The sequence below is a fragment of the Myotis daubentonii genome, chromosome 8 (assembly GCF_963259705.1).
Source record: "Myotis daubentonii chromosome 8, mMyoDau2.1, whole genome shotgun sequence".
Classification (NCBI taxonomy): domain Eukaryota; kingdom Metazoa; phylum Chordata; class Mammalia; order Chiroptera; family Vespertilionidae; genus Myotis; species Myotis daubentonii.
The window spans coordinates 73,371,238-73,657,333 of record NC_081847.1 but is presented as its reverse complement, the minus strand read 5'-3'; the positions used below and the strand labels follow the sequence as shown (position 1 = coordinate 73,657,333).

Below are 286,096 nucleotides of genomic sequence, written 5' to 3'. Positions count from 1 at the left end.
TTTAGATACATTTAATAAATGAAATGCCAAATTCATTATTTGTGATTTTTTTTTAAACCACAAAATACAGTGTATCTTGTGTCAACATGTTTTTTCAAAGGCCACTATTTTACTTCTCCCCTAACATTTTTAAAACGAGAAAATTCAAAGCATCCAAGTTACCTTAATTTTTCATTTATCCATATGGTTAAAGTGACCAACTCAACTTCCCGTGAAATAGTAATTCCTGGGAAAAAGAACCCCTTAAATCAGTGGTTCTCAACCTTATGGCCCTTTAAATACAGTTCCTCATGTTGTGACCCAACCATAAAATTATTTTCGTTGCTACTTCATAACTGTAATGTTGCTACTGTTATGAATCGTAATGTAAATATCTGATATGCAGGATGGTCTTAGGCGACCCCTGTGAAAGGGTCATTTGACCGCCAAAGGGATCGCGACCACAGGTTGAGAACTGCTGCCTTAAATAATAAAGCTGAGGTAGGTATGAGAATTTAAGTAGTGAACACCATGTTAACAGTCGTGTATAAGTCCCAAGTTGAGAGATTAAAAAAATGTAGTCAGCAGACATTTCAGTAATGGCTCATAAGTCTAGCTAATGTTGAGTATTGAATTGCCTTGAACATGTTATTTTGGAAGTGCTACTTGAAAATAAACCAGAGTCAGGGGTATGTTCACTAATGTCCATTAGATGAAGCCAAAAGGATCTTAGTAGAGGTCTTCCGCAAAGGATTATCAGATAAGCATCACAATAGGAGCAGACTTCAAAATTAATATTCAATCAAAGGTTGGCCAGAGAATGTAATTTTGTAGAATAGAAACTACAGAATAGGGTCTAATTTTAAAGAGTCTTCCAAGACTCTGGCTGGTGTGGCTCAGTTGATGGGTGTTGTCCTGTGTATGAAAGGTTGCCAGTTTGACTCCTGTTCAAGGGCACAACCTGGGTTGCCAGCTCAATCCCTTGTAGGGGGCCTACAGGAGGCAGATGATTGATGTACTCTCACATCAATGTTTCCCTCTTCCTTCCTCTCTAAAAAATCAATCAATTAAAAAATATATAAACATTTTAGGAATGTATGGTTCTTAAAGTATATGGGGAAAAACCTGTGGGAATGTGAATATTTGTTAATATTGCATGGCTATACTGCCCTCAGTATGAGTCCAAAATAGGATTGGATTTTTTAAAATACATTTTTATTGATTTCAGAGAGGAAAGGAGAGGGGGAGAGAGAAACATCAATGATGAGATAATCATTAATTGGCGGCCTCCTGCACATTCCCTACTAGGGACCAAGCCCACAATCCAGGCATGTGTCCTGACCAGGAATCAAACTGTGACGTGACCTCCTGGTTCATAGGTTCACACTCAACCACTGAACCACACCAGCTGGATAGAATTGGATTTTTAAAAGTCTGCAAAACTTTGGCTTCTTTCTTTTATATAATTTTTCTGATTCAGGATGTTAATAGTTTTGGGGGGATTGGGTGGGGCTACCCCCTCCCCCCCTCCCTGCCCCAAGTCAGGCAACCTGATATAGTGGAAAGGATCGAGACTCTGAGCCAAGGGGAAGTTAACCTCCGAGTCTTAGTTCTTCACCTGTGAACTGTCTAATACTTAACCCCACAAGGTTGAGGATTAAAGAGCATGTGAGGATCACTGGAGAAAGGTAAAGCTTAGAACAAAATTTTTAGTTCCTTGTCAGTCCTTAAAAAATCCCAAACACCTTTTTCAGAGATTGTTTTATTAGTCTTTTGTACAAAGAAAACTTCTTTAATTTCTTGAAATTTTGGTATTGTGAGATTGTACTCAAGGGGAGGAGGGTCACTAGGGAGCCTGAGTATGCTACTATCGCTTTGAATCGGAGACAGGCTGGCTCAGGGTACAGACTTGCCTTGACTTTGTGGCCCTGTACAAATCACTTGTTACTTGTAAGTTAAATTACAGTTTAAGAATCTTTGGCAATGAGTAACTTTCTCCCCTTTGAATTTGGGATAGTGCAAAAGGTTACATATAAGCTAAGAATTTCATGTTTCACTGCAAATGGAAAATTTAAGTTGCCATATTCATTAATTCAAACATTCAGAAAGTAAATACTAGTAACGACTAGACACAAGTGAACAAGATAAACCCATATGGCTCTCAGAACAAACATTCTGAAGTTAGTCTGTTGTAGGTCTGTACAGTCACTTTCTCCATTGAGATTTCCATATTTTTCACTGGTCCATGGGACAAAGGCTCCTGTCATACCAGGGTGAATGGGGATGGAAGGTACTTTCTGGCAGTTAATGCTTTAGTGAAAGAGTGATGTAGAGAGAGTAGTTCCCAGTACTAGGAGGTTTGTTTTTTTTTCCCTTAAAATTGGAAACCTAGGTTCTTACATTTCCAAAGATGTTCAGATTCATAACTGTTCTAGAAAATCTTTATTTTTAGGATGCCTATAAGCTCATTAAACCTTTTCACATGTAATAGAAGAATAGTTTAAAGTTCTATACACTTATTTCTCAGTGTTTCTTTGTATCAGACGCCTGTACTGAATGAATTTTAGAATAGTAGTTTTCAGGTAGATTTGTCAAAGTGACTAGAAATGTAATAAAGAGTGTGCAATCACCATTTTTGTAAATTTGAGAAACTAAAATCTTAGGGATTAGACCAGCCGTGGGCAAACTACGGCCTGCGGGCTGGATCCGGCCTGTTTGAAATGAATAAAACTAAAAAAAATAAAAAAAATTAAAAAAAAGACCGTACCCTTTTATGTAATGATGTTTACTTTGAATTTATATTAGTTCACACAAACACTCCATCCATGCTTTTGTTCCGGCCCTCTGGTCCAGTTTAAGAACCCATTGTGGCCCTCGAGTCAAAAAGTTTGCCCACCCCTGGATTAGACTCAGTACTTAAACTCCTGGGAAACTAATTTTATGAAACACTTTGAATATACTTACTATTATAATTCCTTCCTAATCATGCAATACTTTGATATGGACAATACACTAAAGCTGTTAAACTCAGGAAGGGTCATAGTACATAGAGGTATTACTATATAGTGATTTGAGTACTGGAAAAGTGATTGAGACTAAATGTTAGACTTAACTGTACCTTATTCTTACAGTCAGTGTGTTTTCACCGAAATGGATGCAATGTCGGTAGTTCTTGCTATTTAACATTAGAAATAAAGAAACAAGAGCCTCGGGGAATTGATCATACCTCAGAACCTGTTTCATAATTTTTCATGGTTTCAGTTAACCTTTTCAAAAGGAACCAAAAAAGGAGAGGATGGACACAATTGACTAGTCTTTGTAACTGCCACTTGTTACACTTCCAAACAAGAAGCTCTCCAAGGCCAGATACCCCAACTCTGTGAAGTCTCCCTTAGCAGTGCAGAAGTCCTGGGCAGATGGGGTGGGCTCAGTGGAGGTTCAGCTGGTGATAGTTTGACGATAGTTACTACTTTTTCCCCTTAAAAATCAAATCACCTTCCCTTGTGTGATATAAAAATAGGCATTTCAGCAGAACTAATCCTTTGTAGATGTTAGCACCAACTACCCTAATCTCAGAATGTTGGGAAAGTTGTCCGTTAGCAGAAGTATGTTGTTTTCTCTGTGGGGAAATGGATTCAAGTTGGGTAAACAAGAAGTTAAAAATTTTCTCCTTGCCCTGGCTGGTTTGGATCAGTGGTTAGAGTGTCAGCCTGCAGACTGAAGGGTTGCAGGTTCGATTCTGGTCCAGGGCACGTACCTCAGTTGCAGGCTCTATCCCTGGCCTAGGTCAGGATGCATGCAGGAAGCAACCATTAGGGAGGCAGCCAATCAATGTGTCCCTCTCACAGCAGTGTTTCCCTTCCTCCCACTCTCTCAAAATCAATGGAAAGAATATCCTTGAGTGAGGATTAACAAACAAAAAAAATTGTTTTTTTCTCCTTATAGTCCTGAAAATACTATAGAACTCCTTTAGGACTTGAGGTAACTCTAGAATTGAGATGTCGGATAATCTTGAGCTCAGATTTTTAGGGAAGTAGTTTTAAAGTTATAATACAATATGATGAAATGTATCCATAAGTGACTGAAAACATAGTAAAAGTGTTTGCATAAGACTGGAAGAACATCAAGCAGAATCCACACTGATTGCACATAGGCAAATATGTAGGCCGGTAGGTGCTATTGTACAAAAGTGGAGATACTTTGCTAAGTGCTTTTATTGAAAACATTTTGTTATTTTTTAAAGGTCTTCTCCAGCCACCCTATTTCCTGAAAATAAAGTTCAGTGTGCATTCTTTTCCCACAAATCTATGATCCTGTTTTGTTCTGTTCAAGTATTTCTTTTTACCTGGAGTGCCTCTTGGGTTTAAATAAGTATACCCAGGACTTCTCCAATTTATCACCTATTTTTAGGAAGGAAGGCGGTATTCTAAGCTCCTTAGAAATATCTCAGAGCCTGTTTTAATATTGAAGGCATAGTCATAGATACTCTGTTTCCTTTCTAGTGATGTCTGTCTGCAGTCACCACTTAACCCCATGCCAAAAGTGACCACTTTTCTCTGGCTTTCACGGAGTCCTTGTCCTGTTCCAGTTTTTCATTCTGGTCTGGAGAAATTTTCATGTTTTCTTACTTTATTAGGAAGTGGGCAAGATTATTATTTCATTCTGTATGTTCAATAAAGAGGCCTTCAACAAATATTGTGAAACGAGAAGCCCTCAGCTGATTGAAGATCAAATGAAAAACATTGAGAGCTTTCCACTAAATTTTCGTTGTAACGTGTATAAGAATCACCTGGGAGTGTTTAGTACAAATACATACAGTGGGGCCTTGACTTAGAAGTGTCCCGACTAACAATGTTTTTTTCGCTGTCTCTCGGCTGATTTTTTGCATTGAGTTGACAGAGTAATTTGAGTTAACGAACTCCTTAACGAGCTCGGTCTCTGAAGGAATTAAACTCGTAAGTCAAGGCCCCACTGTATTCCTAGTCTTATGTCTCTAAGTTGATTCTGTAGTGAAGTATACTGAGAAATCTGCATTTTAAATATATCTTAACAATCTTAGGTGACTCTGATTAATGCAGGTGATCATAAGTGACCTTTGGAGAATCCGATTTATCTGGATTTTACTGTTGTAAATGGCTAAGATGGGTGTTTTGCCTCATTTGATTAAGGTACTCAATTGGTTGAGCTCTTAAGCTTATAGGATTTTTAAAAAAGGAACAGAACAGTATTTTCCAAAAAGAGTTTATTAAAGCTTGATAATTATCCCACTCTAATTTAAATAAATATCTTCTACCTTTCAATGAGCATTTACCTAAATAGCAGATACTTAACTGCCTTTGCAGCTGTTCACTATGTGTCTTGTCAGAATCTGAATCCTTTCTCCTACTTCCACGTTTAACAAGCTTATTTGATTCTGATGTCATCTTTTAGGATTGGGTGACTAAATAGAGCACAAAGTGCTAATACCTATTCCTAGGATGGTTAAGGCGGGGCTTTAGTGGAATGCTGAGGATCTAATCTTTGTAGGTCACTCCCTTGAGATTAAGTTAGGGGTCTTTAAACTATTGATGGCAGTGATTGAAATGGGAGTATTTGAATAGAGCAGTGATTCTTAAAGTGTGGTTTCCTGATCACCAGCATTAGCATTGTCTAGGAACTTGGAAATGCAGTTTCATCCATACCTACCTCTAGGAGTGGGGGCTCAAACATCTAGGTTTTAAGGAGTCAAGTAGGTGCTCTGATGCACACTAAGGTTTCAGAACCAGTGGAATAGAGAAAGATTTGAAATTCTTTCTCCTGTTGAGCCTCACATTTTTAGGAAGAATGAAAGACAGTTGGCAAAGTCCACCTGCTCCCCAGTGAAATATAATGTTGGGTTCAACTCTTTGTTAGCTGGGTGGCCTTGAGCAAATCACAACTCTATCCTAGTTTTCTCATCTGTAAAAATAGGGATAATAGCTACCTCAGAGTCATATGAAAGAGCACCTAGTACCTGGTCCTACTACTTCCCCAAAGTCAAATAATTGACAAGAATAAGATAAGCTGACTGATCAAAATAAACTTCTGATCAAATTCTTTAGTCACAACATTTATATGATGCCTAGAACTAGTATTATAGTGATTCAGCCTCTTTAAGCAGTGCTCTTTGCTTATTTTTTTCACAAGGTGGATAGCTGGGCCTCAGTAGTTGTTTAGTACTTGGACTTCCTTATAATTATGAAGTTGGAGTGATTCATAATGGGAGGAGGGTCCTCTGCAACATAAAAAGGAGCCAGTTACATAGCACCAGAAAGGCTTCTAAACAATCTGTGCTCAGGCTTAGTCTTTCTACACTTGTCTTCCAGAGACTGTCCTGTGCATGTCAAGCACCCTCCTTAGTGGTACTCTAGACAATGAAGGCCCCAGGTTTGAATTAGTAGTAATAGGATGCATGAAGCAACACATCAACACACCTGACACCTTTATGGCTAGACAACTTGTGGACTTGGCATTTTGAGGCCTATGTCCATTGGAAACAAGCTGCTTAAGCTGAGCTGTGGATTTCTGTGTAGCTTCGGCACAAGGTTTGTACTCACGTTCACGACTTCTCAGGCATTAAGGGCTCACTTAATTACAAGCAAAGGAGAACAAGTTGGCAGGAATGAACTTGTCCTAATTGAGCTGGTACATTTTCAGGTTAGACAAGTCCTTTTTCCCCTTTAAGTTCTGCCTCCTGGAAAAGCAGAAGCATTTTCAGTGCAGGGGTGTGCTTGTGACTCACTACAAAAGAGTATATGAAATGCAAATGCCCTCATAAGGGCCTCCTTAATTACTTTAGGAGGCAAGAGTAAAAAATTCCAACTTTGTCTTATATTTGAGAACAAAGATGTGTTGGTAAAATGGAATTTGTTTGCCATACTCCTGAAGCTTAAAATAATTGCTCTATCTAGGTTTAATTTCTACTTCGGCGGCCAGCACTCATTGAGGCTGTGGTTCTCCAGGAGCCCTGTGCAGCAGTGGCCTGCTTTTTGAGATGGCCACTTTAGCCAGGCAAACTTCTGGCTGGCCATAAGGAACTACACACCATGTAGAGCTTTGCCATGTAGGCAAAAGGCCTCTGACTGGGGTCCAGCAGGGGAGTTGGTGTAGGCAAGGCATTCAGACAAAGAAGGTCTCAACTGGACTTTATCAGCTGTGACCAGAGCAAAATCACACTACATGGTACCTCCTTCTCCCTACCAGTAAAAGGAAGGTGTTGACCTGGATCCAAGTGCTTGTCAGTCAGCACCGATTGAAATAGAACTTTCACTGACAGTAGAACTTTCTGTCATGATGGAAATGTTCTGTACCTGTGGTGTCCCATATGGTAGCTGTTAGTCATATGAGACTGTTGAGCCCTTGAAATGTGGCTAGTGTGGCCCAAGAGCTTAATTTTTAAATTTCATCTTACTTAAGATTAAAATAGCTACATATGTGGCTGGTAGCTACCATATTGGATAGCACAGTTCTAGATAAAATTTAGGTAAGAGTAGAGAGATTCAGGTTTATATTTTGCTTGGAATATGGATGGCTGGAGCTCTTGGAACTTAAAAATCCAAAACAGGTGTAAATTCAGTGTGTTATAAGTTTGAGAAACAGTCTTCCTTCTGTGTGCATACATTACCTTAGCTTGAGTGACATTCTAAGAGGACTTATGACTGGTAAGTTGTTTTTACTAAAGCAGTCGGAAGCCCAGGCAGTTCTCCATTGTACTTTAGTACTACACAAAGATGAACATTTAAGGCCTTTTGGATTGAATAAATTATCATTTTAGCAACCCTATCAGGTAGGCCATGTCCATTTTGTAGGTGACAAAACAGATTAACTTACATTTATATGCACCTTTATCCTTTAAAGTGGATGGAAGATATTAGTTCACAACTTCATTTAAAATTGCAAGTTTTTAGCATGTTGCTATAACAAGTTAAATATGTATTTGTTAAATTGTACTCAAGTAATGAGTGAATGACTATAAGGATAAAGAATCTAAGATTGTATATGCAAGCAGACACACTCAAGAAGTTAACTCATCCAAGATGTTGCTGATAGTAAAAGCAGGTCAGAACAGTGCTTTACACCCAACCTGGGGTCTTCCTCTCTTTTGCATGCTTGTAATGAATGTAGGCTGCCTCTTATAAGTCATCTAGCCCACAGTTAGCCAGACAGCAGTAGTCTGCCGGAACAAATGGGATTGTATCCTTGGCCACTGTGCGAACCACTGACATGGTGGATATAGTTGGCCTTAACACCTTAAGTAAACTGTTTCAAGACCAGGAAATGTCCAGTTTCCTCCAGCTTTAGCTTCAGATTATGATCAGTTATTTTAGATTGGGAAGAAGAAAGGGAAAGGAATGAAATAGCTGATAATTTGAATATTTACTGTCTCCACTTCACCTTTGAAGAAACTGAGGCTCAGAGGTTTGTTTGGTTTACTTTTGAAGAATCTGAGGCTCAAGGCTGTGTGGGTTATAAGTAACCCACAGAGATGGGAGGCTGATTAGGCCTATCTGATGCCACAGCCTGAGTTCTTAAATGTGACACAAAACAAGGTCAATGGGGGAGGCTGGGTGACTCAGTTGCCTCCTGGGAATTCTGGGTTAGTCTGATAATATATGAGTAGTGGAGCTACTACTAATATAGTATCAGCCTAAAGGCTCTCATTTCATAGAGCACTCGTCTATACTTACAATGGATCCTTACCAAACTACTACCATTATTAACTAGTAGGCTCTGCTGCACTTCAGTGTGTAATCCTTTCCCTCTTGAGGAAAGCTTGCCTGCCTGTGCAGCAAAGACCCCTGGATAATTTATTTTTTAGCACTTCAGCTTGGAGCCAGTTATTCCAGAAATCAGCGAAACCTCTCTTTAAGTACTCAAGAAAACGGATCTTTTCGTTAACCAGGGATTAACTAACACCCCCCATTTCAGAAGGATCTTTAAAGTCTGTATACTTTACTAAGGAATTTCATTGGAGGTGGTTTAGCAGTATGTGAACAACTATGATGTTGTTTCTACTTCAAGGGGGATAAAAAACAAACTTAACCAGCTTGCTGCTTAAGAAGCAGAATTAGCAGTGGGCTCAGCATTGGCCTTCCCTTTGCGCTCATGTGACTTAACTTTCTCTAGTTCTGCAGAGCAGGAGTAGATTTTTAACCGCTAATTCAAGTTGATGAATGACTGCTCATGAGCTGTTTGGAGGAAGGAGAGGGTTGGGAGCCAGGCTTATCCTGGATATTGGTTAGGAGAAAGATTGAGTCAGAGAGGCTTTAAAGCAGTGATTCTCAACCTTCCTAATGCCGCAACCCTTTAATACAGTTCCTCATGTTGTGGTGACCCCCAGCCATAAAATTATTTTCGTTGCTACTTCATAACTGTAATTTTGCTACTGTTATGAATTGTAATGTAAATATCTGATATGCAGGATGTATTTTCATTGTTACAAATTGACATAATTAAAGCATAGTGATTAATCACAAAAACAATATGTAATTATATATGTGTTTTCCGATGGTCTTAGGTGACCTCTGTGAAAGGGTCGTTCAACCCCCAAAGGGGTCGCAACCCACAGGTTGAGAACCACTGTCTTATAGGTAAAGCAGGAAGGATGTTTTCCACTTATACTGATTTGAGAAAGGCACCTCTCTTTATAGGGGACACAAGGGTTGTTTCTAGTCTATTAATTAGTGCAGTATCTTGCAAACGGTGTCTCTTTTGTATAGCCCGTGAACTAAGAATGGTTTTTAAAGTTTTTACTGGTTGGGGGGAAGAATAAAATAAAGAATACTGTTAAATATACCTGAAACTAACAATGTTATGTATCAATTACACTTCAATTTTTAAAAAAAGAATGTTATTTCATGACATGGAAAAATGATGTGAACTTCAAATTTCAGTTTTCATAAATAAAGTTTTAGTGGAATGCAGCCATGCTCATTCATTTATCTATAACCTGTGGCTGCTTTTGTGCCACACTGGCAGAGTTGTGTGCCTTCAACTGAGATCAAGTGTGCAGCAAAGCTTCAACTATTTACTACCTGTCCCTTTACAGAAAAATTTACTGACCCTTGAATTGGTAAGAAGTGCCAGTTGCTTACCTGATTGAGTGGTGCTTGTGTGTATCACTGGAGGTTCACAGCACTCCATATTATCTGGTAGCCTCTACCTCCCAGAGGAATCTGTAAGTCAAGTGTCAAAAGTGGACTGTGAGTTTGCAGCTTCATTAAGTCTTTATCCATTTTTTTCTCTAGTCATTTCCCCAACCGAGTTCCACTAGCAGGACTCAAGTTCACTGTTTCTGTCTAAGCATGGCTCTGCCCTCTGATGCACAAACAACAGAATTTCTATTCTAAAGAGCCTGACTACCCTGTTCCTTACCTAAGTTGGGGTAGCTGTGTAGATCTTGCTTCTCTTAAATAGGGCCTGGGATAATAGGTGAAAACACCTCTTCCTTCCTCTATTGTAGAGACTCAATATTCTCAGCTGTAAATTAAAAATAAAATCCTCAGGCATCACCTTGTGCCTGCCTTTTAAAGAAGAGAGAGACATAATTGAGGTAGAAACATTAAAATGAAATCAGTAGCATGTTTATTATTGCATATGGCTGGTATTTGTTATTACTTATTGCTCAAAGTACCAAGAAACAACAGGCAGGGGTGTTCAAAATATGATTCTGGGCGATGTAGATTATAGTCACCTGGAGAGCATGTGGTAAAATGCACATATCTGGTAAATCCCAGGTCTCATACACTGGAAAGTTTGAGAACCACTGCTCTTGAGCATTAAAACAATTTTTTTTTACCTTAATTTGTTTGAACTAAAAAATTTATATATATATATTTCAGAGAGGACGGGAGAGGAAGAGAGAGATAGAAATATCAATGATGAGAGAGAATCATTGATTGGCTGCCTCCTGCACGCCCTACACCGGGGATCAAGCCTGCAACCCAGGCATGTGCCCTGACTGGGAATTGAAAAATGACCTCTTGGTTCATAGATCGACGCTCAACCACTGAGTCATGCAGGCTGGGCTGACATAAAACAATTTTTAAAGGGCATAGAATTCTTGTGATTGGAAGTGTAAGGGGCCAGTGGAGATCATTTTACAAATTAGAAAACAGACCAGAGCAGAAAAATGAATAACCTAGGATCCCATCAGGACATTTTATATAAAAGATTTGGACTTGCTCTAAGCATGTCTTCTTACTGTTAGTGGAATTGACTTTTAAAATACTAGTATGTCATTTAGCCCTAGCCGGTTTGGCTCAGTGGATAGAGCATCGGCTTGCAGACCAAAGGGCCGCCCCATGTTCGATTCTGGTCAAGGAAAAGTACTTTGGTTGCAGGCTCCTCCTCTGCCCTGGCCCCTGGTCAGGGCGCATGCAGGAGGCAACCAATTGATGTTTCTCTCACATCAATGTTTCTCCCTGTCTTTCCCTCTCTCAAAAATCAATGGAAAAATATCCTCGGGTGAGGATTTAAAAAAAAAAAATTAGTTCTTGGCAAAATTAAATAACAGTGAGCATCTTGTACGGCCTGTAATTGTGTCTAGAAACATCAGAAGACCTTATAGTTAGATAACATACTTTTTTTGAAGACAGTTTGGTGGTCCCTCACTTGAATTGTAAAAAAAATACAATTAACTGGTTCCTGGGAATGAGAACCAGAAGAAGAAAGGAAGATGAACTTGAATTTCAGGAGAATAATGGAAGGAATGGGATGGGAGAGAAGGTTGTTGTAAAGTAAATTAAAATAAGGTGCATATACTGGGAGGGGCTGAAAAGAAAGATTAAGTTAATTGTAGTGTTGTAAAAGCATAAAAGGAGCCAAAGAAATTATGGAAGTGTATTGGAAGATAATATCCCCTGATCATTTAACCTTTTTTGTGTGGGATTGAGGCCTTAAAGCAAACAAATTGGCTGCTTCATGTGGTGTCTTTTGCTTGTCAAGGCCCTTAGGACAACATCTGGCCACTAATCTCAGGGTTCTGATGTTTAGAAACCAAGGCAGGTTCTCAAATGTTTTTTAGTCCGTTTGTGGCATTTCTTCTAAATATGTAGACACTTTGGAAAATGTGACAGGTTTTAGAAATTTGAAGTTGTGCTGCAGAGCTGATAACAAAATTGAAAATGCTGGGCTTCTATCTTAGAGCAACTCTGAGTCTTTTAATGCAATGTACTTCTAAGTTTCTGATGTTGAAATTTTACCAAGCATTGAATATTAAGGAGAAAGACTTGAGCACTTTGCAAAATAATTGGCAACTTTTATGTGATTATGTTTGACCCTTTCTTTGACTTGGCCTCCATAAGTTCTTAAGGTCTTTTCTAACTACAACATTAAACTCTGATTCTGGAACTTAAGTGGGGCCAAGTCCAAAGAAATGGGCAGTTATGGGAAATCCCTTTTTCCCTCTTTTTTCAAAGTTATTCATTGAATAGCTGCTGCTGTTGGGGTGGGTATTAATGCTTTATTATGGAACTTCATGAGGGCAGACTTGGTGTTGTTTTCTGCTATATTCCTACACTTAGAACAATGTCTGGCCCAGAGTTGGCACTCAACAGGTATTTGAATGAATATTGTGAACCCAACTTCCTTAAGGAGAGAAGAAATATTTATAGTTCCAGATGTCTTCTCAGCTGGAGGCTTTGTTTTATTAGCCTGAGAGTACTGGGTCCCTAATGGGTGAACCCCATTAGTTTTAATAATGAACAGGTCAGGTCTATCCATGACAAAGGGTCTTGTTTATATAGAAAACACATTTGGGGAGAACAGATGATAATTTGGGCTTTGAAATTTGGAAATGTTACTAATTCCTTCTCTCATTCTTGAGTTTTAAGGTTTTTGTTGTTTGTTTTGTTTTGTTAAGAGCTGAATCCTCCCAGCATTTCTCTTTTAAATTGTGGAGCTCTTTGAGCTTTTAGCCAGAACAGCCTCTGTCCTGCTTACTTTGAAAGGCTATTAACCATGCCCTGGAATTTTGGAAGTGTTTTCCTTGAGAATCACTGTGGAATAATGGTAAGTACTCTTCTGTGGGCCACAAATTAAAGTCATCCACCATTAAGATGGACATAGACACGGTTTCCTGGATTGAAAGTGGACCAGCATAGGTAAAGTCTAAATTTAGACAGCTGTGTAGAGGAAGAGGGAAGGGTAGAATTCTTTCACCCTTCAACCCATCCGCCTTCCAGTTATGGGCTTTCAGGCTTCCTGACTGCTTTTAGTTTGGCATTAAGTTCCTGGGGAGATTTGCACACTCCTGATACTGACCACACTCCCGGATGCCAATCTTTATCACAGAGACCAGCTTGTTATCTGTCCTAGACAAAAACAGTCTTATTTTAAAGTGTAGAGTGTTAAGTAGAAATGTTGATTTTGTTTAAACTCCAGCTCCTGGGGATGTGGTATCCGCGAAGGTCAGGGAGGAAGATGCAAGCATTTATCCCAGTAGAAGTGATTTAATAATGAGTAGGTGATATCTTCTTTAGAAAATTAATTTCTTCACCCAGTGTTTTCACTTTCCTAATGCACTGGTTGTGTATTTGTGTGTCAGAGATTAGCAGGAGTTATCTTTGACAGAGTTGTGTTGTGAGTGCCTCTTTGGGAAATACAGCTTTGGTTGAGTAATTCTGTTCCACACACGACTTGATGACTGTCTTTGTAGGAGGAGCCCATCATATTACACATCTGCTTTAAGTGTCAAAAACCTGTTGTCAGAAGTCAGTGTAAAGAGGTCTGGCTCAAAACATGGCAAAGAACCCCTCCTTTATACCAGAAAAGTCTCTCTCTCTGCTTTTGTTAAAAGGAAGCAAAAGACTCCTCTCTCTTGCTCTGATTTGATTGCCCCTAACCATTTAGAAGAATGGTGGAGTAACAAAATGCATAAGATCAAAGATTAGTTGATAAAATGATCAGTACTCTGCCATTCCTTAACCTTTCTCTATTAAGGAAGTGTAAATGTCTTAGTATATGTGCTGCTGAAGCGAGCACTAAGGAAGTGTAAATGTTTATAGTACTTGGGTTGAAATGTGATTGCAGTAGAGACCATGGGTGGAATAGGTTTGGCAGCATTATTTAGCTACCTACTGATTGCAGCTAAACTAATGCAAGTGTTTTTATGTAGGTGGTGTAAATTGATTACCAGTGAATCCCTTAAAACCTGTAGGTTTTTTAGGCTTCTGGCTATGATTGTTAGAGCAGGCCAAAGTTTACTTCTTTCTTCACAAGTGCTTTTCTTTCCTAGGTTGGTGTATAGGAAAGAAAATCAGGTGGTCTCTTATCTGTGGTTGGCTGGTCGGGCAAGGTGAATGGGCATGGTTGCTGTCCTAAATGCATGTATAGAACCTGATTCCTAAGTTATTTGGAATAATTGGGTAGTCTTAGTTCAGTTCTATGTAAATTAGTCATGAAGAGGGTTCAGTAATAATTGTACTTTATTGACAGCTGTCAACATGTTTGTCATTTTGTAGAGATTAGTCAGGAATTCTACAACCATACACAAAGAATTTGACTTTTGAAATAAAATTCCTTAAGGTCATTTAAATATTCTGAGCTTTTTTTCCATCCAGAGGAGAGGTCACAGTTATCAAATCAATGATGAACAGAGTTTTGAAGCTTTTAATCACTGACCTGTGCTGCTGCTTTTAGACTCAATAGTTAAGTGACTTTTGCCCAAGGTCACATAGTAAGTGGTAGAACAAGGATTTGAATTAGATCCTGTTCACTCCGTTGAACCAGCTGGCTTCCTTCAGAGGTCTTATAGCATCCTGTGCTACTCTGTACTGTCTTTAACTGACATTAGGGTTTAGCCATGGTCTTTTGTGCTAACTGCATCACTCTTGAACATGTTTAACGAAGTGTTTTATGGACTTGACTTCCTGTTATGTATGTGTCTGGTTCCCCTGTGGGGAGTGAACTGGCCACCTTATGCCCGGTTTGACACTGATTTGGTGGCTACTTTGGGTTGACTCTCTACCTGGTTTCCAAACCTGCAGCTTCATTGTCATACTGGCATTATACCAGATTACAGGGACTTTATAACAGCTGGATCAAATTTTGCTGGACTTACTTGATACTGAAGTTTATTATTCCTAGGTGTTTTATTTCTCGTCTATCTAAGCAGAGAATTAGGACTGCAAAGCTACAAGAAGCATGAGTTTATCTGTATCTTTTTAAAAGAAACTGCTTTTGGGAATACATGCATTTAGAGAGTCAAATATAATATAATTTTGGGATTTCATTTCTTAATATGCCCCTGACAAAAATCAACCTGACCATTTCCTAGCTGGCAGGAAGTAGATCTGACTTAATTTTGCTCAGTCATGACAAGATCGATTTTTTTTTTTTTTAGCAGCAACAATAATTATAGATAGTTGATTTTCATGGCTCATGGCCAAGGATGCCTTTCTCCTTCCCCTATTTTGCTGACTCCCTCTTAACCTTTAGTAAGACTTAGCTCAAACACTGCCTCCTCCAGCGAGCTTCTGTTGGCTTCTCACTGCCCTCTTAGATACAGGCTCTTTATTTTTTGTTCTCTGGTGGAATCAGGCTGTTTTCCCTTGTTATATTACTTTTCACTTGGAAACAAAGGAGGCAGTTAACCCATATTAATTTTGTTTTTAATTAAGACTTTTTAAAAAATGCCTATAAATTAAGTAATCCTGCTGCCTTCCTACCCTTACTGAAAAAATAACAGGGCAGGAAAGTAGAAAATTCTGCCATCTTGAAAGAGATGGAGATAAATGACACCCACATGTTTCATGTGTAGACATTTGAGAAAATGCCTATTACCTTCATAAAAATTTTTTCATAATTTCTAAATAATAGGAGCATCATGATGCAATAAAAACACTGTTACTTTATATTTTTTATTTTTATTTTTTTTAAATATATATTTTATTGATTTTTTACAGAGAGGAAGGTAGAGGGATAGAGAGTTAGAAACATCAATCAGCTGCCTCCTGCACATCTCCTACTGGGGATGTGCCCGCAACCCAGGTACATGCCCTTGACCGGAATCGAACCTGGGACCCTTCAGTCCGCAGGCCGACGCTCTATCCACTGAGCCAAACAGGTTTCGGCAAAAACACTGTTACTTTAATGTCAATCATTTGACATTTGAGATTTTGGGAGTAGGAAAAGAATTTTAATCCATTCCAGCAAGGCTAAAATTAAAACAGGTTTCTTCTGACTTAATTTTCTCTGCTTTCATGTATATATAAACCAGTTTAAATTTTCTACCTTAGAAGTGTATCTTCAAGGTAAATTCTTAGATATAAATTGCTGGGTCAAAAGAGTGTGTAAATTATTTTATTATTATTATTATTATTATTATTATTATTATTATTATTATTATTTTGGTTAATTCTCACTCAAGGATATTTTTCCATTGATTTTTTTAGGGAGAGTGGAAGAGAGAGGGAAAGACAGAGAGAAACATCAGTGTGAGAGAAACACATTGATTGGTTGCCTCCTGCACACGCCCCCCACCCCCGACCAGGGCCCAGGCCGGGGAGGAGCCTGCAACCAAGGCACACGCCCTTGACTAGAATTGACACCCCCCCCCCCCCTTTAGTCTGCAAGCCAGTACTCTATCTACTGAGCCAAACCAGCTAGGACTAATTTAGGTTTCTTGTTTTTTTAGATACTGTTAAATTCCCCTCCATGGGGATTATATGAACTACATGCACCTTTTCAGAGATGTTAAAAGGCAAAACTGTGTCTTAGATTTGATGAAATTGGTACCACCCAGAGAGTTGTGAAACTAGAGGTAATACGAAAGTATACTACTACCTTTTGCAGAGTACACACTAAATAAGGGACAACTATTATTAGTATCGTTTGTGAAATGGGGATATTTCCTTATCATGATAGTGGTAAGAAAATTGAATGTGGGACGATGTTTGTTAAATACTCCAGCATGGTCTGGCACCTATATTAGTGCCCTTTTTCTCTTGCATGCCTTGGGCCCTGGCTGTTTGGGTTCCACCTTAATTAGGACCTTCTTGGATTGTAAATTCATTGAGGGCAGAGTTCACGTCTGATAAATCTTTTGCAGGGAGCTTTGGATTTAAGAATATATTTTAAATGGTTGTAAATGGAATTAGACCTCAGAATATAATTCTGAATTGAGTAGTAAAAGGTTTCCTTTTCTTTTTCATGTTAACCATCAAGTGCTTGCATAATGCTAGCCAGCAACTGTTCCAGTACTCAGAGAAGACACTGATTGATACTTTCCTCTTTTGTCATTTGGAAATCTCTACTTAAAATCTTTGTTAGTCTCGAAGAAGACTTTAGGTAACAACAACAAAAGATGTTAATTCCTATTCTCTCTTTTCATTATGGAGTAACTCACTTATCCAGTTAAGTTAGAATGAAAGGAATTAGTTGTTACCTGTCCTCTGTCTTCTCAAGACTGCCTTATTTCAGGGGGTCTTCCTCCCATAAATTCATCTCAAATTTTTGAATGCTAGGATTTCAAAACAGTTGTTATTAGGTGACCTGAATTCATAATGAATGAGGTTTTCTGGTGATTTAATATACAGTGGTTTTCATCTTTCATTTCTAAATCTGTCAGTCAAGTTCAATATAGTTCTTTTTGCATTTAACTGATACTCGAAATGGCAAGGTCCTTTCTCCAAAACATTTTAACAGTATCTATTCTTTTTTTTTTTTTAATTGCTTAAAGTATTACAAAGAGTATTACATATGTCTCCTTTTTTTTCCCCCCGCCCTTGACAATCCCCTGGCCTCCCCTACCCCCCAGTGTCTTATGTCCATTGGTTATGCTTATATGCATGCATACAAGTCCTTCGGTTGATCTCTTACATCCCCCCCCCCCCCAGCCTTCCTGCTGTAGTTTGACAGTCTGATAGAGGCAGCTCTGCCTCTGTATCTATTTTTGTTCATAAGTTTATAATGGTCTTTATTATCCATAAATGAGTGAGATCATGTGGTATTTTTCCTTCATTGACTGGCTTATTTCACTTAGCATAATGCTCTCCAGTTCCATCCATGCTGTTGCAAATGGTAAGAATTCCTTCTTTTTTACAGCAGCATAGTATTCCATCGTGTAGATGTACCACAGTTTTCTAATCCATTCATCTACAGATGGGCACTTAGGCTATTTCCAGATCTTAGCTATGGGGAATTGTGCTGCTATGAACACAGGGGTGCATATATCCTTTCTGATTGGTGTTTCTGGTTTCTTAGGATATATTCCTAGAAGTGGGATCACAGGGTCAAATGGGAGTTCCATTTTTAGTTTTTTGAGGAAACTCCATGCTGTCTTCCATAGTGGCTGCACCAGTCTGCATTCCCACCAGCAGTGCACAAGTGTTCCTTTTTCTCCACATCCTCTCCAGCGCTTGTCGTTTGTTGAATTGTTGATGATAGCCATTCTGACTGGTGTGAGATGGTACCTCATTGTTGTTTTGATTTGCATCCCTCGGATGATTAGCGACTTTGAGCATGTTTTCATATGTCTCTTGGCTTCTGAATGTCCTCTTTTAAAAGGTGTCTATTTAGGTCCTTTGCCCATTTTTTGATTGGATTGACAGTATCTATTCTTAGATGAATCCAGTTAAGGGGAAAGGGTATATACTAAAAGTAATCTTCAAGGCCATTAGTAAGCTGTCTACAGATATTTTCACCATGAGGGATATAGATCCATATGCCCTATTGGCTTCGCTTTTTCACCTACTGGCTTCTCTTCTGACCAACATGTTTAGTTAGATGTCCCACTGTTACCTTAAATACAATATGACTTCAGTTAGTTGCATTATTTCTCCAGTCTTTTCTTTCCCCCCACCTTTTGTCTGCATGACTTTCCTGTGTCTTCAAAGCCACTTTGTTCTCCTAATTACAGGGACCCAAAGACTTTGAGTGTTTGGCTCTTCTGGATTTATTTATTACACATGGCCAGTGAGTTCCTGAAACGGAGTTCTAATTCCAGTTTCCTTAACATGCTTTTCTTTCTTTTTTTTTTTTTTTTTTTACATTTCTTCCTTCGCAACCCTGCTGCTCTCACTTTTTTCTAGACTTCTTCAAAAATCATCAGCTAGTTACTCTGCTTTTACCTTTCTACCCACACTGTCCTCCAATTAATCTTTCTTAAGTATGGCTTTTATTTTGTGTGTGTGTGTGTGTGTGTGTGTGTGTGTGTGTGTGTGTGTTTCCTTTGCTGCTTGAAGTGGCTCCTTGTTATCCTTAGTGTAGGACACCCTGACTCTTGGGTTAATTTTATCTATCAAATTGTATCTCTTTCTACTCCTTAATACAAATTATCTCTTTGCTAGTCTTCTCCTTGATGTTCCCTTATATAATGGAAAAAAAAAAAAACCAGATTAGAAGGGAAGAAGGTTAAACTTTTTATTATGAAAAGTTTCAAGCATATATGGCAGTAGAGAGAGTAATGAACACCTGTGTATCATATCTGCCCACTTCAATAACTCTCAACCTTTTGCCAATCTTGTTTTATCCATCTCTGTATCTCTTCCCCACTCCGATTTTTTTTTTTTTTTTTTTTACTTGTGGGTATTTGAAACCTACCTACAATTACTTTCAATTTATTTTTTATTTAATTTCCTTATTCTTTAAATTTAGTGCTTTTTAGTGAGTTAAATTATACTAGTACTTCTCAAAGTAAAAAATTATAGCTTGGTAATTTTAAAAATAACTTTTTTATTATAAAAGTGATTCACATGGGGAAAAGATTGGAAAAGAAGACAAAGTATATACCAAAAATCAACTTGCTCAGAAATTCACTACCCAAAGTTAACTACTTTTAACATTTTGTCATCTGTCTTCTAATCTTTTTCTTACAAGTTTGTTTTTGTGTTTGTTGAATTATACAAAAGAGTAATTAGAAAAAGATATGTCCCTGCCATACTCTTGAGCCATAATAGCAGATCATAATATTCTGTTTCCTGTTTGCTAAATCTGGCCCATAAACAAAATCAAACAATACAGACATCATTCCAGTTTGTACTGCTGGAGGCATGTTTTGTCATTATTATGATTTTACCCATAAGTGCTTAGTTTAGAGCAGAAGTAATTGCGGGTTTTTATTACTGTCAGGTATTGGGGGCCACCAACTTGGTACATTGGATTGACTCAGCATTTTAAAGTTTTAGACTTGAGACTTTTAGAAATTGAAGTCTTCTGTGTGTATTGCATGGAGGATTGCGTTCAAGTCCTGCTTCTGATACCATATCATTTTATTCTTCCCATCTCTGTGGGATGAGAAATTCTTATAGGTAAGGGTACGATCATGTACATTTCTGTCCCCATAGGGCCTGGCACAGAATACTTAGTGGATTATTCCAAATGTAGCTTCCTTTGACACATTTTGGGAGCCAGGAATGGGATGAACACATACATTGCCTATCCATTATTAGTTATCTATTCCTACGAAATATGCTACCTTGAAATTTAGCAACTTAAAACAACAAGCGCTTGTTTTCTCACACAGTTTCTGTGAGCCAGGAATCCAGGAGCAGCTTAGCTGGGTGGTTCAGCTCAGGGTGTTTGTGGGGTTGCAGTTATCTAAAGGTTTAACTGAGACTGGGGGCCTACTCCAAGATGGGTCACCCACATGGCTCTTGTCGGAAGTTTCAAGTCCTCGCCATGTAGGCTTCTCCTTAGGCTGCTTAAGTGTAACAATATGGCAGCTGGCTTCCCTGAGAGCAAGAAGAAAAATCCAGTGTCTTCTATGACCTGGTGTCAGAAGTTACATACCGACATTTCCATTTTATTCTTTTTTTTTAGGAGTGAATCTCAAGTCTAATCTACTCAAGAAGGAAATTAGGCTACACCTATTGAAAGAAAGAGTATCAAAGAATCTGTTAAACATATTTTAAAATTGCCACAAGTGTGTTACGTACATAAACTTCCAATTGATGAATATTCAACTTTGGGGTGACCTGACCCCAATGAACCTCATTTTTAGTAGGCCCTTGGATTAATTCTGATACACCCTATAATTTTGAGATTTACTGACTTAAATAAGTGGAGAGAGAGAGAGAACCCTGTTCATGGATTAAAAGACATGAGAGTGTTTCCAAATTGTCCTATGAACACAGTTCCCAGCTGGCCTTCTCTTTTTTTAAAAGAAATTGACAAAATGAATCTAAAACTTATATGGAAATGCAGAAGACATAGAATAGCCAAAATTACTTTTAAAAGAATAAAGCTAAAGTACTTAATATTATCTGATTTCAAAACTTCCTATGAACAAGAACCTTACTGTGAAGCTATAGTAGTAGATAGTGTCTGTGTAAAGATAGGATAGAGTTGAGAAATAGGCCTGTGATTATATGGTCACTTCGTTTTCAGTAAAGAGGTCAAAGCAATTCAATGGGGAAAGGGCTATCTTTTCAAAAAATGGTGAAAGAGCAACTGGGTATCTTTATAGATTAAAAAATGTGCCCTGTGTGTCCCTTACCTCTGTAAAACTCTTAGAAAAAACGTATTCACAATATATATAGCTAGCCAAAAAAGTCATAATCCAGAATGTATAAAGAACTCTTACAACTCAGTAATAAGACAAATATTTTTAAAATGGGGGAGAGATTTGAAGATATACTACATTAAAGAAGATATATGAGTGGCCAATAAACACATGAGAAAATACTCATCATTTAATGGAATCTTCCAAGGAAAATTTCACAAAGCAGCCCAGACAAGGCCTCCCATTACTCTGCCTCTAAAACCAAGACGTGTTACAAATGCCATTAGAATCTTGTCATTGTGCTTTAAAAAAAAAAATATATATATATATATATATATATATATATATATATATATATATATATATTTTGATTGATTTCAGAGAGGAAGGGAGAAAGAGAGAGAGAGAAACATTAATGATGAGAAAGAATCATTGATTGGCTGCCTCCCGCACACCACTGGGGATAGAGCCTGCAACCTGGGCATGTGCCCTTAACCGGAATCAAACCTGGGACCCCTCATTCCACAGTTCCACGCTCTATCCACTGAGCCAAACCGGCTAGGGCTGGGTGTTTTTGGTTTTTTTTAATCCTCACCCGAGGACATGCTTAGAGAAAGGAAAGGGGGTGGGGGGAAGAAACATTGGTGTGAGAGAAAAACATTGATCAGTTGCCTTCCGTACGTGCCCTGAACAGGGATGGAACCTTTCAGTGCACAGGATGAGGCTCAACCCACTGAGCCACTCTAGCCGGGTAACTTCTTGACTGGCCTGTCAAGGTAGGCAGGCAGGAGATAACTCATGACTCCTCTTAACTGATTCATCTCTTATGGTTGCAGATTCTCATAAACACAAAGATAAACACAAAGATCGGGAACACCGGCACAAAGAGCACAAGAAGGACAAGGAGAAGGACCGAGAAAAGTCCAAGCATAGCAACAGGTAAGGGTTGAACCAGCAAATCCTTCATTCCTCAGCTGGTTGGCTGTGGCTTGGCTCACCTAGAATAGGCTTCAGCTTGAGCTACAGTCATAAACAGTCAATCCTGGATAGCAAAGTAAGCAGAGACTGTATTTGATTTGAGTTTTTAAGAGAGAGCCTTGGTAATTCAGGCTTTACTGGTGATTCCATTGTTCAGATCAGGAAGTGTAAGGCAAGTATACTGAATTTCTATTCAATATATACCTCATTAAAAGTATAATTTTTAAGTAAGTCAGCTATGGCTTTATTGTAGTATGATGGAATTTAATCAAGTGTCCAGAGAACTTTTCTTGATTAAAGGTGACTAGATTGGAGACATGATCTACCTTTTCCTTCTTTCTATACTTTTAAAAGGGTATAAATGAAAAATTCTTAACTTGGGTTTCCATGGTCTGTGAGCTGAAATCATATGCAAAAGATCGAATATATGAGATTATCCTGGAGAGGGCATTCCTAGCTTTCATCAGGTTATCAGAGGAGTTCAGCTCTCACAAAAGCCAGTGACCCACCAATATAAATGAAACTCAGTAGTGCTGCCCTCTGGGATCCAAGCCTCAGAAATATGTTTGTGTTTTTTTTTTGTTTTGCTCCCATTTTTTTGGTGTAGGAGGCAAGTAGTTAAGCTCAAAGATGTGTAGGGTATCTTTGGATATAGTACTACTTGTTGAAAATGAGGACTTAGGCTTCTATTTTGAGTTAAAGGCAGTTGGTGAGAAAGTTGTATGGTATTCCCATGGTAGCTTAAGTTTTGTTAGAAGGGAATGTAAAGATTAAACATTTATTAGAACTAGTGCCTCCAGCCTAGAATCTCTTAGAACTACACTTGGTTCTTGAACAACTTCTTGGTCCACTTATATGCATTTTTTTTCAATAAATACTGTAAATGTATTTTCTTTATAACATTTTCATTCCTCTGGGGGCTTACTTTATTATAAGACTAAGTATATAATGCATATAACATGCAGAATATGTGCTAATTGACTGTTTATGTTATTGATAAGGCTTCCAGTCAACAGTAGGCTATTAGTAGTTCAGTTTTTGTGGAGTCAAAAATTATACATGGATTTTTGACTATGCATGGGGTGGAAGGGGATATGCACTCCTACCCCCTCATTGTTCAAGGGTCAGTTATACTCATTAGCTTGGTTTATTGGCTATAGACAAGTTAAAGTGAGAATTGCTTTTAAAGTATGTTCTTTTTATGAATCACTAAAATTTAAAAATACTTTTCTTTTTATGAATACATTTCTGAACCATTAAAATAAGTAGGTTAATTTTCTCTAGTGGGAATATTTCTTCATGAATCATCTACCACTTCTGTGGTCTTTTTTTCTCCACTGCTAACTCATTTCTTGCTAGCTGATCATCTAGTTTCCATTTTCATTACTCTAGTGAATTTAATCTTAGTAGATTAGATGAAGAAATGCTCATTTTCATGTTACCAGAAATTTGTCCATAAAGACTTTAAAAAGATAGAGGTTAATATTGAAAACTTGAAAAAAATGATTCCTTCTTCTCTGGTACATACTTCACCAATCATGATTTGCTATTGTGGTGGGAGACAAGATTGGGTAAAAGTGGCATAAAAGGCTTTAGGACATAATTTTGGTCCTTCCCTGACTTGTCAGAATTTCCTTTTTAAAAATAAAAGATGTGATTTTGGTGTTATTTTTCTTGAAAAATCCATAGTAGCTTAATTACCTCTATCTGGCAGAAGGCCTCTTGTCTTGGTCCACCTGCTTTGGTCTCATGTGATGTTGGCTAGGTTAAATAGCCTTTCTTAACTCAGCTTTCTCATCTTCCTCAGTTTCCTCATATTACATGCTTCAGAGGGGACCAGTCAGTAAGCATAAAAGCACTGTAACTGTGAACTGCTCTACAAATGTGGGAGATATTTTGTACATTAATCCTAGCATACTTTCCAAGATTATAGTATAGGCAAATTCGGGAATTTTTCCTGTGCAGTTTTGTGTCTTTTAATATTTTCTTCATGTCTACTCAAAATGCTTAAGAAAATAATAGCCGGTTTGCCAAGAGGCATTGGAAAACCTGGCCTGAGTTTCTGTTTACACATGACTACATGACTAAATCTAGCCCTGGACCTCTAATTCACATGTGAATAACTTTAAGACAGTTTAAGTGGATGATGTGTTGTAAGCAGACTTTTAAATACTTTCTGTTTGACCTCTATTGACACACTACCTCTTTGCAACAAAGGAAGTGTCTTGGTTATAGTCCATTAAAATCCTGTACACCATGTTCCTTTTTTAAGTGGCTTCTAATCTTTCAAGCAGTTTTGGGTTTTTTCATTTTTCTTCTGTAGCAGATTAAGGAAACCTTGAGGCTTGTTAAGTCACCTGTGAAGCCCAGAATAATTAAGATTTCATATATTCTGTTTGAAAATGCTTCACTTTATTCTGATACTTTGTTAACAGTAATGTGTTTGTATGTTCCTTTTGACTGTTAGATTTTAGCATCAGTCATTTTTCCTTGGGTTACACTAAGGACCCATATCCAGGAGGCATCTTTTTGCTGCGTAGTAACATGTGCTGCATACTTGGAATGTCAGAGAATGGAAAACCAGCCTTTCTGTTGAGAGAATGGGATGTGGACCCACCCCTCAAGGAATCCCATCTTATTCCTGTGATTTTCCCTTTGTTCTCAAGGTGAAAATAAGGGAAAGGGTATTAAAGATTATTTCATCTTATCTCTTTGTGTATCAGGAGTCTGAGGTGATATGCTCATAGTCACAGGGCAATAGGGTAGTAGAGAGAGGATGAGACCAGGGCTTCTGAATCCTCATGTTTTTCTTCCACTACATTATTCTTTCCAGTCAAAAACAAAACAAAACAAAAACTCCCTCTGCAAGGAAGGTTAGTTGTGTAACTCAACTGTCTGTGTTTAAATAATAAGCACCTCTTTCTCATTTGCATGTCATAAGCAGCTCAGCGTTTAAAATGCCAGAACATTTCAGGCACGACCTCTCACTTTGGGCCCCACATCTCTAAAGTTTTTGGCACTAGTTGTATTAGTCTCATTAAATTCTGACCCAATGAAAACCCCATCTCTGACTATCTCCTGTTTGGTCTGTAACATCACAGGAAGAGTTTATACCAAAGTCAAGTAAAAATAATTTCTTCTGTTTATATCTGACACTGCTTCTTTCTGTTAGCATTAATATTTAGCACTTTAGATTCTTGTAAAAAAATGTATATATAGATCCTTCCCCCCCAAACCCAAAAGGAATACTATTTCTTTTTAAGATGTTTAAAATTGATTTTTAGAGAGAGAGGAAGGGAGAGGGGAAGAGAGAGAGAAATATTGATGTGAGAGTGTATCATTGATTGCCTCCTGCATGCCATTCCCACTAGGATGAGTGTGAGGGGGCAATTGAGCCTGCAACTCAGGCATGTGCCCTGACCAGAAATCAAACTGGCAACCTTGTGGTGCATGGGACAACACCCCCACCCAACTGAGCCACACTGACCAGGGCAGGAATACTCTTACTAGATGGTAAGGAATCACTGGGCTTGTAGGCTCTCACCAAACACTTCTCTTGAAAGGTTGCATTATTTTTTTTTATCCTCACTTGAGGCTATGTTTATTAATTTTTAGAGAGAGTAAAAGGGGCATCAATCGGTTGCTTCCCACACATTCATCTGGGGATTGAACCTGCAACTTTTTGGTATGCAGAATGACTCCAATCATTGAACCAACTGCCCACGGTGAAAGGTTACATTCTTAGCCATAAATTATCTTTAATACTAGACCTCTTCTGTGAACAACATTATTAAAAGCAATTTTGGCCCTAGCCAGTGTGGCTTTGTTGGGCATCAGTCTGTGCACCAAGAGGTTGCTGGTTTGATTCCTGGTCGGGGCACATGCGTGGGTTGCAGCCAATAGATGTTATATTCTCATATCGGTGTTTCTTTCTTCTCCCTTCCTCTCTCTCTAAAAATCAAACTATTTTTTTTCTTTATTGAGTAAGGTATTACATATGTGTCCTTATTATCCCCCTACTCCTGCCCCCCCCCCCCCGCCCCCACTCATGCTGCTGTAAGAAAGAAGGAATTCTTGCTATTTGAAACTATTTTTTTTTTAAAGGCAATTGGGGGATGGATGGTGGTTTTAGAAAATAAAGGCTATCACATATGTGAAAAACAAGATTCTTCCTGCTGGTTTATTTTTTATTTATTTTTATTTTTTAAATTTTATTTTGTTTAAAGTATTACAGATAGTAGTATGTCTCCTTTTTTTTTTCCCCCATTGACCTTCCCCCGGCCTCCCCCCCCCCGCCCCCCACCCAGTGTCTTGTGTCCATTAGTTATGCTTATATGCATGCATACAAGTCCTTCGGTTGATCTCTTACCTACCCCCCACCCCCAATACTCCCCAGCCTTCCCACTGTAATTTGACAGTCTGTTCAATGCTTCTCTGCCTCTGTATCTATCATTTTGTTCATCAGGTTATAATGTTCTTTATTATCCATAAATGGGTGAGATCATGTGGTGTTTTTTTTTCACTTCCTGGCTTATTTCACTTAGCATAATGCTCTCCAGTTCTATCCATGCTGCTACAAATGGTAAGAATTCCTTCTTTTTTACAGCAGCGTAGTATTCCATTGTCTAGATGTATCATAGTTTTCTAATCCACTCATCTGTTGATGGGCATTTAGGCTGTTTCCAAATCTTGGCTATTGTAAATTGTGCTGCTATGAACATAGGGGTGCATATATCCTTTCTGAAATGAATTTGGCAATATAGCAGGATAGAAAATTAACACCCAGAAATCTATGGCCTTTTTATACACCAATAATGAACTCACAGAAAGAGAAATGAAAAAAAAACAATCCCATTTACCATTGCACCAAAAAAAATTAAGATACCTAGGAATAAATTTAACCAAAAGACCTGTACTTGGAAAATTACAGGACATTGAAAAAAAGAGATAGAGGAAGACATAAACAAATGGAAGAACATACCATGTTCATGGATTGATAGAATCAACATCATTATAATGTCCATACTACCCAAAGCAATCTATAGATTCAGTGCAATACCTATTAAAATACCAATGGCATATTTCAAAGATCTAGAACAAACTCTCCAAAAATTCATTTGGAATAAAAAAAGACCCCGAATAGCCACAGCTATCCTAAGAAAGAAGAACAAAGTTGGAGGGATCACAATTCCAGACATCAAACTATATTACCACGCCACGGTTCTTAAAACTGCCTGGTACTGGCACAAGAACAGTCATATAAACCAATGGAACAGAATAGAGGCCCCAAAATTGACCCAAGCCATTATACTCAATTAATATTCGACAAAGGAGGCAAGAGCATACAATGGAGTCAAAACAGCCTCTTTAATAAATGGTGCTGGGCACTTTGGAATTTTTGTGCATGTGCTAGTTAAACAATAAGGCATTGCTCATCCATGTATTTGTATGTTGCTACATGACAATCTAAAGTGACTGAGTATGGAAGAGAAAGTTGTCTGGACGACTATGGCAAAATCTCTGTACAGACATGTGAATGGAAGGACTGCTTCTACTTTGCATTCAAATTTTTAAAAGGTATTTCAAAAGGAACATTTCAACAGCAGGAATTTTAAAGGCACAGCTAATTTGTGCCTGTCGTCCATCTTGCCTATCAACATCTTGGGCATGTGTGGCTGTGGGTCCGGCCTTGTATTGCCATTGGGCCTGATTAATGCTTTTAAGAGATCAAGACAGCATGAGACTTAAAGACTAATGCAGCACAGAGCTGTACCATGTGAGGAGGAGGAGGAAGGAGGAGAATCGGTTACCCAAGGAGAGAAGAAGGGAGACGACGAGACTGCAGGAGTGAAAAGGAGGAAAGGAAAGTAAATTTGTGACAAGTGAGGACAACCAACATCAGGAGCCTTTGTCTTTCAATGGATCACCTTGTTCCCTGAGGCTCAACTGAACTACCGGAGATGATGGTTCCCGAGGATGGCACCACCGCCTCGAGTCCTCACGCAGTGTGCCCCACTTCCATCCCTGGCCCAGGAGCGTCCTGGAGACATGCATGGGATGCCGGAACAGACTTGCTTCTGCCACCATCTGAAACACCCGCCAGCCAGGCTCCAGAGCGGCCCAGAGGTGCCTCTTGGGCGTGGCCACGGACACTCCCTGCCAGCCTGACAGGAGAGAGCGCTCGTGTCCAAGGTGACCCAGCGGGTGATGGCGAGAACTGTAAGCAGCATGTTGACTGTTGTCCTTGTTGCTGTGGGACTGGCACCAGGAGATGGAAAGCTGGAGACCTAAATCCCGAAGCCCTGGACGTGCCGTTGCGAGGCCTCCTCCAGGGCTCCCATATATTTCTATTTTACTTATAATCATAGCGTAGATTTAAAATGTATTCATTAAAAATAGCCTTTTTTTAAGATTTTAGGCAACATAGAAAAAAAAAAAAAATAAATAAATGGTGCTGGGAAATTTGGTCAGATACATGCAAAAAAATGAAACCAAATCACCAACTTACACCATACACAAAAACAAACTCAAAATGGCTAAAGGACTTGAATATAAGATGGGAAACCATAAAAATCCTACAAGACTCCACAGGCAACAAAATTGCAGACATATGTTGTAGCAATATCTTTATAGACATAGATCCTAGGGCAATAGAGACTAAGGAGAAAATAAACAAATGGGATTACATCAAAATAAAAAGCTTCTGCCCAGCAAAAGAAACCATCAACAAAACAACAAGAAAGCCCACTGCATGGGAGAACATATTTGCCAGTGTTATCTCCGATAAGGGTTTAATCTCCAACATTTACAGGGAACTCATACAAGTCAACAAAAGGAAAATAAACAATCCAATCAAAAAATAGGCAAAGGACCTAAATAGACTATTTTCAAAAGAGGACACTCAGAAAGCCAAGAGACACATGAAAACATGCTCAAAGTCACTAATTATCCGAGAGATGCAAATCAAAACAATGAGGTACCACCTCACACCTGTCAGAATGGCTATCATCAAATCAACATATGACAAGTGCTGGAGAGGATGCGGAGAAAAAGGAACCCTCCACTGCTGGTGGGAATGCAGACTGGTGCAGCCACTGTGGAAAACAGTATGGGTTTCCTCAAAAATTTAAAAATGGAACTGCCATTTGACCCAGTAATACCACTTCTAGGAATATATTCCTGCTGGCTTTTGACTGTGTGCCTCTCTTGCCAGTTTTAAACCCGACACTTCGGCTGAAGTGACAAATTTTGGAAAGCCAGGGAAGACAGAAAAGCACTGCTGTGAAATAATAAACAAGTGCTTTTCCAGCCATGTTGGCCTTGCTGATCCATACAGTCAGTGTGAGAGACATTTGAGAGTAAGGATGCTTTGGGTTCTGCTTTCCTTTCAGTTCCAGATCCTACTTGAAGTAGAATTAAGAGAATGTAGGATCTTAGGAAGATGTACTGGAATTAAGCAATTGTATTAGTGGAATTTCAGATTAGGGAAATTTTTCAGAAGATAATCAAAATTTTTTAAAAATTATTTTTTATTGATTTCAGAGAGGAAGGGAGAGGGAGAGAGAGATAGAAACATCAGTGATGACAGAGAATTATTGATTGGCTGCCTCCTGCACACCCCTCACTGGGGATGGAGCCCGCAACCGGGCACATGCCCTGACCGGGAATCAAACTGTGATCCTCCTGGTCTATAGTTCAAAGCTCAACCACTGAACCACACTGGCTGAATGTAATCAAATTTAAAAAGAGATGTTTACTCCTGGTTTTTTTCTTTTCTTTTTTTTTTTTTTGGTGAGCTGTTTGCTGAAGCGTTTTATTTATCTGCACATCCCTGTATCATCAACCTGCCTGGGGGAAATGAACAATTAGCATAGGTAGGTAGAGAAGAGGGTTGGGTACTTTAAAAATGAGGAAACTGAGTACATCACCACCATTCACATAGGAATTAATGTGATGTAGTGAAAAGCACACTAAAGTAGAACTCAAGGCCAGATTCTCCCATTTACTAACCTGTGTGCCCCACATTTACTAGCTGTGTGTCCTAATCCAAGCCACTTAACTTCCGCGTCTCATTTTCCATTTTGGTCAAGTGTTGAGAGCATTACTGGCCCAGTCATGTTTTCGAGTTTGTTATAACGTACTAAACAATTGAAATGATGGTGGTGGTGGTGGTGATGACAATGATGATTGCCACAAAGCCTGGTGAGTATCAATGAGATATATTGGAGCTGTCAATTTTGTTAGTTGAATCTAATTTATTAAAGATTTCATGGTGGAAACAGCATTTGAGTTAGTCATTGAAAGATGGTTAAAATATATTGATTTCAGAGAGAAAAGGAGAGGGAGGGAGATAGAAGAATCAATGATGAGAGAGAATCATTGATTGGCCGCCTCCTGCACACCCCCTCCTGAGGATTGAGCCCAAAACCTGGGCATGTGCCCTTGGTCATAATCAAACCTGGAACCCTTCAGTCCGCAGGCTGACGCTGTATCCACTGAGCCAAACCGGCCAGGGCAAGATGGTTAAAATCTTGACAAAGAAAGGTGATGGCTAGAAAGAGGGGCATTTCAGACAATAAGAAAAGCATGAACAAAACATGGAAGCATTGTGTAACATACTTTGCTCTGAGAAGACTCCAGTTGGGTGGGTGCCTGGATTAACATGATGGAATGGTAGAAAATGAGACCATAAAAGTGACTTGGGGCAAGACTATTAAAAGCTATTTCAAGAAGTTGGGACATTAAAAAAAAAAGTTTGCCCGAAACCGGTTTGGCTCAGTGGATAGAGCGTCGGCCTGCAGACTCAAGGGTCCCAGGTTCGATTCCGGTCAAGGGCATGTACCTGGGTTGCGGGCACATCTCCAGTGGGAGATGTGCAGGAGGCAGCTGATCGATGTTTCTCTCTCATCGATGTTTCTAACTCTCTATCTCTCTCCCTTCCTCTCTGTAAAAAATCAGTAAAATATATTTTTTTAAAAAAAGTTTGGGATTTGATTCTAAAGGGAACAAGAGGCCACTGAAAATAGTTGAGAAAGGGAGATAAAGAATTTAGCCACAAAGGGCATGAGGGGTCTAAGAAAAATGGCTCCTAGTTTGGATAACTGGGTGGCTGTTTACCCTATTAATAGAGGTAAGGAACTTAGAGATAGGGGAGAAATGGAAGTTGAGTATATGTATTGGCTTGGCACATCCCTTTATCCTTTCTGGCCTGCAAACAAAGAATTAAATAATTTCTGAGATTCCATTCAACTCAAAGTTCCAATAATTCTCCTGATTTTGAGCATTCAGTGATAAGCATTAAGAAATCTTTAATTCTGAAGAGTCTTTCAGAAACTGCTGTTGTGTTTTTTCTGACCAAGACAACAACTTAGTTTATCTAGAATTTTTATTTAGCAAACATTTAAGCTTTAATTGTCTGCTTTCAAAGGGGCTATGTATTTCCTCCTTTCACAGCCTTGAAGCTCTCTCTCTCAGCTCTCGGCTCTCCTTTAGAAATCCACTGGGATTCTATTGACCTGCAGTGAAGGACTGGCTGCCTTGAGCAGTCAGATAGCTGAGATGAGTGCCTACCCTTAGCCATTAGTGGCTAAGTCCTGTCAGAAGACAAAGAGGCTCCTTCTCCCCCCTAGCAGTGCCTCATGTTTTTGTTTGTTTGCCTCACTTGATATTTTCCCATTGATTTTTAGAGAAAGCGAAGGGAGGGTGGAAGGGAAAGGGAGAGACAGAGAGAGAAATATCGATGTGAGAGAGACACATTAATTGGTTGCCACTCACACGCACCCTAACCAGGGCCAGGAATTGAGCCTGCAACCTAGTTACATGCCCTTAGTCAGAATTGAACCCAGGACCCTTTAGTCCACAGGCCGACGCTCTAGCCACAGAGCCAAACCGGCTAGGGCTAGCAGTGCTGCGTTTTTGCTTTATTTGGGAAGTATTGTAACACAGCTGTCCACTCTGGAGCCACACTGCTTAAGTTTAAATCCTACTTATCTCTCCTTAGATATATCTCCTTGGGTGAGTTACTTAACCTTACCTGCCATGTCTCAGTTTCCACATCTGTAAAATGGAGATACTAGAACTTATCTCTGTCTTTTTATGGGAATTAAATTGCTTAGAAGAGTGCCAGGCACTTAGTGGTATTCAAGTATCTGTTAAATACTTTTATTGATGATAGAGGACAGATTGGGGTGTTTTTTTGTTTGTTTGTTTTCTTTAACAGATTTAAATGGTTTCCCATAGCCAACATCCTAGCGTTCCAGAATATCAGACACGGGCTTTTTGTTTTGTTTTCTGAAGAGATAGCAAATGCTATCTAGGGCAGAAGGAAAATAAATGCTTTTCCCTCCTGGCATTTCCCTTCCATCTTCTCCCCGAGTGCCTAAGAGTGATAACCCTGGTCAAACTTGTCTGCTCAGCTCCAGCAAGGGTCACAGACAAAGGTTTCACTGTCGTCACTTTAAAAATAGTGTAGGTTACCTTTTCCTTGGTGGAATTTAGCTAATTGAAGCCTAAGACTGGCATGAACACTCTTGGAGAGGTGGCTTTGACTATTGCCATTTGTTCTCTTTGGCATTGACTTCTGCTTATCCAGACTCTGCTGGTATGGTGGATCTTACCCTCAGACAGACATGAGCCTTGAGCCCCAGGAGTCAGCATGTGTGCATAGCCACTAATTGGGTGTTTTCTCATTCAGAGTTGCTGATGATGAAGTTCCTATTTCATCCCAAAGTGTGACCATTACAAAGGTTCTGAAATATTAGCTACCGTCAGTGATTTGACCTTCAGTGTATCTCAGTCTAAATTCATTTTTTAAAATATATGTTCTTCAAATCTTTTGTTTCCATACTATGACCAGTTTTAAGCCTTTCTCCCAGTTTATTTTTCTTATTTATCCCTGCTGAAGTTTCTTCAATTTCTCCAACATCTCTTCGACAGCCTCTGAACTGGCTGATATTTGTAGCCTCCAGTGGTATTTAGTGAGTTTGACATTGTGTATGTAAAAGTAGTGGATCAGTATAAAGGCAAGAGGAACATCTCTTAAAACAGGCAGTCAACACATGAACTCCTGCACTGGTCTAAATTTCCATCATCAATCAGTGGGAAAGGTGCTGCTCTTTAAGCCACCATAAAAGCCAAGTTAGTTCTAAACATTTTGGAAAAGAGGTACATGCTAGGAAATCCTGAGGGATGATGAGTTGGCCTAACTCAGTGGTCAGCAAACTGCGGCTCGAAAGCCACATGCGGCTCTTTGGCCCCTTGAGTGTGGCTCTTCCACAAAATACCACGTGTGGGTGCGCACATACAGTGCGATTGAAACTTCGTGGCCCATGCGCAGAAGTCGGTTTTCGGCCTGGGCGAGTCTATATTTTGAAGAAGTGGTTCGGAAGTGGGGGTGTCCGGCGACGGGAGGCGTAGCAGCACCCAGCGCGGGGGAGGCAAGCACGCGATTCATGCACGAGTTGAGTGAGCCAATCAAGACGAGTGTGGATGGGAGAGTTGGAAGGGGTCGACCTCAGCGAACATATCTCAATCAGATTGAGGACGTTTTTAGCAAAGGTCAGTTTAGGAGTACCCTAATTAAGTTAACAATGTACCTACCTATATAGTTTAAGTTAAAAAAAATTTGGCTCTCAAAAGACATTTCAATCGTTGTACTGTTGATATTTGCCTCTGTTGACTAATGAGTTTGCCGACCACTGGCCTAACTGATTCCAGATTTGCTCCATTTTCTACCACTGGCCAAATCCTGCTCCTAATTTCTGTGGCACAGCCCTAATTAGACCTATCACAGGACTTTGTCCCCCAGATGCATTTGCTCCTTCAGGTAGATTCCTAGGAAGCACTGGTACCATGGTTTGCCCTTTGCCAGCACTTCTGCCTCTGTAGGGGTTATGGATGACGGGTAGGACCTGAGTCCTCTCTATTTCAGGAGATAGGGACAGGAACAGCAACTGACAAGTAGATACATTAACATTGTATTCAGATGCTTAGTAGAGCTCCACAAACTCGAATTTCTAACAGTTCCAGTGAGATGCCTTGTATACCACAAGATGTCCTTACTCCTGAATCATCTGAGTTCACTTATATAAAAATCCAAACCTGTTCTCTTACATCTAAACATTGGGAGAGAATTTCCTTTGGAAAGTTAAGTTGATAGTTTCATTTCATTCTGGTCTTTGTGTTTGATTATGACTACAACGGGGTTACTATTCTAACAGGGACTTTGAATTTCCTGAATCGATTTCCCTCTGGGTAGCAGGCAGAGGAAGTATCTGACTTTTTTTCACTTTCCTGGGTGGCCTGCATACTGTCTCATTGCCTTGTCATTTGTTGCCTTCTTTCCCCTTATCTCTGGTCAGTGTGATAATGAACAACAAAGCTGAAAGCTGGAGGGCTGTGTGCACTTACAAATTGCCTGTGCTGTGAATGCCAAAAGGCCAGAAAGCCAGTTTTGTAGTGAAATAGTGTAATGTTCTAAGAAATGCCTTCATTGAGGAAGAGAACAAGGGGGAACAGTGGAACATAAAGGCGGATAGAGTGTTTCTAAATTTAGATTCCTGAATTGGCCATTTATAGTTTTGTGGGAAGACAAAATGAGGAGCAGCTATCTCAAAAGGTTTTATCGTTTCAGTTATCCAAAATCTCTATTCTAGAAAGTTTCTACTTGGTGGTAAAATAAAGTCTTGACCTTAATATATCTCAGATTGGCTGTGCATTTGTCGCCTGCTCTAATCTGCCTTTAGTGGTAGGTATTAACTTTATGAAGATGTAATGGTATTGATTTAGTGGGAGGCACTCTGAACTTGGAGATGGAAACATGAGTTTAAATCTTAACTTTGCTTCTTTCTAACATTGAATAAGACTAAACTCCAGGCTCCTCTGTTTCTAAATCAGTCTAAGGCAGTGGTTCTCAACCTGTGGGTCGCGACCCCTTTGGCAGTCGAACGACCCTTTCACAGGGGTCGCCTAAGACCATCCTGTATATCAGATATTTACATTACGATTCATAACAGTAGCAAAATTACAGTTATGAAGTAGCAACGAAAATAATTTTATGGTTGGGGGTCACAACATGAGGAACTGTATTTAAAGGGCCAGAAGGTTGAGAACCACTGGAAGGGATTGAATGAAACAATGTGTGTGAGGATTGAATGAAACAATGTATGTGAACATGCCAAGCACATTGCTTGCTTAGAGTTTTTCACTTTGTGGGGGGAAGTATATTCATCCAATAATATCGTGGATGTAATTGTTGCATATTTTTTGCTTTTAGGCAAAAACTTGTTAGATGTCCATAAATATCTCCTACAGTTAATGTTAAAAAAACAACAACAGACAACTAAAACTACAATGCCTGTAGAATAGAATAGTGATAATTACCATACATTTTGCTGGTAATATCAAAATCATGTGTAAATTCCTGAAGTGGATCAGTTGCAATTTTGGCAACTGCAATTTTACCCGTCATTCTAAAGCTGGAGTGTTGTGCAATTGAGAGCTATTTTTGTACAGAGTAAAGAATAAATTTTTTGACAAAACATTGCATTTTGGTAAAAACAGATTATGAGAGTACGTAGAGAGTGACATTATAATGATGCTGAGAATAAAAAGCCCGGTGGGAAAGCTTGGTTGCCATGTGCCTGTAGGCACACAGGAACTAGACTCAGCTGTTATGAGTTCAAAAGAAAAGTTTGCTCATGTGGAAACTTGTTATTTCAATATGTGGCACCTCTGAGTAACCTAAGGAGAGCATAGTATATAAACAAGGGAACATGGACTTCTCCCCCCCCCCCCCCAAAAGATTTCCTAGATCTTCCCTATCCTGTAGTTGTGTGTTTCTATTAGGCCCCATATCCTCTGGCTAGATTTCATAGTTTCTGCTTATTACTCGACCCCCCTATATCTATTTGGGGCTCCTTTTGTGTACAGAAATGTACGTGACAGCAGATGCTCTCCTCACCCAGGTTCTGTGGCTCTCACCTAACTAGGTGCTATCATTTGTTTATCCATTTTTGGCCTTCAGTGTAGCTAAGTAAGCTGGTCGAATCTCTTTAGGACAAAATTCATGGGGTGAACATAACCTAATGAGCCCATTGCTGGTAAAATCTTTTTTTTTTCCTGGGCTGAAGGTGTAAATGTGACAGATGGGAAATGCAGTCTGTGGTGGGAAAGGCAAGGGGCCCATAGGCCTGATTGTCCCTGTCAGCTGTTTTGTGTGTGGGATGAACCCCACCAATTCATAGCACTTGAGTTCAAACTTCCTTTTGTTAACTTGTGGAATATATTGGTGATGTAAGCAAGGATCCTAAATCATCTGCCTGGTGCACTGAAGAAAACAGTCACCCAGTGTTCTGCCACCTTAAACTACAGCATATGGTTTTTGCTTATTGCCCGTCTGTCTTTGTTCACATGCTTTTTATGTTGTTGCAGTCATTTTATATGTGTATGTATGTATTGTTCTATACCTTTAATATAAGGGACTTGAGCATCTGCAGGATTGGTATCTGTGCCTGGAAGAGATGGTGTTCCTGGAACCAGTCGCCCTTGGATACCAAGGGACGACTGTATCCCTTTTTTCCATTTGTGTCATAAACATTTCCCATGTATATTTGTAGGACTCATAAATTATAGCATATTAGCTACCTAATTTGATATATCACAGTTTTTTCCTGTTATTACTAAGGTTATATCTAGTTTTTTGGTGGTTTGTTTATTTTTATTTGTTTCTTGTTATGGGAAGCATCAAAATAAACATCGTTTTGCAATGTTATTTTCCAAAGAGAAATTTCCAGGAGCTAGATGTCAGGGTGTGGACATTGTAATGGCTTCTGCTTTGTGATGTCGTATTTTGTTTTCCAGAGGCTCAGTGCCTTTCTACACGGCTGCCAGTGTAATTACAACCCCTTTTAAAAGCAAGGCTTTTAAACGTTTTATATGCCTTGCTTTTAGATGGGTCTTTTCTTATTGTAAAGAATGGACCAAGCAGCTTCATCTAGCAGTAGCTAACTTTTTCTAGTAAAAACTAGCAGGAAACATCTATTGCAGTGGTTCTCAACCTTGGCTGCACATTAGAATCACTTGGGAAACTTGTTAAAATCCTGATTTCTGGGCCTCATCATTAGTAACAAAGAAACAGAATTTCCGGAGGATGAGGCCCAGAAATCAGGATTTTAACAAGATTCCCAGGCGATTCTAATGTGCAGCCAAGGTTGAGAACCACTGATGTATTGTGTTGGACTGCTCACTCCACAAAGCCCTGGCTGGCTTGGCTACATATCTGATATATTTTAAGTCTGGCTCAGAGCTACCAAGTGCATTTTTGGTGAATTGTCTTTACTCCTCACATCAGATGTGAATGCTCAAGTTGAAGTTTTCATTATAGGTTTTTTGCTGGTAGAATATTGTAGAAGTACAAAGGAGCTTGCTGTATATTTTTAGTCACTGGTAAAAAAAAAAGTCCTGGTTTGTTTAGAATGACTGTGTTTCTCTATATGGTTCCTTTGCTCCTTTGAAAAAATAAAAACATCAAAATAAAGCCCCGTGTAGACAAAAGCATCTACTTGAACCTTCTGTCAGGACTGTTTACTTAACCATTGTAAGTTTCCATGGTTCATATGATCTTAAGTTATCTTGTGAGTTTATCTTGTGAAATGAACCCTCTGTTCCCTCCTCTGGGCTAACCATTTGTGTCTTATTTTTCACAGTGAACATAAAGATTCTGAAAAGAAACACAAAGAGAAGGAAAAAACCAAGCACAAAGATGGAAGTTCAGAAAAACATAAAGACAAACATAAAGACAGAGACAAGGAAAAACGAAAGGAGGAAAAGGTACAGAACTTTCCAGTGAGAGAGGAGGAGATGGGATGTACTTTTCATTTTGTTTACCTTTTAAACAGATAATGAAAGTACCTTCATTTCATAGAAAGATCCCATGGCCTTTGAGTGAAAAGGTCTGTCAGGAGACTTTAGAGTCAACCATAGTCTTAAACTATGGGTCTGTTGCCACTGTATAGCATATCTATTCAGGTCATTATTTTATATGGCAAGTGGATAAGTTGAAGATGTAGTGTTCTGGAGATGTCAGTTTTCCTTCATGGGGAAAATTAATTCTGTTTTGGGGGAAGGGCTTAATGCTACCTTGGTCCTCTGTTGAATGAAAGTTCTTCTTGAGTGAAAATGTGGTGATGCTGGTGCCTTTGCTGACTTTTGGTTCTAGCAGAACCAGTGTAGCCGTCTTGAAACAGCTGGCCTCCTCTGGCTGCAGATGAGTAGTGTTGTGCGTAGACTTTTTAAAAATTGTCTTAATTTTAGGTTTTAAAAAAGTAACATTTATATTTGGTAAATTCAGATAATTGAAATAGCGAATATAGTGAAAAATACATTTCCCTTCTATCCATTGCTCACTAGCCTCCATTTTTCCCTTTCTGGAGGCAGCTACAACGCCAACTATTCTTTTGTATTTTTCCAGAGATATGTGTGTGTGTGTGTGTGTGTGTGTGTGTGTGTGTGTGTGTGAGAAGATTTTTGAAATACCCCTCTGACAAGTCTAGAAAATGGGAATTTGAAGAAAGGGAATGTGAATACACTTTTCCAAACCAGAGAAAGCAGGAAATAGACTATTTTTTAAAAATATATTTTCATTTATTTCAGAGAGGAAGGGAGAGGAAAAGAGAGATAGAAACATCAATGATGAGAAAGAATCATTGATTGGCTGCCTCCCACATACCCACTACTGGAGTTGGAAACTGCAACCTGGGCATGTGCCCTGACCAGGAATTAAACCATGGCCTCCTGGTTCATAGGTCAATGTTCAACCACTGAGCCACACAGTCCAGGCTCATTTTGTTTTGTTTTTTATTTCCTGTCTGCACTGCGAAGGGCAAATCCTTGAGAGGTGGAGTATATTTACTGAGGGAGGGGGCCCTGTCATAATTTAAAGGTAAACTGTTATTTTGCACGGAAACTTTTCTCAGTGTATTGGATAGATTATCCTGAAGAATTGTATAAAATGAGTCTTAGAAAAATATGAAGACCTTCAGTTCACCTGGTCAGCAAGAAGAAGTCCGTCTGTGATTAGGGTGTCCCAAGGATTGAAGTCAAATGTTCTCTAATAAAGAGAGAGGCTTCTTTATTAGAGTCAAATGTAGCTTTCAAGGTACTAATCAGTTACTGTTGTTTGACTTTTCAGGTTAGAGCCTCTGGGGATGCAAAAGTAAAGAAGGAGAAGGAAAATGGCTTCTCGAGGTATGAGTCCTCTGCTTCCTGTGGGTGCCCTGCAGGCCAGCTGCCCATGTGTCTGCTGCCCAAGTGTGCCTGTACCTAACACACTGACCTGGCCACCTCCAGGTTTCCCAGGAAGTTGGCAGTGAGAGGACTTGGCCAAAAGTCCTCTGAGCATTTCCAGAGTGCCCTTTAGTGAGTCCGACCAGGATATTTTCCAGAAGTTATTTTGAGTGGAGAAGGTTGACAGGAAGAAATTTTTTTAAATTGCGATATAATTTACATACCATAAAATTCACCCTTTTAAAGTGTATAGTTTATTGGGTGTTAGTATATTCACAAAGTTGTGCATCTTTCCCACTATTGCACTGTCTGATTTCTGAACCTTTTCAACACTCGAAAAGAAACGCCATACTTAGTAGTAATTAATAGTATTCAGAGGCTCATATATAGATGCTTTCTTGATCTACATTTTAGGAATGGGTGTAGACTTGAGTAGATACAGGGTGTGGCAAAAGTAGATGTACAGTTGTGAGTACTGGAAACACAATCTGCACAGTCTAGAGGTCACTTTTCCTGTGCTATTTTTGTTGTTATGATTCTGTTTTCCTTATCAACCTCAACTTTTTAAAATAAGTCTAAGAATCCCCTCTAGCTTCAAAAAACTATAAATTTATGGTCATATATTCTCATTCGCCTCCACAAAACATCAGAATGGATTTACTAGAAGTTGTTGGAAGTAAACATTATTGACTTGGACAAAGTGTGTTGAGAGTTTTGCTTCCTTGAAACTTCGAACTTCCAGTTTCGTTTGAAAACTGTGGCATGTCCTCCAGGTCCTTTAGACTAGGAGCAGCAGGAGCCCTCTTCAGGCATGTTTTATAACTGTTCTAGGAATGCTAAATAATAAAATTCACTATAAGCTCCGTAGGCATTCTGATTTCTTAGATAAAGTGACTGAGCACAGGGAGGCTATTTTCTGCCAAGAAACTGACTGAGTGGATTTTTATTAAACTAATACGTACTAAGAAAAAATGGACTCTTTGGACTTGGAGTAGTTTTATTAAACTAATACGTACTAAGAAAATAATGGATTCTTTGAAACTTGGGTTCAGTTTCAGACTTTCTGGGTTAGAAGGTTAGGAACACACCTTTCCAGGCAGTGGGCTCTGCATTTGCTTTGCTGGACTGCTTATTTGCTTGCATGTGTATCTGCAGAGAATCACTGGATGGAACCCAGTTTTCTGAGACATTGTTTGTAACTTCACCTGGGACAATACTAGGATCTAGCATTTACTGGCTGGGTAAATGGCAGTGTTTCTTTCTTTCTGGCACAAAGCTTGTGGAGATTTTGGACCCTTGGATCTATGTTAGTCACTTTTGTAGTTGGGGGGAACAGCTTTAAAGGCTGGCATTTGGGGAGTGTGCAGAAATAAGGAAGGAAAGCTAATTGCTTTAAGCATTCAAATTCTTCTGCAAGCAAGGCGATCCAGTATGCTTAAGGGGATGAGGTGATGTGGAGGTGGCATTATCTACTCTTAAAACCCTGTGAATATCCTGACTTTTCTTTGCAGCTGAGTTTGTGTAAGCTTATCCCCTGGGTGTCTTAGAGGTGAAGCTTCATGTCCAGAGACCATTCCCTGTACTGAGTTAGTTAGCTCTGTAAGTGCTTCTGGCTGTAAGCAATGAGGTTCTGATCAGATGTGTTAAGCCAGGGAACATTTCAAGGCTGTGGTGATTATTGGTTTCATGGCTTTCTCTCTTCTTCCTTCTGCTTTTGGTCCAACATAGTTGTCTATAACAGAATTATCTTTTTAAATTCAACAGACAAAATCTTAATAAAGATAAGGCAAGGCACTCTTTTTATGTCAAGTAAATAAACCTAAGGAGGACATTGAAAAATGTCTAAACTTGGCTTAGAATGAATTGAATTTGTCCTGGGCCTCTCATTTAGCACGTGCCCTTCTTGTGTTGTGATGTCATCTTGGTTGTTTTCCCATGCAACTAAGGTTATTTTCCTTAGACCTTTAAGGTACCAAGTTTGGGAAATAAAATTTTATTCCTTTCCTTGTAGAAACTATATATTAGGTTTTGGAGCACTAGAATGATCAGTTCGAATCATTCCTGGAGTCAGATACATAGTCTATCCTTCATGTGAAGTGAGGAACCAATTCAGTTTAAGTTTGTTCCTGTTATGGTTTGGGTCATGCTGGCAAAGGCAGCTAAGATGTAGGGGAGATGAAGACTGACTTAGAGTAAGGAGTCCTGATCCCAGATCTTGATGTGCCTGTTCATCTGTAAAGTGAGGACAATAGTATCTACTTCACAGGGTTGAAGTGAGAATTACGTGAGAAAAGTGCTCATGGAAAACCTTTATAATAGATACAAGTGTATGTTGTTCTTATATTAGCTGCTTGTCAGTGCAGTAATTTATCCCTGCTTTGGATTACTTGATGTGTAGATGTTTCAACACTCATTAACAATTTTTTTCTCTCTAGTCCACCACGAATTAAAGATGAACCTGAAGATGATGGCTATTTTGCTCCTCCTAAAGAAGATATTAAGCCATTGAAGAGACCTCGAGATGAGGATGAGTGAGTATATCTCATTACTTTGATTTTTTTTTTTAAACAAAAAAGGAGTTGTTTAAAGGATAAATGTGATGTATGTCTCTGCAGTACACAGAGAAACTGCATTAATTGACTTTTACTCATTTGGAATTTGTGATTAATGGACTGACTGGGTGGCTGATTTCTGTTTGAATTATGAGAAGTAGGGTTTGCTGAGCAAATAAGTAGTGCACCTGAGGCTTAAATGGAGAATATATATTTCTATTTTTCTTATTAAAAAGGCAGTGCATATTGTAGGAATGTCAAATAAAACAGAATTCATGAAGAATATTTAAATTATTTAAATTAATTTAGGTTTATCATCACTTATCACAGATAAGTTTTCACTGGTAAACCAATTCCTCCTGGGATCTGTGCCTGTCAATACATTCTAAGTGAAGTTTCCGTGTGTAGGATTTTGCTCTGAATTAAGACAGGTATTTGAGACTTATGGTACCTCTTTCTCAGATTCAATCAGTGATGTTAAATTCTATTCATTATTTTCGATCTTGTATAGCTTATTATGTTCCAGGAATCTACAAAGGATTTATGGTAGAAAGTAGTAGGTGGGAAGAGAAGAAGGAAATATTTAGTGAACTCATTTGTGTTCATTCAGAATTCATACAGAATTTCTTTTCTGTCCTTTTGAGTCAGTCATTATTACTTTGTGGCAGTCATTGTTGCACTGTAGGTTCCCAGATTTCCATCTTCTAGTGGTGTCATTTATGCATATGTCCCTCCATTCCACTTTCCTCCCAGGCCTGCGTGTAGTATATGGTTGTTTGTTTTGTTCTATCTAGGGCTATAATGATTGGGCCTTGGTCTGGCCTTCTTTCTCTGTCCCATTCTTGACAAGAATGCTCAGCCTAGAATAATAGCAAACACTCCTACCTTGGAAGCCTCCAGGAGTAGTTAAGAGGTCCTAATCCTATTGGTGAGAACTATTGAGTCACAGTTGTGTTAATTGCATATTCATGTTCCCCTTTCTAGTGCTGATTTTAAACCTAAGAAAATTAAAACAGAAGATATCAAGAAAGAGAAGAAACGAAAACTAGAGGAAGAAGAGGTTAGTAAAGAGACTTAGGCCCTTTGGGGCTTGAGTTTGAAATAGGGAGTTTTACATAAAACAACTTTTGAAGGCAAATGGGTTTTAGGGATTTAATTGGTCTGTAGAGGAAAAACTCTTACCATGTGTACAGTGACTGTGCACTGTTGGTGTGAAGATCTCTCCTAGCCTTCCTGGGTGTCTGTCCATAGCTATGGTGCCAACTGACCCTTTTAGGGAAACTACCCTCATCATACATACGGAGGGAGGTGTAAACAAGAAATCATATTTGCTTACAACCCAGAATAGTTTTCCCTAAGAATGTTTCTTAGTGCTCTCCTATATATAACAAGGCTTGCTCATCTCTCACTTTGGGTAACCATTCCTATTTAGCGACCTTTAATTGGTGCTGCTTGGATGTAGGATGAAATCCAGGTTCTTTACCACAGCTCTACCCAGTCTGGCTCTTGCATCTTGTGCCTCTGTTCATCTTGTGCCTCTTCCCTAATTTGCTTTGTCCCAGCCACACTGATCTCCTGTGTTTCTTTTCCACACAGTTCTTTTGTGCTTTGGAGCTTTCTGTAGCGTCTCCTGTTCCCTGTGTCAGGAACACCAATGCTCATCCTCCCTTCTTCTCCTGACTTATAAACCTCCCCTAAAAATCTCAGTTCAAGTACTTTTCTAAGGGTTCTATTCATGTTTGTGGTAGATTAAACATATGATGTTATGGTTCCTTCTTTTGACACTTGGTATTTCTTATACTAAAAAGTGGTTAGCAAGTAATTCAAGTAAAAGCTGCCAGCAATTCACAGGGGTCTTAATCCTCCACTCTCCTATAAGAAGGAGGTGAGTGGGTTTTCACTTTTATGCTGCATTTGAGGTTAGCCATTGTCTTAGGCAGAATGGATTCACAAGTGTAAAGACAATAGCTTTAAGCATCACCAGTAAAGATAGTGATAGTGAGGGTCAATGACTCTTCAGAGCGTAATCTCTCATAGCAATAAGAATAAAAGTAATAATTAAAGTTAAATGTAATAGGTGCTTAATATGTGTCAGACACTGTTCTTATTTTAGATATTTAATTTAATCCTAAGAAAAACCCTTAGAGACAAATATTGCTACTATTAGCTCCATTTTACAGATGCAGAAACTGAAGTATAGAGAGGTCAAATCATTTGCCTAAGTTCACACAACTACTAAGTGGTAAAGCCGGGATTTGATCCCATGCAGTATGATTCCAGAGCCAGCACAATAGCTACCATATTATCTAGCCTCTTGGGGGACTTTTTTTCCCCACTAGAAAGGAGAAGAAACGTCTTTAATGAAATCATATTAAGAATATTAATGAGTAAGTGAGCCATAGAGAGATGATTGGGTCCTGGATTTAGGGTATTGTAGTTTTTCTGACAATCTGTTCTTGGCAGAAGTTGAAGTTTAGAGCCAACTCAAGGAATTGAGAGCGAGGTGTTGAATAGTGATTATGGTAGTCACTCCACTTTCGTGTAGATCCGGTGGGGAACGTTTTTTCTGTCAAGGGCCATTTGGATATTTATAACATCAATTGAGGGCCACACAAAATTATCAAGTTAAAAAATTAGTCTGCTCTATTTGGTCATTTAATTAACTCACCCCTAATACCTTTTCAGTGCCAGACCAAATGATTTCACGGGCCTTATACAGTGCAGGCCAGACATTTCCCACCCCTGGTGTAGATCATTAGACTAGTCAATAAAGAATTGTAAAACTTAGCTCTCCATGCTTCCTGTATCTCCTTAATGCTGATGTTGCATTTATGCACAATAGTACCTTTCTTGGAGCTTGGAAGAGGTTAGTCATAACTGTTAGGCCATTTGGAAAAAAGAACAATTGACTCCCCCTCTCCCCTTTTTTTAAAATTGTTTTTTAGCAACCCCTCTCTCTACACGGGGAGAAAACAATTTCAGGCTGAAAGACTGAAGTAATACAGTCTTATTGTGGCAAGGACCCCAAATGGCAAGATCGGTCATGAAACCACTTGCTGGCTATTTTTTTTTCATTTCTGGGAATTAGTCCGAAGTCTCTGATTATCCCATTGTAAGGCTTGAAGCGCATACAGTAGCCAGTAGTTCACTGATGGGACCTGCCTGTTCAGATGTGCATGCCTGTTCAGAAACTATTCAGAGAATGTCTTCACTGAGAAACATTTCCCTTTCCTGTGGTGTGTTTCAGCCTAAATAGTAAACATTCTCTGAATTAATGTGATCCTCCAGTACTTTCTACTCACAAACATACTTACACATTCCTATTTTCAAGTATATATGGTGTGTAGTCTTTCTTTTCTTCTACCCCAAAGGTCATTTGCTTAGCGATGCTTAGTTTGTCTTGATTTCCATCCTATCACATAGTCCCGGAATAGTATCTATTCCAGTCATTCCCATGAGTCACATTCTTTTATTTTTCTGGTCAACTTGGGCTTTCATCATGGTCAATATTAGTGATATGATGTTGAAGAAGTAACAAAACCTCTGTTTCAGACTTTCCTTAATAATAACTGGAAGAGGTCAGACCAAACTGTCTATAGAGCTCTTTCAAGCTCTGCCATGCTGTAATTGCTTTTAAGATAGTGCAAAACCACCTTTCAGAGCTACATATAAAATGTGTTGACTTAAATTATCTTGAATAGTAGAACAAAGGAACATTTTTCTTCAGAAGAGTTTCAATTCTCTTGAGTGGTAGCCCCACCTTGCACAGCACATATTTGCCTGATGTGTGTATGTTTTGATATTTATCTCCTGTATTGGTGAATTGCCCTTGTTTATGTTTGATGATCTTTTTCTGTGACACTGTGATAGTCATCTAGGGTTAGAGCCATAAAGAAATGCCACCATAAGAAACAGTAATCATTTTAGGACCTTCCAAATACTTGCTTACTGTTTTGTGACTGTGTGTATGCAAACAGTAGTAATAGAAAGTTCCCCACTAGACTCAATCAGGAATTTCCTTTCCAGTTGTATATTAAGCACTTCATAGCTTCATGTACTCATTATTTGGTGGTGTTAGAAGAGGTTTAAAGATGAGTAGATTAAAACTCAGTGAGGATAAACACTGGGATTACTCTGTACAGAAGCAGTACTTTCCCAGTCTTTCCTGAGGTTAAAAAATACACTTTCCTAGGCTCTTCCTCCACAGAATGAATGTTTTTAACTGCTTTCTTGAGCAATTATATGTTGGAGATTTGGGAATTACTGCTCTAGAGAAAAGTACTAGTAAATTTTTATTGGGGGGATTGGACCTAAGAAAGTCTCTAGTTCTAATCTTCTATGATTCCAGTTTTCTTCCTAATGGTCCCCCAAAACTACTTCTAGAAAAGCAGCTAGTCCTTTCCTTTTTTTAAGTGCTTTGTCACCATGTTTCTTTGTAGGATGGTAAATTGAAAAAGCCCAAGAATAAAGATAAAGATAAAAAAGTTCCTGAGCCAGATAGCAAGAAAAAGAAGCCGAAGAAAGAAGAGGAGCAGAAGTGGAAATGGTAAGATCTCAGACCGGGGTTAAAATGTCAGCTCTTTGATTCCAGAGCCTAATTAAGCAATAGTGTTGAGTTATTAAAATTAATACCTTGATATCTGAGGGAAGAGGGAAGTACTTAAAAGAATCTCTCTAGAATAACATTCTGAAATAAGTTTCCCAGGTCCTAGTGAAAGCATTAACTAGCTTTTAGCCTATTGAATCTCAAAACTAGGTCCCAGTCTATTGAACAGAATGAACTATAGAAGTAGACTTATGCATATATGGGAACTTAGCATATGAAGAATACTGCATTTAAAATGATAAGGATTATTTTAAATAAGATGCGTTATTACATAAATAGTGCCGGGGAAACCGCCTGTTTTAAAAAAAAAAATAATCTCTCCAAGAAAACCTGGGTGAATATTTTTATAATCATAGAATAGTGAAGTCCCTTTAAAGCATGTCATAATCAGAGCCATAAGGAAAAGCTTTATAAATTTGATAAATCAAAGTTAAATCTACCCTGGCTGGGCGGCTCAGTTGGTACACCAAAAGGTTGCAGGTCCGATTCCCGGTCAGGGCACGTGCCCAGGTGTGGGCTCGATCCTCAGTAGAGTGCAGCTGGTCAATGATTCTTGCTCATTGTTGATGTTTCTAACTTTCCCTCTCTTTTCCTCTCTGAAGTCAATAAAAACATATTTAAAAAAATAAATAAATGATTAGTAAACGTCTTAAAATATGGTCAACTATACAAGTAACAAAGGCACAAAGAGAAATAATCAATGATACATCTTTTTGTTTAATGTCTCAGACTGGGAAAGATTAATAAGTATCAAAATATCTAGGGTTGAGAGTACGAGAAAACAGGCATTCCCCTTCACTATGGATGAAGAACCACGCAGTCTTATGGAGGACAGTTTAGCAATAACAAGTTACTTTTGAAAAGTGTATTTAGGTGGGAAATTTCATTTTCTACTTAATAAGTTTGGGTATTTAAAATTTTGAAATAAACATGCATTTTTAATACTGATTTTACTTAAAACTTGGTTTTAGATGTATTGTTTTGTTTTCCAATTAATCTTTACCCGAGGGTATTTTCCCCATTGCTCTTCAGAGAGAGTGGAAGGGAGGGAGAAAGCAATGGGGAGAGGTAGAGATAGAGAGGGAAACATTGATGTGAGAGAGACACATTGATTGAGTGCCTTCTGAGTATACCCCAACGGGGATGGGGATCAAACCTGCAACCCAGGTATGTGCCCTTGACTGGGAATCAAACCGGTGACGACCCTTTAGCGCAGTGGTTCTCAACCTTCTGGCCCTTTAAAACAATTCCTCATGTTGTGACCCCCAACCATAAAATTATTTTCGTTGCTACTTCATAACTGTAATTTTGCTACTGTTACGAATCGTAATGTAAATATCTGATATGCAGGATGGCCTTAGGCGACCCCTGTGAAAGGGTCGTTCAACCGCCAAAGGGGTTGCGACCCACAGGTTGAGAACCGCTGCTTTAGTGCATAGGCCACCGCTCTCACCATTGAACCACATTGGCCAGAGCAAAACTGTGTATATTTAACTTCTACATCAGTAATATGTGATCTGTATTTATGTTGAAAAATTCAAATGAACCAGAGGCATAGGAGTCAGAAAAAAATGACAGTTCTCTTTCCCTCTCCCCTGTTCCCATTTTTCCTTTCCAGCTTTGGGGCAACCACTGTTTGTAGTTTGGTGTGTAGAGTTCCAGACCCATTTATATGCATTTACTCTATGGCTTTTATGACTTAGAAAAATAATCTCCTCTGAACCTGAGGGATGGGGAAGTATCAGTGATTAGGTGGTGGCGGAGAGGAGCAGAGCTGCAGTAGCACAACTGCTGCCATGTAATTGTGGGTGTGAACACATGGGGGTAAAAGGAAAATGTAGGAAAAAATCAGAGTCAAGGAATCCTGGGCCTGTGCAGAGATCAGAGTCAGAAAACAAAATATGTATTTTTGCTCTTTTCATTTTTTTCTTTGGAACTAATTGAAGTTTTTCAGTGACAGAATATTGAAAAGGTTTTATGACCTTCAATAAAATGATTTTTTTTAGATAAAATAAAGTGATTTTGTAAATCAGGGGTTATTATTGGGAATTGTGAAGAAGGGTTAGTGATTCATCAGTCTGTTGTCTCTCCAGGTTCTGTGATGGGAGCTCGTATTTATTGAATGAACAAGTTCCTTGTCATAACTAGCTCCTTGCTGTCTGCCCCCTTACTTGGCCCTAATGTTCTTATTGGGCCCTAATGTATTCTTTTCCTGGCTAAGCTTTGTGTGTGTGTATACCCTGGAAGAGTCTAATAGCCTAATTTTGCTTCCACGGTTGAAATCCTTGTTGGTGTTGCCACACATTAATTCTGAGAGACTAGCTTCCGTGTTTGTTTGTTTGTTGTTCAAGTGTGGGACTGGTTAGTCTTGAACTGAAGATGGTTGGTTTGGAGGAAAGCAATCTTTGCTATAGTCTCCTTGCATGCTTTTCTCAAGTCTGATTGTTAAGTCCTGCCCATTCTTAAGCACAATGCTTTGTGGTGGTGCAGTGTAAGTTTTAGAAGTAGAGAACAGGAATGATTAGTTTCTTACCTGAGAGGTTGCCTTTTCCTTCTGTAACTATTGGCTCCTATTACACCCTTTAGTCAGTGGTTGAGACGTATCACAGCGTAGTCAGGGAACTTTGATGACAGATACTCTCACTTGTACTATCCTCTTGATATTCCACTAAAAGAATTACACACTTTACCAGCTTGGCTAGTGTGCAGATCTTTTGTTTCCACCCAGAGCCTACAGACTTGCTGAAAACAAACTTTGATCCCTATTTCCCTCTCTTTGGTAATTGTGGGGATGGGGAAATGGTCAGGATCCCTCTAGGTTTCTTCACTGTCTTGCATTTCCCCCATAGAAAAAATGTTACAAGTGGAGGCAATATGTTCAGGCTTAGTTCCATGAGGATCTCTTTAACCCAGATTCCCCTATTTTACTGGTACCCATTGTAGCTGTATAGGATTTCAGCTTGTCCTCAGTTAAGTACAGTTTTGTGTCAGGGCTGACCTGTTGAAACATCGGTCCCATGTTTATACTACAAAGAAGACTTCACCAAAAGACCTGAGACTGGAGTTTGTTGCTGGTGTTAGGTGTGACTTTAAATGGAGTTTTGAGGGGGTTTTTTAGCAAAGAGACTCAAAAGATTATAATGTAGGGAATTTGTGTTGAAAGACTGGGCCTCATGAATACAATCAGTATTAGTGATAAGAAATTTATGAAATATGGATTGACATTCTCCTCAAACCATAGAAACTGTCCTTGATTCCATAGGTTAGCTTCCAGAAAGCTGTAGCATGTGACCTTTATTTCTGAGATTTAAAAGTTAAATGTTCATTTTACAGTGTACTATGAGGTGTTCGTTAACTATAAGGGAATATGATTTCAGAGAATATGTGGATGTTTACTTTCCTGTCTTACACACATTTCTAGCACTTTTTCATTTTGTTTACTCAAGCACATTTTATTGTCACATATATACCTAACAAGTTAGTAAGTTAAGTCTGCCATAGAGAAGTCATTTCGATGTCTACATGTTTTCCTCTTTATTTTTAAAAAATATATTTTTATTGATTTCAGAGAGGAAAGGAGAGAGATAGAAACATCATTGATGAGAGAGAATCATTGATTGGCTGCCTCCTGCATGCCTCACACTGGGGATTGAGCAGGCAATTCAGGCATGTGCCCTGACTGGGACTCGAACTGTGACCCCCTGGTTCATAGGTTGATACTCAGCCACTGAGCCACGCTGACCGGGCCTACATGTCTTTCTTAATTCTGATGGTGAACCACTGATTGGGGAATAAAGGGCATCAGTAGTGTCAGAGACATTTTGTACAGGGTGAGTTGCTGATCTAATAATATCAGCCTTTGGGAGTATACGTTCTATCTGGAGAGTTAGACTTGGCGATTTGGACGGGTTCCAGCTTCTAGGCCTTTTTATGCCAACGAAGAGTTGGGAGATCCTGCCAGTTTCACATCTGTAAAAGTGGTAGATTGGTCATAGAGGATCTTTAATGTTCCTTCTAGGTCTAACATTTTATTACATCTTGACCTTGACTTTTATTTTTTTAATTATCTTTAATTGTAGTAAAATAACATAAAATGTATCATCTTAACTATTTTTTAAGTGTTCAGTTGAGTACATTGCCATTGTTGTACAACCGTCACCACCACCATCCATCTCCAGAATTCTCTTCATCTTACAAAACTGAAACTGTTAAACGATAACTCTCCCTCATGTGAGCCTTTCCCCCTAGCTGTTGGTAACCACCATTCTACTTTCTGTCTTATTTCACTTAGCTTGTCTTTGAAATTCATCCATGTTGTACATGTGTCAGAATTTCTTTCCTTTATAAGGCTGAATAATAATTAATTTTATGTATATACTACACTTTGTTCATCCATTCATCTACTGATGGATACTTAGCTTGTTTCTACTTCTTGGCAGTTCAGTGTTGCTATGAATGTTCGTGTACAAGTATTTGCTTGAATACCTGCTTTCAATTATTTTGGGTATATTCCTAGGAGTGAAATTGCTGGATCATGTGGTAACTTTTGAGGACCTGCCATGCTGTTTTCCACAGTAGCTCTACGTGTTCACATTCCTACCAGGGCACAAGAGTTTCAATATCTCCACATCCTTGTGCACACTTACTATTTGTAGTTGTTTTTTTGTTTTTGTTTTTTAAATAAAGCCATCCTAATGGATGTGAGCGGTATCTCATGGCTCTGACTTATATTTTCCTAATTATAGGTAATGTTGAATATTTTTTCAGATGCTCATTGACCACTTGTGTATCTTTGGAGGAATGTCTATTCATGTCCTTTGCCAGTTTTTTAATTGGGTTATTTTGTTGTTGTTGAGTTTGTGGTTCTTTATATATTCTGGATATTATCTCATCAAAATTTTTGCTTTGCAAGTTATTTGTCAGTGCCTGGGTTGGTTTTTCCCTCTGTTGGTTGTGTCCTAAATTTTGTAGTCCAGTTTACCTAATTTTTCTCTTGTCTGTATTTTTGTGTCATATCTAAGAAATCATTGCTATATCCAATGTTATGAAGCTTTTGCTTTATGTTTTCTTATAGCGTTTTATAATTTTAGGTCTTACATTTGGGTCTTTGATACAATTTGAGTTTATTTTTGTATATAGTATAAGATAAGAGACCAACTTCATTCTTTTGGTGTGAATATCCAGTTTTCCCAAAACCATTTGCTGAAAACACTGTCCTTTCTCCATTGAATGGTCTTGGTACCCTTATCAGAAATCATTTGACCATATATGTTGACTTTGGTTATATAGTATACTACTATTACAGCACGGTTTGATACATGTAATTTTTATTTGATATTTCTAATCTTCATTTAAAATATTGGAGTTGGAAGATAATAGGAAGTAATAGAATGTGAATAATTGGCCTTTGGAATGATTCTGTAGAACTGTAGGGCTTTTTATTTAAGGTAGAAATAGTGAAGATTAAAATATGAAGTTTTAAAATATTCTCTCTGTAAGACAACTGAGTGACTCTTAAACAAAGTGATAGTGTGAGGTCTGTCTAATTCTCGAGAAGGAAAGACTTGGAGACATACACAACCAGTTGTAGTATGTGGCCCTTAATTAGATTCAAGTTTATAAAATATATTTTAGATTTAATTGGGAAATTTATAATATGATCCAGATAGTAGAATGCTACTAGGGAATTATTAATTTTGTTACTTGTGGTAATTGTTTTATAGCTAAATAAGAGAACATCCTTATTTTTATAGAGATGTTTGTTGAAATATTTAGGGGTGAGGTGGTATATCTGCAATTTATTTTGAAAGGGTTCAGCAAAATAATGAAAATTTAGTATAATATTAACAATTGTACATAGGTGATGGTATATGGTATTCTATATATTCTGTTTTCCCCCCATGTTTGATCATTTTTAAAATAAAAAGGTTTTTAAAAGCTGTTTCCACTATGTTTTACATTTCAGTTATCATTGTCTGCGAGATAACTCTAGATCAGCAGTCGTGAACCGGTAGTCCACGGACCACTGGTGGCCCGTGAGGTCTGAAAGGTTGGCGACAGCTGCTCTAGATAATCCAATGCCAATCCAGTATAACCCAACTGAACTATTATTTCCCAGTCTTCTATTCCATTATGTATTTTCTCTTATGGTTGTTTTCCCCTAAACCTCCAACTGGCATCTCCACTCCCAGGAGGCCTTTTCCTATGTACCAACAGCATAAATGGTTATATATTTCATTGTTACTTACTTTCATACCATAGTGATACAACAACGGTTTTATTCCCATTTCCCCACTTGTTGCCAAGCTTCTTTATTGATGACCTCTTGTATCTAATATCTTTAAGCTGAACTGTTGAAATGTATTTTCCTCTATTTCATCTTATTTGTTGTATTGGGTTTTTCAAAGTGAAAGACACTGGTTATTTTAATCTAGGCTTTGAATATAGGGCTCTGAGTCATTCTAAAGCACCAGTCAATTGAGCAAATAATACTTTTGTTTTTTAATAGGTGATAATCTTTATAATAGATAAAGTGGCCACTAAATGAGGTTGTACCTTGTCTTCTAAAGGTGGGAAGAAGAGCGTTATCCTGAGGGCATCAAGTGGAAATTCCTAGAACATAAAGGTCCTGTATTTGCTCCACCATATGAGCCTCTTCCAGAGAGTGTCAAGTTTTACTATGATGGTGAGTTGTTCAAGGTTATCCAATTCTTGGACAAGAAAAGAGACTGATTCTATTTAGGAATAGAAAGTGAGGAAGGATCCTGTGCTGTATATCCTTTTGTGTATTTCATTGTGTTTTATTCTCTACATAGCTCACAGCACTGGGCCCATAGTCTGACCTTTTATCTGAACTTTATTTCTAAGGAGCCACTCTGCAAAAGTTATTAGAAAAGCCTTACTTGAATGATAGTGTTTTATTTTAGCAATATAATGCAAACTTGACAAGCTGTGCATCACTGGAAATAGTACTAATATTTGGTTGAGGATTAGTGTGTCATCAGCCTCTAGGTGTAGGCCTGGTCGGTGTCTGTCATTCATTCTACATAGCAGAACACTATACCTTTGCTATATGTGCATTCTAGTCTGATGAGCTGCTTTGAAAAAATGCCTTGCCTAGTTCTCATAGAACCCTTAGAAGTGTCCGTTTACTCTCATAGATATTTCTGTCCTTTGGTTGAAGAATTTGAGAATAGTCTTTGACTCTCCTTCTATTGGCAGTATAGCAGTATGAAGATAATAATGTTCAATTGATTTCCCTGGTTCCAAGATTTATATCCAGAAGTGGCTAGAGCATTATTTTTCAAACCCTTATGTGCTTGACCCCAGGTGGATCTGGGCCATTAAATAGGTGTGAAAGTGGTATTGGGTGCTTCTGAAGCAGTTGGTCTGCTGACCAAACTTTGAGAAACACTCAGCAGAAGAACTGAAAGCATCGGTAGTGAACACGCAAAGTTCTTATGCATCTCTGTCTGCTAGCAGTGGCCTCAGGGCCATGGATGCTTACAGGTCCGGACAGTAGTTTATATTGAAAGGCTGGGTCTTACAAGTAAGTAACTTGGTAAACTGGAATTTGTTTTTAAAAACTATGTTTCTTCAATGTGTCTGTGTTCAGATACCGAGATTCAGCAGTGGCCAGTATTGACTGTTCCTCGACCGCGTGGTGTTTGCAGTCTACTGGGACCTCATAGCCTCAATGACAAATGCTTATATCAAATAAACATTCTGATCTGTGTTCACCAGAGAGCACAGGACAAAGTTCTGTTAGCCCTCACAGTGGGTCATTTCTGGAGATTCTTAAATGTGACTCAAAGCCAAAAATACAAAGAAAAATTCTGTAGCCCTAGTCTGGGTTTACCAAGGGCTTTAGAAAGGCCAACTGGTAAAGCCTCACTTTGAGATTCACAGTGATTTGAGGGGAAGCTAGATTCCCTCCCTAGTCTTTGGGTTTCTTTTCTCAGGACTGGAAGCCAGGGCCTGAACAGTCATCACTTGTCACCATGGTCCCTCCCCCACCTCTTGCCCAGTTCTCCATTATAGGAGTTCCAGTTCCAGGGCTATTGTATTTTCTCAGTTGGTCTTTCTCTGGAATTCTTTCCTTTGATTACGTAAGCTCCCACTGCAGTAAGCCAGGAAGTCACAGTTCTCTTGCTTAGTCCTAATTGATTCTGTAAGTCCTGCCTACTCTCTAGGGAAGAGAATTATTAAATTCTTTTAGCCTGCCAGAGAGGTGGAGCATGGGCTGGCTGAAGCAGTGAATTGCCTCTAAGAACCTCGTTTTCAGCTCTGACTCAGCAATTTCTTCTTCCTGGAGCTCAGCCTCTTCCACAAAGCGCTGTCATTGCCAGGAACCTTCGAGTCATCCTCCACCACCTGCTGCTGGAAGATGTCATTTCATCTTTTGACAGCTCATCTAAAACAGGAGGTGTCAAAATTGCTTTCTCTAATGAGATAGAATTCAATAAAATTGTTCAGTCTCCATTTAACAGAAAATACTGTTGTTTGTTTAGTTTATACCAAACAGACCCGAGAGAACAGTTCACGTTCTTTCTTGCCATTTATTTTATTTTTAGTGACTTAATGTTTTCCTTTATATTGGAAGCATGTTACACCTTTACTGGCAAGTCTGGTTCAGACCTGAATGGGGGGGGGGGGGGGGGGGGGATTCTGAAGAAATGCAGGAAACCCTTGAAAGCCAGCCTATTTTTTGCCCTCAGTCTCTCTTCCAAAGGCTGGAGCTTGGGAGGTTGATGGGGAAGCAGCGCCACCTGTCGGCCTTTTAAGTTACAGATTCCAAGTAGGCTCTTTCTGTCTACCATGGCAGTTTCAATTTTGTGCTGTGATTCCTTGTATCCCTACAATCAGGAACAAGAACCTGCCAATCATCATGAGATGAGATGTCTTCTGAGTTTTGAAATGACTGGATTTCTAGTTGTTAGTTTTCTATAATACATGTGAAAATCCCTGGTGAATTATTAGTGCTTATGTAGTAGTAGCATAGTGTATGGTATTTAACCCAATTTTTAAGTATAGCCAAATTATGCCATGGATAGCATTGTAAAGTTGGATTTTCAAGGGAGAAAATGGAAATGGGCCCTAAGAGAACTGTTAAAAGTACTCTATTTAAAAAGTAGATTAAACTCCCAAGTACTTTTATTAACTACTTGAGGTCCACAAAACCCCAAGAACCCATTCAGATTTACTCCACGCTGTATAACATCAGGACTCCTTTAGAAGGGCTTTTATTCCGAGGACCCAGTCATCCCTGTATTCTCACTGAGTCCTAATGCCCTGAATGAGGCAGCCTCATAAGGCCTGTTCCAGGGCAATGCATCTCGAACTCTGCTGTGCACACAAGCCACTTGTGTCTCGTTAAAATGGACTTACTAATTCAGTAGGTCTGGTGTGGGGCCTAAGATTCTGTATTTCTAACAAACTTCCACTTGATGCCAATGCTGTTGGTCTGTGAGCCACACTTTGAGTAGCAACATTCTAGAGGAAGGTCTTACTTAGACTTTGCATAAGGGATAACTGGGCTTGCCTGCTATGGATATATTTCTTTATTCATATTCCACCCACCTAACTTGAAAGAAGAAAGTAGCCTATTTCTTTTCTCCACAATTCCTTTCTTCTGCTCCCTGCCCTATCCTTTCCTCCCCTTCTTGAACAGAAGCTGCTTAGCTTAGCAGTGGCAGGTGTCCCTTGAGGATTTCGTTTTTAAAAAATCATTGAAGAGGTGTAAAGGACCCTGCTTGCTGAAAGGAAAAGGAAGAGTGACTGGGCCTCCCCCAAGTCATCCCAGTCTTGAGCAGGCCCCTGGGAACAATTTACTGACTGACATAGTCTCCAGAAAAATGACTCAGGTAAATATCTGCTAAAGAGAAGGAACATTTATACAAGTTAGATACAAGTCAGAATATTATCTTTGTTGTTGTTGTTACCATGTGTCACCAGACCTCTAGATATCTTGGGAAGGTAAATCCTTATTAAAGTAGATTTCTCCAGAGCTCAGTGTTTATACTCAGAACATGAATATTATACCTTATTTTTTGGAACCACTTTTTTTTCTAGGTAAAGTCATGAAGCTGAGCCCCAAAGCAGAAGAAGTAGCTACGTTCTTTGCAAAAATGCTCGACCATGAATATACTACTAAGGAAATATTTAGGAAAAATTTCTTTAAAGACTGGAGAAAGGTATTGTAGCTCATGTAGTAATATCCTAGCATCTTGCAAAAATATTGATCAATTACTAAGAAACTAATTTTACAGCAAATCCCTGGATATAAAATTTGAGTTTATGAATTGTACTATGTTAAAGGTTATTTTTTTCTACTCATTTACTATATCATATAGGATTTCTATCCAACAAGAATGCTTACATTTCTTCCCTCCCCACTGTCATATGGCTGCATGAGGGAGTTAATTGGATTTGTCCAAAAGAAACCTCAGCTCCAGTTGTGCAAGGGAGAATTTGTCTCAGAGGCTTGCACTCTGTCTGCTGTTGCAGAGAGATGTTAGTGTGATTCTTATTTGCTTTAGGTATTTTCTGCTCTTAAAACCATCTATCTGCCTAGGTGATTTTAAACAGTCTTATTCTCAATTTGGATAATGTAGGCAGAGGCCGAGCTGAAGTTTACATTCTGAATAGTTCTGGAAATAAGGTTGAATAAGTGAATAGAGTAGGGATAATGTTTCTAAAAGAGACTGGGTATGAGAATAGTTCTTTATTTCTGTTTTTCCAACTGTGGTATTCATATGCCTAGAAAGGATTGTGGCGATGTGCCAAGGAGTCCAAGATACTACATAAGAGTTACCTTTTTTAATGATAACTGATTTTAAACATTTTACTATCAGATAAATATTTATCTATCAACACTAATAAAAGAGAAGAATGGTAATTGGCGTACGAGCTACCCTTTTCATTGGCTAATCAGGGCTATATGCTAAGAGCTGGGGGGCAGGGCAAAGGCAGCCCTGGGGCCGCCTTTGCCCTGCCCCCCAGCCATGATCAGAGAATCAGGTGCCTTTTCCGCCCTGGCCAGTGATAGCAGGAAGTAGGGGTGGAGCCAGCGATGGGAGCTGGGCACGGTCGAAGCTGGCAGTCCCAGGAGCTAGGGGTCCCTTGCCTGGGCCTAAAGCGAAGCCCATGATCGCGGGGCCGCTGTAGCTGTGGGTCCCCGCTGCCCGGGCAAGGGGCCGATCCTGTGATTGGAGGGTGATGGGGGTCAATGCCTGAGGGCTCCCAGTATGTGAGAGGGGGCAGGCTGGGCTGAGGGACACTTTCCCCACACACATACCCAGTGCACGAATTTCGTGCACCGGGCCCCTAGTATCCTATATAATAAGAGAGGGATATGCCAATTAGCCTGGATATGCTAATTAGTCATGTATGCAAATTGACCAGCACTCCAACACACAAGATGGCTTCCCCCATGCGGCCACAAGGTGGTCGGCAGGGGAGGGCAGTTGGGGGCAACCAGGCCGTCAGGGAAGGGCAGTTGGGGGCGACCAGGCCGTCAGGGAAGGGCAGTTGGGGGTGACCAGGCTGGCAGGGGAGGGCAGTTGGGGGTGATCGGGCCGGCAGGGGAACAGTTAGGCATTGATCAGGCTGGTAGGGGAGCAGTTAGGGGGTGATCAGGCTGGCAGGCAGGAGCGGTTAGGGGCAGTCAGGCAGGCAGGCGAGCGGTTGGGAGCTGCAGTCCTGGATTGAGAGAGGGATGTCCAACTGCCCGTTTAAAGGGGCAGTCGGATATCCCTCGAGCGGTCCCAGATTGGAGAGGGTGCAGGCTGGGCTGAGGGACACCCCCACCCCAGTGCACGAATTTTTGCACCGGGCCTCTAGTGTGTGTGTGTGTATGTGTGTGTGTGTGTGCCTAAGCGACCGGCTGGTAGCTATGATGGACAATGCACAATGACCAATGCAGGAGCTGCCAAGGGACAGCAACTTTGCAGAGTGCCCTCTCGCACTCTGGGACCCCTCAGGTGATGTCGGACTGCCAGTTTTGGCCCGATTCGTGCAGCCCAGGCCAAGGGACCCCACCTGCCTGAGGGACCCCACTCACGCCACTGATGCCCTTCAAGCCCCAGCGCTGCCCAGTTGTGGCAGGCCAGGGAGGGACCATGGGAGGTTGGCTCCAGGGTGTGTCAGGCCTGTCTCACCCAGCCCTGCCACGCTGGCCACCTTCTAATTAATTTTTTTTTCAATGTGCATGAATCCATGCACCAGGCCTCTAGTCTTATCTAATAAAAGAGTAACATTCAAATTAACCGTAACTCCACGACAAAGATAGTGGCGCCCATAGCGGCAGGGCAGGACGCTGGCGGCGTCACTTTGGCAATGTGAGCCCAGCAGGCATTGCATCGGTGACCCACGAGCAGGTCGCGCGGCCCTGGAGCAGGCAAGCACGGCCGCAGGCAGCTCCCAGCAGGGCCTGCTCCTGGGTCGCCACGGTGATCTGTGAGCAGGAAAGCGCGCCTGCAGGCAGTCCCCATCAGGCAGCCCCCAACAGGGCCTGCTCGCGGGTTGCCGCGGGGATCCCGGAGCAGGAAAGCGCTGCCTGCAAGCAGCCCCCAGCAGGGCCTGCTCCCGGGTTGTTGGGACGATCTGCGAGCAGGCAAGCGCAGCCTGCAGGCAGCACCCCACCCTGGCCACAGCTCAAGGGAGAGAACAACATGCAGGCGAGGTCAGGAGCCTGAGAGATCAACACAGAGGGGCGCCTGCTCCAAGCCTCCATGGTGTGGCTGGGGGCATGTCCCCAGCAGACACACACACACACACACACAGGGTGACTGCTCTGAGCCTCTGATGCGGCTGGGGGCAGGCCCCCAACGGGGACACACACACACACACACACACACACACACACAGTGCCTGTTCCGAGCCTCTGGTGTGGCTGGGGGCAGGCCCCCAGCGGGGACACACACACGCGTGCACACACACGTGGGGCAACTGCTCCGAGCCTACGTGGTGCGGCTGGGGGCAGGCCCCAGTGGGGACACACACACGCGCGCGCGCGCACACACACACATGGGCACCTGCTCCGAGCCTCTGCTGCCAGACTGTAGCCGTCGGTAGGACATCCACTGAGGGCTCCTGGACTGTGAGAGGGGCAGGCTGGGCTGAGGGACCCCCCCCCCACCCCCCCAGTGCATGAATTTCGTGCACCAGGCCTCTAGTCCTATCTAATAAAAGAAACATGGTAATTAGCCGTACTTCCGCTACCCTTCCCATTGGCTAATCAGGGCGATATGCAAATTAACTTTCAGCCAAGATGGCGGCCGGCAGCCAGGCAGCTTGAAGCGAACATGAGGCTTGCCTGCTTCAGTGACGGAGGACTCCAATGTTCCCCACCTGCCTTGCCGGCCTCTGAGCTTGCAGTTTGAAACATTGTTACAAATATAGAATCTAAACAAACTCTAGAAACCTGCTTTCAGCCAGCCGGGATCTCAGAGCTGGAGGTGAAACAGTGTTTCAATTATAGAACCCAAACAAACCAGATACCTGCTTTCAGCAGCGGAGGCCTCAGAGCTGGAGCCAAGCCTCCGAGCTAAAGCTGGCCCAGAATAAAAAAAAATGAAAAGAAAAAAAGGAGCGGTTGGGAGCTTCAGTCACCCACCAGCCTGAAAACAGCCCTCATCCCCTCACCCAGACTGGCCAGGCACCCCAGCGGGACCCCCACCCTGAAGGGTGTGTGACCAGCTACAAACAGCCATCATCCCCTCACCCAGGCTGGCCAGGCACCCCAGTGGGGACCCCCACCCTGATCCAGGACACCCTTCAGGGCAAACCAGCCAGCCCCCACACGTGCACCAGGCCTCTATCCTATATAGTAAAAGGGTAATATGCCTCCCGGCACTGGGATCAGCATGACGGGGCAGCGCCCAAACCCCCTGATCGCCCTGTGGCTCTGTGTGTGACAGGGGGCGGGGCCACAACCTCCCTATCCGCCTTGCTCTGTTCATGACAGGGGAAGGCACCCCAACCCCCTGACCAGCCCTGCTCTGTGCCTGATAGGGGGGAAGCTCCCCAACCCCCTGATTGCCATGCGGCTCTGTGTGTGACAGGGTGCGGCGCCCCAACCCCCCCGCCCCCCCCCCCCCCACGGGCCCTGCTCTGTGTGTGACAGGGTAGAGCCATAACCTCCCCATCGGCCCTGCCCTGAGTGTGACAGGGTGCGGCGCCCCAACCCTCTGATCCGCCCTGCTCTGTGTGTGACAGGGGGCAGTGCCCCAACTTCCCTATCAGCCCTACTCTGTGAATGACGGGGGGGGGAGCTCCTCAACCCCCTGATGGGCCCTGCTCTGTGTGTGACAGGGGGAGCTCCCCATCCCCCTGATGGGCCCTGCTCTGTGCGTGACGGGGGGAGCTCCCCAACCCCCTGATCAGCCCTGCTCTGTGCGTGACAGGGTACAGAGCCCCAACCCCCCTGATGGGCCCTGCTCTGTGAGTGACAGGGGGCAGTGCCCCAATCCCCTGATTGGCCCTGCTCTGTGCGTGACGGGGTGGCGCCACAACCTCCCCATCAACCCTGCCTTGAGTGTGACGGGGCGGTGCCCCAACCCCCCAATCGGCCCTACCCTGAGCGTGACTGAGGTTGGCATCGCAACCTCCCAATCTGCCCTGCTCGGTGCATGACAGGAGGCGGTGCCCCAACTCCCCAATCAGCCCTGCTCTGAGCCCGACCAGGGGCTGCACCTAGGGATTTGGCCTGCCCTCTGCCACCCAGGAGCAGGCCTAAGCCAGCAGGTCGTTATCTCCCTAGGGGTTCCAGACTGCGAGAGGGCACAGGCCAGGCTGAGGGACCCCCCCTTCCCCCCCCGAGTGCACAAATTTTTGTGCACCGGGCCTCTAGTTTTATAATAAAAGGGAATAATAAAATCATATATTTTTTTCAAATCTCACTAATTTAGATTGACTACCTATCCAGACACCTTTGACTGAAGAAATGATGCTTTGCTATAATTGCAGGGAAATCTGAGGGCTTATTAGAGTATTTACCTTTTTCTATCTCCCCGTTTTCTTTTGACTAGGAAATGACTAATGAAGAGAAGAATATTATCACCAACCTAAGCAAATGTGATTTTACGCAGATGAGCCAGTATTTCAAAGCCCAGTCAGAAGCTCGGAAACAGATGAGCAAGGAAGAGAAACTGGTACCATTTTTTAAATTTCTGAGGAGTTTGGAATAGGGATTGGTTCAGCCATTTTTCTTCTTGGTTCTTATAAGACAGCTTTGACTTGAGTAATCTCACATGGCTCTGTACTAAAGATTTAGGATTCTCAACCTAGTGGAGTAGATTTTCTTCAGGGTTTTGTGTAGACTGAAGATTGTGAATAAGCACTTTGATGGTTCAGTATAAAAACCCTGGTGCTGCTGACCTAAAAACCCCAACAATATAGTTTTTAAGGATTGACAGATCTGTCTCACTCACAGTGGCTCCTGGATGTTAGAGAGCTATGATAGATCAAATACTACTGGCCATGTACCTCCCTCTTCTCTGATCTACTTTACACTGGAATCTAGCCATGCTCATTTATATTCATCTTTCAGCCTTGACCATCCTTTTTCCTGAAGGATCTTTTCAGTATCCAGCTGGGATGTCATTTTCTTCTAGGGCAGTGATGGCGAACCTTTTGAGCTCTGCATGTCAGCATTTTGAAAAACCCTAACTTAACTCTGGTGCCGTGTCACATATAGAAATTTTTTGATATTTGCAACCATAGTAAAACAAAGATATTTTTGATATTTATTTTATATATTTAAATGCCATTTAATGAAGAAAAATCAACCAAAAAAATGAGTTTGCGTGTCACCTCTGACACACATGTCATAAGTTCGCCATCACTGTTCTAGAGCATCAGTAGGCAAACGACAGGCTGCCTGTTTTTGTAAACAAGTTTATTGGAACACAGCCTCATCTATTCATTTACACATTATCTGTGGCTGTATTCATGTGGCAGAGTTAAGTAGTTGCAACAGAATCCTTATGGCTTTCAAACCTAAAATATTTCCTATCCAGAAAAAGTTCACCAATTCCTGATCTAAAGGAGTGCAAGCTGGAGTTTCGTTGTTTTTTCAAATTGGAGGTCCGGAAGTTAAGGATTTTAAGAAATTCTTTGCACTTCAAAGTCCTTATAGTTTAAGTGTTTTAAAAACTTGGCATGCTTTTAAAATTTAGGCCGTTGTATTTTGTTATTTTTTAAAATTTTATTTATTGATTGATTTCAAGAGAGAGGAGGGAAGGGAGAGAGAGAGAGAGGAAAAAAAAACACACATCGATTTGTTGTTCCACTTATTCATGTATTCATTGGTTGCTTCTTGTATGTGCCCTGACCAGAGAGCAAACCTGCAACCTTGGCATATCAGGATGGTGCTCTAACCAACTAAGCTACCTTGCAGGGGCTATATTTCTATAACTCATTGTTTGATGATACCTATTTGACCTTTAATTTGAAAATGAGTTACTATAAGAATGATAATTGCATCAGCCTTTTTCATGTCAGCTTAGTCTTCTCCCCAATATTTCAGATTAGTGAAATTTGGTTTATTACTTCAGTGGTGATTTTAAACTTAAAAACCTCTTTGGTGTTTTGTTCTTGGAATATTGATCCAAAGATAGGGAGGTTTCATAAGTATCACCTTGTCAGAGCCCCTGCCAAAGACACTTGTTGCCAGTAAGTTCTGAGTCTGGATCCACCCACAGGGAAACAGGACTTGGTCAAATTAAATTGCTAAGTATAATAGGACTGACGAGGCAGCAGAGGGCAAGGGGGCTTCAAATCCGTCCCTTTCCTTTTTGGAGCAAGGGTCACAATGTCTGTAACCTGTATCGAGGAAAGAATCTGTAACAGGCTTGTTTGAGCTTGAAAACCCATGTGAAATGCTGTTCAACTGAAATGTCTCTGGAACCTGTTAGAGAACATGGAGTTGCTGCCTATGAGGCCCTGTCAGAGAGGCTCTTGTTCATCCATTTTGATAGTGCTCAACAAAATGGTGTTAATTTTTATATTTTAAATATATTTTTATTGATTTCAGAGAGGAAGGGAGAGGGGGGGAGAGAGAGAGAAACACCATTGGTGAGAGAGAATCATTGATCAGCTGCCTCTTGCACGCCCCCTACTGGGGATCGAGCCCACAACCCAAGCATGTGCCCTTGACCGGAATCGAACCTGAGACCTTCCAGTCTGCAGTCCAATGCTCTATCCACTGAGCCAAACCAGCTAGGACTGGTGTTAATTTTTAAAGTTACATTTAAAACTACTGAGGTGCTCTAGCCGGTTTGGCTCAGTGGATAGAGTGTCGGCCTGTGGACTGAAGGGTCACAGGTTAGATTCTGGTCAAGGGCACCTACCTCAGTTGCAGGCTCCATCTCAGCCCTAGTTGGGGTGCATGCGGGAAGCAACCAATTGATGTGCGTCTCTCCCCCTCCTTTTCACTCTCTCTAAATATCAATGGAAAAATATCCTCCTGTGAGGATTAACAACAAACTACCAAGGTAATGTATGTATGTATATATATATATATATATATATATATATATATATATATATATATATATATATATATATATATATATAAAAGAGTAATATGCTAATTAGACCGGATGTCCTTCTGGACAACCTTCCTGACAAAGCTGGGGCTGCAAGTGCCAGCCAGTGGTCGGAGGGAAGCCCCGGTCCTGGGTGCCAGAGGGAAGCCGATGCCAGCAGCCGGGGGAAGGAAGGCCTACTCTTGCACGAATTTCATGCATCTGGCCTCTGGTATATTTATAAACATATATCCTTAAAGATGACAGAATCAGTTTTGAATTTACAGTTGAATTAATCCTTATAGGTAGATATTTAGAGAAATTTTATTGTATTTAAGTTTGAAAATTCTATTAGAGGTTTTTCCGTAATTCATTTCTTAGCAATTTTTAGACTTTACTTGGACCTGTTCTCACACAAGAGATAAGTAGAGAACAGCCATTTGAACCCATTTTGAGTATTTTCTTTCTGTCTTACAGAAAATCAAAGAGGAGAATGAAAAAATACTGAAAGAATATGGTTTCTGTATTATGGATAACCACAGAGAGAGAATTGCCAACTTCAAGATAGAACCGCCTGGGCTTTTCCGTGGCCGTGGCAACCACCCCAAGATGGGCATGTTGAAGAGACGGGTCATGCCTGAGGACATAATCATCAACTGTAGCAAGTGAGCCTGGTTCATCTTTTGGGCCAGAAATGAAGTGGGGGCTTCCTTTGTTCTTAGTAGTTGGGAATATTTCCCACATTAGAGAACTGATTAGGGCAGCTCAGTATTTCCATGTGTACGTCTCCAAGTGTGTTTCATGTATTGATTGGTGAGGAAGAAACTTGGACGTATATGTGCAGCAGATTAATCCACATTAGGTCAAGAAAGGTGAAATTGTTCCTCATGTGTCCTCATTTCACTGCCCTCCTGTTTTGTTATTTCCACAGAGATGCCAAGGTTCCTTCTCCTCCTCCAGGTCATAAATGGAAAGAAGTCCGGCATGATAATAAGGTTACTTGGCTGGTCTCCTGGACAGAGAACATCCAGGGTTCCATTAAATACATCATGTTGAACCCCAGTTCAAGAATTAAGGTAAGGGGTGGCTCAGAGCTACCCCAGTTAGTGGGTAGTTTCTTTTTGTTGAAATGTAATGTTTTCAGACTTTAGAATCACTTGGACAAATTAAAAACCCTCCCCACAAAAAGAAAGCAAGTACTTTCATGGTTAGCATTATCCAGTGACCTTCCTAACATGCATCCGTTTTTGCATCACATTGTAATCTTGCTCATTTATTCACAAATATTTGCTGAAATCCCAGTATGTGCCTGACACAGTATGTGCATGGTGCTAGGAATGGTATTAGTAAACAAGGTAGCTGCCTTCACATTGCCTGCTAGCCAGTGTTCAGAATGTACATATATATTGGCTTCTACAGCTCCTTTCCTTTTCTTCACCTTTCCTGGCTCTGAAGAAGGAAATGTAATTGCTCTGAATCAAAAAAAAAGTTGTAAAATCTTACATAATCTGACTTGTCAAGGTTTCAGGTGAGTAGGTTCCACCAGGACCAAGTGGGATAATGCATATGAAAGCATGTCACCAACTGCTGAACACCCACATGCTGTTATTGAACGGGGAAAACTGGGAAGGGCAGTCAGTTCTTGTTAGCCGGCCAGGAAAACCCTGTTTGGGAGAGTCCCACAAACTTCCTTCCTTAGATACACCATGGAAATGTGATCAGCAGACTGAAAGAGAGGTGAGCTCCACAAGAAAACAGTCAAGGAATTAGTTCCATGTAGACTGTGACTGTTTACATGCAGGGGACTGGGACTAAAGACCTTCTTAATCTTGGTTTATAGGTCATTAAACGTTTGTTTAACCAGTAAGGCCGTAGCTCAAAAGGCCATGTATCTTAGTGAGACTAAACTGCACCTTTTCTAGCTCATAATCCTGTGTTCTAATGAAAATTGCCCATTTATGTTTTCTTTATTTTGAAAATGTCACTTTTTCTAGTTTAGAGTAAGTAGAGAATCAGAAAGAGAACCTCATGGTGAGCAAAAGTGAATTCATGTAAAGAAATGTATTATATTGTATTCCCTTTTGAAATCCCACACAGGTGGATAAACAGCGGTTTTAGCCCTCAAAGAACTTGTGGTCTGGTGGGCAAATTCAGTAAGAATTCAGTTATACTAGAAGAAAGGCAAATATTAAATGCTTTAGATAAATAGAGCAGTTATTCTCAGCAGTTAAGAGGCCAGGAACAACTTTATGAAGGAAATTCAGGGAAGGCTAGAGAGGGATGCAGGCCAAATCTTCAGACATTTCCTGAAGGTTTTTTATATTATCCTAAGTCCAATAGGAGGCCACTGGGTTTTAAAGAAGGTGAGTAATACTAGGTTTGTGTTTTAGGAACCTGTGACATAATTGATCATTCTGACTGCTGCTCTGTGGTTTAGATGCAAACAAGTAGGGAGACTCTTTAGTATTTCAGGCAAGAAATGGTGATGACCTAAAATAAGTGATGGTAGTACTTCAAGGGCAGAGATTTGTGCAGGTTTCTGGATGATGGTTATGGCAGTGAACCTAGAAGTCACCCACATGTAGGTCCTGCCTAGAACGTTATATCCAGTAGCTGACTCTAGTCAGCTGGGTTGGGATCCTAAGAGTCAAGAAGATGGTTAAAGACTTGGCAAGTGGTATTTGTTGAGGGGAAAAGAAATGTGAATCCTTCAGCTTTTACAAGAGGCTCAGTGCACGAAATTCGTACACGGGGGGGGGGGTCTAGGTGTCCCTTAGCCCGCCCTCTCGCAGTCTGGGAGTCCTCGGGGGATGTCCGACTGTTAGCTGCCGCGGAGGTGGGAGAGGCTCCTGCCACTGCTGCTGTGCTCGCCAGCCATGAGCCCGGCTTCTTGCTGAGCGGTGCTCCCCCTATCAGAGCGCACTGACCACCAGGGGGTAGCTCCTGTGTTGAGCGTCTGCACCCTGGTGGTCAGTGCACGTCATAGCTACTGGTCGTTTCGCCATTAGGTTGATTTACATACTAGCCTTTTATTATATAGGATAGGATTGATTTCAGAGAGGAAGGGAGAGGGAGAGAGAGATAGAAACATCAGTGATGAAAGAGACTCATTGATAGGCTGCCTCCTGCATGCCCCAGATGGGATCAAGTCTGCAACCTAGGCCTGTGCACTGACCAGGAATTGAACTGTGACCTCATGGTTCATATGTCAGTGTTCAGCCACTGAACCACACCAGCCGGGCAGTGGATTCTTGTCCATTACAGAGGGTTGACTGAGTAGGGGAAGAGGACAGGGGGTTAAAGGCAGCCCCTCTACAGTGGACACCTTGTTTTACTGAGATGGTTTTGGTAAAAACCTTGGCTTAGAAGACCAAAATAGATACTTTATTTTTTACAAGTATTCTGAAACTTGCTCAAGTGCATTTTACTCTGGATTCTGTTCAGGGACACTGAAGGCAGCAAGTATAAACATACTTCCTGGAGGCCCGCCCTCCCCTGCTGGACCTAGACAAGGTGGCTTCTGCCTCATCCCCATCGCTGGGTCCTTATTTGAGAGAATCCTGGATCCCTGTACCAGAAGCCCAACCAACATATGAGGAAAAGTTGGTCTTGTGGTAGCCTCTGTGAATGAATTATTTGTTGGGTTTTCTAAACCTTGTTTCAGTGGCATGACTAAGGGACTGAGGAAATAAATTCTACAGGACTTGGAAGAGTCAGAGTCAGGCTGTGGTAGGCCTCTGTACCTTTTAGAGTATGGGGAGAGAAGCCCACTCCTGAGCTGGAGACTGTATTGTTGTAGACGAGCCTTCCATGTCTAATCTTATGTGTTATATCACGGAGATGTATTACTGACTTGTTCACAAGGACAACTTATATCACACCTGTTCTTACTCTTAAATGTCAAAATGTACTGAGAAAAATCTGTGAGAAATTTTCAGCTTTCCATTGTCTGGAAATAGATATTTCTTCTGTATCACCAAACGACTAAATCACCCACCCACAACAACATATAGTTACTGAACCTCTTGTTTTATTGCCAAACAAATACATATAGCTAGTCCACACTCAGTGTGGGAGGGGTGCTGACAACTCCTTAGTATACTTGAGTGAGCTTTCATTTCTGAGTGTTTGTTAGGAGAAGTAGAAGACATTTCTTATTCCATGTACCTCACACTCCTACGTGCTCAGGCCAGTTACCTTGATCACAGTTCTTACATCTCAAGGACCACGTGTCATAGGCAGGAAGCAGGCATATGTGGGTAAAATCACTACTACTCTTGTTGTGGGGTGGGGGAATTAAGAGCATATTCTTGGGTTCTGAAATTCCATCCCTGCATTCATGTCCATATAGTGTGTTTTAGGCCTGGTAATACTTCTGATGCTCTTAGATTTCTTGGATATTTTTTCTCTCCTTACCTTTCTGACTTGATACTAATTGATACAAGATTTCAGCCTTTTCACACCCTTTCAAAAGTCTTTAATTTGCTTTAGAATTCAATTTTTAAACCTTCCACAAAAAGCTCTAATGTTTACAAAGGAAAGACTTCCCAGTAACATTATTTCCCCCAGTCTAATCAAGAATACTTTTAAATGCAGAAGTTAGAAAATGGTGCTTAATTACGGCTCTTCCTAGAAATCATTGTGTGCCTTCATAATTACATGTTGTAATCTTTGGTTCTGCTTCCTTCACAGTCTCTTCCATCAAACTAAATGGTTGTCTTGAATTTAATGAAATTCAGTTCCAGTGGAAAACTGCTGTTTGGTCACAGATTCCACAGTAAAGCTGTGATGGGGGTGTTTATACCCTTTGTGTTGACAGAAGTCAGTTTGGGGACATGCCATGTGGGCCTTTCCCAAGAATGTAAACATTTCAAAAAGTGGAAGCCAGAGGTTTTCTTAGTAATTAGGAGTCAGTTGAGCTCGACAGTGAAATGGGACCACATGAGTTCTCATCAGGTTAAAGGCCTGAAAATTTTTCTTTAGTACTCTGCTTTGCTCCCTTGCTTAAAAGCTCAAGTTTCTTCTTTTTGGTGCAGAGCCCTGAACTTGGGTATTTACAGCCTATCATTATTCACCATCCCTAAGCAATCCACCTTTGGGATTGGGTCTTTGCAGGGTGAGAAAGACTGGCAGAAATACGAGACCGCTCGGAGGCTGAAGAAGTGTGTGGACAAGATCCGGAACCAGTATCGAGAAGACTGGAAGTCCAAAGAGATGAAAGTCAGGCAGAGAGCTGTTGCCCTGTACTTCATCGACAAGGTGAGAGCATCTGCCTGTCACATTGCCTGATGTGTTCAGCTTAACAAAGATGTAGGGAGCGTTTACTCCTCTGGGCCCCATGCTAAGTACTGGAGAGGTGTTGACAAGCCAACACCTGGGGTCCTACTTATCCAGTCTCTGGTCCAATAGGGAGGGTAGAAATAGAGAGTCAGTCAGTCCATGTCTGGTGCTGTCTGAAGAGTCTGCCTGATAGGAGAGTTTGCCTGAACCTGAATATGCCGGAAATGCTGTGACATTCTCAAACTCTTTCTATGAGCCACCAAAAATAATTGGCATCACATCCCAACACAATTATATTTGTGTTTGTGTAACTGAAACAAAAGTTGCACAAAGCAATGCTTTTGCTGTCCTACGAGCAATGAATTCTGATATTTTCCTGTTTCTTGTAAAAAAATAAGATTATAACCCTTAAAATTGGTTGAAATTCTGCTAATATGTCACAACTACAGTTTGAGAGACTGTTCTGGAGATCAGTTTCTCAGTATTCTTCAGAAGAAAAGATTCCATGTTTTTTCCCACAAGTTTTATACTTTATATATTTGAGCACAAATTCTAAATTGTCTCAAAAATTAAGCAAAATTAAGAAACTAACTTTTTGAGTCTGATTGCCAAGACTAGAAACACTCCCTCACTTGCTGCTTTAAAAAAAAAAAAAGTCCTTCCTTTCCTCCATTCCCAGTTGAGAAGACAGAGTAAAGAGGTTAGATTTATAGGGAAGTTTAATATCCCCATGACTCTTCATACTTCCTTTTATAGAGGAAGAAGCAACAATGCAGATCCCAGGTCTTGCAGAATAATGCTCTGTCCCCAAAGAGAATTGAGAGGATTCTGATTTTGGTTTCATAGAGAGCCTGTGAGACTGAAGTTTCTTCATTCATGCTAATCTTTACATCTTCTCTCACTTTCTCCTCCTGGGACAGCTTGCTCTGAGAGCAGGCAATGAGAAAGAGGAAGGAGAAACAGCGGACACTGTGGGTTGCTGCTCGCTGCGCGTGGAGCATATCAATCTGCACCCGGAGTTGGATGGCCAGGAATATGTGGTCGAGTTTGACTTCCTTGGGAAGGACTCAATCAGATACTATAACAAAGTCCCTGTTGAGAAACGAGTAAGTTAATGTGGCCTATTTTTTATTAGTTCATCCATCCATTCAACAAGCATTTTTGTTGAGTGCTTTTTGTGTGCTCTGTGCTGTGCTGGGCACTAGAAAAACACTCAAAAGAGAGGAGAGAGGTATTATTTGGTGTCCCTGCCCTCACCCCCAATTCCTGGGAATGAGGGCCATCTCCCATAGCAGTATTCAACAGAGTATGCTGTAGAGGTTGGCCCTCACAATAAACTCAGCATAAGATTGAACCCACGGCCCAAACCGGTTTGGCTCAGTGGATAGAGCGTCGGCCTGCGGACTGAAAGGTCCCAGGTTCGATTCTGGTCAAGGGCATGTACCTGGGTTGCGGGCATATCCCCAGTAGGAGATGTGCAGCAGGCAGCTGATCGATGTCTCTCTCTCATCGATGTTTCTAACTCTCTATCTCTCTCCCTTCCTCTCTGTAAAAAAATCAATAAAATATATTGGAAAAAAAAAAAAAAGATTGAACCCACGATGTCATTTTAATGATGTAACCACATTTCCATATCCCTTGGTCATGTTGCACATTTGTCATTTGTTGCTTGGCTCTACTTCTCCCCAGTTCCTGATTGAGTGAAAAAGTAGCCTTTTGGTGCTTAGATCTCTAAGCCTGTAGCTGAAGAGGTATTGCAGCTCAGTGCACCTCCCCTCCCCCCATATTGGGCTTTAACCAGAGGCCTACAGAGTGTAGGATCCCAGTAATCCAGCCTTCGGGCTGAGGTGTCATCAGTAATGTGGGCTTTACTGGCTGTTGCAATGCTCCAGATGAAATAAAGCTAAAGGGACCTGGCCGTTAAATGTAAATCCTGAGCTTAGATTGGATTCCACATTGGGAGTGGTTGGAGGGTGAGGATATCATTAGGTCAGCTGACAAAATTGGAGTATGAACAGTAGATTCGATAAAAAGGTATCACTGTAAATTTATGAAGCTGATAAATACTGTGAACCTCCATCCTGTGTAAGTACCCACAGATTGTTCAAAACAGATAATTAGCGCACACGTAGAGAGAGCCAGCAGACATGCACACTGCACAAACGGTAAATGAGTTTGGGTAAAGAATGTGGTGCCCCTAGTGCTTTCTGTGTTTTTTTTTAAAGTTATAAGTGTTTCCAAAGTAAAGGTCTTAAAAATTATTATTTCTTGTAGGTTTTTAAGAACTTACAACTCTTTATGGAGAACAAACAGCCCGAGGATGATCTGTTTGATAGACTCAATGTGAGTGGACAAAGTGCACTGGGTGGAAGAGGGGCCCGGCCAGAGCCCACAAGCTCCTAAAGGAGAGGTTTGCCTGGGGTGACTTGGGCTCTCCCCTCAGCTTATCCTGTGGCGTCCTCTATGCTCTTCCTCCCTCGGGGCATACAGTGAATCCAGGGCCAAAGCCCTAAGACGAGGGTAAACAGACCCTGCTTTTATCCTCTGATTCCTGCAAGCCTTCCCTTGGCTAGATGCCAGCCACCTCTGGAGACCCCAGACCTGTCCTTCATATCCTATCAGGGAAGATGTTAACAGGGAAAGACACATTTGCTTTATGGGCCTGCTTAAGATTGAAGTACATCTTAGGGAGGTATCATGAACCCTACATTCCAGAATTCTCTTTCACTTTTCCTACCTTCCGTCTGGCAGAGCAGTAAACTTGGCAAGGTCATGATGCACTGGCATCAGTGTCCTCGAGCTTGCCAGAAGGGGTGGTGTTGTGTGGGGTGGTGTTGTGTGGCTTTTACCATAAATTCCAACATCCGTGTTGCTTTATCTCATCCAGACTGCTATTTTAAATAAGCATCTTCAGGATCTCATGGAGGGCTTGACTGCCAAGGTGTTCCGTACCTACAATGCCTCCATCACGCTACAGCAGCAGCTAAAAGAACTCACAGCCCGTAAGTACTGCTTGGCCACCCAGGGCCCACACCCTGCTGGTGATGCCCAGTGCCCTTGTCCCACTAAAATCCTAGGTCTGTTCCACATTTTCTCTTAACATTGTGACTGGAAACTTTTCCCTCCATCCCTCCAGTAGAGAGCTAAGGCTTAGTCTGTATAAACATAAGACCAGTGCCATTTCCTCCATTCCTACCCCAGCTTCTAGTTTCGATTTGTGGAATGCTGACAGGGGCTTTCTATCTGCTCTGAAAATGCCTGCACTTTGTTTTATATGTATGTTATTTTAAAGCTCACAGAGAAAAGACATAGTGCTGTAATGTTCTGTTAAATTGGAGAGTAGGTTGTCATGGTTACTAAAGTAATATCAGAGCAAATCCTTTCCTTGAGGTTTCTGTCAATTTTTTCCCTTATGAGTAGGTTGAATTCTAAAAACCAGCTGCAGAAGGTATCACCACAGTCTGCAAGCTTTTTTCCTGGAGCCCAGTCACTGCTAAATTCCTACTGTCCTCTATAAATATGTTCAATGGTTTTAGAATATGAGCCAGAAAAGCCAAAGATGGATATGTAGAAGGTCAGTATTTTAGGGCAGGATAAAGAATCACACAAGTAAGAAAATTCCTTGGCTAACACTTTTTATTGTACTTAAAAAAATATATTGCCTTAGGGTTTTAAAATGTAAAATTTATGGTCCCTTTGTCTTCTCTACCTTGGCTTCTTTCTGTCCCAAGTCCCTATTTTCTTCAGGTTACATTGGGTGGGGTAGGTTGGGGAAGCGGGCATTCAGCAAGCAGATGAGTGTGTAGACTTTTGATTTTGAACTGATTGGTGGTTTGGGGAAATTTGATCATTGGAGTGACATGAGACCTAGTAAAATCATGAGGATGGAGCACTAGGGAAGGCACATGGGTATTCTCTCTGGTTGTACAAATTCACTCTTTTTTACTGTCACGTTTCTTTCTGTACAGCGGATGAGAACATCCCAGCAAAGATCCTATCTTATAACCGTGCCAACCGAGCTGTTGCAATTCTTTGTAACCATCAGAGGGCACCACCAAAAACTTTTGAGAAGTCCATGATGAACTTGCAATCTAAGGTATTTTGAATCTGGATAGTGGGGTAGCAAAATGAAGAGAACTGTGTCTGCCATGAGTTGATATTCTGAAAACAAAAGGCATTTTTAATTCAGCTTTCCAGGCTGGGATATTAGAAGGCCAGTTCTGGGTCTGTTCTGGAAGAAAGGTCTACACTAGAGCTAAACAAATGGAACTATGATAGCAGTCATCCCTGAGGAAGACACTGAGTGCCTGGTACCCACTGTTCAGAAGGTGCTCATTCTGTGTGCACAAGTTCTGCATTGGCCACTTCCCATTTTGAAAAGCTCAGGTTGAAATATTGCTAATTGTCTTTATTATACACGAGGATAAATAGATAAAGTCTTCACAATTCCTTGCCACAGCCCAGAAATATAATTATTTCCAAATTAGATTGTATCAAATTGAAAAGATGAAACAATGATAGTTAATTTCCCCCCAATTCTAGCACAACTATTTTTATTTTTGCACATTCCACAGGGAATCATATTTTATGTAGCTCTTCTTCAAACATCTTTTGAATGCTAGGGAGAAACTGACATGCAAACAAATAGATACTGTTCCTCTTCTATGTGCCTTTCTCCTTCCTCCGACTCTGCCTGGTACTGAGCTTTTTTGTGTGAGCAGTGGTTGCAGATCTAATTCATTCTTATGTACTAACCCACAGTGAGAATTTTCATTGCTGACACATAGGGTTATAAAGGAAACCGACTATCATGAAATATACTTACCAAATATATTTTAAAGTCTGATATAGTAATAAATGTGCTTCCTTATTAACTTATTAAAATCGCAAGGTGGTTCTAATAACCTGTAAATTTCAAGGTAGTAATGAATATAAATGATCCTTTAAGAGATCTGTAATAATTATTGATATGAAAATATCTACTATCTATTGCTGATAAAATCGTAGGTACTACTTGTATCACATCACTATAGTTTGTTGCCCACATAATTGGAGGATAAATGATGAATTTCAACTAGAGGTTGATGAAATTACAGATGTGATATTTTTCCATCCATGTTCACAGAATTCTGTACTTGGACAACTGGAGTTTAAAAACTGCTATATAGTGAGACCACATAATATTTTCAAGCCCATCATGAAATTTTGTTCTGTTGAAATATCTTCAAGATACCTAGGAGTAGTACATCTGGGTCAAAAGATACGCACAACTTATGGTGCTGACTTACCTGAAGGGATGCATACATCCACAGTAAATGAATGTGTCCACGGAGCTCTCAAATCCTTGGACCATATGTTTGGCAGGCAAAGAACCCTACAGACCACCCTTCCTAGCAGCTCCCTTTTCCTGCCACTCTGTTAAATGGCTGTCACCTGGTATCATTTACTCTCATGTTGTTCTGAGCCAGAAATAAAAGCATGAATATTCAGGTGTTTACCTAATTCAGGAGACCCCTCCCTGGAGTATGAGGAGGTCTTTTGTTGATCTCACTCTGGAACCACTGCTTGGGCAGCCCAGGCTGCCTGCCAGACGAGCCCTCCAAGCCCAGGAACCCTCTCCTGTGTGCCCACAAAGCAAACACACGCCCCTTTGCCAAATGAATCAATGGAGTCTTTGATGCTTTGAAAGAATTTGGCATAGTCTGCCAACTTAGCATTCACAGAAATGGTTAAAAGATTGTGGTGTGTTGCATTTTTAGCCTAAGAAGAATCTGGCTAATGGTGTCTGTGATGCTTTTGTGTATAGAGTCAGTTCCTTCAGCTTGCCTTTGGACAACATAAATGTTGGAAGTAAGCCATTCATAGTAAAATGCATTTAATGATTGTCTCACAATGGTAGCCTCTGTTTCCAATCTGGGGCTGTGTATGTGCATCTAATAGGCAATTCTAGGCTGAGAGCAACAGCCCAGTGTGTTTGAATCAGGCATACATTTACTCTGTAGCGGTCCCCTTGACCTCCAGGTAAACAAGGTGAGCAGGTCCAGGGTACCTGCACTCAGCAGCGAGAGCTCACAGGTTTGGGTTCTAGTTCCATGGTGTTGCCTACTGCCATCCTCAAACAGGAACTCAGAGAAAAGCTTAGGTTCTCGAGGTGTTTTTCAAGGGCTCTATCAAGCAAGAAAAGTTGCAACTGCCCTGGTCTTTTTTTTTATAGACTGGGACTCCATGAGATTCATTTGGAAAAAGAGGTCAACTGCTAAAAATGTTTTCAAATCTGTTTCTGAGGAGTACTACTTTGTCTTCCCGTCTCAGCTCCCTCTATCTTTTTTTTACAAATCTTAACCAGAGGATATGTTTATTGATTTTAGAGAGGGGAGAGAGAGAGACATCAATGTGAGAAAAATCTATTGGTTGCCTCCGGTACAGGCCCTGAACCTGCAACCTAGGTTTGTGCCCTGACTTGGAATTGCACCCATGACCTTTTGATGTACGGGACAACGCCCCAACCAACTGAATCACCCGGCCAGGGATCAGCTCCCTCTCCTTTTGAAAACAATGCCAAAGGCAGGACATGCCATATATCAGCTTGGAATGGACTAGCTGACCTTTTAGTTGCCATTTTTTAGTCCCTTGGATATTCTCTTCACACATCCTTTTTTTTCTAGAAGCTGACAGCTCCTTCCCAGAGTGCTGGCATAATCTAAGAAATGAAGTGGGCTCAGACAGTGCAAGGACCCTGGCTCAGGTTCCATTGGATAAACAGCTTGTCTATAGCCCTCTTGTCAGGTGTCTATGGCCACATTCACCTAAAAGATTAGCACCCACATTCCTAGTCCCAGCTGGTTCTCTTCCTGAACATCTAGATTAATGGTGCCCTGGATCTCTGCTTATAGAATGCTCATTTCTTGGTGGGTCACTGAAGAACATAAATGGCCAAGTAGCAGTTGAATTCAGCAGTCACTGTGCACCTACTCTGTGCTTTCATGAAGCCACCCTTGGGTGTTTTTACCTGGCAGATCACCAAGGGAGACTGCCTGCCTGGTGGAGACGTCTAGGTTTCATCTTCTGTGATACAGTAGTTCTTTTCTTCTCTCTAGGCGTCTTGTATTCCTAAAACTGATTGATGTTCTTCCCCCACCCAGATTGATGCCAAGAAGGAACAGCTAGCAGATGCCCGGAGAGACCTGAAAAGTGCTAAAGCTGATGCCAAGGTCATGAAGGATACAAAGACCAAAAAGTATGTGCCTGGTGATGTGCAAAGCTGAGGGTTGGTTGAGAGAAAAAAGCATGTGTAATATGGGCCAGGTTTCTGGGCTCCAGCTTTTCTAGGGTTTCAGAATGATGCTTTTTGGAAATCTCTGTACTTGGGACTTTTCTGCTTTTACTGCCACCTAAGTGTCAGGGTGGGGTTGCAGTGTTCTTGCCAAAGGCCAGGTCTGGTTCTTGATGGACATCCATTCTCCCAGGGTGGTGGAGTCAAAGAAGAAGGCTGTGCAGAGACTGGAGGAACAGTTGATGAAGCTTGAAGTTCAGGCCACAGACCGAGAGGAGAATAAACAGATTGCTTTGGGAACCTCCAAACTCAATTATCTGGACCCAAGGATCTCAGTGGCTTGGTAAGCATTGAGCCCTTTGCTACTGGCTTGAGAAGGGTGGCAGGATTATGAGAGAACCATGCCCTTCTAGTGCTCTGGGAAACCTCTGCCAGCCTGTGCATGCTGCAAAGGCATCAGAACAGTCTGGATGGACTTCAGTGGTCAGTGCTGTTACAGTGCCTTTGAGTGTGTTTACATATGTTTTAAAAAGGCAGGTGCAGTCCCCATCCTAGATAAAAATAGAAACTCTTCACCTGTATTGAAGGAAATATATATAAGAGCCCCTCACTTCAACAAAATCTCATATATATAAAAGGCTAATATACAAAGTGCCCCCTTGGGAGTTCTACAGGGAGTTCCATTGCTCGCTATGATGTGCGCTGACCACCAGGGGGCGGCGTGGAACAAAGGAAGGCAAGGCCCGGATCGGCCCTGTTTGTCCACCAGGCCTAGAGACCCTACCCAGGCACAAATTTCATGCACTGGGCCGCTAGTGTTTCAATAAAATAATTTACAAGTGAAGGAAGAAAGGTAGGAACAAGGAGAAAAAACAAAAATGAGAACACAGATTTAAGCAACCTATACAAAGAGTTAGAGGGACCTTTTAACAAAGGCAGATAAATTTTCTATGGTTTGCTCACTTCCTCCATCCCCTACCACACACACAGAGTCATAAAATAATATCCCCAAATAAGTGGCTTTTATGAAGATGCTTATTAGTTACCTTGAGTTGCTAAGTTCTGGGCCTAGGTAGAAGAATCATCCCTTGTGGCCCCTACTCTTCTAGGCCTTTTTCCATCCTACTCTTGTACCCTTTCCTACTCTTTTGCCCTGTTTGGTGTCAGGGGATTGGTTAGTTTGCAAGGCACTATGGACTTGAGCCAGATGCTTGGGTTCAGTTTTCAGCTTTGTGCTCATTAGCTGCATGAGAACATAATTGTTCTACCTTGGTCTTTTTATCTGTATCTTTCTCATTTGTGCATTTGTAGTAGCACCTACTTTCTCGTTCTCACCAGATGCATGTGAAGGAGAAGGCAGCACATCCCAGCCTTGGCCCCAGGTCTGGGCTATTGCTCCCAGAGACACTAAACCCCCCCTTTTCTCCCTTGTTTGCAGGTGCAAGAAGTGGGGGGTCCCAATTGAGAAAATTTACAACAAAACCCAGCGGGAGAAGTTTGCCTGGGCTATCGACATGGCTGACGAGGACTATGAGTTCTAGCCAGTCTTGAGGAGCAGTTCTGTGAAAAGGAACAGTGTGGTTTGGAGAAGATGGATAAACTGTGAGCCTCGCTTGCCCTCACACCTGATGGGGGAGAGGCAGCAAGTCTTAACAAACCAACATCTTTGAGAAAAGATAAACCTGAAGATATTATAAGGGAGAGCTGAGCCAGTTGTCCTATGGACAACTTATTTAAAAATATTTCAGATATCAAAATTCTAGCTGTATGATTTGTTTTGAATTTTGTTTTTATTTTCAAGAGGGCAAGTGGATGGGAATTTGTCAGAGTTCTGCCAGGCAAATTCACTGTTTCACTGACACATTTGGATTCTCTTAGCTACTGTATACAAAATCCGATTATATTGGTGCGTTTTTACAGTTAGGGTTTTGCAATAACTTCTATATTTTAATAGAAATGAATTCCTAAACTCCCTCCCCTCTCCCCCATTTCAGGAATTTAAAATTAAGTAGAACAAAAACCCGGCGCACCTGTTAAGAGTTGTCAATATCTATTGTCATGGGAATCAATTTTCATTAAACTTGAAGCAGTTGTGACATCGGCAGTGTTTTGGTTCAGACACCTGTTCACAGAAAAGCATGATGGGAAAATATTTCCTGACTTGAGTGTTCCTTTTTAAATGTGAATTTTTATTTCTTTTTAATTATTTTAAAATATTTAAACCTTTTTCTTGATCTTAAAGATCGTGTAGATTGGGGTCGGGGAGGGATGAGGGGTGAGTGAGTCTAAGGATAATGAAATAATCAGTGACTGAAACCATTTTCCCATCATCCTTTGTTCTGAGCATTTTCTGTACCCTTTCAGATAACATCTTTTTCATTTTAAACCCCAGTCTTTCACCTGAAAGATTTTATTGTATAAAAAGTGTCACAAGTCAATAAGTCTAGAGGAAAATGAGTATTTGGTCCAAAAAAAAGAAAAATAATCAAGATTTTAGGGCTTTTATTTTTTCTTTTGTAATTGTGTAAAAAAAATGGAAAAAAGAACACATAAAAAGCAGAATTTTAATGTGAAAACATTTTTTGCTATAATCATTAGTTTTAGAGGCATTGTTAGTTTAGTGTGCGTGCAGAGTCCATTTCCCACATCTCTCCTCAAGTATCTTCTATTTTTATCATGAATTCCCTTTTAATCAACTGTAGGTTATTTAAAATAAATTCCTACAACCTAACGGAAACTAAGTGTCTGCCTCTTTGTTACCTAGGGCTCCAGGCCAGAGTGGGACTCTGGGGTTGGGACTTACTTGGTACAGAAGTGGTCTGGTCTGGCTACTCTGGTCAGCAAGGGTGGGTCCCTCCCCAGGAGTCCTGCTGCCATGGGGGTAGGTCAAAGGAGAGTCAAAGTGCACACCCTTAGAATGAAGGCAGGCCCAGGAAGTGAGGGAGAGTGCAGAAAGTCTATAAGAACAGATTGGGTGCAGGGACTGTATTAGAAGGCTAGAGCAAGTGTATTTGGGAGGCAGATTTTGGGAGCCCTTTCCATGTGTGCTGGCAAGAAGCAGTAGGGAGCTTTGGGTTTGCTTGTGTGGCCAGACTTAATAGGAGGGCAGGAATTGAAGGTACTAAGCCAGTTAGGACACTGGATCCCAGAAGCCCTCTCCCTGGTGAAATGCAGACTTCTCACTGCATTGATTGATTGATTGAAAGATGGTGATCTGTGACCATTTCCCAGTGCTCTGGTACCCAGGCTGACCAGGGACCCTATAAAAATTGTTCCTTTCCTCATCCGAGGTTACAGCAAAGTCTGGAATTCAGGGTGAAGGATGAGATCTCTGGGTCCAATGGAGCAGGAAGGCCAGAGTGGTCAGAATTGGTCACTTAGCTGTATGCCCTCCTGCTAGCAAGTGCAAGTTTGTTCTGGAGCAGAGCCATCTCCTTGATAGTCTCTAAACTCCCAGGGCCTGGGCCCACTGCAGATAATTGGGGGAGGGCGGGGCTCCTTTTTTGGCAGCCTGCATTTCATTGGCCAGTGGCGGGAGGGGGGGCGGGGGGGAGTAGCATTCACCCCAGGGAATAAAGGAGGTTAAGTAGCCACCATGGCTTTGGAGCTAGAGATTGCAGCCAGGTTTTTTGTTTGTTTTTTCCAGCGAGGTATTTTTAAATTTGGTGGTGCAGCTAGACCACTGAGTGTAAGGAATAGCAACAGAGAGGATCTTTCAGTGCCCAACTGATAAGCTTTATGACTGGTGGGTGGGTGATAAGAAAGTGGACCTCAAGTTTGGTTGGGATTTGAGCAGGACCACCCACAACTAGGACACAAACTTTGGTCCACAACCAGAAATCAGGGACAGGAGGCCTTGAGGCAGAAGATTTTAATAAGCAGGAACTTGTGCCTATCTTTTCCAGTTTTCTGGGGGCAGATGTAGGGCAACTAGGTGCTGGTTAAGAACAGCTGTGAAGAGCATCCTGAATGGTGGCAACAGGACTCAAAGAGGAAGCCAGAAAATGGGAAGCTGGCCTGGCTACTGGGCATGAGGGAAGAGGCTGAACAGGTAGGGAAAGGCCAGATGTGAAGGGCCCTGAAGGATGCTTGAGCATGGAGTCAGGAGACTGCCTCCCTTGCCTGTCTACCCACTGATTGGTTCCCTCCTCCCAGCTATGTTTTTTTTATAACAACTTCCTCCTGTCAGGCCTTTCTGTGATGCTTGAGTCCGGCTGTGGGCAAAGGGAGATTGTGTTTATGTACTGTGCTTCCCGTGCCAGACAGCTTGGTGCTTCCTTGGCTACTCTCCCTCTTACCCCCCACATCTGGTCAGCAGGTCCTGTCCGTTCTCCCTGCCAAATCTACCTGAGGCCTCTTACACATTTAAAACATGAAAAAATAAACCACAACTCCCAGCCCTTTCCAGCCACCACCCCCTCCCTCTCCATTTCACAAACAAGCACCTGGAATGAGTCATGGACACAACCCTGTCATTCCCCACCCACTGCAACTAGCTTCTGCTCCGTCTTGCCCCCAATTCCCCTCTCCATCTGACCACATTCACCAATGAAGGAGGGACCAAACCAGTAAATGGGCAGTTTACTACTATTTTTTAAACTGCTCTATTGAAGTATATTTTACATATCATAAATACACCAAATACACCTATTTCAAATGAGTGGTGCAGACATCACTATAAATCAGTTTTTGAATATCCACCCAGTAAGATCCCTCCCCACCCCCCACCTCCAACCTTCACTAGTCTACTTTCTCTGTAAATTATCTTTACTGGACATCTCACATAATGTGAAATTATACAATACGTGACCACCCCCTTTAAAGCACTTCTCTCTGGCTTCCACACCACCACCTGGTTTTGCTCCTACCTCTATCAGGCTGTTGCTTCTCAGTTACTCCTCTTCTCACACGGCCTGGTTTCATTCACACCTGAACGTGAAGGCTCCAGCCTAGACCCTTTTCCTGAGCTCCAGACACATTGCCAACTACATCTTTGCGGGGGTGTCACGGGCTACTCAATCTCAAATCTCTAGAACTGAGCTCAGTACCTACTAGAAGCCAGATGGTGAAACCCATCCACTGTCCCTCAACCGGAACCCAGGGGAGCCATCACCCTTCATTCCTTTCTCACAAGTCCAATAAATTAATGACTCTGAAATCACCTGAGAAAAGAGTTTACTTACATTTGGGTCCTTACAAAATCTCTCCTATAATAGGATGCTCTCTAAACTTGTTGTGAACCAAAAAGCACTTTTTTGGAGAAAACACATTACCCTGAAATGACCTCAGCCAAGCTACTTTTGGATGATTATAAGTAGTCCCATGATGGAATCAGTAAACAAGGAGGCAAAGAAATTGACCACACACTTAGTAATTATTTCTCACAATCCTAAGTATTACGTGTAAACAAACCTCTCAACAGTCATTTTAAATAGCAATATGGTGTTGATTTTTTTTTAGGTTTGATAATGGTACTATAGTTCTATATATAGTTTTTTAAAAACTCTTAGAAAAAAACACAAATATTTATGGATAACATAGAGTTAAGATTTGTGTCAAAACATTATAGAAGGGGTCTGTGGGTAGTCTGACCAACTGAATACTAATATATAGCTATGGGAGAATGGAAATAAAACCTGTCTTGTACAAATGCTATACAAAAAGGTTTAGTTAAAATTCCCAGTAATAGCATCACATAATTCAAAAAGTATTCTCTCTACATCAATGTGGACAAATCTCAAAAACTTTATGCTGGACTTAGACACATGGTGCATATAACTAAGGATTTCATGTATATGAAATTCTAGAATGGGCAAAACTAATCTGTAGTAACAGAAAGTAGATTAGTGATGGCCAAATCGGGGGCAGGGGAATGTTCTACATCTTGATTGGGTGGTATACATTTGCCAAAGCTCACCAAACTTTACACTTAAAATGGATGCATTTTATTATAGGTAAATTATTTCTCAGTAAAGTTGATTTTTCAAAAGTGCTCTCAACTTAGAAGGCAGCAAAGTGATGTGCTTTCAGAAATTAGATGACTCAAAAGTGGCTCTAGTGATTTCTACAAAGAAATGAAAGATTCATATAAAGAGTTCGAACATTATTACTGCAAAAGTAAGAGCAAGAAAGTAACATTCACAAGTTAATATATTGTTTCAAATAATATGTGATTTAAGATATGTGTAACTAAAACTTGTATGTGGTCATTTGAATCCTGCATCTCTAAAAATGTTTATATTTTAGTTGCAAAAAAGCCACAGAACACCTGAAGTGACATTTTTGGAAAAAAGAGTGATCACCTTATATTTGGACCTGCCACATATTCAGGCATATACTCTGTCACTTTTCTCCAACCCCTCAGCCATAAAAGGGCTAAGTCAGGTAAGGTCTGTGTCCCTTATCAAGGTTCCAGGGGCCTTTATCACAATGAACTGTCCTGTACTGGAGTGGAAACTTGGTCTGATCCATCTCTGCTGTGTTACTGCTATCGAGGAGGCACCAGGAGTATTTGTTAGGAGAAAAGCAGAAAAATAGGTCTGCCCTAGCCTGGGCCAGTGGCTAGCAAGGACTCTCCCCTTCTCTTCCTTTAGTGAAGCAATTACATATCCCTGCCACCTCCCTGAAGAAGGTACATCTGGAGCCCAGCTCTCCTGCCTCTCTGGGTCCCAGTATAGAGACCCATCAGCAGAGGCAACGAAGGGTCTGCAGAGAAAGCAGAGTCCCTGGATGTGGCTGGGCCAGGCCTTGTTTTGCCTTGAATGATAGAAAACATGAGGTTCTTAAAGGGCTGAGAGTACATTCCAGGTGAGAAGGAAAGCAGGACATCACTGAAGTGTCAGGTCCAACGACTACGTAGGAGGCATAGATAGATATTGGGGCCAGAGGTCAAGGAGCCTAGACCAAAGGTGGGGTGGAGCTCAAGGTGCACTGAGGTGAGTACTTACTAAGTACTGGCTGTACACCAAGGTGCAGGCTGGCTCAAAAACCCTTGAGAAGGGCTGGTTAGACATCTAACAAACTACTGAGTAAAATTTAAAGATTACTTTAAAGAAAAGGAATAAAGTTTTATGTATGGATCAAATTAGACACTGCCAATCTATAAATCAATGGTAGAAGGGACTCCACTAAGCTATACCGTTATATTATACCTTCTATATTTATTCATGGTTATTACCAGAAACAAATAAACTGGCAGCATTTGCTGTAAATTTGTTGAGAACATTCTCCACTATTTCAAACAAATAAGTGTCCATATAAGAAACTTCTTTTATAGTTTATCCCTAGGAGAATTTTTCTCCCCTAAGTTAATTAGTTATCAGAATAGAAAGAATTTTTGCTTTGGCTACGAGGAAGCTCAGCTACATCTGATTCTCAGTCACAGCAGCTATGTTAACCCATATTAACGATACTATAGTTCTCCTTTTATAACTGCAAATCCCATTTCTGTACTACAGTATTTTTGCCCTTTAAGTACCCTACACTTTTTTTAAAGGACTGGAAAAGAATGCATTTGTGGTGGGCACAGTGATGTGTGCCACCCAGATTCCCCAACAAGGAAGCACTTATTGCCCCAACTGCTGAGAGTGCTGTCAGCTATCTAAGGTCACCTCAGCAGCAGAGAGCCATTTGGCCAGGGCTCCCTGGGGACTCTCCCTGTGCCTCTTCCTTCCACAGTGTGGTATCAGTACCGCGCGCTAACCAATTGCGCCACCGGAGCTCCTTTCCAGAGTGCTGATCCCAGCCAAGGGCACTCCCTAATAAACATTCTGCATACTAACCTCTGTAGAATCTGCTTCCCAAAGAAACCCAACCTGTGACAGCACTTCACCAAATAACTAAAAATAGAAAACAGCGGGTATGGGTATTATGCAAAGGGGTGAGGATATATAATAGAATGTTCATACCTACATGAGAGGTGACAGAATTGACTCGAGCCAGGCTGCCTGGGTTTGAATCCCATCTCTGCCACCTCCTAGCTGTGTTTTTGGACATGTCTCTCCATGCGTTGGTTTTTCATCTGTAGGATGGGGATAATGAGAGTACTTACCTCAATGAGGAGTAAATGAGACAATGTGAGTGCAGCTGTTCTATTAGGCTTACTATATGCTAAGTACTGTTCTAAATGTTTTGTAATGAATATCTGGGAGGTCAGGCCCACACGCCAGAGGGTCATGTGGGCTGAGACACCTCCCCAGACCTCAGGCACAGGTATTGGTGGGGGCCAGGCATATTGAAGCATGAGTGTCGGCAGAAACATGCCCAAGCAGGACTAGCCTGGGTGATGTCACGGGCATGTGCCTTGAGTGGGTGCTAGGCTGCTCCCTCCCAGCCAGTGCAGCTGCACACATTGCCAATGACACCCACGTACCCATATACTAGTATATGCTGAGCTGGGGAAAGTCCATATCAGCCACACCCTTTGTGCGCCCTGATTTTCCTGAAACTCCTTTGGTGGAGGGAGGCACCTGAGGCCTGGGATGCTGGCTCAGAAATCCCAGGAGGAAGTGGGGCCCTGTTTCCTGAAGGAGGGCCTGGCAGCCGACTGAAAATATGAGCTTCTGTTGGCAGGCATTTCTGAAGCCCCTGGGGGCCCGGCCCCAGAGACCAAAGCACAAGCAAAAGCAAGGAAGCATGAGCTGCATTATGGAAGCTTCAGAAAATAGAAAAGCCGACTTTAAAAGTACATTACAGCCCACAGGCTGCCCAAGTTGGCATAAGAAGCTCAAGGAGAGCTGCAGCACTTAGGAGGGGGTCCTCCTAGAAAAATGGACAAAGTCAGATAGGCAGGGAGGGTCCCCATTCAGCCCGCACCTGTCTTCCTTACTTCAAATGCTCTCCAAGTGCTCCCCCATACTTAGTAAACTCTAGCCTCCTTTCTATTCCTCAATCCACTAAGCTCTTTCTAACCTCAGGGCCTTTGTACATGCTGTTACCTCTAGAAAGTACTTTCTTACCCCTAAAAATTCACCTGGCCATCTACTCACATCCTTTGGGCCTTTCTTCGGTCCTAGAGGGGTCCTCCTTACCTACTAGATCTGAAGTAGGGCTCTCTAACGTTTATCTCATAGCCCTCTGTTCTTTTCCTCTGTAGCTCTCATCCCAATTTACCTTACATAACAAGTGTTTGTCTGTTTAATGCCTATGAATTCCTGGAGGGCTGGTGCTGGGTTTCTCTTGTTTTCCCAACTCATGCCACCAACGGCCACACAGGGAAGCTCAGGGGCTGCAGACAGGGGCAGCACCATATTAAGCCCAAGCTAGCTCAAGCCACACTTTATGAGAACTTAAGTTTCTGAGTTCCATGTGCCCTGGGCCAGCCATACCCAAGGCCTCCCCTCACCTACACTGATTAGCCAGCTAGCCTCCATGCCCACTGACTATTGACCTACTTAAGCCAGTGGCTCTCTTTGAGGCAGCAAATGCATGGAGTCAGACAGACTTGGGTTCAAATGACCTCTTGTTAGTTGTGTGGCCTTGGGGCAAGTTACAGAACTCCGAGTCTGTTTCCTCATCATTAAACTGGGGACAATAATCCCTGATTAGAAGGTAATTATGAGGACCAGGTGAGACACGTGTGCAAGCACTGCTGCACTGGGGTCCGGTATTAGGTCAACTTCAGTTCCCTCCCTCCCACTTTAAAGGCTTGTCGCTAGGTGGCAGTCCATCTCAGCAGCTTGCCTCCTCCTCAGGTGGCTGAAGCCTCCTAGCACCAGGCACTGGACATCAGGCTGAATACTCAGCTTCCTTAGGGGCTGCATTCGAGGGAATCAAAACACATACACACACGTTACTACTACAACAAGACACAGTCAGAGCAGCGCGCCACCATCACCACTCAGCTGGGTGGGCTGCCTGAGCGGTCACTGCTACACACACACACATCCCAGAAGACCAGGATCTGGTATCTGCTGCATGCTCTGCTGGGCCTCACCTCTGAAATGTGGTAAATAATTCTGCTCTGGCTCAATATCTGGTTGTCCGGCTCCACTGTGATCTCAGATGTCTTTCGTTTGGGCAGTTCTCTGTGTCAGGGGCAGCTAGATTGCAGGGGCGAATCTAGAGAATGGCTTCAGGAAGACAAAGTATGACTTATTCAGCTACAGGTATATCTCAGAGATATTGCAGGTTCCGGTCCAGACCACCTTAATAAAGCAGGTATCATGATAAAGCAAGTCATGGAGGGTCTTGCCTTCAGTTTGTAAAAAAATCACAACACCTGTGAAGCACAATGAAGTCAAGTGCACTAAGATGAGGTCCACCTGTAACACAAAAAGGCCTTGTGGCTGGAGATGGAGAGTGAAGGGGAGGTGGTGAGAGAGGAAGTGGGAGAGCAAGGGACCGGGCCACACAGAACTTGCTGGGCCAGGTAGGGAGTGTGGATTTTAGGAGCAATGAGAAGTCACGGAGGGTTTGAGGCTGGAACTAGTAAATCATTTAATTTCCTTTAGAAGACCAAAGAGGGTCAAGTTTGGGTGAGAAAGGATGGGCCTTGGGCTTGTGGATGGAGTGGAGATATCTGAGAGCAGAATGAACTGCTGTGGGGTAGAGGCACCCCCAAGGGTGTTGGCCTCAGCACCTTAGAGTTTCGTGCCATGTTCTGAGAAAGTGGAGGCTGTAAGAGGAGCAGTTTGAGGAGGGAGCGAGGTGCCTGTTAAGTGGGGACGTGGAGCAGGCAATGGGATGCAGGGGAGACACAGGTGGGGCGCTGCGGGGGCCAGGGTCAGGGCGGGGGCGGGCTGAGAGAGAGGAGGACAACAAGGGAGTCAGTCCAGGAAAGCCACGGCGCAGGGGAGCATTTGCAGGAGGGGCGCCTTAAAGGAGGACCTGTACCGTGTGCAGTCCGCTGGACGCGGACGCGGAGAGCGCGGGGTGGCGGGCAGCGGCTGATGCCCAGGCCAGCGCCGCAGACCACCGGGGCCGCGGTGCAAAGGCCGCGCAGGGGCTGCTCGGCCTGGGATGCTTCTCCCCACGGCCGGACCCTCTCAGGATGGACCCACGGGCCGCAGGGGCGGGACAAGCGTGGGTCTGCGGCCTGTGGGCCAGCCCTGCGCGGCCAGAAAGGCGGGGCGGGACAGCACTGCTGTCCATCAGAGCCCGGCGGCCAATCCGCAGGCGGCCCCGCCCCCTCCTCCCGGGAGAGGGGGCGCCGAGGACCCGCAGCCGCCGGGAGAGGCGGCCCGCCTGGCTCTCCGCGCCGGGCAGCCCGCCCAGCGACGAGGTTTGACTGGCGGGCGCGGGGGCCGCTCAGCGCCCTCACCTCTCTCTCCGGTGGCTTCGCGGGCGGCGCTCGAGGAGCGGGGGTGAGGACACGGCTGCGGCCGGGCCTGTGCGGGACAGGGACAGGGCGGCTGCGGCCGACTGCCGGGCCGGCGCGCGGCTGCCGCGCGTGACGAGATCGGCCGTGGCCGCGTGAGGCGGCTGCGGGACGGGGACCGCGCGGGCTGGACCGCGAGCGGCGCGCGCGCCCCGCCACCGCGGCGCCCCTGTCCCCGCCCGGGCCTGTCGGGGGTCGCGGGGCGCAGGCGCGGCGGGCGGCGGGCGGGGGTCCTCCCCACGGGCTCGCGGGCGTCTTTGTTCCCGGCGCGCGGGCCGGGGCGGGGCCTGCAGAGCCGCCCGCCCTCCCCTCAGGCCCCGCCCTGTCTCCGCCCGCAGGAGCCGTCGCCGGGCCCGCTCGCCGGCCGCCCCAGCCTCAGCCCCCGCCGCCGCCGCCTCGTCTCGCCGGCCGAGCCCGCGCCGTCGCCTCCGCTGCCCCAGCGCCGAAGCCATGGCGGGCGCCGCGTCCCCCTGCGCCAACGGCTGCGGGCCCGGCGCGCCCTCCGACGCCGAGGTGCTGCACCTCTGCCGCAGCCTCGAGGTGGGCACCGTCATGACTTTGTTCTACTCCAAGAAGTCGCAGCGGCCCGAGCGTAAGACCTTCCAGGTCAAGCTGGAGACTCGGCAGATCACGTGGAGCCGCGGCGCCGACAAGATCGAGGGGGCCAGTAAGTGCGCCCCCGCCGGGGCCTGCCGCCCGCGGGGACCCAGGGGCCCGGGCCCGGGCGCCACTCCGGCAAACTTTCCGGGCCTCCGGGCCCCGCCCCCGCCTCAGCCCGGGTGGTCACCCCGGTGGGGGCATCCGGGTCCTCGGTCGCCTGGCAGACACCCCTTCCCCCAGCCAGGGGGCGTGTTCTGGCGCTTGGCCCAGAGGCCTCAGAGCCCTGGTGGGCAGGAGGGCGGCGGAGCAGGCATCGGGTCCCCCCCACCCCGGGGATGCTGGTGGGCTCGGGGGTGCGGGGAGCCGAGGCAGAGCCTCCACCCAGCCCCTGAACCTGGGGCCTGTCGCCTCCCAAAACCCTTTCTCCCCAAAGAGTAGTCGTGGTGAGACTCTCGGGCCCCGGGCTGGACTCTTCCTTGCAAAGGAACCTTGGGGTTCTCCAAGGAGAACTTGGGTAGGTGTGAGGGTCAGGCTGTTTTGGAGCAGAACCTAGTCTGCTCATCTCCCTCTTGGTGATCCCGTTTGGTTGGGCACAGCCTGCGAGAAGGCAGTGGCTGCTTCTTCCTGCGGCTGCTTTTGTTCTGAAGCTGGATTGTGGAGGTCTGTGTGGGTGGTGAAGAGCCCTCAGGCTCCCCTTGGCCCCTGGAAGCGCCTTCTGAAAGCTTGGCTCCAGCATGGCCAGCCTCGGAGTCAGGGACGTTTTGCAAGAATGGGCGGCCAGTTTGGGGTCTTTGTGTCCTCTCCTGGGGCTGCAGGGAGCCAGGGACAACTCCTCTTGATTTCCTGCCTCTTTGCCCTCCCAGGCCTGTGCAGGGCTGCTTTTGCACCGGTCTCAGTGGGAGGAGGGAGTGGGGAGATTTTGAAAAATCGCAGATCTGTCAGAGCATTATTCCACTTAGTGCATGCCTGTGCTGTGGCCCGATGGGCACCCAGCTCTGTTCTCCACTCCCCGCCTCCAGGTGTGAGAGATGATGTGTCTGCAGCCCTGTGCTGTGGGTTGCTTCCTGCAAGTTTCCCCCTGCGCGCCCCCCCCCCCCCAGACTAGTGTTAGAGGGAGCCAGGCTCAGAACTAGGTCCATGTGGAGGAGGGTGGTCAGGAAGTGACACCCCCAGGGGAAGGTCCTGCAGACCTCCTTGGGCATGGCGTGTATGCTCGGAGAGGGCTGAGGGGATGGGGAGGAAGGAAATCTTGTGGTGAGGCAGCCATCCTCAACTACAAACTCCAGATCTGATACAGCTGCTGAACTTAGAAACGGCAGCCGCCTTCCCACATGCCCCCCTGGGTCCTATCAGCCACTGGGTGAAATGTTAGTGATTTGAGAGACAGGATTTCAAAGTGGAGAAAGGACCGACATTGCTGAGGGTTGAGATAGTTCTGGGAGCATCACCTGGGTGTCAGACTCTAGGCACAGCCCCTTCCTTGCTTCTGTGGTGCTCCCTGTGAATTTGTGGCACTGGCTGGAGGTTCCCAGATAGAGATCTCCTGGGGAACAGGCTGCATTTTAACCATTCATGTGACCAGCAGGCAATAACGGCAGCACTAATTGAAGGCGTTGAAGCCCACAGTTTAGTTGTGTGGCACCCCCCCCCCTTACTTATCTTCTCTGAGCCTTAGTTTTCATCATCTTTAAAATGGGAGTATTAATATATCCAATATATATACTGTATGGTTGCTATGAAGATTAAATGAGAAAATTTATGTGAAACATTTAGCACAGTGTCTGACACATGAACGTTTAATAAATGTGAACTGTTATTAATAACAATAAATTATGACTGTCCGCCTAGACCAGCCGTGGGCAAACTACGGCCCGCGGGCCGGATCCGGCCCGTTTGAAATGAATAAAACTAAAAAAAAAAAAAAAAAAAGACTGTACCCTTTTATGTAATGATGTTTACTTTGAATTTATATTAGTTCACACAAACACTCCATCCATGCTTTTGTTCCGGCCCTCCGGTCCAGTTTAAGAACCCATTGTGGCCCTCGAGTCAAAAAGTTTGCCCACCCCTGGCCTAGACCCTGACTGTGAATGTTGTAGAGGTGGAATGTGGCTGTAGGAGAGGGTGAGGGTGCAGGAAGAGCGGAGGATGGGGACCAGACCGAGTTAACATTTCATTTAGGTCACTGCCCAACCTCTGGCCGGGTTGGAGTGTCATTCTGTGCACCAAAAGGTGGTGGGTTCAATTCCTGGTCAGGGCATATACCCAGTCGGGCGCATATGGGAGGCAACAAATTGATGTTTCTCTCTCACACTAATGTTTCTCTCTCCCATTTTTCTCTCTCTAAACTCAATTTTAAAAAAAAACAAAACATATCCTCTGGTGAGGATTAAAAATTTTTTTTAGGTCACTACCTGGAAAAGGGGAAAAAATGTTTTTCTGTTGTTGTTTTTGGTGTGGGTTTTTTTTTTTGTTTTGTTTTTTTTGCTCCAACCCACTTAACTCACCCACCCTCCTACCGTGTAGAACAGTGCGTAGAATAAGTATATGGAGATTTGCACATCTGATGCCTGACTTCTTGTTTGTAAGTTGGGTCCTGAGCAGAAGGAAGTGGTGTGTAAAGGCAAGAGCCTAGTCCATGGTGTCTCAGGTCTTTGAGGGATGGAGGGAGGAATGCTGAGAACCTGATAACCCTAGCCCCTGAGGATGGGTCAGCCAGATCTCATTAAGTAGCTGGGATTTGAGAGGCTTGGAGCAAAGGTAAAAGACAGAGAAGGGGCCCTGGCCATTTGATTTTGGAGACCCAGACTGAATGAGTCTGGGTAAAAAGACTAGTAGACACTTGTATGGCGTTCAGATCTTGTAAATGGAGCCCCCTACTGAAGCTGGCCCACTTCTGCCCATTCATGGGTGCACCTCATTGATGGGTTCTGATCCCTGCAGCCCCGCTCTGTGGACTCTGGGGAAGGTTGGGCTGCCAGCTGGGTCCCCTGCCACCTGGCCTCTTGCCTGTGCCTCAGGTGTCTGGCCTTTTCTTGCTGGCTTTGCCAAGATACCATGCAGTGCTTGTAGCTGGGCCAGAGAGAGAGAGAGAGAGAGAGAGAGAGAGAGAGAGAGAGAGACATTTGTTACCCTCGGGTGTCCTTGGCCCTAAAGGAACAATGCTGTGGTTCAGGGAAGTGCACAGCACTCACGTAGACCTCCTTCTGGCCTAGCAATGCCCTCTCACTTCACCACTTGTGAAGTAGGGCTGGTTTTTAGGGTGGTAGTTTGGCCCTAAAGAGGGGTGGAGAAGTGCTTTGGTGCCAGTTGTCATGGTGGTATGACAGGAACCAGGGTGATGTTTATACTTTTTTTTTTCCAGATACTGACATAAGTGAATACAAAGCAGTTACAGACTTCCTGCTGAGTGCTACAGACACTTTTCATCATGTTTTCTTGGCTAATCCTCACAAGGGCCCTAGGGGATCGTTTGGAGTACCATTCCATTTTACAGATAAGGAAATAGAAATGCAGGGAGTGAATTTTGCTGTGGGTGATAGTGGTGGTGTGGGACAGCCTCAGTGTACCCAACTCTCCAGGCAGTGGCTGGCTAACCAATCCCAAGAGGACTCTAAGCCTTAGGTTTATGCTGCAAATGGGCCTCAGGCCCATGTCATTGTGATCTGTGTTTCTCCTCTAAGGAGAAACCTTTGTGCTCAGACCTTAGGTGACAGACAGCCTCAGCCTCTCTAGGCTCTGGTTGCATACTTTTCTTCTGGTGTCTTCTGGATGAGATGGTTCAATGAAGGGAGGTTATGGGCAAGTGACCCAGGTGGAGGCTCCCTGGAGAGCTCTGCATGCCAGTCAAGCACATCTGTGGGGATTTTGGAGCCCTAGGCTTTTGTCTTTGATTTTTCTGGAGCTGATCTTCTAAATCAGTGGTTCTCAACCTTGGCTGCACATTAGAATCACCTGGGAATCTTTTTAAAATCCTGATTTCTGGGCCTCATCCTCTGGAAATTCTCTCTCTTTGTTACTAATGTTGTGGCCCCACCCCATAACAAAGAAACAGAATTTCCGGAGGATGAGGCCCAGAAATCAGGATTTTAAAAAGATTCCCAGGTGATTCTAATGTGCAGCCAAGGTTGAGAACCTCTGTTCTAGATGCTAGGTCCCCTTGTAGTGAATGGAAACAGATTCTTGCCCTCAAGAAACTGAAATAGACAATGACAATTCCTAGTGGTATCTTTGATGCCAAGGGGTGGGAGTGGCAGAAGAAAGCAAACAGTCTGGACAAGGCAGTCAGGCTCAGAGAAGAGATGATGTTGGGACAACTATCTGGAGCTTGACCCCTGTGACTGTCAGACTAGCGAGGAGAGAGACCACGAGGCCTGCACTAAAGGCTAGCTAGGCCCAAGGCGCCTGCTCAGGCCTGGTGTCATCAGGGGTTTTCTTTGTGCTGGCTGGCTGCTCCTAATGGGAGAGGGGCAAGAACACATGTCTGAATCTCCAGAGCTAGCCATCCCTGCCTGTGTTTCCTGTCTGACTGTAGTTTTTCCAGGGGAAGTGAGACCTCTTAGTGTTTCCTCAGCACCCCAGGCTTGCGCTGATGTGTGGGTTTCAGACCAGCCCTGCGGCCAAGCCTCCTGTCCATCTGGGGCTCTCTCTTTCCGGTGAACCTAGGAAAGGGGCCTGCTGCACAGCTGGCTGGAAGAGCTGAGCACACACCCAACACCTCCAGCTTCTCGTGTGTGTCATCAGTTAGAGATACTGGCTACTAGCCTTATTTTGGGTAGCCCCTTGGAATGAGGGGCATTTATTTATTCAGTAAGTATTATTTGAACATCTAGTTTTCCACTGAGGGTTCAAAGATGAGTGAGACATGGTCTGTGTTATTGAGGAAATCCCAGACCCTTGGAGAAGACAGACTTGGGAACATGTAATTATAACCCTGAGTGTTACATACTATGATAAAGGTCTGTACCGAGAGCTCTGCTTAGCAAGCTGGGGGTTGAGGGGAGAGAGCCAGGAGAGGTGACCTGTGCACTGGGCCTTGAGTGATGGGGGAACTTGCCCATACCCTGGTTGAGGCACCAGAGGTCATGTGCCAGGGTTGGGAATGTGTTAGGTGTGGTAGAGATGAGGCCAGGGCTGATGGGGGCAGCTCAGGGAGGACTTCGGTGTGCTGTGCTCATGGGCTGCAGTCTGTCCTGCAGTCTGTCTCTCTGAGATTGCCTGGGAGAGGTTGAGGAGGGAGACCAGTGAGCTACTGCAGTTCACAGGAGACAGTTGATGAGCAAAGCAAGACCTCGCTGAGGCAAGGGAGAGATGCAGTGGTGGTAGAGGAATGGGGCTGGGCCTGGAGGAATGAGACAGTGAGCATAGCACAGATGACCCTTGAACAACATGGGTTTGAACTGCTCTGGTCCACTTTATACTTGGATCTTTAAAAAATATATGCAATCATTCCTCTGTATCCCTAGGTCCTTTGGGTTCAACAAACCACAGATTGAAAATAGTATTTTCAGGGCCAGCTGTATGTATTGTTCTATGCCATTTCATATAAGGGACCTGAGCATCCTTGGATTTGGGCATCTATGGGGGTGGGGTCCTGGAATGTTCAGGATAGTGAGGGATGGCTGGGAAGTCAAAAGTTATACACGGATTTTCAACAGCATGGGGCGAGGTGGTGCAGGGGCCCTATCGTTCAAGGGTCAACTGCAGTCTGGCATTTGGGCTCCGAACTCAGACGGCCTACATTAAAAACCATGTCTGCAACTTGATCTGTGACCTTGAGCATATGACTTTGCCTCTCTGGGCTCCTCATCTATAAAAGTGAGATAGTAGCAAACTACATTTATTTCATAAGGGTTTTGTGAGGATTTGATGAGAATATGTGTAAAGTGCTTGCATTGAGTGTGGCCCAACATAAGTGCTTAATGTGTGGGAACTCTTACAAGGAGGAAGATGAGGGAGAAATTCCCCAGGAGGACTTGATAGCAGACGGGAGCAAATCCCACAGCTGTGTAGAGGGGGCTGGTGCCTGGCCACCAAGCCCTTTGATTGGGAGACAAGGAGGCCCACCCATCTTCTCTCTCCAAGCTCTCAGCAGGCCTCTGTTGTCGGGGTTGTTTCCCACTGCTGACTTTTGTAGGGTGGTTGAGCAGTTGGCTGGAAACATCTGCTTTGGTATCATCTGAAGGTATCAGATTGGCCTATTTCTAAGTGCCCATCCCAGAGCCCATAGTGTGAGACCCCTGTTTTCCAGGAAGTGCTCTAATGCCACCGCCTCATTGTGGTAGAGCCTGCTTGTGCCATCTACTGTCACTGTCCCTGCCCATCTCCATTAACTCATAGCATCTCTTCCCACTCTGTGCCCTTTCCTCTGGGACATAGCTTCAAGGAGGCCAGAGAGAGATAATGTCGCAAGACCTGTTAGTAAAGGATAAGAGACTTTCCCCCCTCTCCACTCCCTCTCTTAGAACTGGAGAAGTCTGTGGGGACTTTGAGGAGAGTCCTAGGAGAAATGGGTGTGGGATAGGAGGGGAATGTTCTGGTTCCTCTTGAAGAGTGCTTTGTTCAGAGAAGCATGGCACCCGTGCTTCCCTGGGGGATCTTTGAGAGCAGCAAGGTAACAGATGACTAGGATGAGGAGTGGCCTCCAGCAGCAGTTGCTAATTGGGCTGCAGTGACCAGAGATTTGTGGCTAGAATCAGTTAGATTTGGGTTTGAGTCTCAGCTCTTCCTGTGACCTTGGGCAAGCTACATTAAACTGCTTGAAACGGATCTTCGGCTGTAAAAGTAATTCCTTTCTAACAGAGTGTATTACCCATTGTCGAATGAGATTATATGAGAGTAAGGTTTTATGTGAAAGTGCTCAGCACAGCATTGGCACTTTTGATCACTTATTAAGAGTTTGTTTCCTTTGCTTTCACTTTAGTGACAGCTCCAGTTCCATCACCAAACTTGGCCACCAGTGCTGCTTTGATTTCTGTGTTCCCACTTTGAGTCTGGACACAGACACCTGGGACATGAGAAAAATCGGGTATTTGAATAGTGCATTAGAGTTCTGGACCATTTTCTCATCTACTGTGTTGTTTGGCTCCATGAATTGAGGGAGGGCAGGAATGATTAGCCCTCTTCTAGATGAGGAAACCAGGGCGCCAAGGTTAAGGTCATACAGCAAGTTCATGCGGTGCTGGGTCCAGAACCTAGCATTTCTGATTCCAGCTACAATATTCAGTTAATTCTCCCTCTCTGGAGAAAGTGACAATAAGATGGGCTGTTCTATCGGACCAGAGATTTTGTTTTTTTAATATATTTTTTATTGATTTTAGGGATGAAGGGAGAGGGAAAGATTAAAACATCAATGAGGAGAGAGAATCATTGATTGACTGCCTCCTGCACACCCCCTACTGGGGATTGAGCCCACATCCCAGGCATGTGCCTTGACTGGAAACCAAACTGTGATCTCCTGGCTCTTAGGTTGACGCTCAACCACTGAGCCACACCGGCTGGGCCAGAGTTTTGTGTGGTTTTTTTTGTTTGTTTTTTTATTTGTTTTTTAATGTAGACAGAACTGATATCTATCCTGCCTGCCAGACAGATGCGTTTGACCAGCTTAGGTTTCTCTGGACAAACTGGACTCCGTGCTTCTGTCTAGATCCTCTGCTGTCCTCATCTCATGACAGCGCCCCCAGAGAGATGCTTTCCCACTCCTGCAGGGGATGAGGGAGCCCCTGATTTGAGGTGGGGGGACAGAAGAGCCTCACTCTGACTTGTTCTTATTGGCTCATGATGACAGCTGTACCTTAGCCTCTGCCAGGGAAATGGGAACCTGGATGCTCTGAGGAGGGCCTTGTCAGGACCCCTGGTGACGAGCTCACGTGCATGCCTTCATCCATGTGTTCCTGCATTTGTCTCACATTGTGGCCCTAGCCCCTGGTGTGGACATTATTACTCTGTCTTATGACTTGTTGGTGGCCATAGATCTCTAGCCTAGCATGCTTTCTGTAAAAAAGAAAGAGAACAACCCAGCTCTCTTGTGCCTCCATGGCACACTGAACAAGCGAGACCCCCTAGCTTTGGACTCTGGCATTTGCTGACATGCCACACAGTAGTGACCATAAAAAGGTTATGGTGGATGCAGCCAGAAAGGACAAACAGCCAGGTGGAAAAAATAATTCCAGGGTGTGGGGAGTGCTCTGAAGGGGGCAAGCCAGAGGCCTTTGTCAGTTAGGAGAGGTGAGGGTGTGCTGGGATAAAGCACAGCCTCGAATCTTGGGGTGACAGCAACCAGGGCTCATTTGTCCCTTTTGCTGCTTGTCCATGACAAGCCACACCACTGTCCCTGAGAACGGTCTCAGTAGCTCTTGGTCAGCCCTCTGGTGCAGAGCCTGACCACCCTGCACACCTGGGCAGACTAGGCTGGAGAGGGATGAATTTCTGTGACTATGCCAGGGTGCTGTGAGGGCAGCGGTGCTGCTGTGGCAGAGGAGACGGCTGCCCGTGTAAGCCAAGAGGCTGCTTTGGCTGGGGTCTTTGAAATAGGTATCTTGTGTTCAGGCTTAGGTATTATAGCTGTGCCCTTGTCTGTCACCTCCCTACATTCAACCCAACACATGTGCCCCTATTGAGCTGCCCCTGAGCCTAGTCAGTTGTGGCCACATCGCCCTGCTATCACCCCAGAATTACAACCTCTGATCCTAGCTCCCAGAGCTCCTTTGCTGGTGTGTTGGGACCTCAGAGGGAACTTCAGTTCCCAGAGGAGAGGGAAAGAGGCATGAGAAGGCCTGGTCCCAGAATACTCTGGGGTGAGGCGGGGGCGGGGAGGGCAATAGGGAAGGTGGAGTTAGTTACTTTTGGGGAGGCTGTGATCCCATGAGATGGGGCTCAGAGAATCTCTGCTTGCGTTCCTGGCTCAGCTCTTAATATTCTTCCTCCCTCCTTGTAAGACTCATTCCTTTCGAGGTGGTGCTTGGCCAGCCTTTGAGAGGCTGCAGTGGCTATGTGCCCAGGCCCAAGTACTAGCGCTCTCCCCACTCATCACCTCCTAGGAACCGGGCCCATTCTGGGGGAAGCAGGGAGGGCTCCTTTTTATAGCCCACATGTAGGCTTTGTGTATAGGCTCTGCTGCTTCCTTCCGGGCCCTTCCCGGTGTTGGCAGGTGGCCCTGGCCTCGCAAGACTCAGGATGCAGAATAAATGGGGCGGGGCTCTTCTCTTGCAAAAGACGGGCATCTCCTTTGCTGAGCCCAGGCCTGGCACAGAGGAGGCTGAGATTAGGAAGCAAGAAAAGGAGGTGACCCAGTCCTTGATCCTGGGAAGCTTAGATCTGGAACAAGCAAAAAACCATGAAAGCCCAGGGCTGGCGGGAGGCAGTCATGCCTGAAGTGCTATGGCTGAGCCCAAGGGTCCAGACAGAATCTGTTCTCTCTGCAGCAGCCCATCCTGCCCTGGAGGCTCTTTCCCCTACTGGCTGGCACGCCAGTGTCAATTAAAGGATCTTTGCAAAGGTCGTGAGGGGCCTGGGAGCAAGGCGGCACGTGGGCAGTGAATGGTTTGACTGAAACTCAGGGCCTGGCAGCAAACAACTGACCAGACTGGTGAGGGGTTGGGCCACAGCGAGCTTGACCACTTGTTTGTGTGAGATCTAATTCTAACTCAGTCAGGGTGGGACGTCTACTTTGGGGTTGGCTTCCTGTTTTCTTGGACACCTGGGGATATGGCTGAGCTGAAATGTCCTGAGGGAAGTAGCTGTTTAAGGGATGCCCCCAGGTCACAGTGTCCTTGGCTTGGCCTTGTCAGTGGGGGGAGTAAGGCATTGGCCACACTGGGACTCTGGTGGTGTGGGTGGGTGTGTGGTGGGGGAATTCTAACCCCATGGGATTGATTGACTCTAGCCTCAGGCCCAGAGTGTTCATGGAGTGACTAATCCTAGGAAGGAGGGGAGGAGTTGGCCACAGGTCTAAAAGGCTTCTCAGCCCACTTGGGGGCAGGAGGTCAGCTGGGAAATTGGGCAGTGACAAGGGTGGGGTGGGGGTGGTGGTCTCTCTCTGAGGCTCTGCAGACCACTTCCTCTCGTTGCACCTGATAGTCCAGCTGGAGGCAGTGTTCTTCTTATCCTAGTCACTTCCTCTACCCACAACAGTATTTGGGTATAAGGTGCTTTATGTTCACTTGTCGGTTCCTAAATGGGACTGTGACTTTTCTTGGGCGCTCTTAACATATCTACCAAGGAGATTAGAAAAGGGAGCATATGTCACTTGATGAGGGGTGTTCCTCAGGGCCTTGAGGCCAGCAGTGACATAGAGAGAGTACCCCATCCAGTGAGAACAGAGTGTCTGGGGCCTGTACTGCTCTCTCAAGGTTGTCCTGGTCCCTGGCCTGAGATTGGCCCACACTGGAAGGGTGAGGCTCTGCAGGTGGTGGTGGGAGGCAGAGAGGCAGCTATCTAGGATTCGTGCTAGTAGAGGTGAGATCAAGTGCTGTCTTAAAATGGTAGAACTAGGGAGTTCAAATAAGGAAGGGGAGGTCATCCCTAAGAATCAGAGCTGGGTTTCCTGGGGAGAGAGGCAATGAGTGGGTAGGTGGGTTCCTTGTCACATTAGAATGAGGTCAGAGTCTAGACAAGCACTGGGGCCTCGCCTCCCCAGGAAGCAAAAGGAGGACAAGGAGAGTGGCTTGACTTTGTCTGGCATGGCCCAAAGGGAGTGTGGCCAGATGCTGAGAAGAGGCTGGGCCAAGCAGCTCTGGAAGAGGCTACTGGGGTGGCAGGAGTGGATGTCCTAGTGGCAGACCTCCAAGGGTGACCCCTTTTTTTACTTAGATGATCAGGGCAGATTGGGGCCGGGCCTGTCGGGAGGAGGAGACAGTGGGGGGTGGGTGCCAGTTGGGGGCGGGGTCAGCTGGTTAGGGGGGCCGCGGGTGGTAGCCGCCAGCCTTGCCCCTGATGGGGTGGTGGGGGATGATTAGGGGTGGGGCCAGCTGAGGGGAGGGGCCACAGGTGGTTGGCTGACTGGCCCTGCCCCTAATCAGGGTGGGGGGCTATCTGGGGTGGGGCTGGGCAGGGGGAGGGGCTTCAGGAGGTTGGCTAGCCAGCCCCGCCCCCTATTGGGGCAAGGGGGGTGATGGGGGGGTGGGGGAGGACTGGTTGAGGGGAGGGGCCGTGTGGGTGTTGGCCGCTGCCCCTCCCTTGATCGGGGTGGGAGAGGCCAATTGGGAGCAGGGCCGGCTGGCGGGGAGGGGCCACAGGAGGTTGGCCAGCTAACCCCACCAACCATCGGGCAGGTTCACTGGGCACAGTGGGCATCATAGCCACCAGTCGTTACAGTTTTCCGGTCGCTGGCTTTTTATATATATAGATTACAGGGGTGGGAAACCTTTTTTCTGTCAAGGGCCATTTGGATATTTATAACATCACTAGAGGCCCGGTGCATGACATTTGTGCAGGGGCAGGGGGGTGTCCCTCAGCCCGACTGAGCCTTTTTGCAGTCCAGGACCCCTTGGGGGATGTCCAAATGCCGGCTTAGGCCCGCTCCCCCCTGTGGGACATCCCCCAAGGGGTCCTTAGTGCTGCCACGGAGGCCCCTGTAGGAGCACACTGACCACCAGAGGGCAGCTCCTGCGTTGAGTGTCTGCCCCCTGGTGGCCAGTGCGTGTCATAGTGACCGATCATTCTGCTGTTCAGTCAATTTGCATATTAGGGTTTCATTATATAGGGTTCTCAGACCATATAAAATTATGAATTTAAAAATTAGCTTGCTGTATTTGGTCAAACATTTAATTAACTCACCCCTAATGCCTTGGCAGGGCCTGACCAAATGATTTCGCTGGCTTTATTCAGCCTGCAGGCCCGTCGTTCCCCACCCCTGACTTAGAACATCCCCAATTTCCTAGTCAAGTTTGACTCTGTTGGGGTTTAAAGGCTGCCTCACATCTCCCCTCAAGAAGTAGCAGGGCTCATGGTGGTGGTAACACAGAAACCAAAGAGGTGGGGAGCCAGGGCTGGGTGCTGAGAATGAATGCATTGGGCCCAGCAAGCTGCACATGAGGACGCCTCTGCTGTCCCCCCACGTGGGGTCAGTCCCTGTCACTGAGACCCCAGTCAGAGGCCCCTATTGTTTCCTTGAAGGAGGGAGGCCCCAGATATTTCTTCTCCTAACTCATCCCATTTCTTTTTTAAAAAAATATATTTTATTGACTTTTTTACAGAGGAAGGGAGAGGGATAGAGAGTTAGAAACATCGATGAGAGAGAAACATCGATCAGCTGCCTCCTGCACACCCCCTACTGGGGATGTGTCCGCAACCAAGGTACATGCCCTTGACCGGAATCGAACCTGGGATCCTTCAGTCCGCAGGCCAACCCTCTATCAACTGAGCTAAACCAGTTAGGGCTCATCCCATTTCTTGCTAGGCACTGGGGTATTGCAGGTGACAGCATGGTCCATGCCCTCAAGGAGCTTACAGTCCAATGGAGGGTATTGACTGTCAGTGAAATTGCCTTAAAGTACGGTTACCACTCATCTGGTGCTCAGTAAATATAGTTGTGAATAATAAATAAAGCCAGTCGGACTTGTTCACGGATTAGATTGGGAGAAAGGAGTGTGAGAGAAAAGGAGATATTAAGGATGATTCTAAAGTTTCAAGTTTATGCACTTGTTTGAAAGTAATGCTGTTAGCTGACCCAAGAGTTGTGGCCAGAGGGTTTTGGTGAGAGAAAATAGTGTTTGGTTTAGAGTGGCAGTCGCCAACCGGTGGTCCATGAGGTCCGAAAGGTTGGCGACCTCTGGTTTAGAGGAGTTTCTTTGAGGTGAACAGGTGGAGATGGCAAGTTGGCAGTTAGATGGAAGGGCCTGAAGCTTGTAGTCCAGGACGAGGATAGAGCCATGTTTGTGAATTACTTGTGCTAGGAGATAATTAAAGCTGTGGGTGACACTGACTAGGAACAAGGTAGAACATCAGGAGAGAAGACCTTGGCCTTGAAAGCCTGCATGTGATGGGGATAGGCCTAGAGCCTAAGGAGAAGCAGAAAAATCAGGAGAGCTTGTGAGGGAGAGAGCAGTCAAGGGCAGAGCTTCTGGTAAGATGGAAGGCACAGTTAGCCGTGTTGAGTGCTGAGTTTTTGGAAAGAGGATAGAAAAGTGACTTAAGCTGAGCACTCTGGTTCTCCAGATGGCCTGAATATATTGGCATTTCGTTGGGCCCTTTGAGATCCTGGACAGCTCTGGGACCTGGCCCTGGAGGCCCTCGGCTCTCTCCTGTGGTGGGGGCCTGGCAGGCAGGCCATCTAGACTTTAGGTAGCATCAGCCTGCAGGGGAGGCAGAGGTCAAAGTGTACAGGACCTCTGCCCTGAAGCTGACCCATGGGCTGCTTGGGGAGTCATCTAGTCTCTTGGGCAGAAAAATTGGGACAAGCTCCTTCTTTTTGCTTTTTAAATTTTATTTTTTTTATTGATTAAGGTATTACATATGTGTCCTTATCCCCCCCCATTGCCCCCCTCCTCCACCCCCGGTTCATGCCCTCACCACCCTGGTGTCTGTGTCCATTGGTTATGCTTATATGCATGTATACAAGTCCTTGATTCTTGTTACACTTTCCCTTATAGTGTTTTCCCTTACGGTGGTGGTGCAGGCCAGGTAGGCCCCTTTTTTCTCTCTCTCGTCCACAGAACTCTGAACAAGCGACCTGTGAACTGAACAACCAGGCTACTGCATTGATGCTCTGGCCCCGTGCTTCCCCTCTTGGCATGACATCATAATTATCTGCTTCCCCTGTTTCCTCCACCAGGCAGGGGCTTTCTCAGGGGCAGGAACTTCAGTGCCTTATTGATTTCCTTTTAGCCAGGACCACCCCAGGGCCTGGCCCAGGGTGAGTAGGTGTTTGATCAGATGATGGAAAGAGTGAATACTGATAGACAACTGCTCTTAGCTTTTAGTTTTCTGGATGGGGCTCCTTTCCCTTCTTCCTTTGGGCTTGGGCATACTGTGCCTACCTCCAGAATGGGTGGGCTTCATCTAGCATCCTAGGAAAGAGAGTTGCCACCTGGAAGGTGTGAAGACTCGCTGGGGCTGTCCTGCTGCTTCTCAGGTATGGTGGCTGCTGTGGAGTCACTTCAGAGGGTCCCATTCTGCCAAGACCTACCATGTGGAGTATCCATTTCCTCATGGCTCCAAAGAGGAGCTTCACCTAGAATCTAGACTCTAGATAACATTCTGTACTGGTAAGGGTCCTTTACAGCCATGGCCTGAGGCAGTTAGTAGATAGGGGTGCAGGGTTCCATGTAGAAGGATCCAGAGTCCTGCGTCCAGCTGACAGAATGGCCTTTTCCTGTTTATCGAGGTGGGAGAGAGCCGGATGCTGAGTCAGGCCTGGCAGCTCTCCTCAGTCAGGTGTTTAGGGAGTAGTGACTGAAGAAATTCCAGCCAAGGGCAGATGCTGACCCCTGCCCTTGGTATACCTAGACTGCAGGGTTCACCTAGGGTGTTCCTGTGTGCATCCTGGGAATGGGCTCTGTTCCTCTCCCCCCTGCTAGTTGGCTTTGAAGGCAACTGCTGTACCTTCCTCTTGCTGTGCAACCCTGTGATCCTGGGTCTCCAAGCCTGGATTCTCATTTGTAAAATCGAGGTAGATAGCCTCCGCTTTTGCTGGAAGCTGCTTCTGTTTCTGTTGTAAGGTAGGAAGGGGAGAGGACCTCTCACTTCTGGAGGCTGTGGTAGTCAGTGGGCAGACATCTGGGCAATTGCTGGCCATCCCAGGCACCTGGCCTGCAGCATCAGGTTCCTTTCCCGCCCATGCCCAGGTTCTGTCTGTGTCCTCTTTGGCCACTTCCATCTTTTGCCTTTAGAGCTGTGAAGGCTCTGTTTGAAGCTGATATTCCTGGCTAGGACAGGTGTCCTGGGGTACAGAGCCCCTTTGCCCCTGGTTCCATGTGAAGATGCTCTCACGTGCCTGCCCTACCCTGGGGGAGCCGCCATGAGGGAACCTTTGAGCCTTTGAGTGTAGGGATGGCAGAGGTGCAGGGCCAGGAATTGGCCAGAGGACAGTCACTTCCTTTTGAGGCTTCCCTTCTGCATCTCAGCATTCTCTGGGGGAGAAGGCTAAGTTCCATTTGTGCTCCCTCAGGCCCTTGGCATGTAGTTTCTTTGGAGGGTGATAAAGTGGTTGGCTGACTTGAAGGGTGGGGGTACTGAGAATGGCCCATCTGTTTGCACAGACTGCATGGAGAAGGTGATTGATGAGAGCATTTCTGGGAAGATGTGCACACACCTCCTGACCCCTGGGACCCACTCTTCTGAATCCCCTGGTGGCCTTGGCTTAGAGCTAAGCAGGGTGTGGTGCTCAAGGAGCCCTGCCACGCCCTAGCCGGTTTGGCTCAGTGGATAGAGAATTGGCCTGCGGACTGAAGGGTTTCGGGTTCGATTTCAGGCAAGGGCACATGCCCAGGTTGCTGGCTCCATCCCCATTGTGGGGCATGCAGGAGGCAGTCAATCAATGACTCTCATTGATGTTTCTCTTTCTCTCCTTTCTCTTCCTCGCTGAAATCAATAAAAATAATTTTTTTTAAAAAGATATTGAACTAAAGTTAAAAAAAAAAAAAAAAAGGAGCCCTGCCTCTTCTACTGTTCCAGCTGCCTCATAGCTCCATTGACTTCCCATGGTTCCCACTGGCTGTAGGAACCTTTGTGGGGGACTTCCCATTGTTCCAGATTACACTGGCCCCCAGAGGCCACATCCCCCCAGCTGTGCCTGGTCCTTTTTCCTGCCCCCAGAGTCACCCCACTGACCACTGCATTGGCTTATTTGGTGTAGCTCCCCAAGCTTTGACCCTCTTTGAGTACCTGGGGTCTTCTGCTGCTTCTTAGGTAATCAGCTCTGGAATCTAACCCCAGGGTGTCATTCTTGCTTCTAAGCACTCTGCAAAGCATTTTGAGGCTTCACCAGGACCTGGGTTTGGGGAATAGAGGGAAGAGCCCAAAGTGGTTTATTCCTTGGTGAGCACACAGGCCTGTGGCCCAGACACCAGGAAGCACTAGTTGGTGTGACAGAGTCAAGGGCACTGAGTGTGCGCTGGCCTGGGCCTGCCAGAGTCAGGTGAGGTGGTGGCCCTGGCTCGTGCACAGGCTCAGAGGTAAGAAGGAGGGCTGGGAGCCAGTGTGAGGCTGGGCTCTGCATTTCGTTGCCTTGATTGGATTTGCACTCTTTAGAAGGACCAGGCTTTCCCTTTCCCCACTTTCCTCCAGTGCCCTCTGCAGGACTGGTCAGGGTGTTCAGGTTCCACAGGTGGGTATATTGACAACCCCCAGAGTGAAGGGGCCTGTCTGGGTTAATATTCACTTACCTCTGCCAGACAGTCAGGTTTTAAAAAGAACCTGCATATTTATCATGAGTTGTAATATTTTTTGTTGCAAAATATATTTACATGCATTTTTATGTGAACAATTTCTATTATAGTTTACATCAGTTAACTCACAGTTAAAATTACCTTATAAAGGGAAAACTTAAGAAACTTGCACTAAAAGCATGTTTCATGTCCAGAAATCTGTGCCATTTCCTTCTGTGTGTGTGTGTGTGTGTGTGTGTGTGTGTGTTATTTGTTTGTTTGTTTTTTGTTTTGTTTGTTTTTTCTGTCATGGTGGTTTTCTTGGAAATACCTTCATTTGGGGGTTTCAATTTTTGGTATGTTCTCCTATCCCTTCCTGGTAAGATCACTTAGTGTCTGTCATTGCACCGACATCTCACAGCAGCCCATGAAGAAGGTGCCAGGAGTGCTGGTCCCATTTTGCAGATGAGGAAAGAGGCTCAGAGATGGTGCTTCGCTCATGACTCTTTTCATATGTCTTCCTTGCCTGATGGACACTTTGGAAAGTGCCCTCAATTGAGGGCAGGGGACCCTAGGACATGGGTTCCTGATCAAGAAACTGGGATCTAAAACTTAGGGTCTTGGATGTGATTCTGGACACCCTCGCCCACTCCCAGAGCCCACCATGGTCAGGGTGAAGCCATGTTTCTGCAATGAGCATGGGCTGGCTTTCTTGGGCCATGCTCATTGAGGAGCCCTAAAAATCTTGGTGTCCCACTTTTGCCACCCCTTTCTCTTCCTTGGGATTCTTGTCTGGGGACTCTGCCTGGTCAACAGGAATGCTGCCCCAGCACAGCCCTGCAGTGGCTTCCAGAAGCCCTGGGCAGGAGCAGGGCTGGTGGGGCCCTCGTGGGTTGGCCTAATGTCTGGGAGTGGGTTGGGAGCAGGATCCCAAGACAGGAAGTAGCCCTACCTTCAGAGGGGCTGAGCACAGGCAGGTCCTCTGTGCTCATTGTCCTCTACCCTTCCCAGGCTCCAGACTGGCTGCCTGCCAGTTAGCTTGTCCCTTCACAGCACCCTCTCCTCCCCCACCCAGGACAGCGGGTACTGTTTGAGGGGTGGAGGCCTGCTCTCCTGTGGAGGCAAGTTCTAAGCTGGTCCTGAGTAGCATTGCCTTTTGTTGCTATCTAGTGGTACAGCTCCCAGAGTGCTTGGGGTCAGTTCTGTGGCTCAGATGAGGAACCTGAGGCTCTTAAAGAGAAAGTGACTGCCATTGCTTATATATGCAGAAGATATTTGCTCTTCAGGTCTGCATGCCCTGGGCACTGGGCTTTGAGTAACTGCTGGCCTATAGTCTTTGTGGTCTCAGGCAAGGAGCCTGTTCCTGGGCCAAGAGAGGAAAGAAGGGAGCATCTCCCTATTTGATCATCAAGCAAATTCAGTGCTTAGAGCCCCTACCGCCAGGCTGTGAGCCACTTCCTTCTGCATAAAGACCACAACAGAAAACAATCCAAGGTTGGGGCAGTCAGGGTAGATTAAGGCTGACTATCCCATGTGGCTCTTGGTGTAGCAGTCTGTCTGCATGTGAAGGGTTTTGGCAGGCCCATCCCACTACAACCTTCCCTTTATCCATGGCTTACCAGAGAGGAGAGCCGACGTGTCTAAGGCCCAAGCTATGAGCTTGGCTTGAAACTTGGTCTTTGTGATTTCAGATCTGTTAGCCTCCCATTCTGGCACCCCAGCCTATGAGAGGCGGTGGTATGCACATGCCTCAGACTGTTGGTGCGTGTGCAGGTGGGGTGCTGTGGCTGCCGCAGGCTCAGGAAGCAGCTTCTGGCCTGGGCCACGTCTGAATGCACTGATCTGAACTTAGAGCCCTTGTTCTGACAGAGATACCGGTCTCCCTCCCATTTCCAGCCTAGCAGGGACATCTGCGTGTCTTTGGCTTTTCTTTTCCCTTGTGTTTCCCTGAGCCTGTTCTCCTTTGGTTCTGAGTGGGTATGAATGCTGGGTTATGGGTCTCTGGGAACAGGGTGCTGCTGCTCTCCTGCTCCTCTAAGCAGTTCCCCTCCTGACCCCTGTTAGGGTCTCTCTTCCTATCCTTCCTGTCCCACTGCAGGTGTGACCCAGACTGACTGTGGTCCGAGCCCCCAGCCCCCCCTAAGTAGTGCCAAGGCTGTGTCCGACCCAGGGAGTCTCCTCTAATGATGATAGTCCCTGGTAGAACCAGACCTGGTTCTCTCAAGAAAGGGGACCCAGCTCTGTTTGTTCTGGGAGGCAGAAGGAAGGGAGACACGAGATCGCACAGGATGTGCCTTTGAAGAACCTAGAAGGGTGCCTCACTCTAGTGTTGTGTCCTTTCAGCCTGCTGTTGGCTTGATGGCCTTGGAGGGCATCAGGCTGGCACTTCCTTATGAGGGAAGTACGAGGGACCAGATGTGCCAACAGGAGCTTGGGAGACTTGGACGCCTGGCCTGGAGCTGCTCTGTGCCTACCTGTCTTGGGTGAGAGCCTGTTCTGCCTCCAGTCTGGTCTCAATGGAAGCGAGCCCAGGAGCACAGGGCATGGCTGGGGTTCACTCAGGGCTACCGTCCGTCAGTGTGTTGTGCACATGTGCATGCGTATGGGGTGGCTGCGTGTAGCCCAGCAGTAGGCTTCGTACTGACCTCCCAGCTGTCACGCTGTGACTACTTCTACGTACTGAAGGGAGAGGCTGAGAGGAAGGGCCCAGGTATGCACCACAAAGGCCTTGTCCTACATGCATTTGTGTGTGTGAGGTTGTGTGCCTCTGTCAGAGATGTGGGAGGATGACAGCAGCTTTGCACCGGAAAAGCATGCTGGTTTCTATTTCAAAGGGCAGAATTTGTGGTGGTTCTGCAGTTTCTCATCTGGGCATTTCCCCTGTTCAGCTCCTCCTTCCATCCCTGGAAACTCTCTCTTTCTGGGCTGGGTCTTTGTGACTCAGTTTTCCCCCTTCCTGTTTCTACCTGAGTATGACTCCTAATTAAAAAAAACAACCCACCCCCATTGCCTCTCCCCCCACCTGTGTGACTGTCTTTTTCATTTGTTCACTTGGTCATTGAGCAAGCACTGCCTGGCCTACAGGGAGATGAGGCGTGTGTATGCATAGTGCCATTGGAGGTCAAGGGTATGGCCACTGCATGAAGGCGTTTCCAAGTTGGGTCTTGGTAGAATTGGAGTCTGGGAGGTAGACAGTCCCAGGCTAGGAACCAAGATGAAATGGGGGACAGGAAGGTGCTGGCTGTTCTTGCCATTGGCCCAGCTTATTTTGGATGGAGTAGAGAAGATGGGAGGACAGAAGCTGGGGGTAGTAAATCATTGAGCCCCATCATGAAGGGCCTTAAAGGCCAGAAAAGAAGCATGTTCTCCTTAGGGAGCAACCTGGGGAGGGAACAGAGAACAATGTTCTGTAAAGATTCTGAAGACTCAGGAAGGATGGCTCATTGGTGAGAACTGGGGGCAGGGCAGCCAACAGGAAAGTCAGGGCTTTCAGCTTTAGAACCAGGCCCGAGGGCTTGCTGAAGACATGGGGCGGGCCGGTAGAACCAGTAATGTGTGGAGGGGGAGCTGGGGTTGGGGTCAGAAGCCTTGCCATACTGTTCAAGGTGGGATGGATGTATCCCAGCTGTGGCTAGAGGGACAGGGAAAGAGCCTGGGGATTTGGCCGCTTGGGACATTCCAGCCGGGTGGTGTGCAGTTTGGGCTGGGAGGGCTCCTGGGGCGGAGGCCAGCCAGGCAGCCTGTTGGCACTGCTCCTGGCCCCACATCTTCCAGGCCTGTCTGGGCTGAGCGCATTTGGAGAGAGGGGCTCTAAGGGAGTCCTCAGAGAGGGTTGTCTCTGATGGCTAAGCCAAGCTTCTTTCATTTGACCTGATCCTCCCTAAGTCCCTTTATCTGGCCTGGTAAGTCTGCTTTCTGTCTAGGATCCCAGCTAACACCTGGGGCGAGTGTGGCTGGGCAGCCTTCTCCAGGCCTGGGTTCAGAACATGTGTGCCTGAGCCAACTTTGGTGAAGGAGTGGGCACTGGATGATCTCCTGCCCTGCTGCCTACAGGGCTGGGTACTTTGGCTCTCAGGACTTTTGATCTTATCATCATCCTCATGATGCCGTTATTGGTTACTGTGTTCCCAACGGAGCAGCAGTGGGGTCAGAGCAGTTGTCACTCTGCTGAGGTCACACAGCTAATATGACCTGAGCTGGGTTCCAGCCAAGAGCCCATGAATGGTTTTCTACCACCCTGCCTTCTAGAGAAGCATAGTCTAGCCTTTCTTTATACATGGTGAAACCGAAACTGAAAGTCAAACGAGTCACTCAGCATCATCTCTGGAGTTATCGGCCGAGGCAGGTGTCTGCCATTCAGGCCTGTGCTCCCCATCTGTGTTAGGGTAGGGGGCGTGCGCAGGTCTGATAGCCAGGATAGGAAACACCCCATGGACAGCTGCTGCTTTGGGGGACAAGGCCTCTTGCTGACACTTGCTTGTGGGTGACTTCAGAGGGTCAGCCATTTCAGGGCTGCACCAGTTCTTTGGGCCTGATCCTGCCCAGCCCCGCCCTCCCCAAGGGACTGTGCAATTTGGTTTGTGTACTTTGTGTAAGGAAATGGTCCTCACAGAACAGCCTGTTTCTCTTTCTAGGTTCCAGCTTTTTTTCAGGTCAGAGTAACCTGCTGTATTCTCAGCAAGGGAAAGGTACACAAGACTGAGCTCCCTCTCCCCAGACAGCTCGCTCAGACCTCTCGGGTTTGAACAGAGGTATGCTTAGGTGCACCTCAGCTCTCTCTTGTCACCCAGCTGTCTGCCCTCCAGGAGGGGAGTCTCTCTGTGGTCCCTCCCTGAGGGAGAGTGTGGTATTAAGTGAGGAAACCAGGTTGCCCTTGTTTCAGTGCTGTCTCAGGGACCCCAGCCTGACCTTGACCTCTTCTCTACCTTCCTAGTTGACATTCGAGAAATCAAGGAGATCCGCCCAGGGAAGACTTCACGGGACTTTGATCGCTATCAAGAGGACCCTGCTTTCCGACCAGACCAGTCACATTGCTTTGTCATCCTGTATGGGATGGAGTTCCGCCTGAAGACCCTGAGTCTGCAAGGTGGGAATCGAGGGGCTGGTGGAGGCAGGGGAATAGTTAAGGGGAATGTCCCCTGGTCTCTGGCTCCGTGGGTGGTGTGTGTCCTCACAGTTCAGCTGTTCACCCCTCACTCACAGCTACATCTGAGGATGAAGTGAACATGTGGATCAAGGGCTTGACTTGGCTGATGGAGGACACATTGCAAGCAGCCACACCCCTGCAGATTGAGAGGTAAGAACAACCCCTGACCCTATGGTTAGAGTTGGGGGGTGTTGGGATCTAGGGAGCAGGGCAGGGACAACATGCTGATCTCCCTGGGCCTGGGCCTGGCCCTGGCTGGAAAAGTGGCCCTCACTGCAGGCTTTTCCCTCCAGGTGGCTGCGGAAGCAGTTCTACTCGGTGGATCGGAATCGTGAGGATCGGTAGGTTCTAAGCTGTGGCTCTAGCCCAGCAGGGTGAGCTGGGGCACCCATAACAGTAACCATGCCTCAGGGTAGCTGCCTGAAGAACCAACGGACTCAGGGGACCTATTTCTGAGGGACTTGGGGTAACAGGTGGTTCTGGCACAAGTAGCTTCCTGCAGAAAGCCCTCTGGTGGCCATGGTGCAAGCTGGCAAGAGAGGCCAGGGACAAGAAGCCATGTGCCCTGCCACTTTATTCAGAGACAGGAAGTGCAGAACTTGCTCTGGGCGCCTGGAAAGAGGCCAGGTAGCTTGTAATGTGTGCAGGGGGTGCTTTGAAGCTGTAGTGTGATAGCCAGAGGGGCCAAGGAGAGATGGGGGACAAAGACCAGGTCATGACTTTCTGTGAGAGAGACAGGAAGCCAGGGAGGGTTTGGAAGAGAGACACTACCTGACTTCACTTACACAGGCTTGCTGGCTGCTAGTGGAGAGTCCAGGGCAGCAACTCCAGCACTGTGGGTGAAAGATGGGGGGAGGGCTTGGGTCAGGGCGGAGGTGGGTGTGAGAAAAAGAGAGTCGAGGGTGACAGCTTTTTGGCCTGAGAATCTGGAAAGGCAGAGCTGCCCTTGACAGATGGGAAGCCTGGGAGGAGCAATCTGGGGGCTTACCAGTTCATTTGGGGTGTGTTAAAATTTCATGATGCCCTTAGATGTTCAGGTAGAGACATTAGTAGGTAAGTGGGCAGATGGAGTGTAAGGAAGAAGTTGGGGTGGAGATGTTAACCTGTGGAGCATTTAGATGATAGGAAGGCCATGAGGCTAGAATCACCTGGGGATAAGTGTAACAAGAAAAGGGAAAAGGGCCAGTGGCTGATCCGGGCTGCTTGGATGTTGGGGATTGGAGAGGTAAGGAGGAACTTGCCAAGCGATGTAGCAGCTCGTGAGGTAAGGGGGGGGGGGGCGGGGGGAGGCACTGTTCTGGAAGCCCAGGGAGAGGGAGCAGTCAGCTGTGCCAGGCCTCCAGGTGTGGTGAAGATGGAGAGGTGCCCCTTGGACTTCATAGCACAGAGGTTGTGGTGACCTTGAGACAGGCAGTGGAGAGGGTTCAGGGAATGGATGGCTCCTTCAAGGCATTGCTGTGAAGGGGAGCAGACAAGGGGGTGGGCAGTAGCTAGAGAGGTACACAGGGGCAAGACAGGTTTTGGGTGAGAGAGAGAACAGCCTGTTTGCAATGCTGATGGCAGAGTCCACGGAGCGAATGTGGAGTGATGCAGCAAGTTTCTTACCTGCGAAGTGACGGCCTACCTCCTGCTGACAGGGTCAGACAGCTGGCATCTGGACAGAGCCAGTGCTTCTGAACAGCACTTGCTGGTAGCAGGCCGACCCCTCATACAGAGCAGGATCCGCTCGGGAGTTTGGGTGCTGACTGCCAGGCTCTTGAGCAGGAAGAGGAGTGGTTCCCATCCTCCCCTCCCTGATACCACCTCCCAGGAGAGAAAGCCTTTCCCCCATCTTCTCCATCCTGTTGCTAGGCCCAGCAGTGTCCTCTAGCCCAGCCGTGGGCAAACTACGGCCCGCGGGCCGGATCCACCCCATTTGAAATGAATAAAACAAAACAAAAAGACCGTACCCTTTTATGTAATGATGTTTACTTTGAATTTATATTAGTTCACACAAACACTCCATCCATGCTTTTGTTCCGGCCCTCCGGTCCAGTTTAAGAACCCATTGTGGCCCTCGAGTCAAAAAGTTTGCCCACCCCTGCTCTAGCCCCACATTCTGGCAGGGCACCCCTGGAGGGCAGGGAATGCTTCCCATCAGGCCTAGGAGGGTGCCAAGTCACCGGCAGTGGTATTTGACTGAGTGACCTCACTTTGTCCCCCCAGTGCCTGTGCGGAGGCCCAAACTCCCAGCATCCCTGGGGTGGTAGTGGAGGCACTGCTGAACTCCCCTCAGAGGCAATGGTGGGTGGGCCCTGCATGAGCTGGACCTGCAGCATCTGGCTGCTCTCCTCTGTCCAGATGGGAGCCAGAGAGCTGGGTGCCAGAGGTTCGGGCTGGATCAGGGCTGGTGGGAGGAGGCCTCACTTTACTGAGACTGGTCACTCCTTCCTTGCCAGAACCCTGGGCTTTTCTTTACTCAGATGAGGAACCAAACAGAGAAAGGGCTCTGATCCAGCCTCATCCTCAGGACTTCAAGTCTCAGAGTAGTGCTGTTTACCTGTCTAGTCCCAGGTGGACTCAGCCTACAGGTCAGAGGTCATGAGAGGTTGGGTGAGGCCACTGGAGATGTTCATGTTTCTTCAGTATATCAGCCAAGGACCTGAAGAATATGCTGTCCCAGGTCAACTACCGGGTCCCCAACATGCGCTCCCTCCGAGAGCGTCTGACGGTAAGGGCCTCCTGATCTATCTGCGGTAGGTGAGCGGGGAGGCCGGGAGCCCATGGCCGGTGGGGCTGACCAGAATCCTGCCATATACCTTGCAGGACCTGGAGCTGCGCAGCAGCGATATCACCTATGGGCAGTTTGCTCAGGTGTACCGCAGCCTCATGTACAGCGACCAGAAGACGGTGCATGAAGCTACCTGCCCTCCCACGGCCCTTGCCCCTGCTCTCCTGCCCCAGCCCTGCTTGCGTCAGCCCTGCTGCCCTGCTTGGGGGCTTTTGGGTGCCATTTCTCCAGCTCTTCTCCTCCTGAGGCCTACCCCCATCTGTCACCCCAGCCTTTCTTTCTGAGAGCCCCTTTCCCACATGGCCTCCCAGGGCTCCCGCTCTGACCAGGTTCTGTCTCCTGCAGATGGACCTCCCCTTCTTGGAAGCCTGCGCCCCAAGGTTTGGTTTGAAATGGGGAGGTGGGGTTCCTTATGCAAACGGAAGGTAATGGGAGGGGGTGAGCCCATATTGGATCATTCTTGGCAAATGTGCTGGCTGGGAGCTGGGCTCTGCCTTCCAAGGGGCCCCTTATTGTCTGTGGACCATGTGAGCCAGCTGGCCGCCAGGCATTTCCCTTCTCTCCTGCAGGGCAGGGGAGCGGCCAGAGCTCTGCCGAATGTCCCTTCCGGAGTTCCAGCAGTTCCTCCTCGAGTACCAGGCGGTATGCTGGGCTGGGCTAGGACTGGGCCAGGGTTCCCGGCTGAGGGCGGCTGGGCTCATCACTGACTGGAGCCTCTCATGTGCCCCCACCCTGCCCACCCCCATCAGGAGCTGTGGGCTGTCGACCGACTCCAGGTGCAGGAGTTCATGCTCGACTTCCTCCGAGACCCCTTGAGAGAGATTGAGGAGCCATACTTCTCCCTGGATGAGGTGAGGCCTGCTTTTCACCCCTCTGTCAGAGAGATGGGTCAGGCTGACCAGGACCCCACCAGGTTTCCAGGAGCTGATCTGCCTTAGGGGTGCCACCTTGCCCACCCCACTTAAGAATGAGCACCCTCTCTCCTTCCCCTGCCAGTGGGCTAGGCCTGGGGCTCAGTTTCTCTTCCCTTCCTCTCCCCATGTGTTCCTGGACAGTTTGTCACCTTCCTGTTCTCTAAGGAGAACAGTGTGTGGAACTCGCAGCTGGATGTGGTGTGCCCGGACACCATGAACAACCCTCTCTCCCACTACTGGATCTCCTCCTCGCACAACACGTGAGCGGCACCCTTGGCCCCACCCAGCCTGACCTGGGGAGGGAGGGACTCACCTAAACACCCTGCCTTTCCTTCCCCATCTAGGTACCTGACCGGGGACCAGTTCTCCAGCGAGTCCTCCCTGGAAGCCTATGCTCGCTGCCTGCGCATGGGCTGCCGCTGTATTGAGTGTGCGTTGGGGCCAGGGCTGGGGGAGGAGGATGGGAGGCCTGTCCACTTGACCGTACTCATGTTCCCCAGTGGACTGCTGGGACGGCCCAGACGGGATGCCAGTCATTTACCATGGACACACCCTTACGACCAAGATCAAGTTCTCAGACGTCCTGCACACCATCAAGGAGCATGCCTTCGTGGCCTCAGAGTGAGTGTGGGTAGGGACCCTGGCTCGGCTGGGCTCCAGCTCTCTCCTATGGCAAAAGGTAGAGGGCCCCCTCAGAGGTCCTGTCCCCATTCCACCTGCCTTTCATCTTCATCCTTCCTCTCCTGCTGCTTGCGCGAGCCATTGCTTCCCACAGAACTCCCTGTTTCCTGCATCCTTGTTTCCCCTTTTGTGGGTCCTTCTCCTTAGGTTGTGGAACACAGTCAAGCTCTTCCCGTCCTTAAAAAAAAATACTTAACCCTGACCATTGTCCTGCCAGCTCTTCCCTTCACAGCCCAGAAAATTATTTTGTCCCATGTCCCATTCTACAACTCCTATTCACCCTCACCTGTGGTCACTGTGGGACAGGCTCTGGGAGGAGATCAGCAGTGACCAGGGCACTGGTCTCTGCTGCCTCATTGAAGGGATCACCAGGGCTGCCCAGTAGCTGAATTTGGAGGCTGCTTCTCCTCTTACCTGACCTCTTTGGTGTGGGATCTCTCTCCTGCTGGGGCAGCCTCCACCGTGGAACCAACTCATGGGACTGCAGCAGATCTGAGCCCCCAAGGTGCCCCTTGAGCACCCCTCCACCCTTCCAGTGGCCAGAACCCGCCTCCTCTCTGGGATAGCTCCCTGTAGATGGGACCCCAGGCCCTTGGCTCCTAACACCTCACTGTGAGGGCTGTTTGGACTGAGATTTGACCCTGCAGAACCGTAGGGTCTGTGTTAGAACGAAGTAGTGGGGATACCACTTCTGGAAGAGTCCGAAGCGGAGCCGTGACAGGGTGGTCCCCTACCCTGCAGGTACCCGGTCATCCTGTCCATCGAGGACCACTGCAGCATTGCTCAGCAGAGGAACATGGCCCAGCACTTCAAGAAGGTGCTCGGGGACACACTCCTCACCAAGCCCGTGGACATTGCTGCCGACGGGCTCCCCTCCCCCAACCAGCTCAAGAGGAAGATCCTTATCAAGGTAGGGAGATGGGCTGGGGGCCTCCTGCTCAGGACCTCTCCATGGTCATTGGTCTGGCTGCTGGTCTGGGGCTTCGGTGAGGCAGTGTGGCTCTGGGACTCTGGCTGGCACTGCCATATCCTGGCCTGCTATCCACAGCACAAGAAGCTGGCTGAGGGCAGTGCCTATGAGGAGGTGCCTTCATCTGTGATGTACTCTGAGAACGACATCAGCAACTCCATCAAGAATGGCATCCTTTACCTGGAAGACCCCGTGAACCATGTGAGGGCAGAACTGGCTGGGCCAGACTGGGCAGGGTGGGACAGGTGGTGGGAGCACCCTGTCACGGCCCCACGTCCGTCTCTTCCAGGAGTGGTATCCCCACTACTTTGTTCTGACCAGCAGCAAGATCTACTACTCTGAGGAGACCAGCAGTGACCAGGGCAATGAGGATGAGGAAGAGCCCAAGGAGGTGAGGGGCCAGCCCAGGGCTGGGGGCTGGGCTGGGCTCAGAGTCACTGAGTGTCTTTGCTATTGTCCTCCCCCGTGCAGGCCAGTGGCAGCACCGAGCTGCACTCCAATGAGAAGTGGTTCCATGGGAAGCTTGGGGCAGGACGGGACGGGAGGCACATTGCCGAGCGCCTGCTGACTGAGTACTGCATTGAGACCGGGGCCCCTGATGGCTCCTTCCTAGTGCGCGAGAGCGAGACCTTCGTTGGCGACTACACCCTCTCTTTCTGGTAACCCATTCCCTATGCTTGTGCACATGGGTGCAGCACCACCCTGAGGTAGCTGTGATCCATTTTCTTTCCTTCCAGGCTTTCAGGGGAAACATTTAATCTCACCCACAAGCTTACATACACTTACCCAGTTAGCGGCCTCCCTCCTGCAGGGCTGCCCTGTCCCCCTCTGAGATTTTGTGCCTGTGTGGGACTCGGGCCTGTGCTCACTGCTTCCCCTCTTCCCTCAGGCGGAACGGGAAGGTCCAACACTGCCGGATCCACTCCCGGCAGGATGCTGGGACCCCCAAGTTCTTCTTGACAGACAACCTTGTATTTGACTCACTCTATGACCTCATCACGCACTACCAGCAGGTGCCCCTGCGCTGCAATGAATTTGAGATGCGCCTCTCGGAGCCTGTCCCCCAGACCAATGCCCACGAAAGCAAAGAGTGAGGGCGGGGATGGGGGCGGGTGGGGACCTGAGTGGTGATGGAGGGAAAGGTCCTGACTCAGGCTTGTCCTCAGATGGTACCACGCGAGCCTGACCAGAGCGCAGGCTGAGCACATGCTGATGCGCGTCCCCCGTGACGGGGCCTTCCTGGTGCGGAAACGGAATGAGCCCAACTCCTACGCCATCTCCTTCCGGTGAGGCGTGTGGCCTGGGATGCTGGAGGTGGTGCTGGCCTGCAGCTGGTCCCCTGTGTGACTGTTCTGTCCTTGTCAAGGGCTGAAGGCAAGATCAAGCATTGCCGCGTCCAGCAGGAGGGCCAGACGGTGATGCTGGGCAACTCGGAGTTTGACAGCCTTGTCGACCTCATCAGTTACTACGAGAAGCATCCACTGTATCGAAAGATGAAGCTGCGCTATCCCATCAATGAGGAGGCACTGGAGAAGATAGGCACAGCTGTGAGGACTGGTTGAGGGGTGCAGCAGGCAGGGGAGAGACCAGCATGACCCTCCCGGGCTCGTTGCTGGGAGGCCCAGAATCTACCAGTTGGGATAATCCAGATGTGTGGAGTGGGACTGGGCACAAGTTAGGCAGATGAGGTGGGGGACAGCCATTCAAGCAGTGGTCCCTGTGGGCCAAGGTGTGGGTGAAGGGGTCCTGGAATCCACACGTGGAGAGGATGGGCCCGAGGATGGGGGCTTATCCAGACGGGTGTGGACTAGAGTGTTCCTAGGGCAGGAGAGCGTAGGCTACAGAAGTGGATCGTGTAGAACAGAGCTCCGGTGGGGGGGGGGCGGGGGCGGGAGGCTGGTGAAAAGGCAGGACAGTGAGGGTTCTGGACCAGGGTCTCGATAAAAGGAAGGAATCTGGGACGGAAGAGCCACTTGAGACTCCTGTCATCAGTGACGCAGATGGCATGGCCAGGGAGAAGACTGCCATCCACTCGAGCTGGGGTGGTGGAAAGGAGTGTGCTGGGGGCCAGGATCAGCGGAGTGAGTGAGTGAACTGCCGAACAGAGCTCCGCTGCAGTGAGCTTGCTAATGGGGTGGGTCTCAAGCTAAGAATGTGGAGAGAGGAAGGGGTGAGGCCATGCCCACTGAGGTATGAAGACCAGGCACCAGTGAAGAGGGCAGACTTAGTGACCAGCTGCCCTAGGAAAGGGGCATGTGGCAGCCAGCACCCCTTTCGTCTCTGGGTGTTAACATGTCCCCATTCTGTCCCCTTTCTAGGAGCCTGACTATGGGGCCTTGTATGAGGGACGCAACCCTGGCTTTTATGTGGAGGCAAACCCTATGCCGACTTTTAAGGTACAGCCTCGGGCCTGTGGCCACAGGAAGCTGGGGAGAGTCCCCAACTGCTTAGGGCTTACATTTCTCTGCTCAGGGCCCATCTGTGGTCTTTGTGGAGAAGTGGTATTTGTGGTTTTCTGAGGCCTGAGAGGTTATGAGAAATGTGTGGTTGGTGTGTGGCCGCAGCTCTCTCAGGGCCAACCCCTCCCAGCCCCTGTCCCTGGGGGTCGGCACTGACCCTGTAGACTGTTCCCCGGGGTAACCCTGGTTTCCTCCTTGGCAGCAGTGGGGGGAAGGGTAGCACACTTGTCAGAAAACTTTGTTTTTGCTACTCACTCCCTCACCTCGTGGTGATCTTTCAGACAGGATCTTCCCTTCCCCACCCCCACCCCCTTTTCCTCAGCAGCCAGGGAGCCTGGGAGAAGGTTCCTTTTTATTTTCAGATGAGGAATGATGGGGTCCCAGGGGCCCAGGCAGGGGCCTGCAAGGTTTCACCTGGACCCCGAGGAGCTTCCCTGGTAGAGGTGTGGCTCTGTCCCCAGTGACATCTGTCCTGGAGTCTCCTGCAGGGCAGTGTTGAGGACTGTAACTAGGCGGGCTGCTGCCTGAGCCCCAGCTGGGAAGTCCAGGCGCTAGTGTGTGCACGTGAGGCTGCAGTCGGAGAGTGGTGGACAGGGACTGTGCTCTCACCACTGCTTCTCTCCGTGCAGTGTGCAGTCAAAGCCCTCTTTGACTACAAGGCCCAGAGAGACGACGAGCTGACTTTCACCAAGAGCGCCATCATCCAGAATGTGGAGAAGCAGGACGGAGGCTGGTGAGCTGGGTCCCTGGGCTGGAGAGCCCTACAAGTGCCTGTCTGTCCCACGTGTGTCTCCGCAGTGCCTGCCGTGGCTTAGGTGTGGGGTCCCTGACAAAGGATGACCCCCCTCGTGGGGGTTTGGGGTGATTGCTGGGGGTCAGCAGCCTGTGGCTTCCACAGGTGGCGGGGAGACTATGGTGGGAAGAAGCAACTCTGGTTCCCGTCAAACTACGTGGAGGAGATGGTCAGCCCAGCAGTCCTGGAGCCTGAGAGGGAGGTGAGGCTAGAACTGCTGGCAGAACAGGAGTCCCACCACCAGCTCCCCTGTGCACATACTCATCACACAGGTGTGCCTGTGCATGCACAGCCACCCCACATGTGTGGTCATCACAGCTGTGATGTCCATGGTCTCCAACATATACATGCCACGTCTGTTTAATCATGTGCACACTTATAAGATGTATTTGTCGTATGCAACAGACATCCCCTCACACGCATGTATACAGGAGGCCTGCTGACGAACCTGTGGGCTTTGCTTCCCACAGCACTTGGACGAGAACAGCCCCCTGGGGGACTTGCTGCGGGGAGTCTTGGATGTTCCAGCTTGTCAGATTGGTGAGCCCCATCCTCTTCTCTCACCCACTGTTCCTCAGTGTCAGGCTCTCTCCATGCTCCAAGTGGGTAGGGGGGCCGGTGGTGGACCCAAAGGCTGCCCTCACTCTGAGTTCTTCCCATCCTTAGACATCCCCTTGACAACACCCAGGCTCCTTTTTGCATGCTCACCCTGGGCCAGGCACAGCAGCTGATGCTGACATCCACAGTCCCAGTGGGTTGAGTCACAGGGTTTGACAGATGGTTGGGGCGGGTCCCAGGGTCCAGATTTGAGGCCTGTATCAGACAGACCAGGTTCAAGCCCTGGCCTCCCCACTCCTGGCAGTGCAAACAGGCCTGGCAGAGTAGCGCTGCCTCCCTCCAAGTGTTGGGAGGAAGAAAGGTGATGAGAAAACTTGAGGAAGGCACCGAAAGTGTCTGACCAAGCTCTTCTCTTTGCTCCCCCAGCCATCCGTCCTGAGGGCAAGAACAATCGGCCATTCGTCTTCTCCATCAGTATGGCATCGGTGGCGCAGTGGTCCCTGGATGTTGCTGCCGACTCCCAGGAGGAGCTGCAGGACTGGGTGAAAAAGATCCGTGAAGTGGCCCAGACCGCAGATGCCAGGGTGAGTGCCTGCCGGAGTCTGCGGGGTGCTGGGGGGGCAGCATGTGAGCCTCTAGGCAAGGATATGGAGGAAACCCACATGAGCTAGCGATGTGGCCTGTTAGGGTGTGTTGAGATACGTGAGGCCATCCAGGTGGGTCTTCTCAGTGGGGCAGTTGGATACACAGGGCAGAGGTTAGAGGAGAAGTCTTGGGCTGGAAGCAGGTGTGGGTGCTCAGGAGGAAGAGGAGCCTGGGAAGAACAGGGCTGTGGATTTACGCACAGGCACGGTAAGGATCTGAAAGTACCCGTTGGGTTTGGCAGCAGAAAATGGCCTTGGTGACACTAACAAGAGCCATGTCAGTGTCAGGGCTGGTACTGGATGGCAGTGGCCAGGCTCTCTAGGATCTGGCTATAGAAGAGAGCAGAGGGCTGAGATTTGGGTGGGCATTAATGCCAACAGCTCAGGAGCCAGCGGGATGAAGCCCGAGCTTGGCTGGAAGATCAGCCTTCTGGGGGAACGGAGAAAAGGAAGTACTCGCAAGGATAAAGGAGTTACTACTTGGTGACCATTTGCCCTAGTCATTTAGGGTGGAGTAGAGTGGCCTCAAAACAGATTTGTGAGCTGAACATAGTGGGGACGGGTCTGAGGATTGTGCCAAAAGTGTAGCCTGGGATAAGGTACTGGCAGGTGGTTAGAGGGATGGATCCCAGGGTCTAGGCTGAAAGGGGAAGAAAGAGGCTATGAGTAAATGAGCCCCTGGTGGAAGTGGACCTCCAGGGGTAAGAGGACAGGATGGGGGCTCTCAGGAGTGGGCTTCTGTCGCCAAAATGTGGCTGTGGCAGTAGATGTTGCGTTGGACTGGGGGAGCTGAGGCAATAAGGCTCAGGGTGGTGGAAGGATGGTCCTTGGGGTACAGAAGACCAAGCCCTAGAGGCCCAAGTTCCCAGTGAAGTCACAGGGAACCAGGAGGTGATGACCCTTTGGCCTGAGAAAAGCTAGGTAACAGATGGTGACAAAGCATCCTTAGGTAGTGCAGCCAACCCGGACCCCACCCTCTCCTCAAGCAGAGAGGAGGAAGGACAGTTCTGGGTTGAGGCCGAAATAGAGGGCTCTGTGTGTGGTCCAGTGGGGTCTGGAAGGCGCAGGGGACCTACCGTGTGGACTGCCCAAGGCTGGCAGGGGCTGCTTTCTTCTCGGTGGGGCTCTGCCTGGGGCTACAGCGCCCTTGTGTGTGCCACCAGCTCACTGAAGGGAAGATGATGGAGCGGAGGAAGAAGATCGCCCTTGAACTCTCCGAGCTTGTCGTCTACTGCCGGCCTGTTCCCTTCGACGAAGAGAGTAAGGGCCGAGGCGCAGCGGGGTGCTCTCCACGGGGGGTGCAGGAGGCGTGTTTAGTCCCTTTATGCAGGGATTGGGTGCTGGCCCCCCAGCTATGCCTGGGTGGGCGGGCTCTGTAAGTGTCCTCCCTGTTTGGCCCAGAGATTGGCACAGAACGTGCCTGCTACCGGGACATGTCGTCCTTCCCGGAAACCAAGGCGGAGAAGTATGTGAACAAGGCCAAAGGCAAGAAGTTCCTGCAGTACAACCGGCTGCAGCTCTCCCGCATCTACCCCAAAGGCCAGCGGCTAGACTCCTCCAATTATGACCCCTTGCCCATGTGGATCTGTGGCAGTCAGCTGGTGGCCCTCAACTTCCAGACCCCAGGTGAGGAGGTGCTGTGGGGTGGGGAGGAGCACCCCGGGCAGTGGGGCTGGAGGTCACTCACCTGGCTCTTGCAGACAAGCCCATGCAGATGAACCAGGCCCTCTTCATGACCGGCGGGCACTGCGGCTACGTGCTGCAGCCCAGCACCATGCGGGACGAAGCCTTCGACCCCTTTGACAAGAGCAGCCTCCGAGGGCTGGAGCCACGCGCCATCTGCATCGAGGTGGGCTTCTGAGTGGGAACGGGGCTGCTCCACTGGGCTCGTTTCAGGAGCCAAAGATGGGATGCTGGTTAACAAGACTGGGGACGGGCACTGCTCTGTTGTTGAGCTTGAGGAAGACATAACTGTCCTCTGAGGTGGAAAGGGAGGTAGCAGTCTCCGCAGCAGGGCTGGCTCTTGACTAAGGAGTCAGGCTGCTCCTGAAGCCAAGCCAAGGGTAACCACTGTCTGGAAGGAGAAGGGCAGGAAGCTAGTGCCAGTGGTGAACCAGGGGCGCGGTGCTCAGGAGAGCGACTCGCCCCAGGCCCAGGCTCAGGCTCGCATGCTTTTGTAGCAGCTCTTGAACAACCCTGTTGCCCTGCTGATGTGGGGTTCAGGGTGCTTGGGGCCTGAGCAGAGTCTTGGAGGAAGAGTAAGGAGAGTATGGAGTGAGCATCTGCTTCTGAGAGAAGAGATTCCTTTTTCCCCTAGAGGTAATTAGAAAGATTTCTATGTTAAAACAGACATGGATTTAATGTGAAGTAGATTGCAAAAACTCACATGAAAATTTTGGTTAAGGCTAAGACATCTTCAAATGAAGGTTTGCTGTCAGCAGCTACTCCTAGGGACTTAAGGGGCAGTGTCCTGGGGGCCCAGCAGAGGGCGCACTGCCTTCACTGCATGGTGGGGACTTGGAGGGAGCAGGAAGGACAATCCCAGGCCCATCTTTGCCTGCCTTACAGGTGCTGGGCGCCCGGCATCTACCAAAGAATGGCCGAGGCATTGTGTGTCCCTTTGTGGAGATTGAGGTTGCTGGAGCTGAGTATGACAACAACAAGCAGAAGACAGAGTTTGTGGGTGAGCCTTCCTTCCCCACTCCTGTCCTCATCCTCCCCTCTGCACCAGCGGCCCTATCCTCTTGAGGTGATGGCTTAAGGCCTTTTATCCTTGCTTTCACAGTGGACAATGGCCTCAACCCCGTGTGGCCGGCCAAGCCCTTCCACTTCCAAATCAGTAACCCTGAATTCGCTTTCCTGCGCTTTGTGGTGTATGAGGAAGACATGTTTAGTGACCAGAACTTCCTGGCTCAGGCTACTTTCCCGGTGAAAGGCCTGAAGACAGGTGAGGACCCTGCCTGTGATCTGGGGTGGGAGGGTGGGGGCCCTTCCTCAGCTCCCTCCCAGGCTGAGGGCCAGGCTTTCCTCCCAGGATACAGAGCAGTGCCTTTGAAGAACAACTACAGTGAGGACCTGGAGTTGGCTTCCCTGCTGGTCAAGGTCGACATTTTCCCTGCCAAGGTAACGGCAGGGGGGGGGGCCCTGGCTGGGCGCAGCCTCGCAGGTGCAGGGGAGTCACTGACCTCTGGTGCACTTCCCTCCTGGAAGCAGGAGAACGGTGACCTCAGTCCCTTCAGTGGCACGTCCCTGCGGGAGCGGGGCTCTGATGCCTCGGGCCAGCTGTTCCATGGCCGGGCCCGGGAAGGCTCCTTTGAAGCGCGCTACCAGCAGCCATTTGAAGACTTTCGCATCTCCCAGGAGCATCTCCCAGACAATTTTGACAACCGGGAGAGAAGGTGAGGGGTGGGGGTGGGTGCCATTATGCATCTCAGCAGAGGGGGTGCTAGAGAGATGGGAAGTGGTTTGGTCAGTCGTCCTTTGATACCCTTTTCTCCTGGGTATAAAAGTTGTAACTGTCTGTCCTGGGGCTGGGCTGCAAGGCCCTACTGCCAGTAAGGACACTCGTCCCTTCTGTCCAGGGCCCCACGAAGGACTCGGGTCAACGGAGACAATCGCCTCTAGCTGTGCCCCAGCCTCATGGAGAGCAGCAGGTGCTGCGTGCCTCTTGGAATGCCGTGAACTGGGTTCATTGGAAGCGGCCTGCCAGGGCACCCTTCCTGGTCTCGCAGCCTGGAGCCTGAATTCCAGCAGAGAATGCTAGACAAAAACCAAGCCATTAAGATGTATTTCTGTTTGGGGCCTCCACAGCCCAGCCTGAGTGAAGGCAAAAACTACTGTGTCTCGCATTAAGCACACACATCTGGCCTGACTTCTGGAGGTGGATCCTACCATCTTGTGGGGCCAGGACCATGTCCGAAGCCCCTTGGAGAGAGAGGCTGCCTCAGCTGGCATCACAGGAGGCTCTGAGGAGCAGCAGCAGCCTTGCTGGGCCAGGGAAACCAAGTTTACATTGTCCTGCAGCTTTAAAACCATAGCCGGGCAGGGTGGGGGGTGGATGCCCCCCAGTTTGGCCTTGGAGTTAGGGCACAGGAGCACAGGGCCTGCCCGAGGAGGAGGACACAGCACAAGGGCACATTGCCCATGGTGGGGAACACGACCCAGCCTGAAAGATAAGGGGATCATGTTAAAAGCAGTATTGGGCGTCGCAGGCCATGGAAGGTTGCCCTGTGAGGGGCCAGTGGAGGAGGCTGAGCCCCAGGGCACCACTTGAAGCAGGGACAGGCAGCGTGTCCCAGAGCCACAGCAGCGTCTCAGGGCCATGGAAGGACAAGGGCCCAGAACTGGGCGCACCACACCACTGGGCTACACTATCTGCCACTGCCCATCACCGAGGACCTGCTTACCAGGTAGACAAGTTTGTGGATATACTTGAGGCCTTTGTCGGGATGATCGGCACCAGTGTGGCCAGGATGGAGGAGCACGTCGCTAAGGCAGAGGCCCCACTAGGGACTTTTTGCCCAGCACATTCAGGAAATTCCTGCACACAGTTCACATGCCCTCCTTCAACAAGGCTCTGCAGAGGCCCCAGCAGATCGGATATGAAACCCCGTCCTGAAGACCACTTTCCCTGTTACAGTGGAAGCCCTGGGGTCTGAGTGCCAGCCACCCTGCCAGAGGGCGCTGCCTGGGATGAAAACCCTATTATTAGACATACATGATGTTGGAGTATAGAATTTTAAAGTTTATTTTTTGCACACTATTTCTCACTATCTTCATTATTTCACATAGGATGTATGATTCTTCTATGTCTTCCATGTCTAACCTGACAGCTGCTTGGTGAAGGGATCGGGGAAGCCAAGTGAAAGAATTCGGCTGTGCACTGTGGCAGAACTGTTATTTTTATGGGTTTTCCAGCTCAGCTAACAGCGTGACTTTTTCACAATTTATATCTACTCTTAAGAAAAACCACTGAGCCGTTAGAGCCTTGCTATTATTTGGTCCCAATATTGATTCAGTTTCCTATAGCTTACTTTTAGGGTAGGTGGTCAATTATTTAACATTATGTTAAACTCTCATCATGAATTGTAAACTGAAGGAAATCATACAATTTCTGAGGAAATGTAGAAAGGATGACCTCAAATCCTGATTATAGCAAACATGTCTATATATGGTTGCCAACGTTTGGTTTATAATATAAATATTAAAAATTTTAAATTTTATTGGGAAAGCTTTCCTTCTAAAAAGGACTTTTTAAAAAAGTATTTTTTTTCTCAATGGTGTAACTAACTTACTCCTCCTACTCCTCACCATGGAGAAGCCTCTGAGGAGAGCAGCAGGGGGTGGCCTGCCCTATTGGGGGTTCAGTTTGGGGTGTTAAGGCACTGACAGGAAGGGGGTGGGAAGAGAGGAAATAGCAAAGCTTATTCTGGTGAGGTGGTTTTTTTTTTTTTTAAGGTAAAAAAGACTTAATGCGCTTTCCCTTAGGACTGGAAGAGGGACCAAGGAGTCGCCTGCCTTGTGGGAGGTCGGGGGACAGGACAGGCAGTCAGGTGCTGAATGAAGCCTCTGAGCTGATGGCAGCTTCTGTCTAGCTGGTTGAAAGGTCCAAGGAAGGAGGAGATGGAAGGCAGCCCCATCCCGAAGGGCAGGTTGGGGCCAGTCCCCAGGGTGCTTAGGTGCCTCACACACGCAACCCCATTGCCTGCATTTGGGCTCAGGGTTAGCCATTGCTAGTTATGCTGCTCTCAAGATCTGACTGCCAAATAAATCATCCTTGTCTCCTTTCTCCTTTAACTTGTGTGTTCTTTTGTGGGCTTAGCAAAGCCAGGTTTCTGGAGGCGTGTTGACAAGGGACAATCGCCTGGTGTTTTTTCTGCAGTAGAAGCAGGCGGGAAGTTCCCAGTCAAGCAGAACTTGCCTCCCCTGGGCTACAAGGAGGATGAGGCCACCCTCTCCTCCAGGGTGCCCACCTAGGGTGTTGATGGGTGGAGTGTGGCCAGCCAGCTATGGCAGTGGGCAGTTCCACAGAAACCACTCCTTTCAAAAAAGACAGTGTTAAACATAGGGTGCTAGGTGCCGTGCTGGTTGCCTCTGGGTCATGCAACCAAAATCTGCTCAGAATATGGTTGAAAAGGCCCTTCCCCCCCCCCCCCCCCTTCCCCTCCTGTGACTGCTTTTATCATGGTCTGTGCTGGTGGGGAGAAAAAATCATACCATACAGAGTGCCTGCCCGCCTGGTGGGTGGATGGGTGGAGACAGGCACATGAAGCCATCCCAGGGAGCCCGAGAAAACCTGTCATCGAAGGGATACAGGTAAGTGTAATTAGTTGGTTCTTAGGATGGTAATTAGCATCCCCTGCTGCATAGACCAAAGCATGGTTGGTGGCTTTGGACCAAGATTGTTTTAAGACAAGCCCAATGTGGATTTAGAGTTGTAGGTTCAAAACATCCCTTTGCTATTTGACAAGTCAGACCAAAGACATACATTTCTCAAGTTCACAGATGTGGGGTCAGTCCTGGTTCATTGTAGGCCCCTCTGAGCATCACCCACTTGGAGAACTGGGCTCATCATTTTAACTATTTCCTGTCATTCACTGAACTAGGTGTGATAGCCAGTACCCAACTGCCACTGCTCAGGTTCTTGCTCGCCTACTAGAGCTTCCTGGTACTTCTCAGAGGAAGGAGGGTAGTGAGTGATAGCCCAGAAATAAGCCCATGCCTTTATGGTCAATATTTGACAAAGGAGGAAAACAAACAATGGGGTAAAGAAGGTATTCTAGCAATTTTCAACCAGTATGCCACAAGAATTATTTTTAAAATATGCAATACCTGACTATTCAGGGGCACTGACCTCTTCCCTTAGATTGTCAAATAAAAAAATGACAACAGCCAACACAATAGCCATCAGGTCTGAATACGCTGCCTTGAACCATAACATATAGCTCATATAATAGATTGCATCTTATTGGTCACATTGCATAAGGTTGCGTCCAATTGGTTAATTCTTAGTACCAGAAATCATATATACTAGTATAGGCACTTGGTTTTTTACAACTTCAGAGATAAAAGGGTACGTAATTTGGTAAATCTGTCAAAATTATATCTATTTTTTTTGTCACATCGCCAATAAATATATTTTTTGCTATACCACAGAATTTTAGTAATTAGTTTATGTCAGTCATGGGATGGAAAAGTTGAAAATCGCTTGTCTATTCAATAAGAGGTGTTGGGAAAATTATACAGATACGTACAAAAAAATGAAACTAGACTGCCTTCTTACACTATATGCAAGAATAAACTCCAAATGGATTAAAGACTTAAATGTAAAACTTGAAACCATAAAACTAGAGAAAACATAGGCAGTAAAATATCTGACATTTCCATTAGCAATATTTTTTTCTGACAAATCTCCTCGGCCACAGGAAACAAAAGGAAAAACAAATTGGGACTACATCAAACTAAAAAGTTTTTGCATAGCAAAAGTTTTTGCATCAACAAAATGAAAAGACAATCCACTGAGTGGTAGAACATAGTCACCAATGATACCTCTGATAAGGAATTAACATCCAAAATTTATAAGGACTCATACAACTCAACCTTTTTTAAAAATTCAATTAAAAAATGGGCAGAAAACCCAAATAGACACTTCTCTAAAGAGGACATACAGATGGCCAATAGGCATATGAAAAGATGCTCAACATCTTTTCAGAGAAATGCAAATTAAAAACCACAATAAGATATCGCCTCACCCCTGTCAGAATGGCTAGCATCAATAAGCAAGTGCTGGAGAGGGAACCCTAGTGCACTGTTGTGGGGAATGCAGACTGGTGTAGCCACTGTGGAAAGCAATATGGAGTTTCCTCAAAAAATTCAAAATGGAACTGCCTTATGACACAGTGATTCCATTTCTGGGCATGTATCTGAAGAAACCTGAGACACTCGGAAAGAATACATGCACCCCTATGTTCATTGCAGTACTTTTTACAAAGCCAAGCTTTGGAAGCAGCCCAAGTGCCCATCAGTAGATGAGTGGATTAAAAGGCAGTGGTACATTTACACAATGGAATATGACTCAGACAGAAAAATAAATAAAAGAATGAAATCTTACCTTTTGTGACAGCATGGATGGACCTGGAGAGTATTATGCTCAGGGAAATAAATCGGGCAGAGTAAATACCATATAATTTCACTCGTGGAATCTAATGAACAAAATAAACCAACAGAAACACTCGTAGGTACAGAGAAGGACTGATGGCTGCCAGAGGCGAGGGGAGTTGGGGGACTGGGTAAAGGAGGTGACGTGATTAAGAAGTACAAATTGGTAGCCACCAAACGGGCACAGGGATGTAAAGCACAGCGTAGAGGACACAGTAACTGTGGTGCCCGGTGGGTACTTCAACTAGCAGGAGGACCACTTTGTAAAGTACAGGATTGTCTAGCCACCATGCTGTATACTGGAAGCTACTACAAATAATACTGAATGTAAACTGTAATGGGGGTGGAAAGGTGGTAGCGGGTGGGACTTAACCTGGGCTCTCCTGACCCATGTTTTCCGGCTCCAGATACTGGTGGACAGGAGAGCGCTTTCCTGATCAGTGAAGGAAGTCTGTGCTGGCCGTTACGGGCGTCTGTCATCCTTGCTGGTGGCAGCCACTTTTAATTGCCATCGTGCTGTCCCTCCAGTTCCTGAACACGAGCCTTTCTGGAGCCCCCCTGCGGCACTGCCTCTGCTCCCACTGCAACCTCCTGGTCCTGCTTCCTGGAAGGGACAGGGCAGCCTCAGTCAGGCACATTCACACATCAGTCTCATCTCAGATGCCTCCAGACTGGCCTGATGGTTCTCGGTTGGCCCAAGAGGCCCAGCAAGGGGTAGGGGTGAGGGGAGACCCTCGGTTGGGAGGGAATGTCTTACTCTCCAAGCCCAGGGTTGGTAGCTGGCTCCCTACACTGTGCCCACAGGCCATGTCCCTGCAGTCCCGCAGCTTGGGCTGGCTGGCTGCCTTCTACCCACAGTCATGCATCACCTGGGAAGCTTCTGAAAAACTGGTTTCGGGGACCCTCGCCTGTATTTTTCAAAAGCTCCCCAGATGACCTGAATGAGTGGCAGGGCTGAGAGCAGGGCAGGAAGAGGAAGTCAGTGGTGCCAGGGCAAAGGCAAGATGATGTTCCTTTGCAGGGTCCTCTGCTCCTGGCTGGCTGGCAGACTAGGGACAAGTAGACGGCTCAAGTGGCCGGCCTTGACTCAGCCTGTGGTCACATGCACACACAGCACCGTCTCCACAGTCAGACTGTCCCAGCTTGATCACAGGACTCGGGTCAGAACTCCTTGCTCTAGAGGCTGCCCCTGGGGGGAGGCAAGAGCAGCTTCTGACCTGCTGAGAACACTGGCACCGGTAAGGACCTGGGGCCACGCACATCCTGAACATCACCTGAAGGCTGGGGCTAGAAACTCACTTGTCTTTCCACTTGAGCCCATCTCGAACTTTCAGTTCTGTTGAGGAAAAAGTATAAGTCACATCAGGTTATCCCATCAAACTAGCTCATGGAACAAAATGAGGCCGTGCTTCCTCCACATTTCAGTTACACAGTCCAGCCCTGACTCAGTCTGAGGACCCTCCTCACTGGGTCTTCTCTATCTCTAGAGCACTCATGCCCAGATGTCAGTAGGGTTTTGTTCGCTGCCTGGAAACCCACAGCCACCCCTTGCTGGCCACCTCTCCCAATTCCATCCACAGTTGTGTCCCAAGGAGCCATTGCCGGAGTGTGCACCCACCCTGGGGGTCAGCTGAATGGCCTCAGGTTCCACACCTGTGTGGTCTAGCTCCCAGGGTGCCCTCTCACCAGATACCTGATGACTCCCAGCTCCATTCAGCCTCTATCTGGGAATTCCTAAAAGGCCGGATTTCTGCTGCGTAGAAGCCGGGCATGAGCAGTGCAGGAGAAACTTCTGAGTGGGTCGAGGGAAACTGCCCCGCTCATCCATCCAAGCTCACAGCCGGCCTTGCCCACAGAGTGAATCCACAGATGTGAAGTGTTTTTAGCTTTTTTTTTTTCTGACTCTCCCACAAAATAAAAGTCAGCAGATGTGAAATGCATTTAAAATTTTATTTAGGAACAATTGAAAGATTTGAAGTACCATTTCGGCCCATTTCAAATTGTACAAGCAGTTTTTCCCTGTTGCCTTCTCTTATCCACATCCACAGATACAAAATCTAGGAAATGTGCAATTTGCATCTTAGAAATAGCAGCATCCCTACAGGGACCTTGTGAGCCTGGAGACGACCCAGTGCCAGCCTCACCTCGGCACAGCCATGGTCCAAAGGCAAGTCACAATATCTGTTAAAAACATTCCCCTGTGGCAGAATCCCGTTCCACCCAGGCCTAAAGGACAAAGCCACAAAACGCCCCTCTCCGTTTGCGCTCTCACAGTGGCCACCGCAGGACGTGGGACCCCTCCTACACGGTTTGGTAACGTTTTAATCTGCCTCCCGACAAACAGAAACAGGGCAGCTGCCTCTTAGCACCAAGGTGATCACTTCTTCAGCCTTCTCTGGGAGACAAGAAGCAAACCAAAAGCAAACTGGTCAACAGTCATCCCCTCCTCACTTCTCAGCAGCCCTCTGGAACAAAGGGTTTGTACAGAGTCCAGAATCTACCCGACAGTAGAAAACCTGGAATCAGGACCTTGAGGAAGGAATCTGCAGGCCTTTGGCAAACTCCCCGAGTTCCACAAAGACTGTGCGCAGTAAACTTTCAATGAACAATGGCCGGCAGGAGAGGGGAAGGTTGGCGTATTTTCTCTTTTTAAACTATGGCCCAGTCTGGCCCTCCTGACACAGCTGACAAAGCAGCTGCTCATAAACCCAGCAGACTCCTCCATGCAGGCGCTCACCTCTCTCCTGGCACTGGCCGGCTTCACTGCGCAGGGCCGACCCTGCTGGCTCCCTACTGGGGGCAGGGCGGAGGCAGGCTCCCCTCCTGGCTCTGGGAAACCTGGGGCCCCCTTAAACTGCAAGAATGAGACACCTGTATGGGCAGGGGCCAGGGGCAAGTGACATTCTCTCTCTTTAAACACAAATTGCAGGATTAACATGTACCCTGCGGGGAAGACGGAGCACTTGCAGCTTTTTATGTTCAGTGACTGAACAGCCTGTGTCATCCCAGAGAGTTCACTGCAGCCCCAGCTACACTGAGTACTTTTAAACCCTCCACTCATCATGGAAAGAACAGGAGTTATAAAGCATTAGCAAAGAGAAGCTACTAACACACTCAAGTGCTCACGTGTGCACACACGCCACCAGAGCCATCTCCTGAAGGAAGAGGCACTAAAACAGGTAAACACTCCCTCACAGGAAGCCTGGCTTACCAGCCGCCCTTAGTGGACAGCAGGAGAGAGGAGAGGACCACAGCCCCATCCTAGGGCCTGCCCCTGTGCTCACCTCCCTCCGCTGGGCCTGGCTCAGGCCTGAGCAGCAGCAAGGACCAGGTCCTGAGGGCTGTGAGAGCCTTGGGGCCGGCAACAAGGCAGGAACTATATGTTCTTTGTGGATCCTTGCAGTCCTGCAAACTAAAAGATCTCATTTTTAAACTCCAGGTTGCAGGTGCTTGCCCTGTCCAGATGGTAACCAGGGCCTACCTCATCCATCCCAGACTTTGGGTCTCTACTCCTGCTCCAGATTTGGGGGCAGGTAGAATGCTGGGTTCCTGTGGGATCCAGACTGTCATGTCTCCAGTCTGATGAAGGACTAGGGCCCCACTCAAAGGAGAGGCCAGGTTTGCAGGCAGGTCACAGAACAGCCAGTCTTGACAAGTGAGCTCAGGACTAAAGAACCAGAGAAGCAGACTCTCTGGGACTAAATGCTCTGTGTCTGTGCTCCTCTCAGCTACGTGCAGATGCTGGGTCAACCCAGAGAGAACTGGGGTGAGCCCCCGGTTCCAGTGTGACCTGCACTGGGGACACATAGATTCCAGCAGAAATGAACTCGAACTGTAAGCCTCTGGACTTGCAGCTGAGCTGGGGAGCAGGCCAAGCAGCACCCACGAGAGCCACCTGCATGCATCCAGTCACTCGGCCCAAATCCAAACCCACCACTCTTTTTGCAAGGTCGCCCGCAGTCTCCTCAGCCCTGGTGCCGCAGGGCTCAGCACCACAAATGCGCCAGAGAAGCCAGCAGGGCGGGCACCTCATGTCTCAGGGCTCAGCATCACAAATGGGCCAGAGAAGCCAGGAGGGCGGGCACCTCAGACAGGCCTCGCTCAGGGCGGGGACTTTGCGGAGAAGGCTGGGCCTCCACACTCCCTCCCTTTCTCAGGTGCTGGAGCTTTGCTGAGGAAGGTGCTCCCCAGGGCTGGGCAGGAGGCTGGGCGGCCTGTGCGAGGGACAGGCAGCGGAGGAAGCCGAATCAGAGGTCCCTGCAGAGGGAGGGCTCCAGGCTGGAGTGAGGAGAACTGAACCCTATTCTCCTCCTGGCCCAGGCTGGCTGCTGGCTGTGCAAACCTTGCATATCTAGAGGATTTATTTCTCCAACACAACTGAGCCTTGCAAAGCAGTGGGATACATAAAGATTTAAATTTCACACAAAAGGTGAGTCAAATGATAACCTGCCCCAGGAGAAGTCTGAGCAAGGAAAAGGGGGAATACTTGAGGAAAAGCCCAAACTCCAGGTTTGGTTTTATTTAAGATTTTCTTCTTGGCTTGTTCTCCTCTCCCACAGAGGGCCTTTATCCACTTGGGTGTGGTGTCTGAACTGGCAAACTGCTCTAATCCCCAATTTCGGTCCGAGAAGAGAGGAAGACGAGGCAATAGGGCCCAAAGAGGGCAGCACAAGCAGGAAGCCATGGGAGAGAATGTGCAGAGCAAGGCGAGGCCCAACCAGAAAGGGCAGTGCACCTGCACGGAAGGCAGCCTGGCACAGGTGTCCGAGGCAGAGGAGGAGACACAGGACCACTGACCGAGCCACATCTCAGCCTGGAGGACACACTGAAACTCCCTGGGGCGACAGCCTCCCATGGCCAGCTGGGCCACGGCCATTAGTACACGTGGGAGCCTATAAGGCACCATCCAGCCCTCTGCTGAGCCCCCACCTTTTGTTTCTGAAGAGCAGGGTGCGGAGGCCTCTGGTCGAGGCGCTTTGGTCACTCAGCCAGAAAGGAGCCCTACGCTCCAGCGTCTGCCGAAGCCCAGTGCTGGCCACCACCCCACTCAGCGTTCTAGCTCAGGAACCCACGACTCCCGGAGAAGGGCCCTCCTCCCAAACCAAATGCTCCTCAAGACTCAAACAAGTAATCAAAATATGCAAACTATGTGTACCATAAATCCAGATTTCCTCTATCAGATGATGGTCTGGCTTCACCGCTTAAAACCGGATCTACAACCTCACTGTAAAAATAATAAACCAAACATGGCTAAGACATGGGCAACTAGAAAGAGTGAAATACTTGACTGCCTCTGACGAGTCCAAGTGCATGCAGAGGACCAGGGAAAGATTAGTCACCTTACAAAACAGGCTCCTCCTCTCAAAAGACTAACCCCACCCCACCTTCAGCTCTGCAGCCCACAGACTGCCTCTGCCGTAGAGGCGTCACAGAAGCTCCCCCTTCAGTCGTGTGCAAAACCACCTCGATCTGTCCTGTGGCAGGGCCACGTGCCCCCGGCACTGGGGTATAGTCCTGATTTCTGGGCTATTTCTCTGTGCCCAGTTGGCTATGTTTATGGTTCTGCACCAAAGCCTTGGGTACCTGCAATATCCTTTTAGGCACCTGCTTGATGTCCCGTCTCTCTCCCCATCATGTTTGATCTTTTATTCTTTCAAGCGTGAGGCCCACACCCCAATAACCACTCCGGCCCAAGAGCACGGGAGGGAGGCACTCTGCTCACTCTGGCCCCTAACCTGGGCAGTCTTGTTATTCCTTGTGTGGCCCTGGTGGGTGGACAGGGCCAACAATGTGAGGAAAACATGCCAATTTTTCCACCGTTTAAAGGTGAGTTGGTGCTGAGGTTGGGTTGCTCTCTCTGTCTTGAATGAACCTGTCCATCTATGTACTTTATTTTTTCTGTTTTGCTATTTGGACCGTAAATGAAATGTGAATACAAATAACCAAGAATATCCTCTCTACAGACACACCCCTTTGGCGGTGTGACAGGGTTCCGGGGGTGATGCCGGCAGGGTGTGTCTCAGACACTTGGAGATGGCTTCGTGCTGGGCCGCCCACTGCACCCCATGTACCAGCATTCCATCCAACACAGGCTACTTCTCCCAACACCCATGTGCCACCAAGTTCCTCAAGTGTACACGTCAGATGTCCATTTCACGAGCAAAGCATCAAATGATTATTTATACTGTATATGTGTATACATAAATTAACCTGCATGTACATAAACACTAAAGGAAAAATTTCAGGCATCTGTTCTCTGAAGGAAGGCAATATAACTCGTCATTCTTGGCAATTCTGTAAAGAGAGCTTTAGAGCTAAATAGCTTCACCCTCCAAAATGGAAAGTGTACAAAAAACAATAGGCTGCAAAGCTTGCCAAATACTCACAAGCCACCTGTTTGAAACACATAAGGGGTGGTACCTATTGGGACAGAGAGGGAAGAAGAAGACACTTCCAAAGAACAAGGTCTAAGGACTTCTGATTTGCAAGGCAAGCCCTCTCCTGGAAGGCCAGTGAAGAGCCTGCCTGGTCCAGTTCCTGGGGAGGGGTTGGGGGGAGGAAGGACCATGCCAAACCCAGCACCAGTATTTCTTGCCCAAAGCCCCTGCCCTCTCTCCGGGGTCTCCTCATGCTGCTTGCCCAGCCTGGACCAGGAGGGCGTGCCCAGGAGGTCCCAGTGCTTTGGGAAGCAGGTGGTGTCCAGGTGAGCAGTGCTGCAAGTGACCCTTCTTTTGCCTGCCGCACTCTGTACCTGCTGCTCTTAAAGCAGCCAGTCCTGGGGAGACGGAGTTTACCATTCAGTACAGCGTTGTAAGCAAGTTTCCCAATGTTTCAAAGGCATCTGTTCCTGTGATTTTTCTCAATAATAATATAAAAAAGAACACAATGGTTAGGCTAATGTAGACAGAGATCTTGTTTCCAAGTTTGCAGATATAAATATAGACCTTTAACACCATAAACCCTGCAAAGACCTGTGCAGTGATGCCCAGCACCCCTGGGCGAGTGCCCAGCACACCAGCCAGGCCCTTGGCATGGGGGCCAGGAGGACTCTGGGTGTTCTGCCAGGAACCCCCACATGCAGGTCATTGTGCCGAAGGCCACCCCAGTTCTGATAATCCCATCCGTCCTCTCACCCCGGGCAGGTGTGGGTCTCCCCTCCCAGAGCGCAGGGGGCTGTGCAGTGAGAGAGGTCGAGGGCTCTGAACACAGGCGGTGGCCATGCACTGTCGCTTTGTCCCCACTGCCGGTTCTGTTTTCAATTTCCTCTCTCTCTAAGCATGTCTAGATTTTTTTTTTTTTTTAATGCGGACATATAGTCAGTACATTAGGCTTAATAGCAAATGTTTCTTTAGTTGATCTGGAAACTAAAAAGTAACAGTCCATGATTCAAACTTCCATGAACAAAGCAGAATTACTACAACAGCTTAAGAGAGTGGTAATCACATAACCAGTCATTTCTTAAATGCAGTAACGGCAGGTCCTGCACCGATTATCCTGTCAGGCATGCGAGCCGGCAGGAGATTCTACTGGTCTCCACCTAAGGTAGCAGAGAGCACCTCAAAGGTCTGCCTTCCTTGAGGAACACAAAGGGGCCGGGGCTCCAGATGTGGTCTGAGTGTGCAATCACCCCTGCCCGACCTGGAAGGTGAGGAAACATGTGGCCCCAGCGATGTCCAGAGAGCAGACACAGGACATTTTCAGAGATGATGCAAAAGACAATGTACTGCTTTGCTAACAAAGTTTCTATGTAATAATAAGTGTTTATAATCCGATGTTTCATTAAATGTGTATAGGCGGACTTGTGTTAAAAATTGGATTCTGTGTCTATGACTATGAAATCTGAACTACTTTATCCACTGAAAGGCAAAGGACAGGTCCTACATTGTGGAAGAACTGACGGAAACTCTGCTCTCCCTCTTGCTTGGTGATGGCTGGCCGGAGGTGAAAGGAGGGATCTGGGCTGTCTGTGAGGTTCCAGAAGCTCTGTGCGCCCAGAGGCCGGGTATGGGAATGGATGTGTCAGCAGAGAGTTGGGTGGGGCCCTTCCACGTGGCAGGCAGCATCCCCGATGGGCCAGTCCTTCACAGTAATCGGTTCAATTCAGTCTGTTTCTGAGGAGAAAGCACATGCCTGTCAGCTGCCACGTGTGTAGCCCCCAAGGGCGGCATCACTGGCTTTGGTGACTTCTTAATTCCATAAGCACCGCCTTCCTGCTAGCCACTCCCTCCTCTGCAGCCTGAGGGCACGTGAAGAAGGCCTGTGGGTTAAGGACAGGACGCTGGCTAAATCTGGCAAGGGACCACTGCCCAACCCCAGGCCTAGGAGCTGGTGTAGGAGATGTCTTCCCTAGGCCCACCAATGTATCCCCTTGGCCCACTCCCCAGGCCGCCTCCTCGGGAGTCGTGACCTAACCCGCCTCGTCCTGCCTGCTCCCTTCGGGCTCTCCAGAACACACTGTTCTAATGTAACAGCAGCTGGGTCTAATCCAGGAGTGGGCAAACTTTTTGACTCGAGGGTCACAATGGGTTCTTAAACTGGACCGGAGGGCCGGAACAAAAGCATGGATGGAGTGTTTGTGTGAACTAATATAAATTCAAAGTAAACATCATTACATAAAAGGGTATGGTCTTTTTTTTTTTTTTTTTAGTTTTATTCATTTCAAATGGGCCGGATCCGGCCCGCGGGCCTTAGTTTGCCCACGGCTGGAATCTCTGACATGCATTTTACTGATGTCTTCATCTCTAACTTCCAACCCCACAGTCAAAGTCCGTGGGTTGTTCAGAGAGGTCCGTCATCCCTGCTGCTTTCAGAAGCAGCCTGCCTTGAGGCTGCTGACAAGGCGGGGAGAAGCCAGGTGCAGGCAGACAGCCCTTCCCGCACCTGGTACCTGCCTTGGATAGAAGAGGACGATGCCACAGGTGCAGGGTCACCCCTGCCACTCCTGTTCTGTCCCACTCAGGACACCAGCACTTCACTTTCTGGTGGAGTTAGTAGCTGAAGGGAGCAAATGCTTGCGATTCAAACCCATTCATCCCAATTCCAGGTTAGCTTTCTTCAAAAGTGTGGTGAAATATACATAACAGAAATCCTATCACTTTAAGTGGCATTAAGTACAGTCACACTGTTGTGTAACCACCACCCTAGTTCCAGCTGCACAAGAATATAATTTAGTAAAACTTTAACTTAAAAAAGCAAAAGGAATAGCTTGCTCTAGTTCTCTGCTATCCATGCTGTTTTGTTGGTGAAGCCAAAGCCCGGTGGGCATTCCCCAGGGGCAAGCCCAGTGCAGGAGATGAGGCCAAGGCAGCCGTCCTGTGAAGCCAGGCCTGTCCCTGATGCCCACAGTGCTCCCTGGGAGGCCCTCCCTCACGTGAGGGGCCTCTGTGAGGAGACAAATACCTCAGGGTACGGAGGGGAGGAGAGGCCTTGGAAAATCAACAGCCCATAGTGACAGCCAGTGTGACTTATCTGTAGCTTCAAGAAACCTGTCTTAGCCCTAGCTGGTTTGGCTCAGTGGATAGAGTGCCGGCCTGCGGACTGAAGGGTCCTGGGTTCAATTCTGATCAAGGGCACATGCTGTGTAACTTTAAAAATTACTTAACTTCTCACCTGGCCAACATGCTCAGTGGTTGAGCATCAACCTATGAACCAGGAGGTTGAGGTTCGATTCCCAGTCAGGGCACATGCCCAGGTTGTGGGCTTGATCCTCAGTAGGGGGTGTGCAGGAAGCAGCCAATCAATGATTCTCTCTCATCACTGATGTTTCTCTCTCTTCCTCCCTCTCCCTTCCTCTCTGAAATCAATAAAACATTTTTTTTAAAAAAAACACCTGTCTTAAATACTCTTGCAGAGTTTCCTGTCAAATACTAATACCATGACCCAGCATTTGATTCCATATACATCTAAGAAAGAAGATGAGTTTCCATTACTTCTACATCAGGAAGAACAATTAAAGAGAAAATTATAGGATTTTCATTATTAAAAAACTTCACCATGTATCTAAAGATAATTAAAGACTTTCTTTAGCTAAGAAATGGCTAGAAAAGTTTGGACCTTTGTAGGTTCACTATGTTCCTGCCCCTGCACAAGTTTTTAAGAAACAAAATGAAATAAACAACTCTCAACCCTTTATCATCTTATGTTCTGACGATGTCTGCTGCCAGTTACCCTGAAGCAGCTGGGCAATCTTTGAAATAGCAGATGCTCCCATGCAGTAAATCCAGTGCCCACCCATGGGTGCCCCTTCCCCATACCCACAGAGGACAGCCATGGCTCCTATGGGCTCCTTACCCAGCTGACGACCAGCCTGGGGACTTGGTATGTCACAGGGCTCTGAGCTGGCCTCAGGGGCACTGGGCTCCCACGACTCACTGTTTTCAGACACCTCTGAAGAGGCATCGCCCAGCCCTTTGTGCACTGCTGCAGGGTCACCGGGGCCCTGGTCCTCGCTGCCTGTGTCTGCCACTGCCCGGGTCTCCTCGCCCATTTTCTCAGCAAACCACTGCTTGACCTGCTGGGAGCTCATTTGGGTCTTGTCGCAGAGGCCCTGCAGGTCCTCCTCATACAGCATCTTGTGTGTCACGTAATAGTCTTGCAGCAGCTCCCGGTTGCCAGGGGTGATGACCAGTAACCCTGGTGGGAAGTTGCCCCGCTTGTAGTCTTCGTACCACTTGAGCTGGCCGTTCTTCAGGGCGTACCTGCTGTCGCCGAACCAGCGCACCACCTCTGGCCGTGGCAGGCCTGTCTGGGCCATGATGGAGTCGTAGTCCTGGGTGCTCGGCCACTGCGTCTGCACAAAGAGCTGGCGCAGCAGGTGCCGCTGTTGTGCTGTCTTTTTGCAGCTCACCTTGCCGGGCGGCTGCAGGGCCAGCTTGTTTGACCCATCGTCTTCAGGGTCACAGGTGCCCAGCCCGGGTAGCTCGCTCTTGCCATTGGCTTCAGTGACCCGCAGGTTCTTCAGGTTGATCTTGATGGGGCTGACTTTGCGTTCAGCCAAGGTGTGGCTGCTGGGCACTTCTGGGGAGCCATTCTCCCCAGGGACCCTCTGGTCACCTGCCGCCTCCTCTGCTCCCCCCTCACCCTCAGCGGCCTCCTCCTCCTCCTGACAGGCACTCCCATCGGCCTTGGTGGTCTCCTCGGTGGTCACCTTTTTCCGTCTCTCAGAAAACCAGCTGTCAATCTCTCTTCGGGTCATTTTGGTTTCAGTCCTCAGGCGGTCCAGTTCCTCGTCGAGAGGAAGGGGGTTTTGTGCAAAACTGCTCTCCAGGGCTCGGAGCTGCTCAGGGGCTCGCTCCTTGTATTTGGTTGGTGTGAAGTCAGGGGTCTGGTGCCAGGACTGTCGTTTGGCAGAAGGGTGGGCGGCCAGGGTGGCTGCCGTCGGGATGCAGGTCACCTCAGGGGCCTTGGACGCTGGGGAGAAGGGCACCTCTGGCACAGAGTCAATGATGATGGAGCTGGGATCCCCGGGCATCATGACCCGGGAGCCCTTCAGGTTCCGGCAGTGGTACCTCCGGTCACTGAACCATTTCCTCACCTCCCTGGTACTTAGGCCGGTCACTTTGGTCAGATGCTCAACTTCGCTCTGTCCCGGGAACTGGTTCCGACAGAAGCTGCCTTTCAGAGCTGACAGCTGTTCATGAGATTTCTTATTTTTGTAGATGCTGGCATCAAGGAAGGCTTGGGAAGTGATGCTCGGGCACGCTGTGAGCAATGATTGGGCTGCATTGACCACCTTCACTGCTGATGTCGTGTTTGAACACACAGTGTTAATGGGCGCAACAGTTGGCTGCTTGGGGATAGATGTTACTGCTAGAGGGAGAGATGAACTCGGTGCCTGCAACCCATTGGCCATCAGTGGCTGAGTGACCAGAAGTCCCCCTGCTGCGCCCTCCGGCTGTCCCACAACATGACCTGGGAGGGCAGCCTGGATGAGATGCTGGACGTTGCCAGCACTGGCAACCAGAGGAGTATTCAGAACGGTGATTGTGGGCTGAGGGACAGACTGAATGACTGTATTGAACATCTTTTTCCGGGCGTCCTCGATCTCTTCGGGGGACCAACTGATCCCTTGTTTCAGCCTTTGGGCTGTGAACCAGATCTTGAGCTGTTCTTCTGGATACTTGGTAACCACAGTCAAATAGCAGAGCTCAGCTTTGGTTGGGTAGGGGAACTTGTGGAAAGAGTTTTTCAAGAAGCTGTTGGAGTCCATGGCCGCATTGTATGTTGGAATGCTGCTCAAGGGGATCATCACTTTGGGAAGGGACTTGGAGGTGGGCAGTGGCTGGTGGGTGTGGTGCTGGGCATGTGCTGGGGGCTGCTGCTGGAGAGAGAGAAACTGTGCTATACCAGCTGGCAGAACTGGCACTGTCCCCAGCAGGGGCCCATTGGTCGTATGGGGAGGCTTGGCGGGGTTGGTGGGTGCCTGGCTGACTGGAACCGCCCCATTGACAAAGGAGTGGTCCCCTTCTTTTGCCTCTGTTTCCCCAGCTAGTGGGTTTGGTAAGGTCTCAACAACAGGTTGACTGGGGGCGTTTTCCTTGAGCGTATGAATTTTTTTGGCTTCAGCTTTGCCTTTCATTATCTTCATGATTGGAGTTTTGGTGATGATGATTTCGGCTTGTCCATCGGTCCCGTCAGTGCTGGGCTCGCCCAGTGGGTCAGGAGTGTTGGTGCTCTCAGGGACGCTCTGCTCTACAACCACATGATTGTCTGGCTTGGCCACATTCCACAGAAAGCTGGCTTCACCCGAGTGGCACTTGGCATTGTGCAGAGAAAGCCCCTCAGGAGTTTTTGCCAGAAAACTGCACTCAGTGCATACAAAGGTCGGGTCTTTATTAAAGTCTGTGTGCTCGGAGTTCATGTGTCCCACAAACTGGGTTATGTCCTGGGATCTGAAATCACAGTATTTACAGGAATACAAATAGCCATCCAAAGTGCTCTGATGCCCGTTGGCCAGTGCAGCGCTGTCGGTATTGCTGGAGGCCTGGGCGACCTCGCTGCTGGTGGCAGGCGCTTCTGGGGGCAGGTCCGGCGGGGGTCCTTCGGGCAGCGCCTCGGCGGGCTGGGCCTCTGCACTGGCTTCCTGCAGTGCCACGGTCTTCACAGGAATCATGCATGGGGTGGTGGATTTCCGCTTGCTGGCCATGGCGACAACCGCTCTGGGTGATGGCTTGGGGACAGCTTGTCCTGTCAAGGCCTCACAGTACAAGTTCCAGCTGCTGCATGAGGGCCAGAGAGTTTCCAAAGGCAGCTTTTTCAGTTGTTTGCAGAAAGCAAGTTTTCCCTATTAAACCTGAGGAGGAATAAAAAAAAAAAATGATTAAGATCTCTGAAGCTCTGTCTGTTTCTCAGATGCCCAGACACACTCCACTGCTTGACTTCTATCACTCCTGCCACTCGGGGGAAGCCAGCAGGAAGTTCGGCAGCAGCTTGGATGTCAACTTGGAGTCAGGAGCCCCCCAAACGCTAACAAAATGGTGCCCTGAAGAATGACTTGGGGATGTTCCCATCCCATTTGATAGACTTCAGACATGTGTTTCTGTTTTGTATTTCTCTCTGCATCCATGCATTAAGTAACTCAGATTCAAAAACAAAAACGACAACAATTAAATAATCCCTCTTTTGAACCTCCAAATTCATTCTGACCACGTCTGAGTGAGAACAAAAGATCCCAGTGTAGCTCTTGTTTAAATGTTTGGGCCAACCAGGGTTTTTCTTTTCATAGCCTTCCCACATATGAGAACAAGATGACGCCTCTGCCTCACCCAAGCCAGGCCAAGGCCAAGTCAGCTGGAGGGGGGTGTTGGAGCCAAGCCTCTCTCTGTGCCCTTTCCCTGCCTGCTGCCCTATCAAACACACTCCAGGCAACAGAAGAGGGATCACCTCACAATTACTGGCTCTACCCGAGACCACTGCCACTGGTGAAGGCAAAGGCCGTAGGGTCAGGGGATCCACAGACCCAGTCTGTGGCCCCGCCAGCTGCACATTCTCTTTCTGGGTGCAGCAATTTAAAGTGTGGCCTCACCTAGAGTGCACAAACTACACATGACATTGTATGGTGCTTATTTCATTTTTATTTCTTTCAATGCCTATCTTAAAAATACAAACTCTTAAATCTTTGATCCATTTGAAATTTATTTCAAAAGCTGGGGTGATTGATTTGTTTATATGTAAAGTAATTATTATAACAACTCTTTCTTTTTAAATCCTCCACTGAGGACATGCTTTTATTGATTTTAGAGAGAGAAGAGTGGAGAAGGAAAGAGAGAGAAACATCGATGTGAGAGTGAAACATCAATTAGTTGCCTGAGAAAGTGTTTTTGTGATTTCTATCATTAACATAATCCTATCTAATAATAGACAAACATGGTAATTGACCATACCTTCGCTACACCTCCCATTAACTGATCAGTGTGATATGCAAATTAACTGCCAACAAAGATGGCAGCTAATTTGCATACTGCAGGCAGGGCGGGACAGCGCCATCCCGCCTGCCCTGCCGTCATCTGGGCCTGCTATCTGCAACCCTGGGTGGCAGGCATCCGTGTGTGACCCGCCTGGGGTGGCACCCCAACCCCTGGATCGGCCCTGCCGTGTGCACCACCCAGGGAGGCGAGGCAGGCACCGAGGGATCGGGCCTGCCATCTGCCACCCGGGGAGTGGGCCTAAGCCAGCAGGTGGTTATCTCCCGAGGGGTCCCAGACTGTGAGAGGGCACAAGTGGGGCTGAGGGACACCGACAACCCCTAATCCCCCCTCCCCTGCCAGTGCACAAATTTTTGTGCACCGGGCCTCTAGTATCACTATAATCATCATTATCTTTTTTTTAGCAAATGATAATGCTAGCAATGATTAAAATAATAATTTTAATACCAAAATCATGTTATCATCAGTGTTTGGATTTGATATAAAAGTGTAAAGAAACTTAAAATATCCTATTTTTTTTTTAATTAAATCTTTATTGTTGATTATTACATTTGTTCTTCTTTTTTCCCCCCCACAACTCCCCTCCGCCCTTACTCCCCACCCACTGTCCTCATTCATAGGTGCGCGATTTTTGTCCAGTCTCTTCCCGCACCCCCCACACCCCTTTTCCCCTCAAGAATAGTCAGTCCATTCCCTTTCTACTTTCTATGCCCCTGATTCTATAATCACCAGTTCATTCTGTTCATCAGATTATGTATTCCCTTGATTTTTAGATTCACTTGTTGATAGATGTGAATCTATTTGTTGTTCATAATTTGTATCTTTACAAATTTTGATAATACCTTATATTCCTCTTGAATTCCAGCATCTATATCCAGCATTTCATATAATACTGGTTTGGTGGTGATGAACTCCTTTAGCTTTTCCTTATCTGTGAAGCTCTTTATCTGACCTTCAATTCTGAATGATAGCTTTGCTGGATAAAGTAATCTTGGTTGTAGGTTCTTGGTATTCATCACTTTGAATATTTCTTGCCACTCCCCTCTGGCCTGCAAAGTTTCTGTTGAGAAATCAGCTGACAGTCATATGGGTACTCCCTTGTATGTAACTGACTTTCTTTCTCTTGCTGCTTTTAAGAGTCTCTCTTTGTCTTTTGCTCTTGGCATTTTAATTATGATGTGTCTTGGTGTGGTCCTCTTTGGATTCCTTTTGTTTGGGGTTCTCTGCGCTTCCTGGACTTGTAAGTCTATTTCTTTCACCAGGTAGGGGAAGTTTTCTGTCATTATTTCTTCAAATAGGTTTTCAATATCCTGCTCTCTCTCTTCTTCTGGCACCCCTATAATTCGGATGTTGGTATGCTTGAAGCTGTCCCAGAGGCTCCTTACACTATCTTCGTATTTTCGGATTCTTTTTTCATTTTGCTTTTCCGGTTGGGTGTTTTTTGCTTCTTCGTATTTCAAATCTTTGACTGGATTCTTGCGCTCCTCTGGTCTGCTGTTGGGTGTCTGTATAATATTCTTTATTTCAGTCAGTGTATGCTTAATTTCCAGTTGATCCTTTATCACAACATCAAGGGTCTCATTAGATTTCTTGAGGATCTCACTGTATTTATCGGTGGTCTCACCAGTCTTTTCGAGGGCCTTACTAAGTTTATCGGCAGCTTCTAGACAGTTCTTGAGGGACCTTAAAAGTGTGGTTTTGAACTCTATATCCTCCATTTCTGTCAGTTGTGTCCTGTTTCTTTGTCTCCGCATTTTTTATGCTTTCTTGGTGCACCCCCTTGTGGTCTTTGTGCGGTCTTGTTGTAGTTAAGCCTTGATTGTTGTAGGTAATACTGGGGGGGGGGAGATTTGACCTCCAGGCCAACTGGATGTGTCAATTGTTTTTTCTATACTGTCTTAATAAATGTTTAAATCCAAACAAGTTTTCTTTACAACACATTGATAATCACCAAGTTATATGTGAAAAATCTGGTAACTCTGACCTTTTTTCAAGTGTTTAAAAAACACACCAAACTGCCTGTTAGACCCCTAAGTGAAATCCTAAAGAAGACAATGAATGATGCCTTTAACTCTGTTCTAAACAGAGCTAAGTGCACAAATTACCAACATCTTCCTCCAGCAGCTAGAGACACACAAAGCCAGGTGCAGCTACCACCACAGTTCATCCCCTTTCTTCTTCTTTAATAATTGCTCTCCTAAGACTTCCAGTAGTATGTTGAATAGAAGTGGTGAAAATAGGCATCCTTGCCTTGTTCCTGATCATAGAGGAAAAGCTTTCAGTTTTTCACAATTAGGCATATTAGCTGTGGGTTTTTCCTATATGGCCTTCCTTATATTTTGATAATACCTTATATTCCTAGTTTGTTGAGTGTTCTCATCATGAAAGAATGTTTAATTTTATCAAGTGCTCTTTCTGCATCAATTGAGACAATCATATGGTTTTTGTCCTTCATTCTGCTAATCTGCTGTTTTATATTACATTGATTGATTTTCATTTGTTGAATCATCCTTGCATTCCAGGGATAATTTCACTTGGTCATGATATATAATCCTTTTAATGTGTTGTTGAATTCAATTTGCTAGTATTTTGTTGAGCATTTTTTGTATCAATTTTCATGAGGGATATTTGGTCTATAGTTTTCTTTTCTTATAGTATCTTTGTCTCATTTTGGTATTAGGGTAATGCTGACCTCATAAAATAAATTTGAAAGTGTTCTTCCTTTTTAAATTTTGGAAGCATTTGAGAAGATTTGGTGTTAATTCTTCAAATGTTTGTTAGAAATTTCCAGTGAAGCCATCAGGTCCTGAGTTTTTCTTTGTTGGGAGATTTTTTTTTTAATTATTGATTCAATCACTTTACTATTTACATGTCTGGTCAGATTTTTATTTCTTCATGATTCAGTCTTGGTAGGTTGTATGTTTCCAGGAATTTATCCATTTCTTCTAGGTTATCCAATTTGTTGATGTATAACTGTTCATAATAATCTTTTATAATCCTTTTTATTTTTGTGGTATTAGTTGTACTGTTGCCTCTTTCTTATTTTTATTAGTGGATCTCTCTTTTTTCTTAGCCTGGCTAAGATTTCATTGATCTTTTTTAAAAAAACCAACTTGTCTGTTTACTTTTTCTATTGTTTTCTTATTCTCTACTTTTTTTATTTTACTTTTCAATTACAGTTTACATTCAGTATTATTTTATATTAGTTTCAGGTATACAGTACAGTGGTTAGACAATCGCATACTTTACAAAGTGTTCCCCCTGATATTTCCAGTACTCACTTGGAACCATACACAGTTATTACAATATCATTGACTATATTCCCTATGCCAGTGATGGCGAACCTATGACACGCGTGTCAGAGGTGACATGCGAACTCATTTTTTTGGTTGATTTTTCTTTGTTAAATGGCATTTAAATATATAAAATAAATATCAAAAATATAAGTCTTTGTTTTACTATGGTTGCAAATATCAAAATATTTCTATATGTGACACGGCACCAGAGTTAAGTTAGGGTTTTTCAAAATGCTGACAGCTGAGCTCAAAAGGTTCACCATCACTGCCCTATGCTGTACTTTACATCCTCATGACTATTTTGCATACTTTTGCTCTGATCTTTATTATTTCTTTCTTCTGCTAAGTTGGACTTTAGTTTTTTCTTCTTTTTCTAGTTCCTTGAGGTATAAAGCTAGGTTTCTTATTTGAGATATATTTTCTTTTTAAAATGTAGACATTTACTGTTATAAATGTACTTCTTACTACTGCTTTTGCTGTACCCATAAGTTTTGGAATGTTGTGGGGTTTTTCTTTCTTTTTTCTTTTCTTTTCAAGATGTTTTCTGATTTCTCCTTGATCCACTGTTGTTCAAGAGTGTATTGTTTTATTTCCACATATTTGAGAATTTTCCAGTTTTCCTTTTGCTATTAATTTCTAGTTTTGTTCAACTGTGGTTGGAAAAGATACTTGGTATGATTCCAATTTGTTAAGACTCATTTTGTGTCCTACCATGTGATCTGTCTTAGAGACTGTCCCATGAGCACTTGAGGAAAAGATGTTATTGAGTGGAATGGTCTGTATATGTCTATAAGGCCCAATTGTTTATTGGTGTTGTTAAGTCTAAATTCTCATTCTTGAAAAAATTTAGCAAATGAAGTAAATGAAGGGAAAAAGAAAACAACATCCTTAGATAAAGAATCTCTATCAGAAATCATAGCAAACATTGTACCTAATAGTGACACATTCAAGTCAGGAAGAAGATAAGGATTCCCATTATCATTATTTAACCTTATAATGGGATCCTAGACAGTAAAACATGACATGAAAAATAAATATGAGGAATAGACATAAAAAGAAAGGTGAGATAAACCAGTGTTATTTGCAAATGAGGAGATTATCTCCTGAAAACCTATTATAATAAAAGAACTGAGTAAGATAATGAGGTACAGCCCTAACCGGTTTGGCTCAGTGGGAGTGTCGGCTTGTGGACTGAAGGGTCCCAGGTTTGATTCTGGTCAAGGGCATGTACCTTGGTTGTGGGCACATCCCCAGTGGGGTGCAGGAGGCAGCTGATGGATGTTTCTCACATTGATGTTTCTAACTATCCCTCTCCCTTCCTCTCTGTAAAAAAATCAATAAAATATATTTTTTAAAAAAGATAATGAGGTACATTTGTAATATACATTAACTTTCTCTTATGCCAAAAAATAATCAATTACAGAAGGAAATGGGATTCGGGGGCAGCATTCATATTAAAAACCAAATCTGGGTGATGAATAAAAAAAAAAACAAAAAACCAAATCTGGAAAAGATCTCAAACCTTTCAAGACATGTGTAAAATCTATAGGACAATACTAGTAACTATAAAACTTTAATAAGAACAAAAAGACCTAAATAAATGGAGAGTCATAGCATATTCCTAGAGGTAAAATTCAGAATTATATGAATGTCAGTTCTCTCTAGATTAATCTCTAAATTCAGTATAATTATAGTCACAATAAAAATGCCATTAAGTTGTAAGATGTTAATGGTAAAATCTAGGTGGTGAGTAGATGGATGTTCACTATAAATTTTTTTCAATGTCTCTGTATGTTTTTTTTAACTTTATGCCTTCTATATTGTTTGAAAAAAGAAAATTAACAGTACAAATTAGGTGGCCAGCAAATGAAACGGTTGTGATTGCTCATTTAGCGGTGGGAGGTTTCAGGATGACATGAACCAAAGAGGTAGGAGAGGGGTCCTGATATACCCATAGGTGCCAAGGCTTTGTCAAAATGGAGGCCCTAATTGGTATCACTATCATATCATTTACTTGGCAACCTTCTCTTGTTGAAGTAATTCAACTGGAACAATAAATAATAACCAGGGAGGTGGAGGGAATATGATCACTCACTGTTTTCAAATACAATCAAATATGTATGCAAGGGTTTTGTATCCACACATTCAACCAAGTGGGGATAAAAAATATTTTTTAATAAAAAAGTTACATTTTTGCTCACATGTACCCCCTACAGTTAGATCTACAATAGTTGTGCCTATACTGAACATGTACAGAGGTTTTTCGTGTCACTATTCCCTAAATAATACAGTCTAACAACTATTTACATAGCATTTACATTGTTTTAGATGTGATAAGAATCTAGAGATGATTTAAAGTATATGGGATAAAGATTAAAAGAGTATTTGATGACATAAAAATATATATAAATAAAGTATATGGGAGATATGTGTAGGTTATATGCAAATACTACAGTATCTACACTAATAAAAGAGAAAGATGCAAATTGACCATACCTTCATGACGCCCACCAGCCAATCAGGAGTGAGTATGCAAATTAACCCAACAAAGATGGTGGGTTAATTTGCATAGGCAGGCACCAAAAGGCTGGGGGCGGGACAGGACGCAGGCGTTCCGCACTGCCCCAGCCGCTCTGGGTCTCTGGGCAGCTTGGGAAGGCAGAAAGGAGGCTCCAGCCAGAGCAAAGGTGGTGTCTGCAGCCAGGGGAAGGAAGGCCCATTCTTGCACGAATCTTCGTGTATTGGGCCTCTAGTTTTATATAAGGGACTTGATCATTTGCAGATTCTTGTATCCATGAAGGTCCTGGAACCAATCCCCCAAAGATACCAAGGGGGACAACTGTATCAATTTCAAATCATCAATGGATTTGACCACTTCAATGGACTCTTGACACCCTGAAATCCATAAGGGCACAATTTGATTGAGGCAGAATCCTCAGGAAATGCAAAGTTTGACCTTGAGAAGAGTCCTAGATAGAAACATCCTTTAAAAATGCATATTTGTGTGAAGCTGCATATAATAGCTGAAAAAATTAGTGACTCCCATGCACTGGAAGTGTCAAAAAGTTGTTCTGGGACCATATGTGCAAAGAAAACATAACAAAGAATCCACCAGGTTCTCGTGTGAATTGAATCAAGGCTGAAAGTGATAGAATGCATGAGTACCTTTTAGAATTGATTTCTGGCATGAGTCAAGTGATCTCAACAGTGGTAGTAGCTGGCACTGTGAACCACTGCCAAAAACTCCAAATTAAACAATGGGTTCCATTTCAAGAGACTTCTGAAGTATAAGATAACACTACGTACAAGTGGATCAGTTTGCACTGATGGCGCCACTGCTCTGCTAAAAAATAAATCTGAGAAATTTCCATGACCAACCAGGACACTAGATTTTCTTCAATTCCATCACCCAGAGTGCTTCATGGTCTGCAAAGCACTTTCACCTCTTTTGATCCAGCTTCATAGCCTCCTGAATTGGATATTATTGTCCCTTCCCCCATTTTAGCATTGAGGAGCTACTGAGCAAGAAAGGGGAGGTGATACAACCAAAGTCACACAGCAGATTTGTGGTGAGACTGGTATTGTGACTCTAAGTCTTAAGTTCTTTTTCAGGCCACATTCACTCTGAATATCAACTGAATAAACCTATCACCTTTAATTATTTTGACATTTTTTACATGGGCAATTATATTATTTTGAGCCTTCCTACAGAGGGATCAAAATTCTTAAAGCTCAATTATTCTAGTGTTATTTTTTAAAAATTAAAATGACTTGACAGGGCTATCATGAGCCTTATTATTTATAACACTTTTGTACAGTCTGAAGAGGGGATGTATTATTTACTATTACCTAGGACTAGAGAACTCTGGTACAGTGGGCCAAGTGATGAGACCAAGGTTAGTCAGCAAGAATCTATAACAAAACTAACACAAGGGAAACTATCCATCCTCAGGGATGTGTGGGGCACGACCCTGACCGTCCAACAGATCCACTGGCTAGAATCATCAGATTTCCACTGAAACGAAGGCATTTAAAGACTTCAAGTCTGTTTCCAAACCCGAATCCTCAAGTGTCAAAGCAACGTCGAGCCCAGAGCTGGCCTTGTTTTGCTCTCTCAATAAGTAAGGGTCACAATACTTTCTGCACTTCGTAATTACCATTCAGCAGAGGGATTAGGGCCAGAGCTCTCCACTTGTTTTCCCCCCCTCAAACAATTCTTGTTTCTGTCAGGTCACCAACAGAAATAGCCTGCTCCAATCAGATGTTATCACCTCTGTAGTGAACACTCATTTATTCTTTCTCAAGCCAGAAAGGTGATTATAATATAAATACAGAGGCCTCAGAATTAAAGGGACTTTAGAGACCACTTGAGATTTCAACCACTCATCTTTACATGAATTATCTTGAAATACCAGCAGGTGGTTAGGATACCCTATATTTGAATATCTCTGAAGACAGGGAGGTCGGCACCTATTGAGATAGAAAATATGTTGGAAATGATTCCTTCTTTAAGCATCTCAAAAATTACCTTCCTGTAGGTTTTAATCACTAAATTTAATTTTTTACTCAAATAGAGTTGAGGACTTATTATGTGCTAAGTACTACTTGCTAGGTACTGGCTATACAGAGATTTTTTAACAGATGCCATCCTGTAGTCAAGAAGCTAATAGTTCGTAGTGGATATCAGGCCATTCATTAATATTCTGGGGTGGGCTCTCCTTTTGGACACATTGGATTTCCCTGTCCACCTGAACTGAAGTATATAACCAGTGAAATGTAAGCAAATGTGTTATCTCCAGGGTAAAGTTCTAGGAGAAATTTCATGCTTTGGTTCACAATTTACTCTCTGGCCAAGCAACTGGCAATGTCCCTTACTGTGGCTACTCTATTACCCTGGGTCCTAAAAAGGGAGAAAAAAGCTGACCCACAATGTACACATGGTGTGAGCAAGAAACAACCTGTTATTTTAAGCCACTGAGGTTTTTGAAGTTGCTTGTTACTACAGCATAATTCAACCCATCCTACCTGATACACAGCATAAGGAAAGCCACACAAACAGATTACCCAAACTCAAACATTAAGCCGAGTGTTGTAGTGGAAAAATGCACAAGATTCACGAGGGCAGGGAAAGACTTAGCACCAACCTAAGTTTTCTGAAGGGCTTGGGGAAGACCTCACAGAGGGGACAGCCATGAATTAGAGGCTGAAGGATGAGTAGATACTACCAAGTAGACATGTTGAGAAAAGGGTGCTCTAGACAGAGGGAACACTTCATGCAAGGCCACAAGGAAGAGAAAACATGTTTGGAAAGTTACAAGGAACTCAATTTTGCTGGCAGGGGAAATCTAAATGCGGTGGATTTACCGTCAAGCTAATGAAACTGAACTTCCAGGACCCTACACCTTCCAAAGCCTGTATCTATATTTTTATAAATTTATACTTATACTCTTTATACTATTTTTTTTTAACCTTAGGAGGAGCTCCCTTCTAATGTTCAGGTTTCACAAAAGCTGGACCTGCTTTGGATGGGGTGGAAGGCAATAAGGAGGTGATTATAGGTCTATAGAGCAGATCTGTAGACCTCTTAATCTTCCACATGAGACCTTTTTTAACACTTGGAAAAAGGAATGGTGTTCCTTAAGAGTCTTCTTCCCCCCCTCCAAGCCAATCATCCTCATTCCTGGTGGCTGGTTTCTGTCACGGGTTGGAATGTCTGCACCATCCCACTGCTCTTCTCCAAATGTGCTCTTACCTGCCCATCGCCCTCTTAGAAGTGGTACCTGGATCTAAATCTAAGTCTCCAGATGTCACCCAAATGTATCTGTCACTGTCCTTAATGAAGTTTCTTGGGTTATACTTAACCCTTCCATAAGAGTTGTTACCCAAATGATTCCAGTTAGTTATACTGTGACATTCACCAGAAAAATATGGATCAGTGCTCTAGGATTTAGTTATATAACCAGTATCAGTATCAAAATACAACACATATTGTTTCAGTTTAGGTTTGGCAGACTTTGAGGAACAAGTTTGGTAGAGAAAAGAAAGGTATTTCATTTAACAAATGTTTACTAAGCGCCCATCCTATGCTAGGCCATTGTTCTACATGCTAGACTATGGGTGGGAAAAAAAGGAGCTATAAAAACTCTACCTTCCTGGAGTTTACATTTTAGTTTGAAGGAGAGACAATAAACTAAATCAGGGGTCCTTAAACTACGGCCCACGGGCCACATGCAAATACAAATATTGTATTTGTTCCCGTTTTGTTTTTTTACTTCAAAATAAGATATGTGCAGTGTGCATAGGAATTTGTTCATAGTTTTTTTTTAAACTATAGTCCGGCCCTCCAACGGTCTGAGGGACAGTGAACTGGCCCCCTGTTTAAAAAGTTTGAGGACCCCTGAACTAAATAAACAAGTAAATGAAGTGTGAAAGGGTACTAAGTGCAATGGAGAAAAATAAAGCAGGACAGGGGACAGCGAGTGTGGTGGGTGGGGCAGGGATGAGGCTGCAGGTTTAAATATGGTGGTCAGAAGGGCCTCACTGAGAACGGGCAATGGAGCAGAGACTTGGAGGTGAGGAAGTGAGCCAGCTGGATGTGTGGGAGGAGCAGTCCAAGCAGAGGCACAGCTGGTGAGAGGACCTGGATGGAGGAGTGAGTCTGGTTTGTTCAAAGCAGAGCAAGGCCAGTCCAGCTGAGTAGCAGTGGTCGCAGAGAGAGCAGGAGAGGACAAGGCCAAAGAGGTGAGAAGGCTGGCTGTGCAGAGTCACTGTAATGACTTAGGTTTCTCTGAGATGGGCAGTGCCATGTGAGGGCTTGGAGCAGAGGCCTCACATGACCGGATCTGTGGCCTACAGGACGCCCCTCCTAGCTGTATTGAGAATAGACTGCAGGAAAAACAAGTGGAAAAGCAGGAAATTTGTCAGGAGGTTATGGCAGCAACCCAGGCAGGAGATGATAACAGCTTGGACCATGATGACAGAGATGGCGGTAAAGAGAAGTGGCTGGTTTCTGGATACATTTAGGAAGTAGAGCTCACAAGATTTCCAGGGGACTGATAGAGCGTGTGAACAGTGTATCCATAGGGGAGCTTTGACTTGAAGAGTTTTGACCTAACCAAGTGAAAGCATGGCATTGCCATCAAACAAAATAGGTTTGAACCTGCTAAGTCAGGTCTGTGCTGTTAAGACTGGATGGTCCCTTTCTAGGTGAAAAACTGGACTAAGCAGGCTTGGTCAGAAGCATTTCAGAGGACTAATGGGTCAGGCTGCTAATGAGCAGGGGGGCTGTGCAATGCCAATATTCCCAATGAAAAGACTCTGGTCTTTGCCAAAATCTGCTTGAACCAAAAGAGAAACTGCAGAAAGAGTGGTAGGGGGAAGGCTGGGAGCAAACTTAGGATACCTTGACCTTGAGAGCCAACTAGTCCAGCCGTGGGCAAACTACGGCCCACGGGCCGGATCCGGCCCATTTGAAATGAATAAAACTAAAAAAAAAAAAAAGACCGTACCCTTTTATGTAATGATGTTTACTTTGAATTTATATTAGTTCACACAAACACTCCATCCATGCTTTTGTTCCGGCCCTCTGGTCCAGTTTAAGAACCCATTGTGGCCCTCGAGTCAAAAGTTTGCCCACCCCTGAACTAGTCAGAAGCTACACCCTCAGAGATGTGAGACAGCTCCTTCCAAAGTCAAACACATTCCGCTAAAATGTATTTGCATCCTAATTACAAAAGCAAAGTACTTTATTTAATTTAAAACTAAAAATTAAAAAGCAATATAAATGGTTTGTTCTGAATGTGGTTTTACATCTGAATTACATTTGGTTTGTTTTAATTGAATTTTCCCAGTGTGGGCCAGAGAGTTTATCGGCTAAAATAGCTTGAAGGCTAGTGGGCCTGCTTGAACCTTCCAAGAACTCTCATTGAAAAGGAACTCTGGCTCTCTTCTGTGAATACAGCACTCCTCTCCTTCCAGGCTCAGTTTGCATTGATGAACTTCTTCAATGGCCTCAATACAAAGCCCATTAAGATTTTACACAGGAGAAAGGATGCTCGATTTCACTCACAGTAAGAGAAATACTAATTAAAATCACTTTGATTCTCTTTCTTTCACTCACTCTGGAAAAGCTCAAAAGGTTTGACAATATACTTAGCTGACAAGGGTTTAAGGAAATAAGGCATTCTCACACACTGCTTGTAGGAGTGAAACTTGGTAAAATCTCTATTGAGAACTATTTTTTAAGAGCTAACAAAATTATAAATGCCCAGTCTCTTTGATTCTGCCTTTAGGAATGTAGCCTACAGGTATACTTGTACATGTGTGCATTCAAGCATGTATAAGGTAAGCCACTGGCACCTGTGAATAATATGCACCTGTGAAAAAGAACAAGTGAACACTTTTTATATTGCTATGGAGTCATCTTTAAGATATCTTGATATATTTTTAAAGCAATGTATACATGTGCTTATGTATATATACACTTAAAATATCTCTAGACAAATACATGAGAAACTAGTCATTGCCTCTGGAGGGGGAGTGGGGGCAGAGAGACAAAAGCTTTTCCTTGTGAACCTTTTTAAATTCTAAAAAATTATAAATGTTCTATGTATTAAAAACAAAATTTGAATAAATATATAAATGAAAAAAAACATTTTCCAAAGTATGTGGGTTGTTATTACAAAAAGCAACAAGTGAGAAAATGAGTGGCTAAGGGGGTTGAAGCAGAGGTCCTGAAAGAGTATGTGACTGGGGTTGAATACTAGGTAGAACTTTACATCCAAACTTCTAATAAATACAGGTGGGCTTTGGGATTCACTTCTGTAGTGCTGCATTTGGGCACTTCATCTACATCTAAATATAATCCCTACAACTAAATATATTCCTTCTGCCTTCAGCTTACAGACATAGTTTTAAAACAACATAAGAGACATCCACGATAAAGGAAGGGGACAATCCATGCAGAGCAATCTCTTTCCCATTAAAAAACCCTACCACAACCTGTTATCCAGTCTCCATTTGAGTGTCTCCATGGTCTGAGACTCATTATCACAACTATTACAGAGCTCCATTCTTACCTGGACCTGATTCCCAGGTTTAGATCTGTCTTTAAACCAACATAAAACAAGGCAACACTCTTCACTATGTGATCAGTCCACTCTCTTTCTGTATATCAGCCTGTCACAAGTTGACGATTGTCATTTATCCATCAGTATTCACCTCTGCATTGTAACCATTCTGAATTCATTCCACATTCTCTAGTGACCTGTTCTTTGAATATATTTTAACTTGTCCATGTCGCTCTCAAAATGTGGCAATTAGAACTAAACCTGCATTCAAATATAGCCCAACCGGAGAGAATTCAATGAAAGCAGTGTTTTAATCATTCTACTACCACTAGTAATACCAGAAATCTATCTGGGTAGAAGTTCTATTTTCTTTTTCTCCCTGCACAGATGAGGAATTTGAGACCCAGTGGGACAAGGGAGCACTGCTGGAATTTGGCAGCACTGGGATTCTTTCATCACAGGGCCATGTGGGGACACATTTACACACACTCATTTACAATTCTGACAGAGGAGTTCTGGGCTTTCTTCCCCTTTGGCTCTTTGAACTCTACCTTCTTGTCTTAGGAGGGGATGTTTGTTTCTTGTTCTTTGTTATAGCCAGCTACATGGGATCACTAGTGGCACATGAGGTTCTTGCTGACTGCAGAAGGCCTGGGTGGGGATGGCATCTGGGACCCCTCTATGTCTGTGACACCTCACTCCCTAAGTATCACAGCCCTTGTGAGATCTTCTTTGATCACACTTTTTAAATGTCTAAGTCGGTCTCCAAACTCCACACTAATTAGTCATCCTCTATCACAATTCCCTGATTGCTTCTCTACAGCATTTATCAGAATTCATCACTGGATTTTTATTTGCTTCTCCTACTTACAGTCTGTCACCCCAGTTAGCTCTGTAAAGTCAGGGCCTATATCCACATTATCCTCAGCATCCAGCACAGTGCCTGACACATAATACAGTTTTCTCTGAATGAATTGTATTGATTTCAGAGAGGAAGGGAGAGGAAAAGAGAGATAGAAACATCAATGATGAAAGAGAATAATTGATCGGCTGCTTCCTACACCCCCCTCACTGGGGATCGAGCCCACAACCTAGGCATCAGGAATTGAACTGTGACCTCCTAGTTCATAAGTTGATGTTCAACCACTGAGCAATACCAGTCAGGCCCATTTTTAAGTGTACAGTACAATAGTGTTAAGAACACTATTCATCTTGCAAAACTGAAACTCTATATCCATCTTAATATATAAAAAGCCAGGGGCCATCACGACCAAAACAACCGGATGAATGACCAAACAGCAGGCTGTGTGGGGCGACTAGGCCGGCAGGGGGGTTAGTGAGGAACGACCAAACGACTATACAGCAGGCTGCGTGGGGCAACCAGGCCAGCAGAGGGGGGCAGTTGGGAGCAACCAGGCCAGCAGGGGGGGCAGTAAGGGGCAACTAGGCCAGTGGGAGGGCAGTTAGGGGCAACCAGGCCGGCGGAGGGGGGACAGTTAGGGGCAACCAGGTTGCCAGGCAGAGGCGGTTAGGGGTGATCAGGCTGGCAGGGGGGCAGTTAGGAGCAATCAGGCAAGCAAACAGGTGAACAATTAGGAGCCAGAGGTCCTGGACTGTGAGAGGGATCCCAGATTTGAGAGGGTGCAGGCTGGGCTGAGGGTACCCCCCCCCCTTGTGCACGAATTTCATGCACCAGGCCTCTAGTTGAACAATAACTCTCCTTTCCCCTCCCCCACTCCCTGGCAACCATCATACTACTTTCAGTATCTAAGAGTTTAACTGCTTCAGATACCTCATACAAGTGGGATCATGCAGTGCTTGTGTTTATGTGACTCGCTTATCCTATCTAATAAAAGAGAAACATGGTAATTAGCATACGACCGCTACCCTTCCCATTGGCTAATCAGTGAGATATGCAAATTAACTGCCAGCCAAGATGGCGGCCGGCAGCCAGGCAGCTGGAAGCTAACATGAGGCTTGCTTGCTTCAGTGACGGAGGACTCCAACGTTCCCAGCCTGCCTTGCCGGCCTCTGAGCTTGCAGTTTGAAACATTGTTACAAATATAAAAGCTAAACAAAACCCCAGAAACCTGCTTTCAGCCAGCCAGGATCTCAGAGCTGGAGTTGATACAGTGTTTCGATTATAGAACCCAAACAAACCAGATACCTGCTTTCAGCAGCGGAGGCCTCAGAGCTGGAGCCAGAGCTAAAGCTGACCCAGAATAAAAAATAAAAATAAAAAAAGGAGCAGTTGGGAGCTTCAGTCACCCGCCAGCCTGAAAACAGCCCTCAGCCCCTCACCCAGACTGACCAGGCACCCCAGTGGGGACCCCCACCCTGAAGGGTGTGTGACCAGCTGCAAACAGCCATCATCCCCTCACCCAGGCTGGCCAGGCACCCCAGTGGGGACCCCCACCCTGATCCAGGACACCCTTCAGGGCAAACCAGCCAGCCCCCACACGTGCACCAGGCCTCTATCCTATATAGTAAAAGGGTAATATGCCTCCCAGCACCGGGATCAGCAGAGCCGCGAGGCCTCCCGGCACCGGGATCAGTGTGACAGGGGGCAGCGCCCAAACCCCCTGATCGCCCTGCGGCTGTGTGTGTGACAGGGGGCAGGGTCACAACCTCCCTATCCACCCTGCTCTGTTCGTGACAGGGGAAGGCGCCCCAACCCCCTGATCAGCCCTGCTCTGTGCCTGATAGGGGGGAGCTCCCCAAACCCCTGACCGCCCTGCGGCTCTGTGTGTGACAGGGTGCGGCGCCCCAAACCTCCCTCCCCCCGGGCCCTGCTCTGTGTGTGACGGGGTAGAGCCATAACCTCCCCATCGGCCCTGCCCTGAGTGTGACAGTGGTGGTGCCCCAACCCCCTGATCCGCCCTGCTCTGTAAGTGATAGAGGGTGGCGCCCCAACCCCCCCTCCATGGGCCCTGCTCTGTGTGTGATGAGGTAGAGCCATAACCTCCCCATCAGCCCTGCCCTGAGTGAGAGTGGCAGCGCCCTAACCCCCTGATTGGCCCTGCTCTGTGGGTGATAGAGGGCGGTGCCCCAACCCCCTGATCCGCCCTGCTCTGTGTGTGACAGGGGGGAGCTCCCCAACCCCCTGATGGGCCCTGCTCTGTGCGTGACAGGGTACGGAGCCCCAACCCCCCTGATGGGCCCTGCTCTGTGCGTGACAGGGGGCAGTGCTCCAACCCCCTGATTGGCCCTGCTCTGTGTGTGACAGGGTACGGAGCCCCAACCCCCATGATGGGCCCTGCTCTGTGCATGATAGGGGGTGGCGCCGCAACCTCCCTATCCACCCTGCCTTGAGTGTGACAGGGGGTGGTGCTCCAACCCCTCAATCGGCCCTACCCTGAGCGTGACTGAGGGTGGCATCGCAACCTCCCAATCCACCCTGCTCTGTGCATGACAGGGGGCAGCGCCCCAACTCCCCAATCGGCCCTGCTCTGAGCCCGACCAGGGGCTGCACCTAGGGATTGGGCCTGCCCTCTGTCACCCGGGAGCAGGCCTAAGCCAGCAGATCGTTATCTCCCGAGGGATCCCAGACTGCGAGAGGGCACAGGCCGGGCTGAGGGACCCCCTCCCCCCCGAGTGCACAAATTTTTGTGCACCGGGCCTTTAGTCTACACTAATAAAAGAGAAACATGCAAATTGGTGTCACTCCACTATGCCCACCAGACAATCAGGATGAGTATGCAAATTAACACAACAAAGATAGCAGTTAATTTGCATATGCAGGTATGGAGCGAAGACTGAAGACAGCTGAAGACTGTAGAGGCTTGGCTTCTCTGCTGCAGCCAGAGCAAAAGGCCTGGGTCCCAGGTGCCAGAGGAAAACCGGTGCTGGCAGCCAGGGGAAGGAAGGCCTATTGCACGAATCTCTTCATGCAATGGGCCTCTAGTTTCACTTATAATAATGTCCTCAAGGTTCATCCAAGTTGGACCATGTGACAGGATTTCCTTCCTTATTTTTTTTTATATAGCGAGGAAGGAAGAGAGAGCGAGAGAAACACTGATTTTTTACTCCACTTATTTATGCATTCATTGGTTGATTCTTATATGTGCCCTGACCAGGGATTGAACCTGCAACCTTGGTGTATCAGGCCAACACTCTAACCAACTGAGCTTCCAGGCCAGGGATGGGAGAAGCCCTTCATTTAAGGCTGAATAATATTGCATTGTATAGACTACATTTTCTTTATTCACTCATCTGTTGATGAACATTTAGGTTATTTCCATCTTTTGGCTATTATGAATAATGCTGCTATGAACATGGGTGTGCAAATATCTCTCTGAGGCCCTACATTCAATTCTTTTGGTTATATATCGCATTTATGTTATGCTCCCCACCACCCAATGATGCCAGCAGAGCAGCACCAGTCATAGAAGTCATATTTGTCTTCAAATTATTTTTACTCTTGTCACCAAATTATCTCCCTCTCAAGTTTGTTTCCTAGTCCTTTCCAATGTTTTCCAGGTCCCTCTATTTTTAAGTGAATTCCACAGGTCAAATTTCAAATTTATCTCCTTGTCAAGAAGGAAAGGAATCTATTAAACCTTTCCTTCTCCCTCTGTTGGAAAATATCCTAGGCCTGAGTAGAATGGTGCTACAGAAAACCAGGGCACAGCACCCTGGGACGGTGCAGGGCTGTGGCACTGCCTCAGTTGGCCCAGGACAGTTTTAATAATGTTCACTTTATGAGTAATGTTTTGAATGTTGTTAGTATTCATCAAGAAGTTATAAGTTTCCCTTGACAAGTAAGATTAACTGGCATTCACTGGGTTTATCAGCCTTGTGACTTAGAGCTAGGATATTTCTATGCAAATCCACTTCCAATCTTATGATGCCCAACCAAAGGTACCAACTGAATTTGATTTAAAAAAAAATTCCACATTTTTCCAGAACTCTTCAAGATCAGGATCACTTTCACATCATTGTCCTGAGCAGGGCAGCAGAACAGAGGTGTTGAACACCAGATGGAAGACATGCTGGAGGTCTCTGGGGGTGCTCAGCTGTCTCATGAGGAACCTTAGGGTGCCAAGGTCACCCAGGGGTAAGGAGGAATAATAGACCTCAGCACCTAAGCCTTCTCTATTTTTATCCTATATAATAAAGAGGTAATATGTAAATTAACCCTCACACCCTCACAAGATGGCTGCCTATGACCAGGCCAGCAGGGGGGTTAGTGAGAGACAACCAAACAACTGAACAAGCAGGTTGCGTGGGGTGACCAGGCTGGCAGGGGGGGTTATGAGGGACGACCAAACGACTGAACAAGCAGGCTGTGTGGGGAAACCAGGCCTGCAGTGGGGGCAGTTGGGGGCGACCAGGCCAGCAGGGGGGGGCAGTTAGGGGCAACAGGCAGGTGAGCGATTAGGAACCAGCGTTCCAGGATTGTGAGAGAGATGTCCAGGATCGGGCCTAGACCAGCAGTCAGACATTCCCCGAGGGGTCCCGGATTGGAGAGGGTGCAGGCTGGGCTGAGGGGACCCCCCCCCCCCATGCATGAATTTCATGAACCGGGCCTCTAGTAAACTGTAAAGTCAATCACTTCACAAAAGTAAGAGTGGCTATGATTGTGTAAAATATAGAATTTCAACAACTATTTCTTCATAACCATTGTCAAACCAGGAATAAAGTACACATATATCCCTATTCCTACCTTAACCCTCTCCCTACGATATGGGAGGGCATACATGCAGGCACACCAGTGATAACACTCAGGAGAGTTTGGGGAGACGTACCTTCTGGTTCAAATTGGTACGCATATTTATTTTCTTTCTATGAGATTTCAGGAGCCTAAATAAAAAGTTTCTAAGAACTTCTTTTGATATGAGAATGGACATGATGCACCTACCATGATAAATTTGGTAAAAGTTATATTTATTTGTTTTTAAACAAAAGGAATGCTTTAATATTATGTGTTGTTTCTATGATAATCTTGGACAATAAATTTTCATTTGACTTTACTTAAAATACTACTTAACTTTCATAAGAATAGAAATCATCCTCTTAATTGGCCCTCTCCCTTTTCACCTCCCCTCTCCCCCGCAGAGCCAGCCTCCACCATCCCACTTATTTAACTTCCTTGCTCAGTCAGTCTTTGTCACACTGAAGGCTCCATTTCACCCTCCCATTCTGCCCAAACTACTTGCACCAAGGTCACCAGTCAAGTGGCCCTCTCCAACTCCTTGGCGAGTCTCAAAGTCATTCAGGCCCCAAAGGAGGTTAAGACCCATGCCTCTAAAAGCTCTCTACAAGGGAGCAAACTCATCTCTGCCAGGGCTTTGCAATCTCCTGTACCCAAGTGACCTCCAAATCACCCTGAACAGGCTTGAATTATCTGCCAAGCTCCAAATCCATCACTTCCAACTGCCACTGGTCCCTGTAGGTTTTTAAAAACTACACACATAGTTTTTGCCTCCTTACTTTGGCATTCACCCCTCAAGAAAAATAAACCTAAACAAAATAAGCAAAACGAAAATTCAGCCACCATGTTCTACTGCCTAGATCTTCATCTCACTTCGCACCATGTATACAGATTTCCAAGCAAGAGATCCAATCTCCAAATCACTCATGTGTCCTTTATGTAGCCCTCATGTCTTTCTCTTATCCAGCTGCCATCACATCCTATAAATCTAAGAATGTTTCAAATCGGACCTCTCATCTCCATCCATGTGAGACACAGTCCAAAGGAGCCAGACAGGCCTGGTTTATATCCGGATTCTGCTACCTATGAGCTCTGGAACACAAGCACAGTACTTTTACCTTCTATGTCCCCCTTGCTTCCTCTTTGTAAGTGAAGATAATAGCCTTCATCTCTCAGAGCTCTTGCAAGAATTATGATACAGGTGTGAGTGCCCTGGCTGGTGTTTCCCAGTGGTTAGAGTATCAACCCAAACACCAAAGGGTCACAGGTTCAATTCCTGGCAAGGCCACAGGCCACATACTTGGGTTGCAGAATCATCCCCAGCCTCAGTCGGGGTGCGTGTCTTCCCAGGGAAGGCAACCTATGGATGTGTGTGTCTCCCATCGACATTTCTCTCTCCCCGCCTTCCCTCTCTTCCTTCCACTCTCTCTAAAAATTAATAAAAAACTATATTTGGGTGAGGATTAATAAGCAAACAGAAAAAAAGATATGGGTGTAAGGGGTGCAACAACATGCCTGACACATAGCAAGTACACCACAGGCAATGGCTATTGGCTTTATCCTTGTGTCTTTTACCATAATTCAGTCCTTTGTTGGTTCTGGCTTGATGTCCTACAAAAACCCTTCAAGCTCCCAGCCCTTAGTTCTTTCTCCTCTTCCGTCCATCTCTAACATTATCAACAGAGTCAACATCCTCAAAAACAAATCTGTTCATGTCTCCTTGATTTAAAGAATTCCTACTTCCAATCAGAAGATTCTATTCCTATGCTGTTTGATACAATAGCCACTAGTCACATGTGGCTCTTCAGTAATTCAAGTGTGGCTTGTCCAAATTGAGATGTATGATAGGGTAAAATACACATTAGATGTGAAGACTTAGTATGAAAAGGAGTGTAAAATATCTCAATAATTTTTTAATAGTACAGAGTTCTTTATTTAAAGAGGAGCAGAACAAATGCTGATATGGTATCTTTTTAAAAAAAACAATTTTTACATTCTGCACACTGACATAGAGGTAAAAGAAAATGACTAAAACTTAAATATGAAAGAATTTTTTATAATGAAATCCACAATTTTATACATTTATCTTATTCATGTGTCACTGAAAAATCAACTATTATGAAATACAACAAATTATATCAAAAAAGAACCCCAAAACTTTCATAACAAATTATATGAAAAAGTACCCCTAAAATTTCATATATATCCAAGTATGAAAAGTACTATATTCTTTTTTATTTTTTTTTACACTTTTTTTTATTTTTTTTTAAATATATTCTTATTGATTTTTTACAGAGAGGAAGGGAGAGAGATAGAGAGTTAGAAACATCGATGAAAGAGAACATCGATCAGCTGCCTCCTGCACACCCCACACTGGGGATGTGCCCGCAACCCAGATACATGCCCTTGACCGGAATCGAACCGGGGACCCTTCAGTCCGCAGGCCGACGCTCTATCCACTGAGCCAAACCGGTTTCGGCCTATATTCTTTTAAAAATATATATTTTTATTGATTTCAGAGAGGAAGGAAAAGAGAGACAGAGATAGACACATCAATGATGAGAAAGAATCATTGATTGGCTGCATCCTGCAAGCCCCTTACTGGGGGTAGAGCCCACAACCTGGGCATGTGCCCTGTCTGGGAATCAAACTATGATCTCCTGGTTCATAGGTCGATGCTCGACCACTGAGCCACACCGGCTGGGCAAAAATACTGCATTCTTGATGTTTTCACGTCATTCTCTTCTGTGTGCTCATGTATCACACATTGTTTCCTCGGATAAATGCATCCCCTTACTTATTCTTCAGTTGTCCATTTACATATTCTTCCCAAGACTATTTTTATGCAGCCATCCAGGCAAACCAGGCCCCTTCGATAATCCACTCAAGAATTTAGTTTTACCACCACTGTTCTTCAGTGATTTGCTTTAAGAAGTCACTGAGGGTTGGTTTCCACGGACTCATTGTAACAATCCTGATCAGAAATCTCCTGGCTGGGACCTGGAATCCCCACTCTAGGCGTCCCACAAGCCTGGCTTCTGCCAACAATGGTATAAAACCCTGATCTTGTATTTTTTAGATCAGCTTTTTAAATCAATATGTGTGGGGGGCCACTGGCAAGCACATAGGGCGTTTTTAAGTATGTCGGCTGGACCTAGGGTGCAGGCAAAGCCACGCCCTGGAGGCGTTCCTAGCCCAAAGACAAGGACATCAATTAGTCTGACCTTTCCAGCCCAGGTGCTAGCTAGGGGGTGGATCTCACTAAGTCGCCAGAAACTCAAGGCCTACCCAGATGTGATGTAACTTCCTGTTACTTCGAGTATAAATTAAACATGCGGTTCATCTATCAGAGGGCAGATGCCACACCCAGGCCCAGCTTTTCCCTCTATTTCTGTCTCAGTCTCGTTTTCCATTCTTCCTTAACCCTCGTCTCGTTCTACTCAAGATTCTTTTTTTTTTAATTAAATCTTTATTGTTCAGATTATTACATTTGTTCTTCTTTTTTCCCCCCATAACTCCCCTCCTCCCAGTTCCCGCCCCACCCTATGCCCTCACTCCCCACCCACTGTCCTCTTCCATAGGTGCACGATTTTTGTCCAGTCTCTTCCCGCATCTCCCACACCCCTTTCCCCCCCAAGAATAGTCAGTCCATTCCCTTTCTATGTCCCTGATTCTAGTATGATCACCAGATTATTTATTCACTTGATTCTTAGATTCACTTGTTGATAGATGCATATTTGTTGTTCATAATTTGTATCTTTACCTTTTCCTTCTTCTTCCTCTTCTTAAAGGATACCTTTCAGCATTTCATATAATACTGGTTTGGTGGTGATGAACTCCTTTAGCTTTTCCTTATCTGTGAAGCTCTTTATCTGACCTTCCGTTCTGAATGATAGCTTTGCTGGATAAAGTAATCTTGGTTGTAGGTTCTTGGTATTCATCACTTTGAATATTTCTTGCCATTCCCTTCTGGCCTGCAAAGTTTCTGTTGAGAAATCAGCTGACAGTCATATGGGTATTCCCTTGTAGGTAACTGGGTTTCTTTCTCTTGCTGCTTTTAAGATTCTCTCTTTGTCTTTTGCTCTTGGCATTTTAATTATGATGTGTCTTGGTGTGGTCCTCTTTGGATTCCTTTTGTTTGGGGTTCTCTGCGCTTCCTGGACCTGTAAGTCTATTTCTTTCACCAGGTGGGGGAAGTTTTCTGTCATTATTTCTTCAAATAGGTTTTCAATATCTTGCTCTCTCTCATCTTCTGGCACCCCTATTATTCTGATGTTGGTACGCTTGAAGCTGTCCCAGAGGCTCCTTACACTATCTTCGTATTTTCGGATTCTTTTTTCATTTTGCTTTTCCAGTTGGGTGTTTTTTGCTTCTTCGCGTTTTGAATCTTTGACTTGATTCTTGCGCTCCTCAGGTCTGCTGTTGGGTGTCTGTATAATATTCTTTATTTCAGTCAGTGTATGCTTAATTTCTAGTTGGTTCTTTATCACAACATCGAGAGTTTCATTAGATTTCTTGAGGATCTCACTACATTTATCGGCGGTCTCACCAGTCTTTTCGAGGGCCTTACTAAGTTTATCGGCAGCTTCTAGACAGTTCTTGAGAGACCTTAAAAGTGTGGTTTTGAGCTCTATATTTTCCATTTCTGACATTTGCGTCCTGTTTCTTTGTCTCCGCATTTTTTTATCTTTTCTTGGTGCACCCCCTAGTGGTCTTTGTGCGCAGTCTTGTAGTTAAGCCTTGATTGTTGTCGGTAATACCAGGGGTGATTTGACCTCCAGGCTAACTGGCTGAGAGTCAGCTGTGTCTTCAGTGGGAGAGCTTCTGTGCTGGATCTCTAGGGCGGTGCTAATCTAGCCTTTGCCTGAGGCTATCCGGCAAATGGTTTTGCTCCGGGCTTGGGCGGGGCGGGTCCCCGGGGATCTACAGGGCGGGCCAGAGCGAGCAGTTATGGCTGCTCTCAATTCCGTCCCTAGGGGCTCTGCCTCTCAGAGTCAAAGCAACTGCTGGAAACCTCGGAGAGAAAGCTGCCTTCGAGTTCTGACCGAAGCCAGACAGTCCCGCTTCTCCCGTTTGAGTCTGGGTCCCCAGAGACTCGCCCGGATCTGGAGCTCAGAGTCTGAAACTCCCTCCCAATTGAAAACAACAACCGTGCCCTCCGCCGCCAGCCCACTCCGCGCGCACTCCGCACCTGAGTATTTCACTTCAGCACTGCGCCTCCTCTGAGTCTGGGTATGATATTCTCTTTCCTCCTAGTTGTAGAATTTCCACTCAGCCAGCCTTCCTGTGGTTCTGGATGATGTCTGTTCTGTCCTTTAGTTATATCTCTGAAGTGTTTGTTCGAGGCAGCAATCTCCGGCGTTAACCTATGCCGCCATCTTGGTTTCTTCCTCTACTCAAGATTCTTGAACCCCCACGTTCTCTCTTTCGGCGCTGGTCACGGGAAGCGAGAACGTACCCCCATAAATATGCTTATATTTTTTGGTAGTTTCTAATTTTTTCTTAGTCCCTTTACTCATGCCTCCTTTCTTTCTTTCTTTTCCCATCTGAAATTCTATGGTCTCAGAAGGAGGGGTTTTTTTTTTTTAGAAGGAGGGGGTTTTTAAAAAAATCTTGTGGCAAAATACATATAACATAAAATTTGCTCACTTAACCATTTTTAAGTGGACAGTTGAGTGGCACTTAGTACTTTCACATTGTTGTGTAACCATCACCACCATCCATCTCTAGATCTCTTTTCATCTTGCAAAGCAGAAATTCTGTACCCATTAAATAAGAACTCATTCCCTCTCATCCCAGCCCTGGAAACCACCATTTTGCTTTCTGTCTATGAACTTGACTATTCTAGGTACCTCATATAAGTGGAATCATACAGTATATGTCCTTTAGCAACTGGCTTATTTTACTTAGCATAAGTCTTCAAGGTTTAACCATGTTGTATCAATTTCCTCCCTTTGTAAGGCTGAATAATAGCCCATTATATTGTGTATACCACATTTTATTTATTCATTCATCCATCCATGGCCACTTGAGCTGCTTCTATTTTTTGGCTATTGTGAATAATGCTGCTGTGAACCTAGCTGTACAAGTATCTCCTTGAGTCCTTGCTTTTAATTCTTTTGGATATATACCCAGAGGTAAAATTTCACCCAGAAGTGGAATTGCTAGATCAAATAGTAATTCTATGTTCAACTTTTTGAGAACTGCCATACTGTTTTCATAGAAACTGTACCATTTTACATTCCTACTAAAAATGACAACGGTTCCAATTTCTCCACATCCGTGCCAACATTAGTTATTTTCTGTTTCTTGTTTTTTATAGTAGCCATCCTAATGGGTGCGAGGTGGTATCTTGCTGTGCTTTTGATTTACATTTCCCTAATGATTAGTGATGTAGAACATCTTTTCATGTGCTTATTAGTCATTTGTACAGCTTCTTTGGAGAAATGTATATTCACGTCCTTTGCCCATTTTTAAATCAAGTTGTATTTGGTTGTTGACGCGTAGGAATTCTTTATATATTCTGGATATTAACCCCTTATTAGATATATGATTTGCAAATAATTTCTTCCATCCTATAGGTCAACTTTCCCCTCTATTGAATATGTCCTTTGAAGTACATAAGTTTTTAATTTTGATGTAACACAATTGATCTATTTTTTTTTTCTTGCTGCCTTGTCTTTGGTATTATATCCAAGAAATAATTGCCAGATCAAATGTCATGAAGCTTTCCCCTTATCTTTTCTTCTAAGAGATTTATAGTTTTAGCTCTTACATTTAGGTCTTTATCTATTTTAAATTAACTACTGTATTTGGTGTAAGGAAAAGGGCCAACATCATTCTAAGTTGCCTATAGTTTCTGGGCACTAGTTGTTGAAAGGACTATCCTTTTCTTATTGAATCTTGTCAAATGTCATTTGACCATATGTGTAAAGGTTTATTTCTGGGCTTTCTATTCTATTTCACTGGTATATATGTCCTCATTAATAATTTTTAACATTAATATATGTTGAAACAATATTTGGAATATATTGGATTAAATAATTCTTAAAATTAATTTCATCTGTTTCTTTTTACTTTGTCAATGTGGTTCCTAAAACTTTTAAATCACACATGTGGTTTACATTATATTTCTACTGGACAGAGTTGCTCTAGATCAGTGGTTCTCAATGTTTTTTTGGCCATGCCCCACCTAAACATCTCTAAAATCCTGATGCCCACCCTGTGACATATGATTCTTATTATTCAAAAAGTGACTTCCTATTCACGTGGAGGAAGCTTAAAAGGCCCATTAACTTGCTCTAAACAAGCTCCAAAGAACATGCCATCCATAAAAAAGAAAAATAAAAGAACGAAAGAACAGTTGAAGTACTATGGAAGAAATCATTAAGAAATTAAAATAATAATAATTAGAAGAAGAAGAAGAGATATGAAAAAATAGCAAATAAAGTTCAAAACATATAATAGAGAACTGAAATGCATATATGTTTATATACTGTATATGAGGCCCTAGAGCCATAAGAAATGCAAAAAATTCACTGTCAATAACTCATTCTTGAATTACCCCCCTTAAAAATCAAATTGCCTCCCTGTGGGGCATGTGAACCCACGTTGGGAACCACTGCTCTAGATGCTCTGAACTTGGGCCACCATGCAGTGTGAACAACTGACACCATGGGATTAAATGATAGTCTGCAAGCCACCTTCTGTTTGTGTTACTACAGTGCTCAGGGAGCAGGAGAGTGGTGTGGTTGACAATTGAAAATCAGGTTTCAGTCTTCAAGACCTTTTCTGTCTAATACAGCAGCCACTAGCCACATATGCCTATTTGAGCACTTCAAATGTAGCTAGTGCAAATTGAGATGTAATATAAAGTTCAGACTAGATTTCAAAAAAACTTAGTAGAGCCCTAACCGGTTTGGCTCAGTGGATAGAGCATCAGCCTGAGGACTGAAGGGTCCCAGGTTTGATTCTGGTCAAGGGCATGTACCTTGGTTGCGGGCACATCCCCAGAAGGGAGTGTGCAGAAGGCAGCTGATCTATGTTTCTCTCTCATTGATGTTTCTAACTCTCTATCCCTCTCCCTTCCTCTCTGTAAAAAATCAATAAAATATATTAAAAACAAAAACAAAAAACTAAGTAGAGCCTGGCTGGTGTGGCCAAGTGGTTAAGCATTGACCCATAAACCAGGAGATCACAGTTCGATTCCTGCCTGGTCAGGGCACATGCCTGGGTTTCAGACTCGATCCCCAGTAGGGGGCATGCAGGAGGCAGACAATTGATTTTCTCTCATCATTGATGTTTCTATCTCTCTCCCCCACTCCTTTCCTCTCTGAAATCAATAAAAACATATTTTATATATATATCAGCAATAGGATTATTAAAACGACAATGAGATATCACCTCACACCTGTCAGAATGGCTATCATTAACAAATCAACAAATGACAAGTGTTGGTGAGGATGTATCGAAAAGGGAACTTTGTACACTGCTGATGGGAATGAAGACTGGTGCAGCCACTGTGGAAAACAGTATAGAGTTTCCTCAAAAAATTAAAAATGGAACTGCCATTTGACCCAGTGATCCCATGTTTAGGAATATATCCTACAAAACTCGAAACACCAATCAGAAAGAATATGTTCATAGCAGCTCAATTTACAATAGCTAAGATCTGGAAACAGCCCAAGTGCCCATCGGTAGATGAGTGGATAAAAAAAGTTGTAGTACATTTACACCATAGAATACTATGCCCATGTAAAAAAGAAGGATCTCTTACCCTTTGAGACAGCATGGAGGGACCTGTAGAGTATTATGGTAAGCAAAATAAGCCAGTCATAGAAAAATAAGTATCACAGGATCTCACTCATATGTGTAATCTAATGAACAAAATAAACTGATGAACAAAACAGATCCAGAGACATAGAAGCATGGAATAGACTGATGAATCTCAGAGGAAAAATGGGGGTGGGGAGTGGGTGGGGAGAGATTGACCAAGGAGCTTATGTGCATATATGCATAGACCATGGACACAGACAATAGTGTGGTGAAGGTCTGGGAGGGATGGATGTGGGGTGGAGGGGGTCAATGGAAAAAAAGGGGGGGGCATCTGTAATACGTTTAATAATAAAGATTAATTAAAAATAATAAAAGTTTTAAAATAAACAAAATCTAGTACAAAAAGTTTTGTAAAATATCTCAATAATTTTACTATATGTTGAAATGTTAACTTTTGATAGTTTGAGTTAAATAAAATGTATTATTAAAATTAAACTTATTTTGATTATTTTTTTAGAGCAATTTTAGGTTCACAGCAAAATTGAGAGCAAGGTATAGAGATTTTGCATATCACCTCTGTTCCCACACATGCATAACCTCTCCTGTTGTCAACATCTCCTATGTGTGTCACATTTGTTACAACTGATGAACCTACATGAACACATCATTACCACCCAAAGTCTACAGTTTACATTATAACTCGTTCTTGATGTTGTACATTTTAAGGGTTTGGACCAATTTATAATGACATGTCAGCACCATTTTAGTATCATACAGAGTAGTTTTTAGTGCCCTAAAAATCCTCTGTGCTCCACCTATTCATCCCTTCCCACCCCTTAACCTCTGGCCACCATGATCTTTTTAATGTCTCAAAAATTTTGCCTTTTCCAGAATGTCATACAGTTTGAGTTACAGAGTATACATAGCGTTTTGGGATTGGCTTCTTTCATTTAGCAATATGCATTTAAGGTTCCGCCATGTCTTTTCAAGGCTTGATAGCTCATTTCCTATTTATTTTTATTTTTTAAAATGTTGCTCCTAGAATTATAAAATGACATATGCAGCTCACATTATATTTCTGTTGGATACCTATTGGCCTGACACGGGCAGTTTTCAGTCTGGCATCAACCACTCAAGTTCATGCTTGGCTACACCTAGTTCACTGCATGCACCCTGACATACCAGCCTCCTTACCTTCATGTGTACTAGAGTCACATCACAAGAGCCGCCTTTTTAAAAAATATATATTTTTATTGAACTCAGAGAGGAAGGGAGAGGGGGAGAGAGAGAGAAACATCAATGATGAGAGAGAATCATTGATTGGCTGCCTCCTGCACGCCCCCTACTGAGGATCGAGCCCACAACCCGGGCATGTGCCCTTGACCAGAATCGAACCTGGGACCCTTCAGTCCGCAGGCCGATGCTCTATCCACTGAGCCAAACCAGCTCGGGCACGAGAGTTTTCTTTAACTCCTTTAACCCTGAAGACTAATTCATGTTCAGACCCACATCAAATATGACATCTTCAAGGGAGCCTTTCTAAACTTCCACTGTACTTAAGTCACTCTTTATAGTACTCTGCACTCATTTTGTAATTTTTTTTAAGCACGTGTTTGACTTTCCCTCTAGATTGTAGATTGTGAACTCCTTTAAGTAAAGAACCATGTTTTGTTTCAGTAGGCATTCATATATGTTGAGTGAATAATGAATGAAGGAAACACAACAAAATTCATATCCTCCAATAAGAGATAACACGTCCACTTAACAGTCAGCACAGAAAACGATCCTAAATGTAACAAACTAGGCTGCAAAAGTATATCCGTCAATAGCTAGATTACAAGCTAAAATTTGTGTTTTATGTTAAATCAATACCTTAATAATATTTATAAAGCATGTCACAATTAAGTGATAATAATTAGCTCCTTAATAGTTATTAGTAGATTCTGATTGCCTTGGAAATATGGGGATTGGCTACAGAAACTGGATGGTTAAAACAACCACATTCCATATCCATTAGCTGAAAGCCCAGATCCCACCAGAATAGAGGCACTAAAACTGAGCCTTTGATGTAGTTTCCAAAGAAAGCCACCAAGATGATGAAAGAGTTGGAAAATGAGATTTATGGGGAATAGCCACAGGAACAGGACAACTCTGCCTAGACCAGAGAAAAGGCCGAAGGGTGACTTAATAACCATCTTCAATCATTGTTATTATACAGATGATGGTGACCAGATGGTCTCCATTTCCATCAAAGAAAGAATACTGAAAATGGACTTAAGCTGCAGCATAAGAAAAGTCTAGTTTTAAAGAAAGAACTTAATGGCTAAGAACTAGTACACAGTTAAACACACCCAAGGAGTATGTAGTGGCCACTTCCAAATGCTTTTATCATGCTAAGGAGGCAGCAAATGGATAGAGTGTGGTTAGGCCTTCACAATCCTTTGTTGAGGGCATATCCTCAACTGGCTAATCTTCAAATGAATCAAGTAACATACAACCATAGGAATGGAAAAGAACTAAGATATGAAAGTTGAAACGCAGCACCCTCTGGTGTACATAACTGTCTTTCAAACAAGGAAGATTCTTGATATATATCAGTATTTCTCAAAATATAAGGTCCAAACCATGATAGAATCAAGAGAAATATATATATATATACCAAGCTGGCCCTAGTGTTCATTTAGTTGCTTCATCCATCTTTATCAGGCACGTACTATGCATTTCCCCTTTTGGTACCAGGAAGGCTCTTACACAAGAAACCTCACTTCTGTAAACATTAAATATGGCTGCTTCCCCATCACTTTTTGAATGTTGCATTCAGCTGGCACATAAACATTTCATGCTGAGGCATGACAATGCTATCCACCAGATAAGTTCAATTTTGTCCTGCATTCAGAAGTACATTATATACAAAAGTTAGGGGACACCTGAATTGGGTGCTCTTTCGACATGTCCCCCTCTCTGTCGTAGTGTATAGAGCCCTTCCTTACCAATCTGGATCTCTTTGTCTCCTGAATGCCAGCAGCCATTCTCCTAGGCTATGTGCTTAAAAAATTCCTCCATCTACCTTTCTTTTATTTATTTATTTATTTATTTATTTATTTATTTATTTATTTATATTTTATTGATTTTTTTTTTTACAGAGAGGAAGGGAGAGAGATAGAGAGTTAGAAACATCGATGAGAGAGAAACATCGATCAGCTGCCTCCTGCACATCTCCCACTGGGGATGTGCCCACAACCAACGTACATGCCCTTGACCGGAATTGAACCTGGGACCTTTCAGTCCGCAGGCCGACGCTCTATCCACTGAGCCAAACCGGTTTCGGCTCTTTTATTTTTAAATACAAAAGACATTCCACCAGCTCAAAAAGTCTGAGAATCAATCAAGAATGTTTTGCATTCCTCTCCGTATCTTTAGTCATCTTGGTTCTGGGTGGGAGCTTCATTTAAGTGACACACATACTTCACTCATGTGACTCACTACAGTTAAGCAGCTGCTGTGTCCTAGATAAACACAACACAGGCCCTGTGTCTGAGATTCACAGTCCAGTGGGGGAGACAGAGATACAGGTGAAAATAGATAAGCTGAAACTCAGAGCTCTATGTACTAACAGAGGAAAAGTAAAGGGCAGTGAAAACACCAGAGAAGAACTATCTTGGCTCAGGACATCCGAGCAAGACATAAATCCTGTGGGAGCAGGTCTTAAGGCTGAGAAGATTGTCCAGGCAGAGGACACAGAAGCACACACCATTCTAGGTGTAAATACCTCAAGGCCTAAAAAATAAAGAATGGCCTCTGGCACATCACCATTTGGGACACTTCCTTCTGTCCCAAAAGTCTCCTTGAGGAGACATGAGAGACACACCTAAACAACCTGACTCCTACACATTATATACAGAACACACCCAAGTGGCATCAAACAAACAAAAACAAAGCAGACCAGACCCTGGTCTGAGGGAGGTGAGAACAGGCTGGAGTGGAGAGCACTAGGAGGCCAGTAGTCTGGCTGGGAAGCTCAAGCAGGTATTCCTCTAACATTGTCCTTGCCAGCTAATCAGTAGCCTTGCCCTGTGCCCATCTCCCTTGTAGCACTGCAGACAATGCATTAACTTGGGTACCATCTTCCCCTTCCACATGACGATGGGCTGAGGCTAAAGATGTATCTCTTTATCACTATGCCTCTATCACTTAACATACATGCAGCTCACAGCTCACAAATTAATTAGAATTTATTTAATGAACAAGCTAAGTGATTAGTTCATATGCATGACTAGGATTTAAAAGAGCAGAGCCCTGGACCTGTAAATCCCTAACACCTTCCTCTATCTACTTCCCTTTGTTTTGTTCTTCCTTATAAGCTATCCATCTTCCTCTGGTTCATGCTTTCCTATCTTTTCACTTTCTCTTAAATCAACTCCTACCCTCTAATTAGAGAAAGATGGCAAATATTCTTGTCCCCAGTTAAGAGTGACCTATGGCAAAATGAAACAACCAAGCCAAAGAGGCAACAAGGAATTGGCTTCTCGCGTACTCAGAAGAATGTAAGATTGCTGCCTCTACAGGGAAAAAGAGAAACCCAACCTCATTACAGAGCAAAAATAGGTCACTGCTTGAATACAGCCCTTTCGGTCACTGGCAGCAAACGCTTTTTGCTTCTGACTCCAGTGTCACAAGAAAGTGGCAGCACAGTCTTAGAATAAGGTCTCCACAGCCAGCTGGCCACCTCAGCCTGGCCTTCCCACAGGCATTCTAGAAGCAGCATGCAGGGCCAGGCAACTGCTGGGGAGCCCAGTGAGCCTTTGTCACTGGTGACATGAAATACCAGCATTCATGTTTTGTTTTGAACCAACTGGGTGACAATTCAAGGTTGTCCTTATAAGAAGTCTCTCTCCTTTGCATTCAGCTATACTTTATTTAGGAGGAAAGAAGTGAATAGAGCTCAGCTAGCTTGCTTATATCTATGTAGAGCCAGCAGCAGCCTCTTTTCCATGAGTTACAACTGTGAATTATTATAATGTTTTTCTTGCAGCAAATCTGTGTGTGCATAGCTGAGAGGGATGTCAAAATTGTGTTTCTATGTCAAAACTCTGCTGTATTGCTAAAAAAAAAATAGGCTGAGAATTACTGATCAAGAATCAGCGCTAGACTGCTGGTGGGAATGCAGACTGGTGCAGCCACTGTGGAGAACAGTATGGAGTTTCCTCAAAAAACTAAAAACGGAACTCCCATTTGACCCAGTGATCCCACTTCTAGGACTATATCCCAAGAAACTAGAAACACCAATCAGAAAGGATATATGCACCCCTATACAATTTAAAATAGCTAAGATTTGGAAAGAGCCTAAGTGCCCTTCAGCAAATGAGAGGATTAAAAACCTGTGGTGCATCTACACAATGGAATACTATGCTGCTGTAAAAAGGAAGGAGGCACTCCTACCATTTGCAACAGCATGGATGGTCCTGGAGAGCATTATGCTAAGTGAAATAAGCCAGTCAGAGAAAGATAAATATCACATGATCTCACTCATTTGTGGAATATAATGAACAACATAAGCTGATGAACAAAAACAGATCCAGAGACAGAGAAGCATCGATCAGACCATCAAACCTTAGAGGGAAGGTAGGGGAGGTTGGGGGTAAGAGTGAGAGATCAACCAAAGGGCTTGCATGCATACATATAAGCATAACCAAGGGACACAGACACTAGGAGAGTGAGGGTATGGGGGGGGGGGAAGGGAGGGACAATGGGGGGATAAAGACACATATATAATACCTTAATCAATAAAGAAAGGGAAAAAAAGAATCAGTGGTAGAATAGAAAAGGCAAGGAAACAGGCATTTGAACAATATGTTTTATTAGCAAATAGCATCCTATATAATAAAACCCTAATATTCAAATCGACTGAAGGGCGGAACGACCGATCACTATGATGCACACTGACCACCAGGGGGCAGACGCTCAATGCAGGAGCTGTCCCCTGATGGTCAGTGTGCTCCCACAGGGCGAGTGCCACTCAGCCAGAAGACCTGAGCCAGGCTCTCAGTTGGTGAGCACAGCGGTGGTGGTGGGAGCCTCTCCCGCCTCCACGGCAGCGCTAAGGACTCCTTTGGGGATGTCCACCTGCCCCGCAGGGAGCGGGCCTAAGCCAGCAGGTGGACATCCTCCGAGGGGTCCCAGACTGCAAGAGGGTGCAGTCCGGGCTGAGGGGGACCCTCCTCCCCCAGTGCACAAATGTCGAGCATTGGGCCTCTAGTATTTCATAATAGCAATGATTGACATTTATTAAACATAAGGTTCCAAAGGGCTCTGTTAAAGTAATTCTAAGAAAGAGGTTCCAGAATGGTCTATTGATATGTTCTTCTATAAAAATAGGCCTGGCTCATATAGTGTCTGGTGTACATCTTTTCTCTAGATGCAAGATCTCTGAGGTAGGGCTCAGCGCCAGACTATTCTGTTTCTGCAATCGTGATATGCACACTGTGGGTATATACATCAATTACACCTGCAGTGTTCTGCTTTACTAGCAAAAAAAGGGGGGGCTATGATTACAAGGTTCCCATCCAGTACCCATTTTGTTGCATGGGATTTAGTATCAAGTTTGGGTCCCTTGATACTAAAGCACTCAATACCCAGAATGTGTTTGCATGTGTGTAGAACTCATAGGTACAGGGTTTGAAAAGTTAAGCTGAATCTTAATGTAGCCATCTAAACAAAATTAATTAGAATTTATTTTATAACAGAGATTGAGATAAGGCTAAATAGAAAAGAAATGGGTGATAAATAGTTTAGAGAAAGGGAGAGAGAGAAAGAAAGTAAGAGGAGGAAAGATAAGGGGGAAGAAGGAAACACTTACCTAAGCAATGGCTTCACTACCAAAAACATTTTTGAAGAAATGTACATGATGCTTTTAACATCTGTTCATTGTAAAAACACATAACAGAAACCTATAAATTCAGTAGTTTTACCTAAATTTGTATTTCATGAAGCAAAACCTTCAGATAAATATGAAAAATATTAATATGTAGGCAAGAAATACATAGGTAATTCATGCTTTGCCAAAATGGAGCTCTCTAACCCCATTCCCCTCCTCCAAGGTAGAAGCTTGGTCCACAGATCAGAATCACTAAAGTACACAAAATAAAAGGAAATGTATCTCCATTTGAATTCTAAGGTACAAGTAATGAAAATCAATTCAAAATGGCTTACATAATAAAGTGGGTTTACCGGCATACTAAGTGGAAAGTCCATAGGTGGGGTCTGATTCAGTTGCTTTATAATGAAAGCAAGGGCCTGTGTGTTTTCTTTTGTTTTTCTCTGTTCCGTTAGCTGCCTCCCAGGGGTAGCTTCCCTAATCACTGCAAGATGCGACAGCAGTCCCAGGCTTCACGTCCCCACCATCCAGGACGGAGAGCGGGTTGACTTTGCGAAGACCTCTTAAAACACCGAGGAGCCTTCTTCCCAAAGTCCTCAGCAAACATTCTGACGGCCTGAACTGGGTCACACAGGCCAGCCCTGAACTAACTGACTGCTAGTCAGCCCTAGACGCTAACTGCTACTGGGTTAATCATTGTGGCAACATGCAGGAGTTATCTGATTGAGTTTAGACAATCAAGACCCACCCTGGAGCTGAGGGTGGGACCAATCCTTCTCTATCAGAAGACACACTGTCTGTCTGCTATGGAAGGGAGGCGGGAATAGAAGAGATTTTGGGATGGGGACAATTATAATGTCCTCCACACCTCACCTGGTACTGAATTTGACTCAGATCTCCAGTATCAAGGGCAAATATGGAAGTGCATTTTGAGTGACACTTGATCATTTAACAAAGACTGATGTTTATTCTTACATAGAGGCAAATTTTCTTGGAGGTAAACTCAAGGAGAAATAGGTCTTGGAACTCTATGTGAGGAGAACAGGCTACGTTTGGAACGATACGTTCAAACACTCAAAAAAGCCATCCTTACGTTGATCCCCCCGGAAGGCAGAGGATGTGACAGTAAAGCTAAGCGCAGGGCCAAGATGAAATGGTCCAGATGCTTTCCTTTCAAATAATCTAATTTACTGTAAAGAGCAGGCACTGACTTATCTTAGACTCCTTCTTATATATCAAATTTCTAAAAATGAGCTCGTCCTCACATGATGAGTTAGTTAGGTGAGCCCTGTGAATGCTGATGTCCAATGGATCATTTGTCATCTATCTCCTGCCTCTGACCCATGACTTACTCATGTAGTATTTCTTCATTCTTTAGCTGCTGACAAAAATGGAAGGCCAATAATATTTCTGCAGACCTTAGGACATAGCTGTCCCAAAGATGGAATTAGTTTTCTTTGATGTGCACAGACTTCCTCTCTGTTCTAAAAATAAAGCCATATGTAGGAAGTACGTTTGAAATTCTCTGGGCAAATCCAAGATGGTATTTGCACTGTTTGATATTTATATGGTTTTTATAACCCAGATCTAGGAATATATGAACATTGCCTTTGCCCACAGGATCAATAGTCACTAACCTCTAACAGTGTGGAAAAAGGTAATATAATGTCTGAACAAAATGTAATACTACTCCCTTTGTGCTGGTCTCCACGTACCAGGAAGTCATGGCAGTGAATGGATGCAGTGTCCCTCTACTGCAGTGGTTCTCAACCTATGGGTCGCGACCCCTTTGGGGGTCGAACAACCCTTTCACCGGGGTTGCCTAAGACCATCGGAAAACACATATATAATTACATATTGTTTTTGTGATTAATCACTATGCTTTAATTATGTTCAATTTGTAACAATGAAATTGGGGGTCACCACAACATGAGGAACTGTATTAAAGGTTCCCGGCATTAGGAAGGTTGAGGACCACTGCTCTTCTGCCTCAGCAGCCCCTTACAAAGCAGCTGACTTTTTATTACTTCGGGTCAGGGCAGACTGCCCAAACTTCAGGGCATGGCTCTAGGGCCCCAGTGTTCCAAGAGCGGTAGAAATATCTCCTTATAAAACAGTGGGCAGTCAGAAGTGTACGGGATTTCCTCTGCTTCCATGGGATGAGGGGAAAGTCTCAACACTCCAGTACTTCTCCAGTGAATAGGATGTGCTACTGGCCTGGTGCTCATCCTTGTAAGGTGTAATGGTGAGGTGCTATCTGGAATTAAGATTGCTACCAAGAGTGTAATGGGAAAGAACTCTGTTTTCAGGGTTACATCGGGGACCCTGGATTCATTTTTCAGTTTCAACCCACATTTGACTGACCACTGTGTGCCAGGTTCTGTGCTAACAAATCCTCACAGCTTCAAACAATTCTAGAAAATGGATATTTTTACCTCTATCTTACCTGTGTGGAAGCAAAAGCTCAGCAAGGTTATATATCTATTGTCATAGAGCTGGAATGTTATATTTGGGTACCAGACTGAACTCTCTTGATGTTTATTCCACACTGTGCCATTGACTCTCCTAGTGCAGTGTTTGGGGCTTTAGAACATCCTATCTAATAAAAGAGAAACATGATAATTAGTGTACGACCGCTACCCTTCCCATTGGCTAATCAGGGCGACATGCAAATTAACTGCCAGCCAAGATGGCGGCCGGCAGCCAGGCAGCTTGAAACTAACATGAGGCTTGCTTGCTTCAGTGACAGAGGAAACCAACGTTCCCAGCCTGCCTTGCCGGCCTCTGAGCCTGCAGTTTGAAACATTGTAACAAATATAGAAGCTAAACAAAACCCCAGAAACCTGCTTTCAGCCAGCCAGGATCTCAGAGCTGGAGTTGATACAGTGTTTCGATTATAGAACCCAAACAAACCAGATACCTGCTTTCAGCAGCGGAGGCCTCAGAGCTGGAGCCTCAGAGCTAAACCTGGCCCAGAATAAAAAAAGAAAGAAAAAAAGAAGCGGTTGGGAGCTTCCATCACCCGCCAGCCTGAAAACAGCCCTCAGCCCCTCACCCAGACTGGCCAGGCACCCCAGTGGGGACCCCCATCCTGAAGGGTGTGTGACCAGCTGCAAACAGCCATCATCCCCTCACCCAGGCTGGCCAGGCACCCCAGTGGGGACCCCCACCCTGATCCAGGACACCCTTCAGGGCAAACCAGCCAGCCCCCACACGTGCACCAGGCCTCTATCCTATATAGTAAAAGGGTAATATGCCTCCCAGCACCAGGATCAGTGGAGCCGCAAGGCCTCCCGGCACCGGGATTCAGCGTGACAGGGGGCAGCGCCCAAACCCCCTGATCGCCCTGCGGCTCTGTGTGTGACAAGGGGTGGGGCCACAACCTCCCTATTGGCCCTGCTCTGTTTGTGACAGGGGAAGGCACCCCAACCCCTGACCAGCCCTGCTCTGTGCCTGATAGGGGGGAGCTCCCCAACCCCCTGATTGCCCTGCGGCTCTGTGTGTGACAGGGTGCGGCGCCCCAACACACACCCCCTGCCCCCACGGGCCCTGCTCTGTGTGTGACAGGGTAGAGCCATAACCTCCCCATCAGCCCTGCCCTGAGTGTGACAGGGTGTGGCAACCCAACCCCCTGATCCGCCCTGCTCTGTGTGTGACAGGGGGTGGTGCCCCAACTCCCCTATCGGCCCTGCTCTGTGCGTGACAGGGGGGAGCTCCCCAACCCCCTGATCGACCCTGCTCTGTGCGTGACAGGGTAAGGAGCCCCAACCCCCCTGATGGGCCCTGCTCTGTGACGGGGCAGCGCCCCAACACCCTGATTGGCCCTGCTCTGTGCGTGGCAGGGGGTGGAGCCGCAACCTCCCCATCGACCCTGCCTTGAGTGTGACAGGGAGCGGTGCCCCAACCCCCCTATCAGCCCTACCCTGAGCGTGACTGAGGGTGGCATCGCAACCTCCCGATCCGCCCTGCTCTGTGCATGACAGGGGCGGCGCCCCAACTCCCCAATCGGCCCTGCCTTAAGCCGGACCAGGGGCTGCACCTAGGGATTGGGCCTGCCCTCTGCCACCCGGGAGCAGGCCTAAGCTAGCAGGTCGTTATCTCCCGAAGGGCCCCAGACTGCGAGAGGGCACAGGCCGGGCTGAGGGACCTCCCCTTCCCCGCCAAGTGCACAAATTTTTGTGCACCGGGCCTCTAGTCTATATAATAAAAGCCCAGCAACCATTACAGCAGAACAACCAGAATGACCTGTCACTATGATACGCACTGATCACCTGGGTGCAGACACTCAACACAGGCGCTAGGAGCTGCCCCCTGATGGTCAATGCAGTCCCACAGTGTGGGCGCTGCTCAGCCAGAAGCCATGCTCAGGGCTGGTGAGCACAGTGGCGGTGGTGGGAGCCTCTCCTGCCTCTGAGGTAGCAGCTAAGGAGCAGTGAGTCAAGCAGTAAGGAGTGAGCAGCTGGGCGGTTAGGAGCGAGCAGCTGGACGGTTAGGAGCGAGGGGTCCCGGATTGCGAGAGGGTGCAGGCTGGGCTGAGGAACTCCCCCTCCCACGAATTTTGTGTATCAGGCCTCTAGTTATTATATAAATGGATGTGAATGGTCATCTTCATTATAGTTAAGCTCTTACTCTGCTCTCAAAAGAGATAGAATAAATTAGGTTAAAGGGGGCTATTGGAAGGCAGAGGCTGTTAAGTGTTGCAATGAATGAACACAAGAGGTTTGGAAACCCTAGGGTGAGGATCAGCTCTACTGGACTAGGGACAAGGAAAGACTTCAGACAGGTGAAACCATCCTCTGGGGAGGAAGAGCTTTTGAGGGTAACAAGAGCCCCCCAACACAGACATGGAAGCAGGCAAGCACATAAAAGGACATATGGGAAATCTCTTAGATCAGGGTTTCTCATCCTTGGTATTGACATTTTAGACCAGATAAATCTTTGTTCAGGGGAGGGAGGGGCTGTGCATTAATAGGAAATTTAGCAATGTACCTCACCTTTATCCATTAGGTGCCACTAGCACATCTCACCCATCCCCTTGTTGTGACAATTAAAAAAGACTCCAGACATTTGCCTTAGATCAGTGGTTCTCAACCTTCCTAATGCTGCGACCCTTTAATACAGTTCCTCATGTTGTGGTGACCCCCCAACCATAAAATGATTTTCGTTGCTAATTCATAACTGTAATTTTGCTACTGTTATGAATTGTAATGTAAATATCTGATATGCAGGATGTATTTTTATTATTACAAATTGAACATTATTAAAGCATAGTGATTAATCACAAAAACAATATGTAATTATATATGTGTTTTCCGATGGTCTTAGGCGGCCTCTGTGAAAGGGTCGTTCGACCCCCAAAGGGGTCGCAACCCACAGGTTGAGAACAGCTGTCTTAGAGGAAGATGTGTGTGTCAGCAACTGGGGCCTGGCTGGATGTGGGGCCTGGGAAGACTAGTGTAAGAAGGAGAGTCCGTGAACCCCAGACAGGAGAGGGAACAACGTGTGCCCCAGGTGCCCTTTCATCAGCTCCCTCAGCTATGGACTCAGATAACATTAGGACAAATGGAGCCAAAGGTGATCCCGCAATGGGGTCCACTGGAAGAATGCCCAGCAGGATCCTGGCTGGGAGTAAAATGTCCACAGCAGGAGAGAAATGACTCTAGGCCTAGGCCATTTGGAAAGGGCAAACTCTTAGTCTCCTTTCTCCTTTCAGTAAATTGAAGCAAGAGAGGAAGACACGGGGAATGCTACAGGAGCCTGAAACTTCCAAACCTATTTGGGAGGGTTTGAGGGGACCTGGACTAGGAAAAGTGCTGAGTGGACAGGTGTCTAGGATTACAGTGTCACCCTTTCCTCCCACTCCTGCACCTCTCATCCTCAGCCTGCTTGCTGTTGCCAGGAAGAGTGGACAGGAATTGGGATACTTACTCCTGGGAGGCTGGGAGGAAAAAGGAGAAAGGGGTGAAAGTGAGAGAATTTTGAGGTTCAAGAGAAGTTCTGACAAGAGTTTACAAAGGGGGTCTTGTGGCTCAGTAAAGAGAATAAAAAGTACACCTGGGCCTGGGGGGTTGAGGACAGTAAAGAGGCAGAGAAACGCATATTCTGGGTAGGGTGCACCACATGACCATTCATTCTGTTTTAGAGCTTCTTATCTACAAATGGTGTGGATATTATCATCTTTTTATAGTAGAGGAATTTAAGGTATAGGGAGGCAAGTAATTTGTTTGTTGACAGACAAGGGACCTCCCAGTATGACCACAGGCCCCAGGCATGGTTGGCAGTTCCTCCCTGCTGTGCCTCCTCTGGGCTCCAGAGAGCACAGCTTCCTGCTCCAGGTGAGCCGTAGTTGCTTGCTTGTCTGTCTGCTTCACTAGAACAGACAGTCAGGGCTGTGTTTTGGGTTCTGGGTCTCCAGCATTTCCTTATGTGCCAGGTCCAGCCCCCAGAGCCACAGAGGAAGCAAGTAAGAGTTAATACCGAGGAGAACAAAGGCCCGGCCAAGGTCCAGCTGTGTGGATTTACAGCAGAACTAATGAGCACACCCAGTTACATAAGTGCTTCTCCCACTCTGCTCAGCAGCCACTCGAGCAAAGCAGGGCTCTTTCTTCCCTGTGCTATATATAATCTCTGTTTTGGCAGGAAGCATGCTACAGTTCCACAGCTCTGTTATAATAGATAGTAATTTTTTCTTCAAAGCCTAACAATTGTTTGTTGTTGTTGTTGTTTTTACTATTGATGCCACAAAGTAATACTTCAGACTTAGCTTAAGATTTAGATACTTTCCCCACATTTTCAGCATTTTTCTATCTCAAAAAACACTTTATTTCCTAGTTCCATTTTCAGAAGCAAAGGAAGGGTGAAATGAGATGCTGAAGAGAAGCTTGCCACATTCCATAATTATAGACTTTGATGCTGGAACCTCAAGGCTCCAATCCTAAATGGGATAGTATTTCCCTTTGGTAACTAAATAGGGACTGATCCATTGACCAGAAATATAGTTTTGATACAGAGTAGGTCAGGTTTGTTTTTGGTTCTTTCCCATCTGTCTCCTAGGCCCTAATCCTGGAATTCATGACCCCATGAGCATAGAATGAATATTTCATAGGAAGAATCACTCCTTTGTCCTAGGACTTGTTTGAAGGTGGTTTTTGCTTTAATAAATGTCTTTTGGAGCCCTGGCCAGGTAGCTCAGTTGATCAGAGCATCGTCCTGATATGCCAAGTACAAGAATCAACCAATGAGTACATAAATAAGTGGAACAACAAATCGATGTCTGTCTGTCTGTCTGTCGCTCTCTCTCCCTATCTTCCTCCTTCCTTCTAAAATCAATAAAAAGCATATCCTCAGGTGAGGGGGGGAAATAGTTTAAAAGCACACATTTACTAAAAATTACCATATTAACTAAAAACTTTCTAATTCCTGAAAGTCATAGTTTGTTATTTTATAAATTGTTATATATACACACTTACTTGAACATTAAAAAATTATACATATTTAAGTATATGCAGTCATTTATACTTTTTGCTAATTTGGTTGGGCCCTCTCCCACACCAATTTTTCTGAAATGGTGAACTACTAATCATGTATTTGACATTTTCATGGGATGTCAGGTTAAGAAGAAAAAGAAAAATAGGCTTTAAAAATATGAATTGTATCAGCATTAATAGTAAAATCTAAGTATTATATTAGTATTAGCAGTATTTGTAGGCATAGCTCTTAGAGAGTATTAAGACATTTTGAGACTTGCTAACACTAGTCGGCTCAGATGTAGCAAGTGCTGTTCAAAGTGGCTTGTCACAATGGTTGGAGTCAGATAAACCTGAGTTCCATCCCTGACCTGGCAACTTCCCAGTGCAGGTCACTGGGTCTTGGATGAAGTATTTAACCTTCCACAGCTCAGAATTCTCTATTTCAAACTGGGAATGGTATCAGTGTATACAGTGTAAGGTTCACTGTGAAAAGAAAATAAGATAGTATATGTGAAAGCATCCTTGTGGGGCATATTGAGAGTTAAGCAGAAGTCTTGGGCTTCCTGCCTCCTTCCTGGCCCCCTGCAATCCTCATTCACCTTTGTGGACCCTGTGCAAGGATCTGAACACTGTCCTCCTCTCACATGCAACTGTGGCTGTGACTTCAGTGACTTCTACTGCCTGTAAACACACACACACTTTTCCTCATACAGTCCCCTGCATCACAACCACATGTCTTTTCAAAACACACAGATCATTGTCTTAGTGATTCCTTGAAGGATAAACTCTGCCCACTTTAGCCTGCTGTCAGGTCCTCAGTCCGGTGCTTTCTGAGCTCCTGGCTCTTTACAAACCCTCGTCTTCCTACCCTACCTCGCCCAGGCCATGCCCCTGTTTCAAGTCCTAACACAGCCCCCAAAGCCCACAGCATAAACTTCAAACTGCTTTAAGTGGCATTTGAGACACATGGTATCCGGTCCCTGTCCCTCTCGTTTCACTGTCCACCACCCCTTCCCTTCCATACTTTATACCCAAGCAATTATACTTACAGGCTTGGAACTCCCATGCTGTCTCCTCACTCGTCCGTCAATTTACATATGCTCCTCTTTGCCCAGAATATCTTCTCCTCTCATCTAGTTGGCAAACTACCTAGACAGTCTTTACACTTCACTCTAATGACTCCACTTCTGTGACTGTCTGTAAAGTACCAACTCTGTGTCTTGTACATTCTAGTTATCACACTTGCCATACTGTAATTATGTTTCATGTTTTCTTATCATTCACTAGACCACCATAAGTGTCTTTTTGGGGGGATGGACCCAGGGCTCAGTCTTACACAGAGCAGTCACTCAGGAAATGGTTGTACTGTTGAACAGAAGAAGCTTCCAGCCTAGAGGGAATGTGGGAATGTGGGAATGCGTGCTACAACAGCAGTCTGCAACTGTGAGATGGCAGAGGGAGAATTCTACCACATCCCCATTTAAAATGTTAAAATGTTGGGGACAACTAGAACTCAGAAAAAGAAACCCCTTTAGGTGGTTACAACTCTAATAAGTCAATTACATTTACCTAAAGTCCATGGAACTCAAAAACTGTATTTTTCTTCTCCAAGTGTCTTTTTAATAAAGTTTCCTGTTCTGTGGAATGATCGTGGGCAATCACTTTTGCAGTTTTTGGTGATGCCAGTTTATGGCTATGTTTTTCTGTTCACTGAACTGGCTCATTTCTTCAGGAGAACAAACTGTTCTGCGCTGAAGCAGGAATTGGCTGGGTTCTAACAAAAAGATTCCCCCCACCCCCTCTCCCTGACAGTGTTTTTGCAAAAGACCCAAGTCAATTTATAGCCAAGTAACAAAAGGTCAGAAAGGTTAGTCAAGCAATGGGCGTAATTCCTGTGTGTCACAGCCAATAAAGGAAATGGGTGGGAATAAATAGTATGCAATATTAACCTGAAATTATTTGTGCAAAACTATTATTGTAAACTATACAAAGGGACCCATGGCTTCCAATATAAAGAATTTCCCACTCCGATTTTTTTAAGGCACATTTACTGTGGAAGAACTGAGATGACCTCGAATTTCTCATCTGTAAGTGGAAAATGTAAAAAAAAAACTTTTCACACTAATTTATGAAAAATCTTGGTCATTGTTTTACAGCCCTGAAATAGAAATGGTCACATAAAAAATTAAATATTTCATAGTTAAATCACAGTTAAATACAATTTACATGGTGGAATTTAATATAAAATATTTGCCAAAGAAAACTGACCAAAGGGATACCCTAAGAAAAGACTCTATAAATATGTTTTAATCACACTGAAAGTGTGACAACTACTGCATTATTCAACGAGCATAACAACAACAAGAAATGCCTGCCTTTGAAGCAGATATAAAGAACTGACATCACCAGCCAAGCAAGCAGATGAATAACAGCCTGTACTGGGCAGCCAACCAGGCCTGTGGAGTAAGGAAGCCTTTCAGAATCCAAGGCTATTGGAAGCAACCCCTACTCCCACCCAACCCTAGTCGTGATGTCTACAGTACTCACCATTTAAAACAACCTAATCATCCAAAAGATGAATGGTTAAAGAGAACACTGTCATGGTTCAGACAAGATGATGTAACTTATTTCTCTCCTAGCCTCCTTCCTAAGTACAACTATAAATTCTGGAAATAACACAAGAGGCAACCAAAGGAGAAGGTAGCAAAGGGAAGGCGAACAAATTAGAGATCCCAGGAGTGGAGGGACAACATAGCAGCAGGGCATCTTATGACACTACCACCCCCCACCCCCACCCCATCCAACTTAAAAATGTAACCCAGGCCCAGTGTTTCCCAAGCCCCAACCTAGCAACGAAGGTAACCCAGGTAGGCATATCTTTCCCCATGACAGAATGGGAGTTCTGCTGACTATACCAGGCCAGCTGGAAGCACCAACAAGGAGGATAGATCAGGAGCCCACTGATAATAAAATAGGCTGAAAGCACTCTCCCTCCCTGCAGGCCTCTAGGAAGTACTGATCATCCCAGCAGGATGTAGACTCCCTTCTCTCACCTAGAGGCACTAGGCAGCATTGTCTGGGGAAACTCCTCCCTCCATTAGATAGCATCAGCAGGGATCAGTGGGAGCCCCAGCTGCAACAGATAGCCAAGCAGACCAAAATAGTAAAGGCTCTGAAAAGTAAATTGGCATTGGAATCACAGCCTACAAAAGTAGATACAACCTGTGTGCTAAACTTAATTGGGGCGACTTCCTGGTGAAATAAAAAATTTAAATAGGACCCAGAGTCTCCTAACATAATGGACAAATGTCCAGAATAGAACTGAAAATCACCCAACATACCAAGAACTAGGAAAATGATCACTTGAGTTAGAAAATATAATAAACTGATATCAACATCAGGATAAATCTGATATTGGAATTAGCTTACAAAAGATATTAGAATAACCATCTTAAAAATGTTGCAACAAGTAACTACAAATTCTCTTGAATCAAATGACAAAATAGAAAATCCTATCAAAGAAACAGAAGTTATGAAAAAGAACCAAGTGAAAATTATAGAACTGAATGATACAATAAGAGAAATAAAAACTTGCTAAATGGCCCAGCCAGAATGGCTCAGTGGTTGAGCATAAATCCATGAACCAGGAAGTCAGGGTTCGATTCCCAGGTTGCAGGCTCCATGATTGATGTTTCTATCTCTCTCTCCCTTCTTGTCTCTAAAATCAATAAAAAAAAAATATTTTTTAAAAACCAACTTGCTAGATGGAGTGGAGATGACTGAGGACAGAAAGTGAACTTGAAGATAGATCAATAACACTTATCCAATATGAACAAAAGAGAGTAGACTGAAAATAAATTAACAGAGCCTCGGGCACTTGTGAGACAACAACACATCATTAGAGTCCCAGAAGGAAAGTAGAAAGAGAGGGGATGAAAGAGTACAGACAGTCTTTGGGTTACGTAGGACTCAAAGTACATCATTTTGTGATTAGATCACCATCTCCCATCCTATCTAATAAAGAGGGAATATGCAAATTGACTATCACACCATCACAAAGATGGCGGTACCCACAGCAGAGGCGGTTTCCATAACACAAGATGGCTGCACCCACAGCGGAGGCCAAGTTCCTGTAACGAGCCTTACCGAGCAATCAGCAGGGACCAGAGGCTGCATGGCACTGGGCCAGGGCAGGGGACCTGAGGTTGTGCGCCCCGCCCAGTGGGGCTTGACAGGGACCTCAGGCCATGCCCCCCGCCTGGCAGAGCTTGATGGGGGACCCCAGGCTGTGCCCCCCCACATAGCAGGGCTTGACGGGGGACCTCAGGCCGCATTCCCCGCCCTGGGACCAGGCTGGGGGACCTCAGGCTATGCCCCCCGCCCAGCAGGACTTGATGGGGAATCTCAGGCCACATCCCCACCCCAGCACTGGGCCGGGGGATCTGAGGCCGCAACCCTGCCCAGTGGGGCTTCACAGGGAACCTCAGGCCGTGCCCCCCACCCCAGCGCTGGAGGACCTGAGGCTGAGCCTCCCACCCAGCCCCGGGCTAGGGGACTGGAGGCTGTGCCCCCCACCCAGTGAGGCTTGACAGGGGATCTCAGGCCTCATCCCCAGCCCGGCAGGGCTTGACAGGGGACCTCAAGGTGTGCCCCCGACTCCAGTCCAGGCTGGGGGACCTCAGGCCACACCCCATGCTCTGGCCCGGGGAACCTTAGGCCGCACCCTCCGTCCGGTGGGGCTTGACGGAGAACACCAGGCTGGGGGTCCTGAGGGTGCGCTGGGGGAACTGAGGCTGTGCCCCTGCCTGGCGTGCACCAAGGGGACCGGAGGCTGCACCCCCATCCGGCGGGGCTTGACAAGGGTGGGGCCGGCCAATTCTGGATCTCACCCAGTGGGGGTGGGGCCAGCTGGGTCTGGGTCTCACGTGATTTTGAGGAGCCATGGGTGGGCAGGGACTTGCTCTGGGTCCTGCAGCACGCCCCAGACTCTGACAGGAGGAAGATTTTCATATACATTTTACTAATTTTCTTTCATCTCTGACACTTCTATTATAGAGAAAGGGCAAATAGCAATATTAAAATAGTTTCTCTAATTAATCCCCTTTTAATATGCATGAATTTCATGCACTGGGCCACTAGTTTATTTATAAAAAAAAAGTTCCGTCATTTCGATGTATGTACATATGTACTTTATGTTTTTCATTATTTATTTACCACAAGTAAAGGTCAGGAATTGTTATCTTTCTTTTAAATTTTTTCACTGTTTTACTTCATTACTGCTGTGTATGTGCTCCATGTGAGTGACATAGGTGCTTATGTAGGCAGTTCCAACTTACGGCGAAAATCGCGTTATGTCATGCCATAGGAACGGATCTCCGACATAACCCAAGGACCTACTGTATTTAAAAAGATAATGGGTGAGAATTTCCCAAACCTGGTCAGGACACACACACACACACACACACACACACATATATATATATATATTCCAGTGAACCTTTTCTTTTTAATACCACTTGGAGTCAGACACCATGGGCTTAATTAAATCTCAGTCCCACCATGCACTTCAGGCAAGTTACTTAATTTTGCATATTGATTGGTCAGCATCTGTTATTTGCAGATGGGATGAGCAAAATTAAATAACACTTTTTGGAAGAATTATTCAGTAAGGTAGAAATAAAAATTGTATGGCCTATATTTAAGAAAAGCCAGCTGAACACTGCCATGGGGAAGGTGAGGTCTCTCAGTGGACACCTGCAACTCCAGATGCCACATCTGGACCAAGGTGAAAATTGTTCATTGTTGAACTCCTTAAAAACTCCCAATCTCATTTGAGTCAGACACTAGAATTTTTTACATTCTGCCTCAAAAAACACCTCATCTGCCACTTCTCCATCACCGTTGCTACCACCTTATTCAAATTCCCATTGTCTCTCACCTGGATGACTGCCACAGCTGCTTTAAAGCCTTTGTGGTGCAGCCCACAGGATACTAACTCAAACTTGTTGGCCAGGCATTCAAGGCACTTGACCATCAGGCCCCAATATCCCTTTGTCCAGTCTCATCTCCAACCGCTTGGCACCTTTAGTTTGATGAACTAGGGCCGTGGTTGGCAAACTGTGGCTCGCGAGCCACATGCGGCTCTTTGGCCCCTTGAGTGTGGCTCTTCCTAAGCCTTAGGAGTACCCTAATAAGTTAATAACAATGTACCTACCTATATAGTTTAAATTTAAAAAATTTGGCTCTCAAAAGAAATTTCAATCGTTGTACTGTTGATATTTGGCTCTGTTGACTAATGAGTTTGCCGACCACTGAACTAGGGCAATGAACTTGGGTATCTTCAGGCTTATCCATTATCTCACAACGCCTTACTGGTAACAGTAACACTCAGCTCCCAGGATGCCTTCGCTTACTCAACAAACATCACTCCCTCCTCCCTCCCTGCCTCTGTGTCTCCAGGACACCTAACATGTCACATAGATTTTGCCATTGTTGATCTGCACGCAGGCCACCTCTTCACCAGAAAGGGGACCTTGAAGGCAGGGACAGACTGTCTTTATCTTTGTATCTCCTGCACCTAGCTCAGTATCAGTCCAGCTTGGCGTGAGGCCTTGGTGATTGTTAAATGAATCATAAGTAGCAGAATACTTATGACTAACAGGCTGATACTAACAAGAATTGATACACTTCATAGAACACATGTAAAGCATGAAAGGAAAAAATAATGGGGGTAGATAAGGAATAGGAAGAGTGGATGCCAAAAGAGAGAGTAACTGAATTTCCATATATGCAAGGAAAGGGAAGTTCCTGGTTTTGCTTTAATAATAGTAAATAAATGTAGAAACAAATGTTTAGCACTGAGAGAATTCAAAAGTTTGTTCACATTTAAAATTTGTTTTAAAGTGAAAAGGAAGGAAAAAACATTCCTTATAACAGAAAAGAGACAGGAAATATAAAAATTAAGAAATGAATTATATACAGAAAACATAACAATTGCACTATCAACCATAAATTAAAGATGATAAATTCACACATAAGTAAATTATAGAATCTTCAAGATTGGTTGAACAGGAGGACAAGCTTTAAATATTGACAAAAACATTAAAAAAAATAAACACACAACTAAATAATCTTGAGAAACAAACAACAACAAAACCTAGAGGAACTTTTTTAAAAAGAAAGGAATTAGATACTTGAAAGGAAAAACCAAAACTTTGGAAGGATCACAAGACACTAGCAGGAGTTGCTGCCTATGGAGGCAGACATAACCTATGGACATGACAGAATGATGCCAGCAAGAGTGATGTCTCCGTCCAAGTGCTATGAGACAGGAGGCATGCATGAGTATTTAATAGAGCTGAGGGGATACAGAATTACCTGCACATCTGCATGAGCTTATATGTGAGATATATTCCTAGAAAAAATGCAATTGCTGAATTAAATGGTATGTACCTTGAAAAGTGAAAGATTAATCTACATATATCTTAAAGGTGAAACAGAAAAAGCATGATGTGAGAATAAATAAAATATCATACTTGATAGAAGTGGAATGAGAAAAATGAGGTAAGGTGGAGCTAGGCAAGATACTAGGTATAGACACTGATATAACAGAAAACTGGCTTTCTCCTTCCCATTAACTTTGCCCCCACAGCAGAAGCCTGAAGGAGGAGGAGGACAGGAACCATGTGGCTATCTGGGAGGAGATTTTGGGCAGGACTCAGTATGATAATGAGCCTTAGAAAATGTGTGTAAATATTTACTTGCAAATAAACTTGTCTTCTGTTATTTTTAGTTTAGAGGACTAATATACAAAGCCATGAAATACTTTTTAATTCAAGCTGCGAACTCAGTTAAAGAATGAGCAAGCTGGAATACATCATATATTCAACAGCAGCCCTACTGTAATCCACCATAAGGCAGAAAGTTCCAGAAGCTAGAATATCCCATGGGCTGGGTGGCACCAGGCTTGTGGAGGAGTTGCCATGTCTAAGTCAGAATGCTGTGCACAAGCTTCCAGCACTATTACCACCAATGACTCTGATTCAATTTCCTCCACTTTCTTTCCCAAAATTTCTACTCAGTATACTGGAAAAGAGCTCTTAATGTTATAATGAAAAGTTATGTAATGGATTTCCTTTATTTAAAAATATTAACAACAACAACAAAAACACCTGAATCTTGTGAGTGCTGAATAACAGAATAAATTGAGTTCCCAACTAAATTAATAATAATAAAATTTTGTTAGGGCACATCTACTTCATAAAGTGAAGGCTATGTCTATTTACATTGATTGATTAGCCAGTCTGCTTTGTTTTCAGCATTAAATTTAGCATTGAAAAAAATGTTTACTGTTTCTGAGAGCATTGCTGCCCATCTCGTAGAATGTAACTTGAAAAACTAGTGTTCAAATTAGTGTTCTAGTTTTTCAAGGCAGTTATTTAATAAAACAAAGGTATAAGTTCTACATTCAGATTTAAAGTTGACCTTGGACTAACTCTGCATATCATAGAGACACAACTCTATCTCTATAATACCCAATTGTCAACCTAAGACGTAACAGGTTCCTAGGTGATCTGAGAAATCATATAAATTGCATATTTAATACAGATTTTTAGGCTAATTCAAAACAAATCATGTGGTCAAAGTGCTCAGCAATAAAAATGGAAGGAGGATAAAGTAACAAAAAGTTTAACAGCAATACAAGGACTAAATATTATGGCAAATATTATAGCAAGAACCGTGCTAAAATTCAGAAGCATACTATTTACCTGGGAAATATACTTTTTTCTTACTTCATTGGTTTCTTCAGTAACTCTCTTCACTTTATACAGTCCCGTGTGCATCTTTAAAGGTTCACTTGTTGTTGCTTCTGCAGTTGCAATTCAGTCCTGTAAAAGAAGCAGTATATCATCACTCCATGAGAAAAAAGATCAAGTATATTCTAGGAAGCTGAGTTATCCAATCTCATCAATCTCTTTTCCTAATTCATTTTCACCAGAACTACACAAAAACAGATAAGCCAAGGTGGTGGAGAGAGTAAAAAGAGGTCATTAAAATACAAACTAGACAGTTAAAACTACTTAAAATGCTAGTAGAAACTGAAAAATAAATGGAAATAAGGCAAAGTCAATTGTCCCTTATAATAGATCAGAACAAGATGATTCATTAAAATCTGTAATTTTAACACTGCACCAAAGAGTTTCCCTCTCTCCCTCCTAGCTAAATTTGAGATGGCTTAGCAGAAATGATAAAATCAACTGACATGTGGCTTTATAACTTCAAGGCTGCGCACCTTCAAGGATATGTTCTTTTTCACCACTTTTCCATTCAAAGCTCTAGGGTTTTCCTGGCATGGAATCTAGAGGTACTACAATGTTCTAGGTTGTGTGTTATAGGCCAAAAATTATGTTATCTTTATCTTTGTTTCTGACCCTTACCCCTACGTTTTCACCTTCTGCCCAGGGCCAATGAAGAACACACAGTATAACTCTTGGAATAAAAAATAAGACAGTGACAGAAGCTCTCCCACTGCAGACACAGCAGACTCTCATAGTCAGTTAGCCTGGAGGTCAAATCACCCCTGGTATTGCCGACATCAATCAAGGCTTAAAGGCAACAAGACTGCGCACAAAGACCACTAGGGGGTGCACCAAGAAAAGATAAAAAAATGCGGAGACAAAGAAACAGGACGCAAATGTCAGAAATGGAAGATATAGAGCTCAAAACCACACTTTTAAGGTCTCTCAAGAACTGTCTAGAAGCTGCCGATAAACTTAGTAAGGCCCTCGAAAAGACTGGTGAGACCGCCGATAAATGTAGTGAGATCCTCAAGAAATCTAATGAGACCCACGATGTTGTGATAAAGAACCAACTAGAAATTAAGCATACACTGACTGAAATAAAGAATATTATACAGACACCCAACAGCAGACCAGAGGAGCGCAAGAATCAAGTCAAAGATTCAAAACGCGAAGAAGCAAAAAACACCCAACTGGAAAAGCAAAATGAAAAAAGAATCCGAAAATACGAAGATAGTGTAAGGAGCCTCTGGGACAGCTTCAAGCGTACCAACATCAGAATTATAGGGGTGCCAGAAGATGAGAGAGAGCAAGATATTGAAAACCTATTTGAAGAAATAATGACAGAAAACTTCCCCCACCTGGTGAAAGAAATAGACTTACAGGTCCAGGAAGCGCAGAGAACCCCAAACAAAAGGAATCCAAAGAGGACCACACCAAGACACATCATAATTAAAATGCCAAGAGCAAAAGACAAAGAGAGAATCTTAAAAGCAGCAAGAGAAAGAAACCCAGTTACCTACAAGGGAATACCCATATGACTGTCAGCTGATTTCTCAACAGAAACTTTGCAGGCCAGAAGGGAATGGCAAGAAATATTCAAAGTGATGAATACCAAGAACCTACAACCAAGATTACTTTATCCAGCAAAGCTATCATTCAGAACGGAAGGTCAGATAAAGAGCTTCACAGATAAGGAAAAGCTAAAGGAGTTCATCACCACCAAACCAGTATTATATGAAATGCTGAAAGGTATCCTTTAAGAAGAGGAAGAAGAAGGAAAAGGTAAAGATACAAATTATGAACAACAAATATGCATCTATCAACAAGTGAATCTAAGAATCAAGTGAATAAATAATCTGGTGATCATAATAGAATCAGGGACATAGAAAGGGAATGGACTGACTATTCTTGGGGGGGGAAGGGGTGTGGGAGATGCGGGAAGAGACTGGACAAAAATCGTGCACCTATGGAAGAGGACAGTGGGTGGGGAGTGAGGGCGTAGGGTGGGGTGGGAACTGGGAGGAGGGGAGTTATGGGGGGAAAAAAGAGGAACAAATGTAATAATCTGAACAATAAAGATTTAATTAAAAAAAAATAAGACAGTAACTATGTTTTCAAAAAAAAAAAAAAAAAACCACCAGAGATGCTTCATGTGATCTAATAATTACTTAGGAAACAGTAAAAACCAATTCTTTTGAGTTCTTTACTTCTTTTCCAACGCATTTTCTTTGGTTGAAATGTCCACTAGCAGTATAATGGCCTTAAAGAGAATATGCCAGAGGATCTTAGACTTTTAAACAGAACAATGCATTGGTACACCAGAAAGGGTCAGAACTAAGAGTATCTGTAAAAGTAAACAAGTTTGCCCCTCAAAAAAGCACCCCTCAACAAGTAGCTCCTATTTATCTTTCACCATCATTCTTACTTCTTTAACATATACATAGCTAGTTCTGATTCTGTCAGGCACTGTTCTAAAGAGCTTTAACTAAATTGACTAATTCTACCTTTATAACAACCCTATGAGGTAGATTCTAGTATTCAGATTGTCCAGATGGGAAAATTAAGGCACAGAAAGCTTAAGTAAATTGTGCAAGGACATTCACTAAGCGCTGTTCACAGGCAGAGGTTCTTGGGCAAATGTAAGCAGTGTAAGCTGCAGTCTCGTCCACCTATTTCACTTTACTGCTGCCATTGTATAGTAGCTCAATGTCTAGTAGAATTAGCTCTCGTTGGAAATTTTTCCTAATTAATACTTTATTGAAAAACAACTTTTAACTCTCCACAACTGAAAGACTGACCTTCTTATTTTAAAAAATTATCCAGTGCACATCACAAAAAGGAAACCATAATTTTATGGAAATCAGAAGCAATAATTATTATAAGCTGAATACTCACATTCACCCACTACTTTAGCTTATTAGATTTATTCCAGACAGCTTGCTACGCTTACTAATTTCCTTCTAACTTTAAAGTCACAAGGCCCTGGCTCAAGCAAGGCATTTATTCTTTTACTCTCTAGTTCAGGTGATTGGGGCATGATGCTAATGATGCCAGAAGCTGTGGGTTCAATCCATTAGAAACCAATTAGCTTTGTTGGCTTCAAGTCTACAAACTCTTAGTCTGGATGGCATATTGTGGATCCTAAGAGGAACCAGGTGGGAGTGTGCAAGACAGCACAGATACTTCTGCAGGAGGAATGAGTCCACATATAACACTGGGGCAGAAGCAGGACGCGGGGAGGGGAGGGGAGAAGCATCAACTTTACTCATAAAGAAAAGCTTCATGATCATATTGACAAAACAGTTCTACCCTTCTGAGTAAGAAGTTCTTCTCAACCTCAGACCTTTTGCCAGAATCTAACCTAAAGTCCCTCCTTCAAAAAACAGGTGTAAGATTTAAAAAAAATAAAATAAGAAACTAAGGTTTTTAGCTTTTGCACAAGCTCTGCTTGATTGATCTAAAACAGGATTTTCTTTTTCTTGAATTTTTATTTCTGACATCAATTCCACTGACAATAAAAAGTATTTGTGATAGTTTTAGATAGTCACAAAAATCTCTAGCAGTGCAGCATAGCAAATTATCAGAAAAATCTTACTACAATACCATATGTATATCCTAGATTCTTTTTTTAAAAAAAAATTTACTCTTAATTTTTATAAAACCAAAATCTGCCCCATCTCCAAACAATATAAAGTTATTTTAGACATGCTTTCTCAAATTAAATGAAGAAACCAACCAATATCAGTTGAGATCAAACTTTAAGACCTAGAGCCTGTTCAAGATATAAATTTTACCAGCTTCTACAAATAAAAATGAAAAAAACAAAACTATATTCCTTAATTGTTATTTGAAAAGAAACCCACTTGGGATAAGCCATCTTCCAATTTTCCTGCCCACAGGTGGAAAGAACTTTCCCAATGTTCTAATACTATAAAGCACATGGGTTCCTACAGTCACAAGGTAACTATGACAGCAAAGCCACAGTTATTTATGAGATCACAAAAACTTTATGATGTAATTTTTAAAAATTGAGGTAAAATTGAAGTAACATAAACTTAGCCATTTTAAAGTACACAATTCAGTGGCATTCACAATGTTGTACAATTGTCACCTCTACCTAGCTCCAAAGCATTTTAGTCGCCCATTGAATTCATTAAGCAGTCACTACCATCCCCTATTCCACTAATATGTTTTTTGCTTCCATGGACTTATTTTCCATAATATTTCATATAAATGCAATCACACAATATGTGACCTTTTGTGTCTACCTTGAAGACAGGTATTCAAACAAATACTTGTACACAGATGTTTATAGAGGCATTAGAGGCCCGGTGCATGAATTCATGCACGGGTGGGGTCCCTCGGCCTGGCCGGCAATTGGGGCTGTCTCGCCCAGTCCCTATCGGGGCTGGCTGGTGAGAGGGTGGGACTGCAGGAGGTTGGCCGGCCAGCTGAGGGGAGGGACCGTGGCAGGTTGGCCAGCCACAGGAGGTTGGCTGTAGGAGCACACTGATCACCAGGGGGCAGCTCCTGCATTGAGTGTCTGCCCCCTGGTGGTCCGTGGACATCATAGTGAACGGTCAACCAGTCGTTTGGTTGACCAGTTGTAAAGGTTGTTTAGGCTTTTATATACTATATAGATTATTCATTTCTGCAATAAAGGCTACCAGGATTCTGGTAGAGCTTGCATTTCCATGGTTATAGTTTATTTTCATCATCTTTAGTTCCTAGCAGAGGAATTGCTATCATGAGCCTTATATGCTCAATGATAAGAGTAAATTGTTGCCGAAACCGGTTTGGCTCAGTGGATAGAGCGTCGGCCTGCGGACTGAGGGGTCCCAGGTTCGATTCCGGTCAAGGGCATGTACCTGGGTTGCGGGCACATCCCCAGTGGGAAATGTGCAGGAGGCAGCTGATCGATGTTTCTCTCTCATCGATGTTTCTAACTCTCTATCTCTCTCCCTTCATCTCTGTAAAAAATCAATAAAATATATTTTTAAAAAAAAGAGTAAATTGTTTAACAGACTTCATAGAATGGTATCATGAATTATCTCTGATATAATTCAAATTCCTAAAGCTGATTATGAAACACTAGCTACTTTACCAAAGACTGTGCTCAAACACACCTGCTAGAGCTTAAAGTGTCAACCATAATTGGGAGGGCTGGGAGGAAGACTCTAAAAGTCTTTTCTCTATAAACTAGTGGCCCAGTGAATGAATTCATGCACATTGAAAGGAAATTAGTTAGAAGTATTTTAATATCACTATTCGTCCTTTCTCTAAATAGAAATGTCAACCAAATTCACGACTGACAATGACAGATTGAACCACACACATGCAATTGGCACCAGTGAGAGCTTTATATGTATCGCGCATATGTGAGTCAACTTAGCCTTTTATATATAGCCGTCTCCAATCTGGGACCCCTCAGGGGATGTCTGACTGCCGGTTTAGGCCCACAGGGATCGGGCCTAAACTGGCAGTCGGACATCCCTCTCACAATCCAGGACTTCTGGCTCCTAACTCCTCACCTGCCTGCCTGCCTGCCTGATTGCCCCTAACTGCATCTGCCTGCCAGCCTGATCACCCCCTAACCGCTCCCCTGCTAGCCTGATTAACACCTAACTGCTCTCCTGCCAGCCAGATCACCCCCAACTGCCCTCCCCTGAAGGCCTGATCTCGCTCCCAACTGCCCTCCCCTGCCAGCCTGGTCACCCCCAACTGCCCTCCCCTGCCGGCCTGATGGCCCCCAACTGCCCTCCCCTGCAGGCCTAGTCCCCCCAACTGCCCTCCCCTGTTGGCCTGGTTTCCCCCAATTGCCCTGACCTCGCCCCCAATGGCCCTCCCTTGCCGGCCTGATCGCCCCTACCTGCCTCTGCCTGCCTGATCACCCCTAACTGCCCTCCCCTGCTGGCCTGATCTTGCCCCCAACAGCCCTCCTCTGCTGGCCAATTTGGTTCTGATTAGTCGGTTTCTATGCCAGTCAGTGTCAAAAGCTCCACCTCCTAGGCAGCCATTGGCTCCTCACAGTTCACCCAGATTTGGTTCTGATTGGTCGGTTTCTATGCCAATCAGTGTCAAAAGCTCCGCCTCCTAGGCAGCCATTGGCTCCTCACACTTCACCCAGATTTGGTCCTGATTGGTCGGTTTCCATGCCAGTCAGCATCTCTGGGCCTATCAACAGGGTCTGATCAGAAAGGCAGGGCTGAGCAGCAGCCCCAGTGGAAGCCTGGAGAGAAATGGAGGGCGGCTGCTGGAGAGAAAGAGAAAGGCAACAGTTGATCAACAGCTGCCATAGAGGCTGGGGATCAGACCCTGCTTCTCTCTTCAGGCCTCTCTCTGGGCCTGATTCGCAGCCCCCTCAGCAGTCAGTGCTGGGTCACTGCACCTGCAGCCGCAGTAATCAGTGCTTGGTCGCCACAGCAACCCAGCACTGACTGCAGGACTGACTTCCGGTTGGTCAGCCTCTGGTCATGACGGACCCAGGGTTTTTATATATTAGGATAGAATAAACTTGCTTAATTAGACCTGCTTTCTGATGTTGCTGAACTTTTCCCGGCTCAGTGAAGCACCCCAACTTTTCTTTCAAGTAACACAGCAGTAAATATCAACAAGAAGCAGATTATTACTGTAGATCACGTACAGAGAACAAGGGGTAAAATATTTAACTGCAGCAGTGTTTGACTATATTCTGTGCAGTGAAAAAACCTGAAGTCATTTTCAAGGTCCACCATTTCTTATTTCTTTTCAGTCACATCAAGTTTCTAAGCTTTCTAAATCTCCGTTTTCTGGCTAATGAAAAGAAAATAGGATTCCACCAAGTCTCCTATCTACCTACTCCAGGACTTCTGTGAGGATCAAATGAGATGAGGCACTGGAAAACGCTTCACAGACATTTGGTTAAAGTGTAAAATGTTTCCACCTGGCTATGAAGCAAGTTGTGTTCCTGGGCTGAAGAAACTGGGATGAAGAAACTGCAAGGAGGCTAGTCACTAGGGAGAGGAAGCCAGGTGTTGCTACGTGACATGACGTCATTACCCGGCGCCCACAGCCACCGTTTCCAGGCTGGACTGGGCTGTGGGCCGCATTTTGCGCATTCAGCAGCATTGGCTGTGATTTGATGGGCTGTCACTCTGGGATGGTGGTGGGGCCTGTGTCCCACTTGGGGGAAGCTAAGTGTTGCTTTGTCAGCGCCAGGTCCACATTGCAAATGGCCAGTGCGTGTCATGGCAGCTCCTGCGTTGAGCGTTGGCCCCCTGGTGGTCAGTGTGTGTCATGGTGACGGGTCAGACACTTAGCATATTAGCCTTTTATATATAGAGGGGTGTTTTTTTGCTAAAGTCTATGAGAGTATAATTGTTTGAAGTTATAAATGTAAATTGGACTGGACACAATCTATTCTTTGCTTGCACATCAAAATTACAACTAAAGACAACATAGTAACCCAGGAAAAATAACTGTGGCTTTTTATAAAACTAGCAATTTCAAGGAAATTATATATTCCCCCAAACTAAAAGTCATCTTGAGATCAATAAATTATTAGTCTGAGGGGCAATGATTGCTTCACTTCCTAAGTTTGGTGTCAACTTTTCAAAGTTTCAGCTTATACCTCCTCTCAAAACATGGGGCACATGGTCCAAGGTGATCCAGTAATATAACAATGAGCTTTAAGAATCAAAAAGCTTATAAATAACTTTAATCAGAAAATACCATCTGGTGTTGAAATAAACAACTAACAACCAAATCCTGGGAAAAAGAAATCTAACTCCATGCATTTTGTCATCTATAATGAAACTAAAGGCAATAAAAATATCTTCTGGCAGTTGCTCAGGGTCAGTGCCTTGGCAGAAAATGTTAACTAATGCAAAGTTCTGATGTCTGTTTTGTTTTTTAACCAGAAAGTTACAGTTGAAGAAGGCAAGAAAAAAGGAGGAAAGGAAAAAAACAGAGAAATGGAGGCCAAAAGACAAGCAGGTAAAAACCTGATGCAGTGAGGTAACAGACAAACAACAGTCCAGGGAGGGGGAAAGCTGGCCTAGGGTGATGAATGGACTACTTGTTGGCTGAGTCTGCCACTGAGCATCAGAAGATCCTTTTGGTAGTTATCAGCAAAGCTGGTCGGTATCTATATATCCTATCTAATAATGGACAAACATGGTAATTAACTGTAACTTCGCTACCCTTCCCATTGGCTAATCAGGGTGATATGCAAATTAACTGCCAACTAAGATGGCGGTTAATTTGCATACTCGAAATGATGGAGGTGAAAGGGGAAGGATGGAAGACAATGATCAGAAACCCAGGCGCAGGGAAGAGCCAGGGAGCAGGGCAAAGGTCGGCCCTGGAGGCCACCTTTGCCCTGCCACCAGCAGGTGATCGGAGGAGCCTGGGGGGGTGGGGCAGGGAAGTGGACACAGACAGCAACGGAGACTGCAGAAGCCAGGTGCAGGGGCGATCACAGAAGCCAGGTGCATGGGCAGGGAAGCAGCCTCCGCCAGCTTCCCCGGCCGTGGTTTCCGTGCCCCGCACCCGGCTTCTGCGATCGGTGACCGCAGAAGCCGGGTGCAGGGGCTATTGCAGAAGCCGGGTGCGGGTCAGGGAAGCATCTGCCGCCAGAGTCCCTGGCCACGGCTTCCCTGCCCCACACCGGGCTTCTGTGATTGGTGATGCCTATTTTTGCATGACACTTAACTGACTACCCTCCCTGGAAGCACAGAAGAAGAAGCCCCCAAAAGAAGAAGCCACCCACCTTTGGTCCAGGCGCCAGCGCCTGGGGCTGGCTGCAGCCCAGGAGATGGACAAGCTACCAGCCAGAGGTCCCAGGCTGCAGCCACCCGGAGAAGCTGCCAGCCCTGTGGTCCAGGGCGCCAGCACCTGTGGCCAGGGAAACAGGTTCCCTCTTCTCCTACTGTAGTCATTGCTTCAATATTCCCCTTCTGAATTTCTCTCCTGTGCTGCAACCCAACTCCACTTTTCATCGAAAGGATACAGAACAGAGAGAGCAGTGTTAAAAGCTTACATTTTTAAGCCTGTAAGGTTGGTACTTAAACATATAAATGGAAAACTAGAGTCCTTAAGATAACAAAGGCTACAAAGGACAGGGACAGCACATGACCTATTATATTCAGCAATCCATATGGGGACTGAAAACTTTGCAATGATGACAATTACTGAAGATATGAGTCAACTAAAATAGTTGACAGGGACAATTCTTCCATCTTTGAAAATATCTACATCAAATCTGTTTAAATAGATTTTCATCTGCATAATATAACACATTCTGACAAGACTACCACCACCACCAATGTGGTCAGTGTTGTGCCAATAAATGTTTAATAACTGAGAGACCCCCCCCCCCTCGAGTGCACAAATTTTGTGCACTGGGCTACTAGTATATATATAAAAGCCCAGCGACTGGAATGGTGGAATGACTAGAACGACTGTAACAACCGGTGGCTATGACGCACATTGCGGCATCCAACAGACCTGATCCGGGCCCCAATTGGCCCCCCCACCCTGACTGGGGATGGGGCCGTCCAGCCAACCTCCTGCAGCCCCTTCCCCTGGCCGGACCCACCCCTGATAGGCCCTCCCCACCCTGATCGGGGGCAGGGCTGGCCAGCCAACCTCCTGTGGCCCCTCCCCCCAACTGGCCCAGTTCAATGGGTCCCCATTGGAGCGGGCCAGCCAGACCCCACCTGTGCATGAAATCATGCACTGGGACTCTAGTAACATCCATAACAGACTCCCTCTTGACATGAGCTTTGCCACAAATTCTTCTAGAACTGGAAAGCCCTTATAACATGGCAGGTGAAGAGGGTACCCTTTCCTTTAACCCTGCCACTGCCTAATGAGGGCCCTGTCTTCAGCACCCACACAATTTCCCATCCTCTAAGAGTGTTTTCAACATGCTGACTGAATAGCTGTATTTCTCCCTCCACACTTCCTCAGCTCTGTGTACTCAGTAAACCTGAACTCTGTGTCAAGATTCAGGGGACAGGTGGGATAAAGGCCATATTCTCCTTGGCTGGTGGTAGCACAAAGGGAATGTATTCCACGGGGAATGATATAGGGGGTGCTGTACCCTATTCTGTTTCAGAGGGAGACATCCTGGGTCTCACAATTCCTGCTCTTGGATAATATGCTGAGTATCTGAATGTATGACAACCATTTAAGGCTAGGGGGAGTATTTTTTTCCAATTACCAAAACATCTGCCCAAAGAGGCCATGGGTTTTTTTTTATGTAGCCTGTACTGGAAGAGTAGTGAGGGGCTGCATAGCAAATGCTTCAAGTCATCTGGTGCTCCTTACCCCAGATGCCCAGCAGAAGGAAGCCCAGATGAACACTTGGTGACACTTACTGCATAGCCAGCTGGGGAGGAACCATCCCACCCACTCTCTGTCATCAGCACTCAGCATTCTGAGTAACCCTGAACAACTGCTGTGATAGTTTTCTCTAGGTTTTCCATCCTCCCTCCCTCCCTCCCTCCCTCCCTCCCTCCCTCCCTCCCTCCCTCCCTCCCTCCCTCCCTCCCTCCCTCCCTCCCTCCCTCCCTCCCTCCCTCCCTCCCTCCCTCCCTCCCTCCCTCCCTCCCTCCCTTCTTTCTTTCTTTCTTTCTTTCTTTCTTTCTTTCTTTCTTTCTTTCTTTCTTTCTTTCTTTCTTTCTTTCTTTCTTTCTTTCTTTCTTTCTTTCTTTTTCTTTCTATAAAAGGAGCTTTCCATAATTTGCAGGCTTGCCACTCTGTGCCCAGGCACTGAACTCCTGAGGCATCTGTCCTGGATTTGGCAGACCCACTTTAGTTTTGTTCTCTGCTCTCTGTGGTGCTCTTGGTTACAAGCTCCCTCCTGGAAACAAGCCCTTAACTGTCAGCAAATGCCTGATTTGCAAGCACTATTACACAGGAAAAGAGAAGCAGGGGGGCATGAAGGGGTTTATAGCAAAGCTACAAATTAACCACCCCTGGGTTTAAAATAGTTCAAACCTGGCCTGGCTGGCATGACTCAGTGGTTGACCATCAACCAATGAACCAGGAGGTCATGGTTTGATTCCCGGTCAGGGCACATACCCAGGTTGTGGGCTCTGTCCCCAGTGGGGGCGTGCAGGAGGCAATTGATCAATGATTCTTGCTCATCATTGATGTTTCTCTCTTTCCCTCTCCCTTCCTCTCTGAAATCAATAAAACAATATTTAAAAAAATAAAATAAAATAGTCCAAACCTGGGCACATCCTACATGTCTATAAACATGAGTATGAATAAACAAATGGTGGTATTCATACAATGAAATACCACTCAGCAATTAAAAAGAAAGAGTAGGTTTCTGATATATACAATATGGGTGAATCTCAAAATTATGTTGAGCAAAAGAAAGTAGACATAAAAGAGAATATGTTATATGATTCTTTATATAAAGTTCTTTTAAAAATCTATGATGTGCCGAAACCGGTTTGGCTCAGTAGATAGAGCATCGGCCTGCGGACTGAAAGGTCCCAGGTTCGATTCCGGTCAAGGGCATGTATCTGGGTTGCGGGCACATCCCCAGTGGGAAATGTGCAGGAGGCAGCTGATCGATGTTTCTCTCTCATCGATGTTTCTAACTCTCTATCTCTCTCCCTTCCTCTCTGTAAAAAATCAATAAAATATATTTTTTTAAAAATCTATGATGGTAAAAATCAGAATAGAGATTACCTTTGGGTGGTATTTACATGAGTATAAAACTTATTGAACTATACATTTAAAATCTGCACATTTTGCCCTGGCCAGTGTGGCTCAGTTGGTTGAGCATCCTTCCATGCACCAAAAGGTCACAGGCTCAATTTCCAGTTAGGGCACATGCCCAGGCTTCAGGTTTGCTCCCTGGTCGGGGTGCATATGGGAGGCTCATATCTCACATTGATGTTTCTCTCTCTCTCTCTCTCTCTCTCTCTCTCTCTCTCTCTTTCTCTCTCTCTCTCTCTCTCTCTCTCTCTCTCTCTCTTTCTCTCCTTCTCCCTTCCTCTCTAAAAGTATAAATATTTTAAAATAAATAAATAAAACATGCACATGTTGCTGTATGTTATATCTCAATTTTTATGAATAAAGTTTGAAAGTGTTTATAAAAATGGTAAAAAGACAGTTTTCCATCATGTTGTACCTGTGTCTAATATTTTGAGAAAGAGGAATGATATTTGAAGTACTCAAATATACTTCTTTAGACAAAACAAAGATAAATCTCTTTAAAGTAGTATAGAAATTTATATCAATGTATTTACTTAATTCTTAAAACTGAATTACATAAAGCATTCTCTCAAATTTCTCCTACTCTAACATCCAAGTTAAATATTTTAAACACATATTGAGAATAAAAAAGTATGGTGTAAAGGGAGGGAAGGTAGGAGAGGGAGACAGAGGAAGGAAGGAGGAGGGAGAAACATCGATGTGAGAGAGACACATCAACTGGTTGCCTCCCACACGTGCCCCAATCGGGACCAGGGATCAAACCTGTAACCTAGGCATGTGCCCTTGACGGGGAATTGAACCTGAGACTCCTGGTCCCCAAGCTGATGCTCTAACCACTGACCACACCGGTCAGCTCTTTATAATAAAGTGGGGGACCACCCACCTAAGTGCTAGGACTAAAGGAAGAAGAAATAGCATGACAAATGACAAGGCACACACACACACCCAGAACCCTGGAGGGATATTCCAACTATTTAGCAGGACCAGTGATCCTGTACCCAACTTGTGCTGAGGGAACCTGCTACAGTTACCACTCTGATCACACAACCAGGGTTCTCAGCCCAGGTTGCATGCACATCAGAAACACCTGAGTAGCTTTTTAGAAATACCAGTTAACATACAAATGGCCAACAGGTCCAGGAAAAGATGCTCAATACCGCTAATCATCAGGGAAATGCAAATCAAAACCACAATGAGATATCACCTCACACCTGTAAGAATGGCTATTATATAAAAGACAACAGACAACCAGAATTGGCAAGGATGTGGAGAAAAGGGAGCCCTTGTGCACTGTTGGTATGAATGTAAACTGGTGCTGCCACTATGGAAAACAAAATGGAGATGCCCCCCAAAATTAAAAATAGAACTACCATATGATCCAGCAATTCCACTTCTGGGTATTTATCGAAAGAAAATGAAAACACTAACTCAAAAATATATATACGCCCCCATGTTCATTGCAGCATTGCTTATAATAACCAAGATGTGGAAACAATTAAGTGTCCATTGATGAGTGAATGAATAAAGAAAATGTGATATCTATAATGGAATATTATTCAGCCATATAAAAGAATGAAATCTTGCTATTTGCAACAACATGGATGGACCTTGAAGACATTTAAGGTTGTCCCAACTGAGAGAGCTGGGTTCTAGTGGGTAAAGGCCAGGGATGCTGCTGAACATCTCACAATGCACAACACAGCCCTCACAACAATGTATATCCAGCTCAAAATATCAATAGTGCCAAGGTTGAGAAATTCTGCATTAGATGCCCCAAGGCATCTCAGTCTGCTCCCCAAAAGTTAAGAATTACTATTCCATGGCTTTATTTGCACAATAAAAGGCATAGACAAGAAGTGTTAAGCAGACTGAAAAAAAAAAAATAGTCAATTTGGGATACAAGAAACAGTGTTGATCAAATAAATTATTAAAACTTATAGTTAAATCCTGACAATTATTGATCAAGTAGAATGTGAAGTGCAATACAACTGCTAATAAAATATTCTTGAAAGGAAAATAGGCATAATGTAGAAAATTAATCTGGAAATCAAAACGTCTGGAAACCAAAGGATATGCTGCCAAAACCAAGTGCAATCACATTAACTTCTCTTCTCGTTAGACAGAATTAGGCTTTCAAATGCCTCTAATGAGATCCACTTCTAAATGATAGTCAAACATAAACTATAGAAACCTAGTTCTATTACATGCAGTAAAACCAGGCAAATAAGCAATCGAACAAAATGTACAGCGTCTTATGACCACTTCTAATTAACATTCCCTGAAGATAATTACTTTGATCAGCTAGAGACCGGTACAGGTTATAACACTCAAAATTAACTGCATCACCAAAGATACTTCACAGTTCCTTAGATGTCCTATTTGTGTATGTGTGCACATGCACATGCATGTATGCGTGTGCACAAGCATGACTCATATGTCAATGATGTTCTATACTCTGGAAATGTGGTCTCCCCCTCTCACCTGCATCTGTCCAGCTATCGTACAGCTTGCAAAAGTCCATAATATGGAGCTTCAGTTATTTACTAAATGCAGTTGAATGACTTCCTATAAAAAGCAATTCACCCACCAGTAAGGGGGGTGGGGGAAGGCAAGTACATCTCCTGGGGAGGCAGTCAATGAACATTAATATAACTTATCCATGGTCACTGTGAGTTAATGACAAACATGAGGAATCACATTCTCCAATCTCTAAACTAGACTCTGTTCAGAACACAATTTTATTTACAAACAGTACATGGGAAGTCATAGAAAATGAAGTCTTGGGTGGGACAAAGGTGAGGAGAGAGGTAAAAAGGACAAACTTAACTCTCTATACTTACAGATATTTTGGCTGTTAATAAATATGTTCGTATGTTACTTACATAATTTTGAGGGGGCTTTTTGTTAATCCTCACCCAAGGATAATTTTTCCACTGATTTTTTTAGAGAGAGAGAGTGGAAAGGGAGGTCGGGAGGAGGAGAAACATCTATGTGAAGAGAGACACATCCATTAGTTGCCTCCTGCTCGTGCCCCACTAGCACAGGAATTAAACCTGAAACCCAGTGCCCTTGACCAAGACATGAACATGAGATCCTTTGGTTCATGGGCCGATGCTCTAACCACTTAACACACTGGTCAGGGCTACTTATATAATTTTAAAAAGAAAAGTTATTACACAAAAAACTCCACTTCTCAAACATTTGTAATAGAAAAGTTAGTTCCCCCAAAGTAATGAGAAAATTGACTTGCTTCATAATGTTACAATTACTGAATAAAGAATGCTTATTACATAAGTACTTGAAAAGGGATACAGCTGTTGATCAAATAAATGAATTCAAAACATTTATTTGGTACTAACAAGGTGCCAAGAATCAGGCCATCTGAGATTCTCTCCTGCTCTCAGACCACTCACTTTCCCATGCTGACCTCTGTTCCAAGTGCTGCAAGTTCCACCTTACATGCCAACAATCCTCAAATCCAGCTTCCTCTCAACCACAGAGGCACCTACCCACAGCATATCTATTCTTGAGTGACGCATTGCTCCCAAGCTCACCATGTCCCAAACCAGGATGATCATCTCTCTCAGACCGGGTTCATTTCCTTTATTTCATGTTTGACTGCAGCTTTAGAGCCACTCAATCATGAATTTGAAATCTCCATGACAATATCAACTCTTTGCTCAGTCCTACCATCTAACATCCTTTTTATATAGAACAGCGACTGGCACATAATAGACACTTAATAAATATTTGCTAGCCCTAACCGGTTTGGCTCAGTGGATAGAGCATCAGCCTGCGGACTGAAGGGTCCCAGGTTCGATTCCGGTCAAGGGCATGTACCTTAGTTGCAGGCACATCCCCAGTAGGGGGTGTGCAGGAGGCAGCTGATCAATGTTCCTCTCTCATCGATGTTTCTAACTCTCTATCTCTCTCCCTTCCTCTCTGTAAAAAATCAATAAAATATATTTTTAAAAATAATAATAAAATAAAAATAAATATTTGCTAAATAAATACATAGTTAGAATTGTGTGCGCTAAGAAACTGCAAATTTAGAAAACTAAAAAAATTGGGGGATATTCCTCCAGCCAATGCCAAAGTTTACCAGAAGGGTGACAAACTGGAGGTTCATAGACAGAAAAACTGGACTGTAGAAGACAAGTCTTAGATGACCATAATGATATTTGAGGGAAAATAAATTTTTCTTACAGATAGGGCCCCCAAAGTTTCCCATAGATAACTACCACTCCTGTCTTACAGCAGACAAATTCCCACCTTTACTGGTATATTATATGCCCATGACCTGTGGTCTTTAAACATTCTCCATCACCAGAGGTATTGAGCATTTCTGTACTGGAAGGTCAACTATCCTAAATTACCTTTACACCCCTTTGAATTTCAGGTCTTTATAATTTTGTTTATTTAGCTGTATGTATTTTGTAATTACTTAACATTAAGTTATTAAGTTGAATGGACATAAACATTTGCAAAACTTTAAGAAGACATCAACACGCTTTTTAGACATGCTAACTAGTAGAACCTAATACTACTGAATATATAACCATTTTCAATAATCAGTAGGTCACTGGTGAATGATAACATAGTGTCAATTGTGTTGTTCAATGCAATTGTGCTTCCTAATTCAAGTTCATGAATGACTCCAAAGTCACAGTCAAACAGAAGGAAAATAAAGGAGGTCCTTGTTTTATCCCAAATTTGAATTTAAAGGGCTGATTACATCATTGAACTGGATACAGACTGATGTCTTCCTCAGTACATCTCATTTTATTCATAAAGAAGGCATCTGTCTTCCTTTGGATAACATATTAAGGATATGATCTTGTACCAATAAAAGTACTGGATATACCTACAAAACATTCCAAAATTTGCATTTTTCCTTTCAGTAGTTTTAACTATGTTTAGTATTGTCACATTTTTGACACAATTCAAGGTGCTGATGAAAGCTTTTTTTTTGCCCCTAGATTACAAATGCCACAGGGAAATGACCTTTACTTGTTCACTGCTATATTCCTAGTGTTCAACAGTATGTTTTACAAATAGTAGGTGGTCAATAAAAGTTTGTTGAATAAACAACTATTCACCTCTATCCTAGTTGTAATTTGATCAAAAACACACTGGCCAGGGGAGGGGAGGTAGAGGCTGGGTGGAGGGGAGCAAAGTGGGGGAAACGGGATATCTGTTAATAGTGTCAACAACAGAAAACGAATCCACACCTATAGACTGAAAACTGTAATAAGAAGTCCAAACACATTTTTAGCAAAAGCAACAATGGAATAAATAAGGGCATTTCAAGAGGACCAGTTTGAAAAGGGAACACTCAGGTTTGACAAACTTCTGTTATGGTTGTTGAACAATCTACTAACTCAGTCCTCACAACTCCGTTATTAAGTTACTAAAACTCCGTAGCCTTCCTTTAAAAAGACTAAGTCTAAAAAGAAGTGATGGCTAAATTACAGTTTGCTTTATTGAGTGATGACTATGTACCAGGTATTGTGCTTGGCACCTGACATTTATTTCATGTAATCCTCACGAACACCCTATGACGCAAATGCCCGTTATCTCCATGTTATTGATGAGGAATCAGACAGAGAGGCAAAGAAACCTGGCTTAGGTCATCCATTGGCAAGACTGTTGCTCTTAACCACTAGGCTATGCTGGCAGACCCAAAGTTTCTCTGATCATAATATTTCCATGGCAGCTATGTGGTCCAAATGAGCATGTGGAAAAGTAGTTATAGGCACTCACTAAACATTAGTTATTTACCTTCCTGTGTCTCCTCTCCCACTTTCTTCATCTAGGGGCCTCTGTCCTGGCTCCTTAGGCAATGTTCCCTGAGTTGTAATTTGGGAAGATAAGCAGTGACCCAATAATTTGCTTCCTCCCTGCCTACAAGTTTGGGGAGCTTTAGGATATTTTGAACAATTTGTGGTATTGTCTGATGCAGGCCACTGAAAAGCAATTAAACATATTAGTAATGATTGGGGAAGTTAAGTACACTGCTTCAGGTCATGCAGTTAAGCCGTGGAACTGAGATCCGAAACCAGTTCTTTTCTCCCGCCATGTAGTGCTCCTGTCACTACTGAAAGGGGAGTCACATAACCTCAAGATGGGCTACCCACATAAACAAGAAAGATAGAGAACAGAATTCATATAAAATTTAAGAATATGTGGAAATAGATGAGAGGAAGGAAAATCCAGAATAATACAAATGACTTTGCAAATGGAAGGCTACAGCAGCATCTGTAAGTAGGTTTTGTACTAAATCAAGTTAGTACAGGTTTGGAAAGGCTGAATGGAGCAATTTTTAAAAATATCTTCTCTTTTAACCAAAAATGCAATGATCATGATAGAAATTACTACATTTTCTTTGTTAATAATTTAGCAAGCACATAGCATAAGTACTACATAAAAGCTGCAGTTTTATAAAAGAAATAAAACACTGGTTAAAAAATAGATCTTCTAAACCTGTAATTCTTATATAAACCATCAATTAAAACTAAAATATGAGTTTTGAAAAAATACATTTTAAGCAATCAGGAAAATTTTAATATATTGAGTATCAGATTATATTAAAAAACTTGCTGCTATTTTTAGATATGTTAATGGTACTATAGTTACGGGGTTTAAGTTCTATTATTTAATCACTAGAGGCTTGATGCACGAAATTCATGCAAGAATAGGCCTTCCTTCCCTGGGCTGCCAGCACCGGCTTCCCTCTGGCACCTGGGACATGGGCTTCCTTCGCAGCCCTGGCTTCGTCAGGAAGGTTGTCTGATCTAATTAGCATATTACACTTTTATTATTATAGATTGCTAACACATCCAAGTCATTCTTTTCAACCTGGATTGAATATGAGCATGATTATTTTCACTGAAACTAAAAGCCTTATTATTATCAATGTCAAGACTTAGTTTTTTGCTGCTGTTGTTTTTCTACTCTGATTGACATTTCCTAATTTAATGTCTAGTTACAGGACTCAATTTTGTAACATATTTGGAAGACATAGTATTTAGTATTTAGGAGTTAGAATTATCTAAACATATTAATGAACAATGGTGAAGTAATCAACTCACTGAAACTAATAATACTTGGTTTGATTTATTGTCTTTTTTATGAGTTCTGTTTTGTTTGTTTGCTTAATCCCTTCACCTTTTCATTTTTCTTTACATATACTATTAGAGGCCCGGTGCATGAATTTGTGCACTGGTGGGGTCTGGCCGGCCCACACAGACAGGGGCCGATTGGGGCCAGGAGGGCAGGGGGAGGGGACTTGGGAGGGTGGCTGGCCAGTCCCACTCCTGAAAGGGGGTGGGGGGTGGGGGGAAACAGGGCAGGTCCGGCCAGGGGAGGGGCCGCAGGAGGTTGAGCGGGCCAATCGGGGCCCTGATCGGGCTGGTTGGCCTACACAGTACACGTCATAGTGACCAGTCATTCTGGTCATTCCAGTTGCTTGGCTTTTATATATATAGATAATTCAATAAAAATATTTATGTTAAGTTAAATACTGAAGTATTACAAATGAAATGCTAGGATATGTGGAATTTGTTTAAAAGATCAGAAGATGGGAGGTTGGAAGGGGAGTTAAGGTGCTCATGACCTCCCTGTGCTGTGTTCTACAGAACTCACTTGCTAATCTATAACTGAAAGGCAGCCAGCTGCAAGAGTATCTTTCAGTTTAGGAATGTAATTTCAACAATGCATCCATTTTCTCCAAATTCCAATAGAACAAAAAAAAATTGGATGCTCCATAACATTTCTTATAAAGGAATTTTATCAGTAACACTGCACTTTCTAGCCAATGTTTAAAAAACTAAGTATTTAGTTTCTCTTTGGGTAACTTTCTGATATACAAAAGTACACCAGATTTATAATTTAAAAAGTGCTCAGCATACATGAGCATTTTATCAATGTCCAGATGACAAGAAACTTGAAAAAATACCAAGTATGTTGGATAACAGTTTGTTGGGCTGGAATAAAGGGTCAATCAAACATGTACAGAGAGGTCTACAACCACTTCAAAGCTGGTGAAACTGCAATGCTCATGCCTTCTTCATTTACCTAGTGAGATAGGAGATGAAGCTCTGAGTACCTGCATCACACAGTATTTGTTGGGGGCTCTAATGGGACAGCACAGCTATCCAAACACTGAAGGGTTTGCACTAATGAACAACTGGACCCAAAAACTGTGCCTTACTGCTCAAAGTATGGCCTCATAGGCCTCACAGCATCAGCATCACCTGGCAACTTGTTAGAAAGATGGAATCTCATGCTGTATCCAGACTTATTAAATCAGAACCTGCATTTTAACCAAATTCCTAGGTAATTTGTATGCGCATCACAGTTTGAAAAGCGTGTGACTAGGGGATTACTGTCAATTTGGAGGAAGATTTACACAGGGCTCTTCCAGGGGCCTCCCCAGTCCTCATTTATACTGACGACTTAACATGAGGATACTGAAGAGCTCTCATCAAATCCCAAATGATATTAATCTAGAAGGACAAAATTACACAAGCATCTCTTGGAAGAGACCAGCTTGACAGCAGATCACGTGAAAAGATACAAGTAACCGGGTTTTGCTAAAGAAGAAAAGTAATATACATTTGAATGCATTACTGCTAATCAGATAATTTCTAAAGAGCTGGATGCAAATCTGGCCACATACAGTGGGGCCTTGACTTACGAGTGTCCCGACTAACAAGTTTTTTGAGATACCAGCTGTCTCTCGGACAATTTTTTACATTGAGTTTATAGAGTAATTTGAGTTAACGAGCTCCTTAACAAGCTCGGTCTCCAAACGAATTAAACTCGTAAGTCAAGGCCCACTGTATTTTAACAGAGTAACTGACAGCAAACTGTGGTCACAGACAATGGTGAGAGAATGACAAGAAGAAAGGGATCTGGAGAGTCTATCATGACAAATGGCTGAACTGGAGGACATTAAATCTGAAGAGGCAACTAAGTGGGGACATTGTAGTTGTATCCACACATTTGAAGGATTGTCTCAAGACAGTTCATTCTGCAAATTAGTTTCTGAGCATCTGTTGCGTGCCAGGCACTATGCCAGGAGTTAAGGACACAAAGAGTAAAAACCAGAACTGATCTCTGATTTTCTGAAGACTCCTGACTAGTGGAAGAAGCTTGTCTGTTGCTCCAGAAACTAGAACTATGGCCAGTGAAAAGCAAGTGGAAGGGCAAGGGCACCATACAGGGGAGCTCCTCTGGCCAGAGGGCTCCAGCTTTATAAAAGAGGGGCCAGGTCCCCCAAGTGAACAGAATGGATTCAGAAGGGAATGACCACCTCCCAGGGAGTAGCCCAGGGGACTACCTGGCCAATGCTAATATTACAGAGTTGCAGGATAATAGGGGCCAATATCATAAAGCAAATACAAGATCTGTTCAGAATTAAACTACGTTCAATTTAACCAAGAACACATTTTTTAAAACTTAATGTAATTTATGATTTCAGTTAAATTTTGTGTGCAAAGATAAGTGATGTCCAATTTCTCTTTTAATAATAATTTTTAAAACAGGATTTAGCCCTGGTCAGTGGCTCAGTGGTTAGAGCATCAACCTGTGCACCAGAGGGTTTCAGGTCACTTACCTCGGTTGCAGGGGGGATATGGGAGGCAACCAGTCAATGTCTCTCACATCAATGTTTCTCTCTCTCTCTCTCTCTCTCTCTCTCTCTCTCTCTCCCCCTCCTCCCCTCCCTTCTGCTCTCTCAGTAAAGCAATGAAAAAAATATTCTCAGGTAAGGATTAAAAACAAACAAAAACACACCTTAGGATTTAAATAAAAAATCAATATTAACTTTTTAAGCTATAACTCTGCTAAATGACTCATTTTAATTATAATCTTGCTTCTCTCAGAAACTCCTAAAACTATTTTAATGTTCTTTTGTATACCTTTGGAGATGCTTATCCTATTTCTGAGAAATTATCCTTAAAAAATAACAATTCCTTTCCCTTTGCCAGAAAGAACAAAAGAGGGAGGTGAGAAACTAGACACATGAAGATGCAAATAGACAATGTTTATAAAGAAAAATAATAAATAAACCATTTAAATGTTCAACAAAATTGCCAGTCCTTTTTGTGGCATAGAACAGAATAAATAACATCCAACAAATTGGAGAATATTTAAAGGTAAACTAACAAACTAAATAATTATGAAGGCTATATAGTAACATGGAAAAATACTCAGAATGACAAGATAGTATAAATTTGTACAGTTCTAGCCATGTAAAATTTATGCATGCATACAACAAAAACTAGAAGAACGGAGACAATTTTAATATTTAGTTTCTGGAGTGTTACGATTCCTCTCTTTTTTAATTTAAAATTTCAACTTCACTGTTGATTATTCAATAAGTACTTTTACAATGAATGTATCAGGAACCAAAATAATTTTATCCGTAAGTGTAATAATTTGTACGTTAGGAAGAAGTAAAATAAAGAAAACATGTAGTTTGATCTTAATGTTCAATTGGTTCATTGTCTTTTATGAAGCTATTTAAGTTCATAAACAACCAAAATTAAAAGGTAATAAGATTCATGTTATGAAAAGTGCTTAACATTTGTGGAAAGTAAAAAGGACCTTGTACAGTAGCCGCCCATGAACTCTGAGTAAAAGCAAAACTAAATTTCTGGATTCTATTTTGCTTTTCACCTTATTTGATCTCACTTAACATCATTTGTGCCAAGTTGAATTTTTTTCCTCCTCTTTCCCGTCTCTTCAAGTTCATAGATGTGAAGAAGAAAAATACACAGCAGCTCTGAACAGTCCTCCCCTGTTCTCCCAGCAATGCCATGAACTGTGGCTTTCTGGAATGGACTCCAGAGAATGTCAGATGTGAGGGATATCTGGCTACAATCTGTCACCACAGAGATCACCAGAACTGAGCTGATTTAAGGCCAAGAGATTTGGATTCAAGTTTTCCACATCTATAACGTGGAAATATTACTTACTCCAAAACATGATTGTGTCATAAGGTTTTACTGTTAAGTAAGACCACTGAGATAAAAATATTACATTAAATAAAAATTTTTGAAGTTCCACTCTAGAGATGGGTTCCAAGAGGAAGAGTGTCAACTGAGAATAAGTTTAACAAGAGACTGAGCCACCAAAAAAAGCTAACAAAACCTTGGGATCATCTATTAGGATCACAAGATATAGAATAAGGAAGGATGTTACATCTGAAGAAACTGGGTATCCAGAGTTTGGAGAGAAGGGCTTGGGAGACGAAAGGGAAAATGTTAGCTGTCTTCAAGTACTTGGAAGGATGTATAAGTTGTATAAGGTGGGAAAGACTCAGTAAATCCAATGGGTCAAAAGTCACAAGACACAGATTGCAGCTTCCTGTGACAATGTTCTCAGGCTAACAGAGGTCCCCCACATACAAAGAGGAGTTGGCATCACATCAGGAAGCATTCTGGAAAACCCTATGTCATTTCCTATCTGACAGTCTGAAAACCTACTGTTTTGTTTGAACATCAGAAATAAACATTTGTGGAATCAATAAAGTACAGCTCATGTGTGTAAGTATTTCTCACTCTGATAACCATAAACCCTGGAGAGAGTATTATGGAGGTCAAATGTAGTCCACTATTACACAGACGTAGCAGACTTATTTCATTTGAGAGATGTCTATAGTTAACAAATAACCCAACAGTGTTTTTTCTTTAAAAATAACTTTACCGATATAGCTCCTAGAACAATGGAAACTAAGGAGAAAATAAACAAATGGGACTACATCAAAATAAAAAGCTTCTACACAGCAAAAGAAACCATCAACAAAACAACAAGAGAGCCACTGCATGGGAGAACATATTTGCCAATGTGATATCCCATAAGGGTTTAATCTCCAAAATTTATAGGGAACTCATACAACTTAACAAAAGGAAGATAAATAATCCAATAAAAAAAATGGGCATAGGACCTAAATAGACGCTTTTTGAAAGTGAACACACAGAAGGCCAAGAGATATATGAAAACATGATCATTTGCATAATCATGCGAGAGATGCAAATCAAAACGACAATGAGGTTCCATCTCACATCTGTCAGAATGGCTATCATTATCAATAAATCAACAAAGAACAAGTGCTGGTGAGGATGGGGAGAAAAATGAACCCTCACGCACTACTGGTGGGCATGCAAACTAGTGCAGTCACTGTGGAAAACAGTATAGAGTTTCCTCAAAAAATTAAAAATAGAACTCCCATTTGACCCAGTAATCCCACTTCTAGGAATATATCCCAAGAAATCAGAAACAACAATCAGAAAGGATATATGCACCCTTATGTTCATAGCAGCACAATTTACAATAGCTAAGATTTGGAAACAACCTAGGTGCCCATCAGTTGATGAGAGGATTAAAAACCTGTGGTGCATCTACACAATGGAATACTACGCTGCTATAAAAAAGAAAGAACTCATCATTCTCAACAGCATGAATGGACCTGGTGAGCATTATGCTAAGTGAAATAAGCCAGTCAGAGAAAGATAAATATCAAATGATCTCATTTGTGGAATCTAATGAACAAAAATAGATCCAGAGACACAGAAGCATTGAACAGACTGTCAAACCTCAGAGGGAAGGCAGAGGAGGGTGGGCCAGCGGGTGGGGGGAGGAGTATAAGAGATCAACCAAAGGACTTGTATGCATGCATATAAGCATAACCAATGGGCACAGACAGTAGGAGGGTGAGGGCATGTGCTGGGGCGGGGGTTGGGGGGTGGGGGGCAGTGGCTGGGGAGAGGTCAGTAAGAAAAAACAAGACATATGTAATACTTTAAACAATAAAGAATTTAAAAAATAATAATAATCAGCCCAACACTACATCAAAAAGACTCAGGTGCCCTAGCTGGTTTGGCTCAGTAGATAGAGCATCAGCCGGGGGACTGAAGGGTCCCAGGTTCAATTCTGGTCAAGGGCACATGCCTAAGTTGCAGGCTCAATCCCCAGAAGGGGGTGTGCAGGAGGCAGCCAATCAATGATTCTCTCTCATCATTGATGTTTCTCTCTCTCTCTCCCTCTCCCTTCCTCTCTGAAATCAATAAAAATATATTTAAAAAAAAAAAAGACTCAAGTAACCCTGACCAGTGTTGCTAAGTGGTTAGAGCATTGACTCACGTACAGAAGGGTTGTGGGCTTGATTCCCAGACAAAGGCTCATACCTGGATCCCCAGCCCCAGTCAGGGCACATGCAGGAGGCAACCAATCAATGCATCTTTCTCACATCAATGTCTCTCACTCTCTCTCTCTTTCTCCTCTCTCCCCTCCTCTCCTTCCTCCCTTCTACACTCTCTAAAAATCAATGGGGGAGGGGGAAGGAAAGGCACAAGTACAACCAAACAAACAAAAAAAGACACAAGTACAATCTGTAGCATTTGATTAATGAAACTAAGGTTGTATTTAGTCAAAGGAATCTCTGCTTTTCACTCTGTTAAGCTCAGAAAACTAAACACTGAAAAAAGAAATCAAGAAAGATTCTAAAAATCAAACCACTGAGAAGAAAGTGATTCAACATTTTCTTTGTTCCACCTGCCAAAAAAGATAAAGTGGTTTGGAACTGAGAGAAAGACAAAAACAAAGAATTTAAAAGAGTTGAAAAAGACATTTGAAAGAGAAGCATGAGAGTTTGCTGACATTAACCACCCAGAACCTTACTGAAATTCCAGATGTGTGACATATAGAGCTAAGTGTATGTGTACTGCACTGTTTCTACATATTCTTTTCCATTCACGAATAAGCTGGTTAGCAGGAGGGAAGGCTATAAAAGCGGAAGTCATCTTTCTTTCAGCCTATTTGCTGCCTTCCACAGCTATCACAATTCAGCCCAGGAGAACATTAGTGCTCATCACCACGGAGGCAATTATAATGTCACAAGCCCAAAATTGTGGAATCACAAATCAAGGACCATGTAATACGTTTTGGAGTTGGAGTGAGGGAGTTGGAAACCAAATTACCAGGCAATACAGGTCTTTGGAAGCTTTTCTAAAGCAATTAATATTCTTAAATTCTCAGATTTTTTTTTTCCTTTCAGAAGATGGAGACAATTACTAATTCTTTTGAGTTAAATTAATTCCTTTGTTCATAGAATATATTATACCACAATTCACAGCCCTCAAACTCAGTGAGGAATGAATGCTCTACTAAAAGACATACAATCAAGTGTAGATACCTTCATTATAAAGTGAGGCTTTCATCTGAACTGGAGAAAGCAATCTTTGTCCTAGATCACTGGGTATTTCATTGTAATCCTATCCTTCAAGTACTATTAGACTGGGGAGACAAATAAGTAAACAGGGTGCTAAGTGTGATCATACCCACTTTATGCTCCAGGAGAAATGAAAAGGGAGAAGTGGCGCCTAACCCAGTCTGAGGAGTCAGGGAAAACTTCCTGGAGGAGGGGACATCTGAAATGAAGCTGGAAAGGCAAATAGTCTTTGGTCTGATGAAGAGGGGGAGGGTTCTTTTTATTCAGAGAGGCACAGAGGAAATCCAGGAGGACCAAGGTCAGAAGCCTGAGGAATGCTATCATTCAGGGCTGGCCAGAGGACTTGGGGTCCATTAAAGGGCCACAGGATGAGGGAGCAGAGACACAGAGGGCTAAGGAGGGGAGCATTTCAAGGCAGGAATGGCTCACGTGACTAGATGCCAGTCAAGCCAGGCAAGGGCCAAAGGCCTAGACTTGGCTAACCATAGAGACTCAGGTGCCCTTTGCCCAAGACATTTCAGAGAAGTAGCAATGACAGAGGCCAGAGCATAGAGGGTTGAGTTGAGGTGAGGAAGTAGAGACTGTGGATAAAGCTACTCACAGGAAGCTTGGCTAAGAACAGGGAGTGAGCTAACAGGAAATACAGGATCACATTTTCTTCATCAACCTGAACCTCTCTGCTCTGAGCTCCTCTTTTTCCCTCATCACTACATTCAGTATACACTGTAGCCTTCCATACAACAACCAGATTGGTCTTTTCAAATTGTAAATTGTACCCTCTTAGCCCCCACTCAAAATGGACAACGGTTTCCTGATGCCCTTATGTCGTGACGATATGTTCTTGTGTGATCTAGGCCTTGCTTCCCTCCCTCGCACCTTCTCATGCAATGCACCTCCCCCTCCTGCTGGTTGTGGACCAATCTGGTCTTCTTTCAGCCCAGAAACCCTTTCAGCGCATTTCTGCCTTAGGATCTTTGCTCAAGCTGCTCCCTCTGCCTGGAATGCTCCTCTCTTACTCTCCCTCCTCCAACAAAAGCTGCCAAAGGGTGAGTCACTTATAAAGAAACACACCACAGTTCCTCTTCCACCCTGTGCTCAGGGGTTCCTCAAACCAACTCCAGAGTCCACGTTTTCCAGCTCTCCAGGTGGGATACATCCAGGCTCTCACTACCAGGCACTTTGACAGCAAAAGACTCAAGACTTAGCTCATTTCTCTGCTGCCTATTAGTTGTGTGGCTTTTGTCAAGGCACCACCTAATCAGTTTTCTCATCTTGAAGAAGACAAGCAAAGTCTGCTCCCCTTTCCCCACCTGATGTTAGGAAGCTCATGTCAGAAGGTATGTAAACACCCCAGTTCTCACCCACCTATCTCCCCTGCCCCAAGGGCCTCTCCCACATTTGTAACACTTACCTTCACCAGAAACCAGTCCTCGGCCCTTCAGCCCTTCCCAATCTGTCCATCGAGGCAGGAGGGGGTAGCCTCTCTGTTTTGTCCTAGGGCTGCACCAGCCCAGCCTCACTCTCCTCAGCTCCCCGCCATCATTCTGTGCCCACTAAAGCCCATACACCCAATGCATTTCCCATCTAGGTTTGGTGAATAAGAGCCTCTGACACAATCCTCCACTCTTTCTCTTCCCCCAATTGCTGGCTGGACATCGATACCCAGGGCAACCTTGGAAACCATGGTTTGAAGATGGCCTAGCATCCATCAGTTGGACCCCTTCTACCCCCACTGCTGACTGAATTTTAAATAAGCGTGAAAATGTCTTCGGTTTTAAGCCACCGAGATTTCAGCAGGGTTTATCTGTTACAGAAGGTAGCATTTCTCTGTGTAATATAGGCTGAATTTCGATCTTTGGAGGGAAGGGGGAGGACTTTAGTGGTAAAGAAGAAAGTTCACACAAAAGCCTGGAGCCAGAATTACTCATGGCCTGATGACACCAGCTCCATTTACATACTTCTTATCATCTTCAAAGTAATTTAAAATACATCTTTTCATATGATACAACCATCAGCATTGGTACTTTTTAGATTTTCATTATAACTAACCGTTTACAAATGAAAAAACCGACTTAGAGAAGTTGAGGTATGTCTAAGGTCCCATAGCTAGTAAATGGAGGACCAGAGCACTCCTGACTCTCGGTCCAATGGCATTTTCACTATAGCATCTTCTCAAAGCCACCTTCTAGTGCTACAGCACAGGTACTCTTGGCTGAAATATAAGGGTGCTAAAATGAAACAAATAAGATAGGTAGTCTGGCAGAATTGGTTAAAAGCTGGTTGCTGAGGACTTTTATAAATGTCAGACTGTGGAGTATAACTTACATTCCACAGACAATGGGAACAATAATCAGCCTCCACTTTCAAGCACCACAGCAGTAATTTTATACCTTCACCTCTGTCTTCAAAGACCTTACTGCACCATCTCCTCTTGGCTATCAGTTGCTGCCAATAGCTCACTTTCCAAAGAAAATAGGAGTTTTTATGAGGGCAAAATTTCCAGCCCCCTACTTTCTATAAACATTGCTGTATCCCCAAATAGCCTTCTTTTTTTCCAGGCCAAGTGAGAGAGGCATCCCTCCCCTGGAAATGCTCTTAACCATCCCCTGTGCAAGTCCCTCCATCCATGGAGGAGACCTAGATCAACCACTGTCCTTTTTCTCCCTTGAGTCTGACTTCTTCCTTTCTTCTAGCTCCATTTCTTCAGACTCGGAATCAGGGGTCCTCAAACTATGGCCCGCGGGCCACATGCAAATACAAATATTGTATTTGTTCCCGTTTTGTTTTTTTACTTCAAAATAAGATATGTGCAGTGTGCATAGGAATTTGTTCATAGTTTTTTTTTAAACTATAGTCCGGCCCTCCAACGGTCTGAGGGACAGTGAACTGGCCCCCTGTTTAAAAAGTTTGAGGACCCCTGCTCTGAATAGTCCCTTTTATCCTAAAATCATCCCTTCCTCAAGAAGCCCACAGCCCTCCTTATCCTACTTCATAACTGAGCTTCTTTAATAAACAGCAACAACAAACACATATTTCCACTTCATCGCCATGGATTCTCTATTCCACCCTTCGTAATGTACCATGACACTGAAATAGTCACCTCTAACAATACCACCTAGGAGCTTAAGTTCAATGTACAGATTCCAACACTTCTCCCAACCTCTTCATGGCTGCACTCCCTCCTTCCTAAAATCCTCCCCTGCCCTGACTTCTCTGGCCCACTCTCTCCTGATCTTCCTCCTGTCTACTCCTTTTTGGTTTCCTATTGGCCTCTGTTCCTCCACCTCTCCCCTAAATGTTGGTGTTTCCTGGGGTTCCACCTTGATATCTCCTCTTACCTTACATTTTCTATTCTCTAATTGAAATCATCCATACACATAGCTTCAACTGATAGCTACACATTGGTGACTTGAAAACTTAACTGTCCAGACCACTCATGTAAGTTCTCCATACCCTGGCTTCATTTGCCTGCCAGTATCTTTATGTGGATTTCATGGGCATCTCAAACTCAACATGGCTAAAACCACACTAGGCATCTTGCTTAACATATTTATTCCTCCTTTTTCTGTACTGATAATGAGAGCATTTATTGAGTACTAGGTTCTCCAGAGAAACAGAACCAATGGGAGATAGACAGACAGACAGACAGACAGATAGATAGATAGATAGATAGATAGATAGATAGATAGATAGATAGATAGATATAGATAGATATAAAGATTGACTTATTTTAAGGAATTGGCTCACATGACTATAGGGACTGGCAAGTCTGAAATCTATAGGGAAGGCTAGCCAGCTGAAAATTCAGGCAAGAATTAATTTTAGGCTCAAGCTCATCCCCCACTCAAAAGGGCATTCTGGAGTCATGGTCTGGCTCTCTCCCCTCCAACTCCCCAGCATCCTACACAATGCCTGACACAGAGCAGAAGCTCAAATATTGGCTAATGGCCAACCAGGTAGAAAGTGAAATGCTATTAAATGAGAATGGTACAAAAGGATGAGGAAGGCACTGAATCATAATGAGGAAAAATCGGGAAACCTGAACAAAGGCTGTGCTATAAATCAAGACATGGTCTGCTGTGGCATTCACTTGCCAGAATTACCTGACCACTACACTTGTGAATGAATGACGATGATCATGTAGACAGAAGCACTTCCATTCTGATACAGTCAAACCTCATTTCTCAATGTCTCCCATCTCAAACAATTCGTTCACAGAAAAAATGTCAGTGTGGAACCAAACTTCAATTAGCACAATTTTAAAACATAAATAGGCCATTGAATGCTAATGTTGCTAGAGGTGTGAAAGAAACAATGATCACAGACAATTAAAGAGGCAGAAAAACTGTTGTTGATTTGGATAAACAAAAAACAGCCAGTGACAGCCATTTCAGAGGCAGTGATATATGAACAAGCAAAGCAACTGCATGATGACCTGAAAGACATCCCTGGACCGAATTCTAAAAGTGATTTATTTAGAGCTAGTAGGGTGGTTCGATAAACTTAAGAAAAGAGGTGTTTATTTATAGATTAAATAAGAAAGGTTAAAACAGGGAATCATTTAGGGATCTGGAGTGGATTAATTCAATTTACATTCTTTCAAGGGGGGGAGCAGGGAAAGGATTAGGTTTTGGAACAAATCGCTTCTCCAATACCCATCTGGAAGGAATTAAGTTTGAGAACCAAAGTTCCACTGTACTTTATTTGAATGTCTCAACCACTCTGTGAAGCTAACATGGCAAAGAAAAGGCCACATTTCATGAGTAAACTGAGGTTCAAAAAGCTGGTCTTGTCTAGGTTGCTAGAGAAAACATCTACAATGAAAGGTCTTAGTTTTTCAGTGATATGCAGGTAAGAGGGGCCATAAAAATAACAGGTCAGAAACACAAGGGAACCATGAAATTCAAAGCTCCTTATGTACCTAAATCTGCAAGAACTAAAGATATCTTCTAGTATTTACAAAGGATACTTTTTATTTTAATTATGGTTCAGATCAATTTTTGTCTTACTGCACTATAATTCCATGGTATGTATTATATTGTTAGCATTGTCATATTTTCATTGTTGTAGTAATAAATTTCTGGTTATAAAATAAATATCTAGAAGCACTGTTTTCTGAAATAATGCCAATATGTATTAAATCTACAGGTTTTTTTTTAAAATATGTTTTATTGATTTTTTACAGAGAGGAAGGGAGAGAGATAGAGAGTTAGAAACATCGATCAGCTGCCTCCTGCACATCTCCTACTGGGGATGTGCCTGCAACCCAGGTACATGCCCTTGACCGGAATCGAACCTGGGACCTTTCAGTCCGCAGGCCGACGCTCTATCCACTGAGCCAAACCGGTTTCGGCAAATCTACAGTTTTTTAGGGAAGACTAAGTAGACTATTTTAACCGAGACACCCCAAAATAGCTGGTTTTCTTATTTATTAGTAAACATTAGAATTAGTGCAATATTAAGAGATTTAGTCCAAGTATTTGGTGATTCTCTGAAGCTACATGGCATTCTCTAAAGCCACAAAGTAGTACTGGAAACCCTCCACTAGCTATTCCAATTAAACAAGACAGGGCTGATTCCCATCATTCCCCCACCTCCACTCCCCTTATATTTGCATCTATAGTAACTTGACTTTTTCAAAGCTCTTTCTACATAGTATCACTTAACTATTATAAAACTCTTATAAACCTTTTCAAAAGGTGTTTTATTCCAGTTGCCGGAAAATAGAGGCAAATGCCTAAGGACATGTAATTGATAAAAGGCAAAAGCAGGACTAGAGGCCAGGCCTTTCTGCCCTCTGGACAGTAGGTATGCTATACCAGTAAATCTATCATGGCTCCTGGCCATGGAGCCACCAGATTATAAGTGGCCTGAAGCCAGAGAGACCATGTCTGACTTGCTCCCCACTGGTGCCTAGCATAGTACCTGACACATAGTAGGCACACAATAAGTGCGTAATTGGTGAGGAACTGAATTCATTTTCTTAAGAGCTGCTTTAATCACTTGCATGGTAAAATGGGGCATATAGCATTGCCATATATATTGGCTTTTAAAATGCTATTGGCGCCAGTCAGAGAAAGGTAAGTATCACATGATCTGACTCATATGTGGAATCTAATGAACCAAATAAACTGATGATCAAAAATAGACCCAGGGACATAGAAACGTTGACCCTCTGTCCTAGCCGGTTTGGCTCAGTGGATAGAGCATCAGCCTGCAGACTGAAAGGTCCCAGGTTCGATTCCAGTCAAGGGCATGTACCTTGGTTGCGGGCACATCCCCAGTGGGGAGTGTGCAGGAGGCAGCTGAATCGATGTTTCTCTCTCATCGATGTTTCTAACTCTCCCTCTCCTTTCCTCTCTGTAAAAAATCAATAAAATATATTTTAAGAAAAAAGAAACGTTGAACCTCAAAAGGAAGGCAGGGGAGGGTGGGTGGGAAAAGATCAACCAATGACCCTGTATGCATATATGCTATGTATAACCTGTGGACACAGACAATGGGGTGGTGAGGACCTGGGTTGGGGTGACGGGAGCAGGCTGGAAGAGGTTAATGGAGGACCTATATGATACTTTCAACAATAAAGATTAAAAAAATAAGTATGCTACTGGCCTTATCAGTAATAAACAAACGGGAAAATACTGTATTTTCAAAATACGTGATGGTTTCCAAGATATCCAGAATTCTGAGCCAGAACCCCATTTCAGCGCAAAATGTAGAGGTGGTACGTTTTCCATTTCCTGGAAAATTGTGTTGAATTGATGGAGCAAATGGAAGATTGAAAATAGAAAATAGAACCTTAACAGGAGAAGGGGAAAAATGCAAGATGTCGGGCATAACAACCATTTGCAAGGCTGGCACAATGGTCCAGCTGTAGCTAACCCATCATGGCAAGAAATGGGATTGCTAAAGGAGAGATGATTCACCCAGAGGGCCACACGTCAGCGAGAGAGAATCCACTCTGTGGTAGGGAGATATAGCTTTAAAGCAGGACAAGCCCAGAAACAAGGCACACAAAGGCTTGGGGCGGAAGAGTAACTGTGGGCGGCTTCACAGCCTTCCTATAAACCCCTCTTGCTTAGCTAGAGTAAGGGAAACATGGAGGAGCTGGCCCCCTTCAGTTTATTATGGCCCCAGCCCATAATGCTCTCCTGCCCTCACTGACAACTATCCCTGAGAAAGATACTCAGAGCCGAAACCGGTTTGGCTCAGTGGATAGAGCGTCAGCCTGCGGACTGAGAGGTCCCGGGTTCGATTCCGGTCAAGGGCATGTACCTGGGTTGCGGGCACATCCCCGGTGGGGATGTGCAGGAGGCAGCTGATCGATGTTTCTCTCTCATTGATGTTTCTAACTCTCTCTATCTCTCTCCCTTCCTCTCTGTGAAAAATCAATAAAATATATTAAAAAAAAAAAAAAGATACTCAGAAATGAGATGGTGAGTGTTTAAGAGGCCTCCTACCCTGGCAGACTATTCCTTTCCTATGAAGGCCTCACCAACATCACTTAGAAATCCATCTTTTCCCAATTTCTAAACCATATATCCAAATATTACCTCCCATTATCATTCTGATTTTCTATTCACCACCATTTGAGACATTCACTATGGTCCCAAAATTATTTTTAAGGGCTTCCATAAAAGCCCTTCTCCACCATACTTTCCTTAATACTTCATATGTTAATTTTAGAGACAAGTTATCCAAAATAATTGAGGAATGAGGCATTCTTAATGAGTGAGTTATGTAGATAACTGAAAGCTAATTCATTAAGCACCAAAATAAAGAATGCCTTAGTAAACAGAGAATATAAAATATAATAATTATATATTAAATCCATAATTAAAATAAAGGATTTTATTTTAAACAGAAAATATAAAATATAATCATTCAAAATTCTTGTTAAAATAAAGGATGCCTTAGTAACAGAGAATATCTATATATATAAAAGGCTAAGTGTCCGTCCATCCAACAGGTAGCTATGATACGCACTGACCACCAGGGGACAGACACTCAACGCAGGAGCTGCCATGACACGCACTGGCCATCTATAATAATAAAAGCGTAATATGCTAATTAGACCGGACATTCTTCTGGACCACCTTCCGGACAAAGCTGGGGCTGCGAGGGCCAAGCCTCTTGCACAGATTTTGTGCTTCGGGCCTCTAGTTTAAAAATAAACAGCACCACCGACCTGGCACCAACAAACCAACATTCGGCTTCTCCCAGGTGGGACACAGGCCCCGCTACCACTCTGGAGCGACACCCCACCAAATCGCAGCCAACGCTGCCAAGTGCCCATGGCCAGCCCACAAATGGTGGCTGTGGGCACTGGGTAATGACGTCACGTAGCAACGCCCAGCTTCCTCTCCCTAGCCGACTAGCCTCCTTGGAGTTTCTTCAACCCAGGAGCCAAAACTGCTTGCTTTATAGCCAGGTGCAAACATTTTACAGTTTAACCAAATGTGTGTGAAGCATTTTGCTGTGCTTCATCTCATTTGATCCTCACAGAAGTCCTGGAGTAGGTAGATAGGAGACTTGGTAGAATTCTATTTTCTTTTCATTAGCAAGATGCAAATAGCAATCATCTACACTAATAAAAGAAAAACATGCAAATTGACCGTACCTTCACTATGCCTTAAGCCATGCCCACCAGCCAATCAGAGCAACTATATGCAAATTAACCCAACCAAGATGGCAGCCAGCAGCCATGGAGCTGGATCGAGCAGGAGGCTTGGCTGCCCCAATGATGGAGGAAGCCAAGCTTCCCACCTGCCGTGGGCAGCTCTGAGCTCCACTCAAAGCAACAAAGTTTCAATTATAGAAGGTAAATAAACCCCAGATACCTGCTTTCAGCTGGCCGAGGCCACGGAGCTGGAGCGAGCAGGAGGCTTCCCTCCCAACCGCCCTGGCTGGCTTTGAGCTCCTCTCAAGGCTACAAAGTTTCAATTATAGAAGGTAAATAAATCCCAGAATAAAAAAAAAAGAAAAAAAGGAGAGGCTGGGAGCTTCCGTCGCCAGGGGGCTTGGCCAACCTGAAAACAGCCCTCAGCCCCTCACCCAGACTGGCCAGGCACCCCAGTGGGGACCCCCCCCACCCTAAAGGGGGTGTGGCCAGCCTGAAAATAGCCATCAGCCCCTCACCCAGTCTGGCCACACCCTCATGGGGTGAGGGTCCCCACTGGGGGGGGGGGGGCCTTGACCAGCCTGCAAACAGCCACCAGCCCTCACCCAGGCTGGCCAGGCACAACAGTGGGGCCCCTCACCCTGAAGGGGGCGTGACCAGCCTGCAAACACCCATCAGCCCCTCACCCAGCGGGACCCCCACCCTGATCCGGGACACCCTTCAGGGCAAACCAGCCAGCCCCCACCCATGCACCAGGCCTCTATCCTATATAATAAAAGGGTAATATGCAAACTGACCCTAACAGCAAAACGACTGGGAATGACTGGTCACTATGACACACACTGGCCACCAGGGGGCAGATGCTCAATGCAGGCTGCCCCCTGGTGGTCAGTGCGCTCCCACAGGAGGAGCTCTGCTCAGCCACAAGCCAGGCTGATGGCTGCCAGTACAGCGGTGGTGGTAGGAGCCTCTTCTGCCTCCTCAGCAGCGCTAAGGATGTCCGACTGCAGCTTAGGCCTGCTCCCCGCTGGCAAGTGGATATCCCCCGAGGGCTGTCAGGCTGCCAGAGGTATGTCTGACTGCCAACTTGGGCCCGATCCCCCAGGGTGCGGGCCTAAGCCAGCAGGTGGACATCCTCTGAGGGGTCCCAGGCTGCAAGAGGGCATAGGCCGGGCTGAGGGACCCCACCAAGTGCACAAATTTTTGTGCACCAGGCCTCTAGTATTAAAATATTTCTAATTAATTTCCTTTCAATGTGCACGAATCCATGCACCGGGACACTAGTCAAATATAATCAATCACTCAAAATTCTACCCAGCCTTCAAGATGCAGTCTGATTACAATCATTCCCTGAAAGCATCTTCTGATCCACTCACCACTTCCACCAACTGCCAGGAATAACCTCTCTTTTGTCTGTGGCCCTACATTTTGATTGCATCTCCTTTGTAGCACACAGCATGGTCTGCTTGAGGTTAGAGATTTAAATGCACCTTCTGACTTTCAAAAAAATAAGTTCCTTGAGACCAGGGAACCTCTTTTTTAACCAAGGGGCCTAGTTCACAGCAAGTGTACAAACACTTCACAAATGGGATACTCTATCGAAAGTGATTCAAACACTATAAAGAGCACCAGAACACAGCTGAGCCTTCAAGGGTTCCTGAGCGCTGTAGGGCAGGAAAGTGGGATGGATTTTAGAGAACATGTTACTATCATTAAAATAGTCATTGGCCTCTGGTTCAGTATTTCTCAGATTTAGAAGAAAATGTTTTTCTAACAGTGAAAAAGTACTCTGAATTCCTGGGGTTTTTTTTCTAAAATAGAATTACTTTTTTAAACACTCAACTTGCAAACTGAAAGTTCTGGTTGAATTGGCATTGCTAACCCTCCACTGCCACATTTTTTAGGTCTCAAGACGTGCATTCAAGTGGCTCCCTGCACTTCACCAGGGAGATGAGACAGCAAGTGGAAGGATGTGGTAAGTGACAGGAATATAACCAAGATGCTATGCCATGTTTGGCACCGCGTACACCAATTTGAAAGCCAGGCTTCTCAGGACCAGCAGTGCTAAGAGGAAATAAGAAATGGAACACATGATAGAGCAAATTAAGTTTTAGGCTCAAGGTCCATAGCAACCACTTGTAGCAGGGCTGACAACATTCTTTTCTTAAGCCCTAGTGTTTCGTTATGACACACAGGGTGGTAGGTATAGTTTAAGGATTCTAAATACTTCAACTCAACTCAAAACCTCCTTCCTAGCAATAGGGGATTCTAAGTGGTCAGCCAAGGATGGCTAACTTTCAAGATCCCTCCCCAGCAACTATTCTTTTGGAGGATTCCTCTTTCTTGTCATGAAAAGGAACTGAAGTTTCTTAGTGAAAATAGGGAGAATGGGATGGTAGGATTACTGGTATTGTGATATTAAGTATCTAATCATATACACAGCCCCTTGGGGTTTATAACTGCTCTTGTCTTTGGTTTATCACTGAGTAAATTTTTTTTAAATGAAGAGAATCTCAAAGTTTATTTGAAAATCCATAATTAAAATGAAACATTTTAATATATTTTCCCAGGAAATGAAAAATAATATTTGTTAGCATACAACTGCTTAGAAAATTTAATAAAATAGTTTATGAAACACCTACAGAAGTGTTAATTCGGTCAAAAAACCCCACATACTTTAATTACAATCAAACATAATTGAAACACACTGAGGGCTTACATTAGGCTACAAGCGACAGGAAGTGCCCAGTCTGCCTGAGAGAAGGAAGGGCTGGGTCAAGGCAGCCACTGCACAAGCAGCAGAGAAACTCCCATGTCCTCCTTCTGGATGCACTAATTGTAGATATCACGGTCAATCAAGACAGCATACTCACTAGCACTGTTAATGCATAATGCATAAGATGTTTCCTATACAAATCAGACCCTATATTGATACAATATAGAAAAGAGGGGAGTAAGTCAGATCAGTTTTCTGGTGAACACAGCAGGCTCACAGAAAAATCCAAAGTCTGATGGATCTTTGATGTGGATCTTATGAAGAAACCAGTGGAAATTTCAGAATATAAATACCAGATAGCTGGTGGTGGTTTTGAGGATAGTCTTGATTGGAAGGTCAAAGGATCCGGATTATGGATTGGAAGATGGTGTTTCCATAGCTACTGTGTGTCTATCTATCTATTAGTCTGTACGGTGGCTCCAAAATCTGATTAATGCCTTCTTCATTTTTGCCTTCCAATCTCCTACAAGTATGGCTATAAATGAATTCTAACATGGAACCATCGAGAAGGTAGATTTTGCAAAATCAAGTTCCTAACATTACCCACATGGGAGAATGTCTCCAATTCTAGATTTTGTTGGCCCATCACAGATCCCTCATCTTAAGTCAACATTTATTCACCAAATACCAGTCAAAAGGAAGGACAAAAGGCAAAGGGCCAAATACGAAAATAATAATGTATGTGAAACTATATTCTTTCATAAACTTGTCATACATAAAATTTATTCCAATTATTTATTAGTATGGGAAACAGCAAAAGGCTCCTATTCTAAGTACCCGCAAAAAGGAGCTTTGTTAGAGCAAAAGGTAGAATATACATAATGAACTAAGGGTATAAAAGACTGCCACAAGGTCACTAGGAAAATCCAAATACCAACTGTCCTTTTTCAATAGCTCCTTAACACAGAATAAAACATAAACAGACATTTAACCTAACTGCATATAAAATACATTTCAATTTACCTATAAATCTAACAGGCTTCAAAATGGAGAGAAAATATTATTAAATAGCCGTAGCTAATCGCTTCTCGGCCTTTTGGCTAAGATCAAGTGTAGTATCTGTTCTTATCAGTTTAAATAGCCCTAGCTGGTTTGGCTCAGTGGGTAGAGCATTGGCCTACTGACTGAAGGATCCTGGGTTCAATTCAGGTCAAGGGCACATGACCGGGTTGCAGACTCAATCCCCAGCAATGGGAGTGTAGGACGCAGCTGATCAATGATTCTCTCTCATCATTGATGTTTCTATCTCTCTCTCCCTCTCTTCCTCTCCGAAATCTATAAATATATATTTTAAAAATGTAAATATCATTAAATGTTTTCAGAAAAAGCAGTACCTATTAATCTTATGTACTACTGTTGAAAGACAACTCTCAGAATTATCTCACATATATATTCATTTCTGAAATTAGTAGAAATTCACAGTCCAATGATATACTATGGAGGTTCAATAAACATTACATTTATAACATTAATAACTCTTTCATGTTGAAAGTTTTCTGGCACATTATACACGCATTAATTTCTATCAAGCTTTCTCCTTGGTAGAAATTAATTTCTACTTCTTTACATTTCTATTTTTTTTTTCATATGTACTGGTGTGGGCCAATTCAAGTCTTCCTTATACTGTTTACATTCAAGAGGTTTTATCCAGTGAGTCTTTTCATTGTTGGAAAGAAACTGGGATAACTTAAGCCTTTCCCAAATTCTGCAATTCTATTTGGTTTCTCTCCAGTGGACATTGTCACATGTCTTCAAAAATCTGTGTGATAAATGAAGGCTTTTCCACATTCCTTACATTCATAGGGTTTCTCTCCAATATGAGTTCTTTCACATTTTTGTAAGGAACTGGGGTCTAAGTAAGCTTTACCACATTGTTTACATCAAAACAGTTTCTCTTCAGTGAGATTTCTTTCATGATTTTGAAGATCGCTGGGGCACCTAATGCTTCATTAAATTTTTTAAATTCATAGGGTTCCTTTCCAGTGTGAATTATTTCATGTTTTTTTAAAGATAACTGAGACAACTAAAGGTGTCACTAAATTGTTTATCTACATAAGGTCTCTTTCTTCAGCATGAATTATTTTGTGTTTAAGGAACTGTGATCTCTATAGGCATCACCACATGGCTTATATTCCCAGGGGTTCTCTCCAGTAAGTCCTTCTGTGTCTTTGGAAGGTGCCATAATATCTGTAGGCTATCCCACATTCTTCACACTCAAGGGGTTTCTGTGCAGTGGGATTTCTTTCATGCATTTGAAAACTTTGATAGCATCTGATAACATCTGATGGCTTTCCCACATTCCTTACATTCATAGGGCTTCTCTCCAGTGACTTTTCTTTCATACCTTCAAAATTTTTGATAACATGTGAGGGCTTTTCCATATTCTTTATGTGCATAGGGCTCCTCTCTAGTGTGAGTTCTTTCATGTGTTTGGAAACCTAGATGAGAACTGAAAGTTTTACCCTACTGACATTCACAGGATTTCTCGCCTGTGTGAGTTCTCTGGTGGGTCTGTAAGGCACTCTAACACATGTAGGCTTTACCACATTGTTTACATTCATAAGGTTTCTCTGTAGTGTAAGTTCTGGCATGCATTGGAAAACAACTTTACTACTTCTTTACTACATTTTTTATATTCATGGGGTTTCTCTCCTGTTTGAGTGATGTGTTGGAGAAGTTTGATGATATCTAGTATAGACTTTCCCATATTGTTTACATTGACAGAGTTTCTCTTCAGTGTGGGTTCTTTCATGTATTTGAAGTGAAGTTGAAGAACTTAAAATTTTCCCATATTCCTTACATTGATAGGTTTTCGCTCTAGTGTGATTTATGTTTTTCAAAACACTGGAGATAACTGAAAGCTCTCCCACATATACTACATATATATGGTTTCTCTCTATAATTCTGATACTCATATGGCTTATATTCAGTTTGACATTTGATATTATGAGATGAATAAAGACTTTTCCACACATACTGTGTTCCCATGGTTTTACTCCAGGAAGAGTTTTCTTATTCAGAGAAATTTAGAATAAGACTGATGTTTTCTTCACATTGACTACCCTCTTTCCCACCACACATTCTCTCTACTATATAACTTCATTTCTAGATTTCTCGGGTCTCCCTGAGTCCTTCCTACACAAATCACAATGAGAGAGAAGCTGTGACACAGCCACCAGAGCCACAAAGGGTGGGCAACACGTAATCCTCAGCTCAGTTGGAGAGAGAAGAGAGTAAGTAGTTTTTTAATCTAGTGTCTTCAGAAATAGAATTGTGTCACATGAATTTTGTAGATAACTGAAGCAATAAAATATGCAAGCTTATGTTGAAAAGCTTTCTAAATTGCATTACTTCCTTCTGAGCCTTCTGAACTAACCAAACCATAATTTGACCTATTATTGTTGAACAGGATAACAATTATGATTACTGCATTCAGAGACCACTGAGGCTAACGAGACTGTTTCCTATACAATGAATGTTCCCAAACTGCTATACTTCAAAATATTTCTGCCTCTGTCATCACCAGCTAGCTGTCTCTTCTTGCTTTTGTCAGTGTGTTTGACTCTAAGAAAGGGCCCCTTACTTCATAGCTTCTGATATCAGATAGACCTGGAAAGACAGTCTATTAAAGGTCATAAGAGAAGGCTCATGTCCATGTCTGAAGCTTCAGACCCACACAGTCAACTTCCAGACACCATGTTCTTACCCACTACAGCTACATTTCCCTCCTTGACTTCAGTCACCTTCACTGGGTTCATTCACTTCAGGCCAGTGGCAAAAACCAGGAGCCTGTCATATCCAGTAATTAACTGCTCCAACTCTGAAATATTCCACTCACATGTCCCTCCCTAACCACATCCTCCTATTACTAAATCACTCCAATGCACCCATTCCTTTACTTCATCAATACCTCTGGTCCTTTTCTCCTCCACATCCAGCTTAGACATTTTTATCTTATCATGTTAATCACTCCCAGGCCAATGGCCTCAGTTCCTCTGCTCTACTGTCCTTCTGTTGCTCACCCCCTGCAAACTGCTATCCTGGCTCAATCCAACTACATGCCTTCTTTGCTTCTAAAATCAGGCAGCTGCGTGCTATGGTGTCCCAATCAATCCAGGGTCTCCTACCTCAACAGAGCCCTACACACTACCCAGAAATAATGGTTGTTACCCTAAGGTCACTCTTCCTCTTCCTGACCTCATTTATAAGTCAAATCTCCTTGTTTTCTCTCTAAACTCTTCCCACTTTTAGCAGAAAATCTCACCCTCTGTTTCACAGAGATGAAGGAAGCCACCACACTGGCACTTGCTTATAAGCCCAGAAAATGCAACTGTGCCCAGATATTCCATCATAAGGTCTGTCAAATCCACTGCATCTGTGCCAGTTCAACTGCTTGCTTGGGTATTTGAAGTAAGCTCCCGGTGATTATCATCACTGAAATAAGTAGCAATGATGGTGAGTACGTTTCTGGTGCAAAGTATAAAAATAATCAACCTCTCAAAAATAGCCAGCCCCTCTAAAGATCTCTTTACCTTGAAAATATAGCTTAAGAGAGGAAGGAGTTTAATAAGGAAGGAAGGAAGGAAAGAAGGAAGGAAGGAAGGAAACTATTTTAACTACAAACATTTAAGAAGTTTAAATCCAAACATAAAGCCATGCAGCAAAAGAATAATTATAAATCCCAAGGCAAATCATTAATTCCCTGATAATTTTAATAAATTCAAAACCAGAGTCAGTGAGATAATATTGTTATGATCTTTTTGTCACACTTACCCAAACTGTAATTTGTTGATGGGGCTACACAAGTCTTTTTTTTTGAGGGGGGAGGGGGCTTTTTTTCCCTTCTTATAATATTAATAGCTAACACTGATTGGGTTTTTTGTGTGTATAATTATGCTCCTCACAATGACCCTATGAGATAAGAATTATTCTTTTTCTCCATTTATAGCTGAAAAGACAGACTTAGATATGTTAAGTAATTTGCCCAAGGGTTTTCAGCTGGAAAGTGGCAACGGTAAAATTAAAACACAGAGCCTGAATACAAACTAATCTATGTGCTTTGGCAGAGTGGTTATTATCAGAAACTTCCCAGGAAATGCAAAATCCCAACCCAAGCATTCTTATTTTTTATACTCCAATGTATGCTTAGAAACAAAATGACGAGGAATCATCAAATATTAATATTATGGCATATTTCCTATTCATTCATTTCTACTCCATACATATTAGAAAGCATAATGAGTGAGAGAGAGATTTTTATAGTCAGATTATGTAGATTCAAATCTTAGCTCCAGCACTTTGTTAGCTATATAACTTTAAAAATTACTTAACTTCTCGCCTGGCCAGCGTGGCTCAGCGGTTGAGCATCAACCTATGAACCAGGAGGTCGAGGTTCGGTTGCCAGTCAGGGCACATGCCCGGGGTTGCAGGCTTGATCCCCAGTAGGGGGCGTGCAGGAGGCAGCAGATCAAAGATTCTCTCTCATCACTGATGCTTCTATCTCTCTCTTTCTTCCTCTCTAAAATCAATTTTAAAATATATTTTTTAAAATTAACTTCTCTAAGCTCAATTTTCTCAACTAAAAATAGAAATGCTAATGAAATAACCATCACTACCTTAGTTAAGGGTTCTCCCAGATATTTAGAGATATGCAAGAACACACCTTAGTAATGGACCTGGCACAAAGTAAGTCTCAAAAAAAGTTAGCTGCTATAATATTAATATTATTCAAAAGGTGTCAAGGTCCTGCATCTACTGGATTCTAAGCAGAGCACGGGGTGCCAGAACGGTACCATCAACAATCCAAGGTTTCCCCTGCCTCATAGATCTTGTGTCTATCAGGGGAGCAGACAATAAAGAAGAAAACACACATATAAATGAAACTAGAGGCCCAGTGCACAAAATCATGTGCAGGTATGGTCCCCAGGTCTAGCCTGTGATCAGGGCCATCTTCCCTGGCTGCCAGCAGCCACCCACTCGGGTTCTCCGTTCACCATCCAGCAATGGGAGCCGGACAGCTGGGGGAGGGACTGAGAGGTCAGCCACACACTGGCCCCTGTGTGTGGGGTGATCAGCAGGGCGGGGGCCTTGGCCTGGTGCCACCTGCATCCCCTGCCACCTACCCCTGGTCTCAGTTCACCATCGGTGATCAGAGACTGCTGGCCAGGGGAAAAGGACCAAGAGGTGGTCAGTGCACCTCATAGTGACTGGTCAAGCGGTCATTCCAGTCGTTCTGCTGTTATAGTCGCTGGGCTTTTATTATATAGGATACTTGGAATTTTGGCTAAGCAGGAAATGCACATGTACTGAGAGAAGGGGCAGTGGGGAGTTACTATAGAAGCGGTGATCAGGACAGGCCCCTCAATGTTTGAGAAGGCTCTATGAGAAGAGGGGGGCGGAGGAGGGAGTGCGGGGCAGAGGGAAGGGTCTGTAGAGGTACTTGGCATATTTGAGGAACTGACAGTGCTCCAACCTGATACAAGCATGGCAAGCTGGAGAGGAGGCAGAGCGGGAGACAAGGCCTGACATCTCTGAGTAAGAAGTGTGGATGTGGGCTAAGCGCAGTGGGAAGCCACTAAGCAAGAAGCTAATGTGATCTGGTTTAGATTTCTAGTAGGATCACCCTGGCTGTAGAGGGGAGAATGGGGTAGAAGAAGGTAAAAGTGGAAGTTAGGAGATACCAGGTAACAGGTAGAGGCAGTCACCCAGCTGAGAGAAGATGGTGGATAGATTAGGAGGGTGGAGGGAATAGAGGATTTGCGCTATTCTGTAGACTCAGCCACACGGATGGATTGAATGTGGAGTGAGGAATCAGGAAGAATCAAAGATGATTTTCTGGCCTGAACACTGAGTGAACAGTAATGACAATGAAACAGGGAAGGCTGGGGAGAGGGGAGGAAGGGGCCAGGAATGAGGAATACTAATTTGGAAGTTTAAGAGGAAGACTGAGCGATCAATGTTGGATATGTGTGAATTTTGAGATCACTGTGAGGCAAGCAAGTAGAGATAACAGGAAGGAGGTAGTTGAAAATGCAAGTCTGGAACCAGAAAAACGTCCAGGCGGGGGGTGTAACTGAGGGAGTCATCTGCATCCAGAGGGTATTAAATCCTGGGAACAGATGAGATCATTTAGGGAGAGAATATGATCAGAGAAGGGAGGTAATCAAATGAGAAAAGAGAAGAAATAATAAATCAGGTTGGTAATCTAACACTAATCGTAGTAATGTTAAAAACACACAGAAAAATTAAAAATAAATTCTTAACATATTACCTTTAGGCTTTTAAAAGAAAAAAAATTCATTTTGGATTTTTCCCAAAAGTTTCTATATATCGGAAGCATAAGAAAAAAAAATTTTAAGTTCTCTGTTTGGACTATATTCAGAAGGATCCTTTTCCTTAAGAGCAAAAATAAGATTTTTTTTCAAAAACTCACTACTTGAAATTCAAGGCTTTAAAAAGCTTACTCTCACACTGTGTCCTCTCTGTAAACATTTTACCTTAAGATACAATTCTACTTTAAGATACAATTGCATAAAAATGCAATTATATGTCTTATTATCAATGCCTTTTCATCCTGAAAGATGAAACTGGTCCTTTCAAACAGTCCAAGAGTCACATGAGAGGTATAAAATGCTCAAGAGATCAAGAATTTATTTTAAAATGTTAAAAAACTTAAGTGTACTCTCCCGGCCATCCAAAAACTGATAAGCAAGGAGCTGAAAAGGATAGACTTGCCAGGAAAAATATGTAAATATAACAGCTACTCCTCAAATGAAAACACATAAAAGCTGTAATTATATCTCTGGGTATTTGTTAACCCAAAAAACTCACCATGCTCTTGAGGCTTATACTGTCATTAAGAACTATCAAATTGAAATCATAGTTGTAAACATAACTGGGATACTTTATATGTTTAAAAGATTTGCAATGTTTCACAAGGGATGATGTATAAGAAGGAAAGTCAGTAACATTTGCCAAAACTGTTCCTTTCCGTCATTGTGAAATTAAATCAAGACTGAAATTCTTTTTTACAATCATAAGACTCACTTTGTAAAATTCTTCTGTTCAGATAAGGAGAGGACTAGCCTGACTTGTAAGGGATTGTTATTCCATTTCATGATGTAGCTATGTAAAAGCCTAGGAGGCTACCAGGAAGGTCACATGAATTGATGGATAATGAGCATTCATTCATTCATTCATTCAACAAAATATTGATAAAGCACCCATAAGTGTCAGGTGCTATTCTGGGCCCTGAGGTTACATCAGTGAAAAAGTCTCACATTTAGGGGTTAATGGGGGAGCCAATAAAACAACAAGTAAATACATATGTATTTGCCAAGTGGTGTAAGTGCTATGAAGATAAATAAGTAAAGTGAGTTGAAGGAGGGCTGGAGAATGAAGTGTATATTACCCACAATGATCAGGGAAAGCCTGATGGTTATACCTGAGCAGAGACTTGAGGTCAGCACCATGATATCCAGGGAACAGAGTTCTAGATAGAGGAACAGCAAGTGCAAAGTCATTGAGCCTAGGGTACGCTTGAAGTTTTTAAGGCATAGCAAAGAGAACCATCCAGCATGGCTGAAAGTGAAGACAGGGAGACAGCCTGACAGGCAAGAACTTCAGATTTTACTTTAAAATGAGAAGCTATTGGAGTGCTCTAACAGAGGTTCTAACTTTTTAAAAAGATCACAAAGGGAACACAAGTTCTTACTCATAAAAACAAAACAAGTAGATATCTCTCAATCTATTTATAAGTTTAAAAAAAATGCAAAAATACAATCTTATAGTATGGTAGCATTTTGTAAAAAAATACACATAGGAACAAAAAACTAAAAAGATAAATACTGTGATTTACTATGGTTTGTGGGATTGTGATTTTTTTTCTTAGGTTTTGGTTTTTCTAGTTTTCTGCCTTACACATGAATTACTTTTGAAAATTTAAATGTTATCTTAAGGGGGGGGGAGCACTCCCACTGTGAGACTGCCTTAGTCTGAAATTTTAATTATGGGGAAAAAATAAATAAAGCATGGGAAACATTTTCTCCAAAAATTACTCGACTTTCTATTCAATGTTTGCCTGTAATGAAGCACTGCACAAATAAAGTGCTGTTCAATGTATCAAGGTCACAAAACCAACTTGATTAATATGTTTATCATTACACTAGAGGCCTGGTGCATGAAATTCGTGCATGGGAGGGGGGGTGTCCCTCTGCCCAGCCTGCACCCTCTCCAATCTGGGACCCCTCAGGCGATGTCCAACTGCCGGCAGTTCGGACATCCCTCTCACAATCCGGGACTGCTGGCTCCTAACCACTCGCCTGCCTGCCTGCCTGCCTGATTGCCCCCTAACCTCTCCTCTGCCAGACGGATTGCCCCCAACTGCCCTCCCCTGCAGGCCCAATGGCCCCCAATTGCCCTCCCCTGCAGGCCAGATTGCCCCCAACTGCCCTCCCCTGCAGGCCAGATGGCCCCCAACTGCCCTACCCTGCCAGCCAGATGGCCCCCAACTGCCCTCCCCTGCAGGCCCAATGGCCCCCAACTGCCCTCCCCTGCAGGCCCAATGGCCCCCAACTGCCCTCCCCTGCTGGCCATATTGTGGTGGCCACCTGGTGGCAGCCATCTTGTGACAATGTGAGGGTATCCTGTGAGGGCACGAGGACCACCTAGGCTTTTGGCTTTTATTAGTATAGGTAGTAGCTCTGTCCTCTAAAGCAACTTTGATTACCATCTTTCCAGGGCAGCAATAGAAAGCCCTTTTCATTAATTTCTTAAGACTCTTTGATACTATTTTGCTGCTTCTGGATTTTTCCACTGTATGTCTCTTAGAAACAAATTAAGCCAGAATAAGTTGTTCCAGCTAATGAAGTGTACTTTGGGTTCTTTCCCCGTGATTGAGAATTCTCCAGCAAAATACCAAATTGTTTTAGGACGCATTTTCTCTTAGTTTTGAAATATTGCAATACTAGGTTACTACAAATAAAGAGCATCAAGATAACAATATACAAGAATGTGTATAGTCCTAACTGGTTTGGCTCAGTGGATAGAGCGTCGGCCTGGGGACTGAAGGGTCCCGGGTTCAATTCTGGTCAAGGGCATGTACCTTGGTTGCGGGCACATCCCCAGTGGGGGGTGTGCAGGAGGCAGCTGATTGATGTCTCTCTCTCATTGATGTTTCCAACTCTCTATTCCTCTCCCTTCCTCTCTGTAAAAATTTCAATAAAATATATTTAAATAAAAAAGAATGTGCATAAATGGAAACTACAGGACTCCTTTTTTAAAGCAAGGATACGTGGGGGTCTCATGAGTAAATTACTATGTGTCCACATAATTTAAAACAGAAAAGAGTATATGCCCTTCCTACTCCCTTACCACCCCCCCACCCCCACCCCCTATCATTTAACAGTTTCTCCCAGGGCACAAACTCAGGACAATCACTCCTCAGAAATGCAAACCACTCAACTCAAAGTGACTCGGGCTCTCAAACACTTTGCACCTGAGCGCCACATCCCACCCACCACTCCATCACGTTCAACAGTCTTCTCTGAATGAAAATCCCAAACCGGGAAGGTCTCACTGGCCCCCAACACCTCACACGCCACGCGCGGCACCCGGGAACGCGGCGCCCGGGTTTTCTGTCTTCGCGAGGCCCAACCAGGGTTCCAGGATTCAGGATCCTACTGTACCCCAGCGGGTCGAGTCCGGATTCATCTGCCTCCCTAGTCGAACTGGCGCTCTTTAGACCAGAGGCAGTGGCCGGGCCTTTCCCGCAGGACACGCGGGCCGGCGGGAGTCGGAGCAAGTGGCTCTGACCTCCCAGCATCTCCGCCTCCCGTCAGTCAGGCCGTGCCCGCACTCCCCTCCCTGCTCTCGGGCGCACGTGTCGCCCCCCGGCGCACCCTCGGACACGCACCCTCACACGGGCGGGAGGGCGGGCATCTGCGGACCCCCACTTTCCCTCCACACCCCCCTCGTTGCTCCTTTCGCAACTGTCTGGCCGACCTGAGCTACACTGAACCCTAGGAGCGGTGGCACCCCACGCCCCCAGGACGCCAGAGCCTGGAAGCTGGGGGAGGGGGTGATGACAGATGGGCGAAGGGCGGGGCTTCGGGGGGAAGGGGCGGGGCCTCCCAGCATGGAGGTGCTGGCGGCTGACAGTAAGAGTGGGGCAGCAGGCGGGAGGGGTACGCGGACACTGCGGGCAGGGCCGGGGGCTCAGACGTGGCGGGAAGGAGCTCGCGCAGACACAGGGGGCTGACAGGCAGAGACACACACAGACACGGGAACTGACAGTCGCGGGGACACACGGGCCGGCGGGCCGGCGGGCCGCGGCAGGCGCTCACCTGGCAGGGGCAGGGGCGGCGGCAGCGGCGGCGCCCGCGGCCGGGCGGCTCTCACCGCGCTCTGGGCCTCTCTCCTGGCGGCCGCCCGGCCGGCCGTCGCAGGCCCGGCTGAGGCGGCGGCGACGCCGGAGCCGCAGACTGCTGAGCGGCGGGGACGCAGCTGCACTAACCGACTCCCGGCCGCTCGGCTCGGCTCGGCCGTACTCGGAGACGCTCGGCTCCGCTCGGTCCCGCTCGGCTCGGCTGGGGGCGTGGCCCGAGGCCCCCCGCCCAAGTCGCCTCTGGCGCCGGTGGGCGGGGCTTCCATGCGAGCGCGAGCCCCCTGACGTACCCGGGACCAGACCTTGCCCCGGGCGCATGCGCGGGCTGCGGTCCCGCTCTGCCCCGCGTGGAACTTGAGGGCGTTGGTAAAGAAGGGGACAGGGGCGGATGCTGCGGCCCCAGAGGTTACCGGCTTTTGTATTCCATATCCTGGTCTTTCTGGAGGACCAGCTAAGGAAGGCCACACCAAGCTACACTTTGAAAAGGATGTGGGCAGGGGCCAGAGGCCGTCCCCGCCCTCTCCCCCACCCCCGTCCAGTGTTTCCCAGCACGCGTCACCTTGGGACTCCGTCTTTCTTTCATCCCACCAACAGGCACGTCACGGCAGTTTTGAAACTCTTCAGTTTCCTAAACAGGACAACAACTCCTCATCACTGCTTTCCTAACGTTACATTTTCAGGGACTTGAAACTTGAAAGCATCCATGAGCCCCCTCATAGAATAATGCTGGCCCTTCTTCACAGCTTCGGTTGTGTAACCTGTAACACCTGGGATGGGAGCGGGCCTTTTCCTGCGTTTTCCTCACCTGCTCCAGGCACCGTGTTTGTTATAGAGCCCAAGTCTGCAGCAAATGTGCTCAGGAAGGGGTCCCCACCTCTAGGATCTAGTGATTAATAAACAGCAAGAGCTCTGCAGCCTGACTAACTGGGTTGGAATCCCAGATCTGCATTACACCCGCAGATGAATAGTTGGTAGAGTGACTCGGGACATGCTACTTAATCTCTCCTCCGTAAAGGAGCTATGAAAATATGAGTAACGAAGCCAATAGGAATGGTTGAAAGGATTAAATAGCAGCACAGGTCAAGTTTTCCACACAGTGCCTGTTGTTGAATAAATAAGGCTGGCTTTAACTTTAGTTTACTTGCAATTTTCAGCGCCTGAAAATCAGTCAACATATACGAAGGTGGGCCAAAGTAGTGAGTATGCGAAAATTTATTTTTGTAGTATGTATTTTTCTGTATGAACTGTAAACCTACTTTTGCCCCTCACCCCCCCACACACAAGGGCCGAGCAATATGTCAAACTTGACGTGTACAATGCCAAACTGAAAACTGCTCCTCAGCTTGCTCCTTTCACAGTCTTCCCCACCTCAATGAATGTCAGTTCCTCCTCCTGGTGGCTCAGGACAAACCATTGGAATCATCCTTGACTGGGCTCTTGTATCACATCCCACACGCCGTCTAGCCGCAGAGCTTGTCCGCTCTCCCTACAGTACCCTCATCTTCTCTTTCCTGGAGTATTGCAGTAACCTGCTGCCTGCTCTCCCTGAATTCACTCTGCTCTCATGGCTGCTTGTTCTCAAGCAGCCAGAGGGATTCTGTTGAAACCTAAGTCAAGACATAGTTCTCCTCGAAAGCCTTCAATGGCTTCCCACCTCACTCAGAGCAAAAACCAGTCTTTTTTTCAAGGACCTTCAAGATTCTATGTGACTGCACCCCTCCACTCCCCAGCACTCTGCGTCTCCATCCAATCCACCCCCTCACTCCATTCCAGCCACACCAGCCTCCTTCCTGCTCCTAGAACATGCAGGCCACTTTCACCTCAGCACCTTTGCCCTTGGCATTTCTTCCCTCCAAGATATCAAAAAGGCATGCATCCTTACTCCAAATATCTACTCAAAAGTCATCTCCCCAGGCAGGCTGGTGTGGCTGCGTTGGCTGAATGTTGACCCATGCACCAAGAGCTCACGGGTTCGATTCCTAGTCAGACAGAGCACATGTCCCAGTTTTGTGCTCAATCCCCAGTAAGAGGCCTACAGGAGGCAGCCGATAAATGTTTCTCTTTCTTAGACTTTTCTGTTTCTCTCCCTCTCCCTTCCTTTTTCTCTAAAATCAATTATATATATATATATATATATATATATATATATATATATATATATATATATATATATATATATTTAAATCAACTCCTCAGAAAGACCTCCCAGACCACTCTACTAAAACATCAAGTCCCAACCCCCATCACTCTCTCTTTCCTCATCCTGCTTTATTTTTCCTCATGGCCCTTATGACCTGAATATCATCTGTAATGTCCCAAGGGCACGAACTTTGTGTTCTAGCATCTGGAGCATGGCCTGACATGACCTGAATATCATCTGTAATGTCCCAAGGGCACGAACTTTATATTCCAGCATCTGCAGCATGGCCTGACATGCTCAAGCACTCAATAAATATTTGTTGAATGAAAGTATATATGGAATGTGTTGTTCCGAAGGACTCCATTTACTCAACCGGCTTATCTGAGCATGTATTCTGACCCAGGCCCTGTGCGATGCAGAGGTAAAGGAGGCACTCTTCCGACCACTGAGAACTCAGTATTTTGGAGGAGACAGACATGTAAAGAAGCGCTTCTGGAAGAAAGTATGTCACGCTCTATGGCTATGCTCACTGCTTTGGGAAGCAGAGAGAAGGACATAATTAATACTACATAAGAGAGTGTGGAAAGGCTTCCCAGAGGAGGTGACATTAGGCTGGTTCTAAAGAGATGAGGAGGAGGAGACTCCAGGCAGAGGAAACAGCATGCACGTAAAACCAGTGTTGGGAGGTTTGTCACAAATCTCATTTACCCAAGGAGGCAAATTATTATTTTTTAAATAATTTAAGAAGATTCCAGGTGGTTCCTATAATGTCACCTGCACTCACTCACATTCTGATGAGCTTTCTCAAGCGGGAAAGAAACTGTCAGAAGTATAGTTGATGAAATCGAGTTATAACCTGAGCTCCGTTTTATTGGAGTGAGCTACACCTGTGACTTTTTTTTTTATGTCAGGGCCCAGAAGCAAAGAGCATTTTTCATTAGATGTTTACTGGCTGCAAGTACCAGTTACCCATCAGGCCAGTTTAAGGAAAATAAAAGGATAACTTAAAGCTTGGGGTGGGGGCAGGAGGGTGGTTCTCTCAGGCCAAGGGCAAGAACCCAGCTGGACTTCTGGATGAATTAGAAGTAGAGCAAGGGTTACCAGTAGGACCATCTCTCTGCAAACTTGTTTTCTCTGATTCATGATAATAAAATGGACATATGTCTGCCAGCCACTCCCAAGTACATGACAATTCCAGAGAGAGACTAAAAATCCCTAATTGTTCCAATTTCCAAATCCCAGAAAAGAGGCTCTCATTGCCCCAACTTGAGTCAGGTGCCCCCTCCTAGTTCACCAGGAACCCACCGCTGTGGATCAGGACCACAAAAAAGGAATTGTTTGGGGTTGAGGAGATATCTTAATAGCGCTCCCTCATAGAACCATTAATTTCACATAATGGAAAAACATCTGGGAGACATTTGATTGTGACACAGGAGCTGATTATTGAGTTTCTGATTTCTGCTTAGTAGGGAGGCCTCTATAGGCAGCAATCAAAGCAGGAAGTTGTTCTTTTCCCAACAAAAAGTGGACAGAAACTGGGGTGGTCTCCATAAGTCCTCTGTAGTGGGTATTCTGATGGCCTCCTGTGGTAGTTTATATTAATGCCAGCCACCAAAGATTTTTGGGTTCGCTTGCGAGACACCTGTTAGGATTGTACTTCTTTACATCTGTGAGTCAGGAGTGGCCATGTCACTTACTTTTGTGATGGTCAATAAAGTATGAGTAGAAGTATATCACTCCTGGACCCACATTTTAGGAGCTAGTAGGCTATTTTTTGTTTTCTCTTTCCCTCAGTAACAGCAAAAGACAATGCTTGAGATAGTTGTAGTTCCATCAGCCTAGGTCCTGGAGTGAGAAAACATGGAATAATGCCCCTAGATGACCCACAGTGGATATGTAGTATTAGCAAGAAATAAACCTTTGCTGTTATAAAAAAAAAAAAATTCGTGCTTGTTTGTTATCACAGCAAAACCCAGCTTATCCTGAGAGATGCATCTTCCTAACATCCAGTCTATCTCACCGCCCATTGTACAGCAAGACAATCTGAGTGGGAGGGACCCTCATCTCCCACATGGGTGTGGACCCTAAGCCAGTTGAAGTAATCTCATGCACCTTGTATTGGTTGCTCTAGCAATAGCCCTCTTACCCTGGCCTACATCTATCCGTACCCAATATTTACCTCATTGCAATAGTTGCATAAAACCTCCACTGTCTCCCTGGATGGCAGTAAGGAGCTATTTGCTGCTGGCAGCTACTTTGTGACCAGGAAGAGAGTCAGCCTAATGATGACACCAATGCATGGAAAAGGAAAGGGCAGATGAACTGAAGAGAAACAGAGCTGGGGTGCTGATCAAGGCTTACCTGAATCCATCTACCCAATAAAGCTACATAAGTCAATAAATTCCCTTTAGCATCGATTCTCATTTGACTTGGATTCTCATAGTTGAAACCAAAAGCATTCCAACTATGACTGTTCACTGCATACTTCTGAGTAGTAGCCAGTGCCATTAACTCATAGGTGGGAAAGAGTCTGAGCTATGAACACGTGCAGGAAGAGAAGCTGAGAATTCTACCTGATTTATATGCCAGTTCCTTATCAAGAATGAGTATCACGACGCAGGCACAGCACAAAGAAGGACCAGGATGAGGCCTGATGCCAGAGGCTGTCTTCTGCTAGCACTCACAGCTGGGGTCCTCCTGCCTCTATGGGCAGCCCAGCCCAGGACCCCCGTCCTAACACAGGGTGGGATCTGGAATCACATCTTATTTTCTAAACATGCAGTTTCTGCTGGACCAGAGACGAGTTTGAATGTCCCTGAGCTCTCCAAGCTCAAGGCATTGTCTGTCCCCACCCACTGCTCTCCAATAAATATGTATTGTGCACCTACCATGTCCCTGACCCTCTGTTAGGTTCTGGATATGCAACAGTGAATAAAACCAGAGACCTTCATGGAGCTTACAGCCTAATAAGTAGGGCAGATATTGGTCAAATAATCAACAACATAAATCTTACATGGTGCCGGGTACCATGAGATCCAGTGGGGGTGGGGGGTGGATGGGGGGGGCGGGGGAGATGAAAACCTTGGAGAATTTAATGCTGGCAAGCCTGCACTACCAGATTTTCAAGTCAAAGAAAAACAATTCTAGGTGGAAACACAGAACTATAGGACAAAATGAAGATCACAGAAAACAGTATATATGTGAATAAATATGTGGAAAACTACTTTAACTTTAAAATAATTACTATTTAAAGCAATAACAATGTATTTTGAGATTTGTAACATGTAAAAGTAAACAATATGACAGAAATATCATAGAAGGTAGAAGCAATAAAGATAATTATACTGGCCGAAACTGGTTTGGCTCAGTGGATAGAGCGTCGGCCTGCGGACTGAAAGGTCCCAGGTTCGATTCCGGTCAAGGGCATGTACCTGGGTTGCAGACATATCCCCAGTAGGAGATGTGCAGGAGGCAGCTGATCGATGTTTCTCTATCATCGATGTTTCTAACTCTCTATCTCTCTCCCTTCCTCTCTGTAAAAAATCAATAAAACATTTAAAAAAAATAAAATTTCAGTTTAAAAAAGAAAAGATAATTATACTGTTATGAGGTTCTTACATTGCTGGGAAAATTGTAAAATACTAATTCAAGTTATGCTGCAATAAGTACGGGTGTATATTATAATCTCTAAAGTAAGCATTAAAAACATAAAAATGGTTTATCTAACATTCCAGTGGAAAAGAAATTGAAAGCAAGGCTTCAAAGAGATATTTGTACACTCATGTCCAAAGCAACATTATTCAAAATAGCCAAAATGTGGAAGCAGCTCAAATGTCCATCAATAGACGAATGAAAAAACAAAATGTAACATACTCATACAGTGGAATATTATTCAGCCTTTAAAGGAAGAAAGTTCTGACATATACTACAACATAGATGAACTTTAAAGACATGAAGCTAAGTGAAATAAGTCAGTCACACACACAAAATAAAAATAAATGAGTCACAAAATACAAATACCCTATCGCTCCATTTATATGAATTACAGGCATACCTCAGAGATATTATGGGTTCAGTTTCCGACCACCACGATAAAGTGAATATAGCAATGAATGTTTTTGGTTTCCCAGTTCATATAAAAGTTATGTTTACACTATCCTGTAGCCTATTAAGTGTGCAATAGCATTACATCTAAAAAAAACACCAGTGTATATATCTTAATTTAAAAATACTTTATTGCTAAAAAAAATGCTAACCATTATCTGAGATTTCAATGAGTCAATCTTTTTGCTTGTGGAGGGTCTTTTAATTTGTTAAAAAAAAAATGCAATATCTGCAAAGCACAATAAAGCATAGTGAAATAAAGGTATACCTATATCTAAAGTAGTCAAATTCATAGAAACAAAAAATAAAATGGTGGTTGCCAGGGGCTGGGATGGGGGCAGGAATGGGCAGTTCTTGTTTAGTGGAGATAGAGTTTCAGTTGTGCTAGCTAGATGAAAAGTACTCTGGAGACCACCTGCACTGAAGTGGGAGTTACTTAAAGCTAGTGAACTGTACACTTAAAATGGCTACAAAGGCACATTTTGTTATGTGTATTTTATTGTTTTATGCTTTTATTGACTTTAGAGAGAGAGAAAGGGAGAGGAGGGGGAGAGAGAGAAACATCCATGAGAGAGAGAGAAACATCAATTGGCTAGCTCCTGCACACTCCTTACTGGGGATTGAGCCCACAACCTGAGCATGTGACCCCCACTGGGAATCAAACTGGTGACCTCTAAGTGTATAGGACGACACCCATCCAACTGAGCCACATTGGCCAGGGTTTGTTATGTGTATTTTACAACAGTTTTTTAGAAAAATTAAATGGAGCCCTAGACAGTTTGGCTCAGTGGATAGAAGACTGAGGGGTCACGGGTTTGATTCCTGGTCAAGGGCAAGCACTTTGGTTGCAGGCTCAATCCGCGCCCCAAATGGGGTGCATTTGAGAGGCAACCAATTCATGTGTCCCTCTCACATCGCTGTTTCCCTCTCTCTGTCTCTCCCCTCTCTTCCACTCTCTCTAAAAATCAAAGGAAAAATATCCTTGGGTGACGATCAACAAAACAAAACAAAATCAAACGGAGAAGATAAAATGAAACAATAATATATCCAAAAGAAGTGAGAAAAACAGGAACAAACACCAGGTAGTACAAATAAAAGACAAATAAGATTATAGCGGTAAATGATTTGGAACCAGACCTGTAATTATGTTATATGTAAGTGGACTAAATACTTAATAAAAAGAAAAAGTTTGACAGGCTGAATTACACAAACAAAAAGACTCAACTATGCAAAATTTATAAGAAACACACTTTAATTTAAGGACATATAGATTGAAAAATTAAAAATGGAAATATAGCTAACATTTAAATAAGAAATATTACCTACCTTATACAAATTCTATAAGAAAATAAGGGAACAATTCCCAATTTATTTTATAAGGTCAGGATAATCCTACTACCAAAACTTGGCAAGAATATGACAAGAGAAAATACCACAGTCTAGTATCTTTCATGATCATAAATACAACAACCTTAAACAAAATGTTAGCAAATCAAATACAGCATAAATAAAAAGGATAATAAATAAAAACCAAGTGGAGTTTGTCCCAGAAAGGCAAATCCGTTTAACATTTTAAAATCAACCAAACACTTTAACATAATAAAATAAAAAATAATTAAAAAATATATATTTTATTGATTTTTTTACAGAGAGGAAGGGAGAGGGAGAGGGATACAGAGTTAGAAACATCGATGAGAGAGAAACATCGATTCAGCTGCCTCTTGCACGCCCCCTACTGGGGATGTGCCCGCAACCCAGGTACATGCCCTTGACCAGAATCGAACCTGGGACCCTTCAGTCCACAGGCTGACGCTCTATCCACTGAGCCAAACCAGTTAGGGCTAAAAAAATAATTTGATCATCGGAATAGATGATTTTAAAAAGTACTTGCTAAAATTCAATACCTATTCACAATCAAAAACTTTTAGCAACCTAGGAATAGAACTTCCTCAATTTGATACAGGAAATATAGGGGGGAAAACAAAAACACCAAAGCTGGAGCTAACATCATCCTTAATGGTAAAATATTGAACACTTTCCTCCCTAAGGTCAGAACAGAGCAAGGATATCAGCTGTCACCACCTCTAATCAACATTTTACTCTATGTCCAAGCCAGGACTGTAAGGCAAGAAAAAAAAAGTCATAAAGAAAAAAAAGTAAAACTGTCTTTATTCAAAGATAACATGATAGTGGAGATAGGAAATCCTAAGAAATCTTAAACTTTTAGGACCAATAAATGACCATCTTAGTCTGGCTGCTATCATGAAATACCACAAACTGGGTCTTGTCAACAATAAAAATGTATTTCTCACAGTTCTGGAGGTTGGATGTCTGAGATCGGGGTGCCACATGGTCGAGTTCTGATGAAGGCCCTCTTCTGGGTTGCCAATTCAATACTATCCCCAAATCAACCTTATTTCTGTCGTCCAGCAAATGTCAGAAAATAGTTTATAAAAAGAATAGTCAAAATAGTTTTGAAATAACAATAACAAAAAATGCCAAGTACAGACAAACCTCAAACAATTCACTTCTCTACCCAACAATCCTTTCATGCTGATACCTGTATGATCAACCATGCATGTCTCAGGCAACAACAAAGGGGAGAATGCACAGGTATGAGTCAGTTTACCGCTAAACCTTATGTTGTTAGCATCTCAGGAAATTGTGCTGTGAATATTTTTGTGGGCTTTTTTTCCCCTTTGTTGCTGATTATTGCTAAATTTTCATTTTTTAATACATTTCATTTTCTTTCTTTAAAATATATTTTTATTGATTTCAGAGAGGAAGGGAGAGGGAGAGAGAGAGAGAAACATCAATGATGAGAGAGAATCATTGATTGGCTGCCTCCGCATGCCTCCTACTAGGGATCAAGCCACAACCTGGGCATGTGCCCTGACTGGGAATTAAACCTTGACCTCCTGGTTCATAGGTCAATGCTCAACCACTGAGCCATGCCAGCTGGGCTGGTTGAACTTCATAAAAACTGAACATTAGTTGTTAAATATCTGTTCATTTTCTTTTTTTTATTTTTTTTTATCTGTTCATTTTAATACACATAGATCTACTTCACACTTGGAGAGAAGGGTAATGCATATATTTATTATCTTGATTGTGGTTGATGGTTTCATGGGTATCTGCATGGTGTGGGGAGCAGGCCTAAGCCGTCAGTAGGACATCCCCTGAGGACTCCTGGACTGTGAGAGGGCACAGGCCAGGCTGAGGGACTGCCCCCTGCTCCAGTGCAGGAATTTTTGTGCACCGGGCCTCTAGTCATAAATAACCTCCTCCTTGTCATCATGTATCTAAGCGAACTTTCTTCAAAATACAGTTCAAGGAATGAGGTTGCTGAACAACATGCCCGAGTCAAGTTTCCCCGTGAAGCCCGCTGCCGGGAGGGTCCCAGTCTCTTCACTTGAGTTTCTGACCCTTTCCTGCTGCAACAAGACAGAGGGCAAGGACTTAGGTCCATGGCATCCCCCTTCAATTTGGTAGCGTCCTCGTGGTTGCTGACAAAGAATTCTTCAGGCACCTGGCTGTGGCCCTTCCGCAAGTGTGTAACAAATGAAATGTCTTTATTTTTTACTTGTTTTTTTGTCCTGTTTTGAGGGACGGGTGCAGGTTAGAGAAAGGAGCTCTATAGCCTGTCTTTCAGGGCACGCCCTGGCGGCCTTCAAAGGTCCACCCACAGGAGGGAGCTGGGCCTCAGGGCTTGGCCAAGGTTTGAAGCAGCCAGGAATGCAGCGACCCAGCTGGTCGCTCAGGAACACCTCAGTGAACAAGGCTGTGGGGAAGGAAGTCATTACACAGACAGCTGGACTGCAAAAAACAAAAATACTCCACGCACCAAACTCTACAAAGCAGTGTGGCTGGGTGCCCCATGACTCAACGGGTTGTCTGCCATGTGGCACACAACCCTCACCCACTGCTGGCCACTCCTCTGAGCAGCTTGGAAATGACTGGGCGGGGGCCCCGGGGAAATCCATGACTGTCTTCTCTCTCCACCCTCTCTGCTCTGCCACTGCTACCCTCAGCAGCTCCCTTCTCCTCACCCCTTCCTTTTTCACCCTTTTGCCTCTAAAAAAAAAAAAAAAAAAAGGCTGGAATTTAGTATTTCACACCTGCTGGAGACTTTGTGGGGACACTGAGGTCAAAACACTGGCAACCGCCCCAGCCGGTTTGGCTCAGTGGATAGAGGTTCAGCCTGCGGACTGAAGGGTCCCAGGTTCGATTCTGGTCAAGGGCACATGCCTGGGTTGTGGGCTCGATCCCCAGTGGGGGGCATGCAGGAGGCAGCCAATCAATGATTTTCTCTCATCATTGATGTTTTTTATCCCCCTCCCTTCCTCTCTGAAATCAATAAAAATATATTTTAAAAAAACACTGGCAACCTACTGAATCAGACAGATACCAGCAACAAGTCATACCACCTGGGCAGGGGCCATATCACCTAGAGAGAGGCCGGGGGAGACAGACGGCAGCAAGGGAGACTTCAAGGCAGAGGCAAGACCATCAGAGATGCAGATATTTACTCACTAATCTTGACTGGAGACCTACTCTGTGCCAGATACCATTCTGAGAATAGAAAGGTGCAGACAGATCCAATATCTTGTCACCCTGAGGACTACATTCTCCTGGGGGAAGACCCACAAACACTAAATACCATAAATTAGTAAATTAGGTAGCATCTGAAAAGGTGATAGGGCTACCAGAAAAGATTAGAACAGGGAAAGGTGGATGGGAGGGTTCAGGGTAGAAAGGTGACATCTGAGTCATCTGGAGGTGGTGGGGGAGTGAGCCATGTGGGTGTCCAGGGAAAGAGCATTCTGGGTAGAGGAAACCACCAGGGCAGAGGGGGCAGTGTGCCTGGTGTGCTTGAGAACCAACCAGGAGGTGAATGTGGCGGCTGCAGGCAGTGAGAGGGAGCTGAGTGGGAGATGAGAGCAGAGAGGTGGGAGGTGGGAGACTGGGAACCACTGGCGGGTTTTGAGCAGAGATCTAACCAGAACTGACTTTGGTTTTAACAGCGTCCCAATGTCAGGTGGCTTTGACCTCTGAGAGTCTGATGCAAGAGGAGTACAAAATGAAACTACTGAGTGTGGCAATGGTTTCATGGGTATCTACACCTGTCAAAACTCAAATGCACACTTTAAACATGTGTGGTTTACTGAACGCCAGTCAGACCTCAATAAAACTGGGAAAGTATGGAGCTTTAAATCTGTTACTATTTTCCCCACTTGATTCCCTAAATTCTGTCCAGGCTGTTGTGTGTACATCTAAGTCGTAGCTGCTCACTGCTGTGTAGAAAGAAGTCTTGCCAAAGACATAGAATTGTATGAAGTCAATGAGAGTGATGCTGGGAACAGCTGGAATTACAAAGCATTGGCAGATGAGGGTCTGGCAGTGCTAGAAAAGGACATCACAGGGCAGGAGTTTCCGAAGAATGATTTAAGTGAGAGATAAGAGAAGCCTTTGGAAAAACCAAAGGAGCCCAGAATTATTTTGGGATAGTTGTGCTTTTGAGAAAATACAATACTACATAAAGGATGTCATTCCATGCAATTATGCAATTGCTCCCTGCTCCCAAATTATTTAAATTATTCTTGGATCACACTAAAAATTAGGATAGGGTGGCATGCATAACCAAAATTTTATTCAGTATAGGATAAGATTTTGCTCAGCATATTTTTAAGTATAAGTTAATAACTGGTTTTCTTTTCTTCATGTATAACAATGGTTCCTACTTCACCAGCTTGCTTGTTATAAACTTCAAATAAGAGCATTCACTCACTTACACATGCAACTAATACTTATTGTGGGTCTCCTTTTGTGTACCAGGCACCAAGTGAGGCTTCAGGTTACAGTGATGAGCAAAAAGTGCCCTTGTGAAGACATAGCTTTCACTGAATGGTATATATAAGGCCCACATAAAACACTAAGATGAAAAGACACATAATTCTATGAGAGCCTATGTAAGGGAAAGTCAATCGAGCCAGAAGGTGTATTAATTAGCTATTACTGTGTAACAAATCACCCTAAACTTAGAAATTTTGAACAACATACATGTCCTAGAGGCCCAGTGCATGAAGTTTGTGCACTGGGGGGGGGGGGATCCTTCAGCCTGCCTGCACCCTCTCACAGCCTGGGAGCCCTTGGGGAATGTCCGACTGATGGCTCCAGGGAGAGGGCCTAAACCATTAGTCGGACATCCTTAGCGCTGCCGGGAGAGGCTCCTGCCATCACCACTGCACTCGGCAGCTATGAGCCTGGCTTCTGGCTGAGCCGTGCTCCCCCTGTGGGAGCACACTGACCACCAGGGGGCAGCTCCTGTGTTGAGCATCTGCCCCCTGGTGGTCAGTGCGTGTCATAGCGACCGGTTGTTCTGCTGTTCGGTCGATTTGCATATTAGCCTTTTATTATGTAGGATTATCTCACTACTTCTATGAGTCAGGAGTCTGAGCATGGCTTAGTTGGGTCTTCTGCTCTGGGACTCACAAGGCTGCAATCAAGGTCACAGCCAGGCTGCATTCTCATTTGGAGGCTGAACTGGGGAAAAATTACTTCCAAGCTCACGCAGGTTGCTGGCTGGGTTCATTTTCTTGTGACTGTAGGACTAAGGACTCTAGATTTTTGCTGGAGGCCGCCACAGCTTCTAGAGACCACCATAGCTCCTTGTGAGCTTCCTAAACCTGGCTGTTTACTCCATCACGTCAGCATGGAGAGTTTCCAGAGCTAGTCTGTAACATAATCATGGGAGTGACAGCTGGCACCCCTGCCATATTCTATTGGTTAAAATCAAGTTACAGGTCCCGCCCACACCCAAAAGGTAGGGATAACACAAAGGCATGGAGACCAGGAGGCAGGGGTACAGAGGGTCACCTTAAAGGCTGTCAGCACGGAAGGCTTCCCCGAGGAAGTAAAAATGGAGCTAGGATCTAGAACAACGACTAGCAACATTATGTCACTCTCCTGCTCCACACACATCAGTTGTTCCTCAGTGCCCACGGTTTTGCCCCATATTCCAGGCCAGGCAGGCTATCTGCTTGTACTCACTTTCGCTCCAGTATTCACGCCTTCATTCACCACTTCCACCCACTTAGGCTGCCGCTGGCTCTCCTGTATATCCTCCATCTACTTAAAATTCAAGGCTGAGCATAAATTGATCCTCCCTAAACAATATTTTTGAACATATATTTAAATGAAGAGCACCATGCTAGACCCTCCTTGAATTGGAAAGCATAATGAGGCATGGTCCTGAATGCCAGACGCAGAGTGGGGAGCAGAGGGTATCCTCAAATAAGAAGAGGAAGAATAGAAGGTTCCTTCGCTGAAGGTCAAGTTCATGGGGCAGCTGGTAAGTCCTACAGGGACGTTAGATGCACAGAAAGCTCCACTTCATGCAATGCTTCATGATCTTTCCGTATTCTTCCCTAGGCTGCAAATCACGAGCTGGTTCCAAAAGGTTTCGGTCAAACTGACGTTTTTCTGGGAAGGACAGTTGGAGCCAGGACCTGCCCAGCCACAGCCCACGCTGCCAGGCAACCTGGCCAGGCTGGCACCGGAGGCTTCTTTAGAAGGAGTAGGGAACAGCACAGAAGTCTCCTGCCCTCCAGCCCAGGATTCCCTGGCCCGGGGCCCAGAGCCTGGCTTCCTCTGGCCTGTGGCAGGGGGCTGGGTCAGGAGGGCGGGGCCAGCGGGGGCGCCTCTGCTTCCTCAACCCTCAGAATATATTAGCCTTGGACCCACGCACCTGCCCACTCCTGCGATAGGGGTCTGAATCTTTGCAGATGTTGTGAGGGCAGAAGCAGCTTGGATCTAGAGGTGGGGGAAGGCCGGGCTCCCAGAGTCCCCCTGCCCATCTTCCCTAGTGTCCACTCTACCTGGAAGCCAGTGGGCTTTTTCTCAATACCCATTAAAGCTTCATTTGCTCTGAGCACTTCAACACCATCAGAATCCTTCCCCACCCCACACTCCCACCCACCTCACTTCACTTTCCATCCTCAACAGTGAACTATCCCCAGGACCTTGTATAAAACTAGACCCTATGCCTGAAACATTGTTCCCACTCTTCTTCACCAAACAAACGGCATTTTTTATTTTTATTTTTTCAGGCTTAGACATCTACTCAGGTGTGGGGCGCGGTTACGGTTTTTTGGCCAGGTTCAAACCTCGGGCTAATGAAAGGACAGGGTCCTCTCATTGCCACGTGCAAGTCCCAGCTGGAGGGCAGGGCCCTCCCAGCACAATTATAGCCAACGGCTGTGGTTGTAAGCTTGAACCTATGGTCCGAACACGTAGCCCCACGTGCCTTGTGCTAGAGTTCAGGTGCATGTAGTTGAGTGAGGTTGAAACTCACGAGAATGCTGTAAACAACGTGATCACGCCCCTACTTTGCCTCCTGGCATCTGCTATAAAATAAAGACACGGCTTGTGGGCGCTGTCGTCTCCTCATCAGGGTCCCACCGAGACCCAGCTTTCATTCTCTTGTCTGCCTTTCCTTAATCCTTTCACCCCCCCACTCGGGATCACCCTTGGTTGTGCTGGCGTGGCACACTCAGGAAAGCTTGACTTGACCCCTCCCATCCTGCTATGGGCTCCAGGGCTTGGCCCACCACAGCTCTCATATTTTTACATCACAGTCACCTGACTGCCTGTCTATTCTTGTCTTTCTTTTCCTTCTTCCTCTCCTTCCCTCCCCCCAAGCCTGTGCTGTGGCTGCAGCATCACCGGTGTCTGGCCCAGGCATGGTGCTGGGTAAGATCATAAACACCTTGCCTGGTGGTCCTGTATACCTCTGCCTGGATTGGGGAGACTCCCGCAGCCGCTTCATGTCTTAGAGCAGCGGGTCTCAAACTACAACTGGCATCCGAATCACCTGGTGGGGCGGGGGGGGGGGGGGGGGGGCGGCGCTTTTAAAATAAAGATGGCTAGGCCTCACCCCCAGAGTTTCTGCTTCAGTAGGTCTGGAGTAGGGCCTGAGTTTGCATTTCTAAGGAGTCCCCAGGTGTGGCTGCTGCTGCCAGCCCAGGAACCAACTTTAAGAATCACTTTTTGCAAGTGTGTCAAACCCACCGGCTGCGAGTTTGACATGCTTGAGAGCATCAGTTTCCCCATGGCTAGAATAGGATAACTGCTGTTCCTACCTAGGTTTTGTGAGAATCCAATGAGACAATGCAAATGAAGAACTCAGCATTGTGCCTGGACCCAAGAAAGTGTCTGCAATTGCTAATGGGAGAGGGCAGGAGACATGCCAAGCCGGGAAAACATGAGCAAGAGCAGAGGCGGGACCGGGCCCAAGCAGGGCAGCGGGGCTGACAGAAGGGCCAAGGCCAAGCACAGAGGCCAGAGAGTCCAAGTTGCACGATGGAAGCAGCTGGGAGCAGGTGGAAACTGAATGTGGCAACACTGGGCAGGAGGCTGTCGCCGGCAGCAAATCCCACATGCTGGGTTCTCCTTGGCTGTTTGGCCAGGCACTGGGTTGCCAGGTTTAGCAAATAAAAATAAAGTCTGTCTTTAAATTTGAATTTCAGATAAACAACACATAATTTTAGTATCAGTGCGCCCCAAATATTGCATGGGACACACACTAAAAATAAAACACCTTATGTTATTGATCAGAAATTCAAACTTAATGAGGCATCCTTTATTTTTATTTGCTAAATCTGACAACTCTAGCCAGATACCAACTGCTTACCACCCAAACCCCGAGTCTGCATGCTGGAGGGAGAAGGTCCCAGATCCCTCTGCCTCCCTTCCCACCTTCACCAAGGCCATCAGGAGTGGTCCGAGCTGCAGGCCTGGGTGAGGGGGTCCTTTCACCTCATGCTGGCTCACCCAGCAACTAATCCTTGGGTCTGACTTAATGAAGCACAGAAGACCACCTAGTTCCATAGAGAAGGAAGTGCCACCTACAGTTCTGAGTTCATTAAGAAACCAACAGTTGCCAGTAGCAGGGGCCCATCCGGTGAGTGTACTCTGAGAGAGGAGAAAATAGCCTCTATCTATCACCCCAGAAAGGGGCAAACACAAGCACCCATGGCAGAGTGGGCCGGCCTCAGTCAGTTCACGTGGGCATTATTCTCCCAGAGGCTGCCTGTCTCCCCTGCCTCATAATCACCAAATTTCTGATTTATAGTTCCAGAAACAAGCCTGTCAGAAACACAATTTCTGCAACAAACTTTATATCAACTCCCTCCACCCAATCTAACAAGAAACAATGAAGACAATTTGTGTTGCATCTTAAAAAATATATGCCATAAACATTATTGAATGCTTAGTGTGTGCCCTGTGTCATATTTAGCATTTTATTTGGCCCAGTAGTTCTCAGCCTTGGCTACACATTACAATCACCTGGAGAGGTGTTTTGTTTTGTTTATTTGTTTTTTAATTCCAATACCCCAGACATTGGTTCTTGCACTGGACACAGTGATTCCAATGAGCAGTCAATGACTTTGTTTATTCTGTTTAATCCTCACAATACAATCCTGAAAGGGAGGTTTTATCTCCATTTTGCAGATGAGAAAACTGAGGCTCGAAGAGGAGTAACTATGCATCTGCAGCCACAACCTCTGAACCTCTCCTTCCTTCCTATTCTCACTGCAGGGATTGCGACGTTTCCAGTATTTCACTGTTATATATAATAGTTATAGCTAACGCTTCCACAGAAAGGTTTGTGGCATGGCACTGCCCTCTGGCCACTTTGAGATAGCTCTGCTCCCAACAAGGCTCTTCTGAAATACCAGCCAAACGCTGCCTGGGTTCAGGACTGACACCAAATGACTTTTGCTAGAGCAAAGACAACGGAGGTTCCAGCCAGGTCCTGTCCTCTTGGGTCACAGAACCTCGTAGCCAGGTCTCACTCCCCACCGCCCAGCACTTCTGAGTCTGGCTCTTTGCCATTGTGCCCCACCCACCCTTCCAAGCCTTTCCTCAGTGCCCAGCCCTTTAAACAGCAAATTCCCTCACCTCCTGAGCCTTCTGAGCGCATCTTCTTTGCAGGCCCCACATCCTGAGAGGCTGTCGGAGAGGTCTTTTGATACAGGACAGACCGCGAACCACAGATCCAAAAGGAAAAAAGCGTTCCCTGGCGCGAGCCTCGCCGGTGGCTCGCGGGGCCGACCGATCTTTTCAGAAGTGCGCGCACCTGGGCTCACCTGCCCCAGTGGGTGGGGCTTGCCGGCCTGGAGAGGCTATTTAGCTGGGCGAGAAGGCTGGTCATCGCCTGCCCTCTGCTGGCCAGTAGCGGTATTGAGCCTGCTGCTGCTCCACAGTGCGTCCAGCTCCTGTTGTATGCCCGGCACTGAACTGGGTGCTGGGGTGTAAGGATAAACGCGGAGTTCCAATTCAAAGGAAGAGGCTGACAATCATCACAGTCATTCGAGCAACTATGAAATTACAACTGTGGGCTGTGTGAGCATATGACAGATATGAGGGTCCTGTTCAGTCTGGGGTGGTAGAGGGGTCAGGGGAAACTGCCCCAAGGAGGTGACGTTTGAACACCAGGTACCTGACAAAGCCATTTCATTTAGTGTCGAAAATCCTGCAAGGTGGCTCTCCCCTTGGACAAAGCAGAAAAGGGGCTCAGATTGGGGAAAACTTACCCAAAGGCACACAGCGAGCTGGCAGCAAAGCCAGGAGGATTTGAAGGGCCCCGCCTCGCCGCGGTTCCTGGAAGCGAGGCAGGTGGCCAGCCACCCGCACAATGCTTCCCGCACCTCCAGGGCGTGGGGCGGGGCAGGGGTGGAGCCCGAGGTCTGACCCCGCCCATACGCTATAAGTGCAAGGGCGGCCCTGGGCGTGGGGACTGGGCGTGGGGACTGGGCGGAGGTGGGGTCTTTGGGGGGCGGGGGTGGAGTTGGAGCCCGCCCTGGGCTCGTGGAAGGGGCGGAGCCGGGATCTCTCCCGGTCCTAGAGGAGGCGGAAGTGCCAAGCGAGTGCGGGGCCAAGGACACTTACCCGCTGACCCTGTGCACTCAGGTAGAGGCGGCGGCTCCGGGTCCCGGTGGTCCAGTGGGCAGCTCCAGAGGCAGGGCCCAACCCGGGCCTGCGAAGAGGTACCCCGCGCCCCGTCCCGCCTTGCCCCGCCCATCTGTCCTGCCATTCGAACCTCATTCCTTCCTGTTCTCGGGCCTGAGTCGGTCTCTAGCCAGAAGGGAACTCTCGAGGGCTGAGGAACTCACTTCGCCCTTGTTTCCGGCCCAGCGGGGGTGGGGGGGCCCTGGACACCCAGAACTTGGGATCAGGAGATAATGAGATGCAAAAACCTTTCGGGGTAGGCTGGCCCAGCGTCATCCCAGGCCGACTGACCTTGGGAGGTAACCCACCCATTCTGGTACTCAGTAGTCTCAGTGGCAAAGCAGGGGTGACCTTGCCCGGCTGGCCCTGAGGCTGGCCAGGTGGGGAGGGTAGCTGTGAAGGCGGCTGGGAACCTGGGGTTGGGCTTTTCCCTTTCCCTTATTCTCTTGCTCCCTCTGTTCCTAGATAGAGAACCCTGCCCCTACCTAGCCCCAAATCTGGGACCCCCAAACGCTGAAAGCTCCCACCCAGGGCAGCTTGCTCCGGCTTCCCCGTGGTGGACTTGTGTATTGGCTTGGGAGACCTGAGCGTGTTCCCAGAGCGGTCTCAGGCTTGGGCCCCTGTGAGGCCTGCCTGGATCCCACCTGCTCAGTTTGCAAAAGTGGGGTCACCATATCATGCAGGGCCTTGAATGCTGAGTTAAGAAGTCTAAACTCTCACCTGTGAGCAGGGACAGTGCATTGGAGTCTGACCTGTAGTGTCGTCACGACCAGCCTGGGTGAATGGGGCTGTCACAACGCCAGGAAAGATGCTGGTGCTGATAGGTGACATGTATGGGCCTTTATTGCCTGCTAGTACTTTACTTGAATTATGTCATTAGTTGCTCTTGCATCCCTTATGTTATCCCCATTCCAGAGGCTGAAACAGGCTTGGAGAGGTGAAGAGACTTGCCCAAGGTCACAGCTAGTGTCAGGCAGGGGGGATTGGAACCCAGACAATTTGGTGCCTTCCCCACAGTGTCCTGTTGCCATCTAGGATCTAGGCATCCGGTAATAAAGCCTTGACCTAGTTCAGCAGGAGGAGAAAGGAGGGACCAGATGAGCAGAAAATTGGGGAATGGGATTCAGAGGTTTTTTGGGGGTACCCATGAGTCCTGAGAGAAATTCAGCTGGCCTCGTTTGGGGAGGGTGAAGTATTTAATTTTAGATGTTAGTTCGGGGTGAAGGGTGACACAGGGGAGCCAAACAGAGCTTCCCTCCATCTGGGAAAGACTCAAGGCTGGGTCCTGGGGGGAGGAGATGCCTTCAGGGATGGGTGCAGGTAGGGGAAGGCAGCCAGAGCCTGGCTCACAGGAATCCCTCCAAATGCTGAGCAGACAGATGTGGGGGCCTCCATTCGTGGGTGGGAGAACAGACTGAGGAATGAATTCTAGGCTGAGAAGGGTTTGAGAAATTGAGGCCTTGTTTCATAGAAGGGGAAATTGAGGCCAGCAAAGTTCTTGCCTAAGGACATTGCGTGGGTGGATCACCCAGGACAATCCCCTGAGTGACATCTCTGCTGTTCAGCTCTTTCTACTGCCTTCAGTGGCTCTCAACCACGGCCGATTTTGATAACGTTTAGAGACAATTTGATTGTCACAACTGCAGGAGGTGCTACTATTGGTATCTAGTGGGTAGAGACCAGGGATGCTGCTAACCATCCTGCAGTTCCCCCACAGCAAAGAATTATCCAGATTCAATTATCAATGATTCCAAAGGTGAGAAACCCTGTACTTGGTCCAGCTCAGGTTTCACCCCTCCCCTCCAGCCTCAAGCTCCTTTGCCCTCAGCAGGGCAGATAGCTCAGGCCTGGGCCTCCAGCTGGGCAGACCTTTGCTCCCAGCCCTGGTCTGCCCCTCCCATGGTTGTTCCTTTATTTCTGGTGGCTTCTAGTGTCCTCTCTGCTTTTCCTGGGCACAGTGGTCTGGAGTCCTGCCCACCACATGTCTGCCTTGTCAGTTTGTCTGTCTCCCCAGACCTATGTTCAGTTTGGTGTTAGGTGGGGAGACACCAAAGTGGAAATTTTCACTTTGTTGCATTGTTGATAAAATATTTATTACACTTGAGTGGCATGCTCAGGGTCCAAAGATCTTCATTTTATCTCAATTTTCACTTTAGCAATTGAAATTGTACCTTTTGTTTGTGAAGCTCTACACTTCTCACAAGCTCCCAGGAGACGCTGGTGCTGCTGGGGATGGAGCACACTTTGAGTGGCAAGGTATTACAGGGCTGCACAGAGGGGGCTGTGGGCCGGGCTGCTCTCTCCACAGACAACTGTGGACCGAGGAGTGGAAGGAACCATGGCATGGAGTCAGGAAACCAGGATATGAGTCATCACTCCTTCGCCCCATCTATGGCCTCTTAGCTTAATAGAGTTTGGATAAATCACTTAACTTCTTTGAAGGCTGGTCTTGCATGGCAGGCGGTCCTCCAGGAATTCTGATTCAGGGTCTGAGAGAGGGAAGTGCCCTGTGGAAGCCGATGGCCTGTGTCCTGGCAGCCAGAGGGCAGTGGGCCACTGGCCTGGCCAGCGGGGACAGCAATGAGCTGAAGTTGGCAGACCGGCACCATGCCAGCGTGGAGGCGGCTCTCATTGTGGCTCTGGTTTTTCTCTTTGGTGGCCACGACCTCCTGCTTCTAGCTCACCGAGCTGTGCCTGGCATGGGAAAGCTGGAGGGACAGGTCTGGCCGGGGAAGGAGGAGAGCTTTGGTGCCACGGGTCAGCCCTAGGTCTGAATAGTGGCCTGAGGACTGGGGGTCGGGCCTGAGAACGATGGCCTAGAGATACCGGGGTCAGCTGTGGGCCGTGGATGGACTTCTCATCCTCCTAAGGAAACTGGGAAGGACTTGTAGTTGGAGCCTTAATCTGGGAGCTCCCTCCACCCACAGCTATAAGGAGATGAACCCAGGAAGAGAGCTGGGCAGAGCCTTAGGCACCTGCGGTGCTCCCACCCCTGGTACCTCACAAATCAGCCGCAATGGACCAGCAAGGCCCCTTCCAATTCCTAGGACCAGGAGGCAGCAAGACAGCGGAACCCATTTCTCAGGTGGAAAAATTGAGACTCCTGTCTCCTTATTTACTGGGAGGATATCAGCCTTTAGGGCTGCTGCCTGTTACCCACAGGGGCCAGGGCCTGAAGTGTCCTGAGGCTGCCCCCATGAACCCCAGGGAGGGGTGCCTGCCTCCTCCTATTCCCACAGTTGGGCCACCTAGGGTTCTGGGGCTCAAATCTCCGCTCCTCTCCTTCCTAGTGTGAGATCCCGGGCAATTCGCTCCGCCTCTCAGCCTCAGCTGGCTTGTCTGTAAACAGGAATAATGACACCCACTCGGCCAAGCTTGTAGTTGTTGTGAAGAGGAAATGCGCCCTGTCACTGAGCACTGTGGTCATTATCATTACTCATGGCATTTAGAGGCTCAGAGAACCCCAGGTCGCCTTACCCTGCGCCCTCATTTCACAGATGTGGGCATCGGCACCTGGAGAAGGGAGGCAGCTGTCCAGGAGCCTCATGGCTGCTCAGTAGGTGAGCCAGAGCTAGAACCCACGTCTGCTGGCACCCCTCCCATCCTGTGACTTCGAAGGCGCTCCGAGGGCGACACACTGTAAGCCAGGGCACCCGGGGGGTGGGGGAGTCAAGATGCAAAGTCTCCCCACGGAGGCCTTGGTCCCAGCACTGCCTCCCTTTGCCAGCCCCAGCCATGAACTACGTGGGCCAGCTGGCGGGGACCGTGTTTGGGACGGTGAAGGAGCTGTACCAGGGCCTGAACCCGGCCACCCTGAGTGGTTGCATCGATGTGCTGGTGGTGGAGCAGGTGGACGGCTCCTTCCAGTGCTCGCCCTTCCACGTGCGCTTCGGCAAGCTGGGTGTCCTGCGGTCCCGGGAGAAGGTGGTGAGTGCTGGCCGCTGCCAAGGGCCACGGCTGGGTGGGCTTTGAGGCCGGGGCCGCCACCGCAGTCCCAGGAGAGCACCCAGGCCTCCCTGAGGGGGGAGCTGCCCTCTGAACAGGCTTCCTGCCTTCTGTATTTCCTTTGGTGGTTTTAGGTTAGTTTGGGGCTTTAGTCCAAGGGGTCCCTGTTTTCCCCTAAAAGCAGCGTAGTGGAGCCATCAGACCTGAAGCTGAGTAACCCTTCAGCGTACTCAGACCTTCCCCGTGTGTTCTCGCAAGTGGCTTCCCCTGTGCAAGTGGTGTCTTCTGCCTGGTGATTCGATAGGAGGTGATAACACCGTCCCCGGGCCAGGCCTGGGGGTGACCCTCAGAGGTTCGTTCCTCTCCCTTAGGAAACCTGCACTGTTGTCACTGGGCTCTGGTGTGTGAAAGGGGGTGTGGTGGGCCCAGACCCCTTCGCACGACTATGAGCTGTCCAGAGTCACAGCGTAACCTTGTGGGAGATAGAATAGTGCCTTGTGGTTAAGAACTAGGCTCTGGGTTCACAGCCTCCTTTGGCTGCTTCCCAGAGAATTACTGAGCCCCTCCCAGCCTCAGTTTCCTCATCTGTAAAGTGGGAATAATGACTGGAGCGGCTGCAAGGGGAGGCTGTGAAGATGAAACAAGATCGTCTAGAATAAAACGTGATGCAAGTGCCTAGGAAGTGGTCATTCTTACCATTGTTGGTCGAGCACTGCCCTGGGGCTGGGGACTCAACAGTGACAAGATGAATCACATCCTTGTTCTCATGGGCTGTGGGAGAGAGAGGAACACAGAAACCAAAGCATAAACAAGGATACGGAGACCATGATACATGCATCAAAGCTTCGAGAAGGGGGAAGTGTGTTGGGGGAGGGGCACGGAGGCTCAGCCAGCCTCTCCGAGGAGGCAGCGACCCTCTGAGAGGGGAGCAGCCGGGGACACTAAGGGCTGGGGAGACAGTTCCAGCAAATGCAGGGCTTGGGGAGGGGAGGCAGCAGGGAGCCCGTCACTGGGACCCGCTGGGAGGACGGCGCCCCAGTGGACTGGAGCGTGGGAGTGAGGGCAGACCGCGGGGATCATGCGCCCCACGGCCCATCATGCCCTGATACAGGTGGACATCGAGATCAATGGGGAGCCCGTGGACTTGCACATGAAGCTGGGGGACAGCGGGGAGGCCTTCTTTGTCCAGGAGCTGGAGAGTGATGAGGTAAGTACCTCTGTCCTTGATAGCACCTGCCCCTGCCCTGTACTAGTGCCCCCTCTGGGCGGGGCCTTGGGGTTTGTCACTGTCAGCAAGGGTCCGATGCAGGGGAGGGGTTAGTGCTGGCACTCATGATCTGCTACTGGAGCCTGGGTAGGATTTGGGGGTGGGGGAGGGGATGAGGGCTGACTTACTCGCCAGGGAAAGTTGGGGAAGGTTTCTCAGAAGAGGACACTTGAGCTGGTCCCTGAAGGGTGAAAAGGAGGGAGCTGAGGCGTGGCTGGGGCTGAAGAGCATGAGGTGGCTTGTTCTGGATCTGGGGCCGGCTCAGTGCAGCTGGCACATGGAAGTGCGAGGGGGGAGGAAGAAGAGAGGGGTGTTTGCAGAGGGAGGCAGGCCCAGCACGAGCCAGCAGAGGTGTTTAAATAGTTTGAGCTTGACAAACTTTAACTGAGCCCTGTGCCAGACACTGCAGCGAACTCAGGTGAGGGGTGACCCCTACTTCAAAGGAGGTTCCCAGACAAGCCTGGGAGACAGACACACAAATAGTGGCTGATGAAACCCTTTAGTCATTACAGTGAAGGGGGTTGGAACCGCGGCTGAGAATAGTCAGGGCAAACTTCCTGGAGGAGGTGACGCCTGGCTAAGTCTTAAAAGGGAAGTAGGCGTTTACTGGGGCAGGTGTGGGCAGAGACGATGAGAGGCTGATGCCCAGGTCTGTCCAGACAGTGTGGGCCACACCCTGGGCTGTCAGGGATGCAGGCAGCTCCTGGGGTTAGGGCTGCTTTAATCTGAGGGAGCTCCGAGGCCAGCTGCAGTTACAAGGCCAGGCTGCTGCCACCTCTGTCCAGCCTCCATGCCTGTTTCCCTGACCCCAGATGAGCTCACTGCAGGGCCTGAGACACTGGCAGGGCTCCGGATGCCCGGTGACCAGAGCGGTCCCCCTGAGCTGCAGCCCCTGATCTTCTCCGCAGGAACACGTGCCCCCCCGCCTGTGCACGTCACCCTTACCTTGGGGAGGCCTGTCTGGGTTCCCCTCGGACTCCCAGCTGGGTACAGCCAGCGAATCCGAGCCCATCATCATGGGTGTGGCCTCCACGGGAAGGAAGAAGAGGCTTCGTAGGAGGAAACCCAGGTGGAAGGAGGACACGGTGGCGGACGATTCTAGTTCTGAGGAGCTGGAGGCAGGTGCTGAGAGTGAGCTGTCCCTGCTGGAGAAGCCGAGGCTGGAGACCACAGGATGTGTGGAGACCAGGTGGGGGCCAAGGGTGTGAGGATGCCAACCCGGGTTCAAGCACTGTTTCCTCTGCTGGTGCTGTGTGACCCTAGGCGAGGGCCTTGACCTCTCTGGGCTTTAGTTGCTTCACCTCCCCAAGCCCCTGACGTCCAGGCTCCCATGCCCTGTGCTGTCGGTGACCATTTATTTCCCTGTGGCCCCTCAGCAATATCCAGTTGGAAGAGGAGTCCTCGTCACCGCCTACAGACATCTACCCCTACTCCGATGGCGAGTGGCCCTCCCAGACCAGGTGAGAATCCAGGTGGGCCGCAGTGGGGGACTCAACACCAAGGTGGTTTCCCTTTACATTTTTCTAATAAATAATGACTTAGAATACATTTAATGTGTTTACCAGCCACTTGTATAGCTCCTTGGTAAAGTGTTTAAGTTGTTTGTCCATTTAAAAAAAATTGTGGTAACATGCACGTAATGTAAAATTTACCATTTTAGTCAGAGTAAAGTGCACAATTCAATGGCATCTAATAAATTCGTGATGTTGTGCCACCATCGAAGACAATCCCTGTCTAGTTCCAGAATTTTTTCAGCACTCCAAATGGGAATCCTATACCCATTAAGCAGTCACAAACTTGCCCCTCCCCCCCCTTTTTTTTTACTGGACTGCCTTCTTATTATTGATTTGTTGGGAGTTCTTTATATATTAATATATCCTTTATATATTCTGGGGATGCAACACAAGCATAAATATGTTTTGCAAATATTTTCCCCAGGCTCGGGCGGGGGGATGGGGGGTGGGGGCGGCGCGTGGCAGGCTGGTGTGGGCGTCTCTGAATTCTTGTTTCCTGCAGCCTTTCGTCAGAAGGGCTAACATCCCCTAAGAGTGACTCGGAGCTGGAGGTGAAGACCCCGGAGCCCAGCCCCCTGAGAGCTGAGTCGCACATGCAGTGGGCCTGGGGGAGGCTGCCTAAGGTGAGTTCCTCTGTGCCATCCCCCATCCCTGCCTTTCGGGGCTCCATGGCCCTGAGGATGAGGACTGGAGTGACTGAGATTGGGGCCACCTTCCCAAGGCCTTGTGGGGTGTGGGAGGCAGCCCCTGCATCGGCCCTGCCCACATCCTTCCCATTTGTTTGACTGAAGGTGGCCAAAGCTGAGAGGCCCATGTCCTCGATGGTCCCCGATGGCAGCACTGGAGCAGCCTCAGCTCAGGGAGAGCCCAGCACCCCTGACCTTCGGCCTGACACGGAGGTGCCCACTCTGATGGGTCCCCCTCTCCCTGCCCCCGAGAGAGAAAAAAACAAGACTCAGAGATCCGGGGATGCGGGTCTCTCTCCTGCCTCAAAATCATGGAGCTGGGCTGCTCTGGAGGGTCCGGCTCCCACAGGGCCGCCAGAGGGGTTCTCCAGGAGGAAAGGTGAGTGATGGCTGGACACCCCCCAGTGCTTCCCTGGCCTCACATTATCTCCGGGGTGGACTCTGGGACATCAGGCATGTTTTGAGCACCTACTGTGTGCCTGGCATTGTGTTTGACACCAGCCCTCATGGGGGGCAGACAGATAATGCATACAAAAGCCAGGAAGAATGTTACAGGGATGATGTGGAATGTTACCGTTCACTGGGTGGGACGGGGCCATCTAGATCATGTGTCAGGAAGGCCTCTGCCAGTGGGTGATGTTTGAGCTGAGACGTGAACAATGAAGACCTAGGCAAGTGAGGATCAGGGGAAGAGAATTCTAGGCAGAGGGAATAGCATGTTTCAAGGCCATGAGATAGGAGAGAGGTTTCATGTTTAGGAACGGAGGCAGCTGGTGTATCTTGAGCGAGGCCGGGGAGAGGGTTGGCAGAGGAGGCCGGGATTTGAGCAGGGCTGGACATTCTCGGCTCATCAGCTGGGATTATTCTGAGTGCACGGGAAGGCACTGGGTAGTCACTGGATACACGTGGCTATTCAAAATTACAACTAAGTAACATTTTAAAAATGCCATTTCTCCATCACACCACATTTTAAGTGTGCTGATGGCGACCTGTTGCTGTTGGCTACTGGACTGGACTGCTGACATAGGACATTTCTAGCATCATAGAAAGTCTACCGGACAGTGCTGCTTTAGGTGCTCCAAGAGAAGGGGTCCTCATACTGCTCACACGACTGAGCACGTGCTAGGTCTACAGCAAATGTCATCTCCTCCGCCCTCAGGCTCCCTGAAGAGAAGCCAGCACCTGGGCCCCAGTGACATCTACCTGGATGACTTGTCCTCTCTGGACTCTGAGAATGCAGCCCTTTACTTCCCCAAGAGGTGCCTGGGTTCTGGGTGCTAGTGGCTTGGGATCAGGACTGGTGGGGCCAGGGGTTGGCTGTCAGGGGCTTGAGGGGGGTGAGGCCCTCCTCCCAGCCTCCTTGTATTCATGTCACTGCTGACTTCTTTCCCCACAGTGACTGTGGGCTGGGGCCCAGGAGGTGGAGTGAACCTGGTAGCCAGAAGCCAATGGGGGACCCCAACCCCGAACAGGAACCAGAACCCACTCCGGACACAGTGGACACGATAGTGCTGTCTCTCTGTGGAGGACTGGCTGACAGCCGGGACATTTCCCTGGGTATGTCCAACCATGAGCCCTTCTAAGGATTGGCCTTAGCTGGGGAGAGCAGTGAGGACCCCAGAGGGTGGGGCAGTCGAGGGGTGAGGCTGGGCCAGGTTCCCTGCATTCTCTGCCCTGTGGAGCCCACATTCAGCCAGCAAGGATGGGGCATTCCCAAGGCCCCCTGAAACCAAGGCCGGATGCTTAGCTGTGGCTTATCCTGTGAGTCCAGGATGGCTGGTGCCTGGGGTGGGAATGGCAGGTGCAAAATCACAGGAGGAGCCCTGTGCGAGGCCTGAGTGGTAGAGTGCGGAGGGACCCAGAGAGACTAGGGCATGGGTCATGCGGGATGTATCTGCCTCTCCCCTCACTCTCTGCCTCTGTGCCCAGAGAAGTTCAACAGGCACATAGTCTCCTACCAGGACCTCGTCCAAAACCCTGGCCTCTTGGACGACCCAAACCTGGTGGTGAAAATCAATGAGAAGTAAGTACCAGGGCTGGGCTGCTGGCTGCCACAGGAGTCACCCTGCCTCCTTCATGGCCCTGCAGCTCCTACACCCTGTTCTGTCCCTCCAGGCACTATAACTGGGCTGTGGCTGCCCCCATGGTCCTCTCCCTCCAAGCCTTTCAGAAGAACTTGCCCAAGGTAATGGTTAGAGCACCACTGGGCCTCCTGGGGGAAGTGGCCATGGCCTCAGGGTAGGGTGCCTTTAGCCAGAAAGTGGAGGGTGGGCAGAGATGGGCCTGGGGCTGGCGGATTGCAAGACCCACTCTGGGAGAGGAGACCCCTGAAGCCTCCTCCCTTCTGTGTGGACAGAGCCACCCCCTTCCCTGGTTTCCTGGCGTAGCTGAATCCCACTGGATTTGGACTTTACTTCAAAGGAGCTCAGGACAAACCAGAGGGGGGTAAACATTGGGCAGGGACATGCCTTCAGCAGGAAGTTTTCAGATCTGGGAGATGGAGGTCCCACTCCTCACCTGACCCTGAGAACCTCTGAGGCTGGGCTGCAGGTGTTTGCCCGCTCTATCAGCACACGTTTGTTATGTACCTACTATGTGCCAGGGACAGTCATGCCCTCAAAGAAAGACAGTTAAAGACTCAGCCAGGTGAACGTAAAATTCAATTGTGAGTATTGGGAAGGAGAGGTCTGGGTTGCTTTGAGAGCCTCAACAGGGAAGTTTGCTGAGCAAGTGCTTCCTGGGCAGAGATGGGAAAGATGAGTAAGCCTTGGCAGGAACAGCATGTATGGATGCTCAGAGGTGGGAAGGAACCCAGCCTCTTTAGTCCCTCCTTGAGCCTCCACCCTGTCCTGCCCTGCACCTGCCCCTTCTGCCCTTCTGGAAGTGGTCCAGGGCCCTGCCCTAGTCTATTGTTCTCCATTTGCTTAGAGTTGCCCAAAGAACATCACTAACCAGACGTAGACAGCTGATGCCTCCCTTTAGTGATGCTGAGCTCCATCCTCTGGCTGGCTCTGGCGCTGAGCTAGTACCACAGCCTGTGAGAAGGAAGAGGGTCGCTCTCCTGCTTGGCTGTCCTCACCTGGACATGCCCACCATTGAGGTCCCTGGGAGACTGCCTCAGCCTGTTCCCAGCTCAAGTGGGCACCCTGGCCAACCCACGCCAAGCCCATGTCCTCCTGGCGTGGGTGTACCATACTGTGTTTGTGGGAAGCACAGATCTAATCAGTATTTTCCACAAGCTCATGTTACCCCCACCAGACAGGAATGGTAACGTACAGAGGGTGCATTTATGGGATAGAATCACTGACCTTACGAGTTGCCTGTGTTGGTCTTGGAGGTTGCGGGGAGGACTGGCCCTAGACTGTCCTTCCTTCTGTCACTTGGTGGCTTCATGCAGAGAGTACCAGATCTTGAGAAACTCCCACAGCACTGCCTTCAGCTACTCTGGAGAAGCTGACCCACAAGCTTTAGAAATGGGGCCGAGGCTGGGCCAGAGGCAGGGATCAGGGCTGGGATGGAGTGGCCCTTGGTCTCCTGTGCTTACTTACATGAAACCCAGGATGGTGGTGGGTATGCTCCCTTGGCCTCCAATGTTGGCAGCACCTTGCTTGAAGGTCAGCCCCAGGCCCCGGGCTTATGGTGGCCCCAAGGGCAGTCTAAGGTGGAATTGTGTGATGCCGGGGGAAATGCCATGGCCTTTATCTGCCCACAGAGCACCGTGGACAAGCTGGAGAAGGAGAAAATGCCCAGGAAGGGTGGGCGGTGGTGGTTTTCCTGGCGACGCAGGGACTTCCCGGCCGAGGAGGTGGGTGGTCACGGTCCCAGGGTGGGGTCAGCCCAGGCAGGAGCTCACTGTTCACTGGATGGATGTTCTTCCCATAGAGAAGTGCCCCGAGGGAGAAGACCACAGCCAGGGAGGCACGGGGGTGAGTTGCTGTCTTGGCTGGGGTTGGGGAGGATTGCTGTTGGAGGGTCCAAGTGGTGCAGGCACCCCTCCCCCAGCCAGGGTTCTCTGTCACTCTCTAATCACTCCTACAGCCTTTCTTTCTCCTCAGAAATGCCCCCATTTCACAGATGGGAAAACTGAGACTTAGAGATATACCAAAGGTCCCACAGCCGAGAAATGGCAGAGCTGGAATGGGTGCCTGGACTCCTGGCCCAGACGAGGGGTTACTGTATTAAGGAGGGCAGAGCCTCTCCTCTCCGCCAGGGGCCGGCTGATCTTGCTTCCTTTTTTACCTCTGAACTGAGCCAGAATGCCCAAGGTTCGGGGTGGGGGTAGGGGTGGGGGAGGGGGGCAGAGGGTGGCCAAGGTGAATCAACTGAAGCCAAAGCAGGTAAGGTTGGGCGTAAACCCTAAAACACATTTCTGGGTTTTCAGGTAAATATCTCCAGGCAGGTCTGGCCTCCTGGCTGTGGAGAGGCACTGAGGGCTGAGAGTCCGGGCCCTGGCTCCGGCTCTGCCACCACCTTTCTGGGTCTAGCCTGCCGGCCCACATCCTTAGTCTGCTACCACCCCCAAAATGGGTGGCACCTAGAGGGAGCGGTTTCTGGTCCCCTGGGTAGTCTCTGGAGGGGCAGGGACAGGCCCAGGCTCCTTGTGGCCTGGGTGGAGGGGTGTCTACTGGGAGTGCAGTGCCTTCGGCTGGCGGAGGTGCCTGAGAGCTGCGCTGCCCGCAGGGAGAAGACTGATGTCCTGAGTAGCGAGGATGACGCCCCTGAGAGCCCTGTCATCCTTGAGGCTCCCTCCCTGCCGACCTTGCCTCCAGCCTACTCTCCTGCCTACAAGAAGTCCCTCCGCCTCTCCTCTGATCAGATCGTAAGTGTCCATGTGGGATGGTGGGGGTGGTGATAACTCTGTCACAGAGCCCCACAGTCACTAAAGCCCAGAATCCAAGCCCTTGGCAGCCGAACAGCCTCTGCTTGAATACCTCCAGGGGCAGGGGGCTCACTTCTTTACATGCCAGTCCATTTCTCTGTCAAATGCCCTCACTGGAGAAGCCCTCGCTAGGCCTACAATATCAACCTGCAGTGGGTGGGCTGGCTCCGCTCTAGCCCTTGGAAGCAAATGTTGATGACAGCCCTTCAGATTGGCCCTGGATTCGAGTCTTTGAGCTCAGTAACGGGTGGCTCCTGAAGTAAGGATGTTTTCCCTCTGAGTATGACTCCATGGCCAGGGAGGTGCCTGGGGGCCTGGCCGGTTTGGTACAGAGCAGCGCCACCTGTGTGGTACCAGGACTCACACCGGCTGTGGCTGAGCTGCCCTGATCCTTCTCTGTGGATCAAGGAAAGGGCTAGGGTCTCTCTTGGGGGATGTCACAGGTATCCTAGCCTCAGGCAGGGCCTTCCTATACATGAGGTGTCTCCCTGTCAAGGGCAACGCCAGCCTTGGGGCTGACCTGAGAAACTTGAGTGGGAGCCTCGGGCCAGGCTTTGTCCTCGAGCTTCACCCCAAAGGAACACAGAGGGAGGTTAGGGCTCCTGTGCCCGGCACTGTGCGGGCCCCCCCAGCACTCCCCTCACTGCCTCGTCGGGGCCACCCTCTGCCCACGTGGCTCTCTCTGATGGATTCAGGCAGGTTCTCTGAGCGGGGAAGGAGAGGCCTGGGGATTGAAGGCCACAGTTTGGGGTGGCAAGGGTGGACAGTGCCTGGCTGAGGCTGATCACAGCTCCCCCCACCTTTGCCCGTCCCCAGCGGCAGTTGAACCTGCAAGAAGGTGCCAACGATGTGGTCTTCAGCGTGACAACCCAGTACCAGGGTACCTGCCGCTGCAGGGCCACCATCTACCTGTGGAAGTGGGATGACAAGGTGGTCATCTCGGACATCGATGGTACCATCACCAAGTGAGGCCTGGTTGGTGGGGGAGAGGGAGGGCCTGGAAATGTGCCTCCCTCTGTGCTGGGGGGCAGGGGCCAGGGAGAGAGGCCCCCCAGTGCACCATCTTGGGGCTGGGAGCTGGGCCCCATGCATGGAACATGAGGGCCACATGAGGCTGCCTTGGAGTGACCCCTCCTCTGGGATCTAGGTCGGACGCTCTGGGCCACATTCTGCCCCAGCTGGGGAAAGACTGGACGCACCAGGGCATCACGAGTCTCTACCACAAAATCCACCTGTGAGTGCTGGGGCTGGGGCTGGGGCAGGGGCTGGGGCAGGGCCCTAGGGAGGAAGGGACAGGATAGTTTAGGCCGCCATAGCCTCGGCCCTGGGGAGCCAGGCTTGGGGACCCGCAGAACCCAGAGAGGAAGAAGCTGGGCCGTGTCGCTGGAGTGCTGAGACCCGCCCACCAGTCCTCCTGAGGAAGACTCCTTGTCTGGGGTCTGGGGTCTGGGTCTGACTGCTGGACTGCATGCTCCAGAGGAGGTCTGCAGACTTGCTCACACCCTTGTCCATCTCGGTCCGCCTGGGCCTCGGGACTCTGTCCATGCTCCCTCTCCCGAGGCCGCCTCTCCGTCTGCCCAGCTGTTCTCCTGGACCCTCCCTGCAAAGGGCTCTGGGTTGAGAGGCTTCAGCTGAGCTGGCTGAGGCCAAGAGGGCAGGATGGGTGGTGCCACCTGTCCCTGTGCCGGGCCAGGCCCCCTGGTCCCTGATGGCTCTGTGCCACCTGTCTCCACCCCCAGCAACGGGTACAAGTTCCTGTACTGCTCAGCGCGGGCCATTGGCATGGCTGACCTCACCAAGGGGTACCTGCAGTGGGTGACCGAGCGGGGCTGCGGCCTCCCTAAGGGCCCCATCCTGCTATCTCCCAGCAGCCTCTTCTCCGCCCTGCACAGGTAACCCCCTGCACGATACGAGCCCACAGCCCTGGAGGGGGGGTGCGGGCCCACTGCCAGCCCAGGCCGGCACTGGGCCTGTGTCACCTGACCCTGCCGTCCTCCAATTGCTACCCCTCCCCCGCTGCCTTCCCTGCCCTGGCCCCGGCCCCCCAGGGAGGTGATTGAGAAGAAGCCAGAGGTGTTCAAGATTGCCTGCCTGAGCGACATCCAGCAGTTGTTTCTGCCCCACGGACAGCCCTTCTACGCCGCCTTTGGGAACAGACCCAATGTGAGTGTCTCCTCCCCGAGCTGAGGCACTTCTCCCCACGCGCAGCCCACCAGCCCCTCCTTGTCTCCCACAGGACGTCACTGCCTACCGGCAGGTGGGCCTACCTGAATCTCGGATCTTCACAGTCAACCCCCGGGGAGAGCTCATCCAGGAGCCCATGAAGAACCACAAATCCACGTGAGGCCAAACCCTGCCCTGTGTCCCCAGGCCCTGCCATGTCCCCACACCCCAGCCTCTGCCTGGGTCCCAATTCCAGCTCTGCAGAGGGGCCTCTGGGGTGCAGGTGGCCTGATGTGACGGGGGCCGTGGTCTGGCGGCGGCTCAGGCCCTCAGTGCCGGCCCTGTTTTGCCCACAGGTACAAGCGGCTCAGCGAGGTGGTTGAGCTCCTCTTCCCGCCCTTGGACCGTGGCCCCAGCACAGACCTGGCCAACCCTGAATACAGCAGCTTCTGCTACTGGCGGGAGCCACTGACCACTGTGGACCTTGACACCCTGGCCTGACACCCCTTCCTCCCTGGCCTGGCCCAGAACTGACTGGGAATCCCAGGACATCGGGCGTTGGAAGCTGGGTGCCACAGGACCAACCGGACGCGGAGGAAGGGGAGATGAGGGCTGGTTGGCAACCTCTCTCCTCCCTATCCTGTCTCTTGCCTCTGCCAGCGGAGCTGCAGGGGGTGGGGCAGCTGTTCCCGGCCTCAGCTGGCCTGTGGCAATGAAATGGCTGTCACCTGGGCCCTTGCCGTGTTCTCTGAGCCCTTGATGTCTCTGTCCCCATCACTCGGTGACTTTGCCTCAACTCCTGCTGGGACAGAGAGAAGAGGAAGGCCCCACTGAGGCTTGAGAGCTGTAGGTGCAGGGAAGGTTGGCGGCAGCAATGGGGCACAGATTAGCATCTGGGCGGAACACAATGTCCCCCCACCCCTTCAGGGAGCCTCTGAGGCCAGACCCTTACATACCCCTGGCCCGTTCCCACAGCTCTGGGGCCAGACACCTCAGCATGTCCCCTGAGGATGCAGCCCCAAATCCTGCCAAGCAGGTGGGGTTGGCCTGCCGCCCTCCCCAAGTTCAGTGCCCACACAGCTGCTGAGCAAGCTCTTGCCCAAGGAGCTGTGGGAAGCAGGACTGACACCCACTGCAGTCATCCCTCCCACTGTCTGAGGAAGAAAGTACCTTTAGTTTAGAAAGGCTAAAAGCTTTAATCCAGGCCCACCCTCCCCCAACAGCACCAAGTGGAGGGCAGAATTCCAAATGTCGAGAAGCCAGAAGGCAGGGCTACTGGAACCTGCAAAACAGCACAGGAGGGCCCCTGCTGCCATGGGGAAACTGAGGCCAGGCGCCTCAGCAGACAGGCATCAGGGTCTCTGGGAACTGTGCAGGCCAGATGAACGCTTGTATTTTCAGATTGTTCCTCGGTCATGTTCTACCTGAATTCCTCATGACTTCATGAACATCCAGGCGGGGCTGGGTTTGCAAGGATTCTGGAAACTAGGGCTGGAGCCCTCTCCCTCCAGCCATGGCCTTCTGCCCAGGGCTTGGCCTCATTCAGGCCATGACATACATGAGAGTGGCCCTCAAGATTTCCCCACACACATGGAAAGGAGAGGACTACGTGGGGCCCAGAGTGCCTGAAAACATCTTTGGGGAAGAGAAGGAAGCGCATAAATTGCACGGGATCTCCAAACAGACCACCTGGGCCCAATCCCGTCCTCTGGGAAGCGACAGCTCCCTAAGCCCTCACCTGTGGGTGGGTCAAAAGGAATAAAGAGAACTTGTGCCTGAGTCTGTGCTTCTGTTCTGCCCGGAAGGACCTGTGGTGGTGGAAGCCTCTGGTCCTTGGTTCAGAAATAGCATCTGTGAAGCTGCCAGGTGTGAGGACAGTGCCAATGGGCAGCACCTTCCTGCAGATGACAGGGGAGAGAAGCTAAGGGGACAAAGGAATCAGGAGCCTCCATGGCCTCGGGCCGACTGCCCGTGGGCAAAGGGAGATGTGGACAGGCCACTGTCTGAGAATGGACCTGCAGTCTTTGCCCAGATGCCAACTCATGTCTGCAGAAGGGCAAGTGGCAAACTGGATTGTGAGGTCTCCTAGGTGCACCCTTGCCTGCAGGCATGTTGTACTCGCCTTGACCACTATCCTGAACTGTCCAGTTGGTGTGGCAGTGAGCATGGGTGTTGATGTCTGAGACAGTCACGCGGAGCTGGACCAAGACTGTTCCTTCAGTGGCCTCTGCAATGGCCTCTGCAATGGCCAAGGGAGGCTGGGAAGCATGGTCTGGGCTCTGGGGTGATGTCCCCAGGGTTGGTAGGATCTGGGTGTTGGGTCCTGTCCAGCCTGCCTAGTTGGCCCGCCCTGGCCTCCCCTGCTCAGCCAGCTGGGCTTGGCAATCTAGCAGGTCATCCCGGAGGCGGGCGATGTCCTGTGCGTGCTGGGCCAGCGTGCGATTCAGCTGATCCACATGGCCCCAGAGGCCCTCCCTGGGCCTGAGCGAATCAGTGGGCAAGCTGTTTAGGTCTGCAGCCACTGGGCCCAGCTTCCCGCACACACCCTCCACTTGTGCCACCCTCTGATCGAAATGGCCCACTGCCAGCTGGAGTTCCTGGGCTGTGTCCTGGCAGCGGTTCAGGCCGCCAGCCACATTGGCCACACCGGCCTTGAGTTGCTCCAGCTCCCCCCGCAGGCTCAGGACCTGCCTGTGGCCAGCTCGAAGCCGTGAGCCTTGGCTGCTGACCTGCTCCTGGATGGCGTGGACCTCGGCCTCCACCTTGCGTTCCCGCTCGTCCAGGGAGGTGTTGGTGGCTAAGAAGGCATCGGAGTACTGGCTGACGGAGTCGCTGAGGCCTGTGAGTGACTTGCTCACGGAGTTCAGATTGACCTTGAGCAGGGTGATCTCGCCCTGGAGTGAGCTGCCCGTTGCTTCTGCCAGCTGCCCCTGGACCTCGGCCACAGTGCCATTGAGCTGCTGGAGTAAGGCTGTGTGGCTAGCCACCTGGCGGAGAAGGACCTCAATCTGGCTCTGCCAGGCCTTCACCTCTGCCACGAGGTTGTTCAGAGCAGCTGAGGTGGTGCTGGGGGTACATGAGGTCTCCAGCGAAACCAGCCGTTGTTCCAGCACAGCGAGTTCTGTCTGCACCAGGGGCCCTGCCGGCCTGCCTGGTGGGGTACTGTCACGGCTTAGCTCCCCAGCCAGTGTCAGCAGGCGCTCCTCCAGGCTGTGCACACGCTCTTCCAGCAGGGTCCTGAAACCGCCCCCGCCCCCCTCCTTCACGCCCTGACAGCAGCCCCTCCCTCCACTCTCTGTCCCATTGAGGGTCTCCAGGCCCTCAAGAAATCCATCCACACCCCCCTCGAGCATGGCAGCAGAGAGCCGCGTGAGCTCATCCCTGGTGCTGGGGCCATGGCCCCTTTGGACCTCAGTGACGGCCTGCAGGTTGCTCTCGAGGCTGTCCATGCGGGCACTGACCGAGGCTAGTTGGCTGCAGCAGCTGCCCCTACCAGCCACGCTCAGGCCCTGCAGCCGGGTGCCCAGCTGTGAGAGCTCCCGGCGCAGGGCCAGCTCCCGGCCATCCAGGCTCTGGTGCAGCCTCAGGCTGGCCGCCTGACCTTCCTCGCACTGCTGCCGCACCTCCTCCACCCGCAGGTCGCATGTGCTCTGGACGCCTTGCAGCTTCTGCTCGAAGCCATCCAGCAGGCTCCCCCAGAGTTGATGCAGCCGTCGGTCCACATATTCGTCCAACAGGGCCAGGGAGGTGAGCGGAGATGGGGGCGCCTCCCGAAGCTGCTGCAGGCGGGCCTCGTGGCCGAGGGCCAGCCCGTGCACCTCGTCCAGCAGCTGCACCTTGGTCCGCAGTGTGTTGCTCACCTCCGTCACCTTGCTCAAGATCTCATCCAGAGGAGGTGTGAGTGGCCTTCCAGCTCTGTCTCCAGGGTTCACAAACCCCTCGGGGATGCCTCCAAAGCCCACCTGGGGATCGGGAGCTCTGGGGCCACCGGTCATCCTGTTGGGGTCCTCGTGGCTGGCCACCAGGCCGCTGAGGGTACCATATGCTTGCGCCAGGCGCTGGACATCACCCTCCAGGCGTTCCAGCCGCTCACCAAACAACCCCAGGCCTTTCCTTCCTGGGAAAGAGAAGGAGAGAACCCCCGGGCGGGATCACTGGCCTGGCTCTCTCAGCTTGTCCTGGTACCAAGCCACCTGAGAGATTTTCTGTTCTAAGCCAACCTTGCTGGGCATACCTCTGTCACTTTGGGGAGGGGGCCTGGGGGCTCACCCTTTTGCCCAGCACAAGATGCACCCTCCCTAGCCCTGCCCAAGCTCAGCTAGCTTGGGTCAGTCCCCTTCCCACCTCCCCCAAGAAACCCAACCACCTTGGTAGGGTCTCCATGGGCAGACTCACCGTAAGGGCTGGGGGTGGCTCTGCTAGGAGGGGGCCTGGGGCCTGGGCTCAGCTGCCCGGAGGGAATCTGGGGCTCAGGCTCCGACTGGGGTGGGGCGGCCCCGTGGTCTGTGAGGTGCTCAGGGCAGCCTTCTCCAGTGAGCCCAGGGCAGCAACGCCAGGAGAGTTCCGTCACCTTCTTGTAGCCAACTTTGTATTTGGGTCTGAGCACTGTGCGGTACCTGGGCCAGGGATGGGGAGAGGGCAGGGCTCTGTGTCTGTGGGCTGAGGCGCCTGCCTCCTGTCAGGTGACCTTGCCCCTGGCTGGTATTCAGGGCCACTCTCAGACACTGGATACAGTCTAGATGTCTTCCTGCCTCCACAACACCCTGTCACCTTCCTTTCCTGTGCCAAAGGTGACAGGGCCGAGTGATGGGAGCAGGCCCTTCCATACCCTCACCCCTGGCCTGCCTTCTCCACATCACCACAGCCCTCCTTGAGTCTGCCCGGGGCCCCTTTGGCATCAACCACTGCCAGTGTGACCCTATGCTCTCCCCTGTGCCCCCCACCCCCAACCCTTGCCCCTGCTTCTTCCTTGCCTGGTGCTGCCTCTCCCCTAGAAACCCTCCCCTGGTGCCCCTGTGGGCTCTGACCAGATCAGCCTGCCCCTAATTTCTCCCTGGCCCCCTCCACCCGGCTGGTGTGGGCTCTAAGAGGGTTGCAGCCCTTGTAGAGCTGGCTGCTGCTCTCAGCTTAAGGCAGGCCTGGGGCATGGGCCCAGGGATCCTGAGTGGGTGGGATGGGGGTGCACTCACGTGACTGTCCCGGGGCACTTGGGCCCCCATCCACACTGCCGGTACTCAGCCTTTATGTAGCTCTCTGCTCCCTCCTGTAGGACACAGGTCACATTCCTGTGCACCACGTAGGCGCAGAGGGCCCTGCAGGGGAGAATGGCATCCTTGGAATATCTGGCCTGGGCTGGGCCACTGAAGCTCCTACACCCCCTCCTCCATCTGTAGGCCTCAGCAGATGTGACCCCCATCTTTTCTCCTTATTGCTGGGAGCCAGGGCCCTGGGCCTGGGGTCCCGCCCACTGCTGGTCTCGCTGGTTCCAGCCTCCCCATTGGGTTGGTCACTTCAGCTCTGTACGGAACCAGGAGTCTGGTGCAGCTGCCCTTCCCTGGTCTGACCTCTGCCCTCCCTGCCTGGAGAAGAGACCCACCCTGGATTCCCCACTGAGGGCTTTGCCACATTCCAACTCCTTCACTGGCGCTCACCTCCTCACCTTAGCACTGGAGGTGTCTGAGGTCTCAATATAGTTCACGAGGCCTTTGAAATCACCCTTCTTTCTTCCTCCCCTGACCGACTCCTGGGGCAATGCACCCACCTTGTACCTTTCTGCCCCCTGCCTCTGTTCCGGTTCCTCATCCTCAGATCACTTCTTCTACCGCCTCCTCCAGGAAGCCTGCTCTGATGTGCCCAGGCCCACTGAGTGTCTGCTATTGGCCGACACTCCAATACCTCTGAAATGCAGCTAGAGCTCAAATGCAGCTAGCACCCCAGGCAGAGCCCCTAACTCACCTGGAGACCAGTTGGCATGCCACTGCCTACGAAAGACCAGAGGCTGAGACAGGGGAGGAGCAACAACCCCACTTACGGGCCACAAGGGCTGGGGTGGCGGCTGCCTGGCATAAACCAGCCACCTGTGGACTGCTGTGGAGCTCTGGAGCCACAACATGAACCCAGGACCCAGGAATCCCAACTAGCTCTGTGGCCCACCCACGTTGGGGCTGCCAAGGGGCTGCTGGGGCTGGCGGACCGAGGGACAGGGCGGGCCGCCGGGCGCAGGGCTCCATCTCCGACCTGGTGGGGCAGGGGAGTGGTCGAGGCCCGCGCTCCCAGTGTGGTGTGTGTGTGTGTGTGTGTGTGTGTGTGTGTGTGTGTGTGTCAGAGAGAGAGAGAGAGAGAGAGAGAGAGAGAGAGAGAGAGAGCGCGAGCGAGCCCCGCGTGCGGACCGCCCTCCCTCCCTTCCCTCCACCTGGTCCGCTGCGTCCGGGTTGCACACAGCGCAGCTGGAAAATGTTACTTCGCTGGAAAGGTTTCCGCGGGTACTGCCAGGATCCCCGCCGCCGCGCCAGGCCCCCTCGGCTTCCTTCTCTTGGCCAGTCCCGCAGCCGCCCGAGGCGTGGGGCACCCGCCCGGCACAAGCTTCGCCCCGGGAGCCGCCCCCTCCGCGCCGCGGCCTCGGGTGCCCGCGCCCTCCCGCCTCCGCGCGTGGTGGGGCAGGTGGGAGCGGCGCCGCGGGGCCAGCCCTCCCGTCCCTCCCGTCCCTCCCGTTTCCCGCCCGCCGCGCGGCCCGCGCTTACTTGTGCGGCCCCGGGCGCAGTCGCGGGCGCCATCCCGTCGTGTAGAGGCTGTAGCGGGACGCACCGGGCGGCGCGGGCCGCGCGAGGAGCGGGGTGCCCTTGGCCTGCGCCCCCGAGAGCAGCGCCGCGACGGCGCACAACCAGACCGGCAGGCGACGGCGGCCCATCGCCGCCCCCGCGTCCCCACCTGGTCCCGCGCGGGGCCCCCGCCGGTGTCCGCCCGCCGCGCCGCGCCGCGCCGCCGCCTGGGTCCCGCCGCCGCTCGCGGCCCCGGGAGCTCGCTGGCTCCGCCGCCTGGCGCTCCGAAGCGGCTGCGTCCGTGGAGTGGTCGGCGCTGCGCGCGGCTAGGGCCGCGGAGGGGAGGCGGGAGGCGGGCTCTGCGCGGATTAGCATAAACTTGGGGCCGCGTCGCTCTCCTCCGCCGGCCCCCTCTCTGCCGCCAGCCCCCCGCCCCGCTCCGAGCTGACGCGCGAGGGGCCGCCCGCAAGGAAGAGGTTAAGAAGGGAGCAGCCCCAGGGTGGCGGGGGCGCCGGCCGTCACGCCCTGGGAGGCCCCCAAGCTCACCCATCCACATGCACCGGAGAGAAGCAGAGCCAAACCCCTGGGCTGGGCTGGGTGCGGGGCTCTCGGGAGCCGCCCACCATCCGCCGGACACATTGGTCCTTAAAACCCATTGTGCACCTGGGACCGCCTTGGTCCAGGGCCAGCAACACGTCCTCAGCCACCGCGTTGGAATAGGCCCCGGGCCTTCCCCGTGGGCTAGCTCTGCCTCCAGGCACCCATCACTGTCCGGAGGTGCCCAGGACACCTGATAACTCTGCGATGGCCTCCCCGGCATGTTGACTCCTCCTGGCTAAGCCTCTGCAACCTCATCTGGTGGCTGTCCCTCTGGTTTCCTGGTGGGGTCGGTGTTATCTGTCTCCCTTAGCCAAGGAGCTCGGCTTCTTTTGGTGCATCTGAAGCTCGTGGCTAGCTGTACCACGGCACCGGCTCATGGTTAGCGTCTGGTCAAAGAAAACCTTCAGGTGTTTCTCACAAAGAGCTGCTGTTGAGCCAGGCTTCCTCCATATTTCCCGTGAAGTTGACTCTTGGAACCCCAGCGTTAGCCTTTGTAGTCATCCTTATTCAACATCATCTTGTTGATATTTTAACCCACACAGAGCGTGCTGGATCCTGCTTCTGTCATCCAACGGAGTGGCACTTCTTCCTGACTTTGTCTCATCCACACAGGTGACCACAGCCTCTGTGTCTTTAACAAGTGGCCGGTAGGTATGCAGAAGGCAAGGGACCCTGAAGCACACCTGGAGAGGCCTTGCTCCAACCTGACTTTGGGATGCAACCCACACCCTCCAGCTAAAGCAATGCTATCAAGGGGCCCAGAATGGGGCAACTCTGAAACACATCCATGCTTATTGCGTCTCCCAGCCTTCCGGGCATGTGGGACCATCTCCTGGGCTTGGGAACTGAAACACAGAGGCCAAGGGGACCCAGCTTCACAGTGGGAGCTGTATTAATGTTTCTAGGGCTGCCATAAAAAATTACCACACACTTTGTGGCTTAACACAACAGAAATCTACTCTCCCCTAATCCTGGAGACTAGAAATCTGAAATCAAGGCGTCAGCAGGGCCATACTGATTCCAGAGGTTCAAGGGAAGGACCCTGCCTTTCCTCTTCCAGCATCTGGGCCCCCTGGCAATCCTTGGCAGTCTTTGGCTTGTAGCCCATCACTCCAGCGTCTGCGTCTGTCTTCACATGGCCTTCTCCCCGGGTCTCCACGGGGCCCTCTTCCCATGGCCTTTTCTCTGTGTGTGCCTGTGTCCTCTCTTCTTATAAGGACCCCAGCCATAGAAGTCAGGGCCCAGGCAAACCCAGTATGACCTAATCTGAAGTCATTGCACTGCAAAGACGCTATTTCCACATAAGGCCACATTGTAAGGGTCTAGTCTAGGTGGACATAAATTTTGGGGGCGCAGACATATGATTCAACCCACAGGATCCCTGAGAGGACAAGTCATGTCCTTCTGTGGCCATTGCTCTGCGGGAATTATGGGGAAGCTGAGGAAGAGAATTCGCCAGGAGAGCGGGGCAGAGTCGAGAGGCAGTGGCCATCTGGCGACTGCCTTCCCCTGCCTGCTTCCAGTGACCCACTTCACTTGAGCTAGCTTGAACGGGCTTCTGATCCCGGCAACCAAAAGATGCCCGGCTAAGACAGTCTTTCATCCCCCACCACAAATCCACCGAATGTGTTATTTTAATCTCCGGCCTTTAACAGAGATGTCATGAGCCGTTTTGCTGAGGGCAGGATACAGTGTCCATAGCACGCGCTCGATCTGTAACCGCTGAATTTCCCCTTCGTGGAAAGGGGGAGACGTCTGAGGGAGGTGAACGGGCCCTGCCCCTCACCCCCGGCTGGGCTCAGACTGCCTGGCAGCACACTGCCCTCCGGCTCTGGAAGAAACCCCCTCCCCGTCCCAGAAACTGTGATCCTTTTCCAAGGGGTCCCGCCCCTTCCTCTCACTCCTTTCCCCAGCCCAGATGTGGGGCCCACGACTCACAGGGAGGAGGCTAGATCCTGTCTGAGCTTGGAAAAATCCACATAACAAGGGGCTGAAAGGACAGCCGGACCCCGCTTCCCTTTCCCAGGTGGCTGACATCAAACTGTGTTTAATTAGAACAGCCTCTTTCATTAGGACGGTCTCAGGAGCCAGCACTGGGGCCCCTTCCCGGTGGGCGTGGAGGACGGGGGTGGGAGAGATGCTCAGGGTCTCGGCTGGATCCAGGCAGAGGCCGGGGTCTCCCCCGCAGACGATGAGGCCACTTTGCATGTGCCAGACAGGAAACCTAGGCAGGGCCAGAGGCAGGGGCGGGAGGCGGACTTGTCCTTCCCCTTGGCTCAGACTGGAGTTTCCACACCTGAATGGAGGCAGCTGAGGGGCCATGCGCAGGGTCACACGATCTGTTCCTGGGGACACGCACGGCCATATCCAGACACATTCGGTCCACCCCACACCAATTCCCTATACACACACCCAGAAGCATACTTTCCCAGTCTCCACTAGCCCCTTAGGGACACATGTGCCACCTCTCTCTTCAGGAGGGACAGGATGCCATCAGGACGACAAGATAACCCTGAGGTAGGGAGCATAAAGTCTTGCGTTTGGGGTCCGTCAGTAAGTGGCACCGTGGGGGGCATGCGTAGGAGCCTCTGCCAGACCCTGCAGCATCCTTCCTCCATGGGCTCTCGGGGCAGAAGGAAAGAGCTGGCTCCTGGGACAGAGAGGCAGGTTTGCATGGTGGTGACCCACTCACCTGGGATAGCCCTTCCAGGCCTCCGAGTACTTCCCAGAATGCCAGGCTCCTCTCCCTCCCCAGGCTCCTCCCACCTCACAGGTTGTTCTCCGCATTTTATGGAGGCCCACCACATAAGGCCAGTGAGAGCATCACAGAGTTTTATGGAAAGCAGGTCCCCTAAAAGAGACAGAAGTAGAAAGCGCTGCCCCTGCTAGCTTCCTGGCACAAGCCTTTCCCTCCACAGATGAGCCCCCCGATGGGAGAAATTCACCTACCCGGAGTCAACTGGTGGTGGCACGCATCCTAGGATACAGGCTCCGGCTCCCCCCCCTCCCCCCCCACCAGCTCTTTTCTTCTGAGCCTGCGCAGTCACCTCCCTGCACATGCGGCCACCTGCGGAAGTTCTGTGCAGCAAGCTCTGCCCAGCTCCCTCTTTCCTCAACATAAACATCAGCACGCTCAAAGCCCAGTCGGCATTTTGATTACAGCCCCACGGCTTCAAAGAACGTTACAGTTAAATCCACACGCTGGCTTCTCCAGGACCCTGGGGTGTGTAGATGTGCAGCCCCAAGGTGAGGGCCTGGGAGAGAGTCCAGAAATCATGGACCATGGGCTCTGTAAAGCCAGGGTGGACTGCCACTGAGTTAGAGCTGCTTAGAAGGAACTTAAAAATTGTGCAGTGCTGGTGGACCCTCAATGTGGACACATGCAAACCAGATGCCATCATTATGCAAACGATATGCAAAATATATGTATGGGCCTCCCAACTTTCCCAAATGCCAGATGTGGCCCTTGGGGACCCTGAGTTTAGCTGAGCCCTATTGTGGGGAACAGAGATGACCTTGGACTCGTCAGTCTCTTATGGTGGGCAGAAGGGGCTTAGCTCTGAGGCTGTTCATGCACTGGGGGAAGGACAAGGAGCCAATTGGACCTGGGTTTGAATCCCAGCTCCTCCACTTGCAACTTGCATGAGCTTTACGGAGTCACGTCACTGCTCTGAGCCTCCGTCTTCCCATCTTTAAAATGGTTACTATGAGGACTAAATGAGAACATTGGCTAAAGCTGCCATCTGCAGGGTCGGGCACTAAGAGACACTGATGAGGAGGCAGGGCTCAGAGTGCTTCTCTCAGAGGTGGACGTCTGGGCTTCTTTCCACTCGCTGAAGTGGTGGCTGCCGCGGGCAGGACCCTCTCCCGGGGCAGCCGCGTGGCTGTGGGCTCGGGAAGTTCAGTGCTGATGGACCAAGTATCCATCTGCTCCTCGTTTATTCAGAAATCTGCCAGAGTCCTACTCTCCAGAGGTGGGGTGGGTGCCCGTTGGTGCCCTGACAGACCCCATTGTACCCAACAGTGCACCCGCCACCCCCTCTGCAGGAGTAGTGACTGCTGATGCTCACAGCTACCCTTCCTGTGACTGCCCTCAGATACGAGAGCCCCCTCCCCTGGGAAGTTACACACCCTCCCACCCACAGCCAACGACTGGCCGAGACACGATACAAAAGACTGGCCTCTTCGCTGCAAGGGTTTATGTTCCAGGCACCTCAGATCAGGCCACATCGAGGCTCCCCCTGAAACCGCATTCTTGACCTGCACGTGACACTCACTATGGCTGAGGACCGTAGGGGAGTGAGGGGTCCCAGAGGAAGTACCTGGGGTTGGGTCAGAGATGTCTCCTGGAGCTCACCTGTGAGGAGAAAACATTCCAGGTGGCAGGTACAGTGTGTGCAAGGCCAGGAGGCAGGACACTGCTCGGTGTGCGTGTGGAACCCGCAGAGCTGGAGGGGGAAGGTGGGCCCTAAGAGAGGCTGGCAGGGACCAGACAAGAGGGACCTTGGGTACCCCAGTGAAGAGCCTGACTGTACAGCAAGGGGACAGCTGTCGTGAAAAACATCCCCAAGCTGTCACTGCACAGAGCAGGCCCAGGGGGAGGCTGCCAGGAGGCAGCGGCTGCTGACGGGGCAGGGGCGTGGCTCAGGGGTTGATCCCAGAGGCTTGTAGGGCAGAGAGCTGA

General features: G+C 46.0%; 5 protein-coding genes, 1 long non-coding RNA gene and 2 pseudogenes across 18 annotated transcripts in view; 4 read left to right on the top strand and 4 right to left on the bottom strand.

Moving 5' to 3' along the window:
* TOP1 (DNA topoisomerase I) overlaps positions 1-79,676 on the top strand; it is an 88,084-nt gene extending 8,408 nt beyond the window's left edge. The window contains exons 3-21 of the mRNA XM_059707073.1: positions 22,276-22,378; positions 38,122-38,245; positions 39,606-39,661; positions 42,136-42,231; positions 43,237-43,312; positions 46,692-46,798; positions 53,428-53,543; positions 56,930-57,051; positions 61,888-62,010; positions 64,864-65,051; positions 65,318-65,462; positions 69,502-69,645; positions 70,587-70,772; positions 71,941-72,009; positions 72,554-72,668; positions 73,635-73,762; positions 76,809-76,903; positions 77,133-77,282; positions 78,378-79,676. Of these exons, the coding sequence (XP_059563056.1) occupies positions 22,276-22,378; positions 38,122-38,245; positions 39,606-39,661; positions 42,136-42,231; positions 43,237-43,312; positions 46,692-46,798; positions 53,428-53,543; positions 56,930-57,051; positions 61,888-62,010; positions 64,864-65,051; positions 65,318-65,462; positions 69,502-69,645; positions 70,587-70,772; positions 71,941-72,009; positions 72,554-72,668; positions 73,635-73,762; positions 76,809-76,903; positions 77,133-77,282; positions 78,378-78,480 (2,246 nt within the window). The 3' untranslated portion in view covers positions 78,481-79,676. The remainder of the gene's footprint in view (positions 1-22,275; positions 22,379-38,121; positions 38,246-39,605; positions 39,662-42,135; positions 42,232-43,236; positions 43,313-46,691; positions 46,799-53,427; positions 53,544-56,929; positions 57,052-61,887; positions 62,011-64,863; positions 65,052-65,317; positions 65,463-69,501; positions 69,646-70,586; positions 70,773-71,940; positions 72,010-72,553; positions 72,669-73,634; positions 73,763-76,808; positions 76,904-77,132; positions 77,283-78,377) is intronic.
* A 2,003-nt stretch (positions 79,677-81,679) lies between these two features.
* Positions 81,680-88,536, bottom strand: LOC132239953 (uncharacterized). The gene is made up of 3 exons (XR_009454196.1): positions 88,200-88,536; positions 86,874-87,009; positions 81,680-86,694 (listed from the first exon to the last, which is right to left on the bottom strand). It is a non-coding gene; the product is annotated as an uncharacterized LOC132239953 (long non-coding RNA).
* Positions 88,076-125,891, top strand: PLCG1 (phospholipase C gamma 1). 3 transcript variants are annotated; one of them, XM_059707060.1, is made up of 33 exons: positions 88,076-88,242; positions 88,595-88,923; positions 110,094-110,246; positions 110,363-110,456; positions 110,600-110,647; positions 112,932-113,016; positions 113,112-113,195; positions 113,422-113,456; positions 113,646-113,718; positions 113,826-113,927; positions 114,132-114,250; positions 114,335-114,420; positions 114,491-114,611; positions 115,413-115,581; positions 115,720-115,842; positions 115,931-116,032; positions 116,113-116,300; positions 116,531-116,731; positions 116,808-116,927; positions 117,008-117,188; positions 117,960-118,037; positions 118,730-118,833; positions 118,999-119,095; positions 119,364-119,433; positions 119,878-120,035; positions 121,259-121,355; positions 121,497-121,721; positions 121,796-121,944; positions 122,664-122,778; positions 122,881-123,042; positions 123,130-123,218; positions 123,309-123,493; positions 123,677-125,891. In XM_059707060.1, the coding sequence occupies exons 2-33, from the start codon at positions 88,707-88,709 to the stop codon at positions 123,717-123,719; spliced, it is 3,873 nt and encodes a 1,290-aa protein (XP_059563043.1). In that variant the 5' UTR covers positions 88,076-88,242; positions 88,595-88,706; the 3' UTR covers positions 123,720-125,891. The 3 variants fall into 3 exon arrangements, with proteins under 3 accessions (XP_059563043.1, XP_059563042.1, XP_059563044.1); XM_059707059.1 differs by having other exon boundaries at positions 123,306-123,493; XM_059707061.1 differs by lacking the exon at positions 88,076-88,242 and adding an exon at positions 107,504-107,643 and having other exon boundaries at positions 88,818-88,923; positions 123,306-123,493.
* A 4,297-nt stretch (positions 125,892-130,188) lies between these two features.
* ZHX3 (zinc fingers and homeoboxes 3) lies at positions 130,189-258,676 on the bottom strand. Of its 8 annotated transcripts, none has more exons than XR_009454194.1 (5): positions 258,551-258,675; positions 192,579-192,698; positions 138,543-141,543; positions 130,970-136,363; positions 130,189-130,924 (listed from the first exon to the last, which is right to left on the bottom strand). XR_009454194.1 is itself a non-coding variant. In XM_059707068.1 (4 exons), the coding sequence occupies exons 3-4, from the start codon at positions 141,394-141,396 to the stop codon at positions 136,353-136,355; spliced, it is 2,784 nt and encodes a 927-aa protein (XP_059563051.1). In that variant the 5' UTR covers positions 141,397-141,543; positions 192,579-192,698; positions 258,551-258,676; the 3' UTR covers positions 130,189-136,352. The 8 variants fall into 8 exon arrangements, 6 of the variants coding, with proteins under 6 accessions (XP_059563051.1, XP_059563049.1, XP_059563045.1 ...); XR_009454195.1 differs by having other exon boundaries at positions 130,189-132,280; positions 132,338-136,363; XM_059707068.1 differs by having other exon boundaries at positions 130,189-136,363; positions 138,624-141,543; positions 258,551-258,676.
* Positions 163,230-164,135, bottom strand: LOC132239054 (U6 snRNA-associated Sm-like protein LSm6; annotated as a pseudogene).
* On the top strand, positions 230,982-231,087 carry LOC132240419 (U2 spliceosomal RNA; annotated as a pseudogene).
* Positions 258,677-259,449: 773 nt separating the features above from the next.
* On the top strand, positions 259,450-274,786 carry LPIN3 (lipin 3). 4 transcript variants are annotated; one of them, XM_059707070.1, is made up of 22 exons: positions 259,451-259,638; positions 261,787-261,856; positions 263,098-263,239; positions 263,328-263,527; positions 264,657-264,752; positions 265,721-266,001; positions 266,189-266,272; positions 266,829-266,949; positions 267,118-267,391; positions 268,172-268,271; positions 268,409-268,569; positions 268,942-269,035; positions 269,128-269,197; positions 270,725-270,817; positions 270,895-270,938; positions 271,693-271,831; positions 272,708-272,856; positions 273,039-273,125; positions 273,631-273,783; positions 273,940-274,054; positions 274,128-274,231; positions 274,411-274,786. In XM_059707070.1, exons 4-22 carry the CDS (start codon positions 263,336-263,338, stop codon positions 274,553-274,555), a joined length of 2,502 nt encoding a protein of 833 aa, XP_059563053.1. In that variant the 5' UTR covers positions 259,451-259,638; positions 261,787-261,856; positions 263,098-263,239; positions 263,328-263,335; the 3' UTR covers positions 274,556-274,786. The 4 variants fall into 4 exon arrangements, with proteins under 4 accessions (XP_059563055.1, XP_059563053.1, XP_059563052.1 ...); XM_059707072.1 differs by lacking the exon at positions 270,725-270,817 and having other exon boundaries at positions 259,450-259,638; positions 261,757-261,856; XM_059707069.1 differs by lacking the exon at positions 261,787-261,856.
* Positions 274,787-275,821: 1,035 nt separating this feature from the next.
* EMILIN3 (elastin microfibril interfacer 3) lies at positions 275,822-281,111 on the bottom strand. Its single transcript, XM_059707075.1, has 4 exons — positions 280,795-281,111; positions 279,244-279,366; positions 278,450-278,670; positions 275,822-278,171 (listed from the first exon to the last, which is right to left on the bottom strand). Exons 1-4 carry the CDS (start codon positions 280,959-280,961, stop codon positions 276,391-276,393), a joined length of 2,292 nt encoding a protein of 763 aa, XP_059563058.1. The 5' UTR covers positions 280,962-281,111; the 3' UTR covers positions 275,822-276,390.
* Positions 281,112-286,096: the final 4,985 nt, after the last annotated feature.

Coding starts and splice junctions, on each gene's coding strand:
- PLCG1 (XM_059707059.1), top strand. CDS start 88,707: ATGGCGGGCGCCGCGTCCCCCTGCGCCAACGGCTGCGGGCCCGGCGCG. Junction 113,017..113,111: donor CCCTCCGAGAGCGTCTGACG/GTAAGGGCCTCC, acceptor TATACCTTGCAG/GACCTGGAGCTGCGCAGCAG. Junction 115,843..115,930: donor TGGAAGACCCCGTGAACCAT/GTGAGGGCAGAA, acceptor CGTCTCTTCCAG/GAGTGGTATCCCCACTACTT.
- ZHX3 (XM_059707062.1), bottom strand. CDS start 141,396: ATGGCCAGCAAGCGGAAATCCACCACCCCATGCATGATTCCTGTGAAG. Junction 136,510..138,542: donor CCAGGCTGGTCGTCAGCTGG/GTAAGGAGCCCA, acceptor CTTAACCCACAG/GCCTTCTTCACGTGCCCTCA.
- LPIN3 (XM_059707069.1), top strand. CDS start 263,336: ATGAACTACGTGGGCCAGCTGGCGGGGACCGTGTTTGGGACGGTGAAG. Junction 266,002..266,188: donor ACAGGATGTGTGGAGACCAG/GTGGGGGCCAAG, acceptor GTGGCCCCTCAG/CAATATCCAGTTGGAAGAGG. Junction 266,273..266,828: donor GAGTGGCCCTCCCAGACCAG/GTGAGAATCCAG, acceptor TGTTTCCTGCAG/CCTTTCGTCAGAAGGGCTAA.
- EMILIN3 (XM_059707075.1), bottom strand. CDS start 280,961: ATGGGCCGCCGTCGCCTGCCGGTCTGGTTGTGCGCCGTCGCGGCGCTG. Junction 279,367..280,794: donor CTGCGCCCGGGGCCGCACAA/GTAAGCGCGGGC, acceptor TCTCCCCTGCAG/GGCCCTCTGCGCCTACGTGG. Junction 278,671..279,243: donor AAGTGCCCCGGGACAGTCAC/GTGAGTGCACCC, acceptor TCCCTGGCCCAG/GTACCGCACAGTGCTCAGAC.